This window comes from Pseudorasbora parva, chromosome 11 (assembly GCF_024679245.1).
Source record: "Pseudorasbora parva isolate DD20220531a chromosome 11, ASM2467924v1, whole genome shotgun sequence".
Classification (NCBI taxonomy): Eukaryota; Metazoa; Chordata; class Actinopteri; order Cypriniformes; family Gobionidae; genus Pseudorasbora; species Pseudorasbora parva.
In genome coordinates this window covers 43,364,259-43,652,616 of record NC_090182.1, presented here as the reverse complement: position 1 = coordinate 43,652,616, position 288,358 = coordinate 43,364,259, and the positions used below count along the sequence as shown (strand labels likewise).

Here is a 288,358-nt window from a genome sequence, read left to right as displayed (position 1 = left end):
CTCCCCTCCTCACAGCACACTCAGCCAGCCAGCCAGCCAATGTACCAGTAACACCCGATGTCTACTATGGCGAAGGCTTTACTCATGAATATTGAGATACTTAAGTCACGTTCACCCAGTCGAATTACTTGATTTGTTGAAAGGCGGCCAAATACTACTGAATATTAATTGAGTCACGTGACAAGTCACAAAACACCAGAGGCAAACCTCCTCCTCTAGAGGGAGCCAAACTCCGCTTAAAAAAAGCGACAGGGGTTGTTTGAATGGAAGATGCTTCTGTGCATTCAGTAGACTACGCTAAATGAACCACTTTTAAGTGGAAACATATTGTAATGTAATAAATAAATAAATGTAATGAGTGTTATATCTGCTTATTGTGTTTATATATATATATATATATATTTCACTTATCCGTGAAAAGCTAAACAAGGCCTACTCCAGATCTCCTTGGATCCGCCAGAAATGTAATTGGAAATCGCGCCAAAACAGGCCAGCACCCACGACTCCCATAATGCACTGCGAATAACAACAGAGTCAGATTACTTAGATGTGTTTATTTTGCAACAACATTAAAGGGTTAGTTTACCCCCCCCCCCAAAAAAAAAAAATCTGTCATAATGTCGTTCCACACGTGTAAGACCTCCGTTCATCTTCAGAACACAGTTAAGATATTTTATATTCAGGGGTGGTAAGTAATCAAGTAAAAATACTTTGATACTTTACTTAAGTATTTTTTTCGGGGATCTGTACTTTACTTGAGTATATTTTATTTGCATCTACTTTTACTCTTACTCCACTACATTATTAAAGGCAAAGTTTATTATTTATTATTTTACTCCAATACATTTCCCCATGCCCGCTCCAAGTATTAAGTATTTATTACACTTGATTTCCAAACCGGTCTGGTCGGTCATGGATGATCCAGTCGGGTATAGACTTGGAAAAGCTGACAAGTCAGGTTTGCCACACTAACGTTAGCTCAGTGCTTCCCCAGCTTTTTTATTTTGCGGCACACTATTTACTATGAAAACATCAGTAACATTTTACAATACAGGTGCACTATTATAATTCATGCCTAACTAATGCACAGATAATCATGAGTTAATGTATTACTAATGAAGAACTAAACCATTTATTAATGATTACTGCATCAGCAACTAGTGAACATTCTCTATGATTAATAGATTAAGTAATATATGAATTACTAATGACATCATTAATTCCCTAAAAACATATTACATTAACTAATAATGTAAATTCATGTATTCAAAACATGCATTCCGACTCTCAGTTGTCTGTTTAATTAATCATTAATCATAGCAATTGGCAAAATTATAGTATGACTTTACTTGTTGAGGCACATGACTAATTGTTACGTAATATGTCATTGTGGTTATGGCTTTTGAATTAATTTTGAATTAGTTAATAGTATCTTGCTCCTCATCTGTTTTATGGAGCTAATGTTATGGAACATGTCTATGTTAAGTTTAACCCCTATACTGCCTTAAGGTGCTTCATTGTCTCTTATTAATTGCAAATCTAACAAATTCTTAATTGCAGTATCTAATCTTATCATTTGTTCAATTAAAGCATTGCATATCAGTCCCAAAAGGGGTTTTATCTGCTTAATTATTGATATTTACAGTTAATTTGAATATTTAATTCTTACTTTCGGTACTTGAGTACGTTTTAAATCTGATACTTTTGTACTTTTACTCAAGTGATGTTTGAATGGAGGACTTTCTACTTTTACTGGAGTATTTTTTTTATTTAGGTATATATACTTTCACTCGAGTATAACTTTTGAGTACTTTTACCACCTCTGTTTATATTTAGTCCGACAGCTTTTCTGTTCCTCCTTTGAAAATGTATGTACGGTATACTGCCCCTTTCCAGAAAGGTAATAAAAACACCATCAAAATATAGTCCTTATGTGACATGACATCAGTTGGTTAGTTCAAATTTTTTTAAGCATTGAAAACACATTTTGGTAGCCTGACAAGCCAGACCCACATCAAGATGTTTGGTCTGGAAACTCACCATTGACGGCTCAATCTGAGGGGCGGGATAAACGGTTGTCTTTCAAACTCCCTCTGCACGCGATAGGATAGCGCTACAACCAACCAGAGCAACGAAGGTGAAGCGGAGCTAGAGCTAGCCGTATCCGGTCAGCAAAATGCTGAACACATCTTCCCTTCTTAAGATTGACTTCAGCGCCGTTCTTTGTTCTTTTCTCAGAGAAAAGCTTAACTCAAGTCTTCCAGAGTCACGGTCAAAGCTGATTCGAAAGACCGCCGTTCGCCAGTTTCTGTGTTTACTAGTAGCATGCTAGCGCAACTCTGCTGTTTTTATGTTAAGCCCCGCCCACCGACTCTATACACGATGTGATTGGCCTGACCAGAGTTTGTTTTTTACAGCTAGACTCTTGCGGCAGATTAGATTTGCTGCCGCTAGGGTGCGTCTAGATTTCTAGGCTAACATTTTGGTCCAAAAAATACAAAAACTATGACTTTATTCAGCATCTTCTCTTCCGGGTTTGTTTTCAATCCGTGTTTTTGACAGCCCTACTTTTTTTTCAAACGCCAACTGATCGCGATGCTCAAGTGCCAGCGTCATTATTGTAGCCTAGTCTATTGGTTACCGTTTAAAAGAATCTATATGATACTTCAATTCAATGTTTCAGAGGTAGGTAATATTCATATATATCGTCAATATTATAATATCAAGCTACCATAGATGAATCTGCAAATTTGAAAAATCGATTTGCATTATAGCTTGAGGCAAGACAAATAAACAACAGACATGTTAGGTATCCTAAAATATGATTTTGTGGTTCTTTTTGTTCTCAGGTTACTACCCAAAACCCAAAAGTTTAAAAGTCAGTTTAAAAACGATACAGACCCTGTCAAGCTATGGCAGACGTGTCATTCAACCTATTGTAAGTCGATGTATCATCACAAGAGAGTGAAAATATATTATGAAGGTTGAAAAGTTACCTGGTGCTGCTTTTAAAGTCGTAGTATTAACCCTTTAAAGGAGTAATTCACTTTAACATGAAAATTACCTCATGATTTACTCACCCTCAAGCCACACTGACGAGTGTTGTGGAGCTGAGCAAGGCCGCTGAACCGATTGTTAATGAGATGAATAACACGCCTCACGAGCAGTGGGACTTTTATTATGACGGGACACAGTCGCCGGCGCCATTTCCGCTTTTCCGGTCATGAGTATCAATCAATCAATCAATCAACTTTATTTATATAGCGCTTTTACAATCACGATTGTGTCAAAGCAGCTTCACAGTGTCAAACAGGGTAATATTGCGACAAAATTAGATTTGGCTGTACAGCCGTACTGGAGAAAACAGTGATGTTATCAGCTTATTTTAATTTATCATATAGCGACAATGTTGGCAGATCAGTATTATAGTTTATAGAATTAAATAAGACCTAATTCATATATTTTATTTGTATAATAAGTTGAATAACTTTAATCATATTTTTAGTGTCCCCAAGTATGAGGTAACACAGCTCTGTTTATCATATTAGATACATTTAAGTGTGTTAAATGATGTTATGAAGTTACTTAGTGCATTCGCTCAGCGGCTGCTATGATACTTGCACACTGTAGTAAGAGTAAAGCGCTTCTGCAGAATAGATGAGCAAACGCAGATTTGACGCAATTGACAGGCTACTCCATCACACGTCCTGGTTCCTTTTTTAAAATAGCCGTTTTCTCACGACTTACAAATAATTGGAAACATTTGGGATATTGTAAGCAATCAATTGAACAAAATCAACAAAAAACACTGGCCTAGCATTTTTTTTAAATATTTTACTGAGAAAAGATAACAGCTTCAACAAAATTCGACAATTGCGGCTCAAACAGGACTTTAGCTCATCGAATGTTGATGTTACAGCTAATGCCAATAAAAACGTTTTTTTTTTCTGTTAATGTTGTTTTGTCAGTGATGCGTAACTTTATCTATGCATTGTAAGAACTGTTACAACACAGTTTTTCAACGGCTTGAATTGAGACAGTAGAAAACATATAAAGAGATTAATAATAAAAAAAACACTGGATGGATTTGTATAATTATACACTGTAAAAAATTATTTAGAAAAAAAGTTACCTGGTTGCCTTAAAATGTTGAGTTCATTGAAATTAAAATGTTAAGTTAATACAATGACAATTTTTTGAGATTCAACAACCTTTATTAAAATATTATTAAAAGATTTTGTAAGCATATTGGGTAATTGTGTGTGTTTTATTTCTGATGATGCAGTGAAACATGCCAAATAGTGCTATTTTCATGATTTATCACATTTTTTATGTGGTTCAGATACAAAAATATGAACAATATTTTGACAAATATTGAAATACAAAAATATTTTGAGTTTTTATTTATTAAACAAATGTCCTTCATTGTATCAACTCAAATTTTTAATTTCAATAAACTCAAAATTTTAAGGCAACCAGGTTACTTACTTTTTTAAGTTAAACCAACAAAAATCAACCAAATTTGTTTTACAGTGTAGGATGGTTGTGTACAGGCACTGCCAACACACATTTCCATAAAATCAACTTGTAAAAGTGATTTTCTTATAACGAAAAAATCTAGTAAGCTCTTTGCATTTTATCTTGATGCACTGTAAAAAAAAAAAATATTTAGAAAAAAAGTTAACTGGTTGCCTTAAAATTTTGAGTTCATTGAAATTGAAATTTTGAGTTAAATCAATGAACATTTTTTGAGATTCGACAACCTTTATTAAAATATTATTAAAAGATTTTGTAAGCATATCGGGTAATTGTGTGTGTTTTATTTCTGATGACGCAGTGAAACATGCCAAATAGTGCTATTTCATGATTTATCAAATTTTTTATGTGGTTCAGATACAAAAATATTTTGAGTTTCTATTTATTAAACAAATTTCCTTCATTGTATCAACTCAAATTTTTAATTTCAATAAACTCAAAATTTTAAGGCAACCAGGTTACTTACTTTAAGTCAAACCAACAAAAAACAACCAAATTTTTTTACAGTGTAGAAACTCAAAATATTTTTGTATCTGAACCACATAAAAAATTTGATAAATCATGAAACAGCACTATTTGGCATGTTTCACTGCGTCATCAGAAATAAAACACACACAATTACCCAATATGCTTACAAAATCTTTTTATAGTATTTTAATAAAGGCTGTCGAATCTCAAAAAAATTGTCATTGTATTAACTCAAAATTTTAATTTCAATGAACTCAAAATTTTAAGACAACCAGGTAACTTTTTTTCTAAATAATTTATTTTAGTGAAAACTCAACAGTGCCCCCTTCTGTGACCTCTGAGGGCTTTCACTGGGTCCTCCTACTTATCCCTAGCTAACTTATCCCAAAATAAATCATAAATGAAACTCAGTATTGGAAAATTTGTAGCATTTAAATGATAAACCTAGCTACTTCTCCCTAAAATATGATATGTAATCCCTTCTCATCTTCCAGTGTCTGAATTACCATAAGTCAAAATAACACCAGCATCTGTTGCATCTGTCAGATACTTTTACTATTATATCCATATTGTCTGTGTAGTGACCATGCTACTATCCTCCATCCCTTTTTATTTAAGATTTTAAAGCTTCAACAAAAGTTACAGTTCTCCTATAATATTTCTTGAAAATGTAATAAGTAAAATATAAATTGAATTCCCACTATATATATATATATATATATATATATATATATATATATATATATATATATATATATATATATATATATATATATATATATATATATATATATATATATATATATATTTTAAATGAAAGCATGTTATTAAAATACAACACTCAGTTTCATATAATATTAATTTGTTTAGTCTCTGTCCACCAAGGAGTCTTTGGCCTACAGATTTTAGGTAGATGTGAACACAGATGCTTCTGGTGAAATAACGGTATTCTTTGTGCTTTGTAAGTTTTGTGCATAATGCAGCTTGCTGTATGTGCAAGTCATGGCACAGAGTTTTGAGGTTTGTTATCACTATACAGTAATGCAAGAATAAAGGTTAACACAACAGGACCATCCACTCGCAGTGCGATGACCAAGCAATAACCTCATGCACTTTTGTACAGTTTCTGACATTACTGTCCTTTGTCTTCCATTTGGTCCCCATTTCAACAGCCTTCACCACTTCTGCATATATGATACACTATATTTAGCTTACTCTTGTGGCACTTAAACTGCACTCTTGATGATTACACAGCCCTAATATGCAACAGTTATGACACTTAAGCATGACACTTATTATGACAGCCCCTTCTCATGCTCACTTTCACAGCACAAACTTCTCCTCTTTGGCTTACACACTGCTGTAGTGTGCATATACACTGATCAGGCATAACATTATGCCTGTAATATTGTGTTGATTCCCTTTTGCTGCCAAAACAGCCCTGACCCGTCGAGGCATGCAGGACTCAATTAGATCCCTAAAGTTGTGCTGTGGTCTTTGGAACCAAGATGTTAGCAGCAGATCCTTTGAGTCCTGTAAGTTTTGAGGTGGGGCCTCCATGGATCAGACTTGTTTGTTCAGCACATCCCACAGATGCTCGATTGGATTGAGATCTGGAAAATTTGAAAGTCAACACCTCAAACTCGTTGTTGTTGCTTAAATGCAGGGAGCATTATCCTGCTGAAAGAGCCACAGCCACCGCCCGGGGAATACCGTTTTCATGAAAGGGTGAACATGGTCTGAAAAAATGATTAGGTAGGTGGTACGTGCCAAAGTACCATCCAAATGGATGGAGGACCCAAGGTTTCCCAGCAGAACATTGCCCAAAGCAAATCACTGCCTCTGCGGGCTCGCCTTCTTCCCATAGTCAGTGCATCCTGGGGCCATGTGTTCCCCTTGAGTTCCACCTTCTTCCATTGCTCCATGGCCCAGTTCTGATGCTCATGTTCCACTATTGGTGCTTTCGGCGGTGGACAGGGGTCCTCATGGGCACCCTAACTGGTCTACGGCTATGCTGCCACATGCACAACAAAATGCGATGCACTGTGTATTCTGACACCTTTCTATCAGAACCAGCATTAACTACTTGAGCAATCTGAGCTACAGTAGCTCATCTATTGGACCAACCACACAGGCCAGACTTTGCTCCTCACATACTTTTGATAGATACTGACCACTGCCCGGGAACAGCCCACAAGAGCTGCAGTTTTGGAGATGCTCTGACTCAGGCGTCTAGCCATCACAATTTGGCCCTTGTCAAACTCGCTCAAATCCTTACACTTGCCCATTTTTCCTGCTTCTAAAACATTAATTTTGAGGACAAAATGTTCACTTGTTGCCTAATATATCTCACCCACTGTAGTGGACAGCACATTCCAGGGCCCAGTTTATGGCTGTGCTCCTCTCTGCCCATATCAGTGGACAAAGGTTTGCTACATTTTGATTGGATCATGTTGGACAAACAAACTGTCCAACGCAATCAAATAAAGATGCTAGGACAATAGCCAGACACCTCTTGGAGGGGAAGAAGAAGACCAAACCCAGGAAGGACAGCATACAGCCAAAGTAAAATACCTTCACTAGTGTCCCAAACTAAGAGAGGGGGTCATCTGATGTACTCATTACCACACCTTAAGAGACATGTGATCCAAAAAGCTTATTACAAGGTCAGCTGTGATGTGATCACTATACCTTACTAAGCATCCTTGGATGGACAAAAGTAAAATCACTACACCACAACAATAAAGAAGGTATTCCTTCCACGTTCACCTGCAAATACATTATTTCCCTTTTTATCCACATTTATTTTTAATTCCTCTGTTGATGACTCCAATAGATTACTCCACATAGCTCCACTGACCCAAGACTTTTGTCCTTGTTGCAACTCACTACAAGCTTTTTACATGCCATTTTAAATCTCATAATTATGAAATCCCATGGTAACACTTTACAATAAGGGTGCACTAATATGCATTAATTCTTGCTTAATTAATGCTCAGATAATCATGAGTTAATGTATTACTAATCCCATGTATTAATGATTACTAAATCAGCAACTAATTAACATTCTACATGATTAATAGATTAAATAATCATTAAATAGTTATTAGTTATTAAATGGTTAAATGTGTCATAATGTATTAATTCCTTAATAACATATTATATTAACTAATAATGTAAATTAATGTATTAATTACCACATCAGGTCATTTACATTTACGCATTTGGCAGACGCTTTTATCCAAAGCGACTTACATTGCATTCAAGGAACACAATTTTACATTATTGTCATTTCTTTTTATTTCTTGCTTTCCCTGGGAATCGAACCCATGACCTTGGTGTAGCTAGCGCCACGCTCTACTAGTTTAGCTACCGGAAAGCTCCAAGGTCAAAGCCATGCATTTTAACTTCCAGTTGTCTGCTTTAATTAATCATTAGCTAATGATTATAGATATCATTATGTTATGACTTTACTTGTTGGGACACATGACTATTAACTAATTCAGAATTAATTCAAAACTCATTACCACAATAGTTAAGTCATGTGCCCCAAAAAGTAAAGTCATAACATAATGATATCTTTATAAATCATTAGCTAATGATTAATTAAAGCAGACGACTAGAAGTTGAAATGCATGGCTTTGCCTTTAACAGTGCCTGACAGTGTGTTAGTAAAACCAAGGTCATCATGGGCTTAATGCCAATGTCTTAATGTAGGCTAAGCATGACAAGTTGGGGGAAAAATGTCTGCCAGACGTGAACATAAATGCAAATGTAGTATTACAGTAACCTCTAACATTTAGAGGTGTATTTTTAACACTTTAAACCTATATAGGCCTATCTATATTTGAAATAGAGCTGATACAGTGACTCAGTTTACACGCTGCAGTCATGTTTTCAGTAGTGCCATAGAGCAATACATTGTGGCACTGGCACAGAATCAGTGACACCAATTAATACATTTCCAGCGCAACCAGTCCACACTTAATGGAAACACACTTGAAAAGATGGTTTCTAGCAGCCTGATTGAGTAAGACATGCACAAATAGTACATTTGAAACTACAAACCCGATTCCAAAAATGTTAGGACTGTACAAATTGTGAATAAAAACAAAATGCAATGATGTGGAAGTTACAAATTTCAATATTTTATTCAGAATACAACATAGATGGCATATCATATGTTTAAACTGAGAACATGTATTATGTGAAGGGAAAAATAAGTTGATTTTAAATTTCATGGAATCTTAAAAAAGTTGTGACAAGGCCATGTTTACCACTGTGTGGCATCCCTTCTTCTTTTTATAACAGTCTGCAAACGTCTGGGGACTGAAGAGACAAGTTGCTCAAGTTTAGGAATAGGAATGTTGTCCCATTCTTGTCTAATACAGGCTTCTAGTCTTAGGTCTTCTTTGTCGCATCTTCCTCTTTATGACGCGACAAATGTTTTCTATGAGTGAAAGATCTGGACTGCAGGCTGACCATTTCAGTACCCGATCCTTCTTGTGTCTTCTTATTGGTGCCTTTCCAGATGTGTAAGCTGCTCATGCCACACACACTCATGCAACCCAATACCATCAGAGATGCAGGCTTCTGAAGTGAGCGTCCTTGTCCTCTGTAGTCCGGATGACATGATGCCCCAGTTTTTCAAAAAGAATTTCAAATTTTGATTAGTCTGATCACAGAACAGTTTTCCACTTTGCCATAGTCCATTTTAAATGAGCGTTGGCTCAGAGAAAACACCTGCGCTTCTGGATCATGTTTTTGGTTTCTTTTTTGACCTATAGAGTTTTAGCGAATGGCTAAACTCCTGGCAAATGGCACAGTGGATTGTGTTCACCGAAAATGTTTCTTAAGAAATATTCCTGAGCCCATGATTTCCATTACAGTAGCATTCCTGTATGTGATGCAGTGCCGTCTAAGGGCCCGAAGATCACGGCATCCAGTATGGTTTTCCGGCCTTGACCCTTCTCTGAATCTTTGGATGATATTATGCACTGTAGATGATGATAACTTCAAACTCTTTGCAATTTTTCTCTGAGAAACTTCTTTCTGATATTGCTCCACTTTTTTTCGCAGCAGCATTGGGGGAATTGGTGATCCTTTGCCCATCTTGACTTCTGAGAGACACTGCTACTCTAAGAGGCTCTTTTATACCCAATTGACCTAATAATAGTTGCCAATGGCCGCTCGCATCAAATTCAAGGCACTGGTTCTCGCCTACAAAGCAACCACTGGCTTGTTCAGACTTACACACCCTCCTGAAGCTTGCGTTCTGCGAGTGAATGGCGCCTCAGGGTTCAATCCCAAAGAGGCATGAAATGGCTCTCACGGACATTTTCCTGGATCATTCCCACCTGGTGGAATGACCTGCCGATCTCAATTCGTGCTGCCGAGCCTGTAGCCATTTTTAAAAAACATCTTAAGACACATTTTTTGCAATTGCACCTGACCAATAAAGAATAGCACTTAACTATCCAATTCAATTTTCTGTTTGTTTGTCAAAAAAAAAGTTTGTGTACTGTGCTCGATTAACTGAGATTTCTTACAGCACTTGCAGGTTGTTGGCCTTGTTTGTTTCGTTACTTCTATTGCTCTCCCTTTTTGTAAGTCGCTTTGGATAAAAGCGTCTACTAAATTATTAAATGTAAATGTAATAAGTTGCAAATTCCTCCAGCTGTTCCTTATATGTCCGTTTAACTTTCCCAGCCTCTTATTGCCTGTCTCAACTTTTTAGGAATGTGAAGCTCTCATGAAATCCAAAATGAGCCAATATTTGGCATGACATTTTATTATTGCATTCCTTTTTTATTCACAATTTGTACAGTGTTCCAACTTTTTTGGAATCGGGTTTGCATTTAAAATGTTTAAAATGCAGAAACATCTATAAGTGACTTTTTAAAATAAACATTATTTGGGTAACACTTTAGTTTAGAGTCCAATTCTCAAGTTGCTCATTAGCATGCATATTACGGGCTGTTTATTCTTAAAGCACATTGTAATCCCTTATTCTGCATGAATTTACTCTACATTCCTAATCCTACCCAATATCTAAAGTTACAATTACCTTACTAAATATTAATTAGCAGTAATTAGGATTTTATTGAGGCAAAAGTCACAGTTAAGTTAATATTGAGAATGAGACACCTATACAGGGAGTGCAGAATTATTAGACAAATGAGTATTTTGACCACATCATCCTCGTTATGCATGTTGTCTTACTCCAAGCTGTATAGGCTGGAAAGCCTACTACCAATTAAGCATATTAGGTGATGTGCATCTCTGTAATGAGAAGGGGTGTGGTCTAATGACATCAACACCCTATATCAGGTGTGCATAATTATTAGGCAACTTCCTTTCCTTTGGCAAAATGGGTCAAAAGAAGGACTTGACAGGCTCAGAAAAGTCAAAAATAGTGAGATATATTGCAGAGGAATGCAGCAGTCTTGAAATAGCCAAGCTTCTGAAGCGTGATCATCGAACAATCAAGCGTTTCATTCAAAATAGTCAACAGGGTCGCAAGAAGCGTGTGGAAAAATCAAGGCGCAAAATAACTGCCCGTGAACTGAGAAAAGTCAAGCGTGCAGCTGCCAAGATGCCACTTGCCACCAGTTTGGCCATATTTCAGAGCTGCAACATCACTGGAGTGCCCAAAAGCACAAGGTGTGCAATACTCAGAGACATGGCCAAGGTAAGAAAGGCAGAAAGTCGACCACCACTGAACAAGACACACAAGCTGAAACGTCAAGACTGGGCCAAGAAATATCTCAAGACTGATTTTTCTAAGGTTTTATGGACTGATGAAATGAGAGTGAGTCTTGATGGGCCAGATGGATGGGCCCCGTGGCTGGATTGGTAAAGGGCAGAGAGCTCCAGTCCGACTCAGACGCCAGCGAGGTGGAGGTGGAGTACTGGTTTGGGCTGGTATCATCAAAGATGAGCTTGTGGGGCCTTTTCGGGTTGAGGATGGAGTCAAGCTCAACTCCCAGTCCTACTGCCAGTTTCTGGAAGACACCTTCTTCAAGCAGTGGCACAGGAAGAAGTCTGCATCCTTCAAGAAAAACATGATTTTCATGCAGGACAATGCTCCATCACACGCGTCCAAGTACTCCACAGCGTGGCTGGCAAGAAAGGGTATAAAAGAAGAAAATCTAATGATATGGCCTCCTTGTAATGACCTTCCCCTTTAAATTGCTTCGCTCTGCACCACCACTAGGGGGCAATAAACGTATATAAGTAAACAGGAAACAGAGTAATGGCAGTTCACAATTGTTCACGTTTGTTCTCAAGCTAACATCAACTTGGGAAACGGGTTCAAACTTAAGTATCCCTTTGGCAAGCAGAGCGAGGTATGTTTACTTTGGTTTCGTGTATTTCTTTGGTAATATTTGTGGATTAATTTGGACGGTGTTAAATGTGTAGTTAATGTAGTGAATGTTTGTCTATATTGTGAATGTTTGGTGGAGTGTGTTTTCCTTGAAATTTATGTTTTGTTTCTTTGTTATTTGTTTTTCTTTGTAGTTTTACGGTGCCATGTGCTACAATGCTATTGTTATGGTGCACAGAGAGAACTGTTCAACAAAGAAGTGAGACCATGAACACTTCAGCAATGTGTTTTATTGCATCTGAGAAAAAATAAACAAAGAGCACCCGTCAGAAACTCTCTGCCTCATTCTTCGACGTCAAAGGGCCGCTACAGTAAAACTCGCTGCTTCATCTGGCGTTTTGCATCGCGTGGCTGTTGTCTCTTTGCATGACTGGGATCTGACGCTGCAGCTAAAGCTTTCTTCGAGTCACTGTTGTGTGCATCGCATCAGCAAGAGACTGGTTCCACGTAAGGACTGCGATATTATACAGTCAACTTGGAACACTTTTATTCACGAAAGACTTAAGGTAACTGCAAATTAACGTTGTTGTTACGGACTCACGAAAGAAAAAAAAAAAAAAAAATGACTTGATTAAGTGAAACTTTTACAATTTAAGAGATTTGTGGCTTGTAAACATTTCTGAATTTTATATTAAGTTTATAAACGACAGGGTGATTATTGTTGAAGTGAAGTTATGGATTTGAGTATTCGTCTTACAAAGTATCGACTGTCATGGTTTAATGCTGGGTTTATGTTTGTGGTATGCTTAACAAATGAGTGTAAAGGTTTGAATGTCAATTTATAATTGTGTTGCATATATACGGTTTGACTAATTTCTGTTTGCGAAATATGTGTGTCAATATAGATGTCTGATATGAGTAATTTATGCTCTAAGTTGTAGACAGACAAAATGGAAGACACAGTTGAGCAAACGGTAGCACACGCAAGTCAAAACCCAGTTCCTGATAAGGATTTAAACAGTTCTACAGGAGTGCAACAGGTTAGATCAAGATCGAGCTCTCGAAAAATAAATCGTACAGAGAAAGGCCTAGAGATGCATAAACAGGAGGCAATAAAGCATGAGAAAGCTTTTAATAAAGCTTATGACTTGTGGAAGCAGACAGCTAAAGAAACTCGGTCTAAATTGAAAACTTTATGCACAGGTGAAGAGCTTGAACAAATTTTAAGGGACATTCAAACTAGGCACGATATAGTTACCCAGCATTATGCTCCTTTGTTGCGCAATCAAACTACAACGCCAGCAATCGTTAAAAGAGTAGATGTTTGTGCTACTTTGACTGAAGAAATCAGTGATTTGGTGAGCAAACGAATTGAAACTGTAGATGAGAGCCATAAAAAGGAAGTTGTGAAAGAAAGAATAAGGCAGATATTAAATAAAGATGAGTATGAATCTATCTTTGGTTACACCAATACAGATACTATCATCTCAGAATTATCACAGACTTCAGAATGCTTATTAGCAGCATTAGAGACCTCCTCCAAAGCTTCTAGTAAGCGAGCCGATGCAGAAGCAGACCTTGCAGCCAATGTAGAGCAAGTGAAGGCTATGCAAGAAATTCACAATCAGCAAGCCCGATTAGTTAAGATGGAGAAGGACTGGAAGCTGAACGAAGCACGAATGCAAGCAGAGATGAAACAGAAAGAAAAGGACATGCACCTAAGACTCGAGGCAGAAAGGTCAAAGCTGCAGCTGCTACAAGCAGAAAAGGAAGTTAAGGTAGCCGCAGCTCGAGTCAAGGCCTACAACAATTGTGAGGGCAACCTTGAAGATGAGGAGGTGAGAGGTAATGCAACTCAGTCGGGATGGAGAGAGGTTGATTACGAATGTCTTTCCCAACAGCCACTTCATAAGGTAAAGACAACTCAAGAGACTGAGGACTTAGCTAAAGTGTTAGCAAACTCTCTAAGCATAAGTCGATTACCTGCTCCAGAGCCAATGACTTTTATTGGTGATCCTTTGAGGTTCATTGATTGGAAAATGTCCTTCACGGCACTTATTGACCATAAATTAATTCCAGCAAGCGAGAAGATGTTCTACTTGAAAACCTATCTGGCTGGAGATGCTCGTAAAGCTGTGGAAGGTTTCTTTTATAGAAATTCCGAAGATGCATACCAGGGCGCCTGGAAGGTTCTGGAGGAGAGGTATGGAAATCCGTTCATTGTTCAGAGAGCTTTTCGAGAAAAAATTATGAGATGGCCTAAGGTGGGAGCAAATGATTCTCTTTCTTTGCGAGAGTTCACTGACTTTCTACAAGGTTGTGTTGAAGCTATTCCACATGTTAAAGGTTTGGCTATTCTGAACGACTGTGAGGAAAATTATAAACTACTCAAGAAATTACCAGAGTGGATTGTGCGTAAATGGAACAAAATTGTGGTTGAAGAAATGGATATGACTGGTGAGTTTCCAAGCTTTAAGAGATTTGTAGAGTTCTTGCAGAAGGAGTCTAAGATGGCTTGCTGTCCTTTTACTTCTCCACTTCTCATGAGTTCTAAGATTCCAGATGAGAGATTTCCCAAACGAGCCAAAGCCTTTAACACAAAGGCTCAAGTTAAAGATTCAACAAGACAAGAAATTAAGATGACATTATGTTCTGTTTGTAAGAGTGAAGCACATAGTATTGTAAAATGTCCTATCTTTGCAGAAAGGCCCATGGATGACAAGAGGTCTTTTATTCGTGAGAATCATCTCTGTTTTGGATGTCTGAAAAGGGGGCACATTTCTAAAGACTGCAAAAGACGGCATATTTGTGGCACATGTAGCTTGCGCCATCCCACCTGTTTGCACGAAGATAAAGACAAAGGGCTTCTGAAGGTATCAAGAATAGATTTTACCCCTACAGGAGTGAACGCGAGTCAAGAAGTTCAAAGGGTTATGTCTCATGCAGTAACACAACGTGAGTCTGCTACCTCTAGTATTGTTCCTGTCTTTATTTCAACAGTGGAGGAGCCACATAATGAGATCCTTACTTATGCTTTACTTGATACACAGAGCGACACAACTTTTATTTTGAAAGATTTTCTTGATGAGTTCCAAGTAAGCAGTGAAGCAGTGAAGTTGAGACTTAGTACTATGACGACCACAGATACAGTCACTACAAGTAGAAGGGTTGGTCGTCTGCAAGTGCGAGGACTCCAAGGTGGGAAATGTATTAAAATTCAGCAAGCCTATACATGTGATTTTATTCCTGTGGATAAAGCTTATATTCCAACCAGAAAGACTGCGTTGCAGTGGCCTCACCTTAAGCATATAGCCAATGAGTTGTCACCACTTCAGAGCTGTGATATAGGATTGTTGATTGGATATGATTGTCCTTCAGCTTTGGCACCCTTAGAGGTCATCATCGGCAATGAAAATGAGCCTTTTGCACAGAAAACAGAGCTGGGTTGGAGTATTATAGGTCTTTGTAATCCCCACCTGGATAGACAAGGAAGTCAAAGTTTCGTTCATCGAGTCTCAGCAAAAGAAATATCAGTTCCACCAGCTAATGAGGTCTTAAAGGTATTAGAGTCAGACTTCAATGAAAAGAGTTATGAGGACAAATATGTGTCCCAGGAAGATGTTCGTTTTATACGTCTTCTTAGTAATAACATCAAACAAAAAAAAGATGGACATTTTCAACTGCCCCTTCCTTTCAAGAGCAGCAGTCCTCCTTCATTACCTAATAACAAAAAGCTTGCTATGATACGGTTGCAGCACTTAAGGAAGAAGCTGAAGTCAAACCAACAGTATTATGATGAGTATAAGGCCTTCATGGAAGAAATGTTCAGCAGGGGGGATGCAGAGGTGGCTCCTAGAATATGTGATGGAGAAACAGTGTGGTATATACCACATCATGGTGTTTTCCACCCTCATAAGTTAGACAAGTTGAGGGTGGTATTCGACTGCTCTGCAAAGTTTTGTGGCATTTCTCTGAACGACACTCTCCTCACTGGTCCAGACTTGATCAATTCGTTGGTGGGAGTACTTTGCCGGTTCCGGAAGGAAGCTGTTGCCGTGACATGCGATATCGAAAAGATGTTCCATCAATTCCATGTTCCTCCTAATGAAAGAAACTACTTGAGATTCTTATGGTGGGAGAAAGGAGATTTGGAAGGAGAACCCCAAGAATATAGAATGACTGTACACCTTTTCGGCGCTGCTTCATCTCCTGGATGTGCCAACTTTGGTCTCAAATATCTAGCAGAGCAGTATAAATCTGAGTGTCCTGCGGCTTCGTCATTCGTGAAGAAGAACTTTTACGTTGATGACGGCTTGATTTCAGTCCCACTGATACAGGAAGCGAAAGAGTTGATTGTCAAAACGCAAACCTTGTGCAAGCATGGAGGGTTACGCCTTCATAAGTTTAATTCAAATGTGAAAGAAGTTCTTCACTGTGTGGATTCTTCAGAGTGGGCAATAACTACCAAATTGCTTAACCTGAATCCTGAAGTAACTCTTGGAACACTTGTTCTTGGAACTCAGTGGTCTATGAAAGATGACACATTTGGTTTTGATATCAAACTGAAAGATCAGCCTTCCACACGTCGGGGTGTTTTGTCCATTGTTGCTTCTTTGTTTGACCCTATTGGGTTTGTCGCTCCCTTCCTTTTGAAAGGAAAATGTATTTTACAGGAGCTGTGCCGTAGAAATATTGGATGGGATGATCCTCTTCCTGATGATTTGTTCTTACAGTGGGAAGAGTGGAAAAGTAGTTTTCAGGACTTGAAAGATTTTAGCATTCCAAGATGCTATCATCCACCATCTTTCAGTAACATAATCTGGACAGAACTGCACCATTTCTCTGATGCAAGCAACCTAGGGTATGGTGCATGTTCTTATCTTAGATTTAAGAACGACAAAGAGGAAGTACACTGTAGTCTTGTAATGTCAAAAGCTCGAGTTGCACCCACCAAGATCAAAAGTATTCCGAGATTGGAATTGTCTGCTGCCGTAGTTTCTGCCAGAATGAGTGTTATGTTAAAGGCCGAACTGGAAATGAAGATCGATCAAGAGTTCTTTTGGACTGATTCGCAGGTTGTATTAGCATATGTTAACAATGAAGCCAGAAGATTTCATGTGTTTGTTGCAAATCGTGTCCAGTTAATTAGAGAAATCACAAGTCCAAGCCAGTGGTATTATGTTAATACATCTGAAAATCCTGCAGACCATGTTTCTAGAGGTCTTCTGGTCTCAGACATATCCTCAACAAACTGGATGTCAGCACCCAAATTTCTATGGAAACAAGATGTGTGTCCAACTCCCAACCTTTCAAATAATCTACTTGTGGGAGACCCTGAAGTTAGACTAGTTCAAGCATTTGTGACCAAAGGGGGTGTTAGTTCGGACTTTCTTGAACGATTTGGTAAATTTCCATCCTGGAGAACCCTCATCAATGTCATTGCTAGAATAAAAAGGCTAGCCATAAGACAGAAAGGTCTTAAGGATATTGTAACTGTAGAAGAACATGAAAGGGCATCTGAGGTTATTATTAAGCTCATTCAACAACAGGCTTTTTCCCAAGAGATCAGAGCAATTCAGGGAGGAAACGTTCTTCAGAAATCAAGTTCGCTTTTCCATCTCAATCCAGTCTTGAAAGGAGGTCTTCTTCGTGTTGGAGGAAGGTTGAAGCAGTCTTCTCTCAGTGAAGAGGTCAAGCATCCAGTGATTTTGCCAAAAGATAGCCACATCACTAAACTCATTTTGACACACTACCATGCCAAAATTTGTCATCAAGGAAGGTATCAAACACTCATGGAACTCAGAGCAAATGGATTTTGGGTTATCGGCGGCAGTAAATCTGTAGCTAAGTTGATCTACAAATGTGTGCAATGTAGAAAGCTCAGGCGTCCAGTAGAGGAGCAGCAAATGGCGGAGCTTCCTAAAGAACGGACTGAAGCCTCTGCCCCTTTCTGCTACACTGGTATGGACTGCTTCGGCCCATTTATCATAAAGAAAAGTCGAAAGGAGTATAAAAGGTATGGTCTTCTTTTTACTTGCCTTTCTTCAAGAGCCGTCCATATCGAAATGTTAGAGGATCTGTCAACGGATATGTTCATCAATGCTCTAAGGTGTTTCATCAGCCTCCGGGGAGCTGTACGTCAACTTTATTGTGATTGTGGCACAAATTTTGTGGGAGCTAGAAATGAACTTCGTGAAGCTCTTAAAGAATGTGACATTAAAACACTGGAAGCATTTCTTGGTGAGAATCAGTGTGAGTTCATCTTCAATGCTGCGTCAGCCAGTCACTCTGGTGGTGTCTGGGAACGCCAAATTAGGACCGTGCGAAATGTATTAAATGCTACACTTTCTCAGTGCCCAGGTAGACTTGATGACTCGTCCCTTCGAACATTGTTTTACGAAGCAATGGCTATCGTTAACAGTCGACCATTAACTATAGATGGAATAAATGACCCCAAGTCACTGGAACCCTTAACTCCAAACCATCTTATTTTAATGAAATCTAAGATTGCTCTTCCTCCTCCTGGGAAATTCTTGAAGGAAGACATGTATGCTACAAAAAGGTGGCGCAGAGTCCAGTACTTAATTGAACAGTTCTGGAGTCGCTGGAAAAGAGAGTATCTTCTGAATATTTCCACACGACAGAAGTGGCATGTACCTCGACGTAATCTCAAGGTGAATGACATAGTCATCATCAAAGATGACATGTTGCCCAGGAACCAATGGCAGTTAGGTCGAGTTGTCGAGGTCATTCAAGGGAGCGATGGCTTGGTCCGACGAGTTAAAGTTCTAACAGGAGAACGAAAACTGAAAAGCAAGTTAGGGCACCACACTAAACCTTCAGTCATTGAGCGACCAATTCAAAAATTAGTGGTTCTACTTGAGAGTGAATGATTTATTAATGCAGACGACACTCTTGCATTACGCAATTAGGGTTAGCACAAGGGTAGTTGTTATTTATTTATGTATTTTTGTGTTGAAAAGGGTCATTGGAATTTAAAATCATGTATGATTTGGTGTTATAACATGAAATTTTAATTTTAACATGATTTGGTGGGAGTGTAATGACCTTCCCCTTTAAATTGCTTCGCTCTGCACCACCACTAGGGGGCAATAAACGTATATAAGTAAACAGGAAACAGAGTAATGGCAGTTCACAATTGTTCACGTTTGTTCTCAAGCTAACATCAACTTGGGAAACGGGTTCAAACTTAAGTATCCCTTTGGCAAGCAGAGCGAGGTATGTTTACTTTGGTTTCGTGTATTTCTTTGGTAATATTTGTGGATTAATTTGGACGGTGTTAAATGTGTAGTTAATGTAGTGAATGTTTGTCTATATTGTGAATGTTTGGTGGAGTGTGTTTTCCTTGAAATTTATGTTTTGTTTCTTTGTTATTTGTTTTTCTTTGTAGTTTTACGGTGCCATGTGCTACAATGCTATTGTTATGGTGCACAGAGAGAACTGTTCAACAAAGAAGTGAGACCATGAACACTTCAGCAATGTGTTTTATTGCATCTGAGAAAAAATAAACAAAGAGCACCCGTCAGAAACTCTCTGCCTCATTCTTCGACGTCAAAGGGCCGCTACACTCCTTGTTCACCTGATCTGAACCCCATTGAGAACCTGTGGTCCATCATCAAATGTGCGATTTACAAGGAGGGAAAACAGTACACCTCTCTGAACAGTGTCTGGGAGGCTGTGGTTGCTGCTGCACGCAATGTTGATGGTGAACAGATCAAAACACTGACAGAATCCATGGATGGCAGGCTTTTGAGTGTCCTTGCAAAGAAAGGTGGCTATATTGGTCACTGATTTGTTTTTGTTTGGTTTTTGAATGTCAGAAATGTATATTTGTGAATGTTGAGATGTTATATTGGTTTCACTGGTAAAAATAATAATTGAAATGGGTATAAATTAGTTTTTTGTTAAGTTGCCTAATAATTATGCACAGTAATAGTCACCTGCACACACATATATCCCCCTAAAATAGCTAAAACTAAAAACTAAAACTTCCAAAAATATTCAGCTTTGATATTAATGAGTTTGTGTTCATTGAGAACATGGTTGTTGTTCAATAATAAAATTAATCCTCAAAAATACAACTTGCCTAATAATTCTGCACTCCCGTATGGTGCATCACAGGAGATTTGAGCTCCTCATTCAGCTGCCACTGAATCACTCTTGTTACATGACATTAGCTGCTTCCTTCGTATGTATAAGCTGATTGTGAGCTGTATTTATGAAAATTGGAGTATATTCTATTGGATAGGATCAGGAATGAGTACATCAGAGGGACAGCACATGTGAGATGTTTTGGAGACAAAGTTAGAGAGGCCAGGTTGAGATGGTTTGGACATGTTCAGAGGAGGGAGAGTGAATACATCGGTAAAAGGATGCTGAGGTTAGAGCTGCCAGACAGGATTTCAAGAGGAAGACCAAAGAGGAGGTTTATGGATGTAGTGAAGGAGGACATGAAGGTAGTCGGTCTGAGAGAAGAGGATACAGAGGATAGAAATAGATGGAGGCAGATGATTCGCTGTGGCGACCCCTGAAGGGAACAGCCGAAAGAAGAAGGAGTATATTCTATTGAATGACTAACTCTTGTATAATAATGAACAACAACTCCACCAGTAAACAGCAACGCCCCTTTCTGTTCAAGAAATCAGTTATTTTACATTGTAGCTTATTCCACAATATTATTGATAAACTCGCAAACATGTACAGAATCATATCTCTTCTGCTGTTAGGCAGGCAGTTTCTATATGTAGATTACATTATGTCAAATTATTTGAAAATATGTTGATTAAAACATTGCACAAATAATTACTGTCACAGGAATGTTAAGCAATGGAAAGATTCCACCCAAATGCACGGCATCAAATCCCTCCCTGTTCTAGGAACATTCATACACACACACTGTGCTCTTTGTTTCTTCCAGGGGAGTGTGGCTAAATTTCCTCAAGCATATGTAGAATTTGAAGGCTGTATGGATTAAAACCTGTGGCCTCACAGCAGTGGAGTACTCTTATGTTCTTATGTTTCATGTTTCATTTACACTATAGGACGTAAATATATTTTGGTGCTCAAAAAATCTGTCAAGGAAATGTTAAAAACTTTAGTAATCACGCGTTTGTTTTCCATCTGGAAAGTGTTTCACACAAACTCAAAGGAATACAATAATGACTTCATTACTTCATAATAATAATAATGAATTCATTACAAAAAAATCTTACATCAAAATACAAAATCAATCAAAGAGATGTTTTAATAGTTGGTGTATTGTCAGCTTCATTCCAGTGATTGATTGATAGTTAATCAAATCTTTAAGATGAATCAAATCAGCTCTGAAAGTAGAACACAGGCAGCTTTGATTAACTGAGCTGAATGTTTACTAATGTTACCAATGTTACCTGGCACATAGTTTACAGTAAATCCAAAGTGCATCTGCTCTACATAATCATTAATCCTTTATGGTCCTCATATGTTACTCCTGAGTGAATTTTGAATACCTAGTCACAGCTAAATAAAATTCCAATGTTGCCTCTCTGATAAGAACAAACATGCAGCAGATCTCAATAGACGTTGAGACTTTAATATATATTTATTTATATACTTTTTACCCAGTCAAAATGAGAGATAATATTTACATCTCTTTTCTTTGATGAAGATAAGCTGATTTATATAAATTAAAAGTCAATGTCTTGTTAAAGTAAGTAATAGTGATAAAGTCTGCCCGATACTACCATTAATAAATTGATTTCTTCTGATCTCTTTCTTGAGAAAGAACTTCCTCACTATATATATATATATATATATATATATATATATATGTATATATATATATATATATATATATATATATATATATATATATATATATATATATATATATATATATATATATATATATATATATATATTTATGTACTGTTAAAACAAATGTTTTCAACATGTCCAGATTATCAACAGTAAAAAACCACATTTTACCACAACTGTCATAAGAATATTAGCCTACTTCTAAATGTGCATCAGTTATTTTGTTAGAAATTGTACAATTAATTCATTAGAAATATCATCAAAAATTTAGGATATGTAGGACCATTTTATACAATTATACCATTTTGTAACATTAATGAACCATTTACCCTATAATTCAAAGGTAAATCAAAGCAGTTGACATCATAGCCTATTAATTTCTTATTTAGACCTGGGTGACCATAAATTAAATAGGCTACGTATGAATTATACACCCTACTATTGCGAAGGTTTATTTATGACTATTAACTAGACTTATTCATATGCATGAGCCAAACCTTCAGCACAGTAAACTTCGTCACACTGGCCTATATCTGCTTGTGGCCAATCAAATCGATCAACTGGGCGAGCAAAATGAATATTCATAACTCAAGCCTTCGCCGTAGTATTCGCAACCCGGACACAGGATCTGTGTCAAAACTTTGTTGTGCTGTCGAACTCCGAAAACTGTGAATACTGAGAAAGCAGTGTTTTAATCTTCGGATCCAGCTAGGAATTAGCAGTCACGTGACAATTGGTAATAGCTTTTCGCTGTCCACGTGATATTAGGAATTTAGCATGGCTTTATATGTCACAGAGTAGATCCTGAACTAGTGTACATCTTTACATGCAGTCAGACGAAACTCATGAGTGATTAAATGTTCTCCCGGATGACCATGATTAAATGAATCGATCTCGCAGCACAGACGGTCTGAGGTAAGTTTTCAACACAATCTCTACAGTTTTTCCTTCAGCGGATATATTGTAACTTTAAGTCAGTTGTACACGTTGCAGTTTTGTTTTTCAATAGTTCCATTCATGAAGTCAGAGCATGAAACACACCACTGTTATATTACGTCGTTTCTTTCATATGGGCTTTAGTTTTCGTACTTAAATATTTCCATACGTTTTTCATAAATTGTATGCGATTATAGCCTACGAGAAGTTTAAGTTTGCTTATAGCTTGAAGTGATATTGGATAAATACCGTTATTTATCAATTTTGCGTTTGTTTACGTTTATAAAGTCATTGCATGTCGTTATAGTCAGACTTTGATTTTGAATGTTGCGATTTTTAATTTAATTCACACACACACACACACACACACACACACACACACACACACACACACACACTCAAATAAAAAGAGAGAGAATGAAAAATGTGCTTTCTGCAACGTGGCGTTTCTGTGTAAACAAAACGTTTTGATCATTCAATTAGGCTACGGCATCGGAATTTCGAGGCATCTTTGAAGACGAGATTATGTGTGTAGCCTACACGCCAGTATAACTATAGCCTACACTCGGTTTATATTTTTTTTTATAAATGTTATATATCTCCATCCGTAACCTTGGTGATGTCATTTGATTGATTTGTCTGAATTTGAGGTTTCACGTAGTAGGCTACTTTCAAGCGAACCAGTAATGGGCTGACTCTACATGTCTTTTCTTTTTTAATGCAAGACCTTGACCTGTGTGTGTATGTCCAGACTGAACGTTATCATGTTCAGTGACGCAAGTTACCGCCCCGTCTGACAACTGGACCTCAAAGTGCAAACAAAAGGGCACTTTAACTAACTTTAAACTTTAAATGTGTCGGCCCCATTGTGTCACATTTGCATGTAATTGCATCAATGATCAATGGGTGTTACAACGATTTTAAAGCAATAAAATCACACAATGTGTAGCATATTCATGACACCTTTCCTTAATTTAATTGAGAAAGTTTTATATTTTGGGGCTAATTACGCCAGGACAAATATTTTGTGCAATAAACATTTTCATTTCAATGATCAGCTGTTAAAGGAGTAGATACATTTCCTGATAATTTACTCCCCCCCCCCCCCCATTTCATCCAAGATGTTCATGTCTTCCTTTCTTTAGTCGAAAAGATATTGGGGGGGGGGGGGGGACTCTCAGTTTCAGGCCATGTCCACACTAATACGTTTTCATTTGAAAACGTATATTTTTCTCTCCGTTTTGGCCTTCCGTCCACACTGAGACAGCGTTTTAAGTCAATGAAAACGTATCGTTCTTTAAACGCTCTCCAAAGCGGATAAATTTGAAAACGCTGTCTTCGCGTCGTTGTGTGTACTGTGAAAACGGAGGCTTTTTAATACGATGACGCATTTTTAGTATGATTTTTAGCCATGTGATGCAGTCATTCTTTCCGGAAAAAAACGAGCGCCTAGAGGCGTATCATGTGGGCGGAGCTAAAGAATGACGAGCGCACAAAGCGGTGACGTCCTCAAGCGTGGAGAAACTCATGGCTATCGATCTCAGCTAATAGATATATGATCCAGAATCAGGCTGAAATAAATTGAACAGGAGAAACAGCAACAGCAGGACGTCCGTCTCTGTGGTATGTACTGTATTTAGTGGCCTGTCAACATTTGTGCGTCTTTACTCGCAGTTTATGAGGACATGATTCGGTTTATGGACTATTGTATGCGACCTTAGCAGTAGCAAGCAAAACGGTTTTGCACGTCAGACTAGTGTAACGTTATACATTGAACAACAATGGAGTAACCGTTAGCGCATTTGAATGACGAAGCACGCGATCGTGTCGTTTACTGATGTTTACTCACGCGACGATAGCCAACAGCACAGACATTTGAAGCAGTTTTACTCACCGGCTGCTTCCAAAGCAGGACCGAACCTTTATCGCTGGGAACGCTCCGTCAAAAACACACTTCTTTGGTATGATTTGGTGAAGTCCTGTGACAGCAGTGACCGTGGAGATCCACTTTGCGATGCGACTGAAGCGATGTTGTGAAGCTTCCCGTCATTTCTGCGTTCAAATCGGTTCATGTTTATGGGTGTGCATTTTCTCTCTCGCTCTAGTCACGCGCGCACCCTACCGGGAGAAGAGCCCGTACGAGGACCTTCTGCTCTATTAACGTCAAGTCGAGCCTTTTTCAAGTACTCAAAAAAAACTCTCTGAAACTTATGAGAAACCTTAAGGAGTATTTTTGACACAGAAATACTCCATCAAACGTCCAACATTAGTTTTTGAAACTTTGTCTATGTTTAGGATGGGAATCCAAGTCTTTAACAGTGTAAAAAGCTCAGTATGCATGAAACAGCATTTCACCCCCCCTTTAAGGTTTTTGAGGAAAATATTTCAGGATTTTTCTCCATATGGGCCTAGTAAGCTTCAATGGGGGCACAACAGGTTGAAATTGCAGTTCCAATGCAGCTTCAGAAAGCTATACACAATCCCAGTCAAGGAATCAGAGTGGTATCTGCGAAACAGTGTCATTTGCTAAAAAAAATTATAAAATAAAAATAACCACAAATGCTCGACTAGCACTATTTTTAAGATGTGGCATTGCAAATGGGTGGGACATTTCTGGTAAATTTAATCTGGGGGAATTCATTTTTCTGAATTTATGAGAATAAATTGGACATTTTGGGAAATGTATATAAACTGTATCATATACAAACATAATAAACATTTTGTTTGGTCATAAGCAGACATGTTATTTATATATTGCATATTGATAAAGTTTTCAATCAATCAATTAGTTTTCAATCTTCTAATGTAGTAAATATGTAAAAAAATATTTTTATTGCATCAATTGTTATACGTGTGGTGTTTATTAGTGTCATAGGATCTTTGAGAAATAATTCTAATATGATGATTTGATGCTCCCTTATCAATGTGGGAAACAGTTGTGCTGCAACATCTTTTTGGAACCTGTAATGCTTTTTTCAGGATTCTTTGAAGAAAAAAAGTTATCAAAATAGATATTTTTTCTAACAATATATATCTTTACTATCACCTTTTTAAAATCAATTTAACACATCCTTGCAGAATAAAAGTATTACTTTCTTTAAAAAAAAAAGACTGACCCCAAACTTTTGAGTGGTATAGGTCTAGTGTAGCTCCTTCTCTTGTTTCATCTCGGGAAACTTGAGAACTTTAATTTTATTTTTGATGATAAAATGTTGGCAATCAAGGCTATTAAGCCAGTGTTATATAATCCCCCTCGATCTGCTCACCAACCGATTCACTAACATGTTCTAGTTACCTCTGCTCAGCTAGTTGATATTGTATAAGGCTAAATGTTCAAGCTGCGAGTCTGATGTCATCCCAACTGGTCTTTGTAAGGAAGTGTTTGAAACTTTGAGTCTATCTGTAATGGCTATTATTAACAGTTCTCTAGCCAATGGAATTGTCCCTGTTTGGTTTAAACATTTAGTAGTTCACCCTCCGCTAAGGAACCCCCATTTTGACCCATCTGCTCTCAATATTTTTAGACCCATTGTTGAAGGTCAGCAATGACCTTTTGTAAATCCTCAATACCGGTTTGCACACAATGCTTGTCTTGTTGGATTTAAGCGCTGCTTTTGAAACAATCTTCCACAGTATCTTGTTACATCGGTTGGAAAAGGCGGTGGGTATTCAGGGTGTCACCTTGCAGTTGTTGAGCTCTTATCTCAAACACAGAATCTTCTCTGTGAGCATGGGGAAGTTGTCTTCTTAATCAGTTCCCCTTTTATGTGGTGTGCCCCAAGAGTCTATTTTAGGCCCGCTTCTCTTTTCAATTTATATGCTGCCATTGGGTGCCATTTGTAAGAAATATAGGATCTCCTACTACTGCTATGCTGACGATACACAGTTTTATCTACTGGCAAGAACTGACAGTTGTCATCCCTTGGATGTAATGTGTGACCTTGAGGAGATCAAATGTTGGATGGCAAATCATTTTTTTGCAACTAAATGAAAGCAAAAGCAAAATTTAGATTTTAGGCCCAACCAGGTCTTCATCTCCTTTTAATTTAGGTTATATCTCTGCCAGTGTTTAACCTAATGGAAGAAATCTAGGGGTTACATTTGATTTATCACTACATTTTGAGAGAAAAAAAATCAGTTGAGTGGTAAAAGGCAGTTTCTTTCATTTGAGATCAGTTGCGATATTAAATCCGTTTTTGTCTCCTAAAGATTTAGACCGTAATCCACGCCTTCATAACACACGTCTGGACTACTGTAACTGTCTGTACTGTGGCCTGCCTCAAACTTCAAGGAAATTTAAATTCTGAATTGAACTACTCCTTTAAACCCAAATTATACTTTAGTTTAACATACATGCAGACATAGCATTTTAAAGGGACGGCCCCAAAAGGAAAATTAGCTATCCCATGACTTACTCATCCTCAAGCCATCCTAAGTGTATATGACTATCTTCTTTCAGACGAACACAATCGGAGTTATATTGAAGAAGAAAAAAAAAGAAGAAAAAAAAAGAAAAAAAAATATATTTATACTTAAAACTTGGAAGAGCTATATATATATATATATATATATATATATATATATATATATATATATATTGCTCTTCCAAGTTTTAAGTGAATGGTTGTCCAAAAAGTGCATCCATCCATCATAAAAGTAATCCATATGACTCCAGGGGGTTTTAAAGCAAAGTGATGTGTTTTTGTGAGAGAAATATCCATATTTAAAACTTTGAACGCTCACCACATACCAGCTGATTGGTGGAGAGGAGACCGAGCGATCAAGCCAATCACGAGAGGGGGATGATTAGGAGACCATGATGGACAGAGGCCAATGGGCAAATTTGGCCAGGATGACGGGGTTACACCACTACTCTTTATCGAAGGACATCCTGGGATTTTTAATGACCACAGAGAGTCAGGACCTCGGTTTAACGTCTCATCCGAAGGACGGTGCTTTCTTGTCAGTACAGTGTCCCCATCACTATACTGGGGCGTTAGGACCCACACAGACCACAGGGTGAGCGCCCCCTGCTGGACTCACTAACACCTCTACCAGCAGCTACCTGGTTTTCCCAGTTGGTCTCCCATCCAGGTACTGACCAGGCTCAGCCCTGCTTAGCTTCAGTAGGAAACCAGTCTTGGGGTACAGGGTGAGGCCATCCTTAAAAATATTCTTGTTTGCCGTAACCCGACCGACCCTGTCAATTTAGGGCCGACTCAATTTTTTATTTTTTTTTCCTTTTAGTCCGACCGACTTGCCGGTTGTAAATTGGCTTTAAGACCGACCAATTTCTTTTTTTACTTTTCAAACAACTAATACAACAGTAATAAAATAATATGAATTATATTTTAGTAAGTATTATAAATGTATAAATTGCCTGGGCCATACAAACGAAGGCTACGTTCTTTCGTTTATAGAAAAACCCGTGACGTCATCTATGTTTACACTATGGTTAACGGATGTCACACTATGGCCTGCACGTGCGTTCGTTTCGGCTCGGCTCATACTCTCATTCACTGTAACGTTAGACTGTTAAAGCCCTGTCGGAGATTTCGCCGCATTGTGTGACAGGAGTCAGGACCATGGACACGTTACACACACCAGGCAAGTGCACTGCAGAGGGGAGGGCTTAGTTTGAGCCCCTGCCCTTTTTGAAAATGAATCAAAAGTGCCCCTCTCAACATTTATCATCTCTATATGGTGGCGAATAAAACAGATTTTGAATTATAATTAATATAACAACGTGTACAAAACAGTAACAAATGGCGGAAAAGCCGTTTATCTTGTCTCTGTCAGTCTGAAATGTCGTTGTCATAACGCGTTGCTATGGGTAGCGTGTGTTCTGCTCGACCCCAGCGCGTGGTGGGAGCGGCGGCACTGGTTGTAACTTGAAAAATAATGCTTGATGTATGGTTCTGTCGATGGATACACGTGCACTACAACAGCGATAATAAAAGAAAACATGGGCAAAACGGTCTATATTTGTAAACTGTGTTCAATGCATGCGAGTGCTGCCGTATGACCAGTCATTTTCGCCATCATCACTCCGTATATTCGCCAGAAGACGCGAATGAGAACCCTCTGCAGTGAGAGGAGATCTGTCTCTGTGTGCAGCGCGCGCACGTCTCACAGCGCGCAAATATTGAGTTCTTTCAAGTCTTGCGTTTGAACGACAAACTCACACAAAAAGTATGTCAACATGTCGATCATGATGAGTATCCATCAGACAGTCTATATCCCTTAAGAGAACTTTATACAGTTGAGAAAGACGATGCATATCTCTGTATTAGGTCTTAAAGGGGCAGTAGCCTTTACTGCTGTCTGTCAAACAAAAGATAAGGACTCACTGCTCTTGATTGAATAGCTGGTTATGGCTACTTAATTAATTGAATTCATAAAAACAACTTTTTGCTTTTTAATATTCAAATGCACTAGTCTATATCACCAGATGCGTTGGTCTGGCAAGAAGTGCAAGCCACTTCAGAGACACAGATAGTTGCGTGTTCTGAGTTAACACAATCGAGCGTAAAAATAAGAAACATATCACGGGAAAATACTAAAACGGGAAGACAGCGGGAAAAGAGCTAAAATACGTGAGAAACCCGGAAAAAAAGGGAGGGTTGACAGCTTTGAGTCAATGACAGCTAGCTGGTGGTTGGACACTTTTCTTAAAGAATGCACCTGAAATTTATGCAATAAACATGTTTTTGACAAATATTTCAATTTGTTTGTGGTCTATATAGCCTGCAATTAGCCTACACGCCCGAAGGCACGGCTTGAAGACCCAGTCAGTGATGTCACGATATGCCAATTTGTTTAAATTCATACCTACGTAATCACCATCACCAAAAATTTACATTTTTTTTGTATTAAAATTTGAAAAAAAAAAAATATAGACCTACCTACCGACCCTTTTTAAAAAAATTTTTACTGTTACTGCAAACCAAAATATTTTTAAGGATGGCCTGATATGGCTGCAGATGGCCTATGCAAGTCGACTTGCGCAAAAAGAGTAACCCCTGACGCCCCGAGTCCACCCCCAAAGCTTCATAGTCTCATACCTCATCCTGGGTTGACATTTCACTCTGTAACTTTAAAGGGATAGTTCACCCAAAACTGTTATTCTATCATTAATTGCGTAGGAAACTGACACAGGCCAGATCGAAATTGTTGAATAAAGTTGTTATTTTTGTTTGTTTTTGCACACAAATTATTCTCATCACTTCATAAAACTAAGGTTGAAACACCGGAGTCACATGGACTATTGTAACTATCATTACTACCTTTCTGGGCCTTGAAGATGTTAAGTGCTGTCTAGAAGTGTCAGAGAGCTCTCAGATTTCATCCAAGATATCTTCATTTGTGCTCCGAAGATGATGAACAAAAGGTCTGGCGGGTTTGGAACGATATGAGGGCTTGTAATTATTGACAGAATTTTAATTTTTGGGTGAACTATCCCTTTAAGTTGTGTATTATTTATTTTCGGCTATCACAGTTTCAGGAAAGAAAGAAAAACTGACTTAAAGATGTTTGTCTGGAAAGACTCTTGGCCACCTTGGGCTATCCTCTCAATGGGAATCTCTGTGGGATGGTTATTCCAACCGCTGGGGAAGGTTGATTATATTTCTGCAGGGAGGCATCATCATTTCCCAAGCATGGTTGTAGTCGCTCTTTAGGACATCATCAGGCCTTTTTATCTGCTCCTCTGCTCTAAGAACTTCAGCATCTCCACAGCAATTACTGCTCTTGACTTAAAGCACTTAATGATCAGGCTGATTTGTAATTGGAAATACTGTGACACTTCTGCTTAGTGTCATGAAGATTATCTTGTTTCCTTATTATATATATTTTTTTGAGGGGGGGGGGGGGTGTGATACAATAATTGTAAATAACACTGTAACAAGATATAATGTAAATTGTATAATATAATATAACTTTTTTTATTTTAAATATGTTTTTTAAATTTTTTAACATTAGTTAACCAACGTTGAAAAATACACTTACAGCATGTATTAACCTTGGTTAATGTTATTCTCAACATGTACTAATATATTTTGTAAGATCAAAAGCTGTATGGTCCGTTAGTTAATGTACTATAAACTTCAACACTAACTAACTAACTAACTAACTAACTAACTAACTAACTAACTAACTAACTAACTAACTAACTAACTAACGTTAATAAATGCTGTAAGAATATATTGCTTATTGTTAGTTTATTTTAACTACTGTAGTTAACTAATGATAACAAATGAAACCTTATTGTTCAGTATTACCAAGGTACCGGTACTTTAATAAAACACAACAACAAAGATAGATCTTCTTTACAGTTTTGGGAATGTGTATTTCTGTGATGGCAAAGCTGATTTTTCAAAATCTTTTCAAAAGTCTTATATGCTAATTTACTGCACAATAAACATTTGATCAATAAATATGCACAATAAACATTATTATCAGTGATGTGTATGACCTTTTTTCACATGTATGTATTGGAAGATAAATGAAGAATTCAAGCTGCAGTCCATAGGAAATGTATTTGGTGCTAAGCATCTAAGACACATATAAGAAGTGTGATAGAGAGCATGCAGAGATAAATGTCTTCAGTGTACACATGCAATATTTGAAATCAGTCTATCTGAGTAGTTAATGTACTGTACTCTGCAGTACATAAGTGGCATAACCTAGTGCATACACTAAGTAGTAGTTAACAATTCACCCAAAGTGCATTTTTTACTGCTCTATATAATCATTAATCCTTTATGGTCCTCATATGGTACTACTGTGTGAATTTTGACGTAACGTGATCCAAATCACAGGCAAATAAAATTTGAATTCCAATGTTGCTTCACTGATAAGAACAAACATGCAGCAGATCTCAATAGACTTTGAATCCTTTAGTTGGCAAAGTAGCGAGACTCTGCCAGATGCTGCGGTCATAATGAGTGAAAATATTTGCCATCTGTTTTCTCTGATGAAGAAGTCTATTGGTACTGACAGTTATTCATGAATTAATTATAATCTCTTTCTTAGGCAGTGAGTAGTTTATTATCATCTTGGGAATCCCTTTATGTCTTACATATGTTTATATATGCAATACAAACCTGTTTCTGTATTCTTTTCAAGTCAAATTAATCTATGTGGTTTTTTGTTGTTGTCCTGTTTCAGCAAGAGTTTCTGGACATTATGCCAGCTGAAGAGGTCTGTGATAGTCTTTCAGCAGAGGATGATGTTAGGACCAGGCCGGATGTTCCTTTCCTTTTAGAAGAGCATGTAAAAGAAAAGGTGCCATGGAAGGATGTGTTGAGAAGGAAGGTGGGAAAAAAGTGTTCCTGCAGTTCTGCGCGAGCCAAAGCTCTGCTCATAGACTCCGTCCCGATTGTAAAATGGCTTCCGCGATATCACTTCAAAGACTGGATCATTGGGGATGCCATGTCTGGCCTTATCGTCGGCATCCTGTTGGTACCCCAGTCCATCGCTTATTCTTTACTGGCAGAACAAGACCCTATTTATGGGCTTTATACTTCCTTCTTTGCCAGCATTATCTACGCCCTGCTGGGAACCTCTAGGCACATATCGGTTGGGATGTTTGGGGTATTGTGTCTTCTGGTGGGACAGGTTGTGGACAGGGAACTTACTCTGGCGGGATACCAATCGGACACCAATCAGACCATCATAGGAATTGTGGACAACAGCACTGGTCCAGTTTGTGACCGAAGCTGCTATGCAATCATGGTGGGAGCAACACTAACTTTCACAGCAGGGGTCTACCAGGTTAGTTCATCTATCAAGGTTAGTCTTCTATGAAGTTTTTAAAATCTCTAAATGCATTAATGTCTTGCTCTGCTTGGGTTGCAGGTGTTAATGGGTCTCTTACAGGTTGGCTTTGTCTCAGTCTTCCTCTCCGACTCTCTGTTGAGCGGTTTCGCGACTGGCGCCTCTCTCACCATCCTCACATCCCAGATAAAGTACTTTCTGGGGCTTCACCTACCTCGTGTCCAAGGCTGGGGTTCGCTCATAAAAACCTGGATCTGTCTGCTGAAGAATCTGGATCATACCAACATATGTGACCTCATAACAAGCGTGCTCTGCTTGCTTGTACTTGTACCCACGAAAGAGCTCAACAACCGCTTCAAGGCTAAGCTCAAGGCCCCTATTCCCTTTGAGCTCTTTGTGGTCATTGCTGCTACTCTAGCTTCCCACTTCGGAAAATTTAAGGAAACTTATGGTTCGGATGTAGCCGGCAACATTCCCACGGGCTTTATGCCACCACAGCTTCCGAACTGGTCTCTCATACCCAATATCGCTGTTGATGCATTCTCGATTGCCATCGTTGGTTTCGCCATTACTGTGTCTCTGTCAGAGATGTTTGCCAAGAAGCATGGTTATATGGTGGACCCTAACCAAGAGATGTATGCCATTGGGTTCTGTAATATCATTCCTTCCTTCTTCCGTTGTTTCACGACCAGCGCCGCCTTGACCAAAACTCTAGTGAAGGAGTCCACGGGTTGCCAGACCCAGGTCTCGGGGTTGGTGACCGCTCTAGTGCTGCTGCTCGTCCTGCTTGTTATCGCACCTCTCTTCTACTCGTTGCAGAAGTACGTATAAATTATGTTGCTTTCTTTTGCATGAACTTGGTAATACATTTTCAATGTGGGTCAGAATCTATTTATTTATTTAAAAAAAACAAAAACAACAAAAAGCAGTGAATTGAAATGAAGGTTTGGCAGGTTGAATTTTATATTTAATATATATTTTTTCAATTGTAGTGTTTTAAAAAGACATCAGAAATAATAAAGTAAGTGCAATGTAGGGCTGTCAATGAATATTCTAAATTCAAATAGATATCCGAATGGTTTTAAAAAAACTAATTTCGAAGGTGAAAATTAATTTTCAAATATAAAATGGACAAAAACGCCTGCGGAGTAGAGGGTTCGGGGACGGGTCACAGGAGTCGCTGCTGAAAGTTGACGCGTCTTGCGGAGAAGATTGCAGAAAGTGCAGCGCTCAACTCGACCGCAGCAGAGAAAGAGATTTTAACTCCAAAATCTAAAAAGCCATGTCTGGAAGTACTTTGGATTTTTGTCGGTAGGAGGTCGAATTGTTGAGATAAAGTTGTATGCCAGCTATGTAAGATAGAGTCAGCATACCATGCCTCATTGTATTTAACATAAAACAGAAACACTTTAAAATTGAGAGTGACGGGGCAAAATGCAAGTATTGCAATGCAGTGCTTACCGTATTTTTCAGGCTATAAGTCGCTCCGGAGTATAAGTCGCATCAGTCAAAAAATGCATCATGAAGAGGAAAATAACATATAGGCCTATAAGTCGCACTGGACTATAAATAATTAGCATTAGGGCAGAAGCAGAGCGGGGGCCGCGTGCGCAGGCGCGCATCCGCTCGTGCCCTTGCTGTGCATAACGGAGCAGAAGAAAGAAAGTTTGAAGTGAGAAACTTGTGAGGGACTAGCAAAAAGCAGAGGTTACTTTAACTGTAATGAAGAAAGAAAAAAAAGCTAATTGCGGACTGAAAGCAAAATGGCCAGAGCTGAAGGAACGAGTCCACAGATGCTTGAACTCTGCCGGGAGAGGCTCAGACGCGCGAGTCAAACACTGTGTGAATCGTTCTCGGCTGCATATTTTACTACATGCAGTTTGTAATTGCAGAATTGGATTTTCTTTATGGGGGCATTTTGTTTGTGTTCAGTCTTTCTAAGTTGTTGTCTTTAAGTTAATATTTCAGTTAAGAGTGTAACAGACTTTATTTGATCTCGCATAATGTATTCATTTGGTATGCACTGGCGCTCGTTATGTATGTGTGCAATGTTTTTTAGATAGGTTGATAGGTTGGAGCATGCGCACTTGTTTGGTACTGGAGTGTCGCGGGTTTTGGGGTTTTTCAGGTTGGTGATTTACATGTGTGACGGAGAATAAAGGAAGGAATGTTCAGACGGCTGTCGTTTATTGTTTTTCTTATGACTAAATATTTTAGGCGAACACTGCACGAACGCTCGGTCACAAGAGCTTTTTTTTCTGTTTTCATTTATTTTCTTTTTCAAGGGTAGGCTACAGGAGCAGCATAGAGCCCTCTCTCGCGGCTTTATGTTTATTCTTGTATGAATTAAATTTGATATATAAGTCGCACCTCACTATAAGTCGCAGGACCAGCCAAACTATGAAAAAAGTGCGACTTACATTTTAACAGCCAACACCCGGGCATCATTAGAGAGGCGTTGCACTTTCATTGCTCGTGAACTGGAGCGCATCTCATCCTAATTTAACAAAACTCAGCGTACGCCTCACAGACATGAAATATATCTTAAGAAAGCTTGAAATGTCTTTTAACAATTTAAAACGAAAAGAAATGGGCTACTCTCTGATTATGTAATCCATGATGTGCATTTCTCTCTATAGGCGCGTTCACTACGGAGATGGCGGTCGTCAACTTAATAAACTAAAAATAATAACCCTGATGCACACTATGGTTTACCGAGTATTAACAGCTAAGGGCCTCGGTTAACGGTTAATGAAAAACTTGAAAACGTGCAGCCCTGCTTCCCATACTAATTTTCCTCAGAAAAGATACACAATACCAGCTGTGCTTTTTTGCTCTCATCTCTCCAAAAGTGAGTTGACACACAAACCTGCTTTTGCTTCATTTGCTCCTGATGAATATTATTGGTGTTACAGGGCTTGAATTTCACAATGGGATTGTGTGCATTGCTCATAATTTTACTCATTTTTTGCTTAAACAGTCTAATCGACACAAAATAATGTTGAAATGCTGGTCTTGGTGAGTATTCACTCACAGCCAGTTATGTTTTAAGCGAACATAAACAGTTAAGAAATAACTTCTGTGTAACAGTATAATGGAGCCGTGCTTTAGGTCTAAAGTGACAGCGGCCTAATAAACCTGCTGCTAAATGCTGCTTGCCAATTATGAGATATTATCAATGTCAGAATGGTGTCCAGTGAAAAAGATAAGTGTCTAGTCATTTTAGAAAACCACTAGCCACAGTGGCTGGTGAGCAAAGAAGTTAATGTCAAGCCCTGCACTTATGATGGACATGCATTTACTTTCTGATTTGGAAATTCAACCCTCCTAATAATATAATTATAAATTCTAGTATTATGGTCTCTAGCCAAATTAAACAATAGTGAAGCAGTTAATACACTAAAACAAAGTCATGTAATATGACCAAAATATTAAATAGGAAATTATATCCTAGAGGACACCCTTGCAGACATCATGGCTGTTTGTCAAGGTCAACAAATTTCTTCAAATATTGGATAATTGTACCATTTTATGGCAAGGCAAAGTTATTTTATGTTGTAAAATGTAGTGCAACTTCCAAAAAAAGTAATGATTTGTCAAAACATATACATTTAAACTTGAACTTTTTTCATTTCTTTAAATTTTTATTTCTTTATTATTTTGACTTGGGCCCAATTCTATTTTATACATCTTCACCCACCCCTATGCCTACCCCTTCCCCTTGCCCCTTGAAACGGAGTGGTAAGGCGTAGGGCTGAATATATTCCCCTAAGAAATGGGACACCACTACACCATTACACATCATCAAACGTCATTATACGTCATTATGTCTTTTATTAGTGTTTTGTACCTGTTCCAGTATGAACAGCAGTGAAGTGCGTAGGTTACATCTAACAGAAATCAGGGCGAGAACGTTTAACAAATGACTCTCCTAATGTTGTTTTGTGCTGTATTTGGACTTAAGAAAACGGTAGTCATTTTCAGTTCAAAAACGTATGAGCTATCGATGATACAGAACAATACAGAATATAAAAGACTAGTGAAGCTGCTTTTCCATCGGGCCAAACTGTTCCTCTTGTTTGTTAACCGTTCCATTCCGAGCCGATACGAACCTGCCTGTACGGATATGGTTTGTTTTCTAATGTTGTGCTGTGATAATGTGTTTACATGCATACATACATGATTTAAATATCGACTGTGTTATAAAGGATGACCAGATTTTTTTTTCTCACTCAAATTTGTGTCTATGGAGAAACTGTCATCCAGGCAACAAATAAGTGATCGATAGAGAATGGCAACATCACTCTGTGCATTTATCATACCCCTTCGTTTGTAGGGTGGTTCCGAAAAATCTTCGGTTGAAGGTTTATCTGCCCCTTCCCCTTACCCCTACCACTTCAGCCAAAAGAGAATCGAGACACCCCTACCCTTTCATGTGAACGTGCATAATGAAGTAGTAGGGAAAAGAGAAGGTTTAAGGGGTATAAATAAGATTGGGCCTTAATCTTGGACACATTGAGACTATAATATTTGAGGTTTACACCCGGTCCCGTTTTCATATTGAAATTGTGTGTATTTCCACTATACTTCTCCTAATTGCATCCTCTTTAACTCTGCAGATGTGTTCTGGCCGTCATCATAGTCGTCAACCTCCGCGGAGCACTGCAAAAGTTTGGGGACATTCCCCAAATGTGGCGTGTCAATCGTGTGGACGCGATCATCTGGCTGGTCACCATGTCTACTTCAGCACTAGTGAACACTGAGCTCGGTCTGCTTGTTGGAGTTCTGGTCTCTGCGTTCTGTGTGCTAGGCCGAACCCAGACTGCCAAAGTCCTTCAGCTGGGCCAAGCAGGGGATCGCAAGCTCTTTGAGGACATTGGGTCTTACAAGGGCCTTCAGACCCAACCAGGAATGGCTGTTTTCCGATACGAGGCTCCCATCTACTATGCCAACCAGACTCTATTTAAAAAGTCGCTGTACCGCAGTGTGGGCCTGGATCCGCTTAAAGAGAAGGCCAGGCGTAGGAAATTAGAGAAGCAGAGGAATCAGAAACAAGGTGGAGAAGACCAGAAGCAAGAGATTGAGGTGTCCACCAATGTGTATCTGCTACAGCACACCAGTTTACACACATTGGTCGTAGATTGCAGTCCAGTGCTGTTTCTGGACACTGCTGGAGTTAACGCTTTGAAAGAGGTATGGAAAGACTACAAGGAGCTGGGAGTCAATTTACTTTTGGCACAATGCAACACTTCTGTAGTTGATTCTTTGCGAAGGGGAGGCTACTATGACCCAAAGACAGGGGCCAAAGAAATAAAGTTTCACACTGTTGGTGATGCAATCGCTTATGCCCAAAGCCTGAAGTCACAGAATGGTGACTGTGAAACGGTTGTGTAATCATTTGTAATGTATTCATGGTCTCACTTTATATTAGGTTGCCTTAAAAGGTTAGTTCAGCGATTAGCATATGGCTTTGTATCCGTAGAAACCCTGGAGTATATTCGAATGATCGTGCTTCCCCCCCCCGTGCTTCGGCTCATTCATCACGGTGAATGTAATCTGACTCCTGCTGCGTTTGTGCCGTGACACTCGCTCGGCGGCTAAATCACATTATATTGAACAGACACGTTCAGTTTTTAATTGTAGTGTCTGTTCTCTAACTGAACTGATTTTATGAAAAGGAAAGCGGTGGGAAAGTGATCCAGTAGCGGTGGCTTTGGTAGTGGCCTCGTAGGGCAGGGAAACAGTGCATTCTGGGAATTGTTGTCTTTCATCCCCGTGAGACACAAATACATTTTCTCTCTTTTCTCAGTCTAGAAGGCACCAAATTCAAAAATAATTTCTCATTTCTTCTACAGTAATGACCCAGTTTAAATACAAAGCTTAATGCTAAATCACTGAACCTTTAACTACTATATACTTAAATCAGAAAATAAGTACAATATTGTATTGCAAAACACTTTTGCTGATATTGAGGTGGGATAGGGGTAAAGTTAACGCCAGGTGTGCTGTTAGGGGTCAGTTTAAGGGTAGGGTTAGGTGTAAGGGAAGTGTCAACAGTGTAACTATAGATGTAACTACAGAAATGATTTACTGATGTAATTACATGCAGGTCATTTTAAAAATGTAAGTACATTGTAAAAACATGTACATACACAATCAATGCATTGTATAAATTATTAATTTAAATGTTAGTACATATTAGTTAAGGCCACCTATATAAAGTGGGTCATATCGATTTTCCTTTAAATGTGACATTAGATTAAACAAACATGGTGCACGACAGGCAAGAGAAAAAAGGCTAGAATTGTGTTTTTTAGATAAAATTCACAGGAAAAAAAGGTTTGGATAAGTTTGGGTATCGCTTCTTTCAACATGGCAATCTGTGGAGCATGTGACTCCCCCCGCACGACAGGATTTCTGAGATCAGCGTGGACCCAGCGTTCTTCCAAGCAGCTTAATTCGCTCTTAACACACGTCACACCACAGTCAAATCTGATACGACTGTGACTTTGCCTAGGATTGTCGGAAGGGGAGAACTGGGCCCCAAATCAGTCGATTATCTTGTAGTGTGTTGGTGCCTTTACATATAAAACACTATATAATGCTAAAACAGACAAATATTAATAGAGATTTCACGATTTACTGCGTTCACAGTCAGAAATATGTTAGTGTGTGTGCTGTCTTGGTCACACTGTGGCACTCCACACACTAAAGGAACAACACTGTTAAATCTATTACTTTTTTTTTATCGTCATGTTTATGGTCTTTTACATTTTGAAAATCTGATAAGAATCTTTTAGTGCAAGGTTGCCATAAAGGATCTCAGAATTATATAGTTGAATTGAACTAAGTTATAGTTCACCGAAAAAGGACAATTCTGTCATAACGTACTCAGCCACATGTTATTTATTATTCATATCTTATCTTCTTTTATATTCCATAGAAGATATTATTTTGAACAGTGTTTTAGTGAGTCAAAAGGGTCCAAAACGACATGCTTCCTTTTTCAATTATTTTTGTCAAAATATCAAGTCATAGGCTGTCTCCAAAATTGCACGCTCTCGTGAGTAGGTACTTATTTTGAATAAGTAATTACTTAACAAATGTAAAAATAATTTAAAAAGTTGTTCTATATAGTACAAGTCATGTTATGAATGTTATTCAGTACCATTGTTCGCCATGCTGTCATTATCACATGACTAACCAGTGTCAGTTGTGTCGCTTCACTGCCAATCACAAATCCTTTCCCGTGGCTTCATGGGATAGTAGGGAAGTGTGCGATTTTGGACACAGTCATACATTTTATGAGTAAATGTTGACTTTTTTGGCAAACTATCTCTTTAAGGTTCTGAAACTGGATAGACAATCAAAAGATGTGCTGTATTGTTCAAGACCTTAACTGTAAGTCATTTTGTATCTCACGACATTTGTCTTAAAATTATGTATGATGACATTTACACATTTAGCTTAATTTAAATAGCTAAAATGAAGGGCTCGACATGTCTTCGTGAATAGAAATGGTTTATTCTAGACAATCTCTAGCTTGTATATTTACTCCTTATCTTATTCCACTCTAATTCTGTTGCTGATTCAGTCAGAATTATGAGATCTATATATATATCTAATTTGTGACATTTACCCAGCTTTATGGGTACTTGTGCAGGTTTAAATAACCATAAAGCTTGGATATATACTGAGCGATTGTTGTCTGAGTGAATTGAAGCTGAACTCTTCACCCAGTCGCCAGATGTTTACCTCAATTGCAGAAGCCGATGTGCCTTGTCACTGTGACTGTGCAGCCTCAGAGTAGCATTCGTCCTTTCTTTAAAGGCTTCGCTGAAGGGCTGAATGATTTTGCTTTGACAGCTTTTATTCTGTGTAGAAAGGGAAAGGGCTTAGGTAGGGCATTTTAATGGCATCATGTCTGACCTGTTGAACAGGTCTAAAGGAGCTGGAGACACAGCCGGGTGATCCGTGTGCCTAACCTCAGGGAACTGACACAGTCTGTCCTCCTATTGGCTGAAATTGAACAGGGTATGAATACAGACCATCCGTCTGAAATGCTGGAGATTTTGCAATGTATCATTGATAGACAGACATACTATTACATTTTCTATTTAAACCTTTTAGTTTAAACTGGGAACTATTTAAGCTCACGCAGTGTCTATGGGTGATACTTTATTTATTAAAACATTTTAATGGTTGTAAGTTAATGCTTTTAGATTCTTTTAGTTTCTGTGAATCTTAATTTCTTATTATAATTACTGCATCAGTTCTGAAGTTTTACTTAATTGTTACAGATGTTTTATGTTCTTAAAATATCTATGTATACAAATCCAGGTATGCCCATATCTATGCAACTATACGACTACATATTGTATGTTTTGTGATCATGGATACATGGATAAAGGGGAACATGTGTCCTACATTTTGTCTTCTACAAATATAATCTGTCTTATAATAAACTGAATGTTTACAGAAAACTAAATTGTCTTTGTATTTTGTACTAAATTGGCTTTACTTTTATATTGCATCAGATGCGTCCTCTGCCAATCTGCTAAATTTTATTAATGGCTTTTAGTTTTATCCTGTATTCGTTTTTTAAATGAGAATAATGAATGAGAGGAAAAATCACTAACTGCATAGAAGAGGTGCTTTAACTCAAAGCTACCACCAGTGTGCAGCATTGTTCTGCCACAGATCATGTGCTATTATGCATGTTGTCTTTAAAGGGATAGTACAACTAAAAATTAATATTGTGTTATTTTCTCACCCTCATTCTGTTCCAAACCTTTATGATTTTTTATCTTTTGTGGATGACGATTTTGAGGAATTTCTGAAATATACAGGTCCTAAAAAAATTGGCATATTGTGATAAAGTTCATTATTTTCCATAACGTAATGATAAAAATTAAACTTTCATATATTTTAGATTCATTGCACACCAACTGAAATATTTCAGGTCTTTTATTGTTTTAATACTGATGATTTTGGCATACAGCTCATGAAAACCCAAAATTCCTATCTCAAAAACTTAGCATATTTCATCCGACCAATAAAAGAAAAGTGTTTTTAATACAAAAAAAGTCAACCTTCAAATAATTATGTTCAGTTATGCACTTGGTGGGGAATCCTTTTGCAGAAATGACTGCTTCCCTGCGGCGTGGCATGGAGGCGATCAGCCTGTGGCACTGCTGAGGTGTTCTGGAGGCCCAGGATGCTTCGATAGCGGCCTTAAGCTCATCCAGAGTGTTGGGTCTTGCGTCTCTCAACTTTCTCTTCACAATATCCCACAGATTCTCTATGGGGTTCAGGTCAGGAGAGTTGGCAGGCCAATTGAACACAGTAATACCATGGTCAGTAAACCATTTACCAGTGGTTTTGGCACTGTGAGCAGGTGCCAGGTCGTGCTGAAAAACCAAATCTTCATCTCCATAAAGCTTTTCAGCAGATGGAAGCATGAAGTGCTCCAAAATCTCCTGATAGCGAGCTGCATTGACCTGCCCTTGATAAAACACAGTGGACCAACACCAGCAGCTGACATGGCACCCCAGACCATCACTGACTGTGGGTACTTGACACTGGACTTCAGGCATTTTGGCATTTCCTTCTCCCCAGTCTTCCTCCAGACTCTGGCACCTTGATTTCCGAATGACATGCAAAATTTGCTTTCATCCAAAAAAAGTGCTTTGGACCACTGAGCAACAGTCCAGTGCTGCTTCTCTGTAGCCCAAAGTGTCTTGACCTGGGGAATGCGGCACCTGTAGCCCATTTCCTGCACACGCCTGTGCACGGTGGCTCTGGATGTTTCTACTCCAGACTCAGTCCACTGCTTCCGCAGGTCCCCCAAGGTCTGGAGTCGGTCCTTCTCCACAATCTTCCTCAGGGTCCGCTCACCTCTTCTCGTTGTGCAGCATTTTTTGCCACACTTTTTCCTTCTCACTGAGGTGTCTTGATACAGCACTCTGGGAACAGCCTATTCGTTCAGAAATTTCTTTCTGTGTCTTACCCTCTCGCTTGAGGGTGTCAATGATGGCCTTCTGGACAGCAGTCAGGTCGGCAGTCTTACCCATGATTGCGGTTTTGAGTAATGAACCAGGCTGGGAGTTTTTAAAAGCCTCAGGAATCTTTTGCAGGTGTTTAGAGTTAATTCGTTGATTCAGATGATTAGGTTAATAGCTCGTTTAGAGAACCTTTCATGATATGCTAATTTTTTGAGATTTTGGGTTTTCATGAGCTGTATGCCAAAATCATCAGTATTAAAACAATAAAAGACCTGAAATATTTCAGATGGTGCAATGAATCTAAAATATATGAGAAAGTTTAATTTTTATCATTACATTATGGAAACTAATGAACTTTATCACAATATGCTTTTGGAGAAGGACCCGTACAAGTTTAGGTTTGCATGAAGGTGAGTGAATGATGTTAACATTATTATTTATTTTATTTTATTTATTTATTTTGTAAACTATTGTTAAACTATTGCTTTAACACTGATAATACTGACATACCAACTGAGAAATATCCAACCCCCCAGATTTATGGTATAACGCAGATGAAAATGTACTAAAATTCCAGTGTTTTATGTAGCTGCTGACAGATATTTTTTTTATACGAGTGCTCTGAAAGTTTGGCGTGAGAACTATGGCAGCACATCTGCAGTTTATGATGCCTTTAGATTCTATGGCCAGTTTGTCTCCTGTCAAAAATATTTTATTTTTGTCCCATCTCTGAGGCAGCCAGAGAGAAAGGATGTCTCAAAGACACGGAACGTCTCAATGACATTAGCAGGTGTTAGGATGGCAGAGACAGCAGCTGTCCGTTCTGTTATTTTGAAATAGACGAGGCCAATGAATACACACAACCTGTGTTAAAATGAACAAAGGCACTACACTGTAAAAAAAACATTGCTAAATTTTAAAAAGTAAGTAACCTGGTTGCCTTAATTTTGAGTTTATTGAAATTAAAAAATCGAGTTGATACAATAAAGGAAACTGGTTTAATTAATAGAAACGATTAAAAAATATGATTCTATCTTGCATAATCTTTTAACAATATTTGAATAAAGGTTGTCATTTCTCAAAAATGTTCATTGTTAACTCAAGTTTAATTTCAACTAAAGCAACCAGGTAAATAATTTGTTTAATGTTTTAACAGTGTACAGATAAGCATTTTTTTGTTGTAATTTATTTTGTAACATCATTATTTAGCAACTTTGTAAATATTTTTGCCAACAAAAGCATGCATAAATAGATTTGCGGGTGGGATGGGACATGTCTCCGTCACTTTTTGTCAGGCTTAATCTATCTCTGACTATTGAGAGACCAAACAAACTGCACACAGTTTCCCTGCTCATACAATCACTAATGAACATCTTTGGCTTTACTGACGAGAAAAAAAGGAAGAAAAAAAACTATAAGAGGGCCGATTTTGAACCCAGAACCTCTGGCTTAGGCATAACAAAAGTTCTCGGACACTTATAACACATCTATGTATTCAATAATGACAAGAATCTCAGGACTTATTGTATATAGATGTAAGGATGAAATCACATTAAACATGAAAAATATGACGAATTAAACTCAATGTACTGTTGAAACTGATTTCTGGATACTGTGAGGTAATTTTTATGCCACATTGTAAATAAGGTCAACATGTCTAAACATAAAATGGAGAAAAGTCAGCGGATCTAAAGCTGGGTTCACACTGTACATTTTTCACTGTGATTTGGCACATTTTGAGATCCTAAAATATTTATTTGATCCTGGGCCAAAATCTAAAGTCTTTGATCACCTCTGACTGAATTCTGGAAGTGACAGAAGTATTGAGGCGCAGTCCTGTAGTCGGCTTCTCCAACGGCAACTGTAAAATCAAAAACCAAAAGGGGCTCCAAAGCTGGTGACATAAGACAACAACACACCGCCACTTACACACACACACACACACACACACACACACACACACACACACACACACACACACACACACACACACACACACACACACACACACACACACACACACACACACACGCACACACACACACACACACACACACACACACACACACACACACACGTCTGGTTCACTATCTTTGTGGGGACTCTAAATAGACGTAATGGTTTTAATACTGTACAAACCATATTTTCTATCCCCCTACACTGCCCCTGCCCCTAAACCTACCCATCACAGGACACATTCAGCATTTTACATTTTGAAAAAGCATCATCCTGTATGATTTATAAGCCTTTTGAAAAGTCTGGACTGCTGGCTGGTTCCCACAATTTAGGTGATCTCTTTATGGAGACATTTGGTCCCAACAATGTAATATCAACCCGATCACACATAAATGCATATAAATAGTACGAGTGTGCAATGTCGTGGAATGTATACGCCAAAACTCATTTTGGCGTGCATATGATACGCTGTTTTTCGCGTGCATATGATACGCACTTTATGGCGTATATATGACACGCGCTTGGGTAGGTTTAGGGTGGTGGGGTGGGGGGTTCGTATGTATAATACGCCATAAAATGCGTATCATATGCACGCGAAAAACAGCGTGCCATAGACACGCCAAAATGACTTTTGGCGTTTACATTCCACGACATTGCACACTCGTACTATTTATACGCATTTTTGTGAGAATACCCTGGTAATATAAACAAGGATACACACACACACACACACACAGTTGTGTTTTTGTGAATTGTGGGGACTTTCCATGGGCGTAATGGATTTTACTGTACAAACTGTATATTCTATCCCCCTACACGGCAGATCTTTTAAGTCCTGTAATTTTTGAGGTGGGGCCTCCATGGATCAGACTTGTTTGTTCAGCACATCCCACAGATGCTCGATTGGATTGAGATCTGGGGAATTTGGAGGCCAATTCAACACCTCAAACTCGTTGTTGTGCTCCTCAAACCATTCCTGAAGCATTTGTGCTTTGTGTCAGGAGCATTATCCTGCTGGAAGAGCCACATCCACCAGAATACCGTTTCCATTAAAGGGTGAACATGGTCTGCAACGATGCTTAGGTAGGTGGAGCGTGTCAAAGTGACATCCACATGGATGGAGGACCCAAGGTTTCCCAGCAGAACATTGCCCAAAGCATCACACTGCCTCCGCCGGCTCGCCTTCTTCCCATAGTGCGTCCTGGTGCGTTGTGTTCCCCAGTTAAGCCACGCAAACCCGCCCGGCCATCCACGTGATGTAAAAGAAAACGTAATTCATCAGACCAGGCCACCTTCTGGTCCAGTTCTGATGCTCCCGTGCCACTGTTGGTGCTTTCGCCGGTGGACAGGGGTCATCATGGGCACCCTGATTGGTCTGCAGCTGTGCAGCCCATACACAACAAACTGAGATGCTCTGTGTATTCTGACACCTTTTTATCAGAACCAGCATTAACTTCTTGAACAATTTGCGTTACAGTAGCTCTTCTGTTTGAGCAGACCACACAGGCCAGCTTTCGCTCCCCATGTGCATCAATGAGGCTTGGCCACCTATTACCGGTTCACCACAGTTTCTTCCTTAGAGCACTTTTACTGACCGGGAACAGCCCACAAGAGCTGCAGTTTGAGATGCTCTGACCCAGTCGTCTAGCTATCACAATTTGGCCCTTGTCAAACTCGCTCAAATCTTTACACTTGCCCATTTTTCCTGCTTCTAACACATCAACTTGGAGGACAAAATGTTTACCTGCTGCCTAATATATCACACCCACTAACAGGTGCCGTGATGAAGAGATCATCAGTGTTATTCACTTCACCTTTAATAATGTTTTGCCTGATCGGTGTACTTTACACACTGAAATGGATCGTGGTGAACATATTGAGTTTGCGAACCCTGTTTTGTTTTCATACATTTTAATATAACTTTCAAAAAAGTCTAGTACAAACATTATTGCTGCTCATCAAAGGCAGCTGTCAGTTTGACAAGAAGAGTCCTCCATCCTCCATGGGCTAGGCGGTCTCATTTGACAACACTCGGTCCGACCTATTCGGCCTTTGAAGGATGCAGCCTCTGAATTGGGACAGCTCTTGTGTGCATCTGTTTTTAACACATCTTGACTGCCGTTCAGACTGAAACTGAAGACGCAGTGTGACATGGCTAACAGCGGGGATCATGTACGTACAATCTGACAAAGAACAGTCATAAAGGACTTTTATAAATCGTACAGTGTGTACCCGTCTTAAAATATAAAATCTCTTATTACATTCATATTCATTTTAAGCTATATGCAATTTTTTATATTATGAATCAACTGCAATGTGTTATGCAGCATTATAGATACCATACATGCTTCATAAAATGTGTCAACAATAATTTGTGACAACAGCTGTAGTACAAAACATTTTAGTTATAGAATGTATAACTATATGTCCACAATCATGGCTAAACTGACAATGAAAAATGAGCAGAGTATTTATTGTTGTAATAAACAGTCTGTTCCTAAAGAACTATCTCTGTATGGATTGGACTCATTTGCTGTGAATCTCATCTCTTTAATGAAGTGTAATTGTGCCATTAATTATCGGTCATCAGTTCAGCAGCCTAAATCTCCCACCTCAGGACATAAGTGAAAGCATCTGCCATCTCCATTTGAGCTCATTTCACATTTATTCATAGGAAAGCTCTTCCCTGTGCCTCATTTCCTCCAATCAATAAGAAACGATCTTGAAATGCCACGTAAGCTATATAAAAGGTAAAGAGAAATTATCCACTTGTTTCCAACTAGTATACAACAGTTCTTGGAATATATTTTGGGGCATTTTGTATGCATTGCTGCTGTAAATACATTTGCATAGGCATAAAGCTCTGAAGCGGGTTGTTGAGATAAGGTAACTTTACTGGCATCTCTATTCATTTCCTGCTGAATGCTGAATATACATAATCTACCTTGGAAAAGCACCACCGTCTGCTTTAGACTCTTTGTGTTGGGGCTTTACAACAAGACCATCATTTATTTTCATAGAGTTTCTCTTCAAAATACAAGCGCATCATTTTCTTGTTATTTTTTGTACTTTATGCAGAAATTGTCAATGGGGCTCACTGTAAATAATGCTACTCCATATATCAGTTCTGCAGACTGTGCTGGTCTGCTGGGTCACCTTTTGAACTTTGTAAGTAAAAAAAATAAAAATAATGCTTGTGTTGCAACTTAAGGAAGTGTTTATATTAAAGGATATGTCAGACTTTCCTAGATATGCTCTGCTCAAACTCGAGCAAACTCAAACTCTTTTATTCAAATGGAAATTTAAATAAAAGTTAAAGTTAGCTTTCCTCCATGAGGGATATATACATACATATACGTGTGTGTGTGTGTGTGTGTGTGTGTGTGTGTGTGTGTGTGTGTGTGTGTGTGTGTGTGTGTGTGTGTGTGTGTGTGTTTGTGTGACCTGGTAATCCCTACGTTATGGGGACAAAATGTCCCCACAATATCCGAAATCCTTGTCCTTGTGGGGACATTTTTAGGTCCCCATGAGGAAAACATCTTATAAATCACACAGAAGGAGTTTTTTTGAGAAAGTAAAAATGCAGAATGTTTCCTGTGATGGGTAGGTTTAGGGGCAGGGGCAGTGTAGGGGGATAGGATGTACAGTTTGTACAGTATGAAATCCATTACGCCTATGGAAAGTCCCCATAAAACATGGAAACACGACGTGTGTGTGTGTGTGTGTGTGTGTGTGTGTGTGTGTGTGTGTGTGTGTGTGTGTGTGTGTGTGTATACAGTGAGGAAAATAAGTATTTGAACACCCTGCTATTTTGCAAGTTCTCCCTCTTAGAAATCATGGAGGGGTCTGAAATTGTCATCGTAGGTGCCGTATTATCGTATCATGTCCACTGTGAGAGACATAATCTAAAAAAAATAATAATCCAGAAATCACAATATATGATCCCCCCCCCCTTTTTTTTTTCAAATACTTATCTGCAAATAAGTATTTGAACACCTGATGGCCAAACAAAGGTCAAACGTTTCCTGTAGTTTTTCACCAGGTTTGCACACACTGCAGGAGGGATTTTGGCCCACTCCTCCACACAGATCTTCTCTAGATCAGTCAGGTTTCTGGCCTGTCGCTGAGAAACACAGAGTTTGAGCTCCCTCTAAAGATTCTCTATTGGGTTTAGTCTGGTTGTCTGGAGACTGGCTAGGCCACGCCAGAATCTTGATATGCTTCTTACAGAGACACTCCTCGGTTATCCTGGCTGTGTGCTTCGGGTCATTGTCATGTTGGAAGACCCAGCCTTGACCCATCTTCAATGCTCTAACTGAGGGAAGGAGGTTGTTCACCCAAAATCTCGCAATACATGGCCTCGGTCATCCTCTTCTTAATACAGTGCAGTCGCCCTGTCCCATGTGCAGAAAAACACCCCCAAAGCATGATGCTACCACCCCCATGCTTCACAGTAGGGATGGTGTTCTTGGGATGGTACTCATCATTCTTCTTCCTCCGAACACGTTTAGTGGAATTATGACCAAAAAGTTATATTTTGGTCTCATCTGACCACATGTCTTTCTCCCATGACTCCTCTGGATCATCCAAATGGTCATTGGCAAACTTAAGACAGGCCTGGACATGTGCTGGTTTAAGCAGGGGAACCTTCTGTGCCATGCATGATTTCAAACCATGACGTCTTAGCAACAGCAAGAGTGTATTACCAACAGTAACCTTGGAAACGGTGGTCCCAGCTCTTTTCAGCTCATTGACCAGCTCCTCCCGTGTAGTTCTGGGCTGATTTCTCACCTTTCTTAAGATCACTGAGACCCCACGAGGTGAGATCTAGCACGGAGTCCCAGTCCAAGGGAGATTGACAGTCATGTTTAACTTCTTCCATTTTCTAATGATTGGCTGCTTGGCAATTTCCCCGTAGCCCTTTCCAGCCTTGTGGAGGTGTACAATTTTGTCTCTAGTGTCTTTGGACAGCTCTTTGGTCTTGGCCATGTTAGTAGTTGGACTCTTACTGATTGTATGGGGTGGACAGGTGTCTTTAACGACCTCAAACAGGTGTTAATTTAGGATAATTAAAGGAGTAGAGGTGGACATTTTAAAGGCAGACTAACAGGTCTTTAAGGGTCAGAACTCTAGCTGATAGACAGGTGTTCAAATACTTATTTGCAGCTGTATCATACAAATAAATAGTTTAAAAAAAATCATACATTGTGATTTCTGGATTTTTTTTTAGATTATGTCTCTCACAGTGGACATGCACCTACGATGACAATTTCAGACCCCTCCATGATTTCTAAGTGGGAGAACTTGCAAAATAGCAGGGTGTTCAAATACTTATTTTCCTCACAGACACCCTACACTATCAGAAAATCACCAATTTGAGGAGTGTGAATTTGAATTGTGTGAATTTGATATCCCACAGGATTGTGGGATATCAAAGGCAACGACAGATACATGTATGCTGCCTTCAAAAATCGATCAGATGAGGGTATCTCAGGAGACAGGAAGTGAAGCAAACATTAGATTCGGACGTGGCTTTATGCCTTCCTGCCTTCAAATGTGTCCTCCGAAGGCAGCATTTTCCAGGTTTCAGACGCAGCCTACATCAGCTGTACACTCATTTTTGCAGTGCACTGTGGGATTGGATGAGTGCACTCTGTAACGTTCACTACGGTTTCAGACAACACTACAAATGTTGCCCTATATGGGGGCGATTTCAGGCACAGCTATTAAATAATCCTACAGCGGTAGCAACACAACTCACATGCAAGATGGAAGAAGTACTTCCTACTACTGTACAATTATACAGTAAGGCCACATGCCGCCAGCATGAATGAGACCCAACAATGAACACCATCAGACCAGCTAACTTAAATAGAGAGAGAATAATGAGACACAAACACCTGAACACAATGACACCTGAACTGAGTAATAAATCACATGAACAAGCATGACGACAAACTAAGGTGCAAACACAAACAAAACGTGGTGAAAACGTAAGAATATACAAAAGCAGATAACCATGACACATCTATCTTTAAATATTGTGAGTGTAATATTTGATCAGTTATACTAAGCGAACTGTGTTGCACAGTAGGACTGCCACTGAAGTGTTGCAGTGGCACAGAGCCAGTGAAACCTCTGTTCGATTGGCTCAGAGGTCAATAATCCGGCCTGTTCCCTCTAGAGCAATTTAAGATGAATCTATTGACTGTTGAGGCGGGCTGGGTGAGTTCATGATGGCAGATGCCAGGTGACCACCCCTCTGCCAATTATTCTGTTTATTTCATCACTGAGGACCAGCAGATGAACTAGTTTTGTTTGGCCAGAGCAAGGCCAGCTCTTCCATCTTCCCATTGGGATATCCTGCCGTCTGTCTGTGCTAGGACCGCACACTTCAATACGGGCAAATCCGAGCTCCCATTCTGTCCCCTCTCTCTCTCTCTCTCTCTCTCTCTCTCTCTCTCTCTCTCTCTCTCTCTCTCTCTCTCTCTCTCTCTCTCTCTCTCTCTCTCTCACCGGGAGTGTCATCTGACCGCTGAGTCCTCCAGCTGGCATGCTCTTGGCACTGGTTTAAGAGAGCAACAGCTGCTGACAGTGAGAGTGCTGAGGGAAATGATATAAAGTAAACTGTTGAAAAAGTGATTTAGATTCAGTCTTTCTTAAATATGGATACAGTACTACATAATATTCTACTTAATGCATTGATAATATCCCTAATATTGTTTTCTTTTCAAGACCAACTTGAATCTTCCAGTTTCTGATTTATGATTACATGATGATTATGATCATGATTATGGCACTTATGATGGGTAAATATTTTATCCAAAATAGAAAAAATGCAGACCTTCTTTCAGCTTTATTTATTTATAATAAATATTAAATAAAATGGTTAAAGCAGTATTTTATGTCCTGCTTTTTGTCTTTTAGTTTGTTAATACTCTTATGTTTTCGATTTATTTTGTCATAAATTTTTTTAGTTTAGTTTAGCTTTTTTTAGTTTGAATGTTTTTGTTTTTAAGTTTAGTTTTACTTTTTTTTGTTTTTGTTTAGTGTTACTGTTTTTGCTCTATTTTTGTTTAATTTTACTGTTTTAGTTTTACTGTTTTTGCTCTGTTTTTAAGTTTAATTTTAAGGGTTTATGACCGTTGTTTTTAAGTTTAGTTTTACAGTTTAGTTTGCTATTTTTTAGTTTAGTTTGACTGTTTTTTTTTATCTTTTTAGTTTAGTTTAGTTTAGTTTAGTTTCACTGTTTACTGTTTTTTTTGTTTAATTTTAGTGTTTTAGTTTTTAAGATTAGTTTGACATTTTTATGTAAAATGTTACTGTTTTTTCAGTATTACATGAATTTGTTTGTTGTTGTTTTTTTACCATTTTTGTTTTTAAGTTTAGTTTTACTGTTTGAAATGTTTGTTTGTTTGTTTAGTTTGACTGTTTTTGTTCTGTTTGTTATAATCTATTTTAGTTTGTCATTTTTTAGTTTAGTTTGAATTTTTTTGGCTTTAAGTTTAGTTTTAACAGTTTAGTTTATTTTTTAGTTTAATTGTACTGTTTTTTTGTTTTTTGTCTTTTACTTTAGTTTGACTGTTTTTGGTCTTTTTTAGTTTAGTTTCACAGTTTTTGTTTTTTTTAAGTCTAGTTTTACAGTTTTGTTTGTATTTTTGTTTAGTTTTACTGGTTTGTTCTATTTTTAAGTTTATTTTTGTTTGTTTGTTTGTTTGTTTTGTGGATGTGATTTGGGGATTTTCCCTGTCATGGAAAATTGCAATGAATGTAAAAGATTTTGGAGGAAGTTTTTTTTTTTGGTCTTCGTCTCAGATGTGGTTTATATTATGTAGAAAAAATACAAGTAAAAGTCTTTTCTACAGTTCAGTCGGTTGAAGGGCAACAGTCAATCTCATATCAGGGTGAGAGATTGATTTTATTAGCGTGGTCATGATCCAGCAACTTTCCATGTCCACATTTCTTCCTGGAAAAGTCATCTATGCATATCTGCACTGGCTAAGTTTTGGGCAAGAATGTGGTCATTGGCTGAAGAAGTCATGATGTTTTAGCTATTATCAGCTGGGTGAAGATGTTGTTGAGCTCTGGGATTTAGAGCAGCTGTTAAACAGATTATCATCATCATGTTTACTGGCATTTACTGGTATCCGTAGTCCATATTCCAGTAAAATTTAGTTACCACTCTGGGATAACACATCCTAACATGTTTTGTCCTCCTGAAATTCTCCTAAGCATCTGGACTTGTCTTTTACGTAAAGATTGTTTAATGAAAAACAGTTGACTTACATTCTTTATAAAACTCAAAAGACAATGTCTGTTAGCTTCTATTAACCATGATCTTTACAAAACTTTGATTGGCAGAAAGTGATAATATACAGGCATTAATAGTTAATAATGATGGATTTTGAATACAACAAATGCAACAACAACAAAAAAAACTTGTTGCAAAAGATTGAATGGTTACGTGCCTCTATATAAGCTTCATCTACAGTATCAAAAAATATATCCATGCTCCATTTCTCTAACACAGTGCACATAATTATTTTGAACTGTAAGTAATCTTAGACTTATTAAAGAGAAAGTGGCAAACTATGGCACCTTAAGTGACTGAATTACTGATCCCTTGGTCAAAGTTACAGTCACTCATTCCTTATGTTGTTGGATGACTCACTGTCACTGTCCATTAGACTGCCAGAGCTCTGATGTTAAACATCATCATTCAGTCTTATGAAGCCTCTCCCTGGCTCATAAAAGTCACATCCTGTGAAATGAATCCATAACCTTAACAGGTGGTCTGAGCTGCCAGACTGGAGGCTCTCTTTACACGCGTCACAGCAGCCAGAAGCCTCTGGCTTTGATCACCGTACACCGACAAACATGCTTTCTGCCTCTGAAAATGAAGATGACATGGAAAAAATGGGATGACAAATCGCACATTCCATCCCCTCAATAAGGCCGTTTGGATCCGGACAGCCGACACCAGATCTGTCACAGCACTTTTGGTGTAACACACTGATTTGAAGTGAGGGCATGCGACGCCTGCACTTCGCACAAACATATTAATTGAAGCAAAACCTTATTAATGCCTCTAGCAGATGGGAATAAGTTGAGTCGATGTAGTCTGAATCAACTTAATTATCATAGATTTTCTTTTGCTTGAACCCAAAGTATTTTATTTTGAGCTGAATATATACACTATATTGACAAAAGTATTGGGACACCCCTCAAAATCATTACATTTAGGTGTTCCAGTCACTTCCATGGCCAACGCTGCATAAAATCAAGCACCTTTGGCTTGCATACCCTTCTACAATCTTCCATTTGTGAAAGAATGGGCCGCTCAGTGAATTCAGGCTGAATTTGATCAATTGTGGCAACAGTCAAAAATGTTGAGCCAATGGAAATGTGATGTTTGTCCAATTAAATGTTTTAAATTGTAATGATTCTTTATCACTGTCCCAAAAGACATCACTTTATTAACAAGCCAATTCCAATACAGGATATTTGTTGAACAAAAATACCTTATTTTAGGAAAAAAACTCATTCAATCATTCAATACGGCTTCTGCATAACAAGATGTTGATGTGGTTGAGAAAAAGCACCTTGGCTAAAAAACTAAAACTAAAAATGACATTAATTACAAATTCCCCTGCATCACATCTGGCAAGTGACAGAACAGAACAATATAATTACTTAATTATATAATGAGGATGAGATGAATTAACGGATGAATAAGAAAATCACGAGCTAAAAGTCCTGAAAGATGCCGACACGACTGCAATCTAACAGCACTGTGTTCAGAGCTCGCATGGCACACATATCACAGAGATGACTTCATCTATCTATCTATCTATCTATCTATCTATCTATCTATCTATCTATCTATCTATCTATCTATCTATCTATCTATCTATCTATCTATCTATCTATCTATCTATCTATCTATCTATCTATTATACACATTACATGAGGAAAAACTATTCATGAGATTATTATGTTGTAACTTGGAACACAATCATGATGAAACCAATGAAAGCATGAACTCATAATTATACAAAATGTCTTTTAAACTTCATAACGGGTCATAAAGCAAAACTTTTGAGAATATTTCCAGTGCTCAGTACTCACCAACGTCTTGGGGTGATGAATATCACTATAGTAAAACTTTTTTTTTTTTAAAGAAATAATGAACTAGATATGGTGTGTAATATTAAGTGTCCTCAGTATCATAAAGTTTCACTTATAATGATTTCAGAAAGTAAGGTCATACCGAGGGCCTTAACAAAACTTTTATATCAGGTAAATTGGTGTCAGACTCTGTTCGGTTTGCAATAATGAGAAAATGATTCTGGTAGCAATGGCTAGCACACTATAGCCTACAAATGGTGGGACAGAGGGTTAATGTGTGGGTTAATCACACCATTTTGACTACACAGATTGTGTTTGTTTCATTGATGGGACATTTACACAGCTAACATTTAAATTCTTCATTAATCGAGCGGTTAAATTGCTGAAATCATAAAATATATAGGTCTGATTTCTGGCTTTGGTCCTGACTGGTCAATATGATGTTCCATTCATGTAAAAATCACTACATTGAGGCAGTTACAACAGAAACTGTTTCCATAGATAAATGTTATTATAGCACTGTTCTGTTGTATCAGGGACTACCACTTAATTAAAGAAACACTTAATGGGTTTTGTTTAATAAAATTAATTTGAATAAAAACGTCCTTACAGTTTTGTAGTTTACAGGTACATTTCACAAATCATTAGACAGTTGCATTCTCTCGCTCAAAATCCTTAGTTCATCTCTCAGAAGTATCTGTATTGATGATCATGTCAGTGTGCCATCAGAATGACAAGTCCTTGTGTCATTAGCCACGTTTACATGCACACTTTTTTTTGTCATTCTGATTAAAATAATTCCGATTGAAAGATTTAGTGGACTGTTTACATGAGATGTTATCTAAACCGGTTAACGTGTGCTGGCTTTCAATCGCAGTCATCACAGAGTGTTTGTCTGTCGCATCAGAAATGTTGACGCTGTCCTCTCCAGCAGCTGGAGTGTGTTCACCGATACCATAGCAACAGCCACAAGCTATTTATTTGTTGTTAAGTGTAATCATCTCAGAATAAAATAAATTCTTCTGTCAGGCGCAGTTGAAGTAAAAAGTGTCTGGGACAAACGCTGTCAAGATGAGAGGATGTAGCCGGGCTATGTCTGTGTCATTATGACACCATTATCTTCAAAACTTCTAACGAAATAAAAAGTTTAACGTTACCCCCCGGAAAAATGGACTCTCCTCTCAACAGCCTGTGTGTGAGCGTGGAGCGCGGTCAGTGGTGAAAGCGCGTGCTGTGTATCGCGTCATATAAGGACGCAGACTGAAAAGTAATCGGGTCAGGTCGTTTACATGGTTAAATTTTCCGTTTGATCGGTTAATGAAAAGGTTTATCCCACCCCTCTCAAACCGATTACAATTTCATTCGGTTTGGACATTTTTATTCCGATTGAGGTGTTTATATGGAGCATTTTCATTCTGGTTGGACTTTTAAACCGATTACATTGCTTCATGTGAACGCACCTATTGAGTGCAGATAAGACAATCAAATTGCTTAGTCATGTTGTCAATATAACTGTGTACTCTGGAGGGATGTTCTGATGTAAACTATAAAGTTTTGATGACAATTATTGTACATTGAGAGGTCTTCAACCCTGCTCCTGGGGTCCAACTCTCCTGCAAAGTTTATTTCCAACCTGCTTCAGCAACGAGCGGTCCTGAAGAGTTTGTTCCCTTTCGAGAGAGGTTCCTCGTATTACGTATGGGAAAAACTCCTTTTCTCGAGAATGTGAAGCAAAACTTTTAATAAAGGTATCTATGTAAAGCGCAGTGAGCTGCACGGCCATAGCCCAGCGCGAGGAGCGCTCTGATTGGCCGGGCTGCGGCAACTGCAGGAACCTATGGTGAGGCGGCTGAGAGGAACGAACCAATGGGGGGCGTTCCAGAAGCCCGCCGAAAAAGGTGCTTATATTTGCATACAGGAGGCTATATAAGACCCTAATTCGCCATAGGTGTCAGATTTTATCTCCTTCAGCGATACCTTCGCTGGTCTCCGGAAGAAGCACCGCCGTTGAAAAGGCACCAGCGGAACCTGCAGCTGAGGACGACGGACTCCCTCTCCGCCTTCTCTGCCGTTCCAGCTACGCCATCCGGCGTTATATATCCTTTAAACTGTGTCTATGTTGAGTGTTATATGTGTTTGTGTTGCCGCTGCAACGCCACTTCTAGAGCTTACAGGCTTGTTCTACTCGAGGACTCTCTCGTTCCGCCGCGTCGTTAAGCGCCGCGGAAAGACGGAGCTCTTCTCACTCTCCCTCTGCTCTCGTCCCGTCGCGCTGAATAGCGCCGCGGAAAGAGAGAATGTTAGAGGACATGAGCACACTCAAGCCGAAGCTCTCTTCACTCTGCCGCCGCCGCGGCTCTTCTTCCGCCGCTGCCACAGAGTGGTTCCCACTCTTCTCTCATTCCGTCGCGCTACAGCCGCGGACAGAGAATACTAGAGTGAATAGGCGAACTCGAGCCGAAGCTCTCGCCGTGCTAGAAGCGCCGCGGACAGAGTTTTACCTCACGCTTCCAATTCTCTCGTCCTGTCGCTCTATCGCCGCGGACAGAGAATACTAGAGTGAATAAACAAACTCGAGCCGAAGCTCTCGCCGTGCTAGAAGCCCCGCGGACAGAGTTTTACCTCACGCTTCCAATTCTCTCGTCCTGTCGCTCTATCGCCGCGGACAGAGAATACTAGAGTGAATAAACAAACTCGAGCCGAAGCTCTCGCCGTGCTAGAAGCGCCGCGGACAGAGTTTTACCTCACGCTTCCAATTCTCTCGTCCTGTCGCTCTATCGCCGCGGACAGAGAATAATAGAGTGAATAAACAAACTCGAGCCGAAGCTCTCGCCGTGCTAGAAGCGCCGCGGACAGAGTTTTACCTCACGCTTCCAATTCTCTCGTCCTGTCGCTCTATCGCCGCGGACAGAGAATAATAGAGTGAATAAACAAACTCGAGCTGAAGCTCTCGCCGTGCTAGAAGCGCCGCGGACAGAGTTTTACCTCACGCTTCCAATTCTCTCGTCCTGTCGCTCTATCGCCGCGGACAGAGAATAATAGAGTGAATAAACAAACTCGAGCCGAAGCTCTCGACGTGCTAGAAGCGCCGCGGACAGAGTTTTACCTCACGCTTCCAATTCTCTCGTCCTGTCGCTCTATCGCCGCGGACAGAGAATACTAGAGTGAATAAACAAACTCGAGCTGAAGCTCTCGCCGTGCTAGAAGCGCCGCGGACAGAGTTTTACCTCACGCTTCCAATTCTCTCGTCCTGTCGCTCTATCGCCGCGGACAGAGAATAATAGAGTGAATAAACAAACTCGAGCTGAAGCTCTCGCCGTGCTAGAAGCGCCGCGGACAGAGTTTTACCTCACGCTTCCAATTCTCTCGTCCTGTCGCTCTATCGCCGCGGACAGAGAATAATAGAGTGAATAAACAAACTCGAGCCGAAGCTCTCGCCGTGCTCATTCTACCGCCGCCGTGCTGAAGCGCTGCGGACAGAGTTTTTCCTCACGCTTCCAATTCTCTCGTCCTGTCGCTCTATCGCCGCGGACAGAGAATAATAGAGTGAATAAACAAACTCGAGCCGAAGCTCTCGCCGTGCTCATTCTACCGCCGCCGTGCTGAAGCGCTGCGGACAGAGAATACTAGAGTAAGTTAGACGAGCGAGCTCGGGCTGTTGGGTATGTCAAGAACAATGTCGCTGCAGCGCGCGCTTACTGCCAAGGAAGTTGTAATGGCTGCCTTGTCATGATAGCGCACGCCCCTTCCACAGCGCGTTGCTGACTAGAGCGCGGCTTACGTCATAGCACGCGCTCACTGTCAGAGCATAAGGGCGTCGGAAAATGGCTGCCAAGCTAAGCCCTTTTTTCACTCTATCACTTCCAGTCCCCTTTATTCAGGCGGCTGGAAAGGTTTTTACACTGTAGACAAAGTGTCCACTACACAGTGTGCACCCCTACATAAGCACTGTTAATTCAGCCTCACAAAATCACAAATAAATCCCGCCGCGGCCGGATTACACCATATAAAGTCAACTAGCCTTATTGCAGTCAACTAGCCTGTGGTCAAACACGCTTGTCTGCATGCGCGCTTTCAGTCTAGACTAGAGCATAACGGCATTGTGGAATGGCTCACATACCACCCGCACTTCCTTACATTCTCCCAGTTCCCTTAAGTTAAGTGACTGGAGATGAAATATTGCAGTCAACTAGCCTGTGTTAAACACGCTCGTCTGCACACTAATGCTGTGTGCGTTTACCCCTGTGGATTTGCTCACTGGTTTGCACCGTGGGTATTCTACGTAGGTTGTGCGCCACTGCACATTGTTTACACTACACACAAAAGAGCTTTCTATGTAGGAAATGTGCCCACTTTACAGTCTGCACTCCTGCACCCAAGCACTTTTCACAAAGTTCACTCTCGCACACACAATATAAATGTGAGGCGTGCGCCCACTGCAAAGCCTGCACCGCCAAAACTAACACTATCCCCACAGTGTTACAAGCAGTGTTACAGCACAAGCAACCCGGCTAACAGGCCCCTATTACTAAGCGGCCAGCCCCCGAATCTAATTCAACCCCTGGCTTTACGAGCCCAGGCCTGGCAGGCCATTCCTGGTATATAATATTGGGTGTTGAACATATAAAACGAGGTTCTCGCTACAGTTTTGCTCGCAGACCCCGCGATTCAAGCCGTGGTCGAGCCCTCTGTAAGAAGCAGTGTCAGTCACGTGCTTCTCGCTGAGGCATTGAGACTGTTAAAGGAGAGAGCGGCGAAAACAGTACACCCGACGCTAGCGAGTCAGGTTTTTACTGTCGCTAATTCCTCATGCCGAAAATGGGTGGCGGTCTCAGGCCCATTTTCCAGGCATCTGAACAAAGCACTTATGACACGCTCGTTTCAAGGTGCTGACGGTGAAACAAATCCTCGCGCACATTCGCCCCGGGGATTGGGTTTTCTCAATAGATCTGAAAAACGCATACTTCACGTTACGATAACCCCCCACCCCCACTACAGGCCATTCTTGAGATTCGCCTTCGAGGGGCAGGCTTATCAGTACAGTCATTGTCATAGACTCAAGACTTACGGCATAAGAACCACCACGTCTTGATAATGTACATAAAATCGCTAGGGCAGCCGAGATCAGACTCTGTTCACTGCATGGCTAAGCATCTCCTTTTATGGGCAGAGCACAATCTGAGCTCCCTAAGGGCGGCTTACGTGCCAGGTATTCTGAATCAGGGTCCGGACATGTTATCCAGAGGACCCATGTCCCCAGGGGGATGGTCCCTTTACCCGCAAACAATTCAGCTTGCACAGCACACGCTGCCCAATATTTTTTCTGCAAACGCAGGGATGCCCTGGCCCATGTTGGCCCAGACTCCCTCTATATGTTCCCTCCGATCGCGATCCAGCTGCAGCCTGTGCTTTTTAATAGCCCCACTTTGGAAGAACCGCACATGGTTCTCCATACTGTTTCAGCTGTCAGACACAGCCCCATGCCTATTCTGCCAATGAAAGGGAAGGTCTGGCATCCCAATCCCGAGCTGTGGGCCCTCCACGTATGGCCCATCAACGGTATCCCGGAACCTCTCTGACAAGTTATGAACACTATTTCGGAAGCTAGAGCCCCTGCTATCTGGCAGCTCTGCTTGAAGTGGTCAGTGGTTTTCTAACCAATGTGCTACGCGAAACATCGACGCACACTCATGCGAACTGGCGGAACCGCTCGCTTTCTCTAAGAGCTAATGGACGCGGGTCGTCCCCCCTCCATACTCGGGGTGTGTGTCTCCGCCATAGCAGCTAGCCACGCTCCTATCGCGGCACATTCACTAGGGAAAAGTGATCTTATTGTGTGTTTTCTTAAAGGGGCCAGGAGATTCAGCTCGCCTTGCCCCTACCTCGGTCCCTATTTGGGACCTCGCCATGGTTTTGGAGGCCGTGAAGGGTTCCCCCTCCTAACCACTTCAGAACACGAGCTTGAAGCACATATCACTCAAAACCGTTTTTCTGCTGGCTGTGGCCTCGGTTAACCGAGTGGGTGGCTTACCTGCACTCTCCGTGAGCCCTTCCTGTCTTGAGTTTGGGTCCAGCAACTTCAAGGTTGTGCTCAAACCGAGGCATGGTTTTATGCTGAAAGTGCTTTCAACCCCTTCAGTATGCAGGTCTTTGCACTGCTTAACCCGCGTCTCAGAGAGAATAGGACGCAAACCTATTCTGCCCAGTCAGAGCATTGAGATTGTATCTAGAGCGCTCCGCCCCCTTCAGGCAGTCGGATCAGCTCTTCATTGCTTCGGTGGCCGCACTAAAGTTTGTGCTGTCATGAAACAGTCTCTCACACTGGATAGTGGATGCAGTCCCACTAGCATATAGGTCCAGGACCTAACCTGTCCTACAGGCATTTAAGCCCACTCCTCTAGAGGCATGGCCTCATCTTGGGCTTGGTCGTGTGACATTTCTTTGGAAGATATCTGTGCGGCGGCAGGCTGGGCCTCTCCGTCCACTTTTATCAGATTCTACAAGTTGGAGGTTCCAGCTCTACAAGCAGGGCTTCTCTCCATCTAGGCTCTATCTTGACCCTGGCAAACAGATTGCCTTACATTTTGGCCTGTACACATTAGTCCTTAGGCACTATTCATTCATCATAAGATCCGACTATGTCCGATCAGCTGTTCAAACGAACCGACTCTTCCGGTTCTTCATTCCCCTTATAAGCCGCCTCTGTCGGTGTCTCGGGGGTTTATAACATGTGCTTTGGGTATACTGGGTCAGTCAGCACACACGGCGCTTTACATTGTGTTCCCATACGTAATACGAGGAACCTCTCTCGAAAGGGAACGTACTCGGTTACTTTCGTAACCTCGGTTCCCTGAGAGAGAGGAACGAGTATTACGTTCCGTGCCGTGTTTATGCTTCTCAGGTATCGCTTCAGTCGATCTTAAAACCTGACACCTATGGCGAATTAGGGTCTTATATAGCCTCCTGTATGCAAATATAAGCACCTTTTTCGGCGGGCTTCTGGAACGCCCCCCATTGGTTCGTTCCTCTCAGCCGCCTCACCATAGGTTCCTGCAGTTGCCGCAGCCCGGCCAATCAGAGCGCTCCTCGCGCTGGGCTATGGCCGTGCAGCTCACTGCGCTTTACATAGATACCTTTATTAAAAGTTTTGCTTCACATTCTCGAGAAAAGGAGTTTTTCCCATACGTAATACTCGTTCCTCTCTCTCAGGGAACCGAGGTTACGAAAGTAACCGAGTACGATTAGCTTCAGCTGTCTTTAATCAGGACTGGAGCTAAACTCTGCAGGACAGTGGGTCCCCAGGAGCAGGGTTGAAGGCCTCCGGGTTACACCTTCAGTGTATGTGGGAGTTTGATCGCAAGAGACACATTTACGCTTTTACTGTTTGTAATGTAATCTGTTGACAGACCATGTCCTTGCGATACAGAAAGGAAAATACAGCACTGCATAGCACAAAGAAGAAGAAAAAAACTAAAGTAGAAATGTGAACCTAATCTCCAAACTGTACATGCAGTGCTGTAGTAATTCCTACAGCTGCTGACGTTCCTGACGAAAGTCTAATGGATATGCATAGAAATATGCTTGACATATTACATCCATTTATTCAAGCGTTTTGCATGTAAAGACTTCTGATATAAACCAATGCCATAAGTTGTGGGGGTGAAACTATTCAACAGAGACCCATTATACATTATGATCAACATGACATAAGCAACTGATAATATAGGAAACAGCAGATAATTGAACATCATCACTTGCTTGGATGTACCAAAGCATTTGCAAACATTTGAGTACACAGCTTCATTACTTGAGTAAGAGTACAGATACCCCTTGCTAAATTTGACTCAAGTACAAGTAAAAGTACTACACTCTAAAAACTTATACTATGATTTACTCAATTTTTTTGGTGAAACATTTTTACACTAAAAAAATTGAGTAAATTTTAAAGCAGTGAAATCAATTATAGACACCATATGAACTGAGTAAATGTAAGTAAAAAAATTAAGTAGATCTGAGTAACTGCATTTGTTACATTAACAAATTCAATTGAGTAGAAAAAATTGGGTAAAAAGCATTTAAAAACCAATATTTATGACTAATATAAACTGTTTTTATTTATGAGTATTACTAAGCTGTACTTATAGTATAACTTTAATTTCCTCTAAACCTTTGTAAAATACTCCACAGTCCACACAAACACACTGACATGGCCTTTATTGTCGACGAGTAACTTACAGCAATAACGTTAACGTTACAGCATATATTACTGTTTTGACAGAATAACAGTTATTTTACAACATTTAAACTCATGTAACAAACATTTTAGAAGTAAAAATTAAACATTTAAAAGTAATTCAAGTGTAATCAACCGGTCTGTTATCCCATTTCCACCGTATTAGCGCTGTTTCTCGAGCCTGAGATGGACTAACGTTAGCGGTCTGCGGGTGGACTTTGAACTTGAGACTGCTGTCCTGCGTTTCATTCATAGCTGAAAGATGCTGCGGCGCCAGACTCCATAACCTGACAATAAACGAACAGTTCCCAGTTTTAATAAGATTTTATCATCCAAATTCATTATATTCATTATCTTTACGAATAAAGTTGTGTGTTTTGAGCAACACAGCAGGCGTTTCAAAGACCAACGCCACACGTTAACTTAAGGTGACTCACACTGTCCCTGTATGTTTTTTTTAAATTAAATAAAATGCCTTTTAGCACAGTAATGATTATATAGATAAAACAAAACATACAAACCTGAATTTCACAGAGGAAATGCCCCAATTCTGCAATGCTGAGAAGAAGAAACTGCTCTGGTGACTGAGGAGAATTCAAATGAAATATCCGCCCTCACTCAACCGTCGAGCTGTCGTCACGTCAGAGGGTGGGGGAGGGGTGCATTGTTTTAATCGAGTAAACTAACTCAATTTCTTCAGTGTCTGTTAAATATTAATAATCTTAATTTTAATTAAGTAATATGTGTGGTTCTTGAAACAGATCGGTTTAATTCTCCATTCTCAAATATTTTGAAATAAATTTCACAAATGTATTAAGTATATTTAAAATAAATAATTGGTTATTTGAATACTAAATTATTTTAGTGAAAAAAACTTAAATATAACTATACATTTTAGACTAAATTAACTGTTGGATTTTTAGTCAATTATTTTGGTATGTTTAACTAAAACCATCAAGTAAATGATATTGAGAGATTTTATTAAGTTAATAAAGTTAATTATTACTGTGATATTTACTAAGCCACTGAATTATTTTTTAGAGTGTACAGTCAGATGTCTACTTAAGTAAAAGTACTGAAGTTTTTGTTTTTCAAAGTACTTGAGTATCAGGATTATAAGATTGGATTTTCTAAATATTGCATTAATACTGCCACAGTGCCTACATTTATGAACAGAAACATCCTTCATGGAGTTATGAAAAATGTTAATGTTAATACCTTGGAGAATGTAAAAGGAATTGAAAGTAAAATCAAGTCATTTTCAATTTTTTTACCATGTTTTTTTTTTTTTTTTTTTTTTTACATTTCTGACTTGCCCACAAGGCAATAGCACAATAGCAACACTCTGACAAACCTCTGCTAGAGTTTTAATGGAGTTTCTGCAGCCACATTTGAACCTGACTGTGTTAAACACACACCACATACTCAAGAACATCACAGTTAGGCACATTCCCGGGATGGACCTGCTGCGTCTTCATCTATTGTTTTGTCATCTTACCATGGAGTTGACTTTGGTGGAAAGCTGAAGGTGATTGCCAATAGGCTCTCCCAATCAGTGGCATCTGCACAATCATAACACGTTTGAGAGGGAGACAACAAATTAAAGGTTTCTGAGAATTCCCCCCCCCCCCCCCCTTTTTTTAGAAGTAGTAATGGTTATGGATAGAAATGTAGTGGAGTAAAAAGTACAATATTTGCCTCTCAAATGTACTTAAGTAAAGTCATGAGTTCTCCCCAAAAATGATACTTGAGTAAAGTACAGATCCCTCAAAATTGTACTGAAGTACTGTACTCAAGTATAAATGTACTCAATTACTGTCCGGCTCTGTTTTTTGATTTGAACAATGATGTGAAGATGGAACAGGTAGTTTTGAGAACTTCACTTCTGATCTGAGAAATGAACCAAAGCGACTGAGAAAACCTGTAATACAGCAACGTTAACAGTAACTGTAATACATAACGTTCAGTTGTACAGTTTAAAATCAATAAAACACTTGAGGCTGTGCTGTATTGCGACTATAGTCACGCAATAAGGGTTACAGTATTTTCTGCATGATATATATTCAAAATACAGAATGGCCTCTTTTAACTTATGGCTTAATGAACTGTTTCAGAACAACAGCAAATACAGCAGAGTTTCAAAGAAATCAATCTCAGAAGTAATAAGAATATGAACAAATGGTTGTTTCCAATGCATTGCAATTGAGTATTCCAAGTGACTCTATTGACTTCAGTGTTTATCCACAACGAGGCCTTATTACACAGTATTTCCCTTACCTGACATTTTAATGAGACTGTGATGGAATGAATCAGCCGTCAAGGAAGTTGTAAAGGCAACCTTTGCTCATGCTCCAGCAGGATTTTAAAGGCATAATGCACTTTTAGTATGATAGACAACATGCAGCTGAGTTTGAACTTAACACTAATGAGCAAACTAGGAAAGCACTTAGTTAGGGTTAGGGTTAGGGTTTAACTACTGTATTAGTTATACAGTATAACACTACTAATAATAAACAGTTTTTTGTCTTGTTTTCCAGTAAAAAAAAACTCCACTGGCAAATTTAGTTTAGTTTCTTAACCGCACTGGCAAATTGTTTATTTAATATGATTAATATTAGTAATCAATTTGCCTAGGTAAATCATTTTTAATTTGTATTTTTTTGCAGTGCTTGGTTTGTGTTGCTCCCTGTCTCAAAAAAAAAAAAACCTCTCTATTCCACTTTCCACCAAAGTTCACTCTGATTTATAGACACTGACCAAAGTTTACTCCATCCACTTCAGGAACAAATAGATAACAAAGTATAACATTCTCTGTTATACTCACTCACTAAATGCGGGGGAATCTGTTCCTGTTGTGATGCAATTTCCTCCTTGTGAAATGACATGTCACCTCTTGAGTTATCTAGTGAATTGCTGGTGCTGTTGCCAGCACAAGCTTTAACCTCTAGCACTTTGTGTGAATTGGCTGGTGAGGACTATTATACGTCTAGTTAAAGCTCAGATGGAAAGTCCACAGTGCTCATTAGTAGTTGCTCCAAGCAGTCTCATTTCTGGCTTTCTTCTGAGTCCGCTCTCAGGGTGAAGTGGTTCCCTATTAAGGCTGTTACTTCTTCAAAATCCTGGATCTGGTCTTTTAGGACCACGGTGTTCTCCTTCTGATAGCACACACTGTGCTGTCCAAAGAACATCCATCCCACTAATCTCCAAAATGACAATATCTGACAGTGTTGCAATCACAGATGCATTTCTGGGAAGATAATTTTTGCATGACCCTTCCACTTGCGCACAGGGTATCAAATCCAAGCACCTATATTTATATAACGCTTTTTACAAGTCCAACTGTTTTAAAGCAGCGCGCTTCACATTGTTAACAGGAAAATAATGCAACCCAAGAATTATGATTCGGCTGTACAGACGCTCTGGAGGAAACAGTGATATTATCAGCTCATTTCAATGATCATATAGTGTCAATGCGTTCAGATCGGTAATAGTTGAAATGTAAGTGTCCCATACTGAGCAAGCCAAAAGCCGAGCTGCCAGGTTTCCTCTGGCCGACGAACAAACAGTGTATGATTATAATTACAAGAACACGTTAGCACATGGATATTTAAAACGCTTCTAAGGGAAAGAGGGACGAATGAGGCTTATTGGAACAACGGGCTTGTGGCTACATTTCTGCAAAAATATATTACGTTGCTTCTTTCGAGTTCTGCAACACTTTCAAAGTGAATTGGCCAGTGAGGTGCTAAAGGTATGTTCAGTTTTTATCTAAAACTAGGGTGACCAAATGTCCTGATTTCAAGACCTATCCTGGCCGTCCTGCTGTTGTTTAGAAAGTGATGAAAATGTCCTGGTTTTCATTATTTTACATTGGGCCATTAAATTGACCAGTCCTCGAGTATCAGTTGTGCCTATCATGCCCATGATGCATCTGATTTGCGTTAGAATAACCTGCCCGCCCACCCGCGCATACTGGACCTATGTAGAGAGTAACGAAGCAGAGACAGCCCCATCGTTTGAGTATCTCAATGTGCCGGTGTCCTGGTTGTCAGAAATCAGAATATGGTCACAGATCTAAAACAGATGAACATGAATTTGAGATTTCATGCTTATTGTTTGCATCTTAGCAATAAATCAACAGGAAATGAAATGTCTGGTAAGTTCTGCTAAAAGCTTGGTGCTCTATCATGTTTGGAAATAATGCGCAACTACAATAAACTTAACCGATAGTGTTAACAAAAGCAAATGTGAGATAAAAACACATTTGCTGAAGCAATCATGCAATTGTAGCTGCTTCCACAGGTCACTGAGCTCTTTTATCGTGACTTGTGCACTATGTTCACGCCATCATGTCATAATTACCATACTGATTCTGAACTGTAAAAAGCCTTCATGTGGTTGTAAAACTTATAATAATTTTCTAAGCGCTACGACTCCTCTCACATGGTCGCTGTACCACCTGACCACTGTATGTGTACATGTTCTTCTTCTGTGGATTTACTGGTGGATACTGCCACCTACTGTGCTGGAGTGTGATGAAGATTGAATACATGGAAGATTTTCCATATTCTGTTTCCCAAGAACCTCATTATTGCCATCATTGCTACTGGTGCGATATTTAAAATATTGCAAGGGAATTCTGTAATACCAAAGGCTTGCCATTCTCTTTTAAGGTTAGTTCTTTTCTGTCCATATTTAATGCATCTAATTAAAAAGTGTTCTATAGTTTCAATTTCCTGATACATATTACATAAACCTTGAGTTGTGGTTGCCCATGATATGAAGTGTTGCATTAAGTTTAATGTGACCCATTATTAATCTTGTAAATATAATCTATTCCTTCCTATGTATGTTATGACTATATTTTCTTGGTTTTGTGTTACTTTATAATCTATGGAAATGTCTTCCTTTCTGACATGAGTCTCAGTATTTCTGCAATTTATTATTCACATTATCACAAGTCTTGTTGTAACAAAGACTTTCCTTCTACCCGGGACCTATTATGCTCCTTTTTACAAGATGTATAATAACTCTGTGTTGTCCCCAGAGTGCGCCTTTTGGCTCAAAATACCTCACAGATGATTGTTTATAGCTTTTAAAAAATGCCACTTTTGAAGGGGCACCGCTTTTCTGTGTGCCTATATAAATGAAAATGAGCTGGTGCTCCGGCCCCCTTTCAAGAAGAGGGAGGAGCTTTATCCAGACTACCGGCAAAAATGAAAAAAGGCCCTGTCCAAAATCTATGACCTATTATGCTTATTATAAATTTCAAAATTCTTATTATGCAATACGCAAGTATATATATATACACACACATACACATAATGACTGTTATGTCATTATCAAAATGAAGCGCTTACTTAGCCAATGTGTCTGTTTTCATTTAATTGTATCCCAACATTAGCTGGTACCCACAGAAGTGTTACATGTTCTCTGCATGTGTCTAGTCTTGTAGTCCCTTTCATTGGTTCCTCTTGGTTGTATCCCCAGATGTGTTAAGTTACTTTGTTTATCTTGTTATCTTGTCTGTAGCCTTTATATAGTCCTGTGTTTACCATGTTGTTTGTTAGGTCAGGACATGTGTTTTAATGGACACGCTATATCACAAGTGAAATGCTGTACCAGATGAGTTATTAAGCAAGTTTACTATGTTTAAAAAGCTTAAATCAATAATAATAATAATAATAATAATAATAATAATAATAATTGCATGAATATTTAAATGCTGCATTCCACAGGTAGTTTAAGACTGGCTTTAGATGTTTAAAAATGTACTGTATGTGAATACTACTATTTTTATGTTTTAAAAGATATTACAATAATGAAAATATGACATGTATACATTATGAGCTCAAGATTTGAGGTCAGTATTGTGCAAGGAACCACAAGAAATAAGTCTTTATTATTATATAATCTGCACCATAATTATAAAGAGGCACATTTCCAATATGTGCAACAAGATGTTGCATACTGGACCAAAAAAAGAAAAAGAAAAGAAAAGACTATTCATTATGATGAAGCAGTTATTCACATCACTTATAAATACATTTGAAGCATGTGGGTCTGAAATATGAGGATAAAATAATTGAAATGAACTCCTTCAGTTCCCGAGGCTCTCGGGAGGCTTTGAGCCTGCTGTTATGCCACAATCTATTGTTTATTTGTTCCTTTTTCTCTGAATTGTGAGCCATCACTTTAATGTGTCATATTGTCCTTGGCTCCACAAGAAAAGGGTAAACACGGCAAAATTGCTTTTGCGTCATCCCACTTTTTGGGCAGTGAGGGTTTGGTTGGTCTCCATGACAACTAAGTCTAAATTCTAAGAAAAACATCCTGGCCAGACATGCTACTAAAGGGCCAGATAGCATCAGCGCAGGTATTCGACAGGCATTCTTGTCCACGATGGCCTTTAATGGATAGGGTGGGTGGTGGGAAAACAACAGGGTGTCAAACTTCCCTCTCTGAAGAGTTTGCTGTTCAATCACATTTCCCTGCTGTTCACTGCCAAGGGTATAATCCTGTCGTGAATGGGGCTTCTACAGATTCTCCTCAGGCTATTCACACTGGTATTTGATGAGATGAAGTCATTTGTAGATGATTCATCATCACCGCGCTTAAGAAAGTGCTCATATCTTGGTCCTCCAGAAGTGCATGGCGTGTGGCGTGTCTCAGACGATAGAGACATCTGGTCTGACCTTTTCTAATATGACTGTATGAAAACCTCAGAAGCAGCGGCTCAGTAAAGGCTGACCAACAGGATGTGCAATACAGGTTTATTCATCCTCGCCCTTTAAATATATATTGCTCGTCCCTTACCTTGTTAAAAATAAAATTGAGACACAATGCGGATGTGTCCTTACAAATTGCCAAATGACCCTTACCAGTGATCCATGGATACTGACATGAAGCCAGGAATCGACGTTCCTGACATTTATATGTATCTGATTTTGACCCTGGGGAGCCCCGGTCCCTTTAATCGTGAACGTTCCCTTTTCGATCGTACCGCAGTGCCCCCATGAACGTGTTTTCTGATTTCTTGATTTAACCAACAAGCTTTTGACATATCCTCAAAACTGAAAACTTCCTTGTTAGCCCAAAAACAGCTTTTAATGTAACCAATCCCAGCAAATGACTCGTTGTGGAATTTGCCTATCTGTAATAGATAGGTGAAAGACCGCCTCTGCAGAAGAAAATCCACTTCATCATTGCCACTTGACCTCTATCACTGACATGTTAGTGAGATGACGAGGAAAGAAGGGCAATACAGGATGGACAACAAATAACATCCAAAGGATCCTTAATGTTAGGAATCTGGTAACAAGAATAGTTTTGTGTGCAAAAAAAAAAAAAAATGAAATAGTGGTTCGGAGTGCTAAAGTCACGTGATTTCAGCAGTTTGGCGATTTGACACGTGATCCAAATCATGAATCGATACGCTGATTCATTAAGGACATTGTGGCCAATGGAGGCCTTTCTGGGCCATCGATTTCAACAAAAATATCTTCATTTGTGTTCTGAAGATGAATGGAGGCCTTGCGGGTGTCAAACGACATGAGGGTGAGTAATTAATGACATAATTTTAATTTTTGGGCGAACCAATCCTTTAATATTTCAAATGCAAAGATGTCAGCCAATCACAGCAGTGACACTGAAGTCTGACAGCAGACCCGCCCCTTCAAACAGAGCATTCAAATCACTAAATCACAAATCATATTTTTCACTTTAATATCATTTATTTAAAATAATGGTCTGGATCATAGTAGTTCCTGCGAGTGACTAGATAACACTCGAGTGATTAGTGATGCATTTTATAACCACGTTGAGAGTTAAAAAAAGGACAATTGCTCACATCTCAGACACGTTAATGTTGTGATTAGTAATTAATTGGTAATTCTTTATCATTTGTCAAAGTTACTTATTAGTCATAGTGATGCCAGTCTTAAGTAATTATTTATTACCTAATAAGGAACTATTTTAGTCTTAAATTCGATATTACTTACCGATTAGTAAAGCTTCTTTATAGTAGTATCTCAAGTGTTAATGTAGTATTACTCATTAGTCCTCTAAAGTTTTTACCCCCAACTTTTATTTCAACAGCTAATGCTAAATGAATTCTCATTCCTTTTCAAACTGTATGTGCAGAAGTGCCATTTGTTGCAGCCAGCTGTGCAGCCTCAGATACAATCATCCATCAAGCACTTACAAGTATATCACGTACAAATATAAATGCATAAAACTCCTTTAAGTCAATTCAAGAATAAAACAGAATAAATGTCCAATGGTCCATCGGTCCACATGGGCTCTGTCACTCACTCAAAAATACAGTTCCCAGCATTCCTCCTGGTCCATCCATCATATGCACCTCACCACAGTATTTAAGAACACACACCTCAGCCTCAGTCATTTGTCTGGTCTACGATGTGGACTATACGAACTGCTGTTCTCCAACTCCTGTTGCGCTCGATAGCATTCCTGCAATCCCTGTAAGACAAAGACATTGTTTGTTGTTCAGTCACTCTAATGGAAACCAAAAGGTGTGTGCGGATTCACCATAGACTGTAAAAAAAATATGGATGTAGTGTCCGTGACGTCTCCCATAGGAATCTGATAAACCGTTCTGAAGCTTAAAGTAGAAACGAGCTGGGCTTTGTCATCTTGGCAGCGCATCATCACGTGTCACTCCTGGATAAGAGAAAATGGGCGAAGAGGCGGGATGTGGGCATGGCTTAGGTGACACAATGACTATAGACGGTGGATAAATGGCTATCCACCTTCACTCAAAGTAACCACACGCTCAGTTATGCAGAACTTTAAGGCTTTATTTAACATAAACGAATGAGCTATAAAAAAAAAATGCACCCCCCTCACAGTTGTCATGAGGGTCAAAATTAGCCGTATAGACTAAAAAACCCACAATTTCTACCAGGCTGTAAACATGTTTTTTTCTGCTGTAAAGTTGGGTATTTTAACATGGGGTTCAATGAGATTCTGCTCCCTTCTGGAGCCTGTCCCTAGTGGCCAGTTAATGAATTGCAGTTTGCATCACTTCCGTATTGGCTTCAAGAGAGATCATGGGAGGTTGCCGCTTGGGATTCACCTACAAATTGAAGTTACATCCTCCATAGTCACCTGCAATCCTAAGAATTGAAGTATTATACTTGCACTGCTCATCATCGACTCTGAAAATCAGGCTGACGTCAGAACCCGTCGTCAGATTGACGTCAACCTCCAACGTTGGACAGACTTTGCAGTTTGGTTGAAAATGGAAATCGAGTTGACGTCAGAACACAACGTCATAGAATAGAATGGAATAGAATAGAATAGAATAGAATAGAATAGAATAGAATAGAATAGAATAGAATAGAATAGAATAGAATAGAATAGAATAGAATAGAAAAACTTTATTAATCCCCAAAAGGAAATTGCGGTGTTGCAGCAGCCAAATTGACACAAAATTGTCATATTAACATATGTCCAACGATGGAGGTTAACGTCAGTCTGACGTTGGGTTCTGACACTTCATTTTCAACCAAAATGCAATGTCTGTCCAAAGTCAATCTGACGTTATATTGACATCCGGTGCCTGCTGGGAAGCATTATAGTTGCACTGCTCACCGTTTTTGCTCTACACTCACCTGTTTTGGAAATATTGTGTTGTGTTTTTCACCATCTCTATCTTGAGTCTGTTATCTCCTGACAATCAAACCCCTAGTCTTAGACTCAGACGTCACGCACACAGACTACTGACTGAACGTCTGATGCATATGGCACACTAATCTGGAAACACTTCAGCAGTTTTCAAAGTCATCATCTGATTGGCTGAATTCTACAGGATGTCCGCGAGACGTGTGTGTTGCATTCTTTAATGGTCCACCGTCGTGTTTACAACTAAAAATGAACGCTTACCAGGATCAACTGGATTTTGGTGACAGTTAGCATATGGGAGAAGCCTCTTTCATGACCCGGACCCACAGGCAAAGTCCTCTATAGACAGCTCTGGCTCCAGGATGGAGCGACAGGCCTTCATTTAACCAAACACTGGGCTTGTCTGGATGCCCAATGGATCCAAATAAATCCTTAATCTGATCCATTTGCTCTAACTAGTAATTGCACACCATATTGTGAACCTGTATTTAATCTCAGTTTTTTTTTTAAATGTGCCACATGTGATTTGGAGCAGCTACAATCAATCTGTGAGGCTTAGTGCATGAGCTGAAATAACGAAAGCCTTGATAGATTAACAATAAAGCCCTTTTTACCCACAAATCTCGGAATGTGCTTTTACAAATTGTGCACACACAAGCGTGTTGTCAATCTGTCAAAAATAGTGATTTCACAGCTTGTAACTGCATAAAAACCCTGTATTTAAACTCTGATGTCTCATTGTCATTATAAATACAAATAATACTCATTACATAACTGAACAGGCCAATAACTTTTTCCACAATCAAACTGGATTTCAGGCTGTCACTGCAGATCCAGCTCGAGGGAAGCATAGGAAGTGCTACGTGTCATTCCATCAATACAGTAATGGTACACTGCAACTCAATTCGAGGCGAGCAACAGATTAGTCATTATCACCATTACGTGTGGAAACTTCAGCTCTTCAAATCAGAACAATATTCTGTGTTTTCCAGAATACTGGGTGTACTTTTTATTATAATGCATTATGGTGTTTATCAATCCAGGACCGTCATCAGAAGGGCTCACTGAGTATGGTATAAGCTTCTCATTGGGCCCAGGGGAGAAGAGGACCACCCACAAAAACATTATTCCAGGCCCTGTGAAGCTTAACAGCAGCTCTGAATCTACCACCCCCTCATTGTTCCCACTCAGTAGGCATCAGTGGCTCTGATCAATAAACACAGTTCTATGCCAGTATGCAACACTTAGTCCTTTGTGTGGGTCAGCTGACTCGTGGACACTGCGCCCTATAATTATGTTAAATTGAGTGCAACTGTTCATTGACATGACGTGCAAGTGTGTGCTTCTGAGCTGCTGCATGACTGAACCTGACATTGGACATTAGATATGGTCTCAGGATATCTTAAGCGATCTATACATGATGTAACAATTTGCTAAGGGCCTAGACATGCCACAATTGTTGTAAGATTGAAAATAATCGAAAATATTTGAAGATGAATAAAGACATTTGCTTTAATGTTTCAGCCTCCACAAGGGCCATTTGGAATTCCTAAAGACAAAGAGATGCTGAAAGGCCTGTAGGTCAAAATGTGTGTCACACCTTTAGTACAGTGGGAGAAGGTAAACTCATCTGATTGGTCAGTTTGAATGTCTCACATTTGGGATTCAGTCACATGGTAAAGAGAAGCGATAAAAGAATATTGCATCTGTTGTTCTGGGTCTGTCATGCACTGGCTCTCTTTTTTCTTAGGGCCTGCTCTGGCTCTTCCTCTTTCTCTCTAATAAGTTATTCTCTGGCTCTCACTTTTCTTAGGGCCTACTCTTTAGCTCTTCCTCTTTCTCTCTGCTCTGTTATTCTCTGACTCTCACTTTTCTTATGGAATGCTCTTTGGCCCTGCTCTTGTCTTTCTTCACCTCCTCTTTACTTTCTATGCATCTCGTCTGTTTTCTTTGTTTGCATCTTGCACTCTGCCTCGCAGGGTTTGAATAAATACGGAAGCTGATGCAGAGCACATTTGTTTGTTTTTTACTGAGGATCCGATTTGTGACTCGTACAGTGATGGTACAGCAGCCGTGGCGACCTCCGTCTGGAGAAACACCGTGGCATGCAGGGCGGACGCAGCCTGTCCACACAGTGAATGTGAACTTACAGGCCTTGGATGAAAGACGTGGATTATTTGTGGTTTGTGGCTGCCGACATGTTATCTGGTGCGCGAAAGCTTCAAATATACTCTGAGAGAGACTGCGCAGTCGCAAACGCAATCAAAGAGATGACAATCCTGGATAAAGTCTCGATGATGTTTTAATTCCCTTTCTGGACATGGACAGTATAGTATGCATAAGTTTTCAATGGAGAGACATAAAAACTCTCTGAATAAATATAAAATATCTTAAACTGTGTCTGAAGATGAACGGAGGTCTTATGGGTGTGGAACGACATTAGGTTGAGTCATTTAATGACACAATTTGTATTTTTGGGTGAACTAACCCTTTAAGCTTAGCAGCAAATTTCCATCGAAGTGCAAATCAATTTATCTTAATAAACTGATTTGTGTGCCATAATGTATGGCAGATATTAGTATCAGGTCCAGTTATTGATCTGCTGGGAGCCATATTTTGGAAAGGCATCAATGGTATGTTACCCTGGAGTCAGAGAGAGCCACAAATAGAATGACACCACATTGATCTGGGGACTGCAGGCCCCTGAGGGGAATACATCCAGTTGAGATACTGTAAAGACTGTATGCAATGCCACAAACAGCCGTTTACAAATCCTTCTGAATCATCTCAAGATGCTGCATGGATAGATTCCCGTGAGAGCGTTTAAAAAGGATGGTCAGATTGTTACTGTGTGACAGTGCTTGACTTCTATCACAGATGTGTATAGTTTACATGAAGGGGGTGAGGGGAGGCACAATGACATTTCCTGCTCTATCGTAGGCAAGTGTTTTCAATTGCTGTGCTCCTCGGCTCAAACAAACGCTGTCCTTAAAAAGACACAGAAATGCAACAGGCTAACTGATGTCAACGTCTTATTGAGCCAGAACCATTCCTATGTGGAGAATATTGTTTTGTTATAGGTCTTGGAATTGTGAGAACATCATTGACAAATATTCAACAAGCTCTCTTCGATCCACTTGTATCAAACTATATGACTTTTTGTTAATATTTCTGTAGGACATGATCTCTACCCGGCAGGCACAGGACGTCAATCAGTATGACGTCAGATTGACTTTGGACCCCAATGTCAGACAGACGTTGTATTTTGGTTGAAAATGAAAATCGAGTTGACGTCAGAACCCAACGTCAGAACCCAACGTCAACCCGATTTTAAATTTTCAACCAAAATACAACGTCCGTCCGATTGTGGATGTTGACGTCACTCTGACGTTGGGTTCTGATGTCAACCCGATTTTCATTTTCAACCAAAATACAGAGTCCGTCCGACGTTGGATGTAGACGTCATTCTGACGTTGGGTTCTGACGTCAACCCGATTTTCATTTTCAAACAAAATACAACGTCTGTCTGACATTGGGGTCCAAAGTCAATCTGATGTCATACTGACTGACGTCCTGTGCCTGCTTGGTAGAGATCACTGTTTCCACAAATCCCTTCACTCGATTGGGATGTTCTCTTTTATTCTGGACGGAAAGTGCAGTGACTGTATTTTTAGAGCGTATTTTGCAGTATTAAACACAAATTTATACTGATTTTATCAGGCTCCGAAAATTCTTCAAAAACAATACAAAGAATGGCCTTCTCAGCTGCCATAGTTGCAACTCTTGCGTCATCAGAACAGGGTGTTCAACGCAGCACCGTTTCTGTAAAAAAAAAAAAAAACCTTGTGCAAAGTTTTGTTGGGGATGAACGCAGACGCGGGTTTCTTTTTAATCTGTATAAGTCCGTTTAATACTGAAAAATATGCTCAATGTTACAGTCACTGCCCTTGCTGTCCAGAATAAAAGGGAACATGCCAATCGAGTGAAGGGTTTTTTGGAAACTGTGGTTCCTAATTATTGTGATCAAACATTTGCCTCACATTTCAGGATGAAAAGACAAACATGTCTTCTAATATCTTAAATTGTTCCGTTTACCGTGCTGCAGAAGACACATTTGTAAACAACTTCACAAGTTGGACCCGCTGTGCGACCACACTACTCTTTAACAGCGCATGTTTTTTGCTGCTGATTGGGCTGACATTTTTGACACACCCACCAAATGAGAGAAAAACCCTATTGCACACGTCTCTGATTGCACACAGTTTCCCGGAAACATGTCGTTCAACCCGAAAACCGTAGCAAAATGTTGTGCATCGGATTTGAGCTTGGACGTGCACTTCACGTCATGCTACTTGGTCGGCATTGTGTCATAGCTGGGGGCGAGGCTTGGGGGAAAACTGGGGCATACACCTGCAAACATAGTTTAGAGCAGCAACCCAGCTGATTTTTTTATTTTTATATGCAAAACCAAGGTGGTTGGTCAACTTGATCGATTACAGTGGAGCAGAAAATACCACTATATGGATAATCTAGACTAGGGCTGCACGATAATGGTAAAAATGATAATCACGATTATGTTGCTCAAACTTATAATCACGATTATTGATCACGATTGTTTTGTCAAAAAGGGTAATGTTGTTTACCAACCTACACTTCACCCAAAAGGCCTGTAGGTGGCACACGACTTCATTTAACCAACTATGATAACTTCGTTACATGGTAAATTCATACAAAACGTCTCGGTTACGTCTGTAACCTTAGTTCACTGAATTGGGAAGGAGACGCTGCGTCAGCGCTTTGGGAACGCCTCTGCGTGATTGCGTCGTGAAGCATGTATGTCATCAGTCCAATAGGAAGACATAACGTCATAGGCAGGTGACGTCACGGACCCAGAAACTATTAAGCACACCGGCAAACACACGCCGTTAGCTTCTGAAGAAGATGAAACAAGGCGCTTGCGGGCATGGTGATGCAGCGTCTCGTTCCCAATTCAGGGAACTAAGGTTACAGACGTAACCGAGACGTTCCCTATCATAGGAACTTGAGCTGCGTCACCGCTTTGGGAACGAGAATACCCACGCCCCCATAGGAGCTGGATGCCCATCTGTGAAGTGTCAGGAGGCGAGCAGCCGAGCCCCAAGGAGTAGAATAAATTTTAAGTTCGTAGAATCTGACGAAGCTATGCGGCAAAGACCAACCTGCCACATCACAGACATCCTGCAGAGAGGAACCTGACAAGAGTGCCTGCGAAGCAGCCATACTCCTCGTAGAGTGGGACCTGACGGCCAAGGAGAAGGCTGTCTGGCCGTCACATAAGCAAGTGAGATAGCCTCGACCACCCACTTTCTCATCCTCTGCTTTGAAACTGCCCCCCTCGAGGAAGGTCCATAACAGACAAATAAATGTACTGTTCTCCTCCACAGGGTGGCTACGTGGACATAAGTGTCTAGGCACAAACAGTGCATGAGCAGATAAGAGGTCCTGGTTCAACGTCACAAGAGGCGGAGGACAAAGGCTTGCAGCACAAAGGTTCAAGGAGCCTTAGGAACATAGCCCGGCCTAGGGTACAAGAAGGCCTTGGCCAACCGGGCGCAAATTCCAGACACGAGGGTGCAACCGAGAGAGCTTGTAAATCTCCTATACTCTTAGATTCTAGACAATTATGCCACGAATTATGGTGTTCCTGCCATAGGCCCTGGGCCGAGCGACCACTCATGGTCGTCCCTCCCAGCCTGTAAGGAAGGCAACCAAACTCAGAGATACCCGCTGGCATGGTGCCCCCAGTAACAGGCCTTGGCCTAGAGAGCAAGGGTCCCTCCGCATGACCAAGGAGTGGAGACACCGCCACGTAACCTTGATCACACGGAAAGGATTTACCCTCTGGGAAAAGCCCTTGGTTTAGACTCACCACTTTAGCGGTCTCATGGCTTTCATCCCTCGAACGATCGTACAGATAGTGTGTTCTCAAAGATAGCAAAAACGGCTCTCATGACACATGGTTGAGGTTTATTATAATCGGATACCACAACAAATCGTTCGTTTGTTCAGCCCATTTCAAGCAAGCTTCACTCAGCGTCTTCACTAAAGAAAGAGGCAACTATATTCCTGCAAGCAGTAAGTAATTTATCCACTTATTGACTAGCTGTTTAAACAATTTCTGATTAAATTGAAAGTTTCTTAGAGAGACCACATTGTCTAGATGATGCAAGATGCTAGTACAATAGCAATAGGATACTCCAAGTACCATACAAAACTAAATAGTGTGTCTAATGACAAAGGTTAATGTTTTGTATTACAAAATACAACCGTAGATACTTTGCTTACAGATCGTTCACGGGATCCTTCTAGCAAACGTCACCTTTTCCACCATATAAGTTAAAACGATAGTCAATGGAGATTGATAAAATGCAGCTTTCTTCTTTATTGGTGTTTTCAGATCGTCCGTGCGCGAGAGAGAGCTCGCGTGCATATGGTTGCGAGATTGGACATGTTTAGGTAAAAACCGGAGAGTATACGGGTTTCTTTTCACAGAATAGCTCTGTTTGGGGATTTAATTACTGAAATCTAGCAACCGCACGAACACAAGCTCTTTCTCACGCGTGGATGATCTGAAAAACACCAATAAACAAGTAAGCTGCATTTTATCAATCTCCATTTGAGATGTTTTGCTTAGTTTCATTTAGTCGGTCTGTGTTCTGTCAGGATGGTCAGGATTCATGAGCCGCTTCACTGAACTGCTGTAAGCTGTGAGCTGCTGAAATAAGCCAATCAGAGCAGAGCTCCACATTAATATTCATGACTCTTCCAAATAAGGAAAAAACAGAGCATTACATCCTAGGGACAATTTATAGGGTTGTAAATGAACCTGTAAAACTGTATCTGGGCATTTTTTCCCCCTTAAATAAGCCACATACCCTCTTTGTAGATATCAGAGAACAATTTAACATATTGTTTCAACTCATTCTATGGCACCTTTAAACGTGCAGCCCTAATCTAGACTATCAATTTAGTTGATGTATTTTAGTCATGGAATTTCTCTTAGACATGTTTAATATGATTTCAGTTGTGGTGTTGGGCACCACAACTGAAATCATATTAAACATGTCTAATGTTGCCTGTATCCTATTTTAGATGTACTTGCATGCTGACATTTGGATTTTGGTTAGTAACCATGATTTACAGTCATCAAAACAACTAAATCTAATAATGAAATGTTGTGTTGTCTAGATGTTAACATTTTGACATAGCTAGACCGCCAAACCTCACTACAATTTAGAAGTGAGATTTTGACCCAACAACACATTTTAGTATTTTACATCAATATGACATTAGCTTGAGAAGTTGGCACAGTGGTGTATATTGCTTAATTTACACAACTCAAAACAAAAATCCATGTGTAGGATGTTAGAATGTGTTGCAGATGTCGACTTGTGAAAGATGCTAAATCTTTGTTACTTTACAACACAACCTAAAACCCACAAAAGATCAACGTCGGATGATGTTAGAGTTTGATGTTTTGTGGACGTTGTGTTTTGGTCATCATACCTCATGACTAAATGTCAGTATTTGACATCTATATGACACTGGCTCAGCGTTGGATTTTGATTAGTTAATACCACAGCCTAAAACTAACAAAATATCAGCGTCTAATGATGTTAGAATTTGTGTGTGGACTAATGATGTGTGGACGTTACCATTATGACGTTGGCTTGATGTTGGATTTTGGGTACTTTACAACACAACCTAAAAACAACTGAATATCAACGTCAGCTGATGTTGGTATTAGACGCCAAATTAACGTTGGCATTAGACATTGAGCTGACGTTGAATTTTGGTCACCTGACGTCGCTACCAAAATGTAAATAAATATCAACGTCTTATGATGTTGTGTGCCTGCTGGGAATATCTTCACATTTGTTTTCTGTTTGCATTACTTAGTGGTTAACGATCGCTAATTACCATGGTATGTTATAACCCCCCAGATGCTCATTGTAATGTTTCTTGGAAAAATTATATTTATAAAAAAAATCATAACATAATCGTTCCCATCATAACACCCAGCCCAGTTTGGACTTAGGCTACATCACTGGAGTCACTTCAAAGCTTCTGAATATGGACATTTGCTGAAAATTAGCTTGAGAAAAAGTCTTTCTTCGGATTAGCAGTGATTAACAACTGAGCTAAAAACCAGGCATGTGAAACAACGAGTCTCCCATGTGAAAACACTCTCTGGGAACCAAAACAAAAATTTCCACCCAATCCACAGAGAGCAATAAGCAGTAAAATCCAAAATGGCAGAAAAGGTGGCAGTGGACAAGTTGTGAGAAGGAGTGGGTGATCGATGGGTTGGACAATGGGAACACCAGTCACTCACATGACATGCCAGCAATAGCAAACCACAACCATCCAGTCGATTCCTGATGGACAAAATCAAGCCTCGCTCTACATTTGTCTTCTTCAAGAAGCCATTTGCCTCATATATACATCACAATAGGGAGGAAAAGACTATCGCAGCTTCGATTTTATGCCGACTTTAATAAAACGCAGAAATTCAGTGGTTATACAAAGCATCGTTGCACATATAATTTATTGCATTATTTTTTTCTGAAGACAGTCAATTACATTCACAGATACGTACATAAAGCTGCCATCCAACCCCCACCAACAAAAACTACGTTTCTCAGATTTGTACGTATTATTTCAATGCTAGAATGAAGATTTTGTGGAACCAGTGAAGCATTTGTACATTTTATTATGTAGTGGTCTAATGACTTACGCCGTGTTTCCACCGAAATTACCCGAAACAATTTGTACCAGGACCTTTTTTTACAGGAACTTTTTCCCCCCAGACCTGCTACTGTCTGCATTTCCACTGCGGTCTGAAGTACCGTGAAGATTAGGCTAATTTAGTCTGGTGATGTAGGACTGTGCACAACTGCTCCTTCCAGTCAGTGATGGACAGTTATATTTTTTGCGCGACAATGTCTGCAACAATAACAAGTATGGAGGAGATTCTGTGCTGCTTTTGCTGGTTATGTGTTTTATGGCTATGGTTACTAAAGAGGTAATTAACAAAACGCCCCAAAAAAGCACTGATACTAAAGCGTATTCTGAAAGCTAGAATTATGTTATTATCAGCAATTACGGACATTGACCGTGAGATGTCAGACCGTGAGACAAACGCTCGCCATTAGAAAGGACGAGCAAGAATGATATATACTGAATGCAGAACGAACCTCGCAAAAGACTTTTAAAAAATGCCTGTTGAAATAAAATGCTGCGTGAGCTAAACCAATCAGCAATCACCAAGTCCCACCCTCGAAAGTTCCTGAACTTTGAAAAAGTACTACCTCGTGAGCAGGGCCGTTTGAAGGGGGAATATTTAACCGGAACTTCATTTAGACCCCTAGTTCCTGCGGTCGAAACACACCGAGTACCATCCCAAAGTTCCTGGTTCCTGGAGAAAGTTCCTGTGGTGGAAACGCGGCTTAATTCATACACAGGACATGTATTTGGCCTTCCCAAATCTGGACGTAAAGACCTGAAAAATCCAGCATAATCTAGCATGGAATTTAAACTGGTCAATGCTGGTTTATTCTGGTTAGTGCTGGTATAGCTAGCGGACCAACACTGTTCTCACGCAAAATGGAGCTGGTGAAACTGGTCTTGTGAGGTTAAGTGTGAGTAGGCCAGCTCTCAGTATAACAACTTTATCATGAAAGTTCAAAACTGAAAGTTGCTATTTTTGAAGACCTTCATACTCATTTGGGAACTCACATGTGTCAAAATCCAGCTGTCTGTCCCTGATTACAAAAAATACAGTACACAAATTGTAAAAGGTGTCATTGCAGCCAGGAGCAGGAAATCCAGCGTCCCTTGCCGGAGACCAGTGTGCAAAACATATCTAATGCTAGTGACCAGCAATGCTGGATTTTACAGGGCAGCAGTGTGGACTAATCTTTGTAATTGTTTAAGTGCATTAGTACATCATGAAGATAAAGAGCACAACCTTTCCTCTCACCCCTGGAGAAACAACAACTTCTTAGGATACCTCCTGCAGTCACGGGCAATACTACGTCTGGACCTCGCAGCATCTCAAAGTGTTTTGCTTTTCTTCCTTTCAATGCATTCTTCCCTATCATGAACAATGTCATTTTCCCCCACAGCGGTTTCTATTTAAGGCTAGTCGTTAAAGTGGCCTCATTCAAGGGCTGAGTGTTACAGCCGAAGCATGTCAATATCTCAGAATTACCTCGAATCACTTCAGAAATCACTTAAAATTCAGATCGCTCCATATTTATGGGGAATTCAAAGCAACCAATGTTATTTTTACACCAAGCATGCATATTAGTGAAGTGAAATGGGATTTAAAGGAGAAGTGCAAGCATTCGAAAACAATCAGCTGACAATCAGATCAGCCTCAGCCCTACTGTGAGGCAGCTGGGGTGCTGCTTTCAGAACAGATACCTACAGAAGTGTGCCTTAATCAAGACTTCTACAGACACTCATCCTTCATTTATTAGTATTGTATGGCCAGACTTTATCTCACAAAGTTAATAGTCAGATGGGGATATTTAGCCACTGGAGAAAAGATTGGAGTCCATCAGCTGCCAGATAAAGGAGAAGTCATTAATGGATCTCTTTCAGTCATACACATAATCTAAACCAACACAAAGCAGTATGGAAATGTCCCTTAATTTGCATGCAAAAGCTCCCATACGTCTTTTCTATGAGGTCACCAAAGGATCACTGTTTTATGCTCGATTGAGAGAAACCGGAGTGGATACGAAAATAATTAATATCTGCCCATGAATGCACAAAACATTTCCTGTTAAAGAGCACAATTTCTTTTCATAAATCTCCATAATCTCATATTAGATCCCAAAGACTGAGAATGATTGACTCAAAAGCATTGACCTCTTATGAAATGTTTGCTACTCGGTTATGAATGTTAATCAAATAAATCAGTGGTAAAAGATCTCTGGATGGATATATTTGACATATTCATTTGGTATATTGTGTATATATAATAGCACAAATTATATATTTTTTTTGAGGAAACGTATTGTTAAACTGATGCTGGTGTCCACTACAGTGAAAAGATATATATATAAAAAAATTTAAAAAATGGGACCATTCAGGTTGTGATTTTGCATCTACATTTGACCCATGGCTGTACTCTTTATATGACATTGTGCATTTAATTTATGGCATCATAAATTCAACATCGCCGACGAAAGTCATGAAACACCAAGTACCTCTAAAATATCCACCTCTATCTTTTATATGAGGTCCAGGTTTAAGGGACACTTTTATTCAAGTTTCATTTCATTGGGATTTTGTGCGTAGACTTTATATGAGTTTGTTGTGAGTGTGTGTGTGGGGTGTTGTACATGTGGAGATGGGAAGGTTGCATTAATAAGACCTGTATTGTGTTTTACAGAGGAAGATAGAATAATTAATTAATTATAGTATGTTACTTTATAAACGTATAACAATTGTCATAGTAAACGTGATTAAAAACAACTACAGATTGCTGTTGCCTTTCATTATAAAACCCTAAATGTATGATGACTGACGAAGACCGTGTCAATTAGCGTCTCCTCTGAATTTGCGTCACTGACACGTCATCCTAAATAAACCCATCTCCGGCGTGATGACTCTGATTTTTCGAATATTCATATTTAATAATTGTTTACGCGACACATCATTGCGAATAAAGCCGTCTCCAGCGTGATGACTGCGATCTTTCAAATATTCATATTTTTGTGTAATCGACGCGTCATCCTAAATAAACCTGTCTCTTGCATGATACCTCGAACTTTCGAATATTTCGATCTAATATGATTTCTGACCTGTAAGGTTGCCCGAATAATAATCATACTGTTTGATATTAGGCCAGAGAAGTCAGGTTTCTACCAAGGTTTATTTTTCTCCATTCTGGCCCTGATGGAGTTTTGGTTCTTTGCCACTGTCGCCTTTGGCTTGGCTTTCTTAGTTGGGGGACACAACAATTTTGATCTAAGTTTTCAACTAAATATCCAAATAAAATGAATTACTGAATTAACTGTATCACCTATATCACTGATCTGCCAACACTGTTGCTATATGATAAACTTAAATGAGCTGATAACATCGCCATTTTCTCCAGAGCGACTGTACAGCCGAATCAAATTCTGTTGTATTATTTTCCTGTTTAACACTGTGAAGCTGCTTTGAAACAACAGTCATCGTAAAAGCGCTATATAAATAAAGGTGACTTGACTTGACTACAGTTGCTGGTTTCAATACAATGGAAGTCAATTGTGACCAAACAAGATTTAAAGGCATAGTTCACCCAAAAATCATTTACTCACCTTGTTTCTTCTACTATGAAAGTCAATGGCTACAGTCAACTGTCTGGTTACCAACATTCATCAAAATATCTTTTTTTGTGTGTTCAACAGAAGAAAGAAATTCATAGAGGGTTGGAACAAGAACTCAAGAGTGAGTTTTTTTTGGGTTAACTATTACATTTACAAAAAAACTTAATGTCAAAATTAAGCTTTACATTTACAAAACAAAAATGTAGATTTTATTTTGTTGCACACAGATGTCACACAGCTTCAGAAAACCTGAAATAAAATCATATGAACTATACTTTCAGGGGCAACAGAAGCTTGTTTCTATCTCTTTTTTCTCTCTTCTTACTGTGTTTCCTTCTGTCCATTTCTCCCCGTCGTAACACATTGGGTCTCGAGGGATACTTCAGTCTCCCTTGACCCTGAGTCCAGTCCCTGAAGATGCTCTGAAGATGTTCTTCCAGTGTTACGGTCTACAGTCTTACAGGTCATCTAAGAATCTCAGAGCACTCTGGGACGCACACTCTCCTCTTCCTCCTCCACAAGGACAGCCGTCAGTGCAACTCGACTCGTCTGACAGCAGGCTGTGATTGATAGGGACGGCAAGGGGCAAGGGACCCTCGACGAGTGCCGAAGGCTGATGCTAACCAGCCCTGATAGTGCTGACAGAGAAGAGGCTTTATAAATCAGTGCTCACTGATGGAATCAACCTCACATTAGCCACATGCAAGAGATAAAGCATACTGACAATGTCAAGTCCAACCCAGCAATAAGACCATAAACCATACAGTAACATAATTACAGTAATGCTCAATAAAATGAATAGGCGATCAACATTCATCATTGTTCAATCGTAACCGTTAAGTATCACCAGTAAACCATCCAAAGTAAGAAATTCAGACAAATACAATGAGTTACAAACAAGATGGAAAATGAACTTGTTTGCCCACAAACCACTGTGACTGATGAATGTTGAATTTCACCAGGCTATCTGATTTTTAATATCGGAGTCCTCTTAAAACTTATTTAGAGATGCTGTAAGTGATTTATGAAAAACACTTTTGAAAATGGACCGGAGCAAGATTTTGTAGCCAATCAGCAGTAGTGGGTGTGTCCACTCATGATGGGAGAGAAGAGAGAGGGAGAGGGAGATTTGAAGAAAGACTAGATGGCTAAGAGACATTACAAAAGCGAAACGTGAAGGTCAGAAGAAAAAGAAGGATTATGACCAAGAGCTTTATCACTGTATTGTATCTAAACCACATTAAAAAGGTGATAAATTATAAAAATAGCACAATTTGGCATGTTTCACTGCGTCATCACAAATAAAACACACACACCCAATATGCTTACAAAATCTTTTAATAATCTTTTAATAAAGGTTGTCGATTCTCAAAAATGCTCATCGTATTAACAAATTTTTTTAATTTCAACAAACTGGCAACCAGGTAAAGTATTTTTTTTACAATGGGACCCATTTTAATATCAGAAAATCTTTCCAGTCTTTCCAGTCAGAGATGTAAACGCGAAGGCCTGAATACCGATGCTGAGGCTCCATATTTCTGCTTCATGTCATTTACATCAGTTTTGAGTGTCTTGCTGCCTTAATTTTTTAAGTACAATCAACTTGGCTTTGTCAGTCATTTCAACTCAAATTACATTAAAATGACTTAAAATAAGTTGAATCTCGTATAACTTTAAAATTAGAATAAAATTAGGTTTAACCCTTAAATGCATACCTTGGGTCTTTAGCGACACGGGACGTCATTCACTATCCTTCTCCTCATTCTCCTCATTCATTTTTTTAAGTTAGACACCACCCTCAATTCATTATAAACAATATAACAAGAAAAAAAAGATAAATGAATAAAATAATGCCTTTTTTTCCATTCATTTTTGTAAAAAAAATGTATAAGGTAGCCAACAACCAGGGGTCTCATATAAAGCGTGCGTACGCACAAAACGGGTCTGGAAACGCACACCAGTTCCCACGCAAAGGTTGTGATCTATAAAAAACAAACCTGACGGGAGATTCTGGAGACAAAGGGATTTGGCGACACAGATGGTGAGGTCGTGAACTGAAGTTAGATTGTAGAAAATAAATGTGAGAAGAACGATTATAAGAATTAATGACATTTAGTTTTCACTCCATTTCATACGTTATAACCACATTATCATGAAGATTAAATCCAACAGTCTTATTTGTGCCGATTGTTTTGGGATATATACAGGTCCTTCTCAAAAATTAGCATATGTTATAAAAGTTCATTTTTTTCCATAATGTAATGATAAAAATTAAACTTTCATATATTTTAGATTCATTGTACATGAACTGAAATATTTCAGGTCTTTCATTGTTTTAATACTGATGATTTTGGCTGATCGCCTCCATGCCACGCCGCACTGAAGCAGTCATTTCTGCAAAAGGATTCCCCACCAAGTATTGAGTGCATAACTGAACATAATTATTTGAAGGTTGACTTTTTTTATATTAAAAGCACGTTTCTTTTATTGGTCGGATGAAATATGCTAATATTTTTAGATAGGAATTTTGGGTTTTCATGAGCTGTACGCCAAAATCATCATATTGAGTATTAAAACAATAAAAGACCTGAAATATTTCAGTTGGTGTGCAATGAATCTAAAATATATGAAAGTTTAATTTTTATCATTACATTATGGAAAATAATGAACTTTTATCCCAATATGCTAATTTTCTTAGAAGGACCTGTATATCTAGGCTAGTAAAATCCAAACGCAATTCAAAATGTATTTAAAAAATATATTATAATAATAATAATCAGCGCTGCCTTACCATCACATCGTCCACAACGGGAGCGCTGGAGGAGATGGCGCAATGTGATACAGAATAGCATGAAATACCCTTTTATTAGAGAACTGCACAAGTGTATAAAACGAAATATTTACCATAATGTACATATATCATAACATCTCAAACTCCGCAAATACAGTCATGAAGCACAATTCCAAAGCAAATTTAGTCACTTAGCCATTTATCTAACTTAATTATTTAATTAAATCTAATCCGATTAAAAATGAATACAAGTTCATTCTTTACATCAGTTATGAATTCATAATATGTACACATTTAAAATGTTGTTTTCACCAAGGCTGCACATATTTAATGAAAGCAAGAAATATTGTGAAATTTTAATTAAATTTCAAAATATTTCAAAATATTACATTTCAAAATATTTTTTGCAAAGTTGAATTTTCAGCATTATCACTCGAATCTTCAGTCACATGATCCTTTAGAAATAATTATAATATTAGAATTGACATGTTGATCAAGGTGATCAATAAACATTTCATATTATTATCAATTCTGAAAACAATTTTTTTTTTGTGAAACTGTAATAAAAAAGTTGCAGAATTCTTCAGTGAATATAAAGTTCAAAAGAACTACATTTATTTAAAATATAAACATTAATGTCTTTACTGTTACTTTTAACCATTTTAATGCACCCCTGTAGAATAAAAGTTATAATTTTTTTTAAAAAATAACTAAAAAAAAACATACTGACCCCAAACTAAAGGACAAGGTTTCAAAGAGCCATAGAAACCCAGAATTAAACCGGTGTGGAATCTGTTCTCATCCCCTATGAATACTGTGAGTGAATCGGCTAAGACGAGCATTATGATAAAATAAGAGAGCGGAGCAAAGTTAATCCTCAAACTGAATGCTGTGAGAGCAGCTCATACCGTCCGACTGGATCCTGGCACGATGGGGGTGATGTCGGTTTTGGGGCTGTTGCCTTATGGTTTTTAATCTTTCTTGGACAGAGAACAGTATGATTTTTAATCAGCTTACTGGTGGCAATCAAACTATCTTCTTAAATGCAAATTTAAGAATAAACAAACTGTGATAATGTGGATAAAGCAAAAATTACAATTTTCAAAATGAAGGATAATTACATTATTTGCATCACAGCTTGACCAACACCCAATTATCCAATACATTTTGATTAAAAAATCAAGCTGTCTATTGTTTTTGTGCTAACAGCTTCTTAAAAAACAGGTAAAAGGACAAGCAGACCTCACACCATTCACCAGGTCCAGGCCTGTCTGACATAATTTCCCGCCAGCATAATCATATTCCCTTGTGATGTCTGTAGACAACCTTTTTCCTCTGAACAGAGCGCTCTTATTTTGATGGCGACCTCTTAGATCTTGACTCAGCCTCCCTTATCTCCACTGACATATGCCATTGGTCTGAAATAAGAGAAAAAACACCTCGGCTTCTCCAGTAGCAGGTGTAATGTGAAAGGCCTCAGTGTGATTCAAGGTTCAACTAGATGTACATACAAATAGTTCGGTTTGTGACAAATAAATAACAGGGCTCTTAAAGCGAGCTTGTGTATAGTAGGGCTGGCCTTACTGGAAGATCATTACGATATGCATTCGTTTGTTTGCTTCCTGATTACACCAGATCGGAGCCATTAACTCCTGCATATGAAATGGGCCGTCGATTGGACCTGAAAGGCCCTGAGATTGAGCTGTACAGAAAACACAACGCCTGGGGACAACGGTAACAAGAATACTAGTGAATAAAACTGAATACTGTCAAAATCTTGTGGGGCCTGGTGGTTAGGGAATGCGCTTCAGAATCGAGAGACACTGTGGTAGAATATGTGGGATTAAATCCAGTTTAATCCTGTGTTCATGTGGCTAAAAGGCAACAAAACTAAATGCTTAAACCGATAAAAAGACTAAACTTTTAACCTCCCGGGTGCCATTATCCACATAAGACCATTTGAGTGAGTACACGTCACAGTTTTAGAAGAGCACATTCAGGGATTTTCAGGGATACCATTTGCTTTTTTGGTTTGTTGAGGTATGGTGAGGTATGTTGTAATATTTTGTAGTTATCATTTAAAGCTGACTAATTGGCAAATAGTTTGTTATAAATCAAGATCGCAGGGAAAGAGTTATGGGGTTTCTAATCAAAATATGACTTTCTGTTATAAAACATGCGTTGATTTACCATATTTCATGTCCTCAACGGATGTTTATCAGACATTCTGGAGACAACAAGTGAATAAAGGAAAGAAATAACATATCAATATCACTATAAAATAGTAAATATATTAATAAAGTGTTGCCAACTATTACACCTACATTACAATTTTTCTTTACTTGTTGCTCCAAAAACTCGTTATGCAAATTATAGACAGTTATACATTACATTGAATGGGAAAACCCATGTATGGCCATTTTCACCACATGTTGCATTAAGTAAAATGTTATATCAATTAATTCCATTATACCTTTCACAACATAGTTGAGAATCATCTTTCAAATAAAGTTTGGTTAAAAAAAAAAATCCTGAAACCTAAAAATTGATTGGTGAATTCAGGTACATTTATGGTGTCCACTTCCGAGGACATGGCATAACATATTGCAAAAAAAAAAAAAAAGCCTGGGTTTTAGAAGGTTAGATATATATAAACAAGTCTTATTAACTTATATTTTATGTTTTTTTGTTGTTGTTTTTTTTACTTACAAAAATAAATAAATGATGTCCATTTTGAGTTGTGAGTTCCTCAGTGTTGTTGTTAAGTTAATGCATATCATTTATGTTGTGAATTAGCCAGCCACATGATTAATTATGCAGAAATTCACATACAAAACCATGCTACAGTGCACTCACACAATTGCAATAACACCAGCAGACACATATTATAATGGTGGGTATAAAAGTGGGTTACATGGTGATGTCAGCCATTCAATGAATGTGCAAACAAGGTTTTATAAGTGGTTTTATGATGTTGAGTAATTAGGTGTAAGGCTGTGGAGGGATGCAGCGATGGTTAATACAGAAGAGCACAGGACAGAATGGCCCTCAGGGCAAATCAGCAGCTTTTATTGGGCTTTTGGTAGCCGTGTGTTTGCAGAGAATTAAAATTCGAACTGGTAGCATTTCAGTGAGGAAAAGATTAATTTAGGAAAACTGCAGTATATTGCAGTATGAAACATTACAATAGGAAACATGATCTATAAACAAAGCCTTTTCCAGCCATGCCATAGTCCCCCATTAACAGCACTGGAACCGTTTCACTGTTTGTATTACTCCACTTGCAACATTTCTCACAGTGTTATGGTGGATGAGCAAGAATTTTACAATAAATACTGTTATTTAGTTATTTAGACCTCAAATATGCAACTTATATATAGCACTATTAGAAAATTTGTCTTTGACATTTTCTGGACCGTCAGCGGCCATTTAGAGCTCATGTACCTGCCAAAAACAGTTTTATCTTAGCCTAGAATTTGCTTTTGACTCTTACGTACATAGTTTAACATGAGGTATTATGGATTTTGGGTATATCAAGCAGGCAATCTTTGGTCTACTAAGCCTACTTTTCCTAGAGCAAATCAATTTGGCCAAGGGCAAAATTAAGTTTATAACTTTTAACGTAATATCTTAATTTAACTGATATCCTATAGGCTACTACAAGCAATATAAAGTACTATTATAAAAGTACTATTTTATATAAATAACATGCCATATTTGGTATTGAGAAAGGGTCCATTTGTGATTGTGATTTCGACTTCAGTGAAACTACATTATTACACCTTTAGATGCATTTATGAGGAAGTAGCAAAGACTTTTACATTGAAAGTGACTTAAGGTTGTAAACTGTCGTAAACAATATGCAACCTACAAATGCAATGACTAGCGCTGTCATTAGAAATCCCCTTAACTGTTAAAAGGACAAAGACATAGATGCTTTCCTCAGCGGACATTCAAACTGATTTGTGATTAACATAAGACTGACCTGAAGAATATCAGCTAGATGTAGGTAATACACTCGCTTAGTCGAGCTCTCTCATAATACCATAATACTCTACACAATGACATTTTAGAATTAGTAACTGAGGCTTGGGCTCAACTGTCAAACCGTCAACTTGAGATTTGAATCCATGGCCGGTTCCGCACAAAAGAGGGGTTTTAAAGTTGTTTCTTATTTATTTACACACTTGTGCCATCCGACTGTTATATAACCCAACACTGAACTCCATGAGCCATTATCTGAAAATGGCAGTGCATATTTGCAGAATTGGCCAGTCTGTCTAAATGTCTTTAAGGGCACCTGATCCAGGAAGTTTCAAAAGATCTAAGAAAAACTTTCAGAGAACTGCAGCTCCAGCTATGGTCATTATTCATGACTCATTCATAAGAAAGAAAATGAAAGCATTGAGAAAGAGTATGGCAGAAAGTTATGCCCTCCAAGAGGATCATCAAAGCTTGTCTCATGTTTGCTCAAAAGCACCTGGATGATTCCCAAAAAATTACAGAACTATATTCTGTGGACAGATGAGTCAAAATTGAACTTTCTGGAGGCGAGTCATGTGGTTTAAAGCGAACTTCACTGTGTGACTGCACGTTTTTTTTCTGCACTCGAATCCTGAATTCGGCTATACAAGACGATTATTAATGAGAATATCTGGCCATTAGTGTGTGAGCTGAAGCTATAGTGTAATTGAGGAGCAAGACAATGAGCCAAAACCCAGAAGGATTTACACATTTGAAACAAAGGATGTGAAGTGGTCAATGTTCTGACTTTGACCAGGAGCAATTCATTCTTGAGGATCCACTCTGTCAGCGTTTTGTAAAGAGAGAATATTCCCCACAGAGATGAGCAGGACTCATATTAAATGATAGCTGATGTTTATTTACTGCTGTTATGATATCCAACCATAGCAACGGCATTTACTCTTTCACAATATTTCAAATTTGCACAAATGTATAGGCAATTATAGAATATTATAATGCAAATATTGAGAGAATGAAAGAACATAAAAAATGGAGAAAACAAAAATAATTCATAGTGCCCATTTGAAGGTTTTATGCAATTGTGTGCTATCTACTACCCAGTCCATAAAATATATTGACAATTTAATGTCTGCAAACATTTTAAAAAAGAGGAACAACATTTGAGTGCCTATATTATAGCATCCAAACTCATTATTCATGACATCTGAGCACCTGTGAAAGATTTAATTTACACAAAATATGTTTTCCCCCACAACTTTTGCAGAAAGTTTCTGGGCAGCTCTGTCCTCGGTTATCTCAGCAAATAATTAAACTACTCTTCTAATTGCCTTTGCTATGCTGTTGACAAAGAGGTGCAGGAGTCTGTGTCGGGAAGATTATTAATGCGGCGAACCGTCCCCTAACACCCAATCTGCGGCCAATTCAAAGTTAGATTCCACGTCATCCGTTCTCTTCCGACAGGCCACGACTGGCACACAAGAACTCATTTATGACACAACGGCCTAATGATAAAGTGTTTGTTTTTACTGCGCTACAGGAATTTGTAGTATCTCATTCCCTCCGCTGTTAAAGGGGCCACGCTGAAGGGTCCTGTCCCTACAAACCATTTAACGAGACAAACATAGCAGATGAAGGGAGAGAAGGTAAATTAAACCAAAATGTCTGTCAGATGAAGACCTTTAAAGGGTAATTGTGTGGTTTATCAAATATACAGTGTTTGTTTGATAGAGCAAGGCTCATTGAGGCGTATATGTGTTCAGCAGCTGTGGATATATTAAACAACATTTAGAAGCCACTGCAACATGTTTGTTTAGAGCCTGGCATATTAATTGCCTCCTTCAATCCCTTTCCTACTGATGCTATTTCTGGCTGACTAAAGGTCTGAGACAAGAGTGGGCTACCCTTTTGCCAAGTCCCCCCTACCAGTAGCGACTGCCATATTGTTCAATGAGCAATCCAATAATGTTCTTCCCCCCGTCGCACTGCAGAATGTCATGTAAATTCATAAGTGGCCCATTCATAACAACCAAGCATCACAGATTGCCTTTGTATTGTGCCTTGTCATTCACAGGGATAAAGAATGAGCAGTTGTATTTCAGATTTTGAATTAGTCGGGCTGAACTGTGGGAGCGCAGGCCGAACTATCTGCATGATCAAGTCTCCTGCCAAAACAGTTCTCATTCTGGCGTAATGAAATTCTGGTACAAGTAGTGCCCGTCAGATTGTACAAAGAAGGAGGCTTTGATGTGAGACCCTTGACATTTAGGCTTGTCTACTCACACAGATACTCACACAGACTGTGTGATGAACTGAGAACGGTTTATCCGCAATCCTTATCCAGAAATGTCAAAAGAACGTTGCATCCCTGGTGAAAAATCCAGCATTGTTGGTCACCAATGTGAAGTCGGTTTGCTGGTTTGCTGGTCCCTACCAGGGATGGAAATTAGCACCCGCCACCAGCCAAATGCGGGTGATTTTGAGTTGTGGCGGGTAAACTCGCTTCACCTATACCGGCCAACGTGGCGGGTAAATAAAAATAGCATACCGTTTCCCCTCTTTATAAACTGTGTTTAGTGCATGCGAGTGCGGCCGTATGTCTGAATATGACCAGTCGTTTTCGCCGTCATTACCCGGATGTAGTGCAAGAAGACGCGAATAAGAACTCGTGCTCGCGCTGAGAGAAGATCCGTCACTGTCATCCGGAAGCGCGCACCCGTCTCACAGCGCGCAAATATTGAGTTCTCTTTCAAGTCTTGTGCTTAAACAGACAAACTCACACAAAAAGTATGCCAACATATTCATCTTAATGAGTATTAGCAGACATAGTCTGAATATGCCTTAAGTGAACTTTATACAGTCGGGAAAGATGACGCATATCCTTCTATTAGGTCTTAAAGGGGCAGTAGCCTTTACTGCTATGTTTAATGTCAAACAAAAGGACATCACTCACTGCTCTTGATTGAATAACTTTTGTAAGTTTAGTAAGGATTAATCTTTCATTTAAACAGTTAAATATGCAGTTATTTTACATTTGATTACTTTATTCAATTTCTGTACCTTTCTGCAGGCCAGTAGACCTGTACATTATTATTTAATGTACACATGAGTGAGGTCGAGTTAAACATTTTAGTTTGAATTTTATTTTATACTGTGGGTTGTTGCAATGTGCTAAATAAATATTTGCACAATTTGTAATTGATTTATTATTTGAAACTTTAATATTAATTAATGCATTTTTAGTAAAGTTACACAGTCATAGCATTAGCCATAAATGCAATGGACAATTGGCATAATTTCTTTTAGTGCTTCGGTTTCAGCCAATAATTTTTATTTCGGTGCATCCCTACTGACAATGTTCTGCTCGGTATGTCGTCAACACGCTTCAGGAGATGCCAAAACTAGTAAATTCATTGTTGGTACTAAAAACCTAAAACTGGAAGCCATAAAAGACCACAAATCATCCAAATGCCACATCCAGGTAAAAAAAAAAAAAAAAAGAGAGAGAGAGAGAACACAGAGCCCTACTCATTTAATGAAATGTATATCAGTTCATGATTTGTGTGTGTATAAGACTGAAAAAATGTCAGTATTTCATTGAGATTTGAGATTAAATAAACAGCTTAAGTATTGTAGAGCTTGTAGTATTAATTTTCACGTGCAGTTACACATTGTCGGTTATAAACAAGAAAGTGGCTGGTTAAAACATTGAGTGGCTGGTAGATTTTGAAATCCACCAGCCACAGTGGCCGGTGGACAAAAAAGTTAATTTCCATTACCTACGCTGGTGTGCAGGTGGACCAGCATATGTTGTCTTTTTGGTGCTGGTATGATCCTAGAAATACACAAAACTTGTGTATGTATTACACATCAAGTTTCTTAGTGTGTGTTTGTTAAAGGAAGTGTAGTAATCTTGTGGCCAAAACTGGTACAGCAATCACTTTCATATGACTGTAGAGCGGTGTATCCCCTCTCCCCCTCCCCCTGACTCGAGGTTGCCAGATTGGCTGCAGGATCAGCAGGAACGTTTGTAGATCTGCAGCTGTGGTAACTAGAGCAGATCTGGCAACCCGGATGCAAAAACACAACTGACTTCGTGATTGGTCGATAGGTGGAGGGCGGAGCTTCAGGCCAAAACACAACATCAGTTGAGGACTGCAACAACAACTTTTAAAAGACAATATCCTGACCAGACTACTGTTGTCAGTTATATAAGTATTTGAAATGAACATGATTTCTTAATGTCTAGTGACATAGCAGTGCCATTTCATGATTTATTGAAATGCATTTCTTACATATAGTTCCTTTAAAGACCAAGACAATTTATCAAATTAATTAAAAAAAAAAAGATTTAATAAAGAAAACCGCATGTTGCTGGTTACATGTTTACACAGTAAAATCCCAGTGTTGAACACACACTGCTCACTGCTCATATGGTCACAATCTATAGAGAGTAAAAGTAACACTGAAGCGATGTTGCAATGCATTAGACACCTGCGGCTAACCAGCAGAATCCCATAAAATGAACATGAAGAAGAGATGAGATGAGCAGAAACACAATTAGAGCTTCAATTAACCATATTTTAACGATATAAATACCACTGCTATATATATATATATATATATATATATATATATATATATATATATATAAATATATATATATAGCCTAGAAATCTAGACGCACCCTAGCGGCAGCAAATTTAATTTGCCCGCAAGTGTCGTCTAGGAACTCTCAATACCATTCTCAGCTGTGTTCCTCAATATCTGGACGGCCCAATCACATTATGTATAGAGTCGGTGGGCGGGGCCATAATGACGGCGGCCGAGTTGCGCTTGCGTGCTTCTAGTAAACACAGAAACTGGCGAACGGCGGCGGTCTTTCGAAGCAGCTCTGACTGCGACTCTGGAAGACTTGGAGTTAAGCTTTTCTCTGAGAAAAGAACAAAGAACGGCACTGAAGTCATTCTTAAAAAGGGAAGATGTGTTCGTAGTTTAGCCGACCGGATACGGCGAATGTTTAATCAGTCAGCGAGCTCTGTTTCACCTTCGTTGCTCTGGTTGGTTGTAGCGCTATCCTATCGTGTGCAGAGGGAGTTTGAAAGACAACCGTTTATCCGCCCCTCGGATTGAGCTGTCAATGGTGAGTTTCCAGACCAAACATCTTGATGTGGGTCTGGCTTGTCAGGCAAATATATATATATATATATATTCGCATTTCAGTCTCTGAATCCTAGAAAGTAAATTCACGCAGTGGTTCGTTTTGTGCAGTTTCAAACGTACTAAAATAACACTAGGCCTATGCTTGATAAAGAGCGAGAATAGTGCAGTATAAATGTTTTTTTGTTTTTTCACCTACAATCTATTGACTAAGATCATACAAATATGAAAATAATGTCACCTACCTACATTTGCAAATGTCATATTGATTTTAAAGTTCAATATAGTCAATATTAGGTGACTTACATATTTGCCAACGAAAATGTTGCATGTCTCAGAGCAACACCGTAATGTTTCATTACAGAATGAATCCACATTTTTGAATGAATTGTTCTAATGAATGATCCAACGACTCACTCGCTTCATCCCTGAATGAATCAGACATTTTGAATGAATCGTCAACGATTCACTTGTCAAGACAATGATTTACCGCCACTGGTGGATAGCATGCATTTATAATGAGTGAAATTATAAAAAGCATTGTTGAATATAACAGAGATTATAAAGTAATTGAATTCACCTTGTATTAAATAATGTGCTTGTGAGCTTGCCATTTTACAGACCACCAAGTTTCCATCATGAATATTAATGTTCCTCCACTCACCATCTTTTGCTATTTAGAGTGGATTGCGTTCAATAACAACTGCGAAACAAACCCCAGACAACCTTTCTGGCTATTGTTAGAAAACCGTTTTAACATCAGCCAAACTTTGTACACCATAAGCTCTAGTGTAAAAGCATTCTAAAACATGCAAGAAAGGCCAGGAATAGTGTCTGACTCATATTTCTTTGCTTCATGGATCTGCCCTCCGACATGCAGGATGCAGGCAGGTATCTGCCTTCCTGAAGCCCTATAAACAGAAAGTTCTTCATCAAAACACAGTTTCCACTCTGCTCTTTTCACTTTGACTAACCTAAAGGAACGAGACATTAGTATTTGACTGGCCTGTACGTAACCCTGCATCAGTGACATTTGGCTGAATGAACTATGAATAGATACATCTCAAGGGCTCATACATTAGAAACACATTTTTTCTTAGGCTGGAAGCGGCGGATGTGTGTAGCTTTTGTAAAGACATGACCCTTGTTCAGACGGTTGTCGATTTACCCCTACTCATAAAACACGCACACACACAGAAACATACACTGCTTTTCTGCCGTGTGTCTCCCAGCAAGGTTGTTTCCTTCTGTATCTCGTTCGCACGAGAGCCACATCATGTACTTAATGAAATCATGCACATTGTGTTAAAAGGCAATGAGTTCAAGTTATTAAATCAGTGAAGCTGTGACAAAGGGTTAGAGAGAAATAAACTGATTTGTTTTTGATTTCAAAATTGCCATTTATTTCTAAGATACTCGAAAAAATTGTGAATATACAGCTTAATGACTTTTTAATTAGGAATAATATTTCCGATAGATACCAGTCAGGTTTTAGAGTTGGTCATAGTACAGAATCTGCTCTTTTGAGAGTGTCTAATGATATCCTTCGAGCTGTTGATTCTGGGAATCGTGTTGTCTTGCTGATGTTAGATCTTGCAGCTGCATTTGATACAGTTGATCATAACATTCTCATTGATCGTCTTAGGGATCAGATTGGTATTCAGGGCTTAGCCCTGAAATGGTTCTCTTCTTATTTGACAGAGAGGACCTTTTCAGTCTGCTTAGGTGATTATTCTTCTTCCGTTGCCCCCCTTGTGTGTGGGGTTCCACAGGGCTCAATACTGGGACCGATTTTATTTTCCCTTTATATGCTCCCTCTGGGCTCTATCTTTGAGAAATTTGGGATTCAGTATCATCTTTATGCCGATGATTCTCAAATTTACTTACCATTGAAACAAGGGCATAAATGTGCCATTCAGTCTCTTCATGCATGTTTGGCAGAAGTTAAGTGCTGGCTTGCGAAAAATTTTCTCCAATTAAATGAGGATAAGACCGAGGTTATTTTATTTGGAAATAAGGGGTGTGTGGATGATGACTGTCTAGGGTTGATTCCTGGGAAAAAACTGTCTAGTGTAAGGAACCTTGGTGTTATTTTTGACTCTGAGCTGAGATTTGAGCAGCAAATCAACGCTGCCGTTAAGAATAGCTTCTTCCATCTTAGATTAATATCAAAATTGAAATCTATCCTGACTTTTAATGATATGGAGAAGGTTGTTCATGCTTTTGTGTCATCGCGTTTGGATTATTGTAATGTGTTGTATCTGGGTGTGAGTCAGGCTTCCCTCTCCCGTTTGCAGCTTGTTCAGAACTCAGCTGCCAGACTTTTAACGGGCACTAAAAAGAGAGAACATATTACTCCAGTTTTAATTAAACTGCATTGGTTACCCATACGATATAGAATTCAATATAAAGCGCTGTTGTATGTTTTTAAGTCTCTGCATGGTCTAGCCCCTGAGTATGTTACTGATTTAATCAGCCGCTGTCACTCCAGCAGGTCTCTGCGCTCAAATGATCAGTTGCTTCTTGTGGTTCCACGAACACGTTTAAAATGTAAAGGTGACCGGGCCTTCTCTGTTGCAGCTCCTAGGCTTTGGAACAACCTTCCGCTGTCTGTAAAGACTTGTCCATCATTGGGGGTTTTTCAGAGTGCGCTAAAAACGTATTTGTTTTCCTTAGCTTTTGATAATGCTTTGTAAGTTGTGTATGTCATATGTTAGTATTGTTTTTGCACCTATTATTTTTAAATTTTCTTGTATACCTCATGTACAGCACTTTGGTTCCACTTGTGGTGTTGAAAGTGCTCTATAAATAAATGAAGTTGAAGTTGAAGTTGATTTAATGGCAAGCACAAGCTATGGTGAATATTTGCTGCAGGACAGATGAAGATCAGTGTGTGAGAGATGTGTGAAAAATGAGTCTTTGCACTCCCTGCAGAGTTCATGAATATACCAGGTTTCATAATGCAACTTCCCTTCATTTTACAGACCATAGATGAATGATAACTACAGGTGGTGGCATTTCATGTCGCTCTATCCACCTACATTGCAACCTACCCACACACACACAACTGAGTCTTTGTCTGCTGGAATAATCTGCACCGTAATCATGTTACTAATGTTACATGTTACTACAGTTCTCAGCAAAAGACTGTTTAATCACATGTTACAATGAGCATGAGATACTTGGAAAACTTCTGGTCCACGTCAAGTTCCAGAAATCCTTTCCTGCAATTCTTATGAAAAGGATCGCACCTGCGTATCAAAATATTTTTCTAGCTGGAAAGTGAGGAGAGAGTCGGAGTTAGAAGTGCAATCGAAGAAACGCTATCCCTTCGAGATGGTAAAGGAGCGAGTGTTTCAGACTGGACGCCTCAAGGAGAGACACATGCGCTCGCAGGGAGTCAAAAGAAGCCTTTGTGCATTTCGTGCTGATGGAAAGTTTGACTGGTCCATTACTATCATGCATTTACATTCCTGATCAGGGTTAAGTAGTGACTGTTCCTTACATTATGGATCACATTAAGGGTAAGTGTGGGTGGACAGGATGTCTCGTATGAATAGCAGGGGCAGGACACCTATTAGTCTTGAACTCGCAATGTAAAGTGTAAGTGCAGATGGGGAATAATATGAGCAATATCACTCGCAATGCGAAATGGCTCTATATCAGCACGTCTGTGTTTCGGGCTTAGTAAATCACAGAGCGCTGATACAACCATAACGCATGGCTACGAGTGTGTGATATTGTGTTTATACAACAGTTTGATGGCATACATATGTAAATAAATGTGAATTGACTGTTTTGTGCAGAATTACTTCCTTCCACCATATATTCAAATCTCAAGTTGACAGTTTACTGGTTGTGATCATAAGCCCTATTCACACATTATTTGTTTTTCATGTGGACGTCCGTAAAAATAAATGTACATGTGTGGAGGAGCGAGTTCTGTGATCCTGCGCACCTGGGAACACTGCTCAGTCGAATGATTGTCTGCTGTAAAAATGTCACATGCTTGGAATTATAAGAATAATATATATTATATTATATATATATATATATATATATATATATATATATATATATAAATAAAAGTTAATAATAGGACATTTTTAATTATTTAAATCTCCTGTATAAAATAGGAATATGTTATTTAAAAAAGTTGGAAATGAGCAGAAATACACTCATCTAAAGGATTATTATGAACACCTGTTCAATTTCTCAATAATGCAATTATCTTATCAACCAATCACATGGCAGTTGCTTCAATGCATTTAGGAGTGTGGTCCTGGTCAAGACAATCTCCTGAACTCCAAACTGAATGTCAGAATGGGAAAGAAAGGTGATTTAAGCAATTTTGAGCATGGCATGGTTGTTGGTGCCAGACGGGCCGGTCTGAGTATTTCACAATCTGCTCAGTTACTTGGATTTTTAAGCACAACCATTTCTAGGGTTTACAAAGAATGGTGTGAAAAGGGAAAAACATCCAGTATGTGGCAGTCCTGTGGGCGAAAATTCCTTGTTGATGCCAGCGGTCAGAGGAGAATGGGCCGACTGATTCAAGCTGATAGAAGAGCAACTTTGACTGAAATAACCACTCGTTACAACCGAGGTATGCAGCAAAGCATTTGTGAAGCCACAACACACAACCTTGAGGTGGATGGGCTACAACAGCAGAAGACCCCATCGGGTACCACTCATCTCCACTACAAATAGGAAAAAGAGGCTACAATTTGCACAAGCTCACCAAAATTGGACAGTTGAAGACACGAAAAATCTGAGTCTCGATTTCTGTTGAGACATTCAGATGGTAGGGTCAGAATTTGGCGTAAACAGAATGAGAACATGGATCCATCATGCCTTGTTACCACTGTGAAGGCTGGTGGTGGTGGTGTAAGGGTGTGGGGGATGTTTTCTTGGCACACTTTAGGCCCCTTAGTGCCAATTGGGCATCGTTTAAATGCCACGGCCTACCTGAGCATTGTTTCTGACCATGTCCATCCCTTTATGACCACCATGTACCCATCCTCTGATGGCTACTTCCAGCAGGATAATGCACCATGTCACAAAGCTCAAATCATTTCAAATTGGTTTCTTGAACATGACAATGAGTTCACTGAACTAAAATGGCCTCCAGTCACCAGATCTCAACCCAATAGATCATCTTTGGGATGTGGTGGAACGGGAGCTTCGTACCCTGGATGTGCATCCCACAAATCTCCATCAACTGCAAGATGCTATCCTATCAATATGGGCCGACATTTCTAAAGAATGCTTTCAGCACCTTGTTGAATCAATGCCACGTAGAATTAAGACAGTTCTGAAGGCAAAAGGGGTCAAACACAGTATTAGTATGGTGTTCCTAATAATCCTTTAGGTAAGTTTAAGTTAATACTACGCTGCAAATTTACCCTATATAACGTTATGTACTACCATAATATTAACGGATCATTTCAAATATTTACGTGTTTTTCTTCTCTTTCTCTTTTGAGTGGTGATGAAGATTATTCTTGTAAATACTTTCCAGAATTTCAGTAATAAAAGTGTAGGCTATAGATCTTTAAAATGGATCAAAATGACTGTGAAGCGTAACGATACAGTGCTCCGCAGGGGTCAAAAAGGATATAAACAGTAATTTTTTTAGCGATCTTTTCTTGAAAACTCAGAGATGTGGATTCAAATGGCAATTAAAGGGTCATGAAACCCCCCTGCTGCAGCGGTGTTTTTTCACACCTTCGATTTGAAAAAGCTTGTTAAAAGGCGAGTGGTCGACTGTGAAAAGGTGGGATGGTATTGTGTGGAAAGAGGGAATGTTTGCATAAATAGGGGAGTGTCAGTAGGTGCATTAAGATTAGAGATACCAACAGCAGCAGTTACAGCGGTTCTGAGACATGTTCTTGGTTAACGTTGGCATAGTTTACCACAGTGAGATTAAATGAGGGATGAGTACAGCGAATGAGAGAGCTATGAGTGTCGTGCAGCAGAGATCGCAAATCATTCAGCTCTTTAAACCAGCATAATTCAGTGAGAAATGAAAATAAATGTTATTCTGCATGACGAAATATTTTGCAAACGTGATAAAACTATATTTGTCCAAATATGCACGCTGTTTGGCAAGATGAACAACGCGCCGACGTGATAAGAGAACGTGAACCACCCAACATGCGATGTGATAGAGATGTGTAATTCTAAATCGGGGTAAAAGCGAAGGGGTTTGAGGCTAGTCTCGACCGCGCATCTGAAGCAGAGCGACGCGCGCTGGGTTGCCGTGACGATCCGCGCTGTCTATCACTCGGCAGCTAAATCTATATTTGTCCAAATATGCAGCACGCTGTTTCACTAAGAGCCCGAACACATGCGGTTTAGTGCATGGCTGTGACGACAAATAAAACGGAGAGGACGTGGCTTTTGTTCAATAGCCTACAGATTACAGATTGGTTATTTTGCACCCCTGACATAGATAGTCAACGCTTGCAGGTTCGGCGTGCGATTCCTCAGGTGAATTTTACTTTACCGAGCCTTTGTAGCAAAGGCTTCCACAGACGGCGCCGGTTACAGCTCGCTCGGCGCCCTTTACGTTACTTCGTATCAGCACAACGCCAAGCTTTCCTCCGTGACTTTTCCGCACGCTGCTTCCAAAACTTCCCCACCATGTCTCTACAATAATGATGTAAGACAAGCCTGACAGAAGTGACTGTCTCATGCATATTAACTAAATTATCTTGTATGCATACTACAGCGCAGGGATTGGACTGAATGAGCTTTATGTCATGAATATATATCGAGAATCGCTCGGAGCGGTCGACGTCAGCATGTGCCCAGCAGCCCATACTTGGGCCGAAAAGGCCGTGCCGACGTCAGCATTTGTGACGTTGCTCCGACTAAGCTTTTCAAACCGGAAGACAGAAATCGCTCTGAAAAATGCAAAAATAACTATTTTCACATATGAATACCATTAATGAGTACCCTTAGTGTTTTCAATGATGTGCAGCCTATACATATCTGTTTACATCTCAAAAAAAGTGTTTTGGGGTTTCATGACCCTTTAAATCACCACGTGACCTTGGTGTTTGTCAAAAAACAATAGGTAATTCGGTTGGGGATTTTTATGCGGGTGGTGGGAGAAAAATACTGACATTCTGGATTCCAATGGCAATAAAATCACAGACTAGCCCCTGTAACTGATGAAAATACCTTACAACCCCACGAGAAACAATTACTGTCCGAATAGGGCTATAGACTGTAAAAAAGATTAACGACGCACCTTCACTCTCTTCAATTGTAGAAAAGTGAAGCTGTTCTCCTGACCATGATACAGCAATTTCTTTTTGCAAGTTGCGCGCGATGGTTGTTTAATGCAAGTTGTTTAAAAAAGTTGTGTGAACAAATGATACTGCAGTGGCTGACTATTTAAATTTAGTGGGATTGATGTCTTGTCACAAATCCAATAACGCTGGTAGTGAAGATTCTTTCTGACTAATCAGTGATCTGTAGTGTTTACACGTCACATTTTAGTAGGCTATTGGTACAGCTCGCTTGCAACATCAATCAAGGTGGTACAAAAAGAGTACCAGTTACTATACACAGAACAACCCCCCCCCCCCCCAAAAAAAAAAGTGAGCCCCACCGAGCTGTACCATGCACCTTAATTCTAAAACGTCACTTTAGAACTAGTAACAAAGGAATATTGAGTAGCCTCATTGAAGCTTATTGTATTATGTAGATTAGAGGAGAGAGATCAACTAAAAGAGTGTATTACCTGCATCTGATATACCATTTATTCTTCGGGTCTATGTCCATAATATTATGTCCATTATAAAAAATCATTGACCAAAGCATTACACTGCCTCCGGTATCTTGCCTTTTCCCCATATTGCATCCTGGTGCCATGTGTTCCCTATGTGTTTCGGCACCCGGCCAGGCCAGAATACATGATTTATCAGACCAGGCCACCTTCTTCCATTGGTCCGTGGTCCAGTTCTGATGCTCCTGTGCCACTGTTGGTGCTTTCGGCGGTGGACAGGGGTCAGCATGGGCACCCTGACTGGTCTGCGGCTATGCCGCCCCAAACACAACCAACTGAGATGCTCTGTGTATTCTGACACCTTTCTAGCAGAACCAGCATTAACTTCTTGAACAATTTGAGTTACAGTAGCTTGGCTTTTTGATCGGACCACATGGGCCAACCTTCGCTCGCCACGTGCATCAATGTGCCTTGGCCGCCCATGACCCTGTGGCCGATTCACCACTGTTCCTTCCTTGGACCACTTTTGACACTTTTGATAGATACTGATCACTGCAGACCGGGAACAGCCCACAAGAGCTGCAGTTTTAGAGATGCTCTGACCCAGTCGCCTAGCCATCACAGTTTGGCCCTTGTCATATTCGCTTAAATCCGTACGCTTTCCCATTTTTCCTGCTTCTAATACCAGTCATAATGTTACGCCTGATCTGTGTATATATAAATACACTACACGCTGCCATGCAACAGTTTTGGGGTAATATATATATATATATATATATATATATATATATATATATATATATATATATATATATATATATATATATATATTAATTACACATTTCACATTATTACTGTTCTAGTGTATTTTCTATCAAATAAATGCCGCCCTGAGGTCTTACTGACATTCAAAAATAGTTTTCAGCAAATTATTTTTCCTTAATGTGTGTCTATTCATTACTGACAGGTCGATATGATTTTAAATTTATGGTCATGTGGCAAAAATTATGCAGTATGATGGATTAAGGGGGTGATGCATCTTACCCACTGACACATCTCACCTCACTCTCCTTTACTGTATCGAGCGTCTGTGGAGAACAAATTTAATTTGTTTAATACATTAGTTCGGATCAATTATTGAAATTTTTTTTCTGACCAACCCTGGTTTAATTAATTTCCTTTTATCTGCACTTGGTTAAAACCAACAATCCAGCCATTGCAGCTTGTATTTGCCACACAGTTGCTTGACATACAGGCCGGCTAGTGTCTGGATTGCCATCTCCATCTCCACTGCAGTTTGAAGCCACACAGCCTGATTAGTCTTGTCAGCCTGTTTACTCAAAGACAGACAAGATCTACTTCCAACTGCCAAGTAGTAGCAACAGTGCTAACAAGTCTGAAATGCCTTAAGACATTCACACAGAACTTTTCATTCACAGGCACTTAGCTTATCGCTCGTATTGCACAATTGTTCTGTTGTCAGCATTAGCACAGAGCTCCACTCAAGATAGTCTTGCGTAATTGCAGTGCAGTAGAAACATCCAAACAAAAAAACAAGAAGAATTTCTTGAAAAGCAAATTTGTATTAGACATTAAGACTTGCTTTTACAGAATATATCTTGAATATTTGCCAGGTAAGAATGTAAAAATGTGCTTTCTTTAAAAAAAAAAAAACAGTGTTTCTCTTGCATCTCAGCAAGCTATTATTAGTGGGGGTGGGAAAATGTTGCTTTTCTTTTGCAGTGTTCTATGTTTTCAGAATATGTCAACCATTCCTGTTTGGGTTGCTAAGTGTGAAGGTAGACCAGAGTCTTACCAGCTCACATTTTCTACCCTTACCTGTGTCACCAGAGGGTTTGGTTCCAAGGAAACATTCACACGGAATACAAATTAGTAACTGGAGTCAGTAGCGGCAGCCGGTTCACTGAGATAACAAGTCTGGCGGTATGTTTAGCTACTTTAAAGTCATCCCAATGTTTGCTCAATTTCAAGAGATGCTGGTGAGGACATGTAAGCCCCATGTTCCCAATCTAGCAATGAGGAGGCATTCAATGTTGATTTTCTAAAAAATGAGAAAAAGGAGAGAAAATAAGTGTTCGGAGCTCAGTTGATAATCGTCCCTTTCTCTGCCGAGCGTCAGAGCACTTCAACTGAAGAGTCTTGATGTTGTTTCAGGTGTATTTGGAGCAGGTGTTCTTTAGTTTAATATGAGTCAAATTAAAGGAAAGATTGTTTAAATTGCATACATTTAGTTTTTTCTCCTTTGATATATATGCAAATGTATTTGAACACTTGCCAAGCTCCCATGTATTTGATCAGTCATTGTTATTGAAGAGCCTGGTGGCTCATTTGGTTTAATAAATTGGACAAAGGCATATAATAAAGACGCAAACACTGCGTGACCTGAACTGGTGCCAGTGTAATTAGCTTGAGATCACAACCGGTAGCTCTTGTTGTCTTTTAAATGATAGATGTGTGTATTATAGCATAAGAAGCTCTTTAAACTAACGATCCAAACGTTTACTTTGTCACAAAGTTCAGGTAGTCCAGGGGCCTCATGTATAAAACTGCATAGATTTCACAAGCCCTTTCGTATCTGGATTGCCCTAGCATTCTGCACGGCATATTCATCCTCCCAGGGTCAGGATCACTATAGTCAGTACTAGGGTTAAGTGGGACAGGTAGATCTTGGGCTCTATTTCAACGATTTAAGCGCATGGTCTAAAGCATACAGGTGCAAGTGCACTTAAGGCATGTCCGAATCCACTTTTGCTAGTTTAATGACAGGAAAAATGGTCGGTGTGCCCAGTGCATTGTCTTAAAACGTTGTTCTCTTAAAGGATTAGTTCACTTTTAAATAAACGTTTGCTGATAATTTAATCACTCCCATGTCAGTCAAGTTCATGTCTTTCTTTCTACAGTCGAAAAGAAAAAACGTTTTTATTTAAACATTCAAGGATTTTTCTCCATATAGGACTAATGGACTTCAAGGTCCAAATGACAGTTTCAGTGCAGCATCAACGGGCTTTAAACGACACCAGTCTTATCTAGGGAAACGAAATGGAAAATTGGCCATTTAAAAAAATAAAAACAGTTTTTTATTATAAGCATGTGTGCTTATATAGTTAAGTTTTATAAGCACACATGCTCGCCTTGCTCTGTTCTGTGATCCACGTTTGTGACGTCGCCTAATATGCAATTCCATTGAAAAGGTTACAAAGGTCAAGTAGGCGGAAGTACAGAGTCAGAGTTTACAAGTGTTTGTAAAAACGTTTTAAACGATAAACTGACACAAAGACATTTGAATATGTGTGTATGGTCCTCCTTGTAAACACTGTACTACCGCCTATGTCAAGCATGACCTTTTCAATGTATTACCTGATGCCACAAACGCACATTACAGAACAGAGCAAGGCGAGCATTTGCCCTTAAATGACCGATTGTTTCCCTTGATAACGTATTGGAATTGGTAACTTGTAATTGAGTCATTTTCAATGTAAGGTACTGTATCTGTACACGCAAGTATAGTTTTCAGGTACTCTTTATACATCTGTGTTAATATATATGTGTGTGTTTGTGTGTGTAAAGTCTTGCTCAAAGGGGTTTACACACCCCTTGCCGAAAATGCATGAATAATTTTAACAAAATAAGAGGGATCATTCAAACGAGTCATTTTTTATTTAGTACCGTCCTAAATATGCAATATATTTTGCATAAAAGATTTATATTTACATATAGGAAAAAAGTTACATTTATAAAAATGACCCCATCCAAAAGTTCACATACCCTTTATTCTTAATGTGTACACACCCTTTATTAATACAGTGGGTCATTGCCTGGATGATCCCCTGCTGTTTTTTGTATTCTTTTGTGATGGTTGTTCATGAGTCTCTTGTTTCTCCTGAGCAGTTAAACTGCCCAACTTTCTTCAGAAGAATCCTCCAGGTACTGCAAACTCTTACATTTTACAGCATCTTTTGCATTTTTGAACTGTCTCCAGCAGTGACTGTAGGATTTTAAGATCCATCTTTCACGACGACTGAGGGACTCAAACACAACTATTAAAAAAGGTTCAAACATTCACTGATGCTCCAGAAGGAAACACGGTGTGGAGCAGGTGTTTTCTCTGGGCCAAGGCTCATTTAAAATGGACTGTGGTAAAGTGGGAATCTGAAGTCTGAATCAACACTAGTCCAATCCGATTGGCGTGTGTGATGCCGTCATTGTGACGGCATACCCGGAAGTATAAAAGGGGAGCCAGCGCATTATGGCAGCAGCTATTGCTCTGAAGCATGCGCTCCAGGCGTGCCGAGGTGTGGTGACGCGACGCGATGCAACGCGACGCGACGCAGTGCTCGCAGTGTACCGAGCCACAGGCCTCATACTCCAAGCCCCACGGAGGAACTGTACAACCAGCTGGTGCCTACCCAAAGGCCCATCACCCATAGGAGTGTGGAAAGCCACAATGGCAGCCACGTACACCTTGAGTGTGGACGGGGTTAGACCCGCAGAGAAGCGATCTTGGAGGAACTCCAGCACTGAAGGCACTGGGCAGTTAACTGGGTCCACCTCACGCTCCCTGCACCAAGTGGAAAATGCATTCCACTTAAGGCTGGACAGTCTCCTCATAGACGGAGCCCTGGAACTGAGTAAGGTCTCTACCACCTCTGCCAACAGGGCAGCCTCTAGGTACCTGGCCCCTAAAGGGGCCAGACCCAAAGGTTCCAAATCTCCGGACGGGGGTGAAATATTGTGCCTGCAGCCTGAGACAGGAGATCCCTCCTCAGAGGAATCTGCCACGGATGACCTGCCAGCAGATCTATGATATCCGAGAACCAAACTCGAGTCGGCCAACGGGGTGCCACCAGAAGTAGGCTGATCCCCTGTCGACGGACACTCTCCAGGACCCCCGGGAGCAGAGCAATCGGGGGAAATGCGTACAGACGCAGCCTCGGCCACGTCTGAACCATGGCATCCAACCCCAGCGGGAGGAAAAATCACAGTGGACAGTCTCTCGAGGCGCAAACAGGTCCACTTCCACTGGGCCAAACCTCTTACACATGGCCTCCACCACCTCGGGGTGGAGTCGCCACTCCCCGGGCCTCAGCCCCTGCCTCGACAGGATGTCTGCTCCCTGATTTTGGACACCCGGGACATACATTGCCCTGATGGACAGCAGTTTCCTGATGATCGATGTAGGCTACGACAGCCATATTGTCTGTCCGTACCAGGACATGTTGGCCGCGGAGGTCTGGATAAAAAGCTCCTTAGAGCTTTGTAGACCACCATCATCTCCAGGCAATTTATGTGCCAGGAGGAATGACGGCCCTCCCACGGGCCCCTCGCAAAGCGGCCGTCCATGACCGCGTCCCAAACAGTGAGGGAGGCGTCTGTTGAAACGGACTTCCGGCAACAGGACGCTCCTAACACTGGCCCCTGGGACAGAAACCAAGGTTTCTTCCATATGACTAGGGAACGAGGGCACCTGCGCGTTACCCTGATCATACGAAAATCAGGGTTTTTCAAAAATCAACCCTTGGTTTTCAGCCACCACTGGAGGGGGTCTCATGTGTAGCAGGCCAAAAGGTATCACGTTGGATGCTGCTGCCATGTGCCCCAGCACTCTCTGAAAGTGCTTCACAGTGATGTTGTGGCCTAGCCTTATTTCTGAGACCATCGCCAGTATGGTCTCGACTCGCACGGGAGACAAATGATGTCTCCTTTTTCGTCAACAATAATGCATGTTAATTTAGTCTTAGTCAGTGTTTTTGGACATTAGAGTCTCTTCATCGTCTCGTCTTAATCATGGAAAAAAAGGTAGTTGACGAACATATTCTGTCTCGTCTCGTCTGACGTTGCATTGTCCTACATGACAATGTCTGACCACATACTGCATCAATTACAACATCATGGCTGTGTAGAAGAAGAATCCAGGTACTGAAATGGCCAGCCAGCAGTCCAGATCTTTGACTCATAGAAAACATTTGGCGCATCATAAAAAGGAAGATGCGACAAAGAAGATCTAAGACAGTTGAGCAACTAGAAGCCTATATTAGACAAGAATGGGACAACATTCCTATTCTTAAACTTGTGTGACTTGTCTCCTCAGTCCCCAGACGTTTGCAGACTGTTATAAAAAGAAGAGAGGATGCCACACAGTGGTAAACATGTTCTTGTCCCAGCTTTTTTAAGACGTGCTGATGCCATGAAATTTATAATCAACCTATTGTTCCCTTAAAATTATACATTTCTCAGTTTAAACAATTGATAGGTTATCTATGTTGTATTCTGAATCAAATATTGAAATTTGAAAATTTCACATCATTGCATTCTGTTTTTATTCACAATTTTGTACAGTGTCCCAACTTTTTTTTATAGGGTTTGTATATATATCCATAACATGCCAGTACATTGTCATACTCTTTCACACAAATTTGCTCTTTAGTTTGCTCAGTAACACAAACATTTCTACTACTTACACACACTATATTAATTCACAGATGTGCTTCAAGCACTTGCTCTTCAATATATGTTGTGAATGGAGGGAATAAATGAATTGCTTTAGTGTTGAATTGTGGTTACTCTTAGTGTTCAGATTATGTGTTCACGTCAGCTAACAGTTACACAAACTCATCAGTGTGAAAGTTTCAGTTTGGTCTTCACAGCCTCTCTGTGGACCTAGTCCAACCCTTTGTTGTGTAGACAAAGCTCTTGAATGTGAATTTGTCACATCTCTTTGTATGTCTTTTGGCACAACTCTGCACAGTTGTTTGTCCACGCTTGATAAATGACACCCAATTAACTCACCAGAACAAAACACATTGTCTGCCGGATCATTTCTTAGATAAATAGTCATAGAGCATTTCTAACCGTATTCCCTGTCAAGGTTGCGTTTTGTCGTCCCTCACTGCTTCCACGTTGTCTGAAAAAGTTATTTATTTTTTTTCAGAGGAAGTGAAAAACCTATTTAAAATCAGCAAGCTTTATGAGTATCTGTGCTGACCCTGACCTCAACTCATCTCACAGAGGATGGTGAATGGTTTCCTCTCAAAGAAAAGTGTACGGCTCATAGTTTCTTCCAAAGAGAAAAACACACACACACTGAATCCTTCTGTAAACATAAATTGAATTGTGTGAATTTCTAAGGTGTTCGTTTATGTCGTTTGGTGCGTCATGGACAACAGTTAAAAAGGGCAAATAATAAAATGCATACAATCCTGAATAATTAGGACATCCAAATAAATATAGACTTTATTTTTAAAGAAGAGAAACAATGCTTCCTATATAACATTTGTTCTTATTATCAAACACCATGGCTAGGAAATGCACTAAATTCATAACAATAAGGAACAAAAAAGCAAATTTAAAGATTGGTGACTAGTTGTTACTGGCAATGATGGGTTTTGTGTACTTATCGAAGAATCTTCTTTCCTTGTCTTGGTATTAACCGAATGGTTGTGAGGCAATATTGTTGATTGTATATTCTTTGAAATAGGACAATATAAATATTTGGCGACTGTCTTATTGATTATAGTAAATGTATTTACTGCTCAAATATGTATAAAAGGGGGTAGGCGTAAGCTTAAGCTTCTGCCTACTCCTTTTGAGCATCATATCTGCGTTCCCCCCCCCCTTTATTTTAATTTTCTTAATCATTTTCTTCTGTTGAAACTTGTTACTATGTTGAATTTTGTAGAATTCAGATGCTCACATAAATGATGATGATGATTATGATGATGATGATGATGATAATGATAATGATAATGATGATGATGATGATGATGATGATGATGATGATGATGATGATGATGATGATGATGATGATGATGGACACCATCCCAGTCGAACTTTGCAGTATTTTTGCACATTCGTCATTTGGTAAAATCACCCTAATTAAACGCATACCAGCAAGTTCTGGCCATGTCCACACTAATACGTTTTCATTTGAAAACGCATATTTTTTCTCTCCGTTTTGTCCTTCCGTCCACACTGAGACAGCGTTTAAAGTCAATGAAAACGTATCGCTTTGAAAACGCTCTCCAAAGCGGATAAATTTGAAAACGCCGTCTTCGCGTCGTAGTGTGGACTGTGAAAAGGCTTTTTGATAAGATGACGCATGTTTAGTCATGTGATGCAGTCATATGACCAATTCACACCGTATTTATTTTGGCACGTCTCCCAGTCTACATTTTCACTTGCTTTTAGCACTTTATCTTCATGTGTTACTCGCAGCAACAACTCCACCACACTGTTGACCCATTAAAAAAACTCAGTGCCTTTTCTCGACATTGCCGCAAAATTTCAAAGAGTAAATAAACGAATAGCGGAAATGACGCAAGTCGAAGCGGCTTGGATTTGCTCATGCGCAGTACGGGGATGTAAGCGTTTTCAGACGTTTCAGTGCATTTTTTTGGAAAACGATTGAAAATGATAGTGTGGACGCGGAGCGTTTTTAGACGAAAACTCTGTTTTTAAATTTATCCGGATTAGTGTAGACGTAGCCTCAGTCACACCATCACAAACTTAAAAGAAAACACAGCCTATATTAAATGTGTTCAGATTAATGATTGTTTTAGTATATTATTTTACGTGTTAGAAGTGAAATTAGGTATAACATCATTATAATAAATGTAGAGTATGAATAATGAATTACTAAAGACTCTAATATGTAATAACGATAGCTGAAACATTAATGCATTTAAGGGTTAAACAAGTACAAGGACAAGGACCCCCAGACAATTTAAACAATTACTAACAACTTTGAATGCAAAGTATGAAATCGGCCTGTAATATTAATAGTTTTGCATATTTTTTTACTTTGTGCAGTTTACATTAATATCAATACATTTTTCAGTGTTACGTACTTGGCTTGTGTACTTTTGTCTAAGAAACTATTCTGCAGCTGTGTTTGTCACCACTCGATGTCCACTCTGCTCGAAGTAAAAGCACAGTTGAGAACCACAACTTTTCTATGGGAGTGCACGTGGAGTATAATTTCTCGAACAATTATGTAAACTCAGTACACAGCTAACAGGCCTCATAAAGAGAAGGTATTTTTACAGTTCTTAGTCATTCTTGCACAGTTGCACACAGAGTTAATTATCCTCATGCTTTGCTTCCCACTAACAGAATGTGCCAATATAATGACTGGGAAAGCGTCGGAGTCTGGGCAACTGCATTTCTATAGGCATAAAGCGTGTGCATTGTGTTCAAGATACTTAGAAGGCTCTAGAGTGCCAAGCGGATGTGACTGCTTGAACGTTTTATTCTTGATTGTTATCACAAATATGTAATTAAAAGAAACAACCTTGTATGTTGAAAGAATCCCAAATAATACTGAAGCATTTCAGCTTCATCACAGACAGTCTGTGAGAGTGTGTATAAGTCGTAGACTTCATAATACACAACACAAGCTCTGCAGCTGCAGTCAATGAGTAATCAAGTATGTCACTTGCTGGTATTTTTATCAATTGTGGTGAATCAATGCGGCGTATTATCTTTTGACAGAATATGTTACTCCTTAATCAACATCACAATTACCTCTGTATTTGAGTGAATGACAAGTTCAGTAATCGTAGTTCATCAAAAGCTGCCTTTATATTCCTCTATCAATTTACTAAATGGTCTATTTGGCATCCAGACATGTATCAGACACACTGCATGTGCAACGACATCAATTTGGAGCAGACAGACACACAAACAAAGGCAAAACTGCAATGAGTGGGTGGATGCTGAGAAGCTGAGGCCATTTGTCATATAGAGGACAAGCTTTTTCCTCATTTGTTTGATGTTGATCAGCTTGCTTTAAAAGACCAGAGATCTGGATGCAGACACAGCTGTGAACGTCAGGGGAAAAGATGATGATCAAAGCCAACTGGGCTGCCAGACACAACAAACAAACATTCAAACAAACATTCAGCGTCCAGTACATGTCTGTAGACTTGTCGGGTAGGCTTGTGGACAGTCGTTTATTTTTCATGATTTATCCTTTTTTAAGAATTGAGAGCTTGTGCATATCATTTACATCTCCAAAGAACCTTTGTCCAAATCTTACAACCGTTGATTGATGTAGCGAGGATGTCCTCATATAAACTTGCACGAAATTCCCAAAAGACCTTGTAAAATCATGCTGTGCAATACAAATTCCGAAGTCAAGTCTCCGAAAAGGAAAGATGCCCCATAAAAATGCAACAGCTGTCATCTAGATAAGATAAAAGCCAGCATCCACTCTAAATCCATTTGTCTGGTTGATACATTAAATATCATTAAGAAAGAGCCACTTGGCCACTTAATAGTCTGGGCAAATACACAAACAAACGCTTTATCCAGTTTGGTCTTTACTTTGTGCTTAGTGTGCGTCGTAAGCAAGGAGCTCATAAAGGTCAGTGAGATGGAAAATTTTAGCTGTCTTAACAAGTTCAAGTGAATAAGCTTCAAGTCCATCCTTGTTTTTCCCTATGTGGTATGAAAAGGACATAAAACCAATAATATTGCTCAGCATAACTTCTGAATCAGACTTGATTCCTCTGGGTACAGCAAACCCTCCCGGTTCAGGAGGAATATTTGCTGCCTTAAGCATTGGCAGACTCTTTCTCTGAAATCCTAGCCAGGTGCGGGCAATAGCATGGAAGGGCAGAAGGGCTAGAGAGGTGTTTCTCAGCCTCATCTCTTCCTTTGCTCTCCTCAGCCTTTCTTTCTTTCTCTCTGTTGGGAGCCACTAACTTTTCTCATCACAAGCAAATCAAAGGTCCTTGAATGCGTCTATCAAAGAAATTGCGCTAAATCAGAGCAATACGCTCTGACACCGGCCACTGTGAGGAAGGGCATGTCCGAGCAGGCTGCCATCGATATCAACATCTTTAACTTGGAGCCAACGAAACATGTGGGTCAAGTGCCAAGTAGTGTCTGGGATGGAGCTAAAAATGGAGCTCTTTCTAATATGTCCGTCACAACTATTCATTATGCATTAAGAATGTTGGAGAATGCATTAGAAGCTCACGTAAGGACAGGGTCATTAAGCCAACATTTTCTTAAAAGATCACTGAACAATACTAATTCACGAACATTTAGCTTTACCTTAAAACTGGAGTTAAACTTTAAAAGAGTGGTTGATCAGCTTTTTTCAAAGGCTTGATTGTGTATGGGGTGCACTGTAATATGAGTTCATGCTTTAAAAAATAAAATAAAATGACTTATTATTTTTCACATATTTTAACTTTCCCTTTTCGTAAAAAATGGTCTGTGGATTAGGGATGGCTCGATATCGCAATTTTGGCTTCGGTACGGTACCACAATCTAATACCGAAGTACAAATATATTAAACCGATACCATACAGGGTTTGAATTGTGTCACGGATATTGTGCATAATTTTACTCAATCTCGAAAGTTTGGGGCTTATGAAATGGGAAATTACTGCAAACTTTTATTATTAAATAAATCTACTAAATAATCACATCCAATCAGTCAATTGGAAACTTTCTTATGAAAAGTAATTTCAGCAATGCTGCGTGTCTCCCTTCTCTCTCAAAATGAGCAAATTGCTTCAAAAGACATCGCACCTCCACTGCAAAAGCCCTCTGTGCGCTCAGATTCAACACTTTCGCTGTCATTTCTGGACAGCTGACGGAAATCACTTTGCCATGTCTTTTAAAACCTTGCCAATTAGTACATGCAAGTGATTTTCTAGCATTTTGTAATGCATATCATGGGAGATCTTTGAGAGAGTTTTTTTATGCGCTCATACTAACAACAAACCCACAAGCCTATTAAGAGCTTGCCCATTCCAAATTTAGTTGTTTTTCCTTAGTCAAACACACACAAAATTATGTAAAAAATGTCCAAAGTGAGTAGTCACAAACACAGTTGGCTATGTCTAACGCAAATGTAAAAAGCGCAATAGTATACGTGCAAATATAATGAAATCTAAACATCACTGTTGTAGATTTCCTACGAAAAATAGTCACGAACGCTGGAGATTTTGTTATGTTTAAACGATACGATCTTATGTATGTGCGTTGATCAGTGTTAAAAGAAAATAAATGTGTGTTAATTAGATTGTTTGAATTATGCACTCACCTGTCGATCTCTTGAGGAAATGGCAGTGACAGATGCTTGGCCAGGTTTGATTGTTCTGCATCAGTTTTATAAGCAAAGTAATTCCAAATTTCACATCTACTCCTCTCTTTATGAATTAGTTTTGGACGTGTTGAGTGAGATTCAACTGCTATTCATTTTGTTTTATGTTGCCACATTTGCCGGTTTCGAGTCAGTTTGGGTAGTGCACTGCCACCAAGCCGTGAACTTCGGAACAGCAGTATATACCGAAATGAGCAAAATCATGATATTGTACCATTTGAAATAAAATATATAACAGTATTTTTCCAGTACGGTATACTCCACATTCCTAATGTTGAGTTCCTGGCTCTATGAAGCCCCTCCCTCAGAAATACACAATGGGTTTAGATTGGCTAGCGGTCCCAGTGCGTTGTGATTCGCTAACTGCCTTGTGCAGTTGTCTGCAAACGTCCCGCCCCTTACGCCCGTTTCACACATACTCCGTCTGCAGTGCGTGTGCGGTGCGTGTTGCGCTGCGTGCGTGTTGCAGGATCCGCACGCCCTGTTGTGCTTTCACATATGCTGCGTTTGCTGTCCGCAAAGCCCCTTTCACACTGCACGTCGGACCCGCAATATTCCCGGAACATTGCCGGGTCGCCTTCTGTGTGAAAGCAACCACGTCCCGGGATTGATTACCGAATTGAACCCGGGTCGGGGACCTAGTAACATTGCGGTATTCGACCCAGGACGAGCGCTGTGTGAACAAAAGCCGAAACTAATGCCGCAACGTGTACGTAGTTATCGTGCGTCTCCTAGAGCTTGTTTTTTCAATAATACAACCCTGCAGTGCCAGAAGAGCTAGTCTGTGTTTTAAACGCAGAGAGTTTTCGTATACAAATGAAACTAAAATTAAACAAGCAGAAATGTGCGCAAACTGGACACAAGTCGAGACCACGGAGCTCCTTACTATCCGTGCTGAAGCTGAGATCGCTCGCCGTTATACGTCACATCAGGATGTCACGTGTCAACTCGACCTGGGACCGTTACGGGTTGTGTGTGAAAGCGCACATATTACGGTATTTCGCTGGCAGTGTGAATGGACCAAATCTAGGGGCCCGGGAACAAATGCCGGGTCGCATTATCCGTGTATTTGCCGGAATCGCAGTGTGAAAGGGGCTCAAGTGATCCGCTGTTACATACCACAAACACAGCATTTATTAATGATTTTTGATTTAAAATCCAAAAGTTGTTACTGAACATGGCTCGTCAGAATTGCAATTCTCTTCATTTACTCTTTCAAGTCAGGTTAACGTAGGCTACTAGCCTACATTTAAACAATTTTTCTCAATTCATTAATTCATATTTATATAGGCTACTTTAGATTTAGCTCACACAAGAGGTAAAACATTTAAACATAGGTTAGCTAAAGCCTAAAATCATAAACATTTTAAATTAGAAACTTACAATAGGTTTTTCAAAAACAGCTGACTCTCGTCTTTTCTTTCGTTTTTACACCCTTTTAAAATAAATCCTGCAGGTCATAAAGAACTTTGCTTTTCACCTCCAAGAAAGTACGAGTGCTATCTATTATGGCACTTTTTTTTTATAACCTAAATGCCAGGTAAGGTGTCGTTTTGTTGCTTTACTTGAGAAAAAGTATTTTATTCAAGAGTATTTTAAATGATATGCATCTGTGGTGAAATTACTAGATTTTCAGTACATGTTTATTTTAATGCGAACAATGTTCTGTCACTTTAATGCAGCACCACAGCGCAGCAAAAAATAGACTCGGTACGAAAACCATCTGTGCACTGCTGCAGACGCAACGCACCTGGAACGGACTGACAGACTGCATCCGCGTGCAGTGTGAAAGCTGTCATCCGTTAACATGGGTACGGAAAAAACTGCACACGCACTGCAGACGGAGTGTGAAATGGGCGTTACCATTAGGGGGCCTGTTCTTCGTACCTCATTTACAGTTTTTCTCAGTTGCTTTGGTACATTTCTCAGAACAGAATTGAAATTCTCAAAACTACCTGTTCAATTCTCACATCATTGTGTCACTTGTGCACATCCATGCAAATGATTAACAGTTGCTTATGTCATGTTGCTCAAAAATTTATTATATTGGGTCTCTGTCATCCCCCACAACATTTAGGCACAAGCTCATAGCATAAGTCTTTATATGCAAAATGGTTGAACAAGTTTGTCATAGTTAAACTTTTTATAAATCTGTCCTGAATTGGTAAATTGCTCCCAGGTGAATCTTGACTTTCTCTAATGAAGGTGCTTCTCATGAAACATCAACTAGCAGGTATATATATAGCTGGAGCAACAGAATGTTACAATGTTTGACGATGGAAGGACAAGGAATTGGAAGGGGTCAAGAGCCAGAGAGAAGACGAAGAAGAGGAGTGAGGCTGTGTGGTGGAGAAGTTGGAAGGCAAAACCGAGGAAGAGGCAGAGGACATATGCGCGTTCCTGATGAGATTAGAGCCACACTCGTAGACCACGCTCTCAATCAGGGGCTTACAATGGCTGAGGCTGGTCGAAGGGTGCAGCCAAATGTTGGAAGAACAACTGTGTCCTCGATTATTCAGACTTTTCGTCGACAGAATAGGTATGTAATACAACAATAGGCATTGTACCCTGTACTTTCATTACTAATATTTTTCCCCACATAGGACTGCAAGACAAATTCACAGGGGTGGCAGAGCGCCCCTTTTCACAAGTGAACAGGAGGAGGCCATTTGCACCATGGTGATAGAAAACAATGCAATAAGACTAAGGGAGATAAAGTGCCATTATAGAGGACAACAACATCTTTCAAAACATCCAAACAGTCAGCATCTCAACCATTGGTAGGGTGCTGAAAAAACACCAAAGGAATATGAAGCAGCTCTACACTGTTCCGCTTGAAAGAAATGGTGAAAGAGCTGCGTTACCGATATGTACAGGTAAAACATGTATGAGCATACAACAACTGTACCTCAGAGTAAACAGTACAACATTGTATATACAGTACAGTAAGTGTGAACTTGACACATTGCATCTATACTACAGCCATAGCAAATATGTGCTGTTTACATTTGATGTAACTGTATCCTGGCCATGTATCTTGCATGCGATTCATAAAACTCATTTTGTGTCTTCTGGATATAGCGTGTAATGGAACTGGAAGCAAGTGAACCACCGCACAGCTTCCTCTACATGGATGAAGCTGGCTTCAACCTAACAAAACGTAGAAGGCGTGGTCGAAATATCATTGGCCACAGAGCTACAGTTGATGTGCCAGGCCAACGGGGCGGTAACATAACCATGGGTTGTGCAATCTCTGAGAATGTGCGTAAGCACACCATTCCCATTATTCACTCTAAAAAATTCTGAGTAAAAAACAACCCAATGTTGGGTCAAATATGGACTAACCCAGCAGTTGGGTTGTTTTAACCCAACAATTGGGTTGTATTAAGCAAATATTTAACCCAACCGCAGGATTAAATCAACCCAATCGCTGGGTTAAAATAACTCAATTGCTGGGTTAGTCCATTTGACCCAACATTGGGTTAAAACAACCCAACATTTTTTTAGAGTGTTGGGCCATACAATACAGAGTGTCTTGTCACCTTTTTAGACACTCTCTACAGGGATCTCACTCCTGAACAAGAGAGGGGTCAGATTGAAGATGACCTGCCAAAGTATGTGATCGTTTGGGACAATGTCAGTTTCCATCATTCCAACATCATCAGGCAATGGTTTGCTTTCCATGACAGGATGCTGATGGAGTTCCTCCCACCCTACTCTCCATTCCTTAACCCCATTGAGGAATTTTTCTCAGTATGGCGATGGAAAATATATGATCGTCAGCCACATACACAGATGACCCTTCTGGCTGCCATGGATGCAGCATGTGACGACATCACAGCAGATGCCTGCAGAGGCTGGATAAGACACTCAAAAAGATTATTTCCACACTGCATCGCAAGAGAAGATGTTCGATGTGGATGTGAATTTGTGGCCCAACAGACAGGATCGTCAAGAGGTGTAGGAGGATTGTAATTCCTTAATGTAATTTCTACAGCACTGCATGTACAGTTTTTCCTATGTTCACATTTCTTCTTTAGTTGTGTGTGTGTGTGTGTGTGTGTGTGTGTGTGTGTGTGTGTGTGTGTGTGTGTGTGTGTGTGTGTGTGTGTGTGTGTGTGTGTGTGTGTGTGTGTGTGTGTGTGTGTGTGTGTGTGTGTGTGTGTGTGTGTGTGTGTGTGTGTGTGTGTGTGTGTGTGTTATTCAGTCTTTTCATTTCTGTACCTCAGTGACATGTTCTGTCAATAAAATACCGTACAAACAGTAAGAGTGTAAATTTGAATCTTTTCCATTCTCTTGCAATTACACTCACACATACACTAAGATGTATATTACAATTGACAATAATTGTCATCAAAACTTTAGACATAGTTTCCATCAGAACATCCCTCCAGAGTAAACTGTTATATTGACAACATGACTAAACAATTTGACTGTCTTATCCGTACACAATGCCACAAGGACTTGTCATTCTGATGGCACTGACATCTTCATTGACACAGCTATATCCTTCAAATGAATGCACGATGAAGATTAACTGCACAATGTGTGTAAACCTCCAATACAACTATAGTAACTATTCCATCACAATTCACAATTAAGTCTCTCTTTTTTCATATAATCGTTCTAACAAATGATACTACAGTTCTCGGAGGGATTATTTGTGTACAGACTGGCTCTATAGTGATCTCTACTGACTGTATAGCACCATTAGTTTGGTCTTTAGCTAACAGCTAGCCAAACATCTGTCGCCAGAACGATGAGGCGATTACAAAAACTAATCATGGATTTATTACAGTGGCCCTATCAAACACCGAACCATGTTTAGCGTGCCTGTATTTACACTGATCACTTAAACGGCAACAAACACCAACATTCGAAGTTCACATGTGGGATTAAAAAGAAGTTTGAAGGTGTTTGTACAGCTAAATTTGAATTAGCAATTAGGTAACTGGCTAGTGGAGCCAAACAGCATTTGCCTTTGTTTATGTCATTGCTATAGCATAAAAATAACGATAGAAACTATTTGTGGGAAAGACATCAACAAAGAATAAAACATACTTACAGGTTGTGGCCCATAAACAACAGCTTTTGCTTTCAAAGTGGGAACTGCAGTCCTGTAAAATGTGCAGCATAGAGAGCTTTGGATAATGTTCAGGAAGGTTCAGCATTTCGAAGGCATGGCAATAACACTACTTACTCTTCCTCTTCTCAACATGGCCTTTGTTGCCTGTTCCTGGGGGCGGGGTTTATGTAAATTTTAGGGTTAGTGATGTCACTAACTCACAATGTTAGTTAGTAGATGTTTGTTGTAGTTCTTAAAAAGCTATCTTAAAAAGAAAATATCTCCCTTTTCTTTGAACTTTGATCGTTGTTACTTTGCAGAAGCGTTTTATGCTCAAACACACTGACTAATGATAGATAGATAGATAGATAGATAGATAGATAGATAGATAGATAGATAGATAGATAGATAGATAGATAGATAGATAGATAGATAGATAGATAGATAGATAGATAGATAGATAGATAGATAGATAGATAGATAGATAGATAGATAGATAGATAGATAGATAGATAGATAGATAGATAGATAGATAGATGTCACAGTGTTGTTTTCAGTCAGTGGTCACCAAATAGTTTGTTGACCAACATTCTCCAAAATATATGTTTTATGTGTTTTCTGCAGAGGAAAGAAAGTAATACAGGTGACATGAACATGAACTGAGGGTCATGTAAATGATGACAGAATTTGATTTTTTATCACTATCCTTTAACACCATCTACCAGAAAATAATGCTGAAAGACATAGTCCCAAATGGTGCAATTGGTGATGAAATTGGAATATCCCACTTGTCATTTTATGGTGCCCTTTTGTGGCTGTTGTGCCTTCCTCTTTTTACGATAATAACTGTTATAGCACCCTAAGCGGCAACACAGAGAATAGTATGTACTTGCATTGTGGTATGAGTTACGGTCTGGCATATTTTGGTAACCAATAACACATGAAATTGAGTTTGCAGTGAAATTCTTGTGATAATAAGCAGATAATTATTTTCATGTCAAGACTAATAACTGTTAAATGGCCGATATTACTTTTTTGTCTAAATAAAGTAATTGCAGTTAAATCAGACATCAGCTAATATTAATTTAAAAAAAAAGAAAGTTAATAACCAACTATAATGTATGCTTCAACACAAGCTTGTGTAGGTAGAATCATCTGCATTCACATACTAGTACTTGCATATATGTTGCTGGCCTTGGCATTAATTTAATTAATTGTAATAATAAAATAAAATGTTTTTTTAATTTATTTTTTTACTTAATTTATTACAGTTCATATTTGCTTTGTCTGATGGCAAGTCCAAGTCCAAGAGCAGACTTTGAATATATACTTCACATCAGCACAAACAGGTGCACACACAATCATGAAAGATGTATGACTAACATTTGAATGTACTGGCTGTTCATTCACCCTTTACACACACACACACACACACACACACACACACACACACACACACACACACACACACACACACACACACACACACACACACACACACACACACACACACACACACACACACACACACACACACACACACACACACACACACACACACACACACACACACAGTACCTAGAGGGAAGCAGTCGACCTATTTTCCATAATGAAGAGAAATACCAGCATTTTCAAATTTTTCTAGTAACTCAAGTGGCATTGTACCAGGATGCAGAACAGAAAAGTGACTGTTTTGAAGAGTTTTTCTACCAGTCTGCGGGAGGAGTGGGAGTGAGATTACACTGGAACAATGAATTGGTAATGTGTAAGTAAGTAATGTGGCTCTACACATGAAAGAGCAGAATAATAAGAATGGAATTATATACTTTGTGCGAGAGAAAATGTTACAGGTCTAAGGTGAAGGCTCACTCATGTGCCATTCAATACATATTGTGAACCGAATGCTACTGTGAAGAGAGCGTGCTTAGTGTCGACAGACTCGACACACAAGCCTCTCTGTTTTAGTTGATTTTAGTAAGTGCCTTTCATTTATATATATGGCAAGACAATGTACCAGAGGCATAATAATGGTCCTGATTGTCAGAAGATGGACTGGACAGCAATAAGGTTGTCCAGAAAGAACTCTGGGATAAAAGTCAAGGAAGTGTGTGAGGCAGGGCATGGAAAATTTCAACCCAGACTCATTGAAATTACGTGACTCTGCCTCCATTTTTGCAACACCCGAATTATGTAGGCTACCTCCAGGTACGTTTTCCTGCACTTTTTGGGTGAAGCGTCCACCGGAGGGGCTAAGTGGTAATATTTTTTCTCCATTCTCAGACTGATCTCATGAAATGGCATATATATGACACGCCAATTCGTATGCCATTTTGGCGTGCTATCAAGACGCATAATCGCTTTTTAGCGTGTTTATCAACGCCGTTTCATTCTATCCCCCTACACTGCCCCTACCCCTAAACCTGCCCATCACACACACACACACACACACACAGCCCCTAAACCTACCCATCACAAGAAACATTCAGGATTTTTACATTTTTTTATTTAGAATGTTTATGAATCCAGTTACCTTGTGGACAAACACACACACATATTCAGTTACGTTTTGAACGCATAACTCAAACTCTTCCCTAAACCTACCCATTTGTGTATTATAAAAAAACAGGATATAACAGGCAGATACGACTGCAGGCACAATTTATTCAGAAAGTACAAATATCCCAAGTGTTCCGAGGCCAAACGATTGATTTGTGTGAAGAAAATTCCCAAAAGCGATCAGTGACGTCGAGTCCATCCGCCGAAGATTATTAATACCTTTCAAATATTGCTGCCGGAAGAAACGTCACGTCAGCTTTGACAGCGTTTGCTGTCGTGTGTCTCGTGACCAATTGCGTCATTACGTCAGCTTTGATTGTAAAATGCCATTGGCTCTCATGTGTCTCGTGACCGATCGCATCATTCAACTTGTGTGTATCATTTGAATTAGAAATATGAATGAACGAATGCCTGTGTGTTCTGTTCGCAAAGGAGCGCGATCATCATTTCAACAACTAAAACATTAAGATCATCTTTGTTCTTCACATGAAGATATCGTATGACTTCAGAAGACTTGGAATGCAACATGAGTTAATACTTTTATACTATTTTTGGTCAGTTTTTGCAATAAATACACGTGACTGTACATTTCTTTGCCTGTTACGTGTTTTATATTGTTAAGAGTTGGTATAGGTTTAGGGTAGGAGTGGAGTTAGTTGCTCCAAAATATAAAATTAGGTTATAAATATTAATTCTGTGAGATCAGGTTGGCACGTGTATGTTTACGCGAAGTCATGATGTCATGTTGAGCATCTGGTGCTGCGTTCCAGTTGGTTTTTATCATACCCTTCAGTCGCAAACTTCCCTCCGTCTCGTTCACTCGGACGTACGTCATTGCTTACGCTGCATGAGTGCCCACTACTGGCGGAAACTTTGCAATGGACTGAACTGGAACGCCCCAAGCCAGGCCTATTGAAATCTTACCCTGGAGGGCCAATGCACTGCAGAGTTTAGCTCCAACCCTAATCAAACACACCTGAACATGCTAATCATTGTCTTCAGGATCATTAGAAAATCACAGGTGGGTGTGTTTGATCAGGGTTGGAGCTAAACTCTGCAGTGCATTGGCCCTCCAGGGTAAGAGTTGAATAGCCCTTGTCCACTTCACGAAGTGGAACGCACTTCAAAATGGTGGCGGGGATTTCCCCAAGGGGAAGTGCTTAGGGAAGTTTGCAAGTGCGTGTCTTAAAGTGGAGTGGAACGCAGCATAAAATGGAGAAAAAATATTACCACTTAGCGCCTCCGGTGGACATTTCACCCTAAAAGTGCAGGTAAACGTACGTAGAGATACATAATTCGGGTGTTGCAAAAATGTAGGCAGAGTCACGTATTTCCAATGAGCCTGGGTTGAAAAATGTTGTCTTAATGAAGTCTTTTTGAAAAATATAATCAATTCTTCCAGGAAATAATTTAGGGTGATCTCCAGTTTGGATGACCCTTTGACTCTTTACCGTGTCAACAAGGTCTTGTTGACAAGACTGTGAGGGGTCTTCACCACATCAGCATTCAAAGCACAACATTTGCTGGTCTTTTCATCGGGTTGGTTTTGAGATTCATGTATTTATATTTTCTATGCAAGTGTTTTCATAGCTTATTTCTGTCACATAATGTGTGGCTATGTAAACCGAGTTATTATTGGACCTGGCCTTTCAAGCTTTGTGATTGAAGATTTCTATGCCTCATGGACGCCTTTTTGAAACTATATAGATTAGAGAAGCTGACAGAGGTTGTGAGACCCGCAGATTAAAAAGGTTAAATGGGGATCAAGGGAGTCGAGATCAAATCATTATTTAACTACAGAAATAGAGGAGGAGGAAGAAGAAGAAGAAGAAGAAGAAGAAGAAGAAGAAGAAGAAGAAGAAGAAGAAGAAGAAGAAGAAGAAGAAGAAGAAGAAGAAGAAGAATTAAAATGACTGACATTTCATGCAAGTTATTGATCAATCAATCAATCATTTATTTTTTATAGCACATTCAAAACCAACACATATTGGCAAAAATGCTTTACATACCAGGACCTAACACAACCGGAAAGCATAGGACAACACCAAAACAATACAGAAAATCACTGTACGTTAAATACAGTCGAACACAAGTGAGAATAAATAAGTCTTTAAGTGAGATTTAAAAACACAGAGAGGTACAGGATTCATTAAGCTCTTCCATGATCGAGGAGCTGTCACAGAGAACGCCCTGTCTCCTTTTGATTTTAGACGAGACTTGGGATTAGTTAACTGAAACCTCTGTGAAGATCTACTCTGAGAAGAAGATCAGCAATATAACTGGGTGCCAAGCCATGTATACCCTAAAAACTTATTGTAGACTCTTATAATGGATTCTAAAATTTACTGGAAGCCAATGAAGTGAAGCTAGTACAGGTGAAATGCTTGCATTATTCCAGGCTCCAGTCAGAAGCCTAGCAGCCGCATTCTGACCCAGCTGCAGCCGCATGATAGTGAAGCATGGGAAACACCGTAATAAATGAGTTACAGAAGTCCAGTCTAGAAGTAATAAAAGCATGCATTGCAATTTCAAAATCATTAATGACAAAAAAGGTTTCAGCTTCGCAATACACCTTAATTGGAAGAATCTAATCACAGAGTTTTTATGCTTGTCAAATCTTAACTCAGCATTAAAAATAAGACCAAGACTCCTTGGATTATTCTGTACCTTAGATTTAAAAAGGCCTAAATGATTAATTTTATTTTTAATTGAACTTGGGCACCAAAAACTATCACTTCTTTATTTCTTTCAGATGGAGGGAATTGGCTGCCATCCACCCCTTCACATCATTTAAGCAATCAAAAAGTGATTGTAAGGCCAAAATGTCCCCAAACTACAGAGGGAGATAGAGCTGAGTGCCATCAGAATAACGATGATAATGTAGATTATGTTTCTGACAAATACTGGTCAAAGGAAGAATATAAATAGAAAATAATACTGGACCCAGTATAGATCCTTGCGGGATGCCGCATTTCATTAGAACTGAAGAGGAGGAAGAATTTCCCAGTTCAACAGAAAAAGTTCTCCCAAAGAGATACGAGGCAAAACAGTTCAAGGGGGGGTGAAACACTCAGTTTCAGTCAATCTCATGTCAATCTTGAGTACCTATAGAGTAGTATTGCATCCATATCTCCGAAAAGTCTTTCGTTTTATTATATTTATAAAAGAAATATAGGCTGTACCGAGTATTTCTGGAAAAAACCGAGCGCCAGAATGACGAATGCGCAAAGCGGTGACGTCCTCAAGCGTGGAGACCCATGGCTATCGATCCAGAATCAGATCCGGAGGCTGAAATAAATTGAACAGGAGAAACAGCAACAGCAGGACGTCCGTCTCTGTGGTATGGACTGTATTTAGTGGCCTGTCAACATTTGTGTGTGTTTACTCGCAGTTTATGAGGACATGATTCGGTTTATGGACAATTGTATGCGACTAAACCTTAGCAGTAGCAAGCAAAACGGTTTTGCACGTCAGACTAGTGTAACATTATATAGAACAACAATGGAGTAACGTTAGCGCATTTGAATGACGAAGCACGCGATCGTGTCGTTTACTGATGTTTACTCACGTGCCGATAGCCGACAGCACAGACATTTGAAGCAGTTTTACTCACCGGCTGCTTCCAAAGCAGGACCGAACTTTTATCGCTGGGGCAGCTCCGTTAAAAACACACTTCTTTGGTATGATTTGGTGAAGTCCTGTGACAGCAGTGACTGTGGAAATCCACTTTGCGACGCGACTGAAGCGATGTTACATTTACATTTACATTTAATCATTTAGCAGACGCTTTTATCCAAAGCGACTTACAAAAAAGGGGAGAGTAATAGAAGCAACGGAACAGACAAGGCCAAAAACCTGTAAGAGCTGTAAGAAATCTCAATTAATTAGCACAATACACAACAATTTTTTTTTTTTTTTTTTTTTTTTTTTTTTTAAAGACAGACATCTACAACAAAAACTCACGTCCGCAAAGTGCCGAACACTGGATTTTGATAGCTATGATAACAACCCATTAGGACTAAGGCTGTTGCCCCAGCTGTTGTCGTTAATGCAGATTCAGTGGCCCAATGGGTTGGTTTTGTATTCTAGCTAAACGCGCAGCAATAGCCATCTACAACAAAAACTCACGTACGCAATATACAGAACACTGGATTCTGATAGTTATGATAACTATGTAACATACCCGCCTGAAGGCACAAATCCGGATGAGAGACGTAGATATGATCCAGGAGTGTGCGCTTTTGGTCGTTGCTGTGGTGATCAGTAAGTGCTATTCTGTATTGGTCAAGTGCAAATGGAAAAGATGTGTCTTAAGATGTTTTTTAAGAATGGCTACAGACTCGGCAGCACGAATTGAGATCGGCAGGTCATTCCACCAGGTGGGAACGGTCCAGGAAAATGTCCGTGAGAGCGATTTCATGCCTCTTTGGGATGGAACCACGAGGCGCCGCTCGCTCGCAGAACGCAAGCTTCTGGAGGGTGTGTAAGTCTGAGCAAGTGAATTTAGGTATATTGGTGCAGAGCCAGAGGTTGTTTTGTAGGCGATGTTGTGAAGCTTCCCATCATTTCTGCGTTCAAATCGGTTCAAATGCAGCGCTGCCTTCCAGGAATGCTGTGCTGAAGCGTTGAAGTCGCTTGACGTCACCCATAGGAATAAAGTGGAGCGCGGTGCATCAGAAGTGTTCACAGACGACTGGACCGAGTGTTTATGGGCGTGTGTTTTCTCTCTCGCTGTAGTCATGCGTGCGCACCCTACCGGGAGAAGAGCCCGTACGGCCCATACAAGGACCTTCCACTCTATTAACGTCAAACCGAGCCATACTCGAAAAAAACTCTCCGAAACTTGTGAGAAACCGGAAGGAGTATTTTTAACACAGAAATACTCCATCAAACGTCCAACTTTAGTTTTTGAAACTTTGTCTAAGTTTAGGATGGGAATCCAAGTCTTTAACAGTGTAAAAAGCTCAGTATGCATGAAACAGCATTTCACCCCCCCCTTTAAGAACATTTCCTTGAATCCATTTCCTTCATGTCTCCAGTTGCAGTTTCTTTCAATTGTGTGATGTTTTCAGTTCCCTTATTGTCTTTTTCTTCCTCAGCACCATGTCTTAGTGAAATGTTTAATGGCTGCTTGTTCTGGAAATGTAAATTGTGTACAAGCACCCTTAATTATAGTTCATAACAATGTCGAAGTTGTGAGACACACTTTAACCAGAGTCAAAAATTGATATTGTAATGTTTTTGTATTTTATATGTATTCTATATGTTATCATCATCTGAATTTCATTCAACTGTATACATAAAGTTTAGGATTTGATCATATGAAAATGTTTTACATTATTATTGTTTTACATTTAAAAAGGCATTTAGTACCCCCAATACTGCCTATGGCAAATCTGTCTAGTGATTTATGTTATAAATATATTATACTTAGTCCAAAAAATCCAACAAGCTGTCTTATAGCAGATATCATGAGCTAGTCACATGTAATTTATATAAAATAATTGATCGTCGGGAATAACGAGTTAGTTTCACAAAAACCTCTAAATGATCATTATTATTAATCTTTTTTTTATTATTGACTTCACAAAAAAGTTTGTAATGCATCTAGTGGTGTGCGATATACAGTAGCATATGCATTATCCAGAGGGGAAGTTTATTATACTTTCTCGTTGCAAGCAGGATTATAAAATAATAAAAAATAAAAAGACCCTGGTTTTTAATTGTGCTGTACGCACGAGTTGAAACATAAACGCGCGCGCATTCCTACATTGTTGTACACACACGACAACGACACTGGACACGGGCTTCTTGAAAAGGGCAATAGATAGACACACTGGAGGTGGAAGCGGTGTGAAAGAGGAGGGACTTGAGATTTCAGTTTGCGTTTCACTGTGGAAACTGAAGGGCGCTCGCGCTCGGTTCTGCTGGACTGACCGTTGATCCACGGAACTGGCCGCGCGCTTCTCACGCGCCTGTCTAGTTTGAGTCGACATTACCGTCACTCGTTAAACTCCTACAACTGTGCCCACCGCCGACAGTGGGCATCCCGCGAACCCCGTAAAGCCTAGAAGTTGTCCTTTCCTTTGCAAGCGACTCTCTTCCATGCGAGGATGTGAATTTCCACAGGAGGATTTAGAGTCGTGCCATGGTTTTGACCCGCGTGCTCCTCACAGAAATGGTGAGTGATTCATTCATCATTAACGCGCTTTATAATTGCACAGAAAGCTATCACTTATTTCGGTGCTAAAGATCAATACCCCGAATTGTTGGGACTGTTGGGAATCACGCCACGCAATGCTTAAAAGCGAAAAGTGTCCTTATATGGGAGTTATATTTAATGATTTGCTCATCTGTCAGTCTTTTATATAAAGAAATCACAATTAACTTAGAGACATTAGGCTACTTTCTCACATTGGTCAGTTTCAGTTCTTATGAAAGGAAGCATAATTAATTAAGTGTTTTAGGAACTTCTCTGGTATTTCTTTCAATAATATTCTAATGAGAAACAACTTATTCTGAATCAAAATATTTTATTTTGATTTTCTGCAAGACATTTCAACAAGCGCGTTTGAAATGGCACTGTTTGTGCTTCCATGTCTGTGAAGATCATTTATTATTCATAAACACAAATGTCACATAACAGATATTCTTCATATTTGACATAGCGTTGTGTAATCACACAAACTGTCTCTGAGGACAGGATCTGTGTACCTTGGCCGAAGGTGCAAGAAGCAACTTGACTGACCTAGACAGTGTGACTTTCAGGTGCTTCAAATGTGGATTAATTAAAGCTTCCATTAAATATTGATGCATTATCATATTTAAAAATTAAGAGGTGGTAATTAAACACAAGGCACATAAATAGAGGATCATGTTATCATTGTATTGAAACTGTTCCTAGCTGAAGACAACTTAAGCTTTTGCATAGCAAGATCTATTTTTTAAAAATGTATTAGTTTTCACCTCTCTGTTCAGCATTTAGTGGCTTACAATCAGTATAATTACCTGTGTTGACTAGATGCTGACAGTTCGGTAAATTTAATGGCATGGTAATTTCATGATTGTCACATTTGGAAAGGGCTCTTTCTTCATCACCAGGCGGTAATCCTTCTTCATGATTTGCAATTATGAAGTTCTGCAGTGACGCGGAAAGAGAGAGAAGAGAGTGAGAGAGTAATGAACACTTTAGCGTTGTCTGTGATTTTGATATATGAATGATTGTAAACCTCATACAGTGGTGGTGGAAAGTTTTTCCCCCGCCTTTTGAATAACTGTAATCTGTTATGAATGTAACTTAAATTGTAAGCCAATCATCGAAGTCACGGAGCATGTTTTTCACTCAAAATCGGTGTGTAAATACCATAAATGTGAACCTGTAGAATTATCATCTCTCTGAAGAGGGTAATTTAAGTTAGATGTTCCAATCAATGAGATGACAATCAGGTGTGAGTTTCAGCGCCGTTCCCTATAAAACAAACACAGACTTTGGCTGTTGCTATTGCAGAATGTGCTCCCAACTGCATGTTTATGAACTCAGTCTTGCCCTGATTAAATGAGACTTTCAGAAAGAAAAAAAATATTTGTCGATATTAATGTGACTGGAATGACTTATAAAACCAAAAGACTTTGACCTCCATAAATTCACAGGTCAACCAGATAGTGTTCAAACGAGGAAATCCAATTGTTTCTGTTCCTATTTGTGCACAGCTAACGTATCATATTAAATGCATGATACTGTATGTCTGGAGCTCTCACAGAACTCAGAATTCACAGCTAAAGGATTTTACTTCTTTTCTTGCAATTGCTGGCAATCCAAATGTGTAAGACCCTGATAAAGATAATACCTGAAGAGAACATACCAGGGAAGAAATTACTGCTCTCCAAAAACGTCTTCTACGCTCATCTGAAGTGTGTATGCCAAAGCCCGATTTGATAAAACCACCAGCCTTTTAAGTTCACCACAGTCAGATGTGGCGCAACTTTTTAGGCTCTTTCAAAACAAGTACATGTTATCATCTATACCAGGCATATTCAAATGGCGGACCACGGTCTGGGTCCGAACACTGGCTTGGTTCCAACTGGATCGTGAGACATAATGGTAAAAATCTTTCGCAGTTACAAAAGCCGCTTTTCTGTCCCATGCATTTTTATCTGTCATACTGTACATTATGTATATGACTGAGGTTTGTGATGACATTTTACATTTAGCATTATTAATCAGCATGTTAAGAGCATTTCAAAATAAACATAATAACTGGGGAAATTATTTGTAGATTTCATGGATAGACAACATTAACTTTGAAATGAACTTTGTTTTCTGCATGTGTGGACGTGCTCTAGTACGTAAGAATAAGCCTATTTGAATCTGGAAATAAAGCAAAATAACTGAGAAAATAAGAATTAGTCCTCAAGTGCAATGTCCATGCGTGACATCATAAACCAAAGTGGTTGTTAATGCGGTTTTGGGAGACAGTCGTGACTAGCTAGCTGATTTATTCAGTGATGCAACATATGGTAATTATCAGGGAGTAACGTCGTTTAATGGGAAACGCACCCCTGATACACTCTAAAAAATTCTGGGTAAAAAACAACCCAATGTTGGGTCAAATATGGACTAACCCACAAATTGGGTTGTTTTAACCCAGCGATTGGGTTGTCTAAGCAAATATTTAACCCAACCGCAGGGTTATAACAATCCAATTGCTGGGTTAGTCCATATTTGACCCAACATTGGGTTTAAACAACCCAGCATTTTTTTTAGATCACCCTGATGGGAGTATCGTGCACTGGGGGCTCTTAGCAGCATTTTGTCGGACACAGTGTCATTTGTCCTTTTAAATGAATGAATGTTAAATTATTTTTTTAAAAAACAGATCATTTAGAAAAGCTCTGGTGGGATGCTTCCCAAAAAAAGTGCAGAAACTAGTCCTCTATGGACCGTTAGCAATGGGAGGAGTTCATCACTCATCACTTAGGGGTCCTAGGTCAATTCCTGTTTATGCAATGGTGAATGCAGCGGTCAATATTGGTGTGCCAAGCATGGGACGAATGTGTTTTGATAGATGGCTTAGTAAGGGGCTGGAGCCAGAAGATCAATAAGCTCTCTTTTACATTGCATTAGAGCCCTGCGCAGAGCCTTAAAACAAAGGTGAAGCTCGGCTGATGCCAACATGCAGCTCTCTTCATGTTTCCTGTAGCTTCCTAATCAATTTTCTCTTTTGTATAAGCACTTTCTGGGCCAAAGTGTAAATCCATTGAATAAACTTTTCCGTTTTCAATGGGAGCCATGTTAAACATGCTTCGATTTTGGTACAAATAATCTTTAAGGATTAATGAGTTTGGGTCACTGAAGTGGTTGGGGTGATTTCATCCTCTGTCCCTGGTGTTGAGCAGCTTGTAAAGGAAAGATCATTAGTTGGTCTAGAGAGAAAGAGCGTGAAGATCTAGCTCACTGCTGTCAGTCACAGTACTAATGTGTTACAGCACCATTAACGGTCTTGTCAGTGTTTAGATTACTGCAGCATTAGAAAGACTTTAGGAAGTTTTAATGAGGTGCTGTTACGATTCTCTCAGTGTCAACAAGGGGTTGTGGTTCATCTCACTTCTTTGACTATTTATCAGAATTATTTTGTAATGAATATATTTGAGTGAATACAATGAATGTATTATTTTTACTAATTATTCCAATGGTTCAGAATTTAGACTAAATTTTGTAACTCAATTGTTTTGTAACTCTTTTGTCACAAATTGTTCACGAAATCACAGAGAAGAGCTATTTCATATATGGAATATTGTAAACTCAATCAATCAATCAATCAACCAACCAACCAATCAATCAATCAATCAATCAATTAATCAACCAACCAACCAACCAACCAATCAATCAATCAATCAATCAATCAACCAAACAACCATTTAATCAATCAACCAAACAACCATTTAATCAATCAATCAATCAATCAATATATCAATTTTATATAGCGCGTTTACAATCACGATTGTTTCAAAGCAGCTTCACAGTGTCAACAATGTTACAACAAAATTCGATTTGGCTGTACCGTCGTTCTGGAGAAAACCGTGATGTTATCAGCTTATTTTAATTAATCATATAGCGACAATGTTGGCAGATCAGTATTATACTTCTCTTCACACGGGAACCTTTCCCACTGCATTTAAGCAGACTCGGGTAACCCCACTGCTTAAGAAACCCTCTCTGAATCCAGCACTTTTAGAAAACTACTGACCGGTATCCCTTCTGCCTTTCATTGCAAAGACCCTTGAGCGAGTTGTGTTCAATCAACTCTCTATGTTACTTGAACGGGACAACCTCCTAGACAACAACCAATCCGGCTTCAAAAGCGGCCATTCGACTGAGACTGCCTTGCTCTCGGTAACTGAGGCACTGAGACTGGCAAAAGCAGCTTCCAAATCCTCAGTGCTCATTCTGCTGGATCTGTCTGCTGCTTTTGACACAGTTAACCACCAGATCCTCCTGTCAACACTTAAGACGATGGGTATCACAGGAACTGCTCTCTAGTGGTTCAGGTCTTACCTCTCTGGTAGGTCCTACAGGGTGTCATGGAGAGGTGTAGTGTCTAAGTCACATCATCTAGCTACTGGGGTTCCACAGGGCTCAGTCCTTGGACCACTTCTCTTCTCCATCTACATGTCATCATTAGGTTCTGTCATTCAGAAACACGGCTTCTCCTATCACTGCTATGCTGATGACACTCAACTCTACTTCTCATTTCAACCAGATGATCCTACAGTCAGTGTTCGTATCGCTGCCTGTCTGACAAACATTTCTGACTGGATGAAAGAGCATCATCTTAAACTCAATCTTGCAAAGACAGAATTACTTGTTTTCTCAACCAACCCAGCACTTCATCAAAATTTCTCCATTCAGCTTGGTTCATCGACCATAACTCCATCAAGGACAGCCAGAAACCTTGGAGTTGTGATTGATGACCAGTTAAACTTCACTGACCACATTACTGCAACAGCCCGGTCCTGCAGATTTGCTTTATACAACATTAGAAAGATTAGACCCTTCCTATCAGAACAGGCTGCACAACTCCTGGTTCAAGCTCTTGTTCTCTCCAGACTGGACTATTGTAATGCTCTTCTGGCTGGGCTTCCAGCATGCACTATCAAACCCTTGCAGCTGATCCAGAATGCAGCGGTGAGAGTGGTCTTTAATGAGCCGAAGAGAGCGCATGTTACGCCTCTCTTCATCAAACTGCACTGGTTGCCAATGGCTGCTCGCATCAAATTCAAGGCACTAGTTCTCGCCTACAAAACAACCACTGGCTCTGCACCAATATACCTAAACTGCCTTGTTCAGACTTACACACCCTCCAGAAGCTTGCGTTCTGCGAGCGAGCGGCGCCTCGTGGTTCCATCCCAAAGGGGCATGAAATCGCTCGCACGGACATTTTCCTGGACCGTTCCCACCCGGTGGAATGACCTGCCGATCTCTATTCGTGCTGCCGAGTCTGTAGCCATTTTTAAAAAACATCTTAAGACACATCTTTTCCAATTGCACTTGACCAATAAAGAATAGCACTTACTGATCACCACAGCAACGACCAAAAGCGCACACTCCTGGATCATATCTACGTCTCTCATCCGGATTTGTGCCTTCAGGCGGGTATGTTACATAGTTATCATAACTATCAGAATCCAGTGTTCTGTATTTTGCGTACGTGAGTTTTTGCTGTCGATGGCTATTGCTGCGCGTTTAGCTAGAATGCCATACAAAACCAACCCATTGGGCCACTGAATCCGCATTAACGACAACAGTTGGGGCATCAGCCTTAGTCCTAATGGGTTGTTATCATAGCTATCAAAATCCAGTGTTCGGCATTTTGCCTACGTGATTTTTTGTTGTAGATGTCAAAAAACAAAACAAAAAAAATGTGTACTGTGCTAATTAATTGAGACTTCTTACAGCTCTTACAGGTTGTTGGCCTTCTCTGTTTCGTTGCTTCTATTACTCTCCCCTTTTTTGTAAGTCGCTTTGGATAAAAGCATCTGCTAAATGATTAAATGTAAATGTAAATTATAGTTTATAGAATTAAATAAGACCTAATTCATTAATTTTATTTGTATATTTTGTTGAATAACTTGGATCATAATTTTAGTGTCCCCAACTGAGCAAGCCAAGCCAAAGGCGACCAAAGGAACCGAAACTCCATCAGGGCATGATGGAGAAAAATAAACCTTTGGAGAAACCAGACTCAGTCGGGGTGCCAGTTCTCCTCTGGCCTATTAAAGGGATCCCCTGGTGTTGAGACTTGTTTGGCTTAATATAACATAAATGAGGTCTCTTACTGAAATATGTAGTAGAAAACCCATGAAAGATTTACATTATTTAAAAAAATCGATTTTATATTTGGACTATGGGGGGCGCCATTTTGTTTGCGTTCTAGGTTGATGACGTAGAATGGTTGCACTCAGCAATCAGCTGGCGCTACCCGTAGCTCTTTTTACCACAACGCAACTCGAAAATTGTTTCAGAGTAAACAAAACCAATGATTTCCTTGGTAATTGTACTTAAAACACACTCAAACATATGTGCACACACCCTATTAGTTCAATCTTATGAAAATGTTTTTTTTTCATCTTACACATTTAATAAACATATGAGTTCATATTAGGGATGGGTGATATGGCATAAAAACTAAATCTCTAAATCATTTATTTATTTTTTTGAATGACAATTTCGATTTAAAAACACAACGTTAAGAAGAATTCCATTCCACACACCTGAAATGATCATTGTTATCATTGGTGTTATCAAATGATCATTGGTATCTTTGCAGAAAATATGCATGAAATATGAAGGCAAATATTGTACAAACGTATCAGAAATAGAGAAAAATGCTGAATATATTTCTTAGCCAAAAAGTAATAGCAGTAAATAACGTTTACAGTAAATGCTTTGTAAAAAATGAAAATAACAGCACCTTTCATCTTGTCACCATCATGTGAATATGAAATATCAAACAGACATCAGTAGTTTTTTACAGGTTTTTCCATTGCTCTATTTTTCCTATTGTTTGTATGTTTGGCGGACGTGTTTGGTTTGCACTCGTTGCGCGTCTTTAGCAGCGTCTCACCCATGAAACAGTTAGAAGAAAGGTTAACTCGCATCTGAATGATATCTTTGCTTTTTTTCCCCATTTCACTTCCCATGTGTTTTTATTTTTATGGAATATTCTGAGCTCCCTAGTTCAGTTGTCAGAGCACTAATCAGAGAGTTGGCCACATTCATATAAGGCTGGACCAGAATATTCGAATATTCGTTTCGATGGGTTGGTATTCGATTTTCAGATTTGGGATTCAAATTGTTTTTTACACATACCCGGCATCCCCCTCGAAACGGTTCTCATTTGTGCTTGCATATGGCTAAATACAATACTCTTTTATTTTTAGCCGAGCAGTTTTTAGGATGGAAAGTTGAATAGGAACTCAACCTCATTATACTTAATAAATATATTAATCTCTGTCTAAAGCGCACGACTGCACGAGCTGATATAGAAGAAGCGCATGTCTGAACTTGCATTTTGGGTTAAGCTGCGTTGGTTTGACATTGTGGAAAATACAATAATAGAATCAAAATATATAACCTTTTTACCCTTAAGATATGTGACAATGAGAACTTTCCCTCACTGCACATTACAGTACTGAGTGCACTGAGCTGCTGTGCTTTCGGTTTATTTTGGAACGGGTTGCTTGAATTGTGAGTTCATTAGACTATTATTCTTAATGAAAAACACAACAAAACAGTACACGATCATCTTGTCATTCAGCTCCTCGCTCTCGTGATGAATGCGATCTGACTCAGCTGCTGCAGTTGTTCAGTTTTTAATTGAACAAAATTATTTTTACCACTATAATATATCAAAACTGGGACGTAGCAGGCCGGTGTGTTTTGTATCACTAGTGCAGTGTCCGTTCTCGGAGCATATAAGCCCTGTCCGCCACTTCTCGAGATTCTACCTTTATTAGAAAGAAGAATATGTTCAGCCCCTTCCCTCCGAAGCTTCGAATATTCGTTTGTGTTATATGTATTTATGTTTCCTTAACCATAATAGCCACATTGTGCTGAATTGAGCTCCGGAGGTTGACGTCACACAGCCTAACCTCTGCGGGACACTAGAGTGGATGTAGCGTTGGCATCTATTAGTAGCAAAAAAATTTATTTAAAACCAGACCAGAGAGTTTAAACCTTACTATTTTAACATGGTGGACAACTGCTGTGTGCCAGGATGCCAGAACAGGCAAGGGAAAGCAAAGGGGAAATCATTTTATCGAAGTAAGTTGTTAAAATGCCGTGGATTTCAGTGTATTCTTCATTCAACTATTTTCCCTCACATAACTACTTTCAGAAACTGTAGGCTATGTGAAACGAAATTAAGGATCAAGAAATAAGTACTGAAACAAAAAAATAAGAAATTACTTTTATTGATTATGACATTTATATGATTTTATTTGGCATGCACAACACGGACCTATTTTGGACAGGTTTGTGTAAACCGCTATAGTAATCTATTCACATCAATGTTTTCTCTCTTAAAATAAATGTAAGCCTGTTAATGTTACTCCTGATCGGAGGTTTCCATAAATATTTAGTTTATGCGTAGATTTAGGCTTCAACTAAGTTTAATAGTGCAACGCAAAAATATTTAATAGTGCATAAGTTGTAACTTAGTGCCCATTTATGTCAAAATAGGCTTTAGCTTGCACACAGCTGGTACAACAGGTGTCCTAACAGAAAAGCTATGTGTCCCTTTATCGATACACATGAAAAGCACCCCGGGGGCATTATAGGGATCTGTTATGACTAATATATTAAACTTTTTTATGTACAGTTCTGTCTTTTGAACGAAAGGGCACAGTGAACTTTGCCGCCTAGAAACTCATGCTGGCGTTGTTCGTTTCATATTCGGCTGTTCCTGCCTGTCAATATGGCGGTGTGAACAGAATGGGTCACGTGATGTCCGGAGCTGTATAGGTTATTGATGTCCCTGAGCAAGATTCCTCTTGCAGTTTCTCACTCATTTACAGTACTGCTTTAAAAAACCCAAGGGGGCTCTGGCACCTAGTGTGAGAGATCAGTGGACGAATGGCCACAGTATTAGAGTGATACATGAACCCACATAAACACCTGGAGTTCTCTTCATTAGGCATTAGGCTTATGATGTCCACCAGTATTACAGTGAAGATCACAGCAGACCATCTACTGTAGTGCTGGATCCACGAAAGCACTGTTATTACCAACGCTGCACTTTGAGAGGGACTAAAAGGCTCTAGTTAGTTATTTCTGAGAAAGTACATTTTTACAGTGGCTCAGAGACATCAGCACTGGAGTACATACTAAACAGAGTTGTTTTATGGACACAATTACACTATTACTTTAACTATTTCAAATTGTTCTTGTTCTTTACCAAATGTGTGTAAGGCGTCATACTTTTGAATTTTGGCTTCGCTTGCTCAAACACCCACCACAATCCCTTCGGTGAGCTAAAACGATAGGACATATTTGGTAGCATCTGGGCCATTTTCCAAGACACAACTTGAGTTTGTTTTGAATGTGTGCTTAATGGAAATCAATAGTAACAAAGATGCAAAACTAGACAATTAAGTATCTGACATTGATTTCCAGTTTGCATATTAGTTCAGGAAGTGTACTCTAGGTTTGTTTATAGAGTTGCAAAATGATTTTTATTTGAACCAAAAATAAGCATTATCTCTCACTCTGTCCGTGCAGCGGATTGTCTGTTCTGCCGTGCGACACAGACATGAGGCTACTTTGGAGATTTGAAAAAAACAAGCTTGCTGCTGTCAGCTCTCGCCTGCCGGTGGACAGAAAACAAACCCAGGAACGAAGCACTCGTGCTTCCGCATGCTCTCCTGGCTTGCGTAAATGCGGCTGACCCTGGTGCTGATTTATCTGTGTAAGTCGCCTCTGGACTCAATAGAAGAAATATACAGTTTGTTCAGGAATGTTAAAACGTTCCGTATGCTTTAGATCAGATCAATTTGTCTTGCTGTAACCAATGCAAATGTAAATCTTACTTTAATTTGCACGGTGTGGAGGGAGAGTTACAGAAGCATGCGAGATGACTATGGAGGCAAAAGGCATTCAGTAGGGTATTGACACAGTAAGGATAATATTTGTTCTGCATAATACCAGTAGACCTTAATAATTACGCTTGTTGTTTTTATTACAAGTAGTTTTACTGCTGCCAAGGCTCCATAAAGCTGCCTTTCTCTCCAAAGAAAGCAAACATGATATTCTACTCAGGTCTTTGCCATTTCTGTTTCCATGCAAGAATCAGTTTAAGTTCCCACGTGTTAAATAATCTGTTAAACATGATTTGCTCTTTCTTCAAGGTGACCTCTCTATGCAAAAAGTCTTAATTTATTTTCTGTGCATTGCCGTTTTGATGTATGTAGATATTATCTCAGCTGACACAAGAAAGGTCCTTATTTCAGGGTGATATCTAAATCAATGCCACAGGGTATTGTAGTAAGAGTTAGGGAGCAGCTTGCTTGCCACCTGACTGATAAATCCGGCACCTCCAGCTACTTGTACCTGATCCCTGTGTGTTGTTTTACAGTGCTGTGCATCTGCGTTGCACATCGCATTGTCTCTGTGAACCTCTCTTAGCTCAGACGAAGCAGACTGGCTTTAAATAACAAAAACAGCACCGCGCAATCCATCCAAGTCCTCTTGCTACATCTGTTCTCCACACGAGTTTGCACAGAGTCTGAATTCCAGGTCTGCTGCAATCCAAAAGCTCCACATCTGACACTTAGACTAGGAGTGCATGAAACCCAGACAGCAAACTGTGAAGTATTTACCTCTGAAGAAAGGCAAGAGAGAAATCATCATAGTTTACCCTGGCAGAAGTGCTCCAGCTTTATAACCACCATATGAGATGCCACCACGTCCTCCACACCCGCTGACTACAGAAAATAAACACTTAGAGAGCTACAACCCACTTCACAATGTGGAAATGGATTCCCCCAAGCTCCCCCCATCAGCTTCATCCATTAAATCCATTTGGATGCGGCATAAATAGAGTTTGCAGACTGGCTTATTTTATCAGGCTTTTTTCTTTGTGCAAATTCACTTCAACAAACTTGATTTAATGAATGAATCCGCCCCACAATGTTTAAGGTGTAGAAAAATACATTTGTTTTACAATGGAGATGGAATAAAATACTCCAAGTAATCCAAAAGAAGATTTACTGTTCCACACGTCACTACATCATTGTGAGTCTTGGGAAATATAATAGAAAAATCATTCCTTGTAAACTCAGCATGATATTTCAACGTTACAGTATGTTGTAAAGCAAATGAATGAAGACAGTGTTTTGCACTTCGTACATCCCTTTCATCTTTTCATTATGTTCATGACCTTGATAGCATAATTTTACCTTCTGCTTTATAGGTCCAATTTAAACACATGCATTTAGAGAAATGCATGTGTAGACATTTGTATGGGTTTACTTGGGTAATTCTAAATATATATTCTAAATATAAAAACGTATTTAGCCAGCCACCAATTGGGCAAGTTCTCCCACTTGAAAAGATGAAAGAGGCTTGTAATTTTCATCATAGTTACACTTCAAACATGAGAGACAGAGAAAAAAGAAATCCAGAAAATCACATTGTCTGATTTTTAAAGATTTTATTAGCAAATTATGGTGGAAAATAAGTATTTGTTCACCTACAATAAAAGCAAGATTTCTGGCTCTCACAGATCTGTAACTTCTTCTTTAAGAGGCTCCTCTGTCCTCCACTCGTTACCTGTATTAATGTCTCCTGTCTGAACTCCTTATTAGTATAAAAGACACCTGTCCACAACCTCAAACAGTCAGACTCCAAACTCCAAACTCCCTTTGGCCAAGACCAAAGAGCTGTCAAAGGACAACAGAAACAAAATTGTAGACCTGCACCAGGCTGGGAATTATCTGCAATAGGTAAGCAGTTTGGTGTGAGGAAATCAACTGTGGGAGCAATTATTAGATAATTAAAGACATACAAGACCACTGATAATCTCCCTCAACATGGGGCTCCACGCAAGATCTCAGCCCGTGGGGTCAAAAAGATCACAAGAACGGTGAGTAAAAATCCCAGAACCACGAGGAGAGACCTAGTGAATGACCTGCAAAAAGCTGGGACCAAAGTAACAAAGGCTACCATCAGTAACACACTATGCATATCCCGCTGATCCAGAAGAGGATTTGGAGAACGTCATTTGAAACCAAAATAGAACTTTTTGGTAAAAAAATCAAATTTTCAGGTTTGGATGAGAAAGAATGCTGAGTTGCACCATACCTACTGTGAAACATGGGGGTGGAAACATCATGCTTTGGGGCTGTTTTTCTGCAAAGGGACCAGGACAGCTGATCTGTGTAAAGGAAATAATGAATGGGGCCATGTATCTTGAGATTTTGAGTAAAAACCTCTATCCACCAGCAAGGGTATTGAAGATGAAACGTGGCTGGGTCTTTCAGCATGACATGATCCCAAATGCACCGCCCGGGCAATGAAGGAGTGGCTTCGTAAGAAGCATTTCAAGATCCTAGAGTGGCCTAGCCAGTCTACAGATCTCAACCCCATAGAAAGTCTTTGGAGGGAGTTGAAAATCTGTGTTGCGCAGCGACAGCCCCAAAACATCACTGCTCTAGAAGAGATCAGCATGGGAGGAATGGGCATAATTTGCAAATAATATCTTTAAAAATCAGACATGTGATATATCTAGTTTTTTTTTTCTTATTACAGGCCTCTCTTGTTAAGTGGGAGAACTTGCACAATTGGTGGCTGACTAAATACTTTTTTGCCCCACTGTATATGTATGTATGTATGTTTGTATGTGTGTGTGTGTGTGTGTGTATGTGTGTGTGTGTGTGTGTGTGTGTGTGTGTGTGTGTGTGTGTGTGTGTGTGTGTGTGTGTGTGTGTATATAGTCTAACATGTCGAACTAAAGCATTAAAGTAGATCACCTAGTGTGTTGTGACAATTCATTTTCAGAATATAGTTGCAAATATGCAAATATTCTGGCAAAAAGCATTGAGGTTTGCAGGTAGACTCTAGAAGACAATAGAGCATTACAGTAATCGCCCACTTCTTCTGCGGTCTTTGTTCTGGAAGTATTTCTCTCATTCATTTTCTCCATTTTCTCCATCAGTAAAGAGTTACAAACCAAACCAACCAGCTCTGAGATGAGTCACAACATTACTAACTTTGTGTTGAAGGAAGCAGCGAGAGGAGACTTGCATCATTTGCAATGCTTCATCGGATTGAGCAGTCACTGATGAGCTCTTTTGTCGTGGTTTTCATTTCCGTAGTGACAGGGACTTCTTTGGTCATACTCCATCAAGGATTATATTTATTTCACCATGGCGCATAACTACACACGCTATTCTCTGTGCTACATCTGCAGTAATACTACTAAATATAATTTCAAGGGGATTGATTTTAAAATTTCTCACTGAAAATAACTGACAACCTGGCATTAGTCTACCATCTGCATCCAGACGGGCTAGCTAGAGCAATATCTGTACTGACGTAAGTGACTCTTCACATTCACTCATGTATGAAAATGGCAGGAGCTCACCTTGAATGCCTGCAAATTGAGATCTACCCAGTAGATTGGAGAGCTGAGAAACATGGGTGCTATTATTAAGCCCTCAATGAATTGAAATTAAATGAAATGAAAATGACAGAAAGTGACAAAGGACCTTCATTGTAATTACAGTTATTGGAGAAGAAGAATTTTTTTCTTCTCTTTATAATTACTCTATAAAACTTTATCATGCCTTTATTTTAACAGCTTTTAAGATTATTTACATTAAAATATTCCATTAAAAAATATATTGCAACATTAAGATGTTGATAATTTAAACAAAAATTAAATAAATCATTATTAACAAAAAATAAACAAATCATTACTGAATATTTTTAATTTCTCAGGATTATTATTTGATTAATTGATTATAAATTTGTATACAAAATGACTTCTCGGTTTGTGTGGAGTAATGTTGTTTTAAATTGCAATTGGCAAGAGGCAACAGTGTCAAGATCATACTTGAGATAAATAAGAATATAGTGAAAAATCAAGGCACATTTCAAATCTGTGATTTTGTAAAATTAAACGAAAAGTAATTTTTTTTCAGGATACATGAGAAGCTTGCTATGAATATAGCCTCAAAAATAAATGGTTTAAATCGTCCTCCACATTTCATGTATGTAACAACATATGCAAATTCCAAGTATTCCATTTCCTGAGTGGTAAAAAGCCAACCCTAGACAGAAGGATGTGCAAATGATGACTGCAAAAATTCTGAAATTAATTTCAGCAAATTCCATGAATTACATTACTCCAATCTTGCTTGTACGGTACAAATAATTGTCTCAAATAACAGATGAGCTCTCTCATGGACAGCCTCAGTTGGTTACCAGAATAGTAATATGAGTGTGTTCTCAGAGGAAATTTGTTGACTACATGGAGGAATGTGACACTCATTCATTCTCACATTTTGCAAGGTTATAATTTGGCCAGAGGAGATCAAAAAAGCATTACTTTTTTTGGTACATCTTATCCGTTTTATTAATTTAAGATGCTAGACAATCAGCATTCTCATTTCAAATCAGCATTTCATTTTCTCTGCCTGCCTGAGGCAGAAATGACAACTTTGGACAGTTGTCTGTGATTTAATTTTTATTTGTATTACTAAGGATTTTACTTTGGGGTCTGTTTGAGGAATATAATCTATAAACATTTACATTTACTTTAGTTCAGCATGTATACATTGAGTGGGTGCAGAACAAAATAACCTCACCTTGAGTTATTGCACAAGAAAGTGAGGGGGAAAGTGTGTTGTGTTCAGTTGGTCAACACCCATGTGTTAACCAACTGAACCATAAAGCAAGACACTTTATAGCCATGTATCATGTAATAACATGTTTTCTACTTTTGAAATGCTTTTTAACTTGGCTCTTGAGGACAGGATGACAGTCCATCTTGAGTTAAAACCCACCGAGAAGACATGCTTTCAGAATGACTCACCGCTGTGATGAATAATTGGTCAAATATAGTCTCTGATGGAGTTTTTCATTGCTCTGGATTTTTTCATATTCATGCAGTTCAGAATCCCTGCAGTTCGTGGTTGTTTCAAAGCCCATTCAACTTCAATCTAAAAAGCAATGTTAGGCATCATAACAATGATCCCCAAAAATGCTGTCTAGGTAGGGTTTGAGAAATGTATTCCGTTACCAAGTGGCTGGGCTATGATGCCCAGAAGGTTGGTAGCCCCCTAGGCTTGAATGCTTTAGTTGTGCCTATAGTGCACAAACCAGCGGTCAGTTTGACCAATTCAAACATGCCTTTGATGTCCTTGAAGGTCATCTGTCGTATTGAAACAGCTAGAGATTGTGTTTTGGATGAACGTGCGGCCTTAAATAAGGAAACGCTACATAGTATGGGAGTCCTTGGACTCTGCTCTCAGCTTCTGATACACCAAGGAACCCAGACAGGCGGTAATTGGTCGTAAAATACCATTGGGTGTTAAGATTGTAAAACCATGACATCCACTATTGAACTGAATATATATGGTGACTTTCTCAGAGAAATGACTAGATTTTGGCACAAGGCAGGGCTATTTACTGTACAGGCCTCTTTAGAAATTAGATCTGTGAAATCTGTGTGATCAGCACTTATTTACCAAGACTGTATTCTACATGTCTAAAGTCTTTTAAAAGGAGAGATGTATGCCCTTTCAGGACTTTACTAGGAAGGTAAGTAGAAGCTGTATTTAAGCACAAGTTGAAAAAATTACCTATTTCACTGAAAACTTTGCAGTGTCTTCAATAGAGCGATTCTATGATTCCTTTAGCTGCTGCCAGGTTGTTTACTGCTGGTGAGTTTGCTATGACCATTATGTGCTTGCTTTAGCATTGTCACAGGTATGTGCAGACAGGAAGACAAATACCAAAGAATCAAGAGCCAAACATTTAATCACGAATCAACTCAAGGAAGGCAGGCAGGCAGATAACACCACTCTTACAACATAACAGTGAACAGCCGAAGAGTGAGTCAACAAGAGGAACTTAAATAGCAAACTGAAATGAGATAATTAACTAGACACAGCTGAACAGAACTTAACTAATGAGGGTAACCTAGGAAACAGACAAGCGGCGGGGAAACTAAGGGCCCATCTCAATCATCTCACTAGTCCACTAGTCAGGGCAAGTCAATGGGCTGACTCCCTGATGAGTGCCCTGACTACTAAACCAGGGAGCTGATTGAAACACACACTGAGCCGAAGGAACGTGTGACAGAATGAAAACACAACTTAAAGATAAACTAACAGACGTTACAACCATGCTGTCAGAAGGTGTTTTTAATATTTTATTATATTATTTATTACATTCTATTTGTTTTAACATCAATGTTTAGTTTTCCAGAATTGGTATTTTTGTTTCTCATCAACAAGGATATCTCTAGTTTAATACAGCTTTAGCCTGGAAATTTAGAGGATTTAACACACTTGACGTTATTTACGTGCATTTCTAAAATCAAAGTGTTTGATTCATCTAGGTCAAATATTCTTTGGATGAGTCATCTTATGCTTCTCGTCATAGCTTATGGAAGCACTCCCAGCATATTGTATTGCACTTTTATACATAAAATATACATTGATCAGGCATAACATTATGACCTAATATTGTGTTGGTCCCCCTTGTGCTGCCATAACAGCCCTGACACGTCTAGGCATGGACTCCACTAGACCCCTGAAGGTGTGCTGTGGTATCTGGCAGCAAGATGTTAGCAGCAGATCCTTTAAGTCCTGTAAGTTGCGAGGTGGGGACTCCATTGATTGGACTTGTTTGTTCAACACATCTTACGGACGCTCAATTGGATTGAGATCTGGGGAACTTGGAGGCCAAGTCAACACCTCAAACTTGTTGTTGTGCTCTTCAAACCATTCCTGAACCATTTTTGCTTTATGGCAAGACAATTATCCTGCTGAAAGACATCCACATGGATGGCAGGACCCAGAGTTTCCCAGCATCACACTGCCTCCGCTGGCTTTCCTTCTTCCCATAGTGCATCCCGGAGCCATGTGTTCCCCAGGTAAGCAGAACACACGCACCCGGCCATCCACGTGACGTAAAAGAAAACGTGATTCATCAGACCAGGACACCTTCTTCCATTGCTCCATGGTCCAGTTCTGATGCTCATGTGCCAATGTTGGTGCTTTCCACGGTGGACAGGGGTCAGCATGGGCACCCTGACTTGTTTGGTTAAGCCCCATACACAACAAGCTGTGATGCACTGTGTATTCTGACACCTTAGTATCAGAACCAGCATTAACTTCTTAAACAATTTGAACTCGTATTTTTGATTCTATTACACAGGCCAGCTTTCGCTCCTCACGTGCATCAATAAGCCTTGGCCGCCCATGACCCTGTGGCCGGTTCTCCACTGTTCCTTCCTTGGAGCACTTTTGAGACATACTGTCCACTGCAGACCGGGAACAGCCCACAAGAGCTGCAGTTTTGGAGATACTCTGACCCACTCGTCTAGCCATAACAATTTGACCCATGTTATTCACTTCACCTATCAATGGTCATTATGTTATGCCTGATCGGTGTATAATGTGAAATATAACAATTTTATAAGAAATGTCCATGAGTTCAAATTCAGAGCTATGCATATTGGATAACACTTTATTTTAGGGTTCAATTCTCACTTTTATCTAGTTGCTTATTAGCATAAATATAACTAGGATATTGGCTGTTTAATACTTATAAATCAGATATTTATGCCTTATTCTGCATGGCTTTATTCTACATCCCTTATCCTACCTAATACCTGAACTTAAACGTTATAAAAACGACCTTACCAACTATATATAAGCAGTCAATTTGGAGATTATTGAGGCAAAAGTCATAGTTAACAGTAAATTTGTGTTCTCGAAACCAAAATGTTAGCGACTTTGGTTTGTTGATTTTTGAGATCTCTCCTGAAACTCATTATTAGGTTATTGGGGTCTATTTCTCATGAGAGAAAAACATCTCTCTTAAATTTGCTCTGAATTTGATCTCACTAGTGTTTTGAAGAACTGGTGGCCACTAATTGCTGCATGGTGTGGTTTAATATGTCTCTTCTGAAGAGCAACAGAATGCTGAGTGTTTTTTGAGTGCAGTTTAAGTTGTACCTGCTATTGTGGGAAATTTATCTCCCATCATTTATTTCCCGTTACAGCACTCACTTCTATCGACTAACTTAAATAAGATATTACATAACTATTTCTGAGCAGACACATGTCCATACGTTTTAACAAAAATATTTCATTCTATTCAGCGCACACTATAAAAAATAAACAAGCTTTTTAATTGACTTGTCTTGGCAGCATTTGTACATTTTTCTTTAATTGTACAATGGTGAACAAAGTGCACAGTGAGTTGCTTTTTACTGGAGTTAAATGTAAGTCATTAGTAATTTAAAAAGCAAAAGAGACACGTGACTTAATTGCAACCATGTTATTGGGGTGAAAATGGTAAAAGGGTGAAAATGTAAATATTCAACTATGTCACCTGCAAAATAGAGCTAATGACAAAAGAATGTCCCTAAAAAATATGATCCAGAGAGTCAGCAGATGCAAGGGTTTAAAAGAGTAGATGCCCCAGATCATCATTAAACCCAAAATTAGCATTTAAATGAGATGTGAAATTCTTTGGAGCGTTACTCAGCCTCAGGCATAACGATGAGTCTCATTTGGAAAGGAGAACCTTCCCCTGCACTCATTTTTCTCTCCATTACTCGCAGTGTACTATACTGGGAGAACCTCAGGTGCTGGAGACCCTCCGCACCTGAGAGATGGTCTCTCCAGCGTTAATTCACTCTCCCCAGAGGAGAGGACTGAATCATCCACGCCTGTTTTGTTGAGATGATGGAAAATTTGAAAGGTTTATATTTAAAAGATCCTTCAATTTCAAGCTGGGAGATTGAGTTTACATGGAGAAAAATGTATAACTGGGATCTACATGAAAGTATGTTCTGTCACTCTGACAGTGGAAAGATGGTGTAAAACATCTATGTGGTGATAAGGATAATTTATCCAGCTGGTTGTTATTGCAGAATAAACAGGGTGATCAGGCTGATCACCGAAATATTGAGTTTAAATATTTTATTAGGTCTTCCGTGAAGAAAGCTGTTGTTAGCAAGCTTATTACATAGCATTTCACCCATAGATTTAAAAAAAATATGGACGTAGGGTCTGTGAAGTCTCCCATAGGATTCCGATAAGCCACTCTGAAGCGCAAAGCAGAGACGAGCTGGCCGTTGCCATCTTGGCAGCACGTCACACAAAGAGGCGGGACGTGGGCGGAGCTTAGGTGACACGATAACTGACTGACAGCGGATAAACGGCTATCCACCTGTCACTCAAAGTGGCCACGCCCTTAATTATGCAGGACTTTGAGGCTTTATATAATGTAAACGAATGAGTTATAAAAAAAATCACCTCCCTTACAGTTTTCATGGAGGGCAAAATTAGCCATATAGACCACAACCACAATTTGAACCATGTTTTTTTCTACTGTAGAGTTGGGAGCCCTAGTGGTCAGGTGAGGAATTGCAGTTTAAGTCACTTTCGTATTGGCTTTAACAGAAACTGGGAGAGGTTGATTTGAGAGATATTGATTTGAGATGAAAGTGGTTTAAAATCATACCGATTTGTTATCTTAAAATCCATTACAGTTTACAACACAATCGTTGAAAAATGGCAGCAGCTGGGTTTGTATGATACCATTTGTATCGTATCAAACAAACCGTTTGTATGAGCATATCACGATACCTACAGTATATGACATAATTAAATAATTGTATACAAAATATTGATTCAAGTTTTAAAATTTGTTATCGGAATGTGCACAAGATGATTTCGAGCTACATGCAAAACATTCATTCATTAAGTTCATTAAGCCCTCATCTAGCAATCACAATGCTCTAAATAGCAATTAAACATCTAAAAGTTTCTTAATTTGTGCGTTTTCTGGGAGGAGTACCTTTCCTTTGTCTTACTCGTGCTGACTGACAGACTCGACGCATACGCACAAAAAGCGGCACAAACAGCGTGATACTGATATACACACACACAGAGAATTACAGTACTTCAAAATATCTTTCTTGGCAAATGTTCACACAAACATTATCTGTTATGTCTTAAGTGAACGTTTTGTTAACTGTTCATTGAATCATTCCGGTTGCCGCTTTCAAAACAATCCCTCCCTCATGTGAACTGAAAGGGGAGCTGAAGCTCATTAAATATGCAAATCTTATCCCAGCCGTGGGCGTTTACTTCTAAGTCTCCAGTGCGTCACGCCCGTCAGAACCCAGCGTTCAGGAGAGAGCCTCAAAACCAGTGTAGAAAATAGCCTAGTTATTAGTTATGATGTTTTTGAATGTAAAAACCTCACAAACGTCATTAGTTTACCTCAGACAACAGTATAAAAAATTGTAAAAAGCCAGTTCATGACCCCTTTAATGTTAATCAAACAATTGTGGTATCATGGAGGAAAAAAAAGTTGAATATATATATTTTTTTCTACTGATATTTGGTGTTGACTTGGTGTGTGCCGGATCTGGTGTTATTACCAGGGATTTTAAGGTATGGTTGCTGGTGATTTTGTTTTAGAACCTTCAGAAAACTGGAACTCGATTTTTCTCAAAATGAACTTGAGAAAAAGGAGCTGACTTTATCGACTTCAAACAGGTGTAGCTAGGTCATTTTCTCGAAGGTTTTTTAAAAAATAACAATAACTGAACCTTTGCTCATTGTGACTCATTTTGCAAGCAAAGGTCACAATTTATTAGCTCCTCAAACACAAAACTACCACAAAGAAAAGCATTCCTAGCAAGTGTAAAGCGTCGACTTCAGTTATGCGGATGAGCCTGCTTTTAAAGATTAACACTGCCGCACATTATTCTAAATAAGTATTCATAACCTATTAAAGGGTTAGTAGAAATTGATGTCATTAATGACTCACCCTAATGTCGTTCCACACCCGTGACCTCTGTTCATCATCAGAACACAGTTTAAGATATTTTATATTTAGTCCTAGAGCATATGCAGTTGCACACTTCACTGTCCATGTCCAGAAAAGGGAATAAAAACATCATCAAAGTAGTTTATGTGTGACATCAGTGGGTTGATTAGAGTCTCTTGAAGCATCAAAAATACATTTTGGTCCAAAAATAACAAAAACTATAAACAAAAAGATTCAGACGGTTAATGAATCAGTGAATCGATCAATGCTTCGGGTCACCAATGTCACGTGATTTCAGCAGTTTGGTGGTTTGACGCGATCCGAACTGCTGAAATCACGTGACATTGGTGATTCGAATCATTGATCGATTCACACCGTTTGATTCTTTTTGGAGGAACGCGGAAGAGAAGACAATGCTGAATAAATTCATATTTTTTGTTATTTTTGGACCAAAATGGTTTTTCAATGCTTCAAGAGATTCTAATCAACCTACTGATGTCACATGTGGACTACTTTGATGATGTTTTTATTCTCTTTCTCGACATGGACAGTAAAGTGTGCATTGACTGATTATGCTCTCGGACTAAATATAAAATATCTTAAACTATGTTCCGATGATGAATGGAGGTCTTACGGGTGTGGAACGACATTAGGGTGAGTCATTAATGACATACATTTCATTTTTGGGTGAACTAAGCCTTTAAATATAATGACTTGCTATGCCTCTTTAATAACCTTCCTTTTAGACTGGTGTCATGAAACCCTCTTACTTTTCCCTACTACAAACATCCACTTTTCCTGTCAATTACTAATGTATAGAATTATGTCCTATATTGTTTTCTTGTTGAATGTCCTTGTTTCATTTAGGATACAATTAGTAAAAATGTCCTGTTTTGACTGTATAACATCACTTTATAAAAATATATCCTGTAGCTTATTCTACACTGCTAACATAGACCTGAAGGAACTATTTTAAACATTTAAAATTGGACAATTGTAAAAAAGTTCATTATGCAGGTGCTCTCAATATCTTTTTGGTATTAGAGCAAGAAGGGATAGTTCACCTAAAAATGAAGGTTCTGTCATTATTTTTTCTCTCTTTTATCACCACAAACCTATAGAAGTCCATTAACATTTGCATATTCATACTTGGCAGTGGGTAATTTTTTTTGTGAATTTAGAATTTCTCTCTTACAAACTATCTTTTATTTTTTCCTTTAAAAAGATTAATCTTGTGCTCGGCCAATCAGATTAAGACTAGCATTTTTCACCAGCTTCCAATATCAGGATGTGCCCGGGTTGAAATGGGGATTAGTTCAATCAGTGTAACTTGAGATGGATAAAGGCAGACAGAAGAACGGTTTTACCACCAGAATGATCCTCCATATCAGCACAGAAAAGACATTGATCACTGTAAAAAAATTGAAATATTATTCTTTGTCCAGTATCACCTAACAGCAGCAATGACACCTCCACATCCTGTGAATCATCTGATTGTCCTTTGTGGAAGTTATGTGGCTATTTGAAGGTTAAAACAAGGAATATTTTATTTAAACTGTACTGTGATGTGTGTAGCTTTTCTGAATTGACTACATCAAGATTTGCTTTCTAAAGGAGTGTACAGAGTAAATACTGAGGAGCCTTTTCGGCTTTTACATGCCACTCTAAACAAGACTGCAAAGGCCAAACCCATTTTGTACATTTTAGATTTCATCAGTATCCGGTTAATTAATTCAATCAGAATTTAAAAAGGCTTAAAGGGATAGTTCTAAACCTGTATGAGTTTCTTTCTTCTGCTGAACACAAAATAATATATTTTAAAGAATGTCTGCAACCAAACAGTTGATGGACCCCATTAACTTAATTTTTCACAGTTTAGTTCCCCACATATTCTCCAAAATATCTTCTTTTGTGTTCAGCAGAAGAAAGAAACAGGTTTGGTAAAACTTGTGGGTGAGTAAATGCTAACAGTATTTTCATTTTTGGGTAAACTATCCCTTTAAGTCACTTGCAAATACAAAATTAAAAGGTGCTCGAGTCAGAACTGTGTCTGTGTTTTATGACTTTGGCATATGTTTGGCACGTGTTGTGCTAAAACTAATGGCATTTGGCAAGCTGTTTCAGGTGCTGTTAGCTTTAGTCATTCCTTCTTGTCTGTCAATGTTTATTAGATTATGTCAGAACTCATATCCTGTTTATGTATGTAGCGGTCGATGTGTAGTAATTTAAACTTGACAGTGATGATTGCGCTTCTCTTAAATGGCTGTCATTCAGTCTGTCATTTGTATCAGGAGAGCCTCTCGTGCGTCTGGTTCAGGAGAATGTAAAACACAGACGGGGCACCAGCCTGGAGGATTGTGTCCTGTCTGGAGGTTTAACATCCATGTTGGTGGGCTCATGCTGGAATTGTCCTCTCGGGCAGAGCTGATGAGAATCCCACCAGTCCAGCCACATTTACTGTAAACCTTTACCAGACCCCGCTCTCTCTCTCTGTGCTTATCGTGGGCACGCTTCCCAACTGCAGAGCTGCTGTTATTGTGCCAGCATGGATTTATACGTCTGTGCATGTGCTGAACCCAGACACTTATTGCTGTTACAAATCTCTTTGCTTCAGATGTGAAAGAAAACAGGAGACAATTCATTTGACGTGGAGCGCTCTCCAGCAGAATGAATCAAACCTCTCATAAGTGCCCTTGGAATTTAAGTGAAGTCATAAGAGCTTATGTCTGACACTCTTCTGACGTTCTTAACCTTGTAAATGTTTTAAGTTAGGGGAAAAAATATGCCCTATATTTCTATTGTTATTAGTTATACCACCCTCATCCCATCCAGACCTCTACGTCGCTCTTTTTTGTGAGATATTCTCACTATGGGGAGATCTCAAACTCCACAGCTCTTTTGGAGAATGTGTAACTTTGATCATGTGTGCTTTGATAACAATAGGGCTGGACAATAATCGAAATTCAGATACTTTAAGCAATGTAATTTTCCCATGTTTGTTATTTTGTTTTTTAAATCATGTTAATGCTTTCTCCTTAAAAATATACTGCCGCAAGAAGTCAGGTGACTCCGGCCCGTCCAGTCCATGGAAGAAACATGGAGGCAAACTCGACTCAACATTATAGACTGTAGAAAACAAAAGCAAAAAAATAAATAATAATAATAATAATTGTTCATTAATCGTAATCGAGGTAAAATGTTCAATTAAAGGAACTGTATGTAAGAAATTTATTTCAATGAATCATAAAATGGTCCAGATGTGTCACTAGACATTAAAAAATCATGTTCATTTCAAATACTTATATCACTGACAACAGTAGTCCGGCCAGGATATTGTCATTTAAAAGTTGTTGTTGCAGCCCTCAACTGATGTTGATGTTTTGGCCTGAAGCTCCGCCCTCCAGCTATCAGCCAATCACGAAGTCAGTTGTGTTTTTGCATCCGGGTTGCCAGATCTGCTCTAGTTACCACAGCTGCAGATCTACAAACGTTCCTGCTGATCCCGCTGCCAATCTGGCAACCTCGAGTCAGGGGGAGGGGGAGAGGGGATACACCCGCAGTAGCAGTTTTGGCCACAATCTTACATACACTTCCTTTAATCGAGATTTTGATTTTGGGTCATATCGTCCAACCCTAATAACAAAATTATGGGCATAACATCATTAAACATCAAGCATAGGAATGAATGAGAAGGAATGCATTTGTTGTAAACTCCAAAAATAGATTCATAAAAAAAAAAAAAAAAAAAAAAAAAGCCAACATGTTCATGATCAGCCGATAGGAGTAATTAAATAAGCGGTTTCCTCACATAAGCAGTTTATTCAGCATATTGAAGCACCTCCTACATTCACATCTATTCAAAACAAAACGGCCTCTTGTCTACTCCCAGTGTATCGCACTGTACGGTTTTTTGATTTGTTTCCCAAACAATGAATAAATGTTATTGGGGGACGCATGCTGTTTTGTGTATGTGTGTGTGTGTGTTTGGGGGGGGGGGGGGGGTGGGGGGGGGGGGGGGCATTGACATAATTGACACAAATGTGTATAATGACATGGGTATGACACAGGTATTACAAGGAGAGGGTTACTTATGAGGACATGGCCATGTCCTCACTTTTCAAAATGCTTATAAATCATACAGGATGATTTTTTTTTTAGAAAGTAAAAATGCTGAATGTGTCCTGTGATGGGTAGGTTTAGGGGCAGTGTAAGGGGATAGAAAACATGGTTTGTACAGTATAACCATTACGCCTATGGAATGTCCCCATATGTCAGAAAAACAAACGTGTGTGTGTGTGTGTGTGCGTGCGTGCGTGCGTGCGACATGTGCGTGTGTGTGATTTTAGTAATAGAAAAAAGCATATCTAATTAATTGAAATCGTAACATTTATACAACATTTTACTAAAATGTAATAATTAAAAAAAAAAAAAATATATATATATATATATATATATATATATATATATATATATATATATATATATAAAATGAACATTTAATTATATATATATATATATAATTAAATGTTAATTATATATATATAATTAAATGTTAATTATATATATATATATATATATATATATATATATATATATATATATATATATATATATATATATATATATATATATATATATATAATTAACATTTAATATGAAATGTTTTATTTTTATCCAAGCTCTGTGGTTACTTTTTTTATTTAATCTGGATTCTGTTTTAATTGTTTAATAAAAAATGTAAAGTGTTCCTATTATGCTTTTTTGCGAATATACCTTTAAGGCAATGTGAAATATAGCTGTTTGTGAATGTAAAAGGTTTGCACATTTTTAAAGCTCAAAGTGCATGACAAATAAAGTTAGACTTACACAAAAGAATGGAATGTAATCTGCCAAAGCGAGTCATCAGTTTTAAAGACTTTAATAAGAGCACCACCAAGCAATTCTAATCAGTCAAATTCATTTAAAAATGGAAACTCAACAAGTATGGAATATTACCAGTACGAGAAAAACCCTGTTAATGAGAAGACGAGCACTGGACTGGGGCAGGTTAGTCGAGAAATAGATTTATTTATTATTCAGAATACACAGTTGGAAATAAAATATATTTATAACATTTCAGCAAGTTCAAGATAATTGATGTTAATGCAGAGAACATGATTCATAGTTTTAATCAATTGACAGCCATAAAACTGCCATAAAGCTGTTCTCTTTAATGTAGGTGCGCTGAACGCTGTTACCGGAAACTTCAGAGTTGTAATAAGTAAAATGCGAATAAAGTCTATTCCACAATTTCGTCAAAAAAAATAGTTTTCTGCATTATGGAAATCATAGGGCTCAATGTACATTCATATATGCCATAAGTCAGGTTTGGAACAATATGAAGGTGAATAGATGACAGAACTCTCTCTTTAAATGAGATGATATTGTTCCTCATGCCAGGTTGGAATATAGGAAAAAGGCTACATTCATCTGAAAGGGATTATGTGTCACCATAAAGTGCAATACAATATGGTAGGTGATGTAATTTAACTTGTTCATGCAGAGTGAAACTTGATTTTAAATATGGCCATTATGTAAGGCATTATTGTTTGAGTTACTATTAACTTGTGGAGTTCTCCACGCCCCTGCAATCAGCAGTGTTTGCTACACGAGCTTACATGAGTTAAACCAATAAAAACTGAGGGTCTATACATATAATAGCAGTTCTTCAGTTCTTTTGTTCAAGGCCTGGAAGGGTCATGGAAATGTCTATAGTGGATATCATTTGTATTATTTTTGCTATTTGTTTGTTTGTTTTTGTGCATTCTTTGTCAAATAATTTTGACATCCTTATCTTATAGAACTGGATATGTCATGATGACTTTGGTCAAAAGGTCTGGGCCTTGTAGCCTCTGAAGAAGGGCTAACTTTACTAGTACATTTCTTGTGTTCATAAAAAACTGAGCTGAGCTCATATGTCATTTTACCCTCCTCTGTGACACATGACATTCAACAACAGTTGTAAATTTGTCCCACCACATTACAGCCGGTCTCTCACATTGTTCCCGGGGTTAATAGATAACACACGTCATCCACTGATATACTGGTTTTTCCTTCCTTTTAAATTTAGGCTTACCCAATTTCATTGTGCAGCTTCTTTTTTTTTTTTACAGAGAAAAAAACAACAGCAAATCATCACAACAGCCTACATAAAATAAATGGATGTGTTGTGAGTTAAAATAGATGCCGTGCCCTGACCGCTCCATCACGTAACCTTTGTTTCTCCTCGTTTCGCAGGGCCGCTCCGCATCTACGGGTACATGAATCTGAGTTCCATCGGCCAGATGCCTGAGTTGGAAGAAGTAGATACCAATGAGAGGTTAGAGTACAACCGCCATTATCTCTTTTTTCCTTAAACTATTTTAGCGACCTTGAGCCCCAAGATGACTTAAAATAGCCCTGGTTCATGCATAAATCAATCAAAGTGTTTTAACGCCGCCTGAGGCCTTTGCATGAATTCACTTGCTTGTTGCAACATTGACATACTACCATAAGCTCACCTCAGTGACCTCCTTTTTTGAAATGTCATTGCTGTAAATGCACTGGTTCCCTCAGAAAAGACAGGCATTCATCTGGGGAAAGTACTTCAGCATCAGGGGACTTGAAGGTCTCCCGAGGATGTGGGGCTGTTTGCTCAGCAGGACAGAGGAAATATGGTCTTGCTATGTTGATATTAGCTTTCTCCCTTCCGGTATCTACTTACAAACCTTCAGTATTCAGTAACATCACAGGAGTCTCAAGCCACTAAACAACAATGCAACAACAGACACTTATAAATAGCCCTGAGTGTGTGCTCTTCATAGCTCAGCATCCAGTGATATTTGTGTTGTTGTCTGGTTCGCTGCTGTCAGTGAGATGTTATGGTGCTGTTTATGTACAAAGTGCTGACTACAGGTGTTCTGACAAGCAATATTTTGTCACTGTTATCAGCTTATTTTGACCAGCAAAATATATACATATACATTTATACACTCACCTAAAGGATTATTAGGAACATCTGTTCAATTTCTCATTAATGCAATTATCTAATCAACCAATCACATTGCAGTTGCTTCAATGCATTTAGGGGTGTGGTCCTGGTCAAGACAATCTCCTGAACTCCAAACTGAATGTCAGAATGGGAAAGAAAGGTGATTTAAGCAATTTTAAACATGGCATGGTTGTTGGTGCCAGACGGGCCGGTCTGAGTATTTCACAATCTGCTCAGTTACTGGGATTTTCACGCACAACCATTTCTAGGGTTTACAAAGAATGGTGTAAAAAGCGAAAAACATCCAGTATGCGGCAGTCCTGTGGGCGAAAATGTTGTTGATGCTAGAGGTCAGAGGAGAATGGGCCGACTGATTCAAGCTGATAGAAGAGCAACTTTGACTGAAATAACCACTCGTTACAACCGAGGTATGCAGCAAAGCATTTGTGAAGCCACAACACGCACAACCTTGAGGCGGATGGGCTACAACAGCAGAAGACCCCATAGGGTACCACTCATCTCCACTACAAATAGGAAAAAGAGGCGACAATTTGCACAAGCTCACCAAAATTGGACAGTTGAAGACTGGAACAATGTTACCATCTGAATGTCTCAACAGAAATTGAGACTGATCAGACTAGGCAGAGCCAGAATTTGGCGTAAACAGAATGAGAACATGGATCCATCATGCCTTGTTACCACTGTGCAGGCTGGTGGTGGTGGTGTAATGGTGTGGGGGATGTTTTCTTGGCTCACTTTAGGCCCCTTAGTGCCAATTGGGCATCGTTTAAATGCCACGGCCTACCTGAGCATTGTTTCTGACCATGTCCATCCCTTTATGACCACCATGTACCCATTCTCTGATGGCTACTTCCAGCAGGATAATGCACCATGTCACAAAGCTCGAATCATTTCAAATTGGTTTCTTGAATATGACAATGAGTTCACTGAACTAAAATGGCCCCCACAGTCACCAGATCTCAACCCAATAGAGCATCTTTGGGATGTTGTGGAACGGGAGCTTCGTGCCCTGGATGTGCATCCCACAAATCTCCATCAACTGCAAGATGCTCTCCTATCAATATGGGCCAACATTTCTAAAGAATGCTTTCAGCACCTTGTTGAATCAATAAGGCTCCACTTATTACTGTTAAACGTTAACCTGAACTAAGATAAATTCTTTAACAGTAATTATTATAGTTTTGCCATGACAACTGTCGGAAGATTGGTATGGTAATAGAGATTGACATGGTAATGGATATGGCATGGCTATGTTTGGTCTTGGTGGAAAAGAGCTGCTATGCTGCTGCAGAGCAAGTACCGAGACTTGTTACTGCCAAAACATCCACAGACATTTCTTAGAGCATGTATGACATGCTGCTGTTGTTGCACATGTAACGCATGAATAACCCCACAACAAAGAAGGAGACACGAAGAAAAAAAGAGCTGAGCCCTCTTCAACACAACTATTTAATCAGATAATTTACAGGTTGAACAGCCAATGCCAATAAATCTGTTGTGCATCAGCTGAAATGAAGACTATTGCTACACATTTGTAAAGCAACTTTTCACCCTACTCAGTTGCACAGGGTAATGGGAGAAATAGACAATATAATAATAAGGCTACGTGTGCCCTGGCTACTTTGCTGACCAGCTTAACACAATAGTGACCTAAGGTTATATGTGGCTGGGCAACTTTGCACACATGGCTTAGCACTAAAAACGCATACTATGTGTTCTCGTGAACAATAGAATGTTAAAAGTGAACAACGTTAAAAGCTTATAGAGATAAGAAACCCAGCAACCACCTGAGCAAGTATCATCAATTAAGGGCCAGATTTACTAAACAGGGCAAATTAGTGTGAGAGTGTGATTCCAAAAAAGCACCGGTGGGAGAGGAAATTTCTCTGTGTGATCTACTGACAACACACAAATAAAAGCACACAGACGCAGCCGGATCATTTCCATAATGAACGACGCTATCCGTTAGTGTCTGCCTTAAGACATGCTTTTCTTGGGTGGTAAATAATGCCGCCAACACCAGTAAATTTACAAGCGTTAACCATTGTAAATCACTCCTGTGGATTTACTTAAATACTCTTTATTTGATTTTAAAGCCATAATCATGATCATAAACTCCTACAAATGCATATGCAATAAGGTCAGCTGCGAAAATAACCCTGTCGATGCCTTTTCAGCGCTAATTTATCTCTGCGCGTCTTTAGTAAATCCTGACAGTAGTTTTTTAACGTCAACAGATGGTTTGCGCTGATGCAAACTGTGAGTAAATCTGTCCCTTTCATTACAGCTAACCCTATCAGTTAGCTGTACCCCGTTGAAAGGAATGCTTATTTTACTTTAACCTTTTCATGCTTAAAAAGCATATACTCACAGAGATACAAACAATAAACCATTTGTTGCTGATTAGACACAACTGCATAACTCTCCAGCTTGTGCTTAGTAAATCACTCCACAAGACTACAACATGATGCTTAGTTTAACTGTATTGATTGTTGATTTAGAGTGACTCAGACACAACATGGATCTGAATCAACCACACACATTTAGCATAGCTAATGAAAATATTATATATTAATAGATATTTAATGGACCTGAGTGAGCATAAACCAAAAATGAACTGTTATTTTTGTTAACTAACGTTAACAACGATGAATAAATAATGTGGCAAACGTATTTCTCCTGTTAGTTAATTAACTGATGTTAACTAATGGGACCTTATTGTAAAATGTGTTTAATTTAATTTCAGCAAATTAACTCTTCCCTGCCATTGACAGAAAATTGCTCCTTTCTGTATTTTCACTGTTATATGGTAGGGTCGCTATTACGCATTTTCTGAAATAGTGGAGAATCTCCTGATCAAAACACATGAGAAGAAGAATAGGCAGTACCACATCTAATAATGTGCATACTGTATGTAAAATAACGCAATCCTCAACATTAAACAGCATATAAATCAAAACCTTCATTCATAACATAATCTTAATGTTACTGAATGAAATGTCGACCCAGGACAAGCTGCGCAAGCTTTGGAGGTGTTGATGGACTCCATCAATGTTTTGATCATCGTGCTGAATTCGGTCTGGATGTATTTGACAAAAACAGGATTTTCTCTGCTTTTTACCTGTAATGGTGCTTTTTAATGAGACTTACCCACATTCAAGTGTTGATAAAAAAAGAATGCATAAAGCAATGATACAACTATTTAGTTTTGTTTAAAATCAGAGGCTCGGTTCTTTCTTTTGATATCTTGCATGTTCATATATTCATGCAACAAAATATTCTGGAGTCAGCTCCGGCAGCTTTTCAAGCCTCGGTGAGTCTCGAGTTCTATAACAAAGGTGTCAAATCCCCCATTGAGGAAACACAACACTGCAGCCTGAGCTTGTGATTATCACTGCACCCACAGTGTCACACTTCATTGTGGAGGATGAGATGCCTCTCCAAACATTTTCATTCATACCGACAAACATCGCTGATACCACCAGTGTGCTCTATATCACAACAAATCACATCACATGGTAATATCTCCCTCCTTTCAGTTGCCCACTGGGAAGGCCGAGCTCCTTATCTCTTTGTCACTGTGAAAGGCATTCTGGATCACCACTGTGCTTGAAGAGTGTCTTGGAAGTGACTGCAGTTTATGCTGAGGAAGAAGACAGCAGAGGGTTTTCCTCTTTGATGTAGCGTTTGAGACTATCATCATGGGGTGGCGTTAATCAGAGCGGGCATGAATTTAGAACGAGTGATGGTACCACTGCTGAATTAAATTTAAAGATCATTATTTTATCATTAGAGCCTGTCCTCTGCGTGAGAGGTAAATCCCAGCATGCAGGAATCTATGTTAATGGATGTTTTAGGGACACTTTCATTTTCCAGGAGTTGATTTTATTGTAAAACATATAAATATATTTCTGTTTTTCTATTCTTTAAATGGATTTTCTAAGAGACCACGCAGCCCAAAGTGCCCATAGAAGAGACAACTTAAAGGGATAGTTCACCCAAAAATGAAAATTGTCATCATTTACTCGCCCACATGTTGTTCCAAACCTGTATGAGTTTCTTGCTTCTGCTGAACACAAAAGAAGATATTTGGAAGAATGTTTGTAACCAAGCAGATAGGGCAACCATTCACTACCATAGTATTTTCCCCTATTTTTCCCTACTATATGGTAGTGAATAGTTGTTCTATCTGCTTGGTTACAAACATTGTTCCAAATATCTTCTTTTGTGTTCAGCAGAAGCAAGAAACTCATGATTTGGAACAACATGAGGGCGAGTAAATGATGACAGAATTTTTTTTTTTTTTTGGGTGAACTATCCCATTAATGTTCACATTAAAGGGTTAGTTCACCCAAAAAAGAAATTGATGTCATTAATGACTCACCCTAATGTCATTCCACGCCCGTAAGACCTCAGTTCATCTTCAGACACAGTTTAAGATATTTTATATTTAGTCCCAAAGCATATGCACTCAATGCACACTGTCCATGTCCAGAAAGGGAATAAAAACATCATCAAAGTAGTCCATATGTGACATCATTTGGTTGATTAAAATCTCTTGAAGCATCGGAAAAACATTTTGGTCCAAAAATAACAAAAACTACGACTTTATTCAGCATCAGTCTTCTCTTCTGCGTTTGTTTTTATACTCTTCTGGCCGTTTGAATCTTTATTTGAGGATTTAAACAAACGCAGAAGAGAAGACTGATGCTGAATAAAGTCGTAGTTTTTGTTATTTTTGGACCAAAATGGTTTTTCGATGCTTCAAGAGAATCTAATGACCCACTGATGTCACATGTGGACTATTTTGATGATGTTTTTATTCCCTTTCTGGACATGGACAGTATAGTGTGCATAGAGTGCATATGCTCTGGGACTAAAATATAAAATATCTTAAACTGTGTTCCGATGATGAACGGAGGTCTTATGGGTGTGGAACGACATTAGGGTGAGTCATTAATGACATACATTTCATTTTTGGGTGAACTAACCCTTTAATGACACAGACAGAAGGATGCTCTTCCTTTATTCGAACATGTTCATAGCAGGTTCAGATGCGCTATTTTAGAGATCTCACTTTTGATCTCTGCTGCTCACCCTGCAAAAGACCCAGCTGTTGTGATCTTTACTATTGAACTGACCTGTGAACTGCTGCTATGAGCAGGGCTGCGGGTCTTTGATATAGAGTAGACGACCTGACTCTCTTTTAATGAGATGCAGTCATGGACAAATTATAACCTTTCGTGTGCAATAGCAGGTAAAACCTCATTTCATACAATTCGATTTTATTTTGTTAAATAAGAATACATTGTAAAAAAAAAAAAAAGTCTGTAAAAATAGGGCATAATGTACTGTAATAATTTTCCGTATTGGTTTTTTACAGGTGTTTTTCTTGTATTTTGAATTGCACATTGCATGAGTTTTAAGGGTTAACAGGAATTCCCGTAAAATTACTGGATAATGTACTGCCAGAAAATTACCAGAACATTTTCCGTTTTTATTTTTTAGTGTAGCCCTGCTTTATATACGATCTGTGACTAAAGGTGCACGTCTCTTGTGTCTTACATACATTTCTGTGTTAGCCGCGGCAGAAAGAGCAGAAACCGGGCACCTCGGTGTGAGCTGGCCCTTTTCCAGCGGCTCAGAGCAGTCTGGGGGAGAACTCAGGGGACAGGGAAATCCAGCGCTGCTCAAACGGGAGCGCTAGCTTTCTTGGATTATCTACTGGATCTGCTCAGCTGCAATAAATCTACCCAGGCACATAGTCCACCTCACCCTGGAGATTTCCAGCTGTAATAATGATAACACGGTCAGAAACAAACAGCAAACAGCAAGCCTTTGATGCAGCTTCTGGAGGAATGATTTACTTTAGTTGATCAAAAGATATGTTGCTCGAACACTTTATAGTCTTAAACAACTTGTTGATTAATGGAGGCCTCTCTATTGAAATGATTTGTGTTTTTGTGTGAGGTTCGGCCCTGAAAAAAATCACACCACATTGCAAGGGTGGTTGCCAGGGTGTTTGCGGTAGTCGCTAGGTGGGTTCTTTCTAGCTCATTATAAAAGATCTGGTAACGAGATATGATATTTTGATATATGGTATCACTATGGTTCAGTTCTATCCTTTTATGTACTAGGAACCCATTTAATCTCAAATTGTTCCCAGTGTCATGCAATGACACCAATAAAAAAAAAATACATGCCTTTTCTAAAAAAATAAATAAATAAAAAATGATAAAGTAAGTGAAAGTATGTAGTTTATTCTTGGTCTTATCCGGTGGGAAACTGAGTCAAAAATGGCCCTGTAAGACAAATTCTCCCAGCAGAATATTACAAACAGTATTACTTCTCTCTATATATACTGTATATATTTTACTAGCATTTATTTTAATACATTAACTTCATTATTCATAAATACATATTTAATACATTAAGTATTGACAATCAATACTTATTTTTAAAAAAATGGGGCTCTCTTTTTTCCCACGGGTCATAATTGTGACCACTTACATGGTAAATATTGTCCTGGGAGCAAGATTTATTAAGCACCAGAGATATTATTAATAAATTAATGTTGTAATGACTGTTTAATGTCAGGTTCAAGGATGACGAAGGTAGATATAAATCAAAGTTCACTTTATTAAACAAGGTAAAGAGGATAATCCATAATCGCAAAGGTAACGTAACCGCGTATGTAACACGCACACATGAACAACACCGGACAATGACAGAAAACTCAAGAGGAACTTAAATACACAGGCTAATGAAAGCTGTCTGAAAACTTTCACCAAAAGAGTAGCCCCTTAAATGTGCATATTTTTCTATGTTTAAGCCTTTATTTTCGATAAGTATAACATTGTTAGCTTACTAGCTGTATAAAATTGTGTGCTACACTACTATATTACGTCACATTGTACTTTTAAATGCATTATATTATAAATGTATAGTTTAATGTTGTTCTGTGGTTTTACACTGCTGTAATTTTTAAAGATTTCATATTATTTTAAGGTGAGCTTAAAGAGTGCACTACTATGAAAACCACAGCTTCGGTGTGAAATCCATGAGAAAAGGTTTAATTTCATAGATATTTTCTATAATAGCTGCATATTAAAATTAACTTGCTACATGACTTAGATTATTAATTTAGCAAAACTGTCCTTTTAAATGTATAATTTTTATATTTATTAATTAAAAAAAGGTTTGCTGTTCCAATAAAGCTCAGTGTGCTCCCTTTAAGCTCATCCACACTGAACGTCTGTGTGGCTGTCACTTCAAGTTAATCTTTATAGAATTATTCTTTAAAAATGTTGTTTAAAATAAACAAGAATTTTCCACCAAAAAAAAAAAAACAAAAAAAAAAAACTTGAACTTAATGGAAACAGTGGTGTGCTTAACTCTTTCCCTGCCAGCGTTTAAAAAAAAAAAGTTGCCAGCCACCACCAGGGTTTTTGAGCATTTTCACAAAAAAAGTAATAGCCCATAGAATATTTTGTTTAATGGATATCTGAGCATGCAATATATCAAAAGAAAGAGCTTACCCTCTTCTTTTAAACAAACAAAAAAACTTTTTATTCTAGCTTCATGCATTCTTTTTTCATCAACACTTAACTATGGGGACGTTTCATTTAAAAAAAAAGCAACATTTTGAAGAAAAAGCTGAGAAAATCACATATTTGTGAAGGACTGTTTCCAGATCAGATTCAGAGCGACGATCAAACACAGATAGAGTAGATCGAGTCCATCAACGCTCCTAATGCTTCACAGTCCTCTAGCTCATCCTGGGTCCACATTTCATTCAGTAACATCAGGCAGTTTTGATTTATGATTTTTAATGTTGATGATCATGTTGTTTTACATATGCATATGATTACATACGATCGCTTGTTTTATTGTGTCTTACTCGCGTGGGTTTTGATCAGGAGATTCAGTACCCTCATTCAGAAGATGCGCAATAAACACGGAAACCCGGAAAATTCTGTTTTTGGCCGGGAAGCATTTTCTTACAAAAACTAGGATAAGGGATTAAAACGGGATATCTTTTTGATCCTGGTTTAATTTATCTGCTAATGTACAGTTATCTTTCATTATCGTTATTGTTCTTGGTGTCAGTGTGCCTTCAGGGTACGTTTACATGACAGCGGTGTACTAAATTTTGCATACAGATGACAAGATCACCAAGATATCCCGTCTTAATCCCTTTGCCTTTTGTGCAATAGGCCCCTGCTTTCTGACCCAACATATCTACTGTGGTACATAAATCTATAGGCTACTGCACACATGGCCAGAGCCACCCTGAACAGTGTCTATTTACACCAGACATTTAACTCTTTCCCCGCCAAACATGAAAATTTCCATTATTTGTGAGACAGCGCTTCCAGGCCAATAACGGAATTTTCCGTGTTTCCGTGTTTTCACTGTCGGACGCTAGGGGGCGCTATTGCGCATCTTCTGAATGAGAGTACTGAATCTCCTGATCAAAACACACACGAGTAAGACGCAGTGAAACGAACGCTCGCATGTAGTCATATGCATATGAAAAATAACGTGATCATTGTCAATAAACAGCATATGAATCAAAACTGCCTGATGTTACTGAATGAAATGTGGACCCAGGACGAGCTACAGGACTGCAAGCATTAGGAGTCGATGGACTCGATCTCCTCCATCTGCGTTTGATCGTCGCTCTGAATCTGATCTGGAAACAGTCTTACACAAATATGTGATTTTCTCAGCTTTTTGTTCAAAATTTTGCTTTTTTTATGAAACCTACCCATATTCAGGTGCTGATAAAAAAAAAAGAATTCATGAAGCTAGAATAAAACGTTTTTTTTTTGTTTAAAAGAAGAGGGTAAGCTCTTTATTTTGATATATTGCATGCTCAGATATTCATTAAACAAAATATTCTATGGGCTATTCAATTTTTGTGAAAATTGTCAAAAACCCTGGCGGTGGCTGGCAACTTTTTTTTTTAAACGCTGGCGGGGAAAGAGTTAAGGAATTTTTTCAGATTAAAGGGTTAGTTCACCCAAAAATGAAATGTATTTCATTAATGACTCACCCTAATGTCGTTCCACACCCATAAGACCTCTGTTCATCATCAGAACACAGTTTAAGATATTTTATATTTTAGTCCCAGAGCATAATGCAGTCAATGCACACTTTACTGTCCATGTCCAGAAAGGGAATAAAAACATCATCAAAGTAGTCCATATGTGACATCAGTTGGTTGATTAGAGTCTCTTGAAGCATCGAAAATACATTTCGGTCCAAAAATATAAAAAACTACGATTTTATTCAGCATTGTCTTCTTCTCCATGTGCCTCCAAAAAGAATCAAACGGTCAATGAATCAGTGAATCGATCAAAGATTTGGGACACGAGATGTCACGTGATTTCAGCAGTTTGGCGTTTCAGAACCTGTGGGATCAGCGCTGATTTGAGACGCGAACGCGTTTAGAACGATTCAGTCCGATTTGGTGAACTGGTTCGACCGGATTACTAAAAAGATCCGGTTAAAAAGAACGATTCGTTCGCGAACCGGACATCCAGTGGCTATTGTTTAGGGTTTCATGCCACCACGAGACAAATCGGCATTGCAAATTGAACTTATAGCTCGACTTGTGAACATATAGCTCGACATATAACTGCCTTCTTGTGTACTGCCAAACAACACATTTTCTGTTAACAAGTTCCATTTTCACTCTCTCATAGCCTACTGTATTCGAACGGTCCACCTAGTAAACACGTTGCCATAATCAACCGCGCCATCATGTTCGACCAGTATCGCGTAGTGCAAGCGGGTTCGGTTCAGTGGAAAAAAATTCTAAGGATCGGCAGAAACCGAACCCAGTCAAAAAGCCCAATATTCGGCCGAATCCGAACCCGAACCCTGGATTTGGTGCATCCCTAGTTTTTATAAGCTTTCTGGACATGGACAGTAAAGTGTGCATTGACTGATTATGCTCTGACTAAAATATAAAATATCTTAAACTGTGTTCCGATGATGAACGAAGGTCTTACGGGTGTGGAAAAACATTAGGGTGAGTCATTGATGACATCAATTTCATTTTTGGGTGAACTAACCCTTTAAGGAAGAGCAATAGTAATATTGATGCTTGCCTACAAGTACTATTGATGTTTGTAGTGAAATTTAAAATATACAGATTCCAAAAGAAATGCATTGGCACTGTCAGAAATGCAGTGAAACAGAAAAAAAAAAACATATTTATTAATATGACTCATATTCAACTTATCTCTAAATGGGTGTTATGTTTAACACCGGTAACTGTGGGTATGGAAAGTCGTTTTACTCAGTGTGACAAGAAAAATGACCTAACATGTCTATTGCAATAAACAAATCTATATTCCCATTTACTTTCTCAAATGAGTCTGACACGTGTCAGAATGGGGAGAAAATCGGAGCTTTGACATGTTTTCAAACAACTCATCAAGAGTACAGGTTTCTGACAGCCCCCAAAATACAATCAGCATTGAAAATGCCTGTAAATTACCCAGAAATGCGAAGCTTACAACCCTAAATGATCCGCATTTGAGTCCATGCCAGTCATCCTTTGGAGATCCACACTCGTTCACAGTCATCCCAAAAGACTCTTTTGTCCTTGAGGATGGAAGAGTCACATGTGCCCTTAGAAAAGGCATGCTTGACACATAGCCCAACCCATTCCCAGGTGCAAGTTATTAACAGATTTCCCATTTAATTACTGTCAATCTGCAGAACAGCATGGGAAAAAATATAAATGATGATTTATAAAAGTCAGGAAACGCATTTCCCAATGCTCGCCTATTGGAGGAGATCGAAGCAGTTCAAATCCATTGAGATGCCGTATTCATTCAGGGATGCAAAGTGTTCATCTGCAAATGTAATTTGGGAAATGATATCACGTTTTGGATGTATGGAAAGTAAGCCTAGTATTTGCACTTCTAAAAGTGTGCTCTTTGTCTCTTGTGAATTTTGTCATTCACTTGAAATACTTTGCCTGAGGAATTCAGCAAATAGCAGCGGCGCTTCAGTGAAACCAGGCTGATGTACATCATGTGATCAACAGCCTTGAATGGGCTAAATTTATACCCTTTAAAACACTTAGATTTATTATATTATAACATGTATTGTATAGAATCTATACTGATTTACTGTATGTCAAGGGTATTTCAATCTGCCCTCCCTCCCATTGCTGAAGGTCGTGTACATTTGTGTGTGGCTTTTTTTATATGATTCTGCTTGCTATAGCCGAATGAGGTCGGATACTCACTGACCTATGGAGAATATCGAATGCAGAGTCACTATTGAAGCTGCACAAGCCATGGCCGATTCATTCAGCATGGTCACTGCTGATTTCTCTCATGATTCTGCGGGGTGTCTGGTCTCGGAGAGCAGTCACATTGGTCAAAAAAAATATTAAAAAAGGATAAGCAAAGGCCAGGGCTAGCTGATTTATTGGGGCAGCATGTCTGAATAAATTGTGCAATGTTTTCCAAAGTTTTCATGGTGAAGGAACATTTCCCTGGCTTTCTGAGTTGGGAACATGACAATGAAAGAATCATAGTGGAAGAATGTGATTTGGAATGGGCCATCATTTATGGTAACAGTTCAATTTAGATTTGTTTGTGTACTGTAGATAAAGAATCACAATATGGCTTGCCAGAAAGACTCATTTAGATGCTGTGACAGGCTTATGTGACAACTACATGTCCCACCATTCACAGTCACGGCATGAGGACTAAAATAGAGGCCAAAAGTTGGGTTCCAGAAGTAAAAATCTTCTTCGTTTTCTCCACAGGGAAATACATTTTTACCATTCATTTGTAAACCTTAAAAGACAGACCTACTGTGAGCTATGAGGTTGTATCGATAGTATATGATTTTGTTGAAACCATAAGCTTACATTATTTCAAGCCATTTTTGAAATAAATATGTTTAAGAGCAGGACATCTGCTGATCTATGATTCTGCAAAGAAATATTCACCAATCAGAGCAATCGAGTCTGCCTACGCTCTCAAAATGTATATTTGCAATAAATGTAAAATATCTTGTTTGCATTATATATATATATACATATATATATATATATATATATATATATATATATATATATATATATATATATATATATATATATATATATATATATATATATATATATTTAAAAAGTTGTATATTTCTCTATTGTTTTTTAATTTGAGTATGTCATTCGCAATGCTAAATGCAGTTGTAGTTCTTTCTATCATTAAAGCCATTAAGTACACGGTCTTGTATCATTTGTCTTTCTGGCTTCAAATTAAAGTTTATACACATTGGAGGCATATTTTAATGATCTGAGTGCATGTCTAAAGCGCACGTCACAAGTGCACTTAGTTTGTGTCCGAATCCACTTTTGCTAGTTTAATGGCGGGAAAAATGGCCGCGCGCCCGGTGCATGGTCTAAAAGGGTTGTCCCTATTCTCTGAATGAGTCATGGGTGTGTTTTGGGCATAAAGTGCAATAAACCAATAAGAGTGTCATCTCCCATTCCATGGAGGATTTGCTCTTTACATGAAGGAATATAGACACCCTCAACCTGACGAGTCAGTTTAAATACGTGTGTGTATTGCCACGACTGGTTAATTTCATTGGTCATTACTGCAAACAGGTAATTCTGATGCAATGACTATTAATTATGATTAGTAGACATTGCTATATTTATGTACACAATAATAATCTTTTACATTGTAATCCTTTTACACTGTAAAAAATTGAAACGGAAAATGTACTGGTCATTTTCTGCCAGTACATTATCCAGTGATTTGACGGACATTTCTGATAACCCTTAAAACTAAGCAATGTGCAATTCAAAATACTAGAAAAAACACCTGTAAAAAAACAATTTAGAATCTATACTGATTTACTGTATGTCAAGAGTATTTCAATCTGCCCTCCCTCCCTTCATATTTATACAGTACATTGTGCCCTATTTTTACGGAGTTTTTTTACAGTGTGTTTTTAATATTTAAAAATGTTTGTGTCCTGTTGTGTAATAAGCAGAGTATACGTGCATTGTGTAGTCGTCTATAGGTTCGTATTACTAACTCGCCCTTTAAATAACACAAAAAATAAGACCTGGCTTTTGTTGGTCAATGGTGCAGTCTATTTCAGTTCCTTAAAATAGCAATGCGCTGCGCCTGAACACACCTCACTCAACACGCCCATGGGCGAAAATGGTGGCTGGGTGTGAGTGCATTAATAATATCGCGGCGCAGAACGTGAAAATAAAAACTGTGTCAGGCTGCACTAGCAAAAAAAACGTGCGTCACCGGGTGTATGATAGGGCCAAAGATGTTCATTTTAACATACAGGAATGTTGTGATTCACCTTTCAACTGGTTTGGTTCATGGTTTCTTACTTTTAGACAAAGATTTTTTTTTTTAATCCCTGTGGGAAAAATACTTCTGAAACCAGGGCTGTTGAAAATGTGTCTGTCACTGTATCCCTGCTCTCTATAGGTTCCCAAACCTGTCCTGGAGGTCCCCCAGCCCTGCACATTTTGTATGTCTCCCTCATCAGACACCCACTTCAGGTCTTGCCATCTCTAGTAATGAGCTGATGAGTTGGTTCAGATGTGTCTGATGAGGGAAACATGCAAAATGTGCAGTGCTGGGGACCTTCAGGACAGGTTTGGGAACCACTGCTCTATACTATACATTGATGGGTTCACACTTACATCAAATTAAATAGAGTAAAAATGATGCGTATTTGTCATGCTGTCTCTGGGCTCTGATTTTTTTGGCCTGAACCCACAGTAGGAGGTGTTTATATATACACACCTCTTATCATTGATTAAGTTGATTAGCTTATACTGTTTAATTAGGTTTAATTATCTGACATGCTTCTCCCGAAATGTGTTAATAAAACATCACTTCAAACTAAGCAGTTTAGGATTTTAAAACCATGTGATCAGAACACATGTGCTAATGTTGTTCAATATCCACACTATAACTTGCAAGCGTTTTGGGGAATTTGAAAGTTTGTTTAGTTAATGAAAAAACTCACAGATTCTGATCATATTAAGGTTTATTAGGAGATTTCGCTTTACCACTGCACTTTTAGAAATGCAAATGCCTGCTTCTGTGAGGGTCAATTGTTCATTGATCTTGGAAAATTCACACAGTGCACTTTGTGCCTTTAATCAGCATATTTGTCCTTCATGAGTGTTGCTGTGAAATCAGAACACGTTGATGCCCATTTTCACAGAGAATTAATGAAAACGAAGGTTGATTTAGATTGTCCGTGGTTTCGTTCTTGGACGGTTTCCCGGCAATTGAGGACAAATTTCCTTCCGACCTTTCATATCACTAGCAATTGAACAACAACAGACAGGTAGGGCGGAATACGTGAGGTGCCAGACAACATGAAAGTTCAAACCGCTCTCGCTGCAGTGCTGCATGGGCTTTGAGAGAACTGGGAGAAACTTTTTACCAACAGTCCCTTTTTTTGTGTATAATTATTATTTTTATACACAGGGCTGCATAACTTCCCTTTTTGTCATTAAAGGGTTAGTTCACCCAAAAATGAAATTGATGTGATTAATGACTCAACCTAATGTCGTTCCACACCCGTAAGACCTCCGTTCATCTTCACACACAGTTTAAGATATTTTATATTTAGTTCGAGAGCTTTTCTGTTCCTTGATGAAAGTGTATGCACACTATACTGTCCCTTTCCAGAAAGGTAATACAAACATCATCAAAGTAGTCCATATGAGACATCAGTGGGTTAATTAGAATCACGTGACATTGGTGAACCGAATCATGAATCAATACACTGACTCATAACCGTCTGAATCTTTATTTGAGGATAGAAAACAAACACGGAAGAGAAGACAATGCTGAATAAAGTCGTAGTTTTTGTTATTTTTGGACCAAAATGTATTTTCGATGCTTCAAGAGAATCTAATTCTAACTGATGTCACATATGGACTACTTTGAGGATGTTTTATTCCCTTTCTGGACATGGACAGTATAGTGTAGGGCCCTATAATTTCCGCGATCACAGAATCGTGGAATTGGCATATTAACGCGGAATCTAGTGTTAACGCTGATTTTCCTGGAATTGTACATATTTGGATAGAGGTCGACCGATTCATCGGATTTGCCGATTAATCGGCACCGATAGCTGATTGGTGGAACAATCGGTTATCGGCAAAAAACAATACAGTTTTTCCGGTTTACGTCCGTTGCGCGAGCGACCGAGAAGGGTGCTGTCTTTACACAGCAGCCTACGAGAGCTCTGAGAAGGGTCTGCTGGTATTATATAGCGCGAGAGACGCCTCTAGAGGCCAAATAAAAAACTATCACTGTTTACATTAACACGTGAGGACACGTGAGGCTGCGCGCACACATCTGACTCACGTTTAAAACAGCGAAAGGGAAACGGTGAATACAGAAGTACTGAGTACTTCAGTAAATGTTGTCAAATCATTATGAGGTAATTTTTTTTGGTGACTAGATGCTTTAGCAGCAAAAGAACAGCAGTATGTATGTACTTCACTTTGTCGTTGAGGCTGAGAGGACACTAACATTAGCAGTAACATTTACCTCAAGCAGTTAAAGCGATATAACCCCTTACTAGGTGATGTAAGAAACTAAACTGTATGGCCATGCATCCGACAGAAATATAAACACATCAAAAACGCATTCGATTTCAATACATATTGTTATTTTGATAAGAAAACTGTCGTGTTCTAAAAAAAAGCTAACTTTGGATTTATATAATAAATAATATATAATATAATACAGTGATCCATTATAATACATTATATCCAATATTCAATTTGTAACATTAAGTAAGGTTAATAAATGCTGTAGAAGTATTATTCATTGTTAGTTTTATTTGTTTACCGTTTTTTATTCACTATGAGCTAACATGAATGATTAAGATACAATTGTATTGCTCAACTATTATTACACTGTGTAAAATGTATATTGCATATCATTCATGTAAGCTAGCTAAATAAGCTAATAAATCCTTGTTAACAAATGGGACATGCAGTCTGTTACCTGACATTTACTACATGTTTCTAGGTTATAGCTAAAGAAACATTTATTTGTAATATTTTAATGTTTTAGTTTTTTTCTGTAGATTTTTTTTTCTGTTAGAACTTGTCATTTTAATATATTGATATTTACATATGAAATTTAGATCATTTTCATAGTTCAGTACTGTTTTTTTTTATTTCGTGTAACAAAGTTCAGCACTGTTTTTATTATTACTATTATTTTAATCTAGTATCTTTTTAAAAACTATCGGTCGATTAATCGGTTATCGGCAAGCGTGGGCCTACCTAGCTATCGGTATCGGTAAAATCCACTATCGGTCGACCTCTATATTTGGAATGAAATTCTGTTTTGTGTGGGTGGAGAAAGTATGTCTGAGGAAAATGCAGACCGGAGAAAGCAAGTCTGGGCGACACAATCCCTCCCGTCCTTTCAGCTCGCCCTTCAAAACAATGAAAGTATGGCAAAGTTGGTCTCTGCGGGTCTGCTTTCATCACGAAAAAGTTAAGAAACTCGATGCCAACGCCAGTTTCAGTGCAGAAACAATGCGTATGGAGAGCGGGAGCCGCGCGCCGGTTGTGCTTTTACACAGAGGCAGCATTGGTCGCGTGCAGCTGAACCGCGGCTCGTTTATTGCAAATACAGACAAATATCATCCATTCTGTCAGCTTATCCGGTGGTCTGCTCGACGCCTGTCATTCTCGTTCTTTGATTTATGATAGGCAGCATGTATCTGCAGAAAATGCGACTGTGTTCCCCTCTGTATATAACATGTTGTATATGGATAGTTTAGATAATAAAAGTAACCTTAAAGTTAAGATAAGCCTCTAGTTTTATTCTTTCAAACGGGCCTTTGAAGTTGGGCAAAAACTTCTGGCAGTGTTTTTGTGTATTTTGTTTTTATTTTCCACAGCGCTGGATATCAAATGGTGATTTTTAAACACACAGAGCACTTCACTACAGGATTTCATGGTGAAATGTGTTATTTTTCATGTTAATTTTCAGCTTAAAATGTTTTACTTAATAGTACTGGAAAAGATGATTCTTATGAATTATTTTTAGTCCTATTTTTTAGCTTGACAAAAAAGCTAATGGAACACTTTCAGTAGCTCATAACAATTGATATTTTGTTGTGACTTGAAGTACTTGAAGTGCAGTGTTACGTTGCATCATGCAGTATTTGTCCTAAAAGGAAAATGTGATGTTTGTTACCTCAATAAATTTAAGGTCATTCCTATTTAAGTTTTATGTTCTATTATATTAACATTAATAGCACACTCTTTTTACAACTAAAATAACAGTAAAGGGTAAAAAACCTGAATTCCCAAAAATTAAAATGGAAAAAACGGAATTTGGGAAAAAATAAAACGGATTTTATAGGGCCCTACACTTTCATTGAAGGTACTGAAAATCTCGCTGACTAAACATAAAATATCTTAAACTGTGTCTGAATATGAACAGAGGTCTTTAAATGTCTCTGTATATAATAAATAAAACGGAGATTGCAGCAAAAATTATTTGGCTGGCTCATATTTCTGATTTTTCCTCTAAGCAGAGAAAGTAATCAATTGTTACAATATTATTTATATTTATGAATATTACAATTATAAAATCAATTGTTTATTACATATCAAGTAGATTGAGGAGGACTTCACTTTAACTTGATATGATGCAATTGTTCTCACGGAAAAGCATGTTTTCAGTCCGAGCTCAGTCTGGGGTCTGAGATATTTGACACGGCTCTTACACTGAAAAGAAAACACGTAGGACTCAAGTTTGGACTAATTACATGACATCATATTACAAATAGACTGCTCAAGTCAAAGTCCCTCCACTGAGTCACAGCAGATGTGAGTCTGCCATAAAAAAATAAAAAAATTTAACATAATAATATTTCCACTATATATTGTGCTATTTTAGTATTTTTATATATTATTATGCTATTTAATAATATTTTGAAGTAGCTTATTTCATATATTTAGTTATATATTCCTTAAGTATACATTGTAGTACTTTTATGTGCTTAAATGCTATATATATATATATTTAGTTTAAATGAGAAATGAAAAAACATTCCAGCATGCTGTCTAGAAATGTGGCGTTTTGCAGCGGAAGCTAACCAAAGGGACAGCGTGTACAGGATGACCTCGGGTCGACTCGCTGAGTGCTTTGATTGAGCCGCAATGTTCTGATTACACCCTCAGTTCAATTACATATTAGGGGTCAAAGGTTTCACCCGTCATTACACACACACACACACTCACACACACACACACACACACACACACACACACACACACACACACACACACACACACAATGTGCGTATAGCCGAGTGAGAGGCCTTCTGCTGTCATTGATTTTGGTCTCTTTGGCTGATTTCCCTAATCAATGCAGATAAAACATTCCCTAGTGAATAATGAATATACCAAAATGTAAAATACATTTATTTTATGCTAAGTATAGTACAAATACATCTACATATTTATGTACTTGATCAAAAATACCTTGAAATTATACTTTTGGTTATACTTGAAGTTTAAAGCTAAACAACTAATCTGGTACTCAGTGCACTTTAGTTATCCAGAAATAGAGCTGAGGTCCAACTAAATATATAATTAAGTTAATTGTAAAGTAAAATGATTTGAGTGTAAAATTAAACTATTGCATAGTATACTTTAGGAACACTTTCAATATCTTGCATTTAAAGACATTAGATATTATATTTAGATCTCTACCAATATGGGTTTTTAGGAGCTGATGCCGATACTGATATTAGGGAATAAAAAAGTCAGATATTGATATATCCGATGAAGTTCTTTGTGTATATTATAGTACAGTACCAGTCAAACACACTTTCCCATTTGTGTGTCCAAACTTTTATGGGTACTGCATATAGAATACAGTATTTACATATATATATATATACAGTGGCGGCTGGTGATATATTTTTTTTGGGGGGCGTGGTTTTTTTTGTGGGGGGGGGGGGGGGTAATTTACGTATATTAAAGAATAATTGCGTATATTTAAGTATAATTATGTTAATTTAAGTATAATTTACTTATAAATTATACATAATAATAATAAGTATATAAGTATAATTACTTATAAATTATTTTACTTATTTATAAATCAAATAAGTAAAATAAATACAAAGCAGTACCAAGAAGCATGGTTGACTAAATTCAAGCATTAAAGAGAAAACAGTGTCTGCACTTTTTATCTTTTTACATATTTATTTCCCATATATAATTGAACAAGGAAAGGAAAAAACAAAAGTAGCAACAACAGACTGGCATGTTGACTACTTGAACATAAATTTTGCTCTCCTTTCTTTCTGGCCAGCAAATTTCTCAATTACTCTCTGATTAAAGTCAGTCAGTGACAAGTCTCTTTTCCATGGACAGCAATGCAAGTGCATTCAGCCTCTCCTGGGTCATGGTGTTTCTGAGAAAAGTTTTTATTTTTTTCAAGGTCGAAAAGCACCTCTCACTCACTTTGAAATAAGAGACAGTGAAAGCAAAAAATGGCAATGCTACCGTCACATCCAGTCAGCCACCTCCTTTTCTCATAACAAGCGCGGGTGAAGCTCCGAGTGTAGCTTCGTCCTCTGTCACTGGACTGCTGCTGAATTTGTAAATCGGGCTGGTCCGGTCCGAGATCCTTAATTCTTATTTTTTTCTTCCAGCGAACGCCTTGTGAAAGGATTTTTTTGTAAATCAATCACAGAATTTAGTTTGACTGCTGCCATTTCTACGAATGTTTAGGCGGGCGGGGTCAGAGTGACGTTGTCACCAACGCTCTCTCGCAGTAGTGGCCAAGAGCGTAACATTGAATGACAGTTGACGAGAACCAATCAGATTGGATCAAAAAACATGTATGCAATTCTGATTCGCCAGGGACGCAGCGACCTGCGCCCGGAGGAGAATCTTTAAGAAACCAATTAGAGACCAGCTTCAGGTCACATGCTGCCCAACGATTTATGGACTCAGAAAGACATCCATTTGTCCGGCGTCCCTCGCCCATGAATCCGCATGAAACATTAAAAAACATATAAAATAGTTTCTTTTTTATTAAGGCTCTTAATTACCCGCTGGCACATCATATGAGTAAACTATTTTATTTTTATTTCATTTTTGTATACATGTATATTTCTGGAATTGTGATGGGGGCATAACAAAATTAACAAAAACGAAAAAATTACAAAAATTACGACTTTATTCAACAATTTCTTCTTTTCTATATCTGTCTCCTACGTTGCTCACGTAGAAAACACAGTGCAGCGCTTCAGGTTCTATGTCAGAACATTGGCTTAATAATCAATAAATATATATTTTTTAATTTCAATAAAATAAAATAAAAATCAGTGCAAGATGCTGCAAGAGACTAAAGCGCAATAGTCAATCTAGCCCATGCTCACAAAGAAAAACGATGGAAAAGCAGTGCAGAGGAATGCAAAAAATGTATTTTTGCGTCCGTCGAAAATAGACGAGGCGTCTATGTTTAGCAAAGCGGAGCGGCGAGTGGCTGTGATCAGCTCCGGCTGATCACGATCTGGCTGTGGTAGACGCGTCGCAGCCGTAACACGCCGCCAACACATACTGTGAGAAGATTTGTCTGTGCTCTGATCCAAAGCGCACACGTCTCACACCATGCAAATATTGACTTCTCTTTCTAGTCTTAAGCTTGAACGAACAAAATCACATTAAAAGTATGTCAACATGTCCATCTTGATGAGTAGGCTATCCAAGCAAACATAGTCTGTACATGGCCTAAGAGAACTTAATACATTCGAGAAAGATGATGCATATCTGTGCATTAGGTCTTAAAGGGGCAGTAGCCTTCCTTTTTATCTTTGCTCTATTGTATTTATCTATGCTGCTGCTTGTATTTAAATAATATGTTCTTATTTGTTTTATTTGTTGTTCTTTTGATAGAAGTCCTTTTTTCCCTGAACATGGCAAATACGAACCATACCGAAATCATGAACCTAAAACTGCGATACAAACCGAACCATGAGAAATCTGGACCGTTACACCCCTACTTATATTTTAGTACATGGGTTCAGTTGGACGAGTGCATGTAATTTGTGACTAACAGAGACTGTTTTTGCTTTTTATATTAGAAAGAAAGAAAGAAAGAAAGAAAGAAAGAAAGAAAGAAAGAAAGAAAGAAAGAAAGAAAGAAAGAAAGAAAGAAAGAAAGAAAGAAAGAAAGAAAGAAAGAAAGAAAGCTGAGATTGACAGCTTGGTTGCAGAAGGGATTTCTTATCAATGGCTTATGTTCAATGTATGGAAATAAAATGTTTTAATCTAGAGGAGTGTGTTCATTTAATCCTACAGGCATATTTCAAGAACTGCTTACCTCACTCCAGAAATCATTTTTCTGATACTTCATCCTTATTCAGATCTCCTGAATATTAAATTCTATGTCTATTTATATTTCTTTCTTTACTCCAGTTGTCCTGAGCGCTGCCATGATGGATGAAACCAACTGAATCTACAATATCTCACTCTAGGATTATATAAACTCTTGAAATTAACAATATATTGTCACAGAAAATAGCAGATCCAAGTAATCAAAGTGAAAGATCTAAATGTTGGGTTTATTATATTCACACTTGGCATTTCGTGTTGTCTGGTATTCTCTGATTTATTCATTTATTGTTATTATTTATTGTTTCTTTAAACAACAAATTCACTTTAGACAAGTCGCTGCAATATGAACACATATCTGTTCAGATCTGTACTCTGGGTAAAGCTTTATAGCTCATGAACAAGAGAAGTGTCAAGCGTTCTGCGGTTGAGCTGACTCTTTATCGGTTATCTCGAATTCCCTGCCATTCATTAGTCTCTAATGTGCGGTAGGGGGTTACCTCTCCTAGAGCCTGCAGTCACAATATCAGGCTTTAGCCTACAATTATATAGTCAGTGTCAATGTTGAGGGGAAACATTGCGTCCGCTAAGAACATTTGAGTTTATAGGTTTTTTGAATTTTTCTATATATACACAAGAACATGATTTTCAAAATGTTATTTACCATCTATAGGCCAGATTTTCTAACAAATTGCTCTTTTGGCAAAAAACTACTGTATTAAAACTACAGTACTAAAAAAATACTGTCAGGATTTACTGAAGACACGCAGTGAAAAGTAGGAGCTGAAAAGGCGTTGACATAGTTATCTTTGCGGCTGAACTTATTGCATATGCATTTGTAGGAGTTTCCCTTTCAGATGCAAAAGTTATGGGAGGAGAGTATTTAAATGAATCACGCAAGGCGATTTACTAAGGTTTGTGCTAGTCAATTTACTGGTATTTGCGCCATAATTTAACGCTCTAAAAAGGCACGTGTTAAAAAATATGCTAATTTGTGCTTCTTTTGTTAGGCTGTTTTAGACATTATGGAAATGATCCGGCTGCTTCAGACTCCAGTCTGGGCCTTTTATGGAATTATCCATAAAATTGTATCTCACGCTAACATGTTAAAAACTCAGAACTAATGTAAAAGATTAAAGATATACTTTTATGTACACTAATAGTTAAATTGTGCTTAAAAGAAAACTAATATGATACAATATGACTAGTATGATTATTTGTAAGATTGATATTTTATCCAAAATATTATTATATACACTAGTAAGATTTTTTTATGTTTTTGAAAGTAGTCTCTCACCAAGGTTGCATTTACAGTAAAAAACAGTAATAACATTTTTTAATCCGTGATGATCATCCGTAATATAAAGAAATGATCTTTTTTCACAAGGAGGAATTGTGAAGTCTTACTCTGTTTTGGCCACACTGTGTGGGCAATGTGCTTTCTATTCCTGGGCAGTGCTCTTACGCTGCTGTTTCCATGGGAATCAAGGTGGCAAAACCTTTTTAAAATGTTAACATTTAACAATTAGCCAATGAAACTTACTTAAAATGCATGAAATACCTTTAAAAGAAAACATTTCTTCAATGAAAATTATGCACCAGCGCTATTTATAGTCGCCTTCAAGACTGACAGTTATCAGTATTTTTTTTTCGTTCCCTATAATCAACTGATTTTCAGTAAGTTTGTGTCTTCTCTCTGTTACCACAGCAACAGCTTGGCGAAGACGGTTGCTCTCATCAGCTTCCTGTCACTGGTCATGCTTATGAGCGTCCTGGGCAACCTGCTGGTTATGGTGGCCGTCTGCAAGGACCGGCAGCTCAGGTCAGAAACCGCCCGTCTCCGCCCACTGCTCTCCACTTATCTCTCACCCAGGGGGAAACATCCCTTTTTAGCATTTCGTTTGTGCAGCTCAAGTAAACTGGCATGACTCATGTTCAAAGTAATTCTTACTGGATGGTTCTTTTTTGGTTTTGCAGAGTTTAAACATCATCTGACTGGCAGGCTTTTTATGTATTTTCTTCTCACTCTGCATTTTTTTAAATAACAGAATTTGCTTTAAAGGATATATAGCAGGATATAAATATATAAATTCAGGATATAAATTCAAATTCACCACCAAATTCTTTGGTGCAAGTCTCTGTAACATGGCAGTATAGCAACTCAATGCTTGAACACTAACAATAAACATAAATAACACATTTAATAAAGTGCAGTGTGTAGTGATGTATTATTTGCCACAGTTCAGCAGTCTGATGGCCTGCGAGAAATAGCTGTCTCACAGTCTACTGGTGCGGGTCCTGATACTCCTTACTGTCTGCCTGATGGAAGAAGCGATAGCAGATTATTGCTCGGGTGGCTAGAGTCTCCAATGGTCTTCTGTGCTTTCCTCACACATCGCTGAGTGTATAACCTGGAGGGAGGGAGGCTCACCTCTGATGATGTGGGGTTGGGGTTAGGGTGAGTAGGTGAGTTAGGGTTAGGGTTAGGGTGGGTGAGTAGGTGGGTTAGGAATAGGGTGCATGAGTAGGTGGGTTGGGGTTAGGGTGGGTGAGTAGGTGGGTTGGGGTTAGGGTAGGTGAGTAGGTGGGTTGGGGTTAGGGTGGGTGAGTAGGTGGGTTGGGGTTAGGGTAGGTGAGTAGGTGGTTTAGGGTTAGGGTGGGTTAGTAGGTGGGTTAGGGATAGGGTGCATGAGTAGGTGGGTTGGGGTTAGGGTGGGTGAGTAGGTGGGTTGGGGTTAGGGTGGGTGAGTAGGTGGGTTGGGGTTAGGGTAGGTGAGTAGGTGGGTTGGGGTTAGGGTGGGTGAGTAGGTGGGTTGGGGTTAGGGTAGGTGAGTAGGTGGGTTAGGGTTAGGGTGGGTGAGTAGGTGGGTTAGGGTTAGGGTGGGTGAGCAGGTGGGTTACGGTTAGGGTGGGTGAGAAGGTGGGTTAGGGATAGGGTGCATGAGTAGGTGGGTTGGGGTTAGGGTGGGTGAGTAGGTGGGTTGGGGTTAGGGTAGGTGAGTAGGTGGGTTAGGGTTAGGGTGGGTCAGTAGGTGGTTTAGAGTTAGGGTAGGTGAGTAGGTGGGTTGGGGTTAGGGTTAGGGTAGGTGAGTAGGTGAGTAGGTGGGTTAGGGTTAGGGTGGGTGAGTAGGTGGGTTGGGGTTAGGGTAGGTGAGTAGGTGGGTAAGGGTAAGGGTAGGTGAGTAGGTGGTTTAGGCTTAGGGTGGGTGAGTAGGTGGGTTTGGGTTAGGGTAGGTGATTAGGTGGGTTAGGGTTAGGGTGGGTGAGTAGGTGGTTTAGAGTATAGGGTGGGTGACTAAGTGGTTTAGAGTTAGGGTGGGTGAGTAGGTGGTTTCGAGTTAGGGTGTGTGAGTAGGTGGTTTAGAGTTAGGGTGGGTGAGTAGGTGGTTTAGAGTTAGGGTGGGTGAGTAAGTGGATTAGGGTTAGGGTGGGTGAGTAGGTGGTTTAGGGTTAGTGTGGATGAGTAGGTGGTTTAGCATTAGGGTGGGCAAGTAGGTGGGTTAGGGTAGTTGAGTATGTGGTTTAGAGTTTGGGAGGGTGAGTAGGTGGGTTAGGGTTAGGGTGGGTGACTAGGTGGTTTAGAGTTAGGGTGGATGAGTAGGTGGTTTAGGGTTAGGGTGGGTGAGTAGTTGGGTTGGGGTTAGGGTGGGTGAGTAGGTGGATTGGGGTTAGGGTGGGTGAGTAGGTGGGTTGGGGTTAGGGTAGGTGAGTAGGTGGGTTAAGGTTAGGGTGGGTGAGTAAGTGGGTTAGGGTTAGGGTGGAGGAGTTGGTGGGTTGGGGTTAGGGTGGGTCAGTAGCTGGGTTAGGGTTAGGGTGGGTGAGTAGGTGGGTTAGGGTTAGGGTGAGCAGGTGGGTTAGGGTGGGTGAGTAAGTGGGTTAAGGTTAGGGTGGGGGAGTAGGTGGGTTAGGGTTATGGTGGTTCATTAGGTGGGTTAGGGTTAGGGTGGGTCAGTAGGTGGGTTAGGGTTAGGGTGGGTCAGTAGGTGGGTTAGGGTTATGGTGGGTTAGTAGGTGGGTTAGGGTTAGGGTGGATGAATAGGTGGGTTAGGGTTATGGTGGGTCAGTAGGTGGGTTAGGGTAAGGGTGGATGAATAGGTGGGTTAGGGTTAGGGTGGGTCAGTAGGTGGGTTAGGGTGGGTGAGTAGGTGGGTTAGGGTTAGGGTGGGTGGGTTAGTGTTAGGGTCAGAATAGGGTCTTATCTAGTGAAATGATCGTAATTTTCAAGAAAAAATAAATTAATATATACTTTTTAAACTCAGATGCGCATGATTCTAGCCTGACAAGCCAGACCCACATCAAGATGTTTGGTCTGGAAACTCACCATAGACAGGGCTCAGTCCGAGGGGCGGGATAAACGGTTGTCTTTCAAACTCCCTCTGCACGCGATAGGATAGCGCTACACCAACCGGAGCAACGACGGTGAAGGGGAGCTCGCTGACTGATTAAACATTCGCCGTATCCGGTCGGCTAAACTCCGAACACATCTTCCCTTTTGTAAGAATGACTTCAGTGCCGTTCTTTGTTCTTTTCTCAGAGGAAAGCTTAACTCCAAATCTTCTGGAGGCGCGGGCAGAGCTGATTCGAAAGACCGCCGCCGTTCGCCAGTTTCTGTGTTTACTAGAAGACTGTGTTACTAGAAGCACGCAAACGCAACTCGGCCGTCGTCATTATGGCCCCGCCCGCCGACTCTATAGCCTACACGATGTGATTGGGCCGTCCAGATTCTGAGGAATACAGCTCAGATAGGAATTGAGAGTTGCTAGACCACACTTGCGGGCAAATTAAATTTGCTGCCGCTAGGGTGCGTCTAGATTTCTAGGCTAGCATGATTCTTCATCACATTGGAAAGGTCATGTGTAATGTAAGTGGAAGCACCAACCCAGTGCCAAAAAACTCACCCTAACCCTCTCATGTTCTCCTCCAAATTTAAAATGTTATGACATTGTTTATACCTTTATTTCTTTATTTCTTTAAATTTCTTTTGATTTAGTCTTTGCACATTGGTTTTAACACTGGGTCGGTACATCCACATACCGTGACCTTTCCGACATGATGGCGTCATGTGTGTGGAAGTCATGCATCTGAGGTCAGCTAGATAAGACCCCGATTCCTCAGCTGGGATCGTGCAGAGCCCTTTGATGACCTTTGAAACTGCTTTGATTTGGACCTTCAAACTGTTGGTTGCAACTGAAGTCCATTATATGGAGAAAAATTCTGGAGTGTTTTCCTAAAAAATGATTTTCGACTGAAGAAAGACATAACAACGCAATCACATGAAAATGCGTATCAGTGGTACAAGTGCGCAGTGTCATGGAACGTATACGCTAAAATGAGTTTTGGCATGTATGGTACCCAGTTTTTTCGCATGCATATGATACGCACTTTATGACGTGTATATTACACACTCTTGGGTAGGATGGGGGTTTGTGCTTATAATATGCCTTAAAGTGCGTATCTTATGCACGCGAAATACTGCGTACCATGTGCACACCAAAACTATTGTATATTGGCCTATACATTCCACAGCATTGCACGGTCATATTATTCATACGCATTTTTATGTGATCGGGCTCAACATTAACATCTTGGATGCAATGGTTGTGAGTAATTTATCAGGAAGTGAACTAATCCTTTAATATTTTATCTGAAATATTAAGACATACGGTTTAATTCAGAAGTTTGGAATCAAAAATACAGTAAAAACAGTAATAACAATGTCTCTCAAGCCTGTAGGCACCAGTATGTTTTTCTTTGAAGTCATATCGATTATCTACATTCATCAAGGTTACCAAGAAACTGTTTGTAGTGTCAAAGAGGTAGTCATGCACTGAACGTTATGTCTTGATTGTAGTGATAAATGTCCTTAAAATAGACCGTCCGATCACTCCTCCAGCATGCAGTTTTGTCTTTTACACACAATACACAGGTTAATGTTTAACTGTGAAGAAGCTCCTCATTGTTTAATGGTGTCTCTGGCAACAGTGGGCGTCTCGTTTTTGTTTTGTTTTTTGTTTAGCCAGCTCATAAACACTTCTACATAGCCTCTTCGGGTTTTATTTCAGTGGGTAATTAGCAGCTTGTTAATTAGTCCTTTGGAGTCCTGCTGGGTTCTTGGAAAACTATGCAGCAATTGTTTTTACATCAATGAAAGCCACTGGCTGAATGGAGCTCTGAGTCCTTTATGAACATAAATAGTCCAAGTCTGACAGGAAATAACAGTGGTTGTTTGCTTAGGCTCCAGATCTCCACCCCCAGATCCCATTTCATACTGTATCAGCATCAGACTGTCTAGAAAGTGTCAACACTATCACGAATGTGAAATTCTAAAGAAGCCGCTTATACGGTCAGAGATGGATCTTCTGAAGCATCCAATTTCCTTCTGAAGATGTGATTCTTAGGTTCTTAAAGGGACAATTCGCCTAAAAATGTCTGTCCAAAAATTCAAACCTTATTTACTTGCTATCATGTTGTTCTGAAACTGTATGACTTTCTTGTGTAGAACATAAAAGAAGATATTTTCAAGACATTTCTTACAATATCTTCTTTTACCTCCCACTCTCCTTTCAATGCTGACAAACAACTAATATTTACTTGATTACTGTTTGATTTACAAACTGTAGAATTCATGAAAAAAAATATCATATCTTTGGGGTCAGGAAATTATTTATTTATTTTAGAACGAAAATAATTATTTTCAGCAAATATGCATCATATTGAACGAAAGTGACAGTAAATACCTCATTTATAATGTCAAAAAAATGTAATGTCAAATAAATGCTGTTCTTTGGAACTTTCTATTCATCAAAGAATCCTTGAAGAAAAATAAATCAAGCAGAAATATTAAACTACAAATTCGGCTTTCATCATCACAGAAATGATTTACACAAATTGTTTTATATTGTGACTTTGAGTGAATAAAAAAAAAAAGCTCTCTATAGTATGTAAGCAAAAGACATTTATTTTAAGAAACAGGAACAAAATTACTGACCATAAATGTTGGTGTACATTTCATATGTTTGCATTGAGGTTGTATGATGGACGATCTTAAGGCATCTTGATCATTTAAAGGGGTCATGATATGAGATATCAAATTTACCTTGACCTTTTGACATACAAGTCTTTATAGACATATGCATTTGCATATGACTGCTCACAAAGCAAGACATCATCAAATAGTTATACATCATCAAACCATAGGCTCCACCCACTAGCATTCAGTTGATTAACGGCTGACATTTTCCTACACTGGATCGCATAAAAAGCAAATAGAAACCATTATAATCACTGACATTACAATCACTGATCCAGTCTACACTGGATACAGCTTACAGATGTGTGTTCAGTGTCTGACATACTGCACGCTCTTGAATCTGTCAACAACAGGAGGAATAGGCAAAGCAAGGCAAGTTTATTTATATAGCACCTTTCATACACAAATCAAAGTGCTTTACATAGAAATGAATTAAAATAGCGAAAACATAATAAAGAAATAAGAATACCATGTGTAAGAATTAAAAATAAAAACATTTATTATTTTAAATTAAATTTTATATTAAATTAAATTATTATTGTATAAAATATAATAAAAAATGGTGACAAATAGTTCTCAGCCTGACTGATTCCCTAAATCTGGGTACCCCTATCTGAGATGGAAGAGATGGAGCAGGTTCGGGAGCTATTACGAAATAGTAAATAGAAATGTGTAAATAGTAAATAGAATTTTTTTTATTAACATTATAAGCAGGGCTAGTGGTTTTCCTAGCAGTTACTAGCCACTCAGCATTTTCACAGGCCACAATTTTGCTGTTTGGAATTACATTTTATATGATTAAAGTTGACTTGGGCATGCTTAAATTACTTGATTTTGAGTAATTTTAAATTTAAAACCCTTTCAAACTTTCAAATGCAGAGTGACCCCCCCAAATCAAGACTACATATCAACTGGGATGTCCAGGTGGCCAATATGAGCATAGGCTAATATGAGAAATTTAAGGCGATATTAGTTATTTTTGTTAGGCTATACAAAAGAACAAACAAGCAAATTACGAAATCAATAGTAAATTAAATTTGGACATGGACATAATATTCATAATATTCATTACCCACCTGTTTACATACACTTCAGCAATAGCCGACTGTGTTCATGCGAGATACTCCACGCGATGGACATTTTGACATCTGTGTTCAAGTGTATTTGACTATTCAGGCGCAAGGAGAACTGATCACACATGCAACACACACACACAGAGAGAGAGAGAGAGAGAGAGAGAGAGAGAGAGAGAGAGAGAGCGCTTCTGTTGTGTCATTCAGCGCAATTCCGCCTATCCCACCTTCACTAACTGCAAGGTAATTGATAAAGAATTGTAATTGAATTATAATTGTGTGATACGACGGTATTGGCATTTCATTTGGCTATAGTGTAAATTATATTCAACCCACCAAATTGGCTAGTGGGATCGGCTGCCTTCCCGCCACAGCTGAAATCTGCCCGCATTTGGCGTTTTGGTGGGTGTTAATGTCAAGCCCTGATTAAAAGTGAATCTCAGGGAACATGTCATGACCCCTTAAAGTTCATTAAAATTATTTGCTATTCAATTTAATAAACTCGCAAACCTTCATGTTTTATGTCTTATGAACAATCTTGAAGGAGAGAAGGAACCGTTTACGGAGCTCTGTACAGTAAATGCTGTCGGTTTCTTTTGTGTCTCAAGCCTGGAGGCAGCGCTATGCTTCTTATCTCCTCAAACATCATGCCACACATCACTTCATACATTCCTTCCTATTTTTCATGGACTCTGCTTCCTTCTGATTTATAAATTGCGTATATTGTCCCGTACCACCCAGATTTTTCACTCAGAGGTCATGTTTCCACTCTACCACCTCTGTAATGCTTATCTGATAAGAGAAGTCATGAGACATATCATCTAAAAATAATCTCAGTGTTACCAGTTGAGTCATGTGCCAAATGTTATGTCATGAAAGTAATGATGTCTTTAAAATAGGCTGCCCTCTCTAGGTCAAATGGAACATCTGGTGCCATTTTGCTTTAATGATGCATCCAAAAGGGATTTGTAAATACTAACACACTATCTGAGGGTGTAATTATTGGATGCCTGTTGCTTTTCATTCTTCAGAATTGCTGTCAAATGTTCATGAAAGCCAATCAGTGCTCCTCTCCGCATTCTTTCAAAGATGTATATGTATGTATGTATTTATTTATTTGACAGGGACAATGCAGAAAAAAACATTGCTACAATTTCATGCTGCCGATGCTCCACATATAGGCTTATAGCCAAAGGCTAATTTGCAGCCCCAGTCCCTGGTTAGGCTTTTAAAACAACAAGAAAACATCACACACACACACACAAAAGAAAATGAAAAAGAAAAAAAGAACAAAAAAGAAAAAGAAAACTAAAACTATATTGTTCACAGGCAGCTGGTATGCGGATTTTATAGCATGTTATGGTTACGTGACAGAATGATTTGAGCCTATTAATGCTTCTCAGTGAGCTAGATATAGATCTGTGTGTTCAGAAGCTCAAGCAAGATTTTATTACTCATTAATAGGGTGCCCAGAGCTCTGGACATTATCAAGGGGAGTGAACATTATGACAACCCATCAGCAACGTACCACACACATAGCGCAGACACACGCAGACAAGTTCAGTAGATATCGTGTTACTGTTTTCTCCAACTAATTGATCTAATTATGAATATTCATTTTAAATCATGAGGGAACAGATCTAGGAAAATTAAGTTTGCACACAAGTCACATGGACAATTTGTATCATACAAAGTGTAGTAGTGTAGTGTAGTGTAGTGTAGTAGGATTTTAAACAAATTTTCACTCTCAAATTGCTGGTAAATTTCACAAATAATTACAAAGAAATGGCAAGTATCACATTGAATTAAACATGACATTTTGCAGTTGAAAGACTGAAGTATTTCTTGTTAAAGGGTTACTTCAGAGATTAGCATATGGCTTTGTATCATTAGAAACCCTGGAGTATATTCAAATGATTGTGCTTTCCCCCCTCATATCTCCCTGAGACAAGAGATTTATGCATTTTATTTCTGGAAAAATTCCTCCTATGATGCAAATTGACGATATTTGCATCATAGGAGGAATGTTTGGTCAAAGGCTAAAGACTACAGCCAGCAGAAGTCATTTCCGCATGTTTTGAACCCGCGCATGGGGGAATGGAGATCACACTCACAGCTCAGCTCGCAGCCACAGGCACTCATTTACAATGCACTCATTGTAGTCGCGATTACCTCAGCTCTCATCATGAGAGCTCATCAGCTCATTTATCTGACTCCTGCAGTCAGTGCTCAGTGCTGTGAGACTCGCGCGGTGACTCACTCATTATATTGACCAGACACGTTCAGTTTTTTATTGTAGTGTCTTCTCCAACTCAGACACAGTAATCAAGTAGGTGGCTTTGGAAATGGCCTCACAGGACAGCGAAGCATTCTGGGAATTGTAGTCTTTCATCCCCATGAGACAAAAATACGTTTTCTGTCTTTTCTCAGTCTAGAAGGCACCAAATTCAAAAATAATTTCACATTTCTACTACATTGATGACCCAGTTTAAATACAGATTCATCTTCCCAGCGCTGAAGTACCTCTTTAAACACTCAAATAATCTGTTTTAATTACAACTTTGAAAACTTAGTGTCCATGCTTGTTTCCTAATCTTTTAAAAATAAAATAAAAAGTCAGTTTCACAGACAAAGCTTAAGCCTAGTCCTGGACTACAAAAGATTTGCATGAATGTTTCACCAGTCAGTATTACATATTTGGGTCTTTAGCGACCCAGATCAGAGTCCTGCAACGGGTCGGGTACCCGCATAAAAGTGGCTAAAATGGGTGGATTGTGTTATTTATAAAATTCACGGGCGGGGATGCGGGCGGATAATTAACTCTGTGCGGGCGGGTAGTAGCACGGATGGGCGGATGAAAAATATTGTGCAATATTTCTGTGGCAAAGTGCGAGAGAGAGAGAGCGAGAGCGAGACCAGGGCGTGATTGTGAATGAGCGTCACCTGAGAGCCACACCGGTCTCGAGTCCTCTGAGGGAGCTCGGAAGCATATACGAGAGATCACCAGACCTGGATTTGACGTTGAGTTGTGTTTACTTATTATTATGTGTGTGCGCTTGGCAGATGTCCATGAGCATGAGGGGCTGCCTACGTTACTTTCGTTTTGTTTGGTTAAAGTCTTTTAAATGTTCGCCGGTTCCCGCCTCCTTCTTCCCCCATCGAACATATTGTAGGCTATTACAATTTCTATGTCCAAATTACCATTACACATACACGCAACAACGATGCCATTTGACCCATCACGTCACCACTGCGACATTGAAACTTTTGTTGATGCCTCTCGTAGCGCAGATGGAGCGAGCGTTGCAGGAGTAGCAATGGATGAAGGAAAAGTAAAGTTGGTGAGTGGAGTAAATTAAATTGTTGACAATGAGTCTTTAAAGGCACTTTTGCCTGTTTCATTAGCCCATTCATGACGCTGTTGATGTTGAGAGAGGTGCAGGATAAAAAATAAAGCATTTTATTTTGAATGTTTTAGTAATGTTTTAGATAAATCATGTGTGATTTATCGCGGGCACGGGTCGGGTAACGGGCCAGATATTAACGGGTCTGGGCGGGTACGGATTTAATTTTGAAATGTTCACGGGTCACGGGTCGGATCTGGTTCTAAACCTTGCGGGTACGGGCGGGGGCGGGTCTCCAAAAATGGACCCGTGCAGGACTCTGACCCAGATCGATAGCTCTCACAATAATATATAACTCTCCTGACATTAGAGTAACAATTACAGAAGAATAAAATAAAACGTATTTGATACATTTTGGAGCTTGTAAGGGTTCAGTTTGAGCAGATGTTTTATTCCATCATCGCTGTCCTCACTGATATCATTTCCCAGGACATTCAGCGTCTGGCTCATATTCATGATCTCAAACATATTCTCAAAACTATCATTTTCAACATCTTCGAAATCAATATTTTGATCGCTGACCACTTCTTCATCAGGTCCTCCATCAAGTGTTGGAAGACTCTGTATAAGGGAAACAGGTCAATTTAGCTCAAATTAATGAATTAATGAATAGGGAATTTTGCAAGAGTCTATTTTACGACCCTGCAAATGACTCGTTCTGTGTTCATTTTAACGGGCCATAACTATCAGCTCTGGAGCGGATATTAATATCCACTCAATAGTTAAACACTATTTTAGCCAGGTAACTTAGATCAACAGTTTAAGACATTAAATTTGTAAGCACATCACAAGAACACTTATCTTTAATTACGAACAACACTTTATTGATTACTCTAACATGTATCTAACACAATGTATTTAACATGTATCTAACACAAACACACACACATTTACAAAAGGAGGAAAGTGAGGAAAGAATTTGTTTTAAGAGAGAGAGATGAAATCCCAAGTTTCTAGCAATATATGCATTTATAAAACAACCTGAATGAACCACTGATCATTAACTTTACCTTCTTATCGTTTCTTAAGCAGGGTTATTCGATTAGATATCATTGCACCAGCTCAGTTTAGAATCTGGAGGTTACTTGCGTTTGTGTCTCTTTGTTGTCTGAATGGGAATCCCCTTTTCAGTCCAGGCTGGAGAGGGGTTTTCCTGGTTCGTGATTTGATGGTTTTGCCCGTCTTTTGATGGATGTCTTGGGAAGCCAATCGCGTGGCGTGTTGAGGCTGGATGAAAAGTCTGGTGGGTGTTTTGAAGTTAAAGCGTGCAGAAGATTCAGTTATTGTTGTGCAGTAAAAATATACACTGTCACACACATCGGGTCGTTAGTGACCCTATACACTTTTTTACAAAAGAATGTGTTGGAAAATTCTTTTATGATTTTATATATTTTTATTTTTATTTTATTTATTTTTATATTGTTTGTAATGAATTGATTGAGGAATACAAAGAAGGATGATGTCTAATGTAAAAAAATGAAGGAAGAGGAGGGTGGTGAAAGACATCCCAGGCCACTAAAGACCCGAGGTGTGCATTTAAAGCTGATGATACAGGGGGAAACAATGCTTAAAATGAAGTAGCTGTGTGTGGTGTGCTGCAAATTCAAACAATAGAGCCAATCAAAAGCATCAGAATAAATGCTTACTAAACACCCTTTAAATGTCAGGAGGCATCGTGGACATTGAAAACAGGCAAAGCAACACATTCAGCATATCCTAGATTTTTACAGATATATTCAGATGTAACCCCCTTGTAATCATTAATAATGGTCATTATTAACTAATTAGTAACTAATTTAATTACACTTTTTTAAACAGATTACAGTCACATTTATTTTGTAATTAAACTATGTAATTCTGTTACGTGTAGCTAATTATTCTCCAACCATGGTAAGAGTTAACCTAAAGCAGCTTTCACTGACGTATCATAAAATATATCAGTGCCATTGTTTTGTTTCATGATAAACACCAGTAATGTTTTTTTCTAAGGCATGCTTATTAAAGCTGCTTACATGTCCTAATTTAACTATTACCTAAGGCATAATCTAAACCCTATGTGAAACCGGGCCTTATATTTTAGCTGGATAATTTTTTTTTTTTAGAAAGTAATATGTCCTCTTTATTTTTTTGCTGCAGAAAAATCAAAACCAACTACTTCATCGTCTCGCTGGCGTTTGCTGACCTGCTGGTGTCAGTGCTGGTGATGCCGTTTGGTGCCATAGAACTGATCCATCAGGACTGGATCTACGGGGAGACCTTCTGCCTGGTCCGCACATCTCTGGACGTGCTCCTGACCACCGCCTCCATCCTACACCTGTGCTGTATATCCCTTGACAGGTAAAAAAAAAAATACAAAAAAGACCTTGCCCTTTCAGGATGCTCATGAGGCATCTTGGTTGTGTATAAATCACATGCTATTAATTGAAATTCCATGAACGTATAGTCTTGACACATGACTGCAGTTGCTGTTGTCATGGTAGCCATAAATAGTTTTGCCACAGAGGACAAGCAATTGAGAGTTTAGTTGGACTGTGTAGTGATGCTGTTTCCATGGTGACCTATGTGTGGCCACGCAAAGTCCCTTGCCAAGTAAATCGTTCACCAACACTGCAGTGATCACATGTGATTATAAAACTAATAAACTCTTAACGTCGAGCAACAGGAACACCTTTACAAAGACTGAGATACATATTGTTGCTGGACAACTTATGACATGGAAATAGTCATGTTAGAGAGGGCTTTTCACACCGGGTAGCACAAAGAGGTGCTAATGGGTTCAGGGAACATTTGAGAGAGGAAAAAAATATTGTAAATATTTTATATATATATAAACTGTGATTGATCTTTTGTTGTTGTCAGATTCCATTGGTGAATAGAGAGTTCAAGAGAACAGCGTTTATTTGAAAAATAAATATTTTGTAAAATTAAAAATATCTCTATTTATACAACAGTGCATTCAGGTTCTTGAATCTAATTGGCTGAAAGCCTTTACCAGCCGTGCGATATTGTCCCAGTATCAGCACTGGAACCGTTTCAACGTTTGTATATATATATATATATATATATATATATATATATATATATATATATATATATATATATACACTGTAAAAAAATTGTTAGAAGAAAAGTTACCTGGTTGTCTTAAAGGTCCCATTCTTTGTGTGTTTTCGAAGCTTTGATTATGTTTACAGTGTGCAATATAACATGAGTTCATGTTTCGCGTGTAAAAAAAACACAGTATTTTTCACACAATTTACTTATCTGTACAGCGCTGTTTCCTCTGTCCTAAAAACGGCCTGATGATTTCCTTGTTCTATGAAGTCCCTCCTTCAGAAACACATAACGAGTTCTGATTGGGCCAGCGCTTCCCGTGTTGTGATTGGACAGCAGCTTAGCGCACTTTGCCCGGAAAGGTCCCGCCTCTTACCATAACGGGGAGATGCAAGCGCTGAATGTGCGCTCTTCTCCACGTGGGAGAGCAACGAGACCACGCCCCCTATTTTGCGTGTTCTTGTGGGCAGAGGGTTAGTCAACAAACGGTTCTAGTGACGTCATTACAGCAGGAAGCGCAGCGGTGTAGTCCAAACCGGCCGTTCGCTGTAGGCTTTGAAAGGGAACTTCTGTTAAATAAAATATCTCGCTTGGCATTGAACTTTGAGCTTTATAATTTTACAGGTATTATTTATGCTCTAACAGCAACATTACACACTAACTAAAGTTTGAAAGATGGAATCGCGAAGAACAGGATCGTTAAAATTTTGAGTTCATTGAAATTAAAATTTTGAGTTAATACAATGAACATTTTTTGAGATTCGACAAAGATTATTAAAATATTATTAAAAGATTTTGTAAGCATATTAGGTAATTGTGTGTGTTTTATTTCTGATGGAGCAGTGAAACATGCCAAATAGTGATATTTTCATGATTTATCAATTTTTTTATGTTTCAGATACAATAATATTTTGAGTTTCTATTAATTAAACAAATTTCCTTCATTGTATCAACTCAAATTTTTAATTTCAATAAACTCAAAATTTTAAGGCAACCAGGTTACTTACTTTTTTAAGTTAAACCAACAACAACAAAAAAATGTACAGAGTATATATATATATATATATATATATATATATATATATATATATATATATATATATATATATATATATATATATATATATATTAACTTCTATATAACTTCTTATACCTTTATAATGAATAAAATTGTTTATTTAAATGTTATTGATCAATAAGTAATATTTTAAATAAATAACATGTCGTATTTGGTATTGAGAAATGGTCCATTAGTGATCGTGATAGAGCTTCAGTCAAGGTTACATTATTAGATGGCAGTAAAAACTGTTTTTATGAGTGAGCCAGAACAAGGAAGTTGGTTTAGCGCTGTCATGGGAAATAAGAACGCAAGATTTCTTAAGAACACATATTGAGTTTTGAAAGGACAGTAAGCTGACATTCAAAAACAGATATTTTTTATAATGGATATTTTACGGAGTGTCTATTTACACCAAGTGCAAATAGCGTACCTTTTTGGCACACGTTATTTACACCGATAATGCCAGGTTGTGACCAGGTTCGAATCTGCTTTTTGCCGAGCTCGTTCTTCTCCCTTTACCCATCACATATCACATATTACTTTCAATAAAAATGAAGAAAATGTTCTAAAAGTGGAAATAAAGTACATAAGGAAATGTTTAACTATTTATTGGGTAGCGTTAGGGGCGGCATAAATGTAATAATTTTAATAAATATAATAATTTACACTCAGTCTATGTTATTATTGCATCCTGTTAATGTACAACAATACTGAGGTCTAAATAGTATGTATCTGTCAAAAATAAATTCTAAATAGCATCTAATTACTATTTATACACAGGTATTAACTGCTACTTTCACATGGTGCCAATATAATATATCACTACTTTCACCTGGTGCAAATAGCTGCTGCCGTAATATTTTGGCCATCGACCTGATTGACCAATATCATAATCATACTCTGTATATCAGCACTGCATATTGCTCTTTTAATGCAATCTTGCTGAATGAATTTATTAATTCCTATTAAAAAAATGTATACATGAAAATATATACCATTAAATTTTAAGAAATGGGTTCCCCACAGGGGATTACTCTATTTGATAGTGTTTGACATCAGAAAGTTTGAAAACCTTGTATGTAGCAGAGGATTTTATGCAAAGTAACTTACAGCTATTATAGAAAAAAAGAAAAAAAATTCTCTTTGGACCAACCCGGAGTTAAGTACCTTGCTCAAGGGCACAGTGGTGACAAATAAATATGAATAAACTGTTCTTATGTTCGCTTTGGCATACGTTTATGATTTAAGATCCATAAACGCTGAAGGTTTCATAAAAGAGTGTTGCTCTTTGTGAAACGTTAAGGTTGTTTGTTGAAGAAGCTGTAATTTTCTTCTGCTTGCATTCGGAGAGGAAATGTTTTATCAAACCTGCCAGTGCACCATCATGTTTGCCCCAGTCTGATCTTATCGTTTTTTCTGCATTTAACTGTAATGGACAATTTGTCTGAACTCTGTGAATGGGCGTTCAACTATAGTACATTTTATGTTTCGACAATGACATTCTCTTTAGTTTCTGGCCTTGTTCTCGTTGGCAGCAAATGCTCTATTGTGAATAAGAACAGGAGAAAATAGGAGGTACCTGAACACGGTTTAGTATCTCAAACATCTTGTGTGACTCTGGCACATTGTAAAGCTACTCCACTTAGCAGTTCAATAAAGCACTAAGCCTTAGTATGCACTTCCCTCTGGTGTGCACCACCCTTTCAGCTCCAGTCCTTTAGCCCAGAGTGATGCGTTAGACCAAAGGACTGATATTCAGGATGAGCTTTGAGTGCTCAGCGGCTTCACTAGTTTACGTCATCCGGCCCCTGCAGTCACACAGACTGCCTTCCAGTGCTTCGCTTGTTAAAGGGGGCATGAGGGCACACTGAGAGGAGGGAGACTGGTAATGTTTGGTTTGTTACAAAATGTACCTCTTTCTCCATCTGACGTGCATGTGTACTTTCTTTCCTTCTTTCTTTATTCTTGCCCACGGTTTTACTGACTTGAGAGTCAAATGATGTGACTATCTACATTGCTACAGTACATTCCCTGCCTACAAACAAGCATACTGTACAGCATTGCAGTCTATGCATACTATAGTCGTCTGTCTTCTAGTTTTAAGAACATTTGAAGTAAATAATTGATTCATCTTCATGCCATCATGAGTTGCTTTTGATGCAACGGCCATCATTTAAATGAAAATGGAAAAAAAATCACAGCAATCGATTCACAATGATTCCTTCCCTGCTATTTTTTTTTTTAGAAATACAGTATATTATTATATTAAATGCAGTGAAAATTGTTTTGAAACACTTTCCTTAAATGGAAAATGGTCTACCTTTCCTTTAAAGGGGTCATGAACTGGCTTTTAAAAAAAAATGTATACTGTTGTCTGAGGTCAACTAATGACATTCGTGTGGTTTTTACATTCAAAAACATCATAACTAATAACTAATAGGCTATTTTCTACACTGGTTTTGAGGCTCTCTCCTGAACGCTGGGTTTTGATGGGTGTGCCGCACTGGAGACTTGGAAGTAAACGCACACGGCTAGGATTGGATAAGATTTGCATATTTAATGAGCTTCAGCTTCCCTGTCAGTTCACATGATGAGGGATTGTTTTGAAAGCTGCAACCGGAATGATTCTCTGACAGGGCTCAGTCTCAAAACGTATTTATCAAATACACACAATGATTTATCTCTCATCCAACCGTGATTTATTTATTTTTTTTATAACTTGGCCAGGCCGATCGGTGGATATAAGCGTGAACCTCACACATACACACACGTGTGTGCTCTTCAAACACAACGGAGATCAAGAAATTAATGTTATTTCACTATTTAAGATTCACCGGCCTGCCAACGCTCTTACGTTTTGGTAGCCCGTCTCAGAAAACCCTTAGCCCCAGGAAGTTGGGCTTTGCGAGCCCTGGGAGTCTGATACTGAATCACAATGAACCAACAAATAAAGGATTCTCCAGCTTGTGACAGCGTGCTAAGATATGTTCTGTTAGACACGTCACTTACTCACACGATCTGTAACAATGCAATACTATCACAAATAAAAAAACACGTTTTTACTCACGTAAGTGTGTTGCACCATTCCTGTCGGATCTAATATAGAAGGCACAGCATTGTGTTTTAACCTCAATATGTCTGCAAATCCAGTCTCGAATCTAATCTAAATCTCTGTTTACACACGATTATCTTGCTGTCTTCGGTGTGTTTATTGCTCGGGAGCGTGATTAGTTTAGCTCCACGTGTCGGTGGGCGGGGCTACAGAAGCAGCGTACACAAAGCGGCGTAAAAAAAAATATCATCCTTCTAATACGTCATTGATTTGAGAGCCTTGTTTTCTGGGCCTGGTGTCTATAAAAGCTTTTCTTTGACAAACAAGGGAGTTTTCAGCTCTGAAACTTACAGGATAATCTTATATTACCATGACCTTTTATATATCAAAGGCTCAAGGGAAAGTTAATTTCTCAATTCATCATCCCTCTAACCCACTAATAGCATTGAATGTTAATAGCAATGCGGCAGTTTTTTACGTGATTGGCAGTCGTATCGTTATGTCTGTTCATCTTTTCTGTTCTGTTACTGTGTATCCCTAAGTATCGCATCTTGCATTCACGCTTTACTGGCGTCTGCTCCCGTGCTGCCATGTGATTTTCATCAAGACAGTAATGTTTTCCTGAGCATGAAGGAATGAAGAGGTTCCAGTCAGCTCGGCTACAGGCGGCACTTAAGACAATCGTGGATCTTGTGGAAAGGAAACGGCACCCATTCTGGCTATTTCACAAGTCATTTGCCTCTCTGAGTTTTGACAATAAGGCTGGCCGGGTGTCCTTCAGGCACTCACTTAGCACAGAGCAATAATAGCCATGTCATCTCAATTTAGACTGTGTGAAATGTGCTCCGCCTTTTTCTTAAAAGCTGCTCTCTCCAACGTAATTCTTCTTCAGCCTTCGGGCCAGTAGCAGTCTCTTCTAATTTCTCACTCTAACCTCACGCACTGAGCAGCATGTGTTTAGAGTCTGCGATACAGCGTGAGTTTCTTCACATGATTTGCGGTCTCAGTGTTGATTTAATGCTTAATTTAGTGCTCTCTATTATGCCTCCTCTCATCTGACTCATTCTGGTTGAATAATAATTGTAGGTGCTTGTTAGCCGTCTTATTAGTGCGTCACGAGCCGCCACTTACAAATGTTTTCCAAACTTCTTTAGCTCTTCTTGATAATTGCTGTGTATATTATCAGGTAAAATTAGCCTTCTTTGTGAAATATCCATGGTAAGCAAGATCATATACTATGGCACTATAGATACACTTAGAGAAAGGTTTAGTGCTTTCATTATGATGAATACAGAACGTGTTTTATAACTGGACACACATTCGAATCATATCACATAAACAATATTAACCTTCAACAGTGGCAAAAATCATTGAGTCTCATTCAAGTATCCGTATGCACATTTCACACACAAACAAATAATTTTAAGAACAAGTCACGATTCACCAAAACATTAATTAATTCTAAATCTATGAAAAAATATAAAAATATGCAAAAAAAATATCCAAAAACAACTTCCTCTGCACGGCCTTATAAATGTGTTAAGTTATAGTTCATCCTAACGTGACTTTAATTATATTGAAGTATGTTGCTTAACTGTAGTATATAATCCAAAAATAAAAAATATATATAATAAAATTATTAAATAATACAATTTAATTTAATCTTAAATACATTCCATCATATACAGTTAAAGTTTAAGAAAAGCTGCGTTATGTATTTATTTATTTATGTGTTTTTTATGCATATGTACAGCTGGCTAATGAGAGGGGTGTATTCATGGGTCTGTATATTTATTTTTCAATTAGTGAACATTGTGCCGTTTTTTTGTGGGCGGAGCTTAGCTTGAGGCCTAAGCTTGAGTTACCTATGACATTCACATACACTGTGTTGCGATATTGTCCTGTTTAATACTTTGAAGCTGCTTTGAAACAATCGTCATTGTAAAAGTGCTATTAATAAAGTTGACTTGGCTTGACATTTTTCTAGGTTATAGCTAAAGAAACATTTATTTGTAATTTATTTTTTTCTTCAGTTTTTTTTTTTGTTAGAACTCATATAATATAATATATTCATATTTACAAATGCAATTTAGCACATTATCATAGTTCAGCACTGTTTTTTATTTCATTTATTGTAATAAAGTTCAGAACTGTTGTACTTAGTGTTATGTTTTATCCAGTATTTATTTTAAAAACCATTGGTCGATTAAACGGTTAATTAAACAGCAAGTGTGGTCCAACCTAGTTATCGGTATTGGTAAAATCCACTATCGGTCGACCTCTAGCGCTGGGCGTATTATAGGGCCCATAGTATCTAATGCTTTAAGGATGTTTAGTTGTTTTCACTGAAAACCATAAAAAAGGAGATTTATTTCCATATAAAAGAATGGTTCTGGAGTATGTATTGTAGTACACACTGACAACAGTGCATTAAGCAGACAAAACACTTGAAACATAACCTCTGACCTAGAAAAAAACAACATATGCAAGTTGTAAACTGATCTAGGAGCTTTTGCTGTCATGACTTGCACACCTTGGCAGCATGGAAGAAAGAGACCCAGATGGCACTACAGAAATGAAATGCGGAGTGCCGCACCTGATCAGCCTCAACACAGGGAACAAAAGAGCAATAGGGGAGCTGTCAGGAGGTCTTTCAGCGGCGCTTACAAAATGTTGTACACTCTTGCGCAATGCGACTGCAGTGTTATTCCTCATTAAGCTGATGCATTCCTCTAAAATTTAATTTGAGGTTGAAGTCATTTAAATAAAAGTGCACACTTTACTATGCCATTGTTATTGGCAAAGCAGCATGAGTGTGATACTTTCCCCAAGTATCTCATCTTCCAGTTTTAATGTGAAGAACTTTGCACTGCACTGTAGTGTAGTGCATTTTATATGACAAAAAAGTGTGTTCTCCATGATACATCACATGGTCTACTGGCCAGAAATGTTTTTTAATCTATATGGATCTATATAGATTAAAATGGGCTTTCTATCCAGACTATTATCTTGAGAGTGAGGCTGTGCACGATCCACTTTATAAAACCTACTAAAATAGCTCCAAATCTTTACACAGCTCTGCATTCATATCGCTCCATTTATGAATGAAGCGTTGCTTGAAAGAGCCACAGAGAGCATGAAATGATCAGCAGAGACATGAGCCGTGAAAACAGGGATATAGGTGGATCTCACTTATGAGCTTATATTCATTAGAACTGGGTGTCTGCCCATTCAGCCCAGACGTTTGCTTTTCATTCGACTGGAGGTTAAATTCTCCACATCACAGCTTGTCCAATGCCAGCCAAGCTTGGAATTGGATTTTCACGCAGACTTTCACGATACTATTTCCCTGTGAGCCTGGCCCTCGGGGAAACACTTTTGCATGACTGATTGTTTATACATGTTTTGGAAGTTGTTGATTTGATTTGTCTGACTGATCCAATGCAAAGCCAATGGGAACCATGAGGAAAGTGGTTCAATTGGACTTGAAAATCAGTTGGACTTCTCAGAGGAAAGCCATGCAGTGGTCTGATAGGACTTGCTGCTGTAGAAAGATGATCCATGGTTCATGGTGTCATGTTTTTATATTGAAATGTATAACTTTTGTCTTCTAGTGGTTAAAAAAAACTGCATGCCATTTGTGGAGGAACATTGTTTTGGTTGTGCTTCAGCTCTGCATGACTGTGCAGATGAATTTGATTATCCTACTGCTCATAAACATTAACTTCTAGACTTAAGAGGTATAACCAGTTTAGATGAAAAGGATCTCAAGCTGACTAGCTGAAGACGTTACTGAAGCTATACACATTACTAGACAAGGTTAGACTGGGTAAACCCAGCCTGATCTGCCAGTGATTTGATTTTGCCCTGTACATTCATTTATCCTGCTTCTGTCACACTTTTGTGGGAACCAATCACAGACTGGCTTATTCACATGGCGCGCTATTGGCGCGTTAAAATATGGACGGATAGAGAAGCGATGGGTTGTTGCCCATTGATCACGCCTCTTGTGCTCTGATTGGTTGAAGGACTATCCAATTGCGTACAGAGTCATTTGAATAATGCTCGTTGATCATGCCTCTTGTGCAGTAAATATAGAGCAGACTCCCCAGACCAATGTTCAATCGTAAAAGATTGAGCTTGGTTTGGTGACAGCCAGACAAAGACATTGTACTTCCTTGAAAATAAATTCCAGCACAGCGCTACAACCATAATGAAATGACCCTTCACAATAGATAATGCTTTACAATGAACTCTGTTTGCGAGCTACATATGAAGACTTCAGATGCAAAAGCCTCTAAGTCTGTCTGACATTTTTCTTGAAAATTATCATTTTTGTCAGGCTTCCATGTATAGGTTTCTACATAAGAACACACACTTCTAAATGGGCTACGGCTGGGATTTAGTGAGCTTAATGGTGTCATGAACTGGCTTTTTAATTTTTTTTTTTCTGAGGTCAACTAATGACGTTTGTGTGGTTTTTACATTCAAAAACATCATAACTAATAAGTAATAGGCTATTTTCTACACTGGTTTGGAGGCTCTCTCCTGAATGCTGGGTTTTTAAGGCCGTGTCACTGGAGACTTGGAAGTAAACGCCCACGGCTAGGATTGGATAAGATTTGCATATTTAATGAGCTTCAGCTTCCCTTTCAGTTCACCAGAGAGAGAGAGGAGAGAATAAGGGAGAAGCAACCAGAATGATTATCTCGATCACAGGGCACGTAAACGTCTTTATCAAACAAACACAATGTTTTATTTCTCATCGACCCGTGATTGTTTGGACTATTATTTTTATATTACACATAGTCCACAAGATCGGACGATATAAGCGTGAACCGCGCACACACACACATTTGGCGCGCTGCACTTCAGATGTCAACGAGAGAGAGAGAGAGAGAGAGAGAGAGAGAGAGAGAGAGAGAGAGAGAGAAAGAGAGAGAGAGAGAGAGAGAGAGAGAGAGAGAGAGAGAATAGCAGAACAAGAACGGAATACTAAGACATTCATATGCCTGCCGGGCTTTGCGAGCCCTGGCCCATACGTGTCTGAGTCCAGCGTACTAAAGGTATGCTCTGTTAGACACGTACACATAAGCAAAACGATCTAAAACAATGCAACACTATTACATATAAAAACACGTTTTACTCACGTAAGTGTGTTGCACCATTCCTGTTGGATCCAAATCCAGCATCAACCAGAGATTGGTTTACAAACGATCCCGCAGTGAACTGAAGTGAACATGTCTTCCCCACGTGAGCTGGAACTTCATTAAAAATAAAGTTCAACCACTCATTCCTAATATTAGGATCAGAAGGAAGCTTATGCAGCGACTGTGTTTTTCCACAACCAGGAATAGCGCAATATCTTAATCTTCCTCTGAATATTTATTGTTGTTTACCAACTAGCACAAGCCCTCCATGAGTCGGTGGGCGGGGCTACTGGATTAGACGCGCGGTAGAGGCGGTGTTTCGTTGCGTACTAACGTCAGTATAAAGCACAGGACCGTTTGCTGAGCCTGCTGTCTATAAAAGCTTTTCTTTGACTTACAAGAACATTTTCATCTCTGAAACTTAGAGGATATTCTTATATTACCGTGACCTTTTATATATCAAAAGATCAAGGGAAAGTTGATTCCTCAATTCATCACCCCTTTAAAGTGAAAGTATTTGATGAACGTAGTATCGTTATCTAGTCTTCATTTGAAATGTATCTGTTCAGTAAAATACCTTGCTTATCTGTTGAGTAATAAAATTAAAAACATTCTGGTTGTTTACATTTCAGAAAATCTGTTGGCAAAATGTTTGCAATTTTTTTAAATCAATCATCTGGGGAAGTTAGTTAAATATTTTAGTTAAATGTTTTACCTTATTCACCTGAACTGCGTTGTATTATTACATTTTATCATATTTTTCAATCTTACTTTGTAGTTGATTATTTATTCTATTAAAATAGGTATCTCATCCCGTGCCTCAGGCACCATGTGAGTCAGGGCGGCTCTGTTCATTGGAACTGTTATGTTGTCTCAAGCCTGCGGTTGCTTTCATCCCTTTAGATACCGCTTACAGGTGCCATGGTGAAAAATCAATAAGCTGGTTGAGCACGTACACAGAGCTGACTTTGTGACATCCGTCTTTGACAAGGCTTCGGTTGCATTAGAAGCACTGGACCGCATTGACAGTCAGCCCTGGAACTGCAAGTCTTCCAGACTGAATTTCTTCACAGTATTTCACAGCCGGCTTGATGTAGGTGTGAAAGGCCGAGCAGTGGTACAGTAATTTGTTTATCAGCCAGAGACACAAATGAAAATATAGGGCAAAATCCCTAAGGACATCTTGGCCGTTTGATGATTTTTATGAGCATCTTGCATATTGTGCTTTATGCGCTAAATCAATTGCTGTAATTGTATCATCGCATGTAATTGTTTCATTTTATTAACACTGGCTGGAGTAAATGCTGCCAGAATAAGGAGAGAACATTAAGCCCATTATGCTTCCGCGTAGCCTTATTTGTATTGTCCCAGTTCAGCTATTTAGAGAAATGGGAATACTTTTAGAGAGTGCATGACTTTTATTGTGGGCCAAATTGATTCAAATCAAAACAGGCATTATATAATTAAACAAAAAAAGCTAATGTGTACTGCTTTTAAAGTCAGACGTGCTGGGAAAATTTGCAGAGGTCGCAGAAAATGTCAACTACACTAACATTCAAAAGTCTGGGGTCAGTAAACTGGGGAGGGGGGGATTAATACCAACCCTAGCATTTTGAACAGTTGTATGTTAACAAGGCATAGATCTGTAAACCTAGATAACTGACCCATCCAACACTCTGTAAAATCAAGCGTAACGAGACGACAACAAGATTTTTTACATAGTATTTTTAAGAAATCCTCAATAATGAAAAACATGACTAGAAAAATTGTTTGCAGGTACATTTGAAATGTTTTAACACATCACCTTGAAATGAATGTTATTTCATTTCTACTTTCTCAGTATGAATTATCATATGCAGTAAAAGACAACAAGCACTGTAGGTTTTGGCAAAAAGGTTTTGCCAAAAACTCAACAGACTGACTTTTCTCCTGTATGACTGTCTTTTGAGACCTTAGAACTGCACATGAGCTTCTTTTGACCTCCTAACTGAACTCATTCCCACAAATTGTTCACAGATATTAAGTGCAAACAATAACCATAATCAAAGTACTCAATATTCAAAGCGCAAATAGAGACATACAGATACAGAGCTACGAGTTGGTTACAACTAAATAGTTGTCATATTGGGAGATATTCGCATGCCTCAGGGAGCCACTTTCAAACACTTTATTTGAAATCTTTTATTGAAAACTCATTGAAATCACGTTTGAATGCTGATTCCCGTTTACTTTCACTTTAAATTATGTGATCGTGTGTACTCTGTGAATAGGCAGCGGTGGTGCTGAAAGTGCATTTGAAAAAAATTAAGTCTGGCGCTTCTGCAACAAATCCTCCACCATTGTCTAGTTCACTTACATGTAACACACACTCTGCTACACGGTCAGTGCGAGTGCTTTATTAACACATAACACACACGCGTGCGCTCTCTTCGCATGATCAGTGCTGGGCAAGATGCGAATAGCTCATTCTAGATCATGAGCTGATGGAATTAAAGTGACTGTTATAACTTGAATTAAATTGTTTTTATTTCTATAAAAAGTAAAACTAGAGTGAAGGCGTAATGTAAATGTAGCATTGGCATATTGTATCCTAACTTCCCCCTCCGAGACAGCTTTTCAACTCAACGAGAAATCTCATCACAGTCTAGTCTCGCGAGATCACATTTTGCCAGAACTCATTTACCCTCCTCCATCCCCATCTCCTCCTCTCGTCCAGTGAGGATATGGTATTCTAGTTCCCCTTAAATCAGACTAAATCCCTGAATTATTTTGTACATTAAATATGGACATTAATGATATCTGCAATACATTGTGTTGGTTCTGTTCTGTTTACCCTAAGGGGGGTTATTGCTGCTCTCTGTGCTAAGTTGTATGGATGGATGTGCTGGGAGATCTTGCCCAGAACAGAACCATACCGCCAATCCAAACTATATGCTAATTGTCAATCATCTTTGACGATAGTGGTCCTGGCAGAAATTACATTTCAGTCCAATTAGGAAAGAGGCCAGTGCTCGGTTCCAGCTGGTGTTATCTGACACTACCTGGGAATGATTTAAGACTGTAAGTAATGCTTGGTCAGAGCTTCTGCTGACTCACTAACAAATGCTTCCCCTCACTACTGCAAATCTCCTAAGGCCCATCTTTTCCAAAGTTTTTACGAAAGAATGATGTGTCCCATTCAAACACCCCCATATAACGAGTCAATAAACTGTATCAGTATAGTATTTGGGGACCTAACGCATGCATTTTAGTAGAGTTATGTTGTCAATTAGACAGAACAGTTGACTCAGAACATCTGTTATGTTTTTAGCAAGGCTATTTTTGCAAAAACAGGGTTCCAGAATTTTGACCTGCATTGAGGCTAATATAAGTCCAATAATACTCCAACTCTTGCCCTGTATGGGCAGAGGCCACATTGACACATTGCACTCCCTGTGTGGTAGAGCAAAGTGGAGCTCTAAACATGCTGGGCCAAACACATGGCCAGAGGCATGGATATAAACAGGAACCTCGACACACACAGACTGGAGTATTGACACATCTGGGTTTAAGAGAGAGAAAAAGAGAGACCTGTCCCATTTAGTCAAAGGGATTGTGAGTAAAGTCTGTCCTGGGCTTTTCCTCAATCCTTTTCGCTATTTGAGATACTCGACCTGTCCAACCATGTATATCTTTGACAGCCACATGGCACAAAATGTTCATTCGAGGTTCATCTCACAATGTGCAGTAGATGGCAAAGTGTGAGGCTTAGAACGTGATGGGAAGTGAAGGGTGAAAGGTTATGTGAGAGGTAAAGACCTTTAGGTACATGATCATTAAATCTTCAGTTTTTCAACAAGTCATAGATTGTTTCAATCAAACAGAAATAGTTTAACTTTTGAACTTTTTTGTGTTAGTAGTTGGTAACCATTTATAGCGGTACCTGGTAGAACTGTAGATACTTCGAGGGGTTGTCTTGTGTAGTTACACTTTTTCTCTCTTTGAGTGCAGGTCAAGCAGTACTTTACCTTTTAAATCTTCTTTCCTCTCTCCAACTGAGTAGTTCAATTTATTTATTTTCCCAGCCTTATGGTTTTCTTTAGAGTCAAGGATTTATTACTGACTTGAATACTCTGGTTGACATTTTCTTTATGCCAGTCTGTTTTTTTCTTTGTATGACCTACAGTATTGCTTCGGAAAAAATGTTAATAGAGCTTTTTAAAATAAATTTTCAAAAATATTCCTTGTGATAGACTATAAAACGATAAAAAATAGAATACTGTTAATTCATCAAGGACAGATTAAATGAATTAAAAGTGACAGTAAAGACATTCATACTGCTGCACAATATTTCTGTTTATCAGAAAAAATATGAAGCAGCAAACAGTTTACAACATTGATAATAAGAATAAATATTTCTTATGCACCAGATCAGCATATTAGAATGATTTCTGAAGGATGATGTGGCAGTGAAGACTTGAGTAATGATGCTGATTAAATTACATTTCAAAATATTAGTTATTTTAAAGTGTAATAATATTTCACAATATTACCACTTTACTGTATGTTTTATTAAACACAGCCTTTTCCAAGAGATGTCTTTTAAAAACTCTCAACGAACCCCAACTTTTGAATGTTAGTTTGTCTGTAAATATCAGTTCATGACTCTTTCACAGTGTTATTGGTAAGGCCGTATGGAACTGGAATGTTGTACAGAATTCTGTACAGGTCTGGCTGTGTTGATGTAATATAAGACTCTTTGGTTCCTCAGAATGCTAATAGTTAATGTCAACAGTATCATTTAAAGGTGGGGTAAGTGCTTTCTGGTAACTGTTGTTGTTTTTTCAAATCACCAAAACAAACACGCCCCTATTTTGATAGCTCCGCCCCACACATATGTAACCGAGGCAACGACTAGGGCAGAATCTTTGGATTTAGGAGTGTGGTCCTGGTCAAGACAATCTCCTGAACTCCAAACTGAATGTCAGAATGGGAAAGAAAGGTGATTTAAGCAGTTTTGAGCGTGGCATAGTTGTTGGTGCCAGACGGGCCGGTCTGAGTATTTCACAATCTGCTCAGTTACTGGGATTTTCACGCACAACCATTTCTAGGGTTTACAAAGAATGGTGTGAAAAGGGAAAAAACATCCAGTATGCGGCAGTCCTGTGGGCGAAAATGCCTTGTTGATGCTAGAGGTCAGAGGAGAATGGGCCGACTGATTCAAGCTGATAGAAGAGCAACTTTGACTGAAATAACCACAGCTGATATGGCCTATGACAGCGCTGCCCATAAGGTTATTGATCCTACATGACAGCTTTTGTATACGTTTTTTTGTCTTATGGTCGTTATATTTCTCACAGATTTCTGTTCGTTCTGAATAAGAACAGATAAAGTAGCACAATAAAGATTACATGTATATGAATGCATTAGTAAGTTAGTGCGTGATTGTGTGTGAATTAATTCTACCTGGCAGCGTCTCTCTTCTAATAGTGAAGCTGTGAGTTTTAGTTATCAAGAAATATATGCTAGAACTTTTCAGTTTCTAAGCTATTTTTTTTGATAAATCACAGAACAGTGTTGACAATACATTTCTGCACTACTGGATGGTTTTGTGTGAGGCGCGCACGATCAAAGCGTGATGTGCGATCGGCTATGTGTGTGTGTTGCAATATGCAGCACGCAGTTAAGCGCGATGATTAACTTACGTGTACAATAAGCGTGCATTCTCCCGATCAGTTTTGAGCATCCAGATGGTAATCAAACATGTCTTGTGGAGAGCTCACGGAGTATGCATTTATTTGTCATTTTTAACTGTTTTAAAACAGAGCCTGTGTGTCATCCTGTTGCGCCCTCTATAGGCCAGCGACTAGTCGACGTCAAGCTTAAAGCATTGTGACAGTGCATCACGGTCAACTAGTCGATTAGTCGACTAGTCGGTACAACCCCTACCGTGTACCCATCCTCTGATGGCTACTTCCAGCACGATAATGCACCATGTCACAAAGCTTGAATCATTTCAAATTGGTTTCTTGAACATGACAATGAGTTCACTGTACTAAAATGGCCCCCACGGTCACCAGATCTCAACCCAATAGTGCATCTTTGGGATGTGGTGGAACAGGAGCTTCGTGTCCTGGATGTGCATCCGACAAATCTCCATCAACTACAAGATGCTATCCTATCAATATGGGCCAACATTTCTAAAGAATGCTTTCAGCACCTTGTTGAATCAATGCCATGTAGAATTAAGGCAGTTCTGAAGGCGAAAGAGGGTCAAACACATTATTAGGATGGTGTTCCTAAAAATCCTTTAGGTAAGTGTATATTAGGAGTATAGTATCTTACTTGTTGGACACATTTTGTGAGCTAACGCTTGAAAATGAGGAGATTTAGATGCTCCATACGGTGTGGAAATGAACGGGTCTTTATCATCGCGGAAGTGAACAACGATACGATCGCAAATGGACAAGTGAACATGACACACTGGCATATTCAAGCAAAAGTCAGCATATATTAGTTCTCAGCTAATGTCCGTCATGTGTGTCGTGTCTTATGAATAATGACGTGCACTGAGCGCTCTCTCCTCACCGTCATTAGTAGACACGCCCCTTACTGCTGATTGGCTACATGTTTTTTATTGGACTCCGCCCAAGTCCGTTTTGTAAAACGGTTTTGAAATAACACTTACCCCACCTTTAACCAACAACCTTGAGCTGATTAGACTGGCAGATCGGAAAGGTTAAGAAGCTCTAGCAGATTGACAGAATCTGTTTTCCAGATGCTTGATAGGTTGACAGTTTGTCAGTCGGGGGCATTGACAGGTCATCGTCCTAAAGGTTGTTCAAGGTTGTTGTCTTTCACATGCATATTAAAATTGCAGTTTCCAAGAACTGCAGTACATATTAATATTTCCACACAAATATTCATGTACAATTATTTTGTCTTAATTGTTTTGTATACATTGCATGGGTGGCCAAATGAAGAATATTCAGAGGATTCTGTTTATTTACCCTTCCTTACAGGTACTATGCCATCTGTTGCCAGCCACTGGTCTACAGGAATAAGATGACACCACTGAGAGTGGCTCTAATGATCGGAGGATGCTGGATAATCCCAACCGTTATTTCCTTCTTACCCATAATGCAAGGCTGGAACAGTATTGGAATACATGATTTGGTGAGTCACATTCATAAGGTGGTTGACTGTTTGGGCTGATAAAGTTTGTAAAGGCAGACGCTGATGCATGTAATGATGTTTATTTCAGTCTCTCTCACCTTGAAATCAAGTGTGGATTATTAAAATGTGTTATAAAACATCTAGGGAGTGATTATGACAGAAACTTATGATGCATGCAAAGTCTTTTTAAGGCATATTTTCTGCTCTATATGCAGTTTACAAAAAGCAATTATCCATCCATGTACAGAACCCAAGCCACCGGCCATGTTTCTAGAAACGAAATTGCAATAGATTTGAGAGTTTTGAGAGTTTTGAGCTTTGAGAGTTGGGATGATTATGGAGAAAATGAAACGCCACAGTCTCAGGTAGGGGACTTAATTCATTACTTTCCAGGAAACAAACAAAATGGCTCTGGGTGATGCATCATAATTAAAGTCATGCTGGAGAAAGGAAATGTCATGCGGAAAGTGTTTCTCTCTGGGTTTTCATGTGCATGCTGTAAATGTAATGTTTCATGAGATTCATGTGACACCATTGCTGTTTAACTTGTCGGCCTTTGGAAACAGATGAATCTAATATATATAATGTATAACTGAGTGGTTTTGTCTGCCCATGTTTTATAGTATATTATTTGTGTATTCGTTTCAGCTTCCTTCAAACTGCATTTTTATAGAGAAAAAAAGAATGAACGAATGCTTTCTCTTTAAAGTAAACACTTAGCATTCTACCATCTGGAGTTTTTAGAGTAAGTCCACAGGCATTACATTAATAGCTACCTATACTTCACATTTTCACAGAAGCTTCCCGTTCCGCCAAAAGCTCTTCTCAAAGGAACTAATTAGTGGTTTGATATTGAATATCAATGATAGCACAGGCCAAAGTCCAGCTTATTCAGAAAAGCAGTCTGACACTGATGTGAAATTTGTTTGCAATTCAAGTTTCTCATTATTAATGATAGGGTTGGTTCTGGATTTATGGTTTGGAGGGCTCAGGGTTATGTGAGGAGCAGGCATGAGAGAGGCGCAGATGAACAGCGATTAATGGTTCTCATCATAACACTTCCTTCTGTGGATCAAATCAATGACAGCCTGTTTGTAAACAGTATATATCTGTATGTATGCGTATACTTAACGGTTCTCGCAGCCCGAGATCAGATTTTAAAAAATCAATGTTAATTACTCTCATCAAGCTCTCTTCACTTGCAGTGTCTAGCCATTTAATCTTAGGTTCTGTTGATGTTAATTGTGGGGTTAAGCATGTTTCAAATGTATGTCACTAATTGCACTTTACTTAAAAGCAGGAACATTTCTTATTGGGACATGGTTTTATGAAATATGAAACGGTTTTCTTTGATTTTTAAATGGCTTATACGGCCCCCAAAAAACAGGAAATATGTGAAGTACCATTCAAAAGTTTGTGGTTAATAAGATTTATTTTTAAATTATTTTAAAATTACTCTCTTATGCTCACCAAGGCTGTATTTATTGATCATAAATACAGTAAAACTGTTAATATTGTACAATATTTTTACAAATTAAAATGAAGTTTTAAAACAAACTGTAATATGATTTAATCAATGTTATGATTAATTCCTCCAGTATTCGGTGCCCCTCAAGAAACATTTCTTGTTATTATCAATATTGAAAACAGTATTTTTGTGGAAATTTGAATGCATTTTCAGGATTTCACGATGCTTTGATATAAATAGAAAGTTCAAAAGAAAAGCATTTATCTGCAATAAAAATATTTTGTAACATTATAAATGTCTTTACTTTCACATTTCATCAATTTATAGCATTCTTGCTTAATAAAAGTATTAATATTTTGTCCATACTCCAAACTTTTGCTAAATCACTGTCATAAAAAAAAAAACAAATTACACAAGCTGTTGCTTTTTTAACAGCACAATTTTACATTTACATTTAATCATTTAGCAGACACTTTTATCCAAAGCGACTTACAAAAAAGGGGAGAGCAATAGAAGCAACGAAACAAACAAGGCCAACAACTTGTAAGAGCTGTAAGAAGTCTCAATTAATTAGCACAGTACACACAAATTATTATTATTTATTTTTATTTTTATAGCCATCTACAATAGCCATCTACAATAGACAAATACTGAACACTGGATTTTGATAGCCATGATTTTTTGTTTTAAAGGGGCGGTGAAATGCTGTTTCATGCATACTGAGCTTTTTACACTGTTAAAGACTTGGATTCCAATCCTAAACATAGACAAAGTTTCAAAAACTAATGTTGGACGTTTGATGGAGTATTTCTGTGTCAAAAATACTCCTTCCGGTTTCTCACAAGTTTCAGAGAGTTTTTTTCGAGTATGGGTCGGTTTGACGTTAATAGAGCGGAAGGTCCTTGTATGGGCCGTACGGGCTCTTCTCCCGGTAGGGTGCGCGCGTGTGACTAGAGGGAGAGAGAGGAAATGCACGCCGTAAACACTCGCTCAGGTGCAGATCCAGTCGTCTGTGAACACTTCTGTCACACTTCTGTCTTCTGAACACTTCTCGCGCCGCGAGCGACTTCAACGCTTCAGCACAGCATTCCGGGAAGGCAGCGCTGCATTTGAACTGATTTGAACGCAGAAATGATGGGAAGCTTCACAACATCATGGATTTCCACGGCCACTGCTGTCAGGACTTCACCAAATCATACCAAAGAAGTGTATTTTTGACGGAGCAGTCCCAGCGATAAAGGTTCGGTCCTGCTTTGGAAGCAGCCGGTGAGTAAAACTGCTTCAAATGTCTGTGCTGTCGGCTCGTCGCGTGAGTAAACATCAGTAAACGACACGATCGCGTGCTTCGTCATTCAAATGCGGACTCCATGGTTGTTCTATGTATAACGTTACACTAGTCTGACGTGCAAAACCGTTTTGCTTGCTACTGCTAAGGTTTAGTCGCATACAATAGTCCATAAACCGAATCATGTCCTCATAAACTGCGAGTAAAGACACACAAATGTTGACAGGCCACTAAATACAGTCCATACCACAGAGACGGACGTCCTGCTGTTGCTGTTTCTCCTGTTCAATTTATTTCAGCCTGATTCTGGATCACGTATTAGCTCAATCCGATCGATAGCATACATGGGTTTCTCCACGCTTGAGGACGTCACCGCTTTGGGTGTGCTCGTCATTCTTTAGCTTCATTCTTCATTCTTACCGCCCACACGATATGCCTCCAGGCGCTCGGTTTTTTCCGGAAAGACTCGGTACAGCCTATATTTCTTTTATAAATATAATAAAACTAAAGACTTTTCGGAGATATTAAGGATGCAATACTACTCTATAGGTACTCAAGATTGACATGAGATTGACATGAGTGTTTCACCCCCTCTTTAAAGTTTTAAACAGCTTCATGGTTCATACTGTACAGTTTGGATAACATTGTAAAAGCAGCTCTGATAGGAGCAGCTATATGATAGAAACAGACAGACTGCGAGACACTTACCTGTGATATTCAAGCGCAGCACCTCAGTGTCCAATAGAGAGGGACGTCACTGCAGTGACAACCAGTTCAGATTGTTCTGTTTACACTGAATGGATTTAATGAGGTGAATGTGCATGTCACTCCCAGAAATAACCAAATGACAGGGTTAGGCATGTATGCTGAGCTGCAGTAGCTGACAACTATAGCTGCAATGTATATGTGGTAAGGGTCCATCAATGTATATTTGTTAAGGCCAATATCTAGAGAGCAGGGTGGCCGATATAAAGCAGATAGCGGTGTTATCACACTATTTAATTCAGAGATAGATAAGGAACAAAACACTGTAACCAACAGTGCACTCAGTAATATGGTAAATATGTGCACATGGGAATTATGTTTTTCACATGAAGACAAGGTAGCGCTAATTTTATACAAAACATTTGTTTTTCCTAATTTTTCATATTGTATTACTCATTGGTCACAAGAAGGAAAATCTACTCTCAGACCTTTTGCATATCTTATTAAAACATGCTTTAAAAGCATTATTAATAATCTAGTACCCTAACATTGGAACAAATTTTTCTCTTTGCGTGCTGAGAATACAAGACAAACAAGAGCTTCAGCAAGAGATGTTATACAGATAACAGTTTTGGTTGTTTAGATTTTTCTGTGAGAGCTAGAGCTAGGTGATATAACGATAACGATATATATCACGATAGACACATAATCGATATCAATTTTAAAAAATGTGATCGATAATAAATAGTTTTCTTTATCGGAAGAAACCATAGACTGTAAAAAATATGGATGTAGTGTCCTTTGTGTCCATTTCTGAAGCGCAAAGCGAGACGGTGCTGGGACTGATTCACTTCTGCATCTTCGGTTACGGGGCATGTTTAAATGTAATATATTTTTATCCTGGTCCTTATTTTAAATAGGTCATAAAAAATATCAATAATTATTGATATCAACAGATATGAAACACTTATATCGTGAGACAGTTTTCAGTCATTTCGCCCAGCCCTAGTGAGAGCTGTTAGTGATTGATGGTTCTTGAACGAATCGTTCTTTTGAGCCGGTTCTCAGTTAATAAACGGTCGAGCCAGTGAATCGAACGCTCTTAGAAGAAAAGGTTCTATCGTTGCTGAATATATTGGAACCCATAAAAGGTTCACTGCAAAAAAAATGATTTTCTTACTTAGTATTTTTGTCTTATTTCTAGTCCAAACATCTAAAAATTCTTAAAACAAGAAGTATTTACTAGACAAGCAAAAGTAATTGTCTTGTTTTGGGAAAAATAACATAATTTACCAATTCAACATAATTTACTAATTTACCAATCAACATTAGTGACCTACTTTTGCCCAATTTTCGCTACACATTAATATATGGTTAAAGATGAGTCTGTCACGTGTGTAGTGCAGCAGAGATGAGGAGATCCAGAACTTCTAAACATGAGGATTTTATTTTAAGAAAACCAGAACACCAAACACCACTAATCAGACGTAAGACAAGAACCAGGAGTGACTACACAAGAGGAACTTAAATGGCAAACAGAAACAAGATAATTAACAAGACACAGCTGAACTAAACTAGACTAACAAGGGAATCCATTGTGACAAACAAGTGGCAGGAAACAGAGACAAAAGAACATGTGCAAAAACACAACGGAAACAGACTATACATGTTACAGAGTCACACTTGGGATTGGATTTTTTTTTTTTTTTTTGTCTTTGGAATTGTTATATAATTTTTAAATTATAGGAATAAGGAGTAAAAAAAAAGTGTTTATTATGGGATGTTTTGGAATGTATATGTTATTATTGATGGATATTTTAGTTATGTAATGTGTATTAGTATTCTCCTGCCCAGGGACTGCAGATTAAATTTACATTTAATCTAATTAAATGTAAATTTGTAGCTAATTCTGGTGCAGTCATCGACTGATCATTGTCTCTGTTAAATAAAAAGCTACATAAAAAAATGAAAATTATAGCGGCCAGCTGGATATAGCACAACATATGTTGAAATCAAGGATTTGAAGTTTGCACACGTGTACTGTATGCTCAGTGACCAAATAAATGTACCGACACTTACATCAGCCTAACAGAAAAATGTATCGGCTAATGGCAATAATAACTATATTAAAAATAAATAAATAATTCATCAAGGCTCATAAACTGGTCGGTCACTTATTCGTGGGTCATACGAGGGTCAAAAGTCATTACTCATGATAATTTGAATGTATTATCACACCCTTAAAGGTTAATATGACTTTTCAAAATCTTTCCACACCTGAGGACATCATGCATTAGGGTTCATTTAATTATTGGGGAGTGTAATTAATTTACCAGTTACAAACTTAATATACAGTACTTGATAAAGTGCTGTATGTCACATTATTTGAATGTCAAGTATGTTTCATTAATATGAGAGTCGCTAAATAGTGTATTTTGGGAGCAAGATATTTATAGACTTTATGCCCTCCAGATCTTTTCCACAGAGGTGCTGCTTGTGTTTTAGCAGAAGTAGCAGCTAAGGAGCCACCTCTGCTCTTAAAGGTCTCCTCAAAGGACTGTTCCCTGAAGCCAAAGGCACACAGGGTGGAAAATAATGAGCGGATGCAGAGAGAGCGTTAGGAACCTAGTCAAAGAATGTCCTTATCTATGCGTTTTTTAGTCCAGTCAACATTTGCAATTCTAAATGTTAACTGGATTTGAAAATATCATTGAATTTAATGTTTTTCAAACACATTTCTGCAGACTTAATATAATGTGTCTTTTTAACTAAGCACAAGTGAGAGAAGTAGTTCAACATATATTTTGTTGCTCTTCCAACATTTTATTAAATGGCGTTTTTAGAGTGAATGTCCTTATCTCTGAAGACCAATTCACACTAGTTCTGTCCATTAGTGGGTGCGTTTACATGCACACCAGTAAGCTGATAACAAAAAAAAATCAGCTTATTAAAATAATCAGTTTTCCCCGTTTACATGCAAACCAGTAAACTGACAATGCAAGTAAACCGCGTTTACATTGCTTTATTAATAAACCGGGTTATTTCCCTTTAGTGACGTCAAAATAAAAATTAATGTCCGTATCTCTATCTCTGACTCTGAGTTTTCTAATGTTTCGTCAATTTTGATGTTAAATAAAGCGTGCATCATGTCAGCGAGAGATTTACGGCTCATATTATTCCTCATGCAGTTCCAGAACCTCTTCTACTTCTGCTGCATGAGATGAGAACACATCTTTACAATGTTCTGGGTCTTAAAAGAGTCTGCATTTGTGATATATGTCCTTATTTCATGCAAAACACTTGCTGGCTCTGTCTGGATGCATTTAAATCTGCTCTAAGTTTGCGTTTGTCTCGCAAAAATGTCTTCTAATGTCACCTATCACACATGCACACTTCAATAAGGCAACAGAAAGCAGGTTAATGCGTTTACATGCCGCACAAAATCAGGGTAAGAGGCAAAAAACGACCTGTCCCGACCAGTTTATGCTTAGGCCGTTTATGACCTTACTGCGATAAAAGAAAACGGGTTACCGCGTTTACGTGACCATGTAAGCCATCATTGTCGGATTATTAGGCATAATCAAAAAAACGTGTATGTAAACGCACCCATTGTGTTACCCCTGACGCCATCAGCACTTTTTTTTGCTGATTGAACTTGTCTAATTAGCATTTGTCGGGTCTTGGAATGTCTGAGAAATGGTGTAATGTAATCTGGTGACTGTTGATCCATGTCTGTCATTTCAGTGTCAAGTGGCCTCATTGGCATCTATGGTTCCATGAAGAATCTTTAACATCCACATTAACGTTCCATTGCACAGAAGGTTCTTTATAGTGGAAACAGGTTCTTTCGATTTTTTAAATGTCCTTCACGTGGTTATTTTAAAGGGTTGCTTCAGTTGAAACCCTGGAGTATATTCAAATGATCGTGCTTCCACCTCTCATATCCCCCTGAGACAAGAGATTTTATACATATTATTTCTGGAAAAATTCCTCCTATGACGCAAATATTGTCAATTTGCGCCATCGGAGGAATTTTTGGCCAGAGGCTAAAGACTACAGCTAGCAGAGGAGCTATTTCCACATGTTTTCAATTCGCGCATGGGGTGTGAGATCGCATTCACAGCTCAGCTTGCAGCTGCAGGCATTCATGTAAACTGAGCTATGTGGAGCAAAGTTAGTGCTTCAACTCCTCAAATTAATTCCTATGAAAGTTAAGCTTCTAAAGGCATGAACTGAAAACGCTCCAGACTGAACACGCGTTGTGAACTACATCCGTGAGCGTGGACGTGTTTACCTCAGCTCTCATCACGAGAGCTCATTCTGCTCATTCATCACAGTGAATGTAATCGGACTCCTGCAGCATTTGTGCCGTGACTCTCACGCGGCGACTCACTTATTATATTGAACAGACACGTTCCGTTTTTAATTGTAGTGTCTGTTCTCTAACTGAACTGATTTTATGAAAATGAACGCGTTGGGAAAGTGATCCAGTAGCCGTGGCTTTGGTAGTGGCCTCGTAGGGCAGCGAAACATTGTGGGAATTGTTGTCTGGGAATACATCTTCTGTCTTTTCTAAGTATAGTAAGCACCAAATTCAAATATAATTTCACATTTCTACTACATTAATGACCCGGTTTAAATCCAGATTCATCTTCCCAGTGCTGTAGTACCCCTTCAAGAACTGAAAGGTTCTCTTTAAGTGAAACCCCCCTTTTGGAACCTTTTTAAGAATGTACATTTTTGTGTGTTTGAGTAAACTGAATGTGTCAACATCTTCTTGACAGATAGAGAAGCGGAAGTTCTCCGGCAACTCCACGGTGTGTGTGTTCATGGTAAACAAGCCATACGCTCTGACCTGCTCTGTCGTGGCCTTCTATTTACCCCTGATCCTGATGGTGCTGGCGTACCAACGCATCTACGTCACGGCGCGGGCACACGCCCGACAGATCAGCATGCTGCAGCGGGCCGGAGGGGCAGGGAACGCAGACAGCGCAGACCACCAACGCAACCACCGCATGCGCACTGAGACCAAGGCGGCCAAAACTCTGTGTATCATCATGGGCTGCTTCTGCCTGTGCTGGGCCCCTTTCTTCATCACAAACGTGGTGGACCCCTTCATAGATTACAGTGTTCCTGAGCAGCTGTGGGCTGCCTGCCTCTGGCTGGGCTACATCAACTCCATGCTCAACCCCATCCTCTACGCCTTCCTCAACAAGTCCTTCCGTCGTGCCTTCCTCATCATTCTCTGCTGCGGACACAAACGCTACCGCCGACCTTCCATCCTGGGCCCTGGAACAACCTGCACAGCCACGCAGATCAACGGCTCTACACACGTCCTGAAGTAAGTGAGACGAGCGTTATGTTTGCCCAGTTCTCTCTTTTCTAAGGTGGTTCTGTTCAAATGTACACTGGGAACAAGGACCGATTATGGTCAGGAACCAAGGTCAAGAACAGAAACATTGGCATACGGTGTTAATCTCATCAACAAAATATAAGACGCTAAAATTAATAAATATAACATGACGAAATATTGACTAAATTTACTGGCACAATGTGTAAGATTTTTGGATTAAAATATCTTAAAAAAAATCACTAGAACAGTGTTATATATTGTGTTGACTTGTGTAGTTACATTATCCCAAATGTTTCCAAGACTGTTTAAATCCTGAGAAATAAGTCATTTCCACCAGGACACGGACCAGTGATGTCAAACCTGCCGAATCCTTGATTTTCCTTGAGTAAAGAAGCTTTAATATATTAAATGTTTTATCAGACAAGGGAACAACTGTTTGGATACATTTATATACAGCATTTTCTCCATCATACAATATGTTTTAAAATTAATTGTGTGCCAATTAACAACACAAGCCATCCAGCATTTATTAATATGATATTCTAATATCAATCTAGCTTACTGCAGTGTGCAACAAGTGTCTCATAGCAGCCACGGAGCAAACACACAGAGTAACGTTACTGCATAATTTTCAGCACACTCAGATGTATCTAATATGATAAAACAGCGCTGTGTTACCCCATATACGCTTGACTGGAAGAAGCGGAAGCGGCGACTGTGGCATAATAAAAGCTCTGCTGCTTTCGCCTTGTGTTCAGCTCCCACAGCGCTCGGCCCTGCTTTGCTTCATACTACAGTAACGTTAATAATCTCATCCGTTGAATATGATGGATTTCTGCTAGAGTCCTGAGTCTTTTCCACCCGCTGTAGACGGTATCTCCCATGATTCCATGCTCAGTCTCAGCAGCATCAAGCTATTTTTTTGTTTTGAACAGGCGACCCGTAGCGGCGAAAAACTATACACTTACCTAAAGGATTATTAGGAACACCATACTAATACTGTGTTTGACCCTCTTTCGCCTTCAGAACTGCCTTAATTCTACGTGGCATTGATTCAACAAGGTGCTGAATGCATTCTTTAGAAATGTTGACCCATATTGATAGGATAGCATCTTGCAGTTGATGGAGATTTGTGGGATGCACATCCAGGGTATGAAGCTCCCGTTCCACCACATCCCAAAGATGCTCTATTGGGTTGAGATCTGGTGACTGTGGGGGCCATTTTAGTTCAGTGAACTCATTGTCATATTCAAGAAACCAATTTGAAATGATTTGAGCTTTGTGACATGGTGCATTATCCTGCTGGAAGTAGCCATCAGAAGATGGGTACATGGTGGTCATAAAGGGATGGACATGGTCAGAAACAATGCTCAGGTAGGCCGTGGCATTTAAACGATGCCCAATTGGCACTAAGGGGCCTAAAGTGAGCCAAGAAAACATCCTCCACACCATTACACCACCACCACCAGCCTGCACAGTGGTAACAAGGCATGATGGATCCATGTTCTCATTCTGTTTACACCAAATTCTGACTCTACTATCTGAATGTCTCAACAGAAATCGAGACTCATCAGACCAGGCCACATTTTTCAAGTCTTCAACTGTCCAATTTTGGTGAGCTTGTGCAAATTGTAGCCTCTTTTTCCTATTTGTAGTGGAGATGAGTGGTACCCGGTGGGGTCTTCTGCTGTTGTAGCCCATCCGCCTCAAGGTTGTGTGTGTTGTGGCTTCACAAATGCTTTGCTGCATACCTCGGTTGTAACAAGTGGTTATTTCAGTCAAAGTTGCTCTTCTATCAGCTTGAATCAGTCGGCCCATTCTCCTCTGACCTCGAGCATCAACAAGGCATTTTCGCCCACAGGACTGTCGCATACTGGATGTTTTTCCCTTTTCACACCATTTTTTGTAAACCCTAGAAATGGTTGTGTGTGAAAATCCCAGTAACTGAGCAGATTGTGAAATACTCAGACTGGCCCGTCTGGCACCAACAACCATGCCACGCTCAAAATTGCTTAATTCACCTTTCTTTCCCATTCTGACATTCAGTTTGGAGTTCAGGAGATTGTCTTGACCAGGACCACACTCCTAAATGCATTGAAGCAACTGCCATGTGATTGGTTGATTAGATAATTGCATTAATGAGAAATTGAACAGGTGTTCCTAATAATCACTTAGGTGAGTGTATATAGTGTGCCTTTAAGTCGGCATGAAAACAAAATTGCTTTGTTTGGTAAAAGTTGTTTGTCAAGTTAAGGCTTACAACCAGGGTTTGAGTCCGCTCTTTTCCGAACTCTGTACCACTGTACTCTGCCAGCTGTACTGAGTCTGATTTAAAAAGGTGGCCTGCTAAATAAAAAGCGATGGTTTGTTGCTGATATGAATGCAATCATGCTACATTGTGGAAATGAACCGCAACTGATAACATATGATTTGGTAACACTGGGATGGATGTAGAATGTTTCTAATTTCTGAATTTCTGTTCATCTTTAGTAGAAATGGACTCTGGTTGTCATTAGAACATCTGCAGTGTATTTATGGTAGAGCGAGTGTGCTGCACTGATACTTTAGATACAAGCTCAAAGGTTCAAAAACCACAATATAAAAAAGTTAGGTAATTATGCTATACATTTTTCCACCTTCCCCTGTGCCATTGTTTCACCTAGCAACAGGTGTAAAATGCTGCCGCTTTGATGAAGAAAACGGGGGCAGGGTTTAGACCAAGCAATCAAACAAAGTGTAAAATCACCCAGTTTATTTTCATGAATGTAGAAAACTTCCAGATACATTTTCATACACTACTGTTTCTCATTGTGAGCTTGGTGTATTTGACTTCTGGTGGTCATTTATAGTTCTTGGGGCAACAGGCAGCAAAGGATAAGGTTTACAACTTTTACATTCACTGTCAGGTGTAATTTTCTACTACTTCATCAGGCATTTCTTGTTTGCTCACCTTCTTGACCTAACATTTACTCAGAACAGAGCACAACATGAACATCTGTATATTGGAAATTCTGCTGTTGTGTGTCATGAGAACATAAAACCGAGCTTTGGTCATCTCAGCTAGACTTCACGTCTGCTAGAACTCTTGACATCTTTTGCTCCCCATCTGCTTTATTTTTAAATTATTCTCTAAGACACTGTGACAGATAAGGGCTATTGTTTCACTAAAACAGAGCTTTTCTGTCCTGCAAGCTTTTGGTGTGAAACTAAAAAGATTGTCTATCCCACTTTGTGTTGTTCGTCCACGTACCTCGTCACAATAATCGAACAAACTTTTGCTGTTTTATGCAGTTATCTAAAGTGTCTTAAAGGAGTTGTATATTATATTTTTTAAGTATTAGATTATTTTCCAGAGGTCTGTTTCTATATTTTGGAACTAAAGAACCACCAGTTTATACTTCCATTTTCTCTCACTGACCTTAACTCTCTCTGCTTTTAATGAATTAATAAATGCTGCTGGTGTTAGGATAATAGTATTTGTGCTATTATGTTTCAAAAAAAAATACTCTGGCATTTTGGCGTAATTCTGTGTTACTGTTTATTCATGTGCACTGTCTGTGTGCACAATTTTTTGTGCGACGTGTGTGTGTGTGTTTCAGGACATTCAGCTCACTCTCTTTGTAATGGTTTAAAAGCATTTGCATGCATAAGAGCGTGATCATATAATGTAACGCTAGAAAAAGAATGATAGAAAAATGGATGCTGCGTTAATTGCATTAGATATTTTTTACGTGTTAAACTGAAAAACTGATTTACGTATACGTTAACGAGCAAGTTTTGACAGCACTTGTTTGCAAAATTCAAGGAATAGTTTTATCTCATAAGGTCCAGGAAGATTTGATCTGTAGTAATGTAGGTTTCAATGTCGGTGACATGTTGCTGGTGGCTGGTGACAGCTCAGTTAGAGATGCTCTTCGCTCGGAGGAGACCTCCCTCTGGCTCTAACCACAATGTAGCATGCTGTTTTTGATACAGCAAAGATTAAAGGTTTAAGCCAGCTGGTCAAATCCCTCAAGGGAAATCTAGAATGCAAGGATGTGAATTGGTTTTAATGCAACCAGACATGGAAGAAAGACGTTCTATACGCTGAGTGAAGAGCAAATATAAAAGACATTAATATGATGTAACGTATTGTGTTGTTGAGGACGGAGCATACATACTGGCATTGTGGGAGCAAGTTTTTTTTTCTTTTTTTCTTTTTCAATTAAAATGTACAGCATAACACAAGGCTATCTTGCATACTGGGTTCCTGTTATTTTGCCAAGTAAGATATGTTCCTGGATCAACATAGTTTGTTGATCCTGGAACAACATTCCTTTCTAAAAAAAAATGGAGCAACCATATCCCTACCCTTAAAACCTAACCCTGTACCACTTTTCCCTAAAATCTGAGAGAAATGATAGATCAATGCCACTTATGTAGAAGCACCTCACTCTGGTTGTAAGCCTGAACTTGACATAAACTGTAAACTTGTCCCTCAAATCTGATTGGTTGGTTGGAATAATTTTCTTGGATAAATAAGGATGTTAATCCAGGAAGATGTTGTACTTAGAAACATGTTGAAATCACATTCACCTGTTGTGCTCTGCAGATCTAGCCCTTCATTTCAATTTAAAATAATCATTTAGAAGAAAAGGAATAAAAAAGTTGAACTTTCTGCTTAAAATGTGACGCTCACATTCATTCGTGTGTATTTAAATCCTCACAAAGACCTATTATCCGATGATTAAACTGGACCTCTATCTGGATCTGTTATTATGAATTTTTGTAATGCAGCACTTGAACCTTACTGAAAAGATAATTACAGCTATTTATCTCACTAACTTTTTTTCTCTCAGAAATGTGAATGTGTATCTCGGTTTTCCAGCTTTATTCTGATTTCCTGTTTTCTTTTTTGCAGTTGTGTGTTTATATCATGCACTTCTGCACTGTAAAAAAAAGAAAAAAGTAGAAAAAAAGTTACCTGGTTGCCTTAAAATTTTGAGTTCATTGAAATAAAAAAATTAAGTTAATACAATGACAATTTTTTGAGATTCGACAGCCTTTATTAAAATATTATTAAAAGATTTTGTAAGCATATTGGGTAATTGTGTGTGTGATTTATTTCTGATGACGCAGTGAAACATGCCAAATAGTGCTATTTTCATGATTTATCACATTTTTTATGTGGTTCAGATACAATAATATTTTGAGTTTCTATTTATTAAACAAATTTCCTTCATTGTATCAACTCAAATTTTTAATTTCAATAAACTCAAAATTTTAAGGCAACCAGGTTACTTACTTTTTTAAGTTAAACCAACAAAAACCAACAAAAAAATAATTTACAGTGTGAGAAAAAAAGAAGTCTGAATTGCAAGCTATAAACCCACAATTGCGAGAAAAAAGCCATTACCTTTTTTATTCCATGGCAGAAACCAGCTTCCATATTTCATATCAATAGATGAATGATTTATTTTTTCAATAATTTAATAATTTATAGTTAAAGTTTGGCCTTTTTAAGTGCTTTTATGCATGGTTTCTTGGTGACATTTAGTGGTAGGTCTGCTGGGAAGAGAAGAAAAACTTTCAGAGGCCAAAAAATATATAAAAATATTTTACCAGCAGTTTTGCATACAGATCACACATGCTAGAGTTTCTCTTATATTTCATTTTCTGCAAATTATGAAACATGGTACTTAAAAAAAAACTTGGTAACACTTTATTTAACAGTGTCCTTGTTATATATGTTGTACATACCATAGTAATAACAGTAATAATAATAATTATAATTATGTATAATTACCAGAAGCTAACCATCAACCAAACCCTAATCCTACCCTAACCCTGTAGTAATTAATTATTAGTTAATGTAGTTCATTATTATTACTCAGTACTTAAATATAATTACACTGTAACAATAACATCTTAAATTAAAGCGTAACCAAAAATGTATGTCTTCTGTGAGTTTTTTTTCACAGAAAATAATAATTAAAAGAATTGTCCATATCCACAGGGCCAAAGCTTAGTCTTTTGCCTTCTCCTTACAGGTCTGACAGTTTCTTGCAGTCGTGGTAATAATGAGCAGACTGTAAAATTGTTTCTTCTCATTCTAATCATATGTTGCAAGTCTTTTAAATCACTTTATCAAAAGAGATTTGTGGATTTTGTTTCCATGGAGACACCAATAGATTACCTCCATTTAGAAAATGTCTTTGTGTTTGACCATCTCACGGTACGCTTTGGCATGGCAGCCATAATGCCTTTATAAGTCTATCATTTACTTTCTGCATTTTAAAGAGGACGAGTGAAATGGAAGTTGTTCCCAGGCGTAATGGAAAAAAATGAGATTTGGTCAGCAGATAAACACTACACACGGTTTAATCCCAAAACTGACAAGAAACATGTTTCATATTTCATTTAAATGAATGAAGGTTTTGGTATTTGTATTTTTAATTCAATTAAATGAATTTCTGTGTGAAATTTGTTTGAGCTCACTCTAATGTGTACAAATGTCATGATAATTATAACACAATAATTAATAAAAGTACATGAATAAGCATGTATTAATGCCTTACATGTAATACATACTTTAACATGAAATAATGATAAGTGAACAAACTAATTAAGAATGAATGAAGAGCTAACCTTAAATGTGACCGGAGTCATATGGATTCATGCATAAATCATAATCTTAACTATTTGATGAATGCAAAGTTCAAAAGTTCAAAAGTTATAAATGTATAAATGCTTGTCACTTTTGATTAAGTCAATGCATCTTCACTGAATAAAAGTATTTGTTTAAAAAAAAAAAAATCTTACTGACCCCAAACTTATATTTTTTACAGTATTTCAGTGATAAAAAAATATATTTGGGGTGAAATGTGCTTAATTGTCATAAACTGACATGATTCAAAGAATCGTAATGGTTCACAAATGCTTTTTTGGTGTAGTTTTTCATTATGTAACCTGTAAACCCTAATGAGTTGGCAGAATTTAAGGCAATACATTTTTTAGGTTAACAAACTCCAAGTTTACAGTTTAGGTTCAGCTTGATATAGTTAGTCATTGCACCCTATTTTAACGATCTGAGGGCATGGTCTAAAGTGCATGGCACTAGTGCTAGTTTAACGACGGGCCGCGCGCCCGGTGCATGGTCTAAAAGGGTTGTCCCTATTCTCTTAATGAGTCATGGGTGTGTTTTGGGCATAAAGTGCAATAAACCAATAAGAGCTTCATCTCCCATTCCATGGAGGATTTGCTCTTTACATGGAGGAATATAGACACCCTCATCCTGACGAGTCAGTTTAAATACGTGTGTGTATTGCCACGATTGGTTAATTTCATTGGTCATTACTGCAAACAGGTAATTCTGATACAATGACTATCAGTTATGATATGTAGGCATTGTTATATTTATGTACTCAATATCTAAATATCACAATATCTCAAACTTATATCACAAATCTTTTATAATTCAGCCCTTATTTTTTAAAATGTTTGTGCTGCAAGCGACCATGTGTGTGTAATAAGCAGAGCTAATGCGCTCTTTAAATAACAAAAAAATATTGCGCCCATTGAGTTTCTATAATGTTATTTCATAATATTTGAATGAAATAAACTCAATTAATTTGGTTAATTTCATTGTTTAGCTTTGCAGTGCATTTGCTATTTCCCTCATCTGTGACACCTTAGTTTGATGTGGTCAGAATAATGTGTTTTGACAGTGTCCAATGTCCCTTCTGCTTCAGGTCTCTCGCTGACCACTCAAAGCAAATGATTCATGGGAATGAGACACAATGCGCTGTCAACAGTGTGGGGCTTGTAGGGACAGCAATTACAGAGTGGCATGTCACTGTCATTTCCATGCCACAGCCCTCATGTCGCAATTTACTGCTATTTTTTCCTCCTTGTCTTTTTTTTATTTATAATGTTTGTAGTCTCTCCGCTAAATTAAGGTGCAATTACAAATACATGGTATTATAATACATAATATTATTGAAATAATTCATTGTATTTATTTATGCTAAAATGTTGAGGGAGAGTAACATATCTTTGGATTGGATTACTTGTTCATCAAATCCATCTTCATGTATAAGCAGCTGTGCTTCAGTTGCTTCATCAGCTACAAACAATAGAAACCGGATGTTTGCTTTAACTGGTGGAGACCGCTGGTCCGGTATGAGACGTGTGAGCTTTTATTCTTCCCAAATGCGTCTATTGTGGTTTTAAACAGAAACCATTAGTGCACCTTTAACTAAAACAGTAAAGCAGTCCATCTTATTTCACCTGCAGTGATTTTTCTGTCGTACTTAACTCATTTTCCCTGAATAAAACGTTCACTATCGATGTTAAAACATTAAGATATTAATATAGCCCTCACACACACACACACACACACACACAAGATCAGAGACACTGGCTCTTCACCCAGCTTGAACAACAAACCCACAGATGTTCAAAAGTCTTCAAAGGCCTCAGAAGTTGTTGTCTAAACATGTCCCACAAAAAACGGATCCAGATCGGGCAGCGCAAACGACCGAAATGGCTCTTCAGTATGTCCTACCGCTCTTTGTTTTTCACAGCCCTTTGGAAACCAGCCCGGGACATAAATCATGGAACTGTTTCCAAATGGTGGGGCTGTCAACATGTTAATCTGGCTGATAAACATTGGAGTGAAGTATGTTGGGATCTCAGGGGCTCTGCCGGAGACGCTGGAGGCAGGAGCTGTGGGACAGGCAAATGAGTTTAGGGATCCAGGCAGATTAACACAGACGACACAGATCTAAACACAGGCCTGCTGTCTTCCGTCTTAATTATTTAGTCAGTCGCCCGCTGCTCAACATGGAGATGTTAAACTCATCTGGGTATTGAAGACTCCTTTGGGTTCTGCCTGAATGTCTTAGAGGTTAACTTGAGCAAGCGCCGATTATTGCTGATAAAGTTCAGCGCTGTAAGGTAAATGGGTCAGTGCTCATTTTTGGTTTGCCTTGCTCTATTCATTTATTTAAAAATGCATTCAAAATTAATACAGACTCTGACTTTAAAACATCTCTTATTCATCTTAAAATCAACCCTACCTTTTTCTAGCCCAGAGATGAGATTATCTGAAACCAAGAAAACGTACACATTTTTTTAGATTCGAAAATCTGATTTCACTGAATGTTCTTGCAGTGTATTTGACAAAAGAAAGATTTGTCTGTGCTGTCGTCTACTGCGTATTTCTTCCCCTGTGAAGATGTAAAACATCTGTGTTTATTATACTGTATGCGTTAATTTGTTTTGCAGAGCGTTTAATGCATCTGTCTAATAACTGGCATCAGCTCCATTACTTTAATTAATAATCAGCTGGGATGTAATTCAGCCATTAATAAGCGCTGTTTAATGATTGTCCCATGAGCTGTCATGTAATGATTGATAGGGGTTCTTTTGCAAATCCTGATAAATAAATCTTTATTTTTTATTTTCAGTTTTGGTGCAGAAAGTACACGCTACAAACGTACAGTTCAGCAACTCACCCCCCCCCCCCCCCCCTGTTTACTGTTTACTGAAGCACATGCAAAGCAGAAATATAGTTAGCAGCACTTGCTTAAGAAGCTTGATTTAGAAAAAAAGCAGAGTCATGAATGCCTAGAAATGCTCCAGGGTCCTGATCTAACATCAGCACTATATATTTAATCTAGTGGATTCTTAATTGTTCTTTCAGCATGATTCTCTCAGGACAAAAGAGCACACACACACCTGGTTCACAATAAAAGGCTCCTCTTGTGAGGGTGATATTATGGAAGCCAAGCGGAGAAGTAAATGTGATGTCTGCTGCTCTGAGGGGTTAGTGTTTGTGTTGGGCTGAGCCTGGTCTCTGGCTCTTACAGCATGTCATAAATCACCCCTATTAAGAATTATATGGGAAAGTTATGGTTGGCTTAATGAGGATGCCCAATCATTGCAGAGCCATTACATATGATACATTACATAAGATTTAGATTTTATTTTATTTTATGTTTGTGACTAGTCTAACAGTCAGAGCTACAATTGGGACTTATGCTGTTTGCTGGCAGCCACTGAGAGGACGTTGTTCGCCGTTTCGCCGTTTTCCACCGCTTCTCTGATGTTTATGTTTGAATTGCTGCGGTTGGTTCTGGTTTGGAGGACATTTGATGTTTCTCGCCGCGGCTGCTCACTGGTGGTCTCCCTTGGGCTTAAGCTGCATGGTGGCTGAAGTTTGCACCGGGCTAGCGTCATCCGGGCCAGCGTCATCAGCGTCCGGCATGATGTTGGGATGTTCCGCTTCTCGGCTGCGCCGCTGTTCCGTCTTGCATTGCGGCCTTGGAGCGGCTTGGACTTCTGCGCCGACCCTGGTGTGTCCACAGAAGTGCCCGGAGAGCTTTGTCTGCCTCCTGCATGGTGCTGCGGCAATCCCCACCGTCTGAATCGTCAAGAAGACCCATCATCTGGTCTTCAGCTGTCATGCCTCGACGACATCATCAGGACACTGCCGCTGGGAGAAATTTAAAACATGGAGTGGACCACAGTGTGCTGCGGAGCTAACAGAGACTTCCACCATCAGCTGTTTTCTGTTCACCATCAGCTCTGTTTCTGTTCACCATCAGCTCTGTTTCTGTTCTGTTTTCTGTGTTGGTTGATTGTTTGTAGTATTCTATATGTTTACATGTTATTCATTTTTTGTTATTCCCCCCCCCCCCCCCGCTCCCACCCCCCTTTGTTGCACTTTGAGATTCTTCGGAATGAAAAGTGCATTATAAATAAAATCTATTATTATTATTATTATTATTATTATATGAGTCAATGATGTGACACTCATTTTGTTTTTCTCTTGATTATTCAAGGTTACATAAAAAATAAATAATGGAATTCATACAGACAGTGTCTTATTTTACAATATGATGAACATGTTTTCAATTTCTGAATTAAAGTGAGGGGGCTTAAAGTTAAAATGTCTGGGTGGTGTAAAACATTTTTGAATTAAATAAAAAACCCTGATATAAAATTCCTGAAAACAAAACGGCTTAAGTTTGGTATAATATTATTATTTCTTTAAAATATAAATACATAAAAAAATTAAATATGACATACATGGTCAGTATTTATTTATTGTGTGTGTGTGTGTGTGTGTGTGTGTGTGTGTGTGTGTGTGTGTGTGTGTGTGTGTGTGTGTGTGTGTGTGTGTGTGTGTGTGTGTGTGTAAGCGTGAAAATGATACAGGCAAAATTATATAAATTATATAAAACCAACATAAAAAAAAAAAAAAAGATTTAATGCCATATAACCTTGTACATGGAGATTTTTCATTGATATCACCTTGCTAGCATCCTGAACATCCTTATTTGTCATTGACCCATAAACTCATTATGCACTGAACACATTAGTGGTTTGTGAGAGATGAGGGCATTGAGCTGTATCTGAAATGAGGTCTGTGGAGGCATGAAACCTGCATATTACACACGAGCCTCTGCACAATCTGCTGGTATTCACTTGAGATATCAATCGTTCAGACGTCTCGTAGGGACCATCACGATGAACCAGTCAGCACATTTCAGTGACAATCTGTTTAAAAGCCCTCTTCTTCCTGAAAGATTAGTCCTTTCCTCACCCTGACACCCCATTTAGATGACAAAACTAGACCAATCCAGGCATAAACAAGAAAGCTTGCTAGTTTGCGATGCATTGATTTTAATAGAAGTGGTGCTTAGATTACAATAAAACCTAGTTCTCTTCCTACCTAGACAGCATTTTAAGTCATCTTACTGTAGAAAGGTGGGTGGCATAGTGTTGTTAGCTTAGCGTTATGCTAATGTTAAACTCAATTGGTATCAGTTGTAAGCTGATCTTAAACAACAAGGCAGCTAATTAGGTTTTGGTTTGGTTAAGCTTTGCCCTATGCAAACTTTAGCACACCATGTGCGTGCGAAGCAAAGGTTAGCTACATAACACCTTGGTGGCGCTACCAAAACCAACAGGAGTTTTATGCGTTAGCTGAGCTTGAGCTGCAGTGATATATGAGCTTCAGTGAGAGACAGATTACATGCATGTCTGCGCGAGTGAGTCCTGTCTGCGATGATGGACGTGCGTTTCACGGCACAACACGCAGCCATGCCGATGACAGCTGGCTTTTGGGCACGTCATCAGCCGTTGCTCAGAAGCAAACGCAAAACTCAGTCTAATCGAGCGTTACGCTCCCACTGATGCCAGTTCAAACTCATGCCTCATATTTTAAAGGTATGATTCTTGTCTCCAGCCACTATAAAGCCACCCAGCTTGCCTGTACATTTTTTAACATTAATATTGAGGTATGACCCATGGAGTTTATGAAGGGAAACCGTTAAAGATGTTTTTGATTACTCAAAGGCCCATTCACACCAAGAACGATAAGTACTCTATTTAAAAAAAAAAAACTGTAATGATGACTATATATTAGCGTCCACTAGGGCTGTCCTCGAATAAGGATTTAGACAATCGAATCAGAATTGTCGAATCTCTCTATGGTCGACTGATAGTCGAATCATCTGTGTGTGTGAATGGGTTGGGAGGGGCACGAAACTGTCAGCAGAAGGGTAAAACTATTTTTATTTTCCTTTACACACTGCACACAGCAACAACTTTTAATAAAGCGACCAAAACTGCCTGCCAACTGACAGACGAACTGACAATGGCTTTCTTATTTAGGTTTAAATAGCCTAAAAGGTAATGTGGTGGATAAACATTAATAAACCGTTTTCTCATAACATGTTAAAGCGGCGATCGAAATACAGAACATCACACAAATATATAAAAGAACATGTGGATAAATAAACCTAAAAAAATACCTGCCTAGAGAGGAAAAGAACACTTTGAGTGCGTTTATATGCACGTTCTGAAGCCAATTGTGCCTAAAGCGGGTGAAGACGTACGCGAAGCTCAGCCCCGCGCGCCTCAGGATCTCACTCACACCGTCACCTGACGCGCACATTATACACGCAAGCTCAATTTTGAATTGACTGACAGATGAGCTGCATGAATGCTCTGTGGTGCAGCAGGATTTCCTGAGTGTCCGCGGACAGGCGCTGAATACTGCCGCCGGTGAGTGTACACTCATTGAACGTGTTCTAATTTTAAAGGCGCGGTGCGAAGCTCAGCGCCCTTAAAGGGGTCGCACATCGATGCTCAGCTCAGCGCTGCGACACGTCTTTAAAATATTGAGCACCCCCATATTGCCAAAATGCTATGATCCTCGTTTCATAACACCCGCAAAGATTTGACCGTGAGATCGGTGGTCGAATCAGGCTCCGCATATCGATGCATCGAATCTTCGACTATTCGGGGTCACCCCTAGCGTCCACACATGATAATGCTCTGGTTATTATAAGTATGAACTACACTACTGCTTTAAATTCTTTTAAAGATTTAAAGATTTTAACTATATAAGTTTATATAGGCTTTCCTGTAGCTCAAACAGTAGAGCGGGAGCGCTACACTGTAAAAAAAAAATTGTTGTTTTTTGTTGGTTTAACTTAAAAAAGTAAGTAACCTGGTTGCCTTAAAATTTTGAGTTTATTGAAATTAAAAATTTTAGTTGATACAATGAAGGAAATTTGTTTAATAAATAGAAACTCAAAATATTATTGTATCTGAACCACATAAAAAATGTGATAAATCATGAAAATAGCACTATTTGGCATGTTTCACTGCATCATCAGAAATAAAACACACACAATTACCCAATATGCTTACAAAATCTTTTAATAATATTTTAATAAAGGCTGTCGAATCTCAAAAATTGTTCATTGTATTAACTCAAAATTTTAAGGCAACCAGGTAACTTTTTTTCTAAATAATTTTTTTACAGTGTAGCAATGCCAAGGTCATGGGTTCGATTCCCAGGAAAGCAAGAACTGACAAAAATGTAAAATGTGTACCTTAAAATGCAATGTAAGTCGCTTTGGATAAAAGCGTCTGCCAAATGTAAATATAATTTTTCTGTATCGTTTCGTATGTTCACTTCGCTCAGATTTGCAGCATTTATCAAAAAGTTATAGTTATCATCCTTGGTGTGAACAGCCCTTAGTTGATTACGACTAGAGACAATCATCATAAAATAATGTCGTACAAGTCACAGAGGGTCGGTGTAGGTGGCGTATCTACAGGCCATTGTATTGGTTTTGCATTTAATGAAGTATTTTCCCGCTCTTGGCTCTGATTTTGAGGGTAAGCATATGTTATCTTGCATGAGCGATCCCTCACTCGGGACAGGATGTTTTCTTCAGCAAACCTCAGACTGAAACAACACCACACATATGTCAGCTCTTACCAGTGTTCGGACGCAGACGAGCAGCGCGCCTTGAGTGCTTTGCTTTCTCAAAGTAAACTTCCTCAAAATGAAACAAGGACTGACAGCCAGATCAAACAAAATGCCCAGTGAGAAGGAAACAATATTTGTCATTTTTAGTGAGTTTTATTCTGATTGGTGCTGTCAGTATGCTTGTGCTAGCAAGAAATGAGATGAACTGAACGCACACCTCACCTATGGCTTTTATAGTGAATGATTAAACTGTGTGGTAATAAAACTAAGTTTGTGCTCTCACTGAATTGGTAAATATTAGTTATGGAGTCTGATTTATTAATCAAAATGATTTAGGAAAAGGCCTTGACCTTGGTCACGTTTCAGCTCAAAAAGACGAAGAAGAAAAAATCGTTATTAGCCTGTTTCAGGACCTTTTTATGCATTGTGACTTTATTTGCAACACAATCATGCCCATTAAAATCTCATTACCATAATGAGTCCCAGCATTTTCTATTGAGTTCTCCCCCCATTATTCTCAGTAATGTTTCATTATTCTTAGAACGCTTTCAATAATGTCTCGATATGGTGCTATTTTTATTGCTCAGAATAATTAAATTAACAATTAAATAAAAAGCTAGAGCAACAAATAATACTAAGTTGAATAAGAGTTTACACATCCATTTAATGAAAATTTGGATGAAATGTGCTTAATTTTCATGAAAATAACACCACAATACATACACTGATCAGGCATAACATTATGACCGCTGACATGTGAAGTGAATAACACTGATGGTCTCTTCATCACGGTACCTGTTAGTGGGTGGGATATATTAGGCAGCAAGTGAACATTTTATCCTTAAATTGGATGTGTTAGAAACAGGAAAAATGGGCAAGCGTAAGGATTTGAGAGAGTTTGCCAAGGGCCAAATTGTGATGGCTAGACGACGGGGTCAGATGAATCACATTTCTTTTACATCACGTGGATGGCCAGGTGCGTGTGTATTCCCTGGTGGCTGTGGCTCTTCCAGCAGATAATGCTCCTGCCACAAAAAAAAAAAATGGTTCAGGAATGGTCTGAGGAGCACAACGAGTTTGAGGTGCTGAATTGGCCTCCTAATTCCCCAGATCTCAATCCAATCGAGCATCTGTGGGATGTGCTGAACAAATAAGCCCGATCCATGGAGGCCCCACCTCACAACTTACAGGACTTAAAGGATCTGGAAAGGAAGGTGGTCATAATGTTATGCCTGATCAGTGTATAAAATATAGTATTGTAGTTCTAAATAATGGCCGTAGTTTTATAAAAGTATACAAAAAATATTTTATGTCTTTCACACAGTTTTGGGGTGAAGTAAGGCTCAGACATCTCGACAGGCTTTTTACTGAAATTAGGTTGCTATATGATTGCAACATTTACATACTGAATACATATTAAACTGTGGTCTTTTCTCTCTTGCATCTCTACCATATAGACACCTTTACAGTGAAAAGACACTAGTAGTGCTCTAACTGAACACGTGACGTCTGAAATGGAGGAATTTACCCATAGTGCACCTTCAGGGTTCTTATATTCATACTGCCGGTGCTCATCACTTTTTATTACACTTGGCTTAAGGTTTCTGGAGGGATGGTTGATTTGCACTTGTATTTATTGATGCCAGACTTTTTAAAGACAGGGGTTAGGATTTCATTGCAGAGGTCTATAAGTCTATGCGCCAGCACTGTTTGCTTTAACGCACACACACATATAAATGGTGTCCTTATCATCAGCTTGGAGAGTGAATGTTGATCCGTAACCTTTATGAGACGCAGCACAGTGAGTCATGCAATCATTCTTGGGTCCTTTGCGAGCATCTGTGTTTGAGTAATTTATGATATGGACCTATTATGAAGCCAACAAATGAGGAACCATAGATGCTGTGTATTTTAAGTGTCACCTACTTAAAACCAGGAAAAGACCTGTGTTTACATGGTACATAAAAGCTGTGGCAAACTGTCAAGTTCCCTATCTCGAGGGAACTTCGAGCTGCGTCGAAACGCTAGGGGACGCCTCTGCGTGCCATGTCATGAAGCACTTGTGTAATCAGTCCAATAGCGGGACGATACGTCACGGGCGGGTGACGTCATCGACCAGGAAGCTATAAAGCATGCCCGGACCAAACAGTCACTAGCTTCTGTGTCTTCACAAAGCGCTCTGTGTGATATTGTATGTCCATTTATTGTGTGTGTGTCAAAGAAAACGAAAAAGAATGTCGAGTCAGTTCAGGCGATGTGTCACTCCCTGCCCTCGTTACATCACGGGTGGGGATCCACACGACCTGTGTGTAATGTGTTTGGGGCTCGAGCATGCCCAGTCAGCTCTCGAGGGGGTTGGCTGTGAGCATTGCGAGAGTCTCCCAATGCGTACATTAAGATCACGCCGGGCACTCTTCGAGGAGAGTGCTTTGGCTCGCGGTCCTCAGGGCTCGGGTCCCGCTGCTGCCGAGGCACAGCGAAGGCTCGCGTCTTGGGGATCGCAGTTAGATCTAGTGGCGGGGTTAGAGACGGGTGATCCCCTATCTCTGCCCTTACCCGCTGGATCTCAAGCCTCAGCTCGCGAGTTGGAAGCACGCTCTGCGGTTTCTTCCGCTCGCGCTGAGGCACAAGATCAGCTGCAGCACTCCAGTTCCGAGGAACTGGATGTTGTAAGCATAAATGAAACTGACGAGTTACTTCCACCATTACACACACACGCACAGGAGGAGCTTATGGAGGTTGTCACTCGCGCCGTTGCCAGATTAAGTTTAGACTGGCCGGCCGAGCGCTCTGAGTCACACAAACATACAAGCAGGCTAGACGAGAGATTTTTACCGTCATATACACAACCTCCTAGGCGGGGCTTGCCATTTTTCCCGGACCTCCACACCGAGGTGTCGAGGTCCTGGGCTAGACCAGCATCAGCCAGAGTCTTTAACCCGTCCACATCTGAATATTCCAATATAAACGGGTTGAAGGCTCATGGTTATGCGGCGATGCCGCGGGTGGAAGAGACGCTCGCGAGCTATCTCTCCCCCGAGTCGGCATCGTCGCTGCAAGCCCCGCAGCTGCCCACCAAGCCCGTGAGAACAACATCAGCGCTGGTGGGCAGGGCGTACTCGGCAGCAGGGCAGGCGGCCGCCTGTTTACATACGGTGGCCGTCCTGCAAGCATATCAAGCTGATCTGTTGGGGGATATTAATGAAGAAACAGAGGAAGTGGGGAGAGAAACGATCGCCGAAATTAGGCGGGCGGCAGATTTGTCTCTTCGTGCCACCAGGGAGACGGCCAGATCCATCGGCCGCTCTATGGCAGCCCTGGTGGCCACGGAGAGACATTTATGGATAAACTTATCAGATATTAAAGAACGTGACAAAAAGTTCCTTATGGATTCGCCCGTCTCGCCTACTGGCCTCTTTGGTGACGCTGTAACAACAGTCGTCGACCGTTACCAGGAGGCCAGGAAGCAGGCGGCGGCATTTCAAAAATTTCTCCCCCGCAAATCATATCCCCCAGGGGCTGCCGGGCGGGGGCAGCCCCAGCCGAGTACGTCCTCCTCCGCAGCGCATCGAGCGCAACAAAAACAGAGCGTGGCCGCTCGGGCCCCCCCGCAGAGAGAACGGGGGACCGGGCGACGCGCTCAGCCGGGACCTTCCCGCGGTAGGACGGATCTGAGGACCGTCCTTATCGCTAGGAAGGCCTCGGCTAAGAAGTCCTGACGCCAAGAGCGCAGGGCTTCCGATGGCAGTCCCCTCCGGGAAAGTGCGGCTCGCCGAGGCGCCCGCTCTTTCCCGGTGCCATCGGGGGGCCGGTCTGCCAACCCTGCCACCATTGGTGCTTCAGGGCGCGGCGGTCCCCGGCGAACGCATATCTCCATGTCCGCCCGGAAACGTAGCGGCTTGGGGATGTTCGCGCCCTCTCGGGAGGGCCCCTGGGCGGTCAGTTCGGTTGCTACCTGCCGGTTATCCGTTACAGGACACCGGGCTGACCACACAGGAAAATCCAGAGACCAGCCTCGAGAGGCTGGTTCCCTTAGTAGATTTTCTGGCAGCGTGGAAACTTCTGCCGAATGTCTCAGAATGGGTCCTGCGTACAATAGAAAAAGGGTACAGAATTCAATTCGGGTTACACCCGCCCGTGTTCAACGGGGTTACTACCACGGTAGTAAGCCCCGAGCAGGCTCTGGTAATGGAACAAGAGGTACAGACTCTTCTGCGAAAAGAGGCTATAGAACGGGTCCCTCCCCACTGCAGAGAGTCGGGGTTTTACAGCCGGTACTTCATAGTTCCAAAGAAGGATGGGGGGTTAAGGCCTATCTTAGATCTGCGTCATCTAAACAGAGCAGTAAAAAGATTAAAATTCAAAATGCTCACGATAAAACAGATCGTGTGTCACATCAGGTCCGAGGACTGGTGTGTCACGATAGATTTAAAAGATGCGTACTTCCACATCTCCATCCTTCCGCAGCACAGACAGTTCCTCAGGTTCGCTTTTGGGGGAAAAGCGTACCAATATCGAGTGCTGCCATTCGGTCTAGCTTTATCGCCCCGCACTTTCACGAAGTGCGTGGATGCAGCTCTGGCTCCGCTGCGACTCCAGGGCATCCGCGTGCTAAATTACATCGACGATTGGCTAGTGTTAGCACAGTCAAAACAACTGGCGGTTCAGCATCGAGATGCTGTTCTCGCCCACATGAAGGTGTTGGGGCTAAGGTTGAACGAAAAGAAAAGTATGTTGGCGCCACAGCAGAGCATTACTTTTCTGGGGGTAGTTTGGGACACGAGAACGATGTCGGCTCGGCTATCTCCGCCCAGGGTAAAAACGATCCTGAATACCGTCAGCCAGATAAAGCTAGGCCAGTCACTCACTGTCAAACACTTTCAAAGAGTGTTGGGTTTGATGGCAGCAGCGTCCAACGTGATACCTTTTGGCCTGCTGTACATGAGACCCTTGCAGTGGTGGCTCAGGACCAAGGGGTTCTCCCCGAGGGGAAACCCTTTTCGCCTAATCAAGGTCACGCGGCGCTGCCTACGTGCCTTGGTGAAGTGGAAAGATCCTTGGTTCCTTTCCCAAGGTCCAGTTCTGGGGGCTCCTTGTCGTCGCGTAATGCTAACGACGGATGCCTCCCTAACTGGCTGGGGAGCGGTCATGAGTGGCCGCTCGGCCCAAGGTCTGTGGAGGGGCCATCAGCTCTCCTGGCACATAAACCAGCTGGAGCTGATGGCTGTGTTTCAAGCACTCAAACACTTCCTCCCAGACCTACGGGGCCGCCATGTGTTAGTTCGGTCAGACAACACTTCGGTGGTCTCGTATATAAATCACCAGGGGGGATTGAGATCGCGTCGGCTGTGGAAGCTCACGCATCACATTCTAATATGGGCCCAAGGCAAGATGCTCTCGCTAAGGGCGATGTACATCCCGGGGGTCCTGAATGTAGCGGCAGACTCCCTGTCGAGGCAGGGAGTGGTGCCGGGGGAATGGAGGCTCCACCCCGAGGTGGTGGAGGAGCTGTGGATCCGCTTTGGGCGAGCCCAGGTGGATCTGTTTGCGTCTCGAGAGACGACACACTGTCCAGCATTCTTTTCCCTCACACATCCAGCCCCACTGGGGCTGGACGCAATGGTACAGACGTGGCCGAGGCTGCGTCTGTACGCCTTTCCCCCTCTGGCGTTGCTCCCAGGAGTGCTGGAGAGAGTCCGCCGGGACGGGGTTCAGCTCTTATTGGTAGCCCCGTTCTGGCCGGGCCGAGTATGGCTCTCAGACATCATGTCTCTCCTAGAGGGTCCTCCCTGGGAAATCCCAGTCAGGAGGGATCTTCTTTCACAGGCCAGGGGGTCAGTACTGCACCCGCGCCCGGAACTGTGGAAACTGTGGGCTTGGCCCCTGAAGGGGCCCAGTTCATAAACACGGGTCTATCGACTGAGGTGATAGAGACCATGTTGCACTCCAGAGCACCATCCACAAGGAGACTTTACGCACTCAAATGGAGAGTTTTTGTCGCCTGGTGTACGCACCAGACGTTGGACCCTGTTAACTGCCCGGTCGGTTCAGTTCTCGAGTTCTTGCAAGAAAAATTCTCCGCAGGGTTATCCCCGTCGACTCTGAAAGTGTATGTGTCGGCGATATCTGCATATCATAATCCATTAGATAACGCATCATTAGGGAGACACCCGTGGGTCACGCGTTTCCTCCGTGGTACCTTGAGGCTCAGACCTGCGGCACGCTCCAGGGTGCCGACTTGGGACCTGGCCATAGTGCTGGAAGGCCTTATGTTGGCTCCCTTCGAGCCGTTAGAGGAAGTGTCAGAAAAGTTCCTCACACTTAAAACAGTGTTTCTCCTAGCGATTTCATCACTGAAAAGAGTAGGAGACCTACAGGCTCTATCAGTAGCACCTTCCTGCCTTGAATTTGCACCAGGAATGGTGAAAGCATTTCTCTTCCCGAGGGAAGGATATGTTCCTAAAGTCCCGACCAACGTGCCGGGACCAGTAATGCTGCAGGCTTTCTGTCCGCCTCCGTTCACTAGTCAAGACCAAGAGAAGCTAAATCTGCTATGTCCGGTCAGGGCCCTAGATGCATATGTCCACAGAGCTGCCCTGTGGCGAAAATCAGAACAGTTGTTCGTATGTTTTGGGTCCTCGAGTAAGGGAAAATCGGCTTCAAAGCAGACGCTTAGCAAGTGGATAGTCGAGGCTATCTCGCTCGCTTATGAGTCGGTCGGACATCCTTCACCTATGAGGGTCCGCGCCCACTCTACTAGGAGTATGGCTGCCTCTATGGCTCTTATTTCGGGAGTTTCACTGTCAGAGGTTTGTGATGCGGCTGGGTGGTCCTCTCCGCATACATTTGTGAGGTTTTACAATCTGGACGTAGCCTCTACTCCGGGGTCCCGGGTGTTTCTGGGTTAAATCACACAAACAGACATTTGGGACTCTGGCGGCGTGGGTATTGAGGTCCCCTAGCGTTTCGACGCAGCTCGAAGTTCCCTCGAGATAGGGAACGTCTCAGGTTACGTATGTAACCATGGTTCCCTGAGAGGGAACGAGACGCTGCGTCGAGATGCCATACTCCCGGCATGCCTGTGATCGATTTGTTCGACTTTTTCAGAAGCTAGTGACTGTTTGGTCCGGGCATGCTTTATAGCTTCCTGGTCGATGACGTCACCCGCCCGTGACGTATCGTCCCGCTATTGGACTGATTACACAAGTGCTTCATGACATGGCACGCAGAGGCGTCCCCTAGCGTTTCGACGCAGCGTCTCGTTCCCTCTCAGGGAACCATGGTTACATACGTAACCTGAGACGTTCTCATTCATTGAGAGGTGTTTACTTTGCATAAAAGGGGGATAAACTTTATGCTAAAGTTTTTCAAATTGTGTGTGTGTGTGTGTGTGTGTGTGTGTGTGTGTGTGTGTGTGTGTGTGTGTGTGTGTACTGACCTCACAGAGTTGTTTTATTTATGAGTAGCAAGTGGTGACGTCTCAAAGTTTGTTCCGTGCCATGCCCGACCTACTTTGCCTTGCATGTGTTTTGGTTGTTTGTTTATAGCCTATTTCTTTATAAACGTAATTTATTATAATAACCTTACACTCTCAGCTAATAAACTTACAATATAGCATAATTCACAACACCCCAAAGAATAGCACTTTTTATTTATTTTTTTACAGTGAAACTGTAATTTTTCTAATTATATATTTTCCTCTCTTTTTTCGTGTGTGTGTGTGTGTGTGTGTGTGTGTGTGTGTGTGTGTGTGTGTGTGTGTGTGTGTGTGTGTGTGTGTGTGTGTGTGTGTGTGTGTGTTCAATCTCTTTTACTCTTGTTTTGTAGCCTCATACTCTTATGTACATTTTGGGTTAGGATTTTTTAAATAACTTGAGCCTTCGAGCTATGTTACTATTCAAAAGTTTTGGATTGGTAAGAGTTTAAGTCTCTTTTTCTCTCCAAAACTGTGACAAAAATACAGTAAAAACAGTTATTACAATTTAAAATAACTGATTATATTTTAATATATATATATAATATATATATATATATATATATATATATATATATATATATATATATATATATATATATATATATATATATATATATATATATATATATATATATGTAAAATTATTTTAAAATACTGCGGAATTGACATTAGAGCAGCTTTGTGTTGGTCAATGGTGCAGTCGTTTTCAGTTGCCTCAAAAAGCAGCGCACCAACAAAGCTCCTGAACACACCGTGTTTTCAGACCAGCATGGGCGAACTGCTGGTCTGTTGGGCGAACAGATGGGCGAAAATGCATTTGATTTTTAAACACTGTGTCGCAGGAAGTGAAAATGATAACTGCGTCGGGCTGAAATTAGCAAAAAAAACACCTAGCTGTTTGCGCCTGCCGCCGCATTGTGCCGGGTATATAATAGGGCTCGAGGTCATTGCCATAGAAACCAGTGCAGATATTGCAGAAAACGGCATGGACACGCAAATCGGATCTGAACAGTTGCCATTCACAATGTGGAGTTTTAGATCAGATTCCAATCGGATGCACAAATAATGGGATTTGGACTGACATTGTAAAAGTATCCATAGATAACTGTGTGAATTTTAGGCTTGACAAACTATCAGAAAGTTCAAATGTTAACAGACAAGCATCAGTGTCTGTATGGCCAATACAATCCTCAAACCTTCTATTTAGTTGAAGTCTCTCACCTGTAGTATTTTTTGAAAGTGTGCAATAAATCAATCCGGACTGAAATAACCTGCGTTTCCTGTTTTCTCCTCCTGTTCTTCCTCTCTGTCCTTCATGTGTCCTCTGCTGCCCCCTGTCCTCCTCTCCTCCAGTGGCTGCTCCTCGGCCTCCAAACTGCTCCTCTGGTTCTGCAACACTAGGCCTGTTCCTGTCTAGTGCTGTGTGGGGAGTTCTCAAGTGAGTCCTTTTCACACTCACACACACTCTTTTTTTTTCCCCCATCACTTCAAGATTTCTTTCAGCATCTGACTTCGCCTCACATTCGTACAGCATGGCATCTGTTATCTCCATTTCAAAGGCTTAATGGTTTGTAATGCGTGTGCCTGTATTTGTGTGTGTACTTTATGTTTGTAAATGCAGATTTATTCTGCATTAGATACTTCATGCTTTAGTGAGCCAATAATAACGCTCTCATTATTCAGTTCTTTTTTGTTTGCTGCTGCCGCTGTGAATGGCGGTTCATTCATTCAGTATTCCTGCACTCGTAGTCTCTAGTCATGCAACCCAGTTATCATGCTCTTTATGATACTTTCAAAAGGTTGAAATAATATGTTCATTTAAAAAAGCCTCTCCTAATTACTAAAGGTAAACATCACTTCTAATAGTAGTCACTCTGAGGGCTAATATACACACGTCAGAGTGATGAAGGAGCAACATTACAACTTGCATTACTGTAAAATTCAGATGATCAGATCCTGGAGATAGCACTGTGCATTTTATTAGTTTTTTATTTTATACTCGGGTGTTAAATTATTTGAAGTTGTTTTTTCGCACTGATGCCATTGCACTGACACTCCATACATTTTTTCATTGTGAACAATCATGTGTATGTGTGTGTATATATATATATATATATATATATATATATATATATATATATATATATATATATATATATATATATATATATTAAACTAAACACAACCATTTCAATATTGATAATAAATATTTCTTGAGCAGCAAATCATCATATTAGAATGATTTCTGAAGAAACATGTGACCCTGGAGACTGGTGACAATTGCTGACAATTCAGCTTCATCACAGGAATAAATTACATTTTAATATATATAAATAAAACGTTTTTTATTTTAAATTTGTATATTTAAAAGTAATATTTCATATTGCTTTTTTCACAGTTTTTTTTTTATAAGGGACTTCAAACTTTTGAAAGATGTTTAGCTACATTTTTAATTGAAATAACAAAGAACCATAAATATAATGTATATTTATTAAATATTTATTGCCTTAAGCCCAGATTAATAATAATAAAAAATAAAGTTCATTGTTTTAATTCAAAATACCTAATTCATTAACTAATTAAGTCATATGTTAAAGTGTTAGCAAACTATTTTTTCGTCAATTTCCAGCAAAAAGAACTATATCATAATGTATGTCTGTCTTGCTTTAATATAACTCATATCGCTCACCTCTATATCAAAGCATTAAAAAACAGATCCAAGTATGAAGATTGATGTGCTGTATATGCACATGGCTTGTTTCTATGAGACAGGCTCCCGCTTCCCTCCTAATGAGCACGGGCTCGCGGTTGAACCGCGTGAGGACTGTTCTCCCCTAACACGAGGCTTGCTAAATTATCCTTTGCTAATAATTGCAGTTTCACTCATGTTTACTCGCAGTGTTGATGCCTCATCACCTCAGAAAGTTGAGGCTTTCTTCTCAGTTCACAAGATTCTAAAGATCAATAGGTGCGATAAATTGAGAAGACGGCTTTTAAATGAGAAATCAGGGGCAGCTGGTTCTGTGTTAGCATAAGAGATCATTATTATTCAGCATTGAGAGTGAGTGATTTCATCCCTGTGCCTGTGGAACTGACTTTGTTCAACGTGACATGCACAAACTTACCTCAGAGGAGCGCCGTGCGGGCCGTGAGTGAACCCACATCAGACATCAATATTCTTCTAATTGTCTGGGCTGATGTATCCAGAGCTATGAAATGTTCAGAGCCTTGAGCTTCTGGTAATTTGACTGTTATTATAGCAAATCAATGGCCAAGCGGCCCAGGTTATTGAAAACAAAGGATCTAAAACAGAGCTGAGAGACCGTTGCTTCAAATAAGACGTTTGGCAGGGCAGATTATGGACAGAAGGTGCCATGTCATCTGAGGACACGCGTGTCAGGGGACATGAGGTTGGTGGGCTGGGACCGACAATGCACTTTTTAGTCAGATCTTTTTCCCTCACTTTCTTCCTAATGTTGTAAAAGCCTGCTTCCCCAGCTATATATATTTTTTTCTTTGAAATAACTTTTTCGGCCAAAAACCATTAAATATTTTATGTTTTAAGAGATTTCTATTTCAAATCAAAGCTGTTCTTTTGAATTTTCTACTCATCAAAGAATCACAAAAATGCCTCACGTTTCCCACAAAAATATTTAGCAGCACAACACGTGTTTAACTTTGATAATAAGAAGAAGAAATGTTTCTTAAAGGTGCACTATGTAGTATTTTTGCAGTAAAATATCCAAAAACCACTAGGCCGGTGTTATATATTTTGTTCAGTTGAGTACTTACAATATCCCAAATGTTTCCAACTATTTGTAAATTGTGAGAAAATTGCTATTTTAACTAAGGACCGGGACGTTTCAGCATAGCGAGTCGCCGGTCAGTCGCGTTATATCTGCGTTACCCTCGGTTTTATTCTGCAGAAGCGCTTTTCTCTTAGCAGTGTGAACATGTCACAGCAGAGCCGAGCACAGAGTAACGTCGTAACATCATTTTAAATACACTTAAATGTATCTGATATGATAAACAGAGCTGCTTTACCTTATAATCATGACTGGAAAAAGCGGAAGTGCGCGCGCCCAGCGTCTGTGTCCCGTCCCATCATAATAAAAGTCCCGGTACTCGTGAGGCGTGTGTTTGTATAACAATCGCTCCAGCGGCCGTGCTCAGCTCCACAACACTCGCTCCAGCTCTGCTTCACACTACAGTAACGTTAATAACCGCATCCATAAACGTGATTTCTGCCCGAGTCCTATTTTCCACCGGCTGTGAGGTGAAGACCACATGTCAAAAGATACTGCACTCACACTTGGCGTCATCAAACTACACCTTTGTTTAGAATAGGCGCCCTCTAGTGGAAGGAAAGTTGCATAGTGCACCTTTAAGCAGCAAATTAAAATATTAGAATGAATTCTGAAGGATCATGTGACACTGAAGAATGGAGCCCATTTTTTTAACGGTGGTATAAGTGTAACGTTTTGGTGCAATAAATCATTTGTACCTACAGCGATTAGATTGTACAATAGTCAAGTACATCGCAAGCTATCACATTTTTATTTACCTGATAATATTAGTCATTTTTAGCGTCAGATGTTGAATTGTCACTGTTGATTTCTGTTATTGTTTTAAAACGGTTTATTGATTATTATAGTTTCTCATATCTTTATATGTTTACTTGTTTGACTGTGGTGTCTGTTTTTAGAACATGTTGTGACAATGAATGATCACATGAATTTCCCCTTGTGGGATAATGAAGTGCACCTTTAGCTCCAAAGTAGATGAAGCAGAAGTAAAAAATAATAATAGGATTTTTCAAATAAAACAAACTAGAGAAGAACAAACATAACAGTGGCTGCATCCCAATTCGCCTGCTTATTCTACGTCCTAAAATTATGCTCTTTTTGTGAAGAAAAAGTAGATACTTTTGAGTGTGTAGCAGAAGAGTATGCAAGCTTTGGGACATACTACTTCATCATTTTTAACCGACTCTAACGCTTAGTTACGCGCATCCCGTCACCGTTTAAACTGCCCTGTCAATCATCGTCACAGTTAAATCATCCACATTCAATTTGATATAATGTCCTACCGTAATGGTGAGGAATGTAGTAACGACCTGCCGGTCGTGAGTATTTCATGTTGAGACTCCCCTCATGTGTTTGCATTTTGAATATAATGATATGTTTAAAAGATAATGGCCAAACGTATCATTACAAAGGTTCTCAATGCAGTTTCAGATTAAATATAATGTGGATAACACTGAATAAATAGATACTGATAATTATTCACTCAAACCCCTTTATCTAAACTTCTCTGCTTAAAGGATTAGTTCACTTCAAAATGAAAAATTCCTGGTATTTTATCTCACCCAAGGTGTTGGTGTCTTTCTTTCCTCAAGTTTTCTGAAGAAAAAAAAAATCATGATTTAAAATGTACTTTAATTGCAACCAACGGGTTGAAGGTCCAAATCAATGCCGTTTCAAATGAATTAAATGATGAATAGTGTCCATGGAAACAGATGAGTAGCGGGAAACTAAGACAAAGGAAAAGGGAAACTGACAGTGAACAAACTTAAAGTCCATGAAAATGAAACTAACACAACATAATTCTGACTTGTATGTAAAGAGGCTTTGACCGTGAGATTGCATTAGATCTCTTGTTGGAGCAGTGGCTTATATCAAGTGCTCTAGTAATTAAGTGGAGGCCGCCAGAGCTCTGCGTTTCAAGTCAAGAAAAAAACTGAGAACACGTGGATCTTACCCAAAACGCAGTCTAATTACTGCAAATACAACATTGCAGCTTCTTTTGAGACATATTTGCGATACACAGCCACGTTTTCTTTTATATTTTTCAGAAATAATAAATTATATTTTGTATAAAGAAAATCCCACGTTCCCTGCTAATGTGTTTGAGGTATGGTTAGGTATAGGGGTTAGGGTTTGTACTATAAGGGTTAGAGGCTATAGAGGTTTTGGCATAAGGGTTGAGGTGTTAGGAGTAAAGTTAACAGTGTAACTGTAAATAGCTGCATTTTTATGGACCCTAATAATCCCATTGTAATCAGACTAGTAGCACAATCAGAATAAAAAAGTCACATGTAACTACGTCCATCATTGGCCAGATCTGATTAAAATTTCATTTGGATTGTAAGGGGTGGTTTATTCCTTTTGTAATTAAATTGAGAAGACATGTAAACACCTGATCGGATTGAAAACCGATACTGAGAGTACTGCGCATGTGCAATGACACAGACATGCGGAACGAGCTGTTCTTCCTGTTGAATAAAGTGCCATAAATGAGTGTCCTGTCATTCTGAAATTCTCTTTTTTACCCAGCGTCTGTGAAGTGGAGCAGGGCAGTGTCCCACCAGTCCTTGTTTCAGACTCATCCACAGATGAGAACTGATCAGAACTGGCACCCCGGCTGAGCTTGATTTCTCCCAAACTTTCTCCATATTGTCACCTGAGGGAGTTTTGGTTCCTTGCTCTGTTGCCTGTTGGGTTTTGGCTTGCTTGGTTGGGGACACTAAATATTCAACTATATCACTGATCTTCCCATTTTGACACTATATTATGAGAACTGAGCTGGATAACAGCACTGTGTTGCATTATTTTCCTGTTACCACTGTGAAGCTGCTTTGAAACAATCCACATTGTAAAAAGAGCTTTATAAATAAAGGTGACTTGACTTGACTTGACATGACTGGCTTTGGCCGTGGGAAGAGGCATTTGTTTTGTGGTTCATGTGCTCGTCGTCACCATATTAGGACCTAAAATATTAAGTCTGCTTTTTAAAACCAAAAAATGTGGATGGTTAGTATGCAACAGCAGCAGAGACTCTGTATATTCGTTCAGTGTACACATATCGATCACTTTATTCACCGTTCATGTAATGTTTAAAGATGCGTTCAGATTCATCATGAATTTATTCAGATTGAAGCAAAAAGTGTCCATGTAAACGTAGCTATTATTAATTCAAGTACTTTAAATGTAATTACAATGCACCAACATCAAATGGTTAAGTACATAGTAGTTAAGGCCACCTATGATTATTTCTTTTTTAATTTAAATCACTATAAATGGCCGGTTCTTATTTGTGCTTAATTTAGCTTTGACATGTTACATCAGATTCACTCATATGTTAAAGCCTGGTTAAACTAATCTTAAAACATGTCAAACTTTCTTCCCCGTCGCTCCACAATGACTTTCAACAGTCGATGATATTGGATGGTTTCTTTTTAAATAATTGGATTTTCCTGATGGACATATATTTACTCAGTGGTAAGAGAGCTTATATTATTTGACTATTTAATGTTTAATTTAGTTTATTATAAGCTCAGTGAGAATGGCTTCTGGCAGGAATAGTATTCTACTTGAGAAAATGATATGACTCGGCTCGGTGCGTTTGTGTCTGTGAACATCAGGATTAAAGTGTGGATTTCGGGAGCGTTGAGAGGGTGTACATGGATAGAGTACTCATAACTTTTGTCTGGCATGGCCAGTTTTCATTTCCACCCCCTTTGGCTGGGTATAGTCCAGCTCAAAGGAGTTGATTGTTACACCACTGCTCGTAGAAGCCAAATGTAATCTTGGTGTACCATATTTGATTTGTGTTTTTTATTTCATGACTGTTAGTGATTTAGTGTGCACCCCAGACTCCGCAAAGACCCACAGGAAGAGGGTCAGGAAGAACTTGTGTGGTGCAGATAGCAGCGCCATTTACAGAGCTATAAGCATCATGGTCATCATAGCTCTTTGAATGGTACTGCCATATGCACTGAACTATCAGCATCTCGCTCCTCAACGAGCAGCTCCACCTGTTTATCTCTTTTTCGTGTGACTCATTGAAACTCCATGTCTGTTCTGGTAATCGTATAGCTTACTACAGCTTATCTGTCTTTTATAAATCTTATACAGCTAAAGACTTTTTTGAGATATAAAGTACTCAAGATTAACATGAGATTGGCTGAAACTGTGTGTTACCCCACCCCTCCCCCTTAAGTACTTAATCTGTTCGTACCTTTGTTTATTAATTTGTTTCAGATTTATTTTTGTTTTCTATATTCAATTTTAATATTTCTCAGAGGCCATTGTGCAAATGTGTACTCACTTACCTCAGAACACCCTAGCAACCACTCGGAAAACCCTAGCAACCACGCTACAGCCCATTAACAACCACTCCGAACACATTAGTAATACCCTGGCTGAGTTTTCTACTGAAAATGCACAAGTTTATTCAGTGCTCTGTAATTACTTACTTCTCTCTAAGTGGCCTTTACTGTAGCATGCTGAGGTACAATTACAGGATGTCCACTGGCGTTAAAGATATTGTCCGTATGTAACGGATTCACAGAGGCAGGATTCAAAAGCAAGTAATTAGTTTATTTGACGGATAGTGTCACAGAAGTCAAAACTCAGAACACTGAAGAAGTCCGGATAAGACAGAGCAGTGAGAGAGGCTCTGTTGGCGACACGGGCAGGCTGTGAGCAGCTGTGACTCGGGAGGTCGGTACAGGTAATCCGGGAAGGGATCCAGCGTTTCACGGAAGGGGGAAACGACAACCAACACGGAGACACAAGGGGAAACATCCAACAACGCTCTGACAAAGACAAGAGAGAAACAGAGAGACTAAATAGGGTGAAGGTGATGAGTTGCAGCTGGTGCAGGTGATCAGCCACAGGTGCGTGATGAGCCAATCCCAGGCTCCGCCCTCAACTACATTCAACACGCACCCAAGAGTGAGACAGGGAATCCATGAACCGTGACAGTACCCCTCCCCCTAGGAGCGTCCCCTGACGCTCCCAGCCGACCTTACCTGTTGATTGTAATCATCAATAAGGGAGTGATCCAGAATGTCCCTAGCAGGAACCCAACTTCTCTCCTCCGGACCGTAACCTTCCCAGTCCACCAAGTACTGGAAACCGCGTCCCCTCCGTCTAGAATCCAGAATGCGATTAACCGAATAAGTTGGTTCCCCATCTACGAGTCGCGGCGGTGGGGGAACCGGGACTGGCGGATTAAGGTGGGAGTGAAAAACAGGTTTGATTTTGGATACATGGAAGGCGGGATGAATCCTCCTGTACGCCGGAGGGAGTTTGAGGCGGACTGTCACCGGACTAATGATCTTGGTGACAGTGAACGGGCCGATAAATTTGGGAGCAAGTTTATTAGATACGGAGCGGAGAGGAATGTTCTTGGTAGAAAGCCACACTTTTTGACCGACGACGTAAACGGGAGGCTTAGACCGGTGGCGATCGGCTTTAGCCTTGGTGCGCGCTCCCACCTGGAGCAGAGTCTCACGGGCTCTGGTCCATGTGCGATGACATCTCTGGATAAAGGCGTGAACAGAGGGGACCGCGACCTCGGAATCCAGACTAGGAAAAATAGGTGGCTGGTAACCTACACTACACTCAAATGGCGAAAGGCCCGTAGATGACACTGGTAACGAGTTATGAGCGTACTCAACCATAGAGAGTTGCTGGCTCCAGGATGAAGGATTCTTGGATACCAAACATCGCAACACTCTCTCCAGATCCTGATTGGCTCTCTCGGTCTGACCGTTGCTTTGGGGGTGATAACCCGAAGACAGACTAACCGTGGCTCCTAGTAATTTACAAAACTCCTGCCAAAATTTGGACACAAATTGGGAACCTCTGTCGGAGACCACGTCCATCGGGAGGCCATGTAACCGAAAGACGTGATCTACTACAGATACCGCTGTCTCCTTGGCTGAGGGTAATTTGGGCAAGGGAATGAAATGTGCTGCCTTCGAGAATCGGTCCACGACGGTCAAAACGACCGTCTTGCCCTGGGAGGGCGGGAGGGCGGTAACAAAATCTAGAGCGATGTGGGACCAGGGTCTCGAAGGAACAGACAGCGGCTGAAGTAACCCCTGGGGAGGTTGGTTAGATGTCTTACCAACCGCACAGACCGAGCAAGCCAAAACAAAACTGCGAACGTCGCGAGCCATAAGTGGCCACCAAAATCGTTGCTTTATTAAACTGCAAGTGCGGTTTACCCCTGGATGACAGGCAATGTTGGAGCAGTGACCCCATTTGAGGACCTCGGATCTTAACCCCTCCGGAACGAACAAACAACTCGGTGGGCCGCCGGGCGGGGGCGTTACCCCTTCTAAGGCCACTTTGACCTTCGATTCGATCTCCCATGTGAGTGTAGAGATAACTATCTTCTCTGGCAAAATACCCTCGGGAGTAACCGGGCGTTCGGAAGCATCAAAAATACGAGATAAAGAGTCGGGTTTGATGTTTTTAGACCCGGGGCGGTACGAGAGAACAAAGTCAAAACGTCCGAAAAAAAGTGCCCACCGAGCCTGCCTGGAGTTGAGTCTTTTAGCAGATCTAATATATTCAAGGTTCTTATGATCCGTCCATACAATAAAAGGTACCCCCGACCCTTCAAGCCAATGACGCCACTCCTCCAACGCTAACTTGACGGCCAACAACTCTCTGTTACCAATGTCATAATTGCGTTCGGCAGGAGAAAGACGATGGGAGAAAAACGCGCACGGGTGCATCTTGTCATCTGAGGGAGAGCGCTGTGAAAGAACCGCTCCTACCCCCACCTCTGACGCGTCGACCTCTACCACGAACTGACGTGTGGGATCAGGGGCGACTAAGATGGGAGCCGAAACAAAGCGGCTTTTCAGTTTGGCGAATACAGCCTCGGCTGTATCGGACCACCTGAACGTCATTCGGGGAGAGGTCAAGGCAGTCAGAGGTGCGGCTAGTTGGCTGAAATTGCGAATAAAACGCCGATAGAAATTGGCAAACCCCAGAAACCTCTGTAGGGCCTTACGGGAATCTGGACTTGGCCAATCCATCACAGCCTTAACCTTGTCGGGATCCATGCGCATTCCCTCCGATGACACGATGTACCCTAAAAAAGGAACAGACTGTGCATGAAAAGCGCATTTCTCCGCCTTGACAAAAAGCCCATTCTCTAGCAACCTCTGAAGCACTCGTCTGACATGTCGAACATGTTCCTGGAGAGACGAAGAAAAAATCAAAATGTCATCCAGGTAGACATATATGAATTGGTCGACCATGTCTCTCAACACATCATTGACGAGTGCCTGGAAAACCGCTGGGGAGTTGGAAAGGCCGAAAGGCATGACCAAGTATTCAAAATGCCCCCTGGGGGTGTTAAATGCGGTTTTCCATTCATCCCCCTCCCTGATGCGAACCAAATGATAAGCGTTACGTAAGTCCAACTTCGTGAAGACGGATGCTCCCTGTAACCTCTCGAAAGCTGAAGACATCAACGGCAAAGGATAGGTATTCTTTACCGTGATGTTATTCAGCCCTCGGTAATCAATGCAAGGTCGCAGAGAACCATCCTTCTTCCCCACGAAGAAGAACCCCGCCCCCGCTGGAGAAGAGGAAGGGCGGATGAATTTGGAGGCTAGAGAATCAGAAATATATTTCTCCATGGCCTCCCTCTCTGGAATAGAAAGAGAGTATAGTTTGCCCTTAGGCGGAGACTTACCTGGGAGTAAATCTATAGCACAGTCATAGGGACGATGCGGAGGGAGAGAAGCAGCTCGGGACTTACTGAACACTTCCTTCAGGTCGAGGTACTCCGGAGGCACGTTAGACAGATTCACCGTCTCACTCTGAAAAACAGAACGATAAACAGACGAACAAGCAGACACCAAACAAGACTCATAACATCTATCACTCCACGCAGACACAGAGTTTTGTCCCCAGTCAACCCTTGGATTGTGTAACTCCAGCCAAGGGTGACCGAGGACAACGGGAGCCAAAGGGGAGTCCAGGATGAAAAATGAAATGCGTTCTGTGTGGTTGCCGGAAGTGATCAGTGTAAGTGGTTCAGTGGTGAATGAAATGTCAGGGAGAACTTGTCCGTTGAGTGCGTTGACAGAAATGGTGTTCTTGAGTGCAATGGTGGGTATGTTAAGTTTGTGAGCAAGGGCAGAGTCAATGAAGTTACCTTCCGCTCCCGAGTCGAGGAGGGCGAGGCTGGAATAATCCTGAGCTGCCCACAGCAATCTCACCGGGAGGAGAGTGGAGGATGAGGTCTTTTCCACGGAGATCCCGCCCGACAGTAGCCTTCCTTTTACCGCCGGGCGTGGTCTTTTACCGGGCAGGAGTCTAGCAGGTGTCCGTTCCCGCCGCAGTACAGGCAAAGACCATGGGATCTCCGTCTCGCCTTCTCCTCCCGGGAGAGCCGAGCTCGACCCACCTGCATGGGCTCCGGGTCGAAGGTGTAGCTGACCGCATCCCTAGCGCTGGCCTGAGGGCATTCGACACTCCCATGCTGAGGCTCCATCCTGGACCTCAGCCGACTCAGACGAGCGTCCACCCTCAAAGCAAGGTCAATGAGACCGTCAATCTTCTCCGGAAGGTCGATGGTGAATATCTCCTTCTGGATGCGGTCAGCCAGCCCATGCAGGAACATGTCCCACTGTGCCTCCTCGTTCCACTTGCACTCGGCGGCCAGGGTGCGGAACTCGATGGAATAATCCGAGACCGAGCGGTTACCTTGGCGGAGCTCTGCGAGTTGACGTGCCGCTTCTCTTCCGGTCACCGCTCGGTCAAACACCCTTCTCATCTCTGCCGCCAGCGTCTGGAACGAGGAGCAGCAAGGATGTTGGTTCTCCCACACCGCCGTTCCCCAAAGTGCGGCTCGTCCGGAGAGCAGGGTGAGGACGAATGCCACCTTAGATCTTTCCGTGTTGAAAGTCTGCGGTTGAAGAGCGAAAAACAAGGAACACTTGGTAAGGAAGGCTCTGCAATAATTGCTCTCACCGGCATAACTCTCGGGGGTAGGCAGACGTGGTTCCGGTTGCCGCGATGCAGATGGTGTGTGGGGAATTGGCGGTGGGTCGGGCACAGTGGGACCGACGAGTTGTTGCATCTGTTGGGTCAGCTCGGCCACCCGTGCCACCAAGGTGTGTACTGCCTGTCCTGTGGCAGTTAAGTTCGCCTCCTGCTGGTCCAGTCTCTCGTTGCTGCTGGTCAGTAGGGCGTTGATACTCGCTGAATCCATGGTTGGTCAGAGCGTTCTGTAACGGATTCACAGAGGCAGGATTCAAAAGCAAGTAATTAGTTTATTTGACGGATAGTGTCACAGAAGTCAAAACTCAGAACACTGAAGAAGTCCGGATAAGACAGAGCAGTGAGAGAGGCTCTGTTGGCGACACGGGCAGGCTGTGAGCAGCTGTGACTCGGGAGGTCGGTACAGGTAATCCGGGAAGGGATCCAGCGTTTCACGGAAGGGGGAAACGACAACCAACACGGAGACACAAGGGGAAACATCCAACAACGCTCTGACAAAGACAAGAGAGAAACAGAGAGACTAAATAGGGTGAAGGTGATGAGTTGCAGCTGGTGCAGGTGATCAGCCACAGGTGCGTGATGAGCCAATCCCAGGCTCCGCCCTCAACTACATTCAACACGCACCCAAGAGTGAGACAGGGAATCCATGAACCGTGACACCGTAACGTTTTGGCAAAAAAACTGCATTGAATCTGGCCTTTTAAAGTATTTTTTGTGCAGTTTGTTTGTTTCCATGAAACAAGCCCTTGTTTTCTTCCTAATGAGCACACACATAAATGTAGGTTACAGTGGGGGTCAATAATTTAAAAAAAATCTATGTAACTTTTTTATTTTGAAATATAATTTATTTTCTAATTACAATTTATTAATACATTTGTAAATTATTCAGAAATCATTCTCGCATGCTTGTTTGCTGCTCACTGAATATTTCTTATTGTAAATGTAGAAGATTCTTGGATGAATAGAAAGTTCATAAGAACAGCATATATATATAAACTAATCATCTTGTAATGAATGTCCTTTCAGTTTTTCTTTTTAAGTTTGAATTATCATATGCATTGAAAGACCACAATATACACTCTAAAAAATGCTGGGTTAAAAACAACCCAAGTTGGGTTGAAAATGCACCAACCCAACAATTGAGTTGTTTTAACCCAATGGTTGAGTTGTTTTAACCCAGTGGTTGAGTTGTTTTAACCCAGTGGTTGGGTTAAATGTTGCTTAAGACAACCCAATTGCTGGGTAAGAACAACTCAACCATTGGGTAAAAACAACCCAATTGTTGGGTTGGTGCATTTTCAACCCAACTTGGGTTGTTTTTAACCCAGCATTTTTTAGAGTGTACAAACACTATAATTGGTTTTGCCACAAACTGAACTGACTGTCTTCTCTCCTGTATGATTTCACACGAGTCTCTTCAGACCTTAAACTGAACATAAATTATGAGCTTCCAGAACTTCTGATTGAGGCTGTGGGTGATGTTCAAATTCGCAATTACACGCATTCTGTGCGATTCTACAAGATAAGACATTATCAGATGATTATGCTCTGTTGCGCAACAAACCCTCCACCATGATCCTGTCATTCATCTCGCCTTACTCTTGTCACGTGATCGGTGAGCTGTGATTCCTGCTGCACTGTGTGTGACTCTGCATGTTCATGAGCACAGCAGATGATTACAATAGTTTAAAAGTGAAGCACCATTATCCAACTCAATTAAATAGTCTATAAAAAAGCTAAACGACTGTGGGGATGTAATGTAAACTTCTCAGTGGCATATTCATTGCTAATTTCACCCTCACGCTCCATCATGGTGATATTGCAAGACCGCTTTTTACTCCACAATAAATCTCATCACGCTTTAATATCATGAGATCTTGTAGCACGAGATCTCGTCACATCCCTAATTTTATTGTTTTATTTATTAAAACCAAGTATAAATCTCATCAGGATAGTTTTAAGTATTTTTATATAGATTTCAAAATAATAATTAAATGCAGTAACAATATATTTAATATATTTTATTTGTGTACTCATATTCAGCTGTTCTTTTTAATAGTACTTTTTCAGATCATCGGTCATGCCTGGTAATGTAATTTATCTTTAATTTCACCAAGCTAATTGCTCACTAAAACCCCCTCAGTCATCATGTTTTCAGGCCATTCAAGTTTGACATAAAGCAGTGAAAGTGGCTGAGTTGTCTACTTACTTTTTAATTAGTCCTCTCATTAAAGCCATTATTTTGTTCATTCAGACCGACACGCACATAAACAAGATCTGGGATTTATCGCATAACCCAATCATATCCAATCATACTGCGATGGAGGCATTGCCTGTTCTCACAAGACTTTCCCCCATTCATTCTCAATTACCCCCCACTAAACCCACCGCACTCTTTAGGGGATCTGTTGTAAGTCAATGGGCTCAGGGGAGGCAAGACTCCTGCTGTAACTTTACCTGCTGGTGTCACTGTGGGACAGTGTTACTTTAGAAAAACAAGTGACTTTTACACTTTTAAATGTCACATTTAGCAATATTTGCATTGTTTTATTTATGTAATATGGATTTTCTTCTTTCTGTTTTGAGGATGCACCTTGAAAGGAACACCCTTTATAATTACACTCTCACAATTGTAGCAAATTAGCCTGACAAGCCAGACCCACATCAAGATGTTTGGTCTGGAAACTCAACATTGGCAGCTCAATCCGAGGGGCGGGATAAACGGTTGTCTTTCAAACTCCCTCTGCACGCGATAGGATAGCGCTACACCAACCAGAGCAATGAAGGTGAAGCAGAGCTCGTTGATAGATTAAACGTTCGCCGTATCCGGTCGGCAAAACTCAGAACACATCTGCCCTTGTTAAGAATGACTTCAGTGCCGTTCTTTGTTCTTTTCTCAGAGAAAAGTTTAACTCCAAGTCTTCCAGAGTAGCGGTCAGAGCTGATTCGACAGACCGCCGTTCGCCAGCTTCTGTGTTTACTAGAAGCAGGCAAACGCAACTCGGCCGTCGTCATTATGGCCCCGCCCACCGACCCTATACACGATGTGATTGGCCCGGCAAAAGTTAGGAGAAAACAGCTCAGAAGGGTATTGAGAGTTGCTTGACGACACTTGCGGGCAGATTAGATTTGCTGCCACTAGGGTGCGTCTAGATTTCTAGGCTAGTATAGCAGTCACCCTATAATATTATTATGCATTTAAGCATATTATCTAAATATTATATTATCTTTAAAACACCCAGTGCCAGATTGACTAAACAGGGCAAACTAGCATAGTGTGTCCTACTGAAAATTATGTGTGTTCTGCTGACGGTGTGCAAATTAAAGATTACAGAGGATACCGGATAATTTCCATAATGACCAATGCAATCTATCAAGAGCAGTGCAAATTAGAGTCTGTTTTAAGACTATTTTGGTTGTTAAAAAATGGTGCAAACACCAGTAAATTGATTAGTGTAAACCTTAGTAAATCTAGTCATCTTGCATGCTTCATTTAATACTCTCCTCCAATAAATTTTGCATCTGAAAGGGAAACTCCTACAAAGGCATATGCAATAAGGTCAGCCGCAAAAATAACCCTGTTCACAATTTTTCAGTGCTAGTTTTTCCACTTTGTGTCTTTATTAAATCCTGGCAAAAGAGGTGAACCCTGAACCCTCACCTATATCCAAAGGTAACATACTCAGTCAAAGAGACACCTTCTGTGTTTATAAAGTATTCAAGGAGCGGCTCAAAGTGGTGTGCATTAGGTTTGTTCACAGTATGAAGCTCAGAGTATTCTCAAATCTCTGCAGTTAAAAGTAAACTTTTGGAAAATGTTGATTGCTGTGAATCCCCCCTGAGTGCATTAACTCAAGCAGAATGTGGCGAACCCTGATAAACTGAGAGTGAGTTTGAGAACTGAGTTTTTTTGTGGTTGAGTGCTGTTTCTATATCAGTTCATAAAGTAAAAACAAAGAGGCAGCTCTATTATTAGCTCTTATAAGTTATGTAACAGCAATCATTGCTTGAGAATAATGGGGCACTTAGAGTCCAGCCATGCCCAGCATTCCTTGTTTTCATCCAGCAGTACTTTTCACAGCAGAGGGACTTTTAACATTGGTGATTGTTTGATTTCCAAAACGTGCATTATCCTCCTTGTTCTTTGCTCTCTTGCTCTCATAAACCACTATGTTTCTTCAAATTGCATATCTTGTAATCATTCCATTTAACTTCACGATCTGTTTATTAGTGACAAAGCACTTTTTAAAATACAAACCAGATTCCAAAAAGTTGGGACACTGTACACATTGTGAATAAAAAAAAGGAATGCAATAATTGAACATATGTTGATAACATATCAAAATAAGACATTTTGAAATGTCATGAAAATATATTGGCTCATTTTGGATTTCATTAAAGAGCTATAGTAAGCATTGCTTTAATTCTGTTGCGGTCATTGCCATCAATGTCTCTCACAAACATCACTGTAAGACTAAAAATGTGAAGTAAAATATTTATTACATTTTCATCTTTATTAAATCTTTATGCGTCCTGTGCTCTGGTATTTATTAGAGCTGCACATGCCACTGAAATTTAGCTTAAAAAATGCATTATATTCATTAAGCTTCTTATTACTACTAACTCAATAACTAAAAATAAGTAGTTACTACAAATAACTACTCTGCTAAAAACACAATAGATATGATGTAAAATGTCTCCCAAATTCCCAAGCCTGTCCTTTAGGAAATGTCTTAAAAATGGGTCTTCTTATTAATTGATTCAGTCATAAAGCACAAAGGCCTTTTGAATCTCATAATAGGAAAAGATGAATATACTGTAGGTTTGCTTTTGTTGCTTACATGTAATAAAATCGCTGTAGAAAATGGCAAGCAATTTTGTCATCTCCATCACTGGCTTTTGTGTAAAAAGAAGACTCACATTTATATCATACCAATGAAATACCGTATGGTACAGAATCTAAATTATCCTTGACTGATGGTTAAAACATGAACACTTCCTAGAAACGAAGCAGGTCATTTTTAGCTTCATTTTTTTTTTCTCTGATTTTTTTTTTGAAGTATTTAACTGGACAAGACTAGAAAGGCTGTGAACAGAAATCATAATTCCAGGATTAGAACTCTAAATATTCTTTATCATTACAGAATAATGTAGTATTACATCTGAGGAATGAACTATTCTAAGGCATTATTTATATATTGACACGTTGAAGGGAAAACCTTATTGCTTATTGCTGCCAAGGTTATGTGTACTGAAATTTTATATAATAAAATATTTAAAATCAATAGAAATTAGGTTTAGCAACTTATTAGACCTGCATGTAAGTAATCACAGCATGCTTCAGCAATACAACAGATTGATGGCACAAGTCAGTAAATAAATAAGAAACAACAACAGAGTGTTTTTAAAAAGCATTTACTTCCTTCTGCCATAGATTAAAATCTCAAGTTCACAGTTTTGACATTTAATTTTTACTAATTATTAAACGTCACTTTATAACTAGTAACAAAGGAAACACGGAGTAGCTTTTGAGTAGAATTGTATTATGTAGAGTAGAGCATTATGAGAGAGAGAGAGAAGAGAGAGAGAGAGAGAGAGAGAGAGAGAGAGAGAGAGAGAGAGAGAGAGAGAGAGAGAGAGAGAGAGATCAACTAAGCAAGTAAGCAAGTGTATTACATGCATATTTTTCAGATAACTCTTTTCATAATCACAAACTCAGTTTGAATGTCTGCTGAGGAAAGCATCTTTGTCCTCTTAACAGTTAAAGGGGTGATGAATTGAGAAATCAACTTTCCCTTGAACATTTGATATATGAAAGTCATGGTAATATAAAAATATCCTGTAAATTCAGAGCTGAAAACTTCCTTGTTAGTCAAAAAAAAGCTTTTATAGACAGCAGGCCCAGAAAATTATCAATTTCAGAATATGTCACATTAGTCACATAGCCCCGCCCACCGACTCATGGAGCCGTTCGGATTGTGCTAGCCAGCAGCAATAAACATGCAGAAGATAGCGCGCAATTCCTGGTTGTGTAAGAACACATAAGGTTCCTTCGGATTCTAATACTAGGAATGAGTGGTTGAACTTTATTTTTAATTAAGATCCAGCTCACGTGGAAAACACATTCATGTGTTTGCTTCATTTCACTGCGGAATCGTTTGTAAGTAAAACACAGGTCCAGCTGGATTTGCAGACATATTGAGATTAAAACACAATGCTGTGCCTTCCCAACAGGAATGGTGTAACACACTTGCGTGAGTAAAACATGTTTTTTTTTTATTTCTGATAGGACTGTATTGTTACAGATCATATTGATTGTGTACGTGTCTAACAGAACATACCTTAGCACACTGTCACAGGCTGGAGAATCCTTTATTTGTTGGTTCATTGTGATTCGGGATCAGACTCGGACATATAACAGGGCTCGCAAAGCCCAACGTCCCAGGGCTATGTGTTTTCCAGACGGGCTAACAAAACGTAAGCCTGGCAGCAGGCCGGTTAATTTTATAAACTGAAATAACATTCCTTTCTGCTTTCTTTCTCCTTTGATCTGCGTTGTTCAGTCTCTTGACTTGATATTTGAAGGGTGCATACCCGTGTTTGAGTGTGCCCGTGAATCATTGTGTTTGTTTGAAAAAAGACATTTTTCGATCCCTGTGAGAGAATCATTTCATTTGCCGCTTTCAAAACAATCTCTCCCTCATGTGAACTGACAGGGGAGCTGAAGCTCATTAAATATGCAAATCTTATCCAATCCTAGCCGTGGGCGTTTACTCCAGTGCGGCCCATCAAAACCCAGTGTAGAGGGGTCCCGTGTAGAAAATAGCCTATTACTTATTCATTATGAATTTTTTTAATGTAAAAACCATGCAAATGTCATAAGTTGACATCAGACAACAGTATAAACAATTTAAAAAGCCAGTTCATGACACCTTTAAGGGGATTTCTTACGGCAGCACTAATCAATGCATTTTTAAGTTGCGTCTTAAGGAGTTGAGTTAAAGTAAAAACAACATCCTTGTTTCTTTCCATTTCAATATAAAAGTCTGTGCTGCTATCTAATGGTGTGATAATATTCCAGTAGCTAACTTTCACTAAAGTCGAAATCCCAATCATAAAAGGACCCTTTCTCAATACCAAATATTACTTATTGATTAATTGTTTGACCACTATCTACATACAGTAAAATCCAGCTGTAAATTTCTTAGGGACTGGCTAAAATAGGCAGGTTCATGAGCGCTGAATGGCCGCTGACGGCCTGGAGCTCACATCTGCGAAAGCGTCTAAACAAATGTTAAACACACAAATCACATATTAGAGGTCTAAATAACTCAACAACAACTAAACAATCTGCAAACTACATTCTAATGTTATAAATGCTTTGTTTTTACAGATGTTAACCACGTCATTAAACACATGCATTAATACATTAATTTTAAGAGCCCAAATAAAATAGAAACAAATGAGTCAGTTGTTGACAAATAAATGAATGTGGAGAACATGATAGATCTCGGAGGAACTGATGAGAAATGGATGAGTGAAATGTATTTAAGCACAGTTTGAGACATTGTTGCGACATCTGAAACTTAGAGGAGATTTTATTTTTATTGGAGAGAAAAATACGAGAAGCAGGAGCCTTTCAATTTTAACTCCATTTAATGTCCTTGCTGTCTAAGAGAAAAATAAAGGTAACTGAAGAGATTGCATTAGTGATTTACTTTCCTATGGTGATGCTCTTGAAAAGTATCTATATGTGTGATTTAGGAACCGTTTGAATGAACTGTAAGAAACATCTCTAGGGTTGAGTGGTAAAATATTCAAAACTGTCATCCAAAACAAATGAATGTAACACTGTATAAAAAATTGAATACTGACCAAAAAAAGATACATTTTCCTTGTAAACATTTGAAAATTGAGCGATTCATATGTTGTAACAAATGCAAAACAAGCATTTGTGTTGTTGATTCTTATGAATGCTATATGAATAAGGTGTTGCTTCACTGATAACAGACTAGTCCAGCTATTTACATTATGCATGCTCTAGTCGCAAGTTCTTACCTGGTGCAGTTGCCTATTAGGCTTTGCTGGATATTGGATAATGCTGTGTAAAGAGTGGCCTGCTGGGATTGGATGTTAGGAGCAAACCCATCTCTGCCATGCAGTGTGGTATTATGAGTTCTGCATTGATGCTGTCCTTCTGTTCACGTCAGCCTTCGCTTTAGCCAGAAGGAAGACTTGAAAATGGGTATTTGCGGATTTTGCTCTGGTTTTATGTCATGGAAAAATGAATCAGACATTGACCTAGAACATGTCATGGTGACTTCTATTGTTTTTATAGTGAGCTAATGATATTTTCAGTCCCTTAACCTTAAACCTAATTCTGTTTTCATTTAGAGATTATATCATTTTTATTCATTTTTCTTGTGGGGTGCAGATGCTTTCAGGTTTTACTTTCCTTGTAGGAGCATTTAGCTCCTATAAGTACATTTGTCCTTCTTTCCTTTGTTTCCCTCTCTTTTTTTTACTTTCTGTCTGTCACTGCCGCCACCCTCCTCGACCCCATATCTGTGTCTTATTTCTTTCAGAAAACAATCAGGTCATGGTCCTGTTCTGTGCCACTCAACTCCACAATAATCAGGCCTTCTATCTGTGAGCGTGTGTTTGAAAGGCCTCAGACAGTTCTGGGAAGACAAACACACACATATACGTGCCGGCTGAGGAAATGGCATGATCCGCCGTGGATTGACATTACCATCTGGCTGACAGTGAAGGTCTAGAGTCACATAGCCAGACGTTTGACTTTAGGCATAAAGGACAGAAATTAACATTTAGACTGGAAGGGGCCATCTGACTGACCACACTTAATTTTCTTGGTGGTCATCAATATGCATACTTTTAATTCAAAATTTTATTTGAAAATAAAAGGCATTTATTTTTTTATCCTTATTTTAGCCCTCTGGCTTGAATGCTCTGTTTGAGGGGTGTGTCTGCCGTAAGACTTCAGTGGAAACGCCCACTGATCTGATTGGCTGACATCTTTGCATTTGAAAAAAAATATTACATGTGGAACCCTTCTCAAGTACTTTTACTAAGTTTTTTTACTATTACATCTGTCAAGATTAAAGGTGTCATGAACTGGCTGTTTACATTTTTTGATACTGTTGTCTGAGGTCAACTTAAGTTGTTTGTGTGTTTTTTACATTCAAAAACATCATAATGTATAAGTAATTGGTTGGTTTTGAGGCTCTCTCCTGAACGCTGGGTTTTGATGGGCGTGCCGCACTGGAGACTTGGAAGTGAACGCCCACGGCTAGGATTGGATAAGATTTGGATATTTAATGAGCTTAAGCTCCCCTGTCAGTTCACGTAAGAGATTGTTTTAAAAGCGGCAACTGGAATGATTCACAGAATGTCTTTATCAAACAAACACAATTATTTATCTCTCATCCACCTGCGATTGATTGAAATAGTATAATTTTTTACTTGGCCCACAAGATTGGTGGCTATAAGCGTGAACAGCAAGCACACGCTCACTCTTCAAATATCAGTTCAAGAGAGTGAACAGCGCAGATCAAGAAAGGAATGTTATTTTTTCACTATTTAAGATTCACCAGCCTGTCGATGGCAGGCTCTGGCCCACACTTGTCCGAGTCTGATCCCGAATCAGAATGAACCAACAAATAAAGGATTCTCCAGCCTGTGACAGCGTGCTAAGGTATGTTATGTTAGACACGTATACCATCAATACGATCTGTAACAATACAATACTATCACAAATAAAAAAAAACGTTTTACTCACTTAAGTGTGTTGCACCATTCCTGTTGGATCCATTATAGAAATCACAACATTGTTTTAATCTCAATATGTCTGCAAATCCAGTATCATCCTGTGTTTTACTTACAAACGATTCTGCTGTGATACATGTACAATGTAGCCTAGAAATCTAGACGCACTATAGCGGCAGCAAATCTAATCTGCCACGAGTGTCGTCTAGCAACTCTCAATACACTTCTGAGCTGTAAAAGCCTAACTCTGGTCAGGCCAATCACATTGTGTATAGAGTCGGTGGGCGGAGCTTAACAAAATGATGGGCGAGTTGCATTTGCGTGCTTCTAGTAAACACAGAAGCTGGCGAACGGCAGCCTTTCAAATCAGCATTGACCGTGACTCTGTAAGACTTGAGTCGGCACTGAAGAACGGCACTGAAGTCATTCTTGAGAAGGGAAGATGTGTTCTGAATATTTTGCAGACCGGATACGGCGAAAGTTTAATCTGTCAACTAGCTCCGCTTCACGTTGCTCTGGTTGGTTGTAGTGCTATCCTATCGCGTGCAGAGGGAGTTTGAAAGACAACCGTTTATCCCGCCCCTCGGATTGAGCTGCCAATGGTGAGTTTCCAGACCAAACATCTTGATGTGGGTCTGGCTTGTCAAGCTACAATGCCTTCCCCACATGAGCTGGATCTTATTTAAAAATAAAGTTCAGCCACTCATTCCTAATATTAGAATCCGAAGGAACCTTATGTGTTCTTACACAGCCAGGAATTGCGCAATATCTTGCTATCTTCTGCATGTTTATTGCTGCTGGCTAGCACAATCCGAACAGCTCCATGAGTCGGTGGGCGGGGCTACTGAATTAAGTGAGCTTATACTCCAGAGGCGGCGTTTCTATAAAAGTATATAGTGTCTATATACTTGTATATACTCTATATACGGGTGTCTATAAAAGCTTTTCTTTGACTAACAAGGACGTTTTCAGCTCTGAAACTTACAGGATATTCTTATATTACCATGACCTTTTATATATCAAAAGCTCAAGGGAAAGTTTTCTTCTCAATTCTTTAACGAATCGTGAAAGTGTTGATTACAGCATTATTTTTAGATCTTTTCCCACACATGAAAGGCTGCAGTGATGAGCATTGAGTACACAGACAGTCTATTTGTCGCATGAATGCAGTGATCTCGTCATCGCAATGCTATTTCTTTCACAAAATGCTTTCACCTCGACTAACAGCAAACACTACATTGATATGAATACAGTAAGAGCTTCTTTGTGCAGCATAACAGCGGCATTCATTATAACGGCAGTTTGTTTCATGCTATGAAGAGAAACAATGTGAAGTTGATTGTTTAGTCACTGGCTTGATTCACTGATGCATAAACAGTCTTAAACTATTTAGAAAGAAAGTGTGTGAACTTGAATAATAAAAATTAAGAATAATTAGCTAGACATCAGAAATCACTGATCACAGATCAGGCATTAATGAACAAAGAGCTTTCATTTTCTCAAAGACAAAGCAGGATTACACCTATCTCCATGTCTAGCCACTGGGGGACAGGCTAGAGGAACTCATATTAATGAAAGAAAACCTAATAAAGGGATTTTTTTCTTCTTTAATATTTGACATCTGTTTACGATAGTTGTATTCAAGAACCCACAGTAATAATACAAAGATGTAAACTGTTCATATTTTTTTGTGGAATTTCACCATATTTTATTAAAATACATTATAAGACACGTTTTGCAATTTTGACATATAGGTGAATGGTGAATGTGTGCCTATTTTAGGTTTAGGCATAAGGAGTTTAGCCTAAATGGATTACCTCACAACAAGGCTACAATTAGAGATCTTCTTTTACCGTTCTTATTTCTTTTTTTTTATTTTTTATCCTTCTTTTCTTTTTCAGGTATCATTACATGCTTGGCCTGTTTTTCATTGTATTTGCAGTTTTGACCAGCATGGGTTGCCATTTGTGTGTGTTTTGTGCATATCTCCGCATGTTTTTCTGGATTACAGTTTTCGTTTCTGGATCTGTTACTGTTTTCACTTGATATATCACGGTAATCAGAGCTCTTTTTTGGGCAAGACGGTCTGCTCTTTTTTAGATGACCATTTATTTATTATTATTTGTAGACCAGAAAATTTCAGGTATGTTAACACTGCTTTATCCATTTCAAAATATCTGTATATGGCATCTGTTGGTTTCTATTCAGATTTTCAGTCAAAATCACAATTCATCATTCCAGATAATTTAGGCTACCTAAATAGGTTACCTAACAAGCTGTCTGCTTTAAAATTCTGTGAGGAATAAGACACACACCGATGGAGAAGCATTTCCATTGGCTGCCGTCTGCCGGTATTGGCCAATCACAAAAGTCGACATTGCGCAGCCATTATCACAGAATATCTTGCTACGTTCATATTATTATATATTACACTAGGTTTATATTGTAGACTATTTAGTGGATAAAATATAGAAATCCTTTTCATTTACAAACCCCCTAACCTTTAACTAACCTTTTTTTATCCCCCCTCCACCCCTCTATTTCCACCCCATAACTTATGTGGTCAAAAACTCTTCCTCTTCTCAACATGGCCTGTGTTGTGTGTTCATGAGAGCAGGGTTTGTGTAAATGTTGGCATTAGTGATGTCAGTTACCTGGGAAGGAGCCCGTTGTAGTCCCTACAATTTGTTATTGTCCTTAAAAAGCGATTTCTGTAAAGTAACTTTGAACTCTCAGCATCATAACTTTGCAAATGTTGTTTACACCCAAACAGCAAAATTACACACTCAATAAAATTAAAAAGTAAAATCATAATCAACCACCCCTTTATTTTATTGTTTCCCCCAAACTTTTGAATGATGTAAATATATGATAAAAGCACAGTAACGTTTTCAGTTCACATCAAGAAGTACTAATGAGTTATGTTTCGCTGGGATTTTCTGAAGACTGTCACAGTCAAGGCCTGTTAGTCTGACACTGAATGAGAGCTGCTGAGATTGGACTCATTTGGCAGTGTCCTGTCTGACCTGATGTGAACTCGAATATTTCTGAATAGATAAGTTCATAATTGTCTGGCCACTCTTCCAGTGAAGTGGCCTGGAATTGCAGATGGTATCACAGACCATAGAAAGTTATCTTGCCTTGCCTTTACTGGTTAATTCTAAACAGTTCAGCAAAGGAAAATTCTCCTGGCTTGCCTCCTCTCTCAAGCTCAGATGATAGTGTGCGTGTCACCAACTAAATCAGACCATTTTATCAGATAAGAGGGCTTGATGAATGACTTTAGGGCTCCAATTAAATGAGTCTTCTGTTATCAGCACCTGCATGAGATGTGTTTTAAATAGAAGAAAGGTTTGTCTTTCAGATCTCTGCTTGTAATGGTATTGTGAAGAATTCATTTTACGCAGCGCTCTTTGGAACTGCTCAGATTCTGACAATAGTGGATTTGAACCTATTGTATCAACAGTCAAATTAAACTTTCATGTTTCTGGGTTTTGTGCCAATATTTGCCAAACTAAACTCTTCATGCACTCAAGCTTTGATTTCAGACCAAAATATGTGGTATTAGTCACTGCTCACCAGCATTACAATTTTTCACTTTTGATGATGCCAAATTTCTTTTTTCAATTCATTTATTTGTGGGAAATCATATTATTATATAATTCACATAATGATAGAAACAAAAAAATCAACGTGCCCAACACAACCCCTCCCTTTAGTATGGAGCCAGACACAGAATCTCAGAATAAAGTAGGAATAAACAGAAGCATAAACATTGAATTATCCCGAGAGGAACAAAATAAATCAGTAAAGAGATCCTCATACTGACTAGGAGCGGTTCACAGCCGAGGAGACTGATGTTCTTGTAAGAGCAGTAAAAAAACAGAGAAGTTGTGTTGTATGGAGATGGGAGAAACCCACCCAAAATAGCGTCGGTTAAACAGTTTTTTCAGTCGATTTTTTTTCCTGGTTCTTGACGGACAAACCAATTTGTCAGATGTCCTTATATATATATGTCTTGCCACTATTGGGCAAACAGGTCTGATCCTTAATTACTACAATTAGCCTGAATAATTTGTAAGCTAGATTTATGCCTATTTTTTCACATCTTCGTGGCACATCACAATGATTTCCGTCATCTTATGTGTTAATATTTTTTTAGTGTAACAATTTATGATTAGCAAAAATAACTGTTGCATCTGTGTAGATTACATGAGCAAAGTGTATGCGCGTTGTGCACGCTATACATTATGGTCAAGCATGCGCCCTTAAAATAGCATAATGAACAACGCGCAACGCGCCACTGACTTTAGACTGGGTTTTTTCTGGTCAGTGGCGCAATTGTTTAATGGAACAGCAAAATAGCACCAGGGATTGTTTGCGCCGGAACACGCCTCCTTTTTTGCGCTGAACCGCCCAGGGAGTGCAAGTTCATTCACTAGTTTAGCGACGTGCTTCTGTGGAGGGAAAAGCGTGCTTTGCGCGGGTGCAAAATAGCAATGACACATGCGTCGGCGTACAAAGTCAATTGCACTGGGTGCAAGATAGGGCCCAATGTGTTATTTGCTGTTTCTATACCACATTTTTTCAGTGTATTTTTGGTCCCTTTTATTAAGTAATTTCTTATAACAGATCTGATCATCATTTCTTCGCCACTACAGTATTTTCATGGTTTTGTTTTTGCTTGTCTGCCCTCCAGATGGCCATGGATTGGTGCGACTGTGACTTGCACAGCTAAACTGAGCGTTCAGACTTTAACAATGTCAGGAAACTGTGGAACAGAAGTGAGAATGAGCAAATCTCTCTCCCTCCTTCTCACCTCTGTGCCCTCTATCTCTCTCAGTTGTAGATTTACAGTGGGCAGTTAGGACAAATATTCCCTCTATAGCCCTATTCAGATGGAAATTGTTTCTCATGTGGACGTCCGTAAAAATAAATGTGCATGCCACCTCAGTGATAAAAGTCGTGCATTCGGATGGCGATTTATTCCCGGTGGAGGAGTGAGTTTTGTGATCCTGCGCACCATGAACACTGCTCAGTCCAATGATTGTCTGCTGTAAAAATGTCATATGCTTGGAATAATAAGAATACAATCATATTTAATTTATTAATAGGAAATTATTAATTATTTAAATCTCCTGTTTAAAAATAGGAATATGGCATTTTAAAAATGTGGAAATTAGCAGAAATAAGTTAGTACAACGCTGCAAATTGAACCTATATAATGTTAAGAACTGCCGTAATATTAACGGCTCATTTCAAATATTTACATGTTTTTCTTCTCTTTCTCTTTTTGAGTGGTGATGAAGATTATTCTTATTTCAGTAATAAAAGTGTAGGCTATAGATCTTTAAAATTCATCAAAATTACAGTGAAGTGTAAGGATATGGTGCTCCGCAGGGGTCAAAAAGGATATAAACAGTTCATTTTGAAGCGATCTCTTCTTGAAAACTCGGAGATGTTGATTCGGACGGCAATTCACTCACTATACGACCTTGGTGTTTGTTAAAAAAACTAGAGGTAATTCAGCCAGGGATTTTCATGGGATGAATTTATCATCATTACTCCAGTCATCAGTGTCACGTCATCCTACAGAAGTCATTCTAATATGATGATTTGATACACAATAAACATTTATTATTATTATCAATATTGAAAACAGTTTAATATTGCTTTATATTTTTGTGAAAACAGTGATGGATTGTTTCAGGATTCTGGATTCTGAAGAATAGAAAGTTCAAAAGAACAGCATTTATTTAAAATAGAAATCTTTTTGTAACATAATATTTAAATATTATGAATATAAATATTTTTTCTTATGCTTTTGGTCAATTCAATGTGTTGATAATGAATAAAAGAACAAAGAAAAAAAAAGACCCCAAACGTTTGAATGATTGCGAATATTATATGCATTAATGTCACATTGAAGTCATTATAAAATGACATCCTGCTTGCATACATCAGTATCAAAAGTATTGATATTTCAAGACTGGGCTGCCCAATCCTTCTTTTTTGAAATAGAAAAGTCATCTAATGGAGTTCCTCTCTTTAATTGGCTATTTATTATTAGGCTGTTGTTCTGTTTTATTGCCATGAACTTCTGTTCTAGGATGAGGTGCCTACTTTGCAAATTAATCAGCGCAGCATATTTCCATGTACAACATTTCTGACAGCTTCAGTTCCGTGCTGAAAATCAATATACATTGAGATGGTCTCCAGTTGAAATGCTGCATCCATTCGTTCAGGAAATTAATTGTTTTTTCCCCAGACATTTTCTGGTCTGGGCTGCCGCTACATCAGAAGCGCGTGGCCGTTCACGTGTGCAGCTTAACAGGAAACAGTGGTGGAATCGTTTCCATATCACTGTCAAAAAAACTGTATTTGTGATGAACTTGAACATATTTTGCCACTGTTGGTTGGTCATTTCTTTGCTCTGGTTGCTGTGGTTACTCCGGTTTCTGATGGTGCAGCTCAGATCTGAATCTGTAGGCATGTTAGGTAAGCTGCTGCCAATTTCATACGTCAGTGAGTGTGGAGAAACGCAGATGCGTGGAAAGTCATCACTAGACTGCCTGGACCTGCTAGGTTTTCTGTCACATTTGGTGATCACATTGTGGTTAGACTTATTGAAAATCCTGATCCAGAAGTTTACCTGTAGATGGAGCCTAGGTGCAAACCCCACGGCTCGGTGACTTTGGGTTTCTTAGCCAATATACAAATAATGTACTAATTAAAGTCATATAAATAATGCAAACAGTATGCATATATTCATTAGCTAATTTATTGCTCTATAAAATGCGGCTAGGCCATCAAAGCAGCATTGCGGATGGCACAACAGAAAAACATGTGGTTTGTTGTAATGGTTAAGTTATTTTAACAGCTATGCAATCTTATTCCAATGGCATATGATTAAAATGCTATAGTATCGAAAATGAAGTTAATATAGCATGTGTAAATATTCAGACACACAAAGCAAATACAAGCAGACTAGCAGTCATCTGGAGATACATTTTTAAGTATTTAAATCAAGAAAAATCTTAACAAAATCATTCAATAAATGAACTTATGATGCTGTTCACTTTATTTAAGCAATTCATATTGATTTAACACCATTATATCAGGTTTCTGGTTCAAATGTGATTGATTCATGTTAAACCGTTACTCTTTGACATAACTTGATGTGTTTAATTTGAAATAACATGATTAAATCAAGTAAGCCGAACAAACAGGACTTTCACTTCCCATCATGCTTTGCAAATGGGCTGAATTTGGAGAGTAAATGTTTAAATCAAGTGCTATTTTATGCATTTCTAACGAGATGAGAAAATGGAGAGACTTTTTAATGTTTAATGTTTTGTTTGGTTGTTATTTAAAAGTTTGTGTTATGTTAGTGTTTTTGGACGTTACCATTATAATGAAGTGTAGACCTTGTGGTTAACCTGTGCTGTTCTCAGCGAGCTGTTAACTGTGCTAATGCCAGTGATGAGAAATGCTTTACTTGATCATTGTTTGCATGTTACAATTAGCAAGTGATGTTGGCTAATAGTTTTTATAGAAGTAAAGAAAACTAATTCATGTGATGCAGTTCCCATATAAATATGCCAACAGTTCTATCCCTCTCTATCCTACTTTGTCTAGTTGGAATGACATGATTTTTTTTAGTAGTTTTGACTAAATGATTTTAAGCTAATACAACAAGATTACAACACATTTGTGTTGTTGAGCTGACACTATTAAATTAAGCTGTGCCCAACCATAGTAAATAAGTTGAATCAACCTAAATCAATTAAGTTGGAATAACAGAATTGCATAATGCTGAAATAAAGCAAGTTAATCATGCGGAAATACTTTCCATGATTTTTTTATGTTCATTCAAAGAGTAGTTTTTTTTTTTTTTAAGTTTAAAGGTTACTTTTGTTCAGCAAGGATGCTTTTAATTGATCAAATGTTACTGTAAATACATTTATAATGCTACAAAAGACTTTGCATTAAAGAATGCTGGTCACGGTCCCATAAATATCAAGCAGCACATTGATGAAGAAATGAGAAATGAGCAGCAAATCATCATATGAGAATGATTTCTGAAGGATCATGTGACACTGAAGACTGGAATAATGATGCTATGAAATACATTTGCAGGAATAAATTACATTTTAAGTTATTTTAAATGTTAATATTTCACAATATTACTGTTTTTACTGTATCAAATAAATGCAGCCTTAGTGAGTAGAAGAGATTTTTTTCAAAAACAAAAAACTGTTATCATCCCCCTCTTCTTTTTTAGGAAAAAAAAAAAAAACATTGAAGCATTTATTTAAAGTATTTTTTTTTTTAATAATACTGTTTATTCTACTGAAAGTATATCATTGAGCCAGAAGTCATGATGTGTGTGTGCCTTCACAGAAGGATTACACAGAAAATGTGTATTTAAACAGAGTTTAACTGCAGTTTCCTTTACTTTTCTAAATGATTTCCCAGAAGAAGGCGGAACCTTCCGTTTGTTCATTTCACACCAGCCATTCAGTGCCAACATGATCTTTCAGTTTATGTCAAAAATAAACTTGAACTTTATCTTTTTAGATTTAATGTAAATAATCTCATGTTACATTTTTTTGTAATGAATACATTTGAGAGTGTTGTAAAATAGGTTTAAATCAGGCCCTACGCCACTGCCTTCTCTCCCATCAGTCTTCTGTTTATTGCAGTTCCCTGACGTCCGGACACACATAATTAAGAATTAAGTTGCCAGAATGAGTGATGTAGACCCTCTGTGTGTGTGTGTGTGTGTGTGTGTGTGTGTGTGTGTGTGTGTGTGTGTGTGTGTGTGTGTGTGTGTGTGTGTGTGTGAGTGTGAGAGAGAGAGAGAGAGAGAGAGAGAGAGAGAGAGAGAGAGAGAGAGAGAGAGAGAGAGAGAGAGAGAGAGAGAGAGAGAGACCCAAAGCTCATGTTCATGACCATTAATGAGCTCTGCATCTAATCCGGCCAGCTAATGTCTAGATTGGATGTACCAGCATGATCAAGACATTATTACTGAAGTGTGTTGGGGAGTATTTTATGTTTGCAGTAGATCATGTTAATTTGACAGATGTCTCAGGCTGTGCAGTGCAGTCTCTCAGCAAACAGTACAGTACGAAAGTGGCAATGTGGCAGCAATTTTTGGGTTCTGCTTCATTGAAAAGCTGCCACATGTTTCCTTTCAAACTCCCGGAACGTTGTTAAGGTTTTGAGAGGTTTTTCAGTTGTATGTTTTTCTTTTGTTCAGGTAAATTTCATGCCCTGTTGCTCTGCAGGAATTGCTTTTAGTTTGCTTGTTTATAAATAGAGATTGTAATGATTTTTTTTTTTTCTTGAAGAAAAGAAGGTTCATAACAGGTGCGGCTCCAGACACAGAAATGGAGCAGTCGCATGGGGAAAAGTGTTCTGTTTCAGTGATTTATCTAAACAAGTCTAATTTAACTAAAAACATTGTGATGTATGATTTTCTTTGAAAAAAAATTCAATCAGAAATTGCTGCATATTTTAGATATTTACAAAGGAATGGAAAATACACTGTGAAAAAATAAACTTAAAAAGTTTTACTAAGTGACGATCTAGATAACTTCCGTTTCAAAGGAACTCCCGCTGTGTCGAAATGCTGTAAGAACGCCTCTGCGTGATTGCGTCATGAAACACGTGTGGAATCAGTCCAATGGGAAGACAGAACATCATAGGCGGGTGACGTCACGGACCCAGAAACTATACATGCGAACCCAAACAGGTTTAAGATAAGCCCACTTGCTCTAATGCCGATGTGGGTATTGCATTCTCACAGCGTTTCGACACAGCGAGATTTGCTTTGAAATGGAACTTCTGGTTTACTTAAAGGACAACTCCGGTGAGAAATGAACCTAGGGGTAATTAACAGATGGTTACCGAGCAGATCGTTCTCTGGGATGCGTTTTCTTGATAATCAAATGTAAAGAGTTTTATCTTTAAAAACAGATTCGCTTATAACGCTTGTCTATGGGGCACAGGGTAGACACAGGGTGGTAAAATTAAATCGCTAGTTAATACCACTAACAAGGCTCAAAATAGCCTCACACTAACACGGTAGCATAATGAGGGTCCCTACATGCAAACCGAAGCATTGAGAACTTTGTAAGTGTACAAACAGTTTAATAAGAAGATAAGTTATAAACATAGTGCCTTACGCGTTCACGGACAGGCACCATCTTGGAAAACTGGCTCGACTAATCGATCCACGAGCGCTGTTTTAAGTGAGCTGGTCGATAGGAATTAAGTTTGTGAAATGTAATAACATGGACATTTTTAGTTTTATTTATTTATTTTCTCTGTTGTGTTCAGTGTTTTCTTCCGGAAACAACGGACCATATGAGATTCCAAGTCACAGTTCATCACTTAGCACAGCGCTCATGGCTCGATGAGTCGAGACTGTTTTCCAAGACGGCGCCTGTCCGTGAACGCGCAAGGCACTATGTTTATAAAGTGTCGTCTTATTAAACTGTTTGTACTCTTACAAAGTTCTCAATGCTTCGGTTTGCATGTTGGGACCCTCATTATGCTACTGTTAGTGTGAGGCTATTTTGAGCCTTGTTAGTGTAATTAACTAGCGATCTAATTTCACTACCCTGTGCCCCATAGACTAGCGTTATAAGCTAATCTGTTTTTAAAGATAAAACTCATTCACTCATAAAAACATTCGATTATCAAGAAAACGCATCCCAGAGAACGATCTACTCTGTAACCATCTGTTCATTTCTCACCGGAGTTGTCCTTTAATGTAACCTTAGTTCCCTTAATAGGGAACGAGACCCTGTGTCGCCTTACCATACTCCATGAATGCCCGTGATCAACTTAGTTCAGGCTTTTTCAGAAGCTAGTATCTGTTTGTTTTTGTGGGTGCTTTATAGTTTCTGGGTCCATGACGTCAGCCGCCTTTGACCTCCCGTTTTTCCATTGGACTGATTCCACACTTGCTTAATGATGCAAACAAGAAGGCGTTCTTACAGCATTTAGATGCATCGTCTCTTTCCCTCTCCAGGGAACTAAGGTGGCATATGCAACCGAGATGATTTTAAGGCAGCAAACACTTTTGTAAGTTGAAACGAAAAAATAAAAAAATGTAAAGACATTGGGCCCTATCATACACCCGGCGTGACGCAAGTGTTTTTTGCTTCAGTAGTTTCAGCCTGAAGCAGTTATCATTTTCACGTCCAGCTCCATGTTGTTTAAAATAGGGAATGCACCTGTGCCCAATAGGGTCTAAAAGCCAGCACTTCCTTTGACCTCAAGCATTGACCAACTAAAACCTGGTCTAAAGTCAATAAAGCAGAATTTTTGTGGGCACGTTAGTAATATGCACCTATAGGCAGGTGAACAACACGCATACACTGCTTATTGCACACAGGGGCACACAAACATTTTTTAATATTAATATCTGTACATAGTATATCTGTGCCATGTGCTTCAGACAATGCACTCAGATCGTTTAAATAAGGCCTATTTAATCAAATGTACTTAGTAAAAAGTTTTAATAGAAAGTCTGAAATGGTATTTTCTTGTAAAATTCTCCAGTAATATTTGTTGTATTAAATTGAACAATTATTGGATGGTTATGATTCCTTTTGAAGATGCCAAAATGTTGAGATTTGCAGAAGTAAAAGGTAAAAATTCTGCGATCCTATAGTAATCTCTCACCTACTTCAGTGACCTTCCTGTTTATACATTATAACATTATAATGGATTTTACAGGCACATTTATTTTTTTATTTTTTTATAAGGCAGTCATTTATTTATTTGACTTGCATTGCATTCAAGGTATATGTTTTGTCCGTTCTTGCATTCAATCTCAGAAAAAAATGTCAGGCTTGTCACTGGGGCATTACCCTTAAAATGACAACTTTGTACCTTTTTCACCAGTAACCCGATCACACATAAATGCGTATAAATAATACGAGTCTGCAATGTCATGGAATGTATATGCCAAAACTCATTTTGGCGTGCATATGATACGCTGTTTTTTGGGTGCATATGATACGCACTTTATGGCGTATATGACACGCTCTTGGGTAGGTTTAGGGTAGTGGGGTGGGGGGTTTGTATGTATAATACGCCATAAAGTGCGTGTCATATGCACGCAAAAACAGCGTATCATATGCATGCCAAAATGAGTTTTGGCGTATACATTCCACGACATTGCACACTCGTACTATTTATACGCATTTTTCGTGAGATCCGGCTGGCATATTTGTACCATAGAGTAGCAATATACTAGCCTAGAAATCTAGACGCACCCTAGTGGCAGCAAATCTAATCTGCCCGCGAGTGTCGTCTAGCAACCCTCAATACCCTTCTGAGCTGTATTCCCCTAACTCTTGCCGGGCCAATCACATCGTGTATAGAGTCGTTGGGCGGAGCCATAATGACGACGGCCGAGTTGCGTTTGTGTGCTTCACAGAAACTGGCGAACGGCGGTCTTTCGAATCAGCTCTGACCGCGACTCTGGAAGACTTGGAGTTAAGCTTTTCTCTGAGAAAAGAACAAAGAACGGCACTGAAGTCATTCTTAAAAAGGGAAGATGTGTTCGGAGTTTAGCCGACCGGATACGGCGAATGTTTAATCCATCAACAAGCTCTGCTTCACCTTCGTTGCTCTGGTTGGTTGTAGCGCTATCCTATCGCGTGCAGAGGGAGTTTGAAAGTAGGGCTGCACGTTTTCAAGTTTTTCATTAACCGTTAACCGAGGCCCTTAGCGGTTAATACTCGGTTAACCATAGTGTGCGTCAGGGTTATTTTTAGCTTATTAATTTGACGACCACCATCTCCGTAGTGAACGCGCCTATAGAGAGAAATGCACATCATGGATTACATAATCAGAGTAGCCTATTTCTTTTCGTTTTAAATTGTTAAAAGACATTTCAAGTTTCTTAAGATCTATTTCATGTCTGCGAGGCGTACGTTGAGTTTCGTTAAATTAGGATGAGATGCGCTCCAGTTCACGAGCAATGCAAGTGGCCGCGAGGTGAGGGCGCCTGCATGATTAGGGCATTAGTAAAATATGCAGCCGAGAATGATTCACACAGACAGCGTTTGACTCGCGCGGCTGCTGAGCCTCTCCCGGCAGAGAGTTCAAGCATCTGTGGACTCGTCCCTTCAGCTCTGGCCATCTTGCTTTCAGTCCGCGATTAGCTTTTTTGTTTTCTTCATTACAGTTAAAGTAACGTCTGCTTTTCTCTAGTCATTCACAAGTTTCTCACTTAAAACTTTCTTTCTTCTGCTCCGTTATGCACAGCGCGCGCGGCTCGCGCTCTGCTTCTGCCCTAATGCGACTTATAGTCCAGTGCGATGTTTGTTATTTTCCTCTTCATGACGCATATTTTGACTGATGCGACTCATACTCCGGAGCAACTTATAGCCTGAAAAATGCGGTAAGCACTGCATTGCAATACTTGCATTTCGCCCCGTCACTCATTTTTAAAGTGCTCCCACGCTTTCTTTGCCCGCTTAGAAAGCTGGTCATGACTTCTTCTTGTGGATATTACAAATGTCTGGCAGCGCTCTTGCGGTCTCTAGGGGTGCAAACATATATTACAACTAAATTCAAAGCACGTCATTGACGCCACTTAACCGAGTAAAATGTTTCACTCGGTTACGCAATTTTTAACGGTTAATCGGTCAATCGGTTAACCATGGACACCCCTATTTGAAAGACAACCGTTTATCCGCCCCTCGGATTGAGCTGTCAATGGTGAGTTTCCAGACCAAACATCTTGATGTGGGTCTGGCTTGTCAGGCTAGCAATATGCATCTTAAGGTACTATGATGAACCTTTAAGGTGTAAAAAAGGTACAAAGATGTCCTTAATACTTCCCCAGTGATAAGCTGTTGTACCCCTAAAGGTGTTCCCTGGGAATGACCTTGGCATTGCTAGCATCATGCTCTTCTGATTGAGCTACAGGAATTTGAGATTATGAATGACATGTCTAAATTGTTAAACAATTAAAACATATACTTACCATTGCTGTTCGGTAATGAGGGAACCTTTTCATTCTAGGAAGTATTTGATTGGACTAAAAGAGTGAGTGCTAGATCAGTCATAAATGTTTCTATCTTTTACTGTTTTTAAAGGGTTACTTCAGCAATTAGCATATTGCTTTGTATCAGTAGAAACCGTGGAGTATATTAAAATGATTGTGCTTTCCTCCCTCATATCTCCCTGAGACAAGAGATTTATGCATTTTATTTCTGGAAAAATTGTTTGCCCAAAGGCTAAAGACTACAGCCAGTAGAGGGAGCCATTTCCGCATATTTTGAATCCGCGCATGGGGGATGGGAGATAACACTCAGCTTGCAGGTAGAGCTCAGCTGGCAGCTACAGGCACTCATTTAAACGGAGCTATGGTGTGCAATGTAAGTCTTTTAACTTCTCAAATTAATTTCTATGAAAGTTAAGCTTGTAAAGGCATGAACTGAAACGCGCCAGACTGAACTCGCGTTGTGAATGTATGCCGCGAGTGTAGTCGCGATTACCTCAGCTCTCATCACTCGTTCAGTTAGTGCTCAGTGCTGTGATACTCGCGCGGTGACTCACTCATTATATTGAACAGACACGTTCAGTTTTTAATTGTAGTGTCTTCTCTAACTCAGTCACTGTAATCGAGTTGGTGGCTTTGGGAATGGCCTCACAGTGCAGTGAAGCATTCTGGGAATTGTAGTCTTTCATCCCCATGTGACAAAAATACATTTTCTGTCTTTTCTCAGTCTAGAAGGCACCAAATTCAAAAATAATTTCACATTTCTACTGCATTGATGACCCAGTTTAAATACAGATTCATCTTCCCAGCACTGAAGTACCCCTTTAAAGGTCTGTTAAAGACTTGTTTTCTCTGGTATTTTATCATCTATGGTATTGTTATAGTGTATATTATATGTATAATTGTATGTAAAGCACTTTAGGTCTACTGAATAATTTGAAAGTACTTTATAAATAAATGAAACAAAAAGGAACCAAAGTCATGTAAGCAAGATTGTAATTGTACATATCTGCTAAATCTAATTGTCACCTTTTAGCACAACATATTACCAACATATTGGCGTCAAAGGTATAAAAGCCACATTTTTATATCATATTAAACCTGTGCTGTTTTTGTCTCTTGCTTTATATGTAAAGATTTATATTTATATTTCACAATCCAATAATGACTATTCTGTCAAATCAGGTGTACACACAAGAGGGGGTCTTATTATTCATTGTGTTTCAGCCCTATTTGTGAGTTGTGAGGTGGTTTATATTTCCACATTGCTTGAAAGTTCTTCTAAAAGCTTGTAGAGAGATGAGAATGATTGTGATGGCTTTTACATATGACACTATAATTGAAACAGCGTCCTGATTTCTTTTGTCGTTTCAGGTATTCAGTTCTTCACAATGGAAGCCACATTGAACAGGAGAAACTGTCAATACAGAATGACACAGAGTCCCAGGAGTCATGTTTCTGACACAGGCCACCCTCTAATGAGGACCATCACTGGAAGGTGCCATTCCTCACCGCCCTGCCTGCAGCTCAGACGCGACCGGAGCATTTCTGGACATGAGTACTGGGATCTGGACTGAACTGTTTGCTCAAAGAGCTGTTGAACAATGAAGGAAAGAACAATGTTGCCAAAGGTATCTGGTCTATATTTTAAGATATGAATTTCCATTGCAAAGGAATGTGGGTAAGTTTTTCCCCAAATGTGTTTATTTCCTTTTTGGTTCTCCTGGGAATACTATTTCCAAACCAAAAATGCATCTTTCAAGCTTTATCCAGAGAGGATTTCATTAGCTCTACGTAGAGTCAGGATAACACTTCCCGAAGAGGTACAGCACAAACGCTAAATAAAGATTTATTTTTGTTCTATATATAAAAAATTGTTAGTAAAAAAAATAATAAAAATAAAATAAAAATCACACCACAGTATTAAGAGGTACCGCTGGGAGCATAGCTGAGTGACTGCTCAATTTCCCCCTAAAACTTTTGCATTAATTAAATCTCAAATCAAGAGTTATAATATATAATATTATATATATATATATATATATATATATATATATATATATATATATATATATATAATAGGTACAACACAAGCAAGTAATATTCCTGAAATGTATTTTTCAGTGAATGCATTGTATTCCAAAGGTACAACAGAAAATTATTTGACGATGATTACTTTTCTTCTATCCATGAAATTGGCTGGAGAAAAACATATATTCATATTGTGAATTGAAATCTCTCAAAGACTTCTAAAGCTCTTTGGGGGAGGAAATGTATTCTTCATGTAATTTGGCTTTTGGTAAACCTCTCTGAATACACAGTTGTCTCAGATCCACAGGTGACCGTTCTCAGTCAGGTCAGTTCTGTGCTTCACATGCATCACTAAATGCATCCATTTCCACAATGATTTCCGTTACGAGGATCTCCTCTGACGTGATTTAATGGCATAAACAGCGCAGTGTTTTCTGAGTGTGTTAACTACATGATGCCTGCTGACTCTGCCTGTTACTGAGAACATGTCAGGCCACTCCAAACAAAACCTTTGGTGACAGCAACCAGGGCCAGTTCTCCCAGATACCGTGTCTTAGCCCAAGATGAACATCGGTTGCTGCAAGGTTAAAATGGTTTTAAGAAAGGAAATGGCCTGAAGTTGCAACATATCTTAAAGGGATAGTTCGCCCAAAAAGTGGAAATTCACTTTGATGAATTATTCACCCTCAAGTTATTTCCCACCATATGAGCATCTATTTTGTGTAGAATCCAACGCAGTGATGCAAAACAGCAGTAATTCAACAACAACAAAAAACGTAAGGTTCAGTTACATTTACAATTGTTCAGCTAATTTTCAAGTAATTTCTAAAAGAATCAATGCAGAAGTAATTTCTAAAAGAATCAAAGAAATCAGCATGAGCGTGAAAGATTCTGCACACAGATTTCACGACAGTCGCTTCAGTGTAAGTTGTGCTTTATACATCTCTACACAATAGAGACAGAGTGATACGTGTCATAATCTGAAAACCACGTCTCCATTGACTTTGTTTTGCATGATGCGTCCTACTTGTCATTTCTGACTTATTACAAAAAAACAGAACAATATCTAAAAGCTAATGTGTGGCAAGGTGTACAGCAAACAAGCTAAAAAACCCAGAATCAAAAACTCAGAACCAGTTTTTACAAGCTTTTGACCCCATTAACGAGCGTTTAAAGGGCTGGCTGCATGTGATTTCACTTTTTTAACTTTAGTTAGTGTGTAATGTCGCTGCTTGAGCATAAACAGTAAAGTTACAGCGCTGAAAGTTCAATGCAAACGGAGATATTGTCTTTTAAAGTTATGGCAGTTTATTGCCTACAAAAACGGCCGGTTTGGACTACAACGAGCTTCTTCCTGGGTTGGTGATATCATAAACTCTTGCTAGTCTCCGCAGATGTGACTTCTGCCCGTAATGGGAAGGGGCGTGGCGTTTCCATGACAACCTGTGCTTGGCACTTCAGCCAATAAAAATACAGGAAACTACATTTGGCCATCTAACCAATCTAAGACCATTGCGTTTTTCAGAGGGATGGGCTTCATAGAAGCAGGAAGCAAATGAGCCGTTCAAAGGACAGTGGAGACAGCGGTGTGGAATAAAGGTCAAATATAATAAAAATACTGCCTTTAAAAAAACAAAAGTATTAAGACATGTTATACTGCGCTCCATAAACACAACCAAGCCTAGAAAAAAAAGCCACAGAACCACCCCTTTAAGGACACAAAAGTGGATACAGGCAGTTGAGACAAAGCACAACATGTAATATTACACTGTGAACTACGCCCACTGGAGGGGAACGTAGTCAGTGACAGGAAATACTACATTTTTACTGTACATGTAGGCATACAGAGTGTCAGGATTGCAAAATTTACCCATTATTCCTGCTGAAGCTTCAGATTGCCTGTATCCACTTTTGTCTCCATAAACACTCATTTTTTGGGTCGACACCTTATAAAAACTTAGTTCTAAGGGTTTTTTTTAGCTTGTTTTCTGTACACCTTGTCAGATAGCAGCTTTTAGACATTGTTCTGTTTTTTAAAAAAGTCAGAATTTACAAGAACGCAACATGCAATACAAAGTCAATGGAGAGAGTTTTCTTCTCTTTTGCTAATAGGAAAACTTCAACACCCATAATGCACTGTTGCCGTCCAAGCCCACTCCCACCTGCTATAGATACACTTTCCAGAGTCATATACCACCTTGATTTAGTAGGAAATACTACTTAACAAACTTTTTGTCATAATGGTGTTCAATTGCATTGTTACCCTTACAATAACTGCAGTTAATAACCCTCAGTCATTCCAACTGTCCGTGAGGGGGATACAAAAATTCAGAAGTATAATCTGTAGTTTTCACAGTAGTCTCGTCATCTGGCTAACCTTTGCTTACAAACAAATGTGAATTTCTCGAAACAGGTAACACCTAGAACAAACATTGTTCAGTTACATATACGGATGCTGTAACTATAAAAAGTGGGTTGAAAACCAGTGAAGATACACTTTCAGTTCCATACAGGTTTGGAGCGAAAAACAGGAGATTAATTTTAGTTTAGATTTATAACTAAAACCTTCCAAAGCAGTGATGTGCCATAATAAAGCTTTCTTCCAGAGCTGAGGAGCCCAATAAACATCAAACATGCTCCTAGGAGAGCCTCGATATAGCAGAACTGACCCAGAACAATCTCCATCCCTCATTTCAGCATTTGCCAGTCTGTGCTGAACTGTGCCTCTACCTAAAATGAATTACCTTTGGGAACAGCAATTATTTGAATTGATCTAAAAGATGTAAATATTTTTAAATAGTTACTTTTTTGTGTCAGGCAGTTTCATCATAAAAGCAGGTTTGGTTTTATTTGCTATTTTGCAGGGATGTACAGACAGAGACACAACGGTATAACATGTACAACACTAAAAATATCAAACATGTACAGCTCAGCACTGTCCACTTGCATCAGTTTCCTGTTTATTTTTTTGTTAAAATGACGATCTTTCCTGCAAATAAAGCACTTGTAGCACTTTTATAATACGAAGATTATTTCATCCACAAGTCATTCAGTATTCTGGTCTCTAATATGTTGAAAGTCGATGAATGAATTTGACTTTCGTGATCAGTTTTCACAAACGCGGCATGGTGGCGTGATACAGGAACAAATAAGACTTGGTCAGCCAGTGGAAGAATGCGAACAGAGCTACATTACCTAGCTTGAGGAAATGCCCACTTAAGCTTTCTTTTCTCATCTTTCTATCAAGTGATATTTAATTCCTAAAGGTAGAGTTTAGTTTGATTTACTGTACATAGGAATATATTTTTATGCAAAAGATTTAATAGTGTCCCGTGAGTTCCTATAAATGCTTTAGTCGAACGCGTTTCTTCTTCCTGTTGTATCTGCAAAAGCTGACCATGAATCTACCGTGTCATTTGAAGCAATGTCCAGATAAGCTGTATGCTAGGCTACTCGTTTTTTTTACAATAAAATATGTACATGGTCGTGCCTTCACAGCCATTTAATGGATGTACAGAGCATTGTGATTTGCAGTGAAACTGTGCAAGTTAACACCAATAAATGCTGGTAGTGGTTGAAAATATTCCTTTTTAAGAGGTTGTAATGTACAATCAACTGCAGGGCTTTAATGAGTTATAAAGTCCAAGTTATTGCTTTCATTTCATTATTACACTTTCAATTATGTAGCACCCTTTGAGTCAGGCAAGGTACTTTGCCGTTATTTGACAAGAAGCATTTTTTGTTGGTGACAGCGGTAAACAGCCTGCACAATTTCCTTTCTTTGGGTGTCATTATGTTGTTTAAAGATGGAGATTTGGTAATGTGAGTAACATGACTGTGAGCTGAAAAAGATTGAGTTGGGGAAATGATGATCCCCATAACCATGACAGAACCAAAAACACGACTATACGAGCCATGAGTTATTGCTTCTAAAAGAGCGGGCCGAAAGATGTGTGTCAGATATGACAGAAATAACATTCAGAAATCTCCCAGGACCTTCAAGGGCTTCAGGGTAGTCATTACAATCAGGATTTCATCTGAAAGAATTCCCTGCACATACCAAGTGTAATCGAACACCTCAGAGCCCTGAAGGCAGAAGTGCTAAGCATGAATGTGTTGTAAATCTCCCAACAAGTTGTAGAACTTTTGTAAACTCAGTATTTATTTTGGTGGATTTAAGATTGATATTTTCATGTAAGGCTTCTCTTTCAGGGAGCTACGTGTATTACTTTTTCTGTTGCTATGTGACAGCTCTAAAAAAGGATAATTAAAGACTACGAGATGTTATTAATCCTTGTGTGCTTTGTGTTCTCTTTAACATCCTCATTCTGTATGTCTATCATAAGCCTTAATGAAGATGTTTACATTCTCCACCTATGTACCTTTCTTGTTGAGAGATGGAAGCCCGGCGTTTAATTATTCATCAGTGTGAAAAACAACAGACTGGCAGTGAGCCCTGCAGTAATGAGGTGCAGACCGCTCAGGTTTACTCCCAGCAGAGCAGGCAGCTCCGCACTCACCTTTACCGATGCCAGAGCTCATTTCCCTTCACCGATGTGATGGACCATAAACTGCTTTAAAAGCTCTCTCCATGCCCTCCTGAGTCACGTTCATTGAACTCTCACCTTGACATTGTGGCGTCTATGGATATTTTTAAGAGCACGCGTCAACGTTTCCAAGTCGGTGCTGTCAAATTTAAATTGGATGGAAAGAAGCTTTCTGACTCGTAGAACTTTTATCAGACTTTGACGAGGAAATAATGACGCGGTCGAGTCGCTAACTCAAGCACGGTCTTAAAACATCATCGTGGCCATCTCGACTGAATCCGTGTGACCCGAGACCCCATTTCAGCGATGCGGTTGATCACAGGAGCCTTCCCGAGGGAGTCATCTGAAGGGCTGAGGGATGTCTTTTCCCCTGATTGCATTTTGGAGTGACTTGCTGAGTTAAGTGCTCCCTCATCAGCACTGGAGAACAGACTGTGGCGGGGTTTTTTTTTTTTTTTTTTTGGGTGAAATTCTCAAAATGCTTCATTTACACAACTCTAATGTCAAGTGTGATAATGGCCTTTGTGCTTGGTGAGCTTGCGCTTAATCAAAGTCTAAGCGGAGTGCCGGCCGGCCGGTGGGAAATCGAACATAGCAATTAGCACTCAAACACACAGGCTTGCTATTCTGTGTGAAGCTCAGTTTGCTTTTCAGCTCTTTAATTTTTAATGGAACTTAGCTATGAGGTTATTTTGCTTATTTTCCTCCCGCTTAATGTGCGTGTGGGACCTCTGCTAATTCGTGTTGGCCTTTTTGCATATTTGAAGCTTTCACGTCCCTCGTGGGATGCTAATAATGAATCTAACCTTTAAATGTGGGGAGAAATTTAGGCCTTAAGCCTGAGTCTTAAATCTGACGTCTTGCACTGACTGAAGAGTTGAAAAAGTCACCGGAGGTAGACTGAGGTATGTTGAGAAGCCCTGTAATTAAATGATTTACAAGGAATTGTCAGGCATTTAGCTTTGTTTTAGACAGACCACATGCCATTTGTCCTTTGTTGTTGACTTGTAATGAGTCGGTTGGACTTAAAGGACTTTTCGTATGAGTATCGTATGAGATGTCGTGCTCATTTCAGGCCTTTTTGGATAAATGTGGTATTTTTCCAGGAAGGCTTCGCAGCAAGACACTCAGGCAATGGAAACTGAATAGGCAGTTGTTATCCTCTTGAAAGTTTATAACTTTGACCTGAGCTTGAAATGCTTTCAGAGTCCGTGACACAAAGCTGTTTTCCTTCATATCACACTTTTGTCTCTTTTTATGGGACAGCTGTTTGATACATCAAATGGTGTTTTTTTTCCTGTCTGCCAAGGCCAAATCAATCGCTGGAATGATATCAGCTCATGCAGCACACTTTCGGTGCAGAGAAACCTCTACACAAACAAGTGAACATCTTAAATGTGCCCATAACAATCCACCTTTTTCCAATGTCCCATGATGCTTTGCGCAAATTTTGAGTATACAATTTTGTTAAACTGTAAACAATCCGTTAAATGTAATGCAATAATACGATATTAAAACTGAAAATTGAAAATAATCAGAAGGAAAATAAAGCAGGGACTAAAAAGATATTCCTGTGACACCATGTATGATTTAAATATACCAAGCACTACATTATTATTGTCATGATGTCTGAAAATAAAACACGAAGGGAAATTCACAACTGATTCAGTCAAACTGATGGATAATGATTATTTGTAGCACAAGCTTATGTTTTGAAATTTTTTGTTTCAGTCTCTTTGAATTGAAGTTCACTAAAACCGGAAGTGTCACCTCATAATTGATAACTAACGACAGTTACAAATCAGACACAATTGTGTGTTATATTTAACAACTAATCAACTTGTTCTGTGGTCTTTCTCTGTGGTCCCCCCCAACATACCACTAAGGGGCTTAGTTACCATGGATACCAACTGATAAGACGGTTTATTGCTCTAAAAAATGTGGCCATGTGAAAAGTAAAAGGCCACATTTAAGGCACAAAGCCTATAAAAACACACACTTTTACCTCAAGTTTTAGACAAACCTTTCTATAAATTGTGTGTATGTTTGTGTCTTGTAAAGCCACACAGAAAAACAGAGTGTCAAAATTGAACCTTTAAGGGTACAACAGCTTGTCGCTGGGGCAGTACCCTTAAAAGGACATCTTTGTACCTTTTTTACTCCTAAAAAGTGCATATTAGTACCTTTTGAGTACAAATGCGTACCTTAAGGTACTACTATGAACCTTTTTGTGGTAAAAATGGGACAAAGATGTCCTTTTAAGGGTACTGCCCCAGCGAAAAGCTGTTGTACCCTTAAAGGTTCAATTTTGACACTCTGTTTTTCTGTGTGTATCTTGTATGGTTTTTCGTTTATACATATCTTATGAGCAAAAAAATAGTTTATCTAACTTCATATATGTTGTCTCCTATCAGACTAAGGCCCGTTTCGTGACTTACACTTTCGTGTATGTTACTTCCACATAGGTGGCAGTTTGTGTTTGTTGTATTAAATGGAGTATAAATGGGCACAAACACAGCTTAATCATGCTTGAAAAGCCATAAAATCTCCCACAAAGGAATTTCTCGCTGGGAAATTCCAACAATCCCATTGGTCAAGTCAACCGTAGAGGGCGTGACTTCGCGAGGACCTTAAAGAGACGCACAGATCCATCTTTATCTCGCTCCCTTGCTGGACCAACAACCGGCACATCACCTATAGCTGCTGTCTCTAAGCTGGCCAAGCAGGACACATCAAGACTTGCATGTGTGTGTGTGTGTGTGTGTGTGAGACAGGAAACCCGTTTGGAGCACACTATCACAGGCTGGCAGGCCTAACACCTCAAGCCATGTGCAACTTCCTCGACCTCGATGGAGTCGAAATAACTGCAAGTGCATATCTTCTTCAGTCAACGCAGAAGAAATCGAATGCAACTTCAACACCATCGGACCGATCTCTCAAGACTTTCTCCTGTGATTTCACCTTGGACATTCTTCAACAGCTTATGCTAAATGCAAGTAACGTACGATATACGGATCAGTTTAGTTAGTACAAGCTACAAGCCCCTTAGTTCAGACAAACTGGCCGCTCTACCGGGTGTTTTGTTTCCTCTGCCCTGACCCGGTTCTTCAACCTCTTAAGATAATAACTTTGCCTCTTACCTATGTTTTGTTTTGTGTGTATGCGTTCCTGTTTTGTTTAGTCATGTTCGTGATGTTTTTAATAAAGTTTGTGGACAATACATATTTGGTTCTGACACTTAAATGATTGATCTTGTTATGCACTCTAAGCCCTGTAAATACAAAGGAAGAATAATTTTTCCATGAAAAACATCCTTTTCTTAGGATGAATGAATAATCAATACTGAGCGTTCATAGGTGAACTGATTGATTGATTGATTGTAATGTTAATGTAGCTACATTAAGTTAATTCATTTAAATGATTCAAATATTCATAATTAATCATAATGAGTTAAG

General features: G+C 39.2%; 4 protein-coding genes across 5 annotated transcripts; all 4 read left to right on the top strand.

Moving 5' to 3' along the window:
• The first annotated feature begins 13,281 nt into the window (after positions 1-13,281).
• On the top strand, positions 13,282-15,290 carry LOC137092100 (myosin-1). Its single transcript, XM_067456374.1, has 2 exons — positions 13,282-15,056; positions 15,236-15,290. Exons 1-2 carry the CDS (start codon positions 13,282-13,284, stop codon positions 15,288-15,290), a joined length of 1,830 nt encoding a protein of 609 aa, XP_067312475.1.
• Positions 15,291-17,870: 2,580 nt separating this feature from the next.
• On the top strand, positions 17,871-20,423 carry LOC137092433 (uncharacterized). The gene is made up of 2 exons (XM_067456680.1): positions 17,871-19,570; positions 19,743-20,423. The coding sequence occupies exon 1, from the start codon at positions 18,124-18,126 to the stop codon at positions 19,222-19,224; it is 1,101 nt and encodes a 366-aa protein (XP_067312781.1). The 5' UTR covers positions 17,871-18,123; the 3' UTR covers positions 19,225-19,570; positions 19,743-20,423.
• A 2,338-nt stretch (positions 20,424-22,761) lies between these two features.
• Positions 22,762-41,337, top strand: slc26a2 (solute carrier family 26 member 2). Its single transcript, XM_067458046.1, has 4 exons — positions 22,762-23,062; positions 32,252-32,857; positions 32,942-33,681; positions 37,480-41,337. The coding sequence occupies exons 2-4, from the start codon at positions 32,270-32,272 to the stop codon at positions 38,252-38,254; spliced, it is 2,103 nt and encodes a 700-aa protein (XP_067314147.1). The 5' UTR covers positions 22,762-23,062; positions 32,252-32,269; the 3' UTR covers positions 38,255-41,337.
• Positions 41,338-130,487: 89,150 nt separating this feature from the next.
• Positions 130,488-280,288, top strand: htr4 (5-hydroxytryptamine receptor 4). Of its 2 annotated transcripts, XM_067456679.1 has the most exons (8): positions 130,488-130,799; positions 157,974-158,055; positions 181,857-181,970; positions 193,792-193,992; positions 210,973-211,126; positions 219,369-219,925; positions 243,043-243,127; positions 279,700-280,288. In XM_067456679.1, exons 1-7 carry the CDS (start codon positions 130,724-130,726, stop codon positions 243,104-243,106), a joined length of 1,248 nt encoding a protein of 415 aa, XP_067312780.1. In that variant the 5' UTR covers positions 130,488-130,723; the 3' UTR covers positions 243,107-243,127; positions 279,700-280,288. The 2 variants fall into 2 exon arrangements, with proteins under 2 accessions (XP_067312780.1, XP_067312779.1); XM_067456678.1 differs by lacking the exon at positions 243,043-243,127.
• The last annotated feature ends 8,070 nt before the right edge of the window (positions 280,289-288,358 follow it).

Excerpts from the sequence above, each read along its gene's own strand:
- LOC137092100 (XM_067456374.1), top strand. The coding sequence starts at position 13,282 with ATGGAAGACACAGTTGAGCAAACGGTAGCACACGCAAGTCAAAACCCA. Across the intron at positions 15,057-15,235 it reads AGGCCCATGGATGACAAGAG|TGAACGCGAGTCAAGAAGTT; the intron begins GTCTTTTATTCG and ends CCCCTACAGGAG.
- LOC137092433 (XM_067456680.1), top strand. The coding sequence starts at position 18,124 with ATGGAACTCAGAGCAAATGGATTTTGGGTTATCGGCGGCAGTAAATCT.
- slc26a2 (XM_067458046.1), top strand. The coding sequence starts at position 32,270 with ATGCCAGCTGAAGAGGTCTGTGATAGTCTTTCAGCAGAGGATGATGTT. Across the intron at positions 32,858-32,941 it reads TCACAGCAGGGGTCTACCAG|GTGTTAATGGGTCTCTTACA; the intron begins GTTAGTTCATCT and ends CTTGGGTTGCAG. Across the intron at positions 33,682-37,479 it reads CTCTTCTACTCGTTGCAGAA|ATGTGTTCTGGCCGTCATCA; the intron begins GTACGTATAAAT and ends TTAACTCTGCAG.
- htr4 (XM_067456678.1), top strand. The coding sequence starts at position 130,724 with ATGCGAGGATGTGAATTTCCACAGGAGGATTTAGAGTCGTGCCATGGT. Across the intron at positions 181,971-193,791 it reads TGCAAGGACCGGCAGCTCAG|AAAAATCAAAACCAACTACT; the intron begins GTCAGAAACCGC and ends TTTTTGCTGCAG. Across the intron at positions 219,926-279,699 it reads GGCTCTACACACGTCCTGAA|GTATTCAGTTCTTCACAATG; the intron begins GTAAGTGAGACG and ends TTGTCGTTTCAG.